A 214470-nucleotide genomic window follows, 5' to 3' on the forward strand; every position below is an offset into this window, starting at 1 on the left:
CTCCCTTCTCACTTGAAGACATTTCCCTCAGGGGCCAACACCCATCCTTATCTACCCGGCATGCAGATGGCACTGCTCTTCTTTCCTAGGAGCTCATGCCCTGCCAGACAGGGGGAAAGTCAAGGCTGAAACGTTTGCTCTTTGCCCTTGCAGATCTAGAGCCACCCATTCACTTCTGCTTACTTTTCCTTCCTCCTACTAAATAATTTATTGGAGGATATTGTTGGCTGTACAACCAAGTTTGGTTTCAAATGGCAAAATTCAGTCTGTCAGGTAGCTTCACCCTCCTCAACAACATAATGCCTCATGGCAAAAGCCTGGAGAAGTATGTTGATCACTTGTGTTGGCCCTAATAGTCTTTCCAGAGGGTAATGAGAGCTACCATCCAACTTTTAAACTTCACTGATCTGGGTGTTATTATCCTCAGGGAGAACTGCCCTGGGCCTCACTTTAAAGTTCCTCATTGACTCTGAAAGGAGAGCTTTCCTGTTTGTTTATGTTTGCAAGCAAACAAGCTGAGTTTTGTACAAAGAATGAACTTCATTACCCTCCTGCTCTTTTCTGGAGCAAGGATGGTTTTGCTTTCCTCAACCTGCAGAAGGGCCCAGGAGCCAAACAACCACAGAAATAAGGGTGTGTAGGAGGAACTGGTAGAGGAGGTGCAGGAGATGACATGAAGGACATCTGTAAGGCCACAGGAAATTCCAAATAGTGAAGACAAAGGCTCAAAACAAAATAATACCCCAGAAATCTACCTCTTTTGATCAAGATGTGGCACAATCAGCTTTTAAGAAGCTGTAGTTCTTTTTTTTTTCTTACACTTTTTAAATTTTGGGAGCAAGAACAGACTGAAAAAAAGGGAATTGCTCTTTGAACTGTTCTATATTTACCACTTTTGGCTGTAGATAGTTGAACTTGATCCTATTACAAGAAATCCCCTCCCATGTGCTATTGCACAATTTCCAGTACATACACTTCAGTATGTTCACTCTTTCCCCTGTCTGGACCTCATACATCTGAGTGACCTTCCCTCTCATGCAGACAAGTGGGAAAGAACTCAACAGAGGAGGCACAGATTTAAGAGGACAGCACCAGGAATCAAGAGGGCAGGGAAGGGATAATGAATTCTTGCCAGTGCTGACATCAAGCAGCTGCTGCTCAGGTCAGCCAAGCCCCTTGTAAAGCTTGGCATTAGCCCTTCTCCTTACCTGTTTTTTTCTGAAGGAAACACACTTCCAATCTTCTTAGGTAAGGGGCAGGAAAGGGCAGTGGCAGGAGCTCCCCAGAAGCACACTTAGTGGTTTAGTGAGGAAGCTTCTGTAACAACACTCCCACCTGCTGGGCCTTGTTTGTTACAACTGGGAATTTGGCAGTAGTTTGAGAGAATACAACTTCCCTTCAACCCAGCACCACACCCTCAGGTTCAGATTTTAACTTGATGCCGAGACTAACATTTTGGTCACAAGCCCTCCTGGCTACAAGCTCTGCCAACATTCAGCAGGGGAGCCCTCCTGGCATGGCTACATCTCGGTGGGATGCTCTGGTATAAGCATCCAAAGGACAACTTTGTCTGACAGCTCTTCCTTGGAGAGGGGAGACCGTAAGTAGGCAAAACGGAGAAGTCATCTCCATTCCACTGCACTCTTTGAAGGCCTCAGCATGTCAGAGAGAAGATTAAATATATGTGTCAACATGAATCAGAGAGACCATTCACACAACTGAGTCATCCTAAAGACAGGAATGCTTGGATCAGAACAGTGACACAGTTTGTCTTCATCAACTGTAGCTTGTCATAATAATCGCTATTACAAAGGCAAAGAGAGACAGCGTCTGCAACAATTATTTAATCAAATGACATATAAAAAATTTTTGCAATGACTGAAAGACCTGACAGGGGTTGTAATAAGAACAGAAACTGCAGGGTTTCTCAGGTTTAACAGTCTTTCAGAGCATCCTACCCTTCCAGGGATTTATTAGTGCTGGTCCAAACACTTCTCCATTCAGATACACTACTTTAAATACCCCCTGCCAAATAACACAGATAGCAGAAGCCTTACATCCTGACGAAGGGGAACAAGATTTGTATTTGGCTTGGTCCGCCCTTCAACATTAAGGATGCAAGACTTGCTAGCTGCAGGAAGATAATTATAAGGTCAACACATCTCAGAGCCAAGAGATGTGGCTTTAGCTGGCCAGTAACAAGTTCTGCACAGATGCAGAGCTGCCCTGCAAGTCTGACATGGAAGTCCTCGCTGGTAGAAAGGCATCTCTGATGTCCCATCTCAAACACGATGAGGAAATGTCCAGTCCTGTGTGCTGAGCACTTAGCTGCAGAAAGACCGGAGCTGCAAGAATTCCCATCACGTTGTTTACGGTATCCCAAAGTATTCTCTCTCAAATTTACGGAAATCTTCCTCAGTAAAGACAGTGCTTTCGGGCTTCTTCTTTTCTGCCTTCTCTGGAGGCTGATCTTTGGACTTCCTGCCTCTGTTCTGAGCAAGAACCTTCAGTCAATACAGAAATGGAAAAAACAGCAGTCATTGTTATCCAGACCAAACCACAAAATAGCAATTTTCAAGCTCACCTGCAGCATCTCTGCTATCCTACAAGTACCCTGCTATATCCTGGAGTGCCTTCAAAGAAAAGTGAGAGGCAATCACCGATGTTAACCAAAGCAGGTCACTGGGACAACAGTACATATCAATTCGGTATTTGGAGTCAAATATGAAAACTTCTCTCTGTAGTAAGTCACAGAGATAGAAATACTGATTTCAATTCAGATCTTTCTGAAACTATGACCTTCTTTTATCATCTCTCTCCATGAGACAACTGGAAAACTGAACAAGGTGGTGGAATTCCCTCAGCATTTTCTAATACACCATCACCTCCTTTCACAATCTTCAGCTTTAGAAACACTGGCCTAAACCACCTGATTTGTTTATGTAAGTTAACAGCCTGTATCTCATAAAAATAGCCCAACACTAGCAGTGTCAGGTATCCTCCTCTTCAAATCCTGGCATGGGACTACCTTTGGGGAAAGACCACTGGCTTTCCCAAAAATTCTCAAGTTATGAGAAACACCATTCAAGATGCCACAAAATTCCTATTACATGAGCCAGCAGCACACCTGGTTCCTCATCAAACAGCCTCCAGCTACAGAGAGGGCCAGTTTGATTGACAGTAAGGAGAAGGTCTGAACCACGGCTTCTTTGCCACAGGAAGCTATGAAATCTTTGGTAATTAAGAAAAGCCAACAGTTGTCAGTACATTTGAGGAACCTAATCAAGCGGGTGGCATCCCTGTTCGTGGTGGTGCAGCTGGAACTGGATGATCTTTAAGGTCCCTTACAACCCAAATCACTCTATCATTCTATGATCTTAACTAGTATCAGAGAACAAAACAGGGGACAACGTATCAACAAGAGTTTAAAGCTTACTAAGTTATTTTTCCAGTGCACACAGAAATTCCTCAAGGCAACTTGTAAACAGAAAATTAACTTGACTCCCATTCACGTGTGTTCCTTAGTGGAAACAGATCCCCAAATAGAAGTTGGTCTTACTTTTTCTGTGATGGCTTTGTCTGCAACAAGTCGTCCCTTCAACATGTACTGCAGGTTTTCTCTCAAGTGATTCACAGGCTTCTTCTTATGATACTCCTCTGGGACAAAGCAGAGCGGGACAAAACACATCAGCTGCTCATCCAGGCAGCTCACAAGGAGACACACAGGCGGATCAGCGAGGCACCGGGATAAAGACACCGCTACAGCTCGGGGATAGGGGTGCGCCCTCAAATCAGGCTGTGTTTAAGTGACACCAAAAGGGCATCCGGGAGGATGGGAAGGGATGGGATACAGCGACCGTCAGGGTGGCTGCGGGACACCACAAGAGGACCCGGTGCGAGGGCTGTGGAGAGGCCGGGACTCACCTATTGCCGACTTCACGACTCTCCCCTTGACCGTGGCCTTGTTCCTGCCGGGCTCCGGCGCCCTCTTCCTCCGCCTCGCAGCGCCCGCGACCCTGGCGCCATCCCGGCCCCGCTGGGCTCCCGGAGGCACCTTTCCCTGCCCTGAAGCGGGAATAGGGACGGAGTTACTCCAGCCGGGAACCACCCGCTCCCCGCCCGCACAGCCCCCGGCCCCCGCGGGCTCACCCGGCGGCTCCAGCAGCTCCAGCCCCCGCCGCAGCAGCGCCGCCGACATGGCCGCGCCTCGGCCGCGCTTCCGCCCGGCCCTCGCAGCGCTCCGCCGCCTCCCGGCCCCCACAGCGCCCCGCTCCTGCCCGGAGGGACAGAACAAGCTCTAGGGACGCAGTAAATCCCGGTGTTGATGGATGTCTAGGTACCACACTGCTAACTTGGCAAAAATAGGTGCCAAGAGGATGGTGCCAGACTCCTTTCGGTGGTGCCCAGCGACAAGACGATGAGCAATGTCCATAAACTAAAGCACAAGAACTTTCACCTCAACATGAGGGAGAATTTCTTTACTTTGAGGGTGGCAGAGCAGTGGAAGAGGCTGCCTGGGGAGGCCGTGGAGTCCCCCTCTCTGGAGACATTCCAAACCCACCTGGCCACGTTCCTGTGTCACCTGTTCGAGGTGACCCTGCCTTGGCAGGGGGGTTGGACTAGATGATCTCCAGAGGTCCCTTCCAACCCTAACAATTCTGCGATTCTGTGAGTATGTCAAGATTATCTCAAGTCAGGATGTTCTTTGATGTAAGATCTTTGTATACTTTCAAGCCTAATCAACAAGAAAAGAGACCTAATCAATGGAAGAGGTGGCAGTGAGTATCCCTTAATCAAGAATGTCCTGGAATTAACAACCTTTAAGGAGTAGTAAATCACAATGTTGTTGTATGTCATTAAAAGAGATAGCAATTGCATCCCTTACTCGAGGACATCCTGGAACTAACGAGCTTCAAAGATGAGGTATGTCTATGTATGCATTGCTAACTCGGCGAAATGCTCAAGTACAACTCAAGTATGTTCACTGTAATACTAAAAGTCTTGCCTAGAGGTCAAAAAGACCCCTGCCAAAGTGAAAGCCCTTCCCTCAAGCATGCATAAAAGTTAGCTGGGCTTATGTAACTTATATGGAAATTACTGACAGCAGAGGGTTTGTAGCTGTAAAGTTACTAACTCTGAACATCTATGTATAAATAATGGTGTGGATAGTCCAGTGGGTGTGCTTGATCTGTGGAATACCACCAAGCACCCAGGCTTGTGTAACTCTGAAATGTGCTTGTTGCACACCGGGTAACAAATCCTATTTTGTGGACAATACAAGAGGCAACCACCACCACAGGGATAATAAAAGGCCAGGAAGAAAGGGAATGGTGCCATGTTTTTTCTCAATGAGGTCCCAAAATCCAGGTTTAACTTTGTGCTAGACTCATCAGGCAGAAAGGCTTGCTCTGCCATAAATTGCATCTACTATTCAGGGTTACTTTAGTCTATTTGTTTAATGCTTCCTTCTCCAGTTTTCACCCCTCTAGAGACTTGATGCTAATGTCTGCTAAATTTAGCTATCATTTGAATAAAGCTTATTCAATTATAGCCAGTGCTGGCAGTAACAAGCTGACATTGGAGGAGAGAGGTTTGTTCTCCCTCAGACAGGTCCTGCAGGGAGAAAGTGATACAAATGGCTCTCATTGTTTCTCATACTAATGATTTTTAACGGGCACTGATAACAGTTAAACCTCAGTTTATTAAAAGGCAGTCATTCTCTGGAAATTGGTATCCAGCTCCTGCAGATGTCACCTCCATGCCTGTCTTTTATTGTTCATTCTCTTCTGAATCCCTCCTCGGATGGGTCCCAGCGTCCTGTGTCAGTTTCTGCTGATGGTGCTGACACACTTTTCTAGACAGGACTTACTTGGTGTTTATTCCTGGCTTCAAAACTGAGAACATTAACTGCTTGTCACTTTTCACTCTTAATTTTCCTTTTACAGTAATCTGAGCCTTTTTTTTTTTTTGATTGATTTGGAGGGCCAGTCACTGGGTATGTAAAGCAGAGCACTCCTCCATTTTCTTGTTTTCTTTTTGTAGCTGGTGGAACATAGAGCTTGCTCAGCTCTTATTCCCTGACAGGTTTGTACTTCCAGTTTTGTGAAAGCTCATAAAGTTACAAAGAGGTTATTGTAGTTTTGCAATGGAGAAGCTGAACAAACTATGAGTTAATAGCCTATTGGTGAAATTGAAGAAAGCAATAGAGAGTATTCTAGTCAGCAGAAAAGTTGTTATTGCTTGTATACTCAGTTTATCTTTATCTTGGTCAGAGCGAGATAAATGACAGCTGCCAGTGATCTCACCATGGAGAAATCACTTTCAAAAATACCTCCTCAGTCAAATGCTCTCTTTTAGCCCCTAAAATACAATTTACAGGTTCTTTGTAAGCTGGTCATGGTTACATATTGCACAGAATATTCAAGATAGCTTATTCTACCGATTAAACACTACATTTACATCATTTATTAGGATTAGCTAATACATTTTTGTACATGCTTTGTGTCAGAACGGTGCAACCTCATAATTGCCTTATGCGAGTACCTGATGCAAAAACATCTTTGCTACCAACACTGCAAAACATGTTTAACAAATTAGTGTGGTAGAAGGTGCACTGATTTATTATTCTGTTGATGGAAAATATGTGCCCTTTTCTACCTCGAAAGTAAACCATTACCAGTACCACCTCATTTCCATTTCTGTTGTGCCAATTAATAAAGCTCTCAGTTATATAAGTCTCTCAGAAAATCTGACTCCCTTCTTATTAAATACCTTCAGTAGGAAGGAATCCTAATACGGGCAATGCCTCCTTTGACCAGCAGACTTGCAGTGATTTTAGTCAGCAATTACCTGCAGAATAAAGTTTAATGAGCGCACAGGGGTCACTTTGCTGAGGAGGGAGGGAAAGGCACTTCCTTTAACTGCATTCGCAGACTCCTGCCTCAGTCTGGTCAGGCTCTTGGAGCTGGTTGGTTCACCAAGAAGTTAAATGTATGCATGCTTTGTGGTGTGACTCATTCCCCAGGTTTGGAAGACCTTTGGAAGACCAAAGATCGTGGTCTAACATAGGCTATGGGTTTTTTAACACTTTGTGAAACCATGTATATATTATTAATACATTATATTTCTTCAGCTCCTTTTAGCAGGATCTGGCAGCTTTTCCCAGGGCATGATCAATGAATGTCTCTCCTAACTGTGTTCTGGCTGCAGTTGTGCTTGGCCTTGCCAGACATGGTGATTTTAGCATCTGTCATGTCTCTGTCCAGGTGACTTTGGTACGACCAAGACCTGTCACGTTCCTTCAGGTAGAGGCACAAAGTCTTCCCTTGCTCTTTGGCTTCAATAGAGAACTATGCTCACATCTTTTCCCTGCACTGCTAAACAAGATAAGTTTATTGACTTACTTATATTAGGAATGTATTGAAGCCAGGCAAGGCCTAGAAAGCAAATGTAATATAGCAATACGAAAAGTAGAAAGTTAAATTCAGAATATAGATTTTAAGCAAAGCACAGAAAACTTGGTCTTAGAAACAGCGGAGGCAATAACTCATTAAGGTATGCAGAACACAGTGACACAGGAGAACAGAAGCATATGTACTCAGGAAAACAGAAAGAACTAGGAGGCTAAATTAAGTATAAAGAAGAAAAACAAGGACTGATAGAGAAGGAAAGAGAGTCAAAACACAGGTACACCTTGCCAAGATATCAGGAACTTCTGCCAAATACGCTAGAAAGGTAGCCAAGATAGGAAAGTTCACAAAGTTCATGAAGAGGATGATAGGGTGACCGGGGGCTTATGAGGCTGAAGAACAGGAAAGACCCTCCTAGATTCTCCCCAAATTGAAGACCACACCTCTAACTCCGCCTAAATGCCACCTGTGATGAATATTAAAAATGTATGTTGCAATATCATGAATATTCATATTGTATTATGCAATTACTTGCCAAAAATTGTATAAAAAGACCAGCTGTGAGTTGTTGGATTGAAGTGGTCTTCCCAGGGCAATCTGGCCACTTCCTGGCTCGCCGAGAATAAAGTACCTCCTGCTTAAAGGCTACAAACTTTGAGCAGTTTCTCTGTTCGTGCCTTGTTGGGGCATAAAATTGGCATCAGTATAATAATCTCTTGATATGAACTGACTTTGCCTGTGTATTATATGTTACTTTAAGTCTGTATATATGTAGAATTTAGGCATTTGGATCACGTAGTCTCTTCTATGTGTCATAAACTGTAAAATATCCTCTGCTGACCTTAGAATAAGTCAACTACCTGTATTTGACAAATCTGCTTTATGCTGAGCACAGCATATTAAATGGTATATTTCTCTTTGCATGAGCTTCTGTGGCTTTATCACTCTCTCAGTGATGATATGCTCCTTATGCTGTCATGATATATATATTTAACTATCCCTTTCTTTTACTGAGTCACTGTTGAAAGCAGTTGAGCAGACACAACAAATACCTTTTTCCAGACCAGTACATACTATTAAAAATTTAATGTTAGGAGACCTTGTGTCTATACAAAACCAAAAAAATTAAAGAATCAGGATTTAATTATACTGTTTTAAAGCCTCTACTCAAATTAAAATTTCATTCAAGATGAATAAAATTAAAGTTTCATCACTTTGTAATTCCTCAAAAATCAGTTCAGTTAGCTCTTTGAAGTGCTTTGGGGACAGAATGAATGTCAAATGGTCTTCATTTAAATGTAAAACATCCCAATAAATCACCATCTTAGAGCCTGAATAATCTAAGTTTGGATGGCAAAATCCACAGGTGCTGTGTTTCAGATTGAGAATGTCTTTCTTGCCAAGAGTTAAGCAATCTTTGGAAGCTTTCTGACACTAATGTCCATGTTCTATAGCTTTCTTTAAATCTCACTCCTCAGCGGGTAGCCAGTTTTTCAATTACAAATAACCCAGCACACAGATCAGTTGGAGTTTTAAGTAACTTCCATACGTGAATATTATCAGTTCACTTTCTGCTTGCTTTCTTATGGCATCAGAAAATGGGAATTTTTCCTGTTTGAATATGTTGATAGAGTTTCTGGTTAATCTTGGAGTGACTTCTACTCCCTGTTATTCTTGGTTTTGGAAGATGTCTGATTGGTTTGTTCCACTTTATCACTCTGTACTGTACGCTAATAAAGATGTAACTGATGTTCATGTCTAATCATATTGCTGTCAATGGCAGTTCATAATAGCTGTTTGTTTGCTCTTACTTTATGTTCCAGCTTCTCGATTCAGGAGGTTACATAGGAGTCTCAGTCTGAAGGAATACTGTGAAGAATGTGAGAAAACAGAAGCTGAGGGCAGCATTAGAAGTAAAATATAACAGTCACAAGCATTTATTTAGTTTAGGGCTTTTTTAAAAAGCAGTCTTATGATTTGGGGAAATGGGATCCTGATGTTTAAACACTTTGTATTGTCCACATTGACACATATATCTGTATATTCTCTTCCAAAATGAATCAGACCAATTTTTGAGCTGATTTATAACAGATTTTCACCTCAGCATGTTTCTTCATATGTGGATTATGAAATGTGCTTTGCTTTAAGCAGCTGTCCAATTTTACCACTTTCCACATTCTGTATTTTCTCTTGAGCAGCAACATCTAAAGTTGCTGTCATTAATATTTAGCTGTGTTTGCTGACTTGAAGCAGCTTGTGTTGCGGTCACTCTTCCTACAAAGAGCCATGGGTCACTGCCTGCCCTGTACCTCGAGTGCACAGGAACCTTTGTCCTTTAACTATGTGACATACCTTTGAAAAGCAATTTGACTTTCTGGCCTACTGAATTCAAACAAGGGCTGCAGAATGCTTTGGTTCACACACTTGCATGGATAAGTGTCTAGTTACTTTAGACTGACAGAAAATCTTTTACTCTGATTTTTTTTTTTTTTTTAAATCCAGTGCAGATACTAACCTCTTTCATTCACTTTTCAGTGACCTCTTCCAGATCACCAAGAGTCTGGCTCTGCCTTGCACAGCTTCTGCAGATAAGGTTGAGATTAAATCAGCTTCCCACCACGCTAAACGCTGCAGTAAGAAATGAACTCTGACCCTGAATGAGACAAGAGTTAGTGTCCTCCTACACAGATGAGATAAGAAGGCACAAAGATTAAGCAACTCTCAACATATACTTGTTCTCCATCTGTTTTTTTTGCTCCAAATGGGAAGAGAACAAACATCAGTAGCTCTGCTGATGCTCTAGGAGCCCACTTCATGGACAGAGGTAATATTTTTAAGAACATAAATGTTTTATTTGGAAAAAACCAAACAAGTCTTCTTCAGGGCTTAGAATACCAGAAGAAAGCATTTTGCTAGTAATATTATTGCATATAATACAGAGTTGGTGTCACAAGGTTTTTGTGGTCAGAAAATTGGGCATCCAGACTCACAAAAATGCCTGAATGTTCAGTGTCCTCATACTTTCTATTGTTCCCTGAAGGGAAAATTATTTTAAGAAGGGCGTCTACTGGCCCTGTATACCTCCTAGAGTGGAGCACGCAAAATGGGTCTGCAGATGAAGGGGAACGATTTCCCTCTCTGTTTCCCACCACTATCCTTAAATGTTCAAAGCAATAAGTACTAGAAGGATCTCAGGGCTCAGAGTAATTCACTTTTCCCTGTTCCTTCTGTGGGTCACAGACATGGGTCTTCCTCCTGACCTCCTCACCTACTTCATTCCTACAGAACAGGCTCAGGGAGACAGACCTTACTGCCACTGTTTCCCTCGGTCTAGAAGGTCAAAAGCTATCCCGCTGTAGTTGCTTTTCCTTTTCCCTAAAAAACTTGGAAAAGAGGATAAAGATCCTTTGGTGGAGCAGGGATGGGCCTGAGTGAACAAAAGGTAGGGGAGCTGCAGACCAGGAACTGCTAAATGCTGGAGAATGGGTGTAACAGACGGTGGACAAGGGAAAGAGTCGCAGACAGGGCTTGAAGAGAATACAAGTTTGCTTTAGGGATTGCCAGGCTGAATGAAATGCATTGTAAAAAGGTGGGTAAAGCATGGACAACACCTACTGCCATATGTACACACTGGGGGTTATGGAATAACTTGAGAGCTTTGGGCCCCTCTCTTGCTTTTTAGGGGATGCAACTTGGTTTTTTTTGTCATTGTTGTTGGGGTTTTTGTTTGTTTGGATTTTTGTATGTTTTGTTTTGGTTTTTTGGTGTTGTTTTTGTTTGTTTGTTTTGGTTTTTTGTTTGTTTGGTTTGGTTTTTTGTTTGTTTGTTTGGTTGGTTGGTTTTTTGTGGGTTTTTTTTATGGTTTGGTCACCGGCAGTGCTGGATCAGCACAGCTTCCAAAAGTTATGAATTGTTTGGTGGAAGCCTTTTAAGACTCTTCCAGGACATCTTCTCTTGTTATTTTGGAAGTTTACAGTTAGTGATAAGCTTGATGAGACTTACAGCTCAGTTACCAGCATCTGAGCCTCCAAGCTTACCAGGACCCTTGTTTTCCTTTCAAATCAGCTTCAAGCAGGCGGACTGTTACCTGTTGACTTTAGGTTTTTTCATTTTATTGCCTATATGTTTAAGCCTGTCTTTTTTTTTTTCCCTTTTGTGCTTCTAGAATTCGTCTTTCCCTTTTCAATTGCACACTGACCTCCCTGGCTTGACATTTGACCTTCTTTTGTTTCATTTTTGGCTTTCAAGTTACTCTTTATTCCTCTCTTACGTTGTTTGGTTTGCTCTTTGTGGCTTTCTTTTGTGTTTAAGTCAGAAATATAGGTATTCCATGTCAGAATCTGAGAAATTCGCCCTGAAAAATATTCCTCTGCTGAATACACAGAAAATGGACAAAAATGGAAACCAGGATTTTGAGACAAGGTTTGGTGCATAACATTCTTTAACTAGAGGGATTTGTAAAAAGGCGGTGGTAGTTCTCAGTTCTGGAGGTATTGTGGCCTTTGATGAAATAAAGCCTTGTTTCTTTCAGGAAAGATGTATTTTATCCTGGTTATGATGCAATTAATGATTTCTCAAGTAAAGAGCTTGGAAATCCACAGAGAGGAGGGTGCATTAGAGCTGAGAGCTTAAGTGCCCCCATGCTGTGTAGATGTGAAATTGGGGAATGTCAGTGGCTGTTGAACATGGCTGTTTTCAAAGCAGGGACAATGAGGTGGAAGGCTTTATGTTTTCTTCCCAGCCTCTCTGCCCCTTAAAATGTTTATAAGCCCCAGAGCTGGCTCGGAGTGCAGCAAAGTTTAGCTAGTTATGCTTGTCACCAGCCATCAAGGGTTTGGAGACAGACAGGAGCTGGGCTGGGGCCATCACGGGTTTGCTGCCTTAGGCAGGCCTTGTTAGTGGACGTCTGTGCTGCTCGGTGCAGAGCAGAGTCGGTGGAGCTGGGGGCATCATTCCTGCTGCCGCCGCAGCTCCTGCCTGCTCTGATCTGTGTTGGCACCAGTGCAATCTTCCCATGGCTAAAGGTGTGTCATGCCCATGCTTCGGTTGCTAAAGGTGTAACGTGTCCCCTCCAGTTCCCTAGTCCCTTCAGACTTGGAGGGGAGCCATTTGAAGACAGTGGGAAAACAAAGGGAGCAGAAGTGGAACAGGGTCATGGAGGAGTTTCAGGGGATGGGATGGCCAGGTCACCAGCATGCATTACAAAGGAGTGAGTCACATTAGCTGATTCCCTCCCCCTTGTTTCCGATGTGGGAATTGAGAGCAAGGTAGCATCATGGATGCTGCAAACAGCAGGCAGGCTGGATGCTTATTGCCACAATGCACACTTCATGGTTTTTAATTTGTGAGATTATTTTTTTCAGAATTGCTCAGAACTACAAAGAATAACATGTGAGGCTTCCCAGATCACAGAGATATTCTGTCCTGTGGCTGGCATGCTGCATTTGTTAATGTAGTGCCAGACCTCCCTCCATGCAGTCTGCTTTTGTAATTTTTTCTCCCTCCCTTCTTTTTCCTTTCCTTCCTTTGCTCTCTCTCTCCCTACTAGCTGCATTTTGTCTTTCCTTGTCTTATTCCCTGTTTGCTTTTGCAGCCCTTGCTTCTCCAACAAGGATCTGCAATTTCTGAGGCTGTGGGAGCGTGACAGTTCAACCTGACCTTTTATCATTTTGTCTTGAATCTCAGCAGTTGAGTCCATCTGAATTGTATGTTTGGCTCTCCCTTTTTCTCCCTTCCCTTTCTCTCCCTTTCTCTGCCTTTCCTTTCTCTCTGTTTCTCTCCTTTTCCATCTATCTCTCCTCAGCACAGTGTAGAAAACATACTGAGACAACACTGAAAATCCTCTGGCATGTATTCGGGAGACCCCCACTGTCTTGGGATGCAGGGACAGCCCTGGAGGTGCTGGGTACCAGGCACCCATACGCTCACTACGTGACACCCACCATGGGCCAGGCTGTCTTCTCCTTAAGGGTCACATCTCCTGCTCTGCCCTGTCTCCTGAAGTCCAGAAAACAAATGCCAGCAGGAGAGGAGTCCAGGCTGCCATTACTAGCACGGGTGCCTAGTGCCACTAGGGCTCTCCTCACTAGATGTCACTGTAAGGCTGGGTTTCACCTGCCACAAGCACAGCAGCCAGGAGAGACGGGTGTTGAGATGGGTGTTGAGTTTTAGGAAGGCACTGCCAGAAGCAGGGGAGGGCATGGAAGAGGTTTGCAGGATAAACATAAAGTTGCTGTAGGTTTTACCTGGCAAATTTTGGGAACTGAACCAGCAAGATGCAGGAGGAGTTTGGGGTGCAACTCCATACCACTGCCTCTGAACACCCCAGCCTATATTTGACAGTCATCAGGGCCTTAGGGTGGACCAGCCACCATGGCTTTGGTCTGAGTCGTGCTCATCTGCTGATTGTGATGTCAGTTTGGCAGCAAGTCTCTTGCTAATTAATGTTCAGCCCTGGATCACTGTTCACTGTCCCCATCTGCCATCACCCATCCATGGCCCTGGCTGCAGCACATCTAAGTGGCCATAGCATTACCTCTCTGACAGGGCTACTGCGGAGAGAGCCCTTGGGGACAGACCGTGGTAGCCCCCAAAGCCGATGGGGTGAGTGGTGGAGGGAGGCTTGCCAGGGGCTGGCCTTTTCTCTTATGAAGGAAGCCAAATGACAAACCAGCCACGCAGTCCCTGTTACTGTGGGGCATGGGTGAGGATGGGAGCTGGCAGACCCCGTCACTGTCGAGTGGCTTGTATGTACGGTGAATGAGATGGTATGTACGGTGAATGAGATGATCTTCTGTCCCATAGTTGGCATGCACATTTTGCATGGTGTCAGATGCTTTTGTAATTTCTTTTTACTTGATCAATTTTATTGCTCTTTACTTCTTACATTTTGCTTTCCATTCTTCACTCCCTTTCTCTTTCGATAGCTGTCTTTCCACTTGCATTGCCTCTTTTCCTCTCTTTGTCCTCTCTTTCTTCTTCTTGCCCTTGCTTCTCCAACCAGGCTCAGCAATTTCTGGGAGAATGACAGTTTGACCTGGCCTTTTATCTCTTGATCTTGACTCCCAGCATTTGAGTTCCTCTAAATTACAAGACCAACTCTTTTCTTCCTTATTTTCCTCCCTCACTCCACTCTTTGTTCCTAAAACTTTGTATTGGGAATTGGATCGTGCCTCCAACCTCTGAGGGGTCCCTACTGTGCAAAACCTGTAAACTGTATCCTAAGGGACAGGAACTGGCTAATAAATTCCCCATGAACCACCAGATCTGTGGCACAAATGGTCCTTAGGAGAGTTAGGTTGTTTTATCTTTAAGTTAATCAACTGCAACTCAGAAATAAGGGAACAAGTATTATGTGGAAAGCCATCAACTCCAGGGAAGTGTTTTGCTCTGGTTGTGTGTAGGTGTACGGCCTCCTGTCTTACTGGGTACACTGTGATTTACATTGGTATAAGAGCTCACCCCATTTACATGTTAACATCCATTACGAGTTTCTACCTGGATTTACTTACATGAATGAAAACAGTGCCATGGCCTGCACAGCATGTGAACTTCTCAGCTTGCATCCATGCTGATTTTATACAACCAGTTCACTGTGTGGGGTTCGGGTGGCTGTAGGTAAATGTGTGTTTTTGTGGGCAATCTGGTTATGTGCATTTACATGTGCACGTGCATCAGTGCTAAAGAGGATTTGAAAGTGACTGGATGCAAATCACCAGGACCTGCAGTCTTTAGGGCTGGCCAAAGTGGTGGGGAGCCCCAGAGACTCCTCCACTGGGCTCACCTTGCCACGCTCTTCCAGCTGCATGCTGCACTGGAGGCTGAATCCAGCTCCACTTGTTCATGTGGCAAGGCACATTAACATTCACTCTATCACAGCGCAGTCCAATTAACATTTGATTCTGGTACATGAAGGAGGGCAAAGAGATTAAATGGGGTTGCTAGCTGTGGTGGTGGGAGTGGTGAGAGAGAGGCATGCTCTTTTTAGTGCAGCCCAGAGCAGTAGGACTAAAAGACTTTCTTGGAGGAGGAATCAGGATTCCACCAGGCTGACCACTGTGGAGGAGGAGCAGGAAGTTGCTTGAACCCTCTGGGCCCTAATCACACAGATTCAGTGGAGTGGACATGTCTGTTCAGCCAGTGCTGATAGAAGGTGCAGGACTTGAAATAGACCCCTTGGAAAGCTCTCCACAGGAATAAATGGGCAGATCCAGGCCACAGAGTTCTGAGGAGCAACTTCTGTGTCATTGAGTTGATGCATTGGCAGATAGCAGCCCAGTATTGGTGGTGTCCTGTCAGTGCTGCTCTGCAGGACATGTACCTGTACATTTGTTTCCACATCCCAGGCAGGCGGGATGAGGCAGATGGACTCTGTCTCATGACAGAGGTGAATTCTCTGCCCTCCCCTTCTTCACAGAGCTGCCTGAAGTCCCCTAAGGATTGGGTGGCCCAGGAGGGTTCAGCGGGGTCAGGAGAAGCTGGTCTGGGCTGCAGCTACTTTAAGCCTCTCCCAGATGTGATTGTCCCTTCCCAAGTATGCATCGTGTCACTTCTCAACTGAAAAGCCAAATGAAATTTCCAGGCAGTTTGCAGCTTTTATGATTCACTTGTTTGCTTTTCTCCTGTTCTCTCCTTTTTTATTTTAAATTTTTTTTCCTTTCTCTCTTCTGTCTCTATTCAGTGCTGCCAGCTGCCTGCTATGAGTTTAGTTTGTTTCAAGGGCAGAAGAAATTAATTTTCTGCTTTTCTATTCAGTGCAGAATAGCTTCTTCCCCCACCCCCTATTCCTCTTCCCTGACTTTTGCTGAAGTACAGAGAGATTACTTGGAAACATTTCCTTTTTAAAATCTCCTTCTGTCCTTTTGTAGCTACTTGGCCTCTCTGCTGACAGCGTGGGACAGGTGCTAACACAGTACTCCTTTCCTGATCCAAGAGCTGGAGAATAAACTCTTGGGCATATTGCAGATAACCAAGTGAGAACACATCTCGCTACAAATTTAGCTAAAAACAAAAGAAAAATAAATATTAGGACAGTTGGAGAGGGACAGGTTTTTCATCATCTCTGATGAGCTCCTAGTGAGCTCTTTAGAGCTGTCAGCACTGTTGCAGAGAGCAACTCAGGGTTCAGTGTTGGGACAACAGGCCTGATCCTGCTTGGACATGGGAGGGGAAGCATGGCATGGGAGGATAGCAGCCAGGAGGTGATACAATCAGTTTACAGCAGACATCTGGTAAATTTAATGTTTTATTCTGGAAATTGTGTCTTTGTGTGGCAGATATAAAACTTCCTAGCTAGGCATAAAGGAACTGAAAGCAACTTCCCAGCTCCCACAGCCCAGCGATGTATAGACTCTGTGTGTGTGCGTGTGTGTATGTGCAATACTTGCTGGCAGAGCATATTTGTGAGATGTGGCATTTATGTTACCTTTTAGCGGGGAAGAATCGTTTATCTCAGCATTCTAATTATGATCCATTAAAATGCAAATTTGGTTTTATGCATTGAAATTGTCAGTACCATTGCCATGGCAACAGGAGCTTGAGGGAGGGGAATTGGAATAGGTGGGACTGTGCATCTCTCTTGAAATCCCTCTCAAATACCTTCAGGTAATTGAAATCACAGTGCCCTTCCCCAGGAACTGTGGCACTTTCCCACTAGTTAATTTGGGGCCTCACTGAAGTTCTCCTTGGAGTTGTTACAATAGGGCAACCCACCATGTGTGTAGGTCACCAGGTAACTCCCACCAAAGTGGAAGAGCCACTGCACAGATCTTTCAGAAGGAAGTGAATCCTTCCTGTTTGATTCCTCCTGCAATGCTTCCTTTGAGGTGTCTGGTGGGGAAGAAGGAAGAAGAAATCCCTGATGACTTCACAAATATCAGCCTGGAAGCCGTTAGGTACTGTCACAGTTATTGGAAGATGTAAGTGCCGTCTATGCTTTTAAACCCACTCACCCTCATTTAAACACCCAGTCAAGCTGTCTGTACTAGTAATGTCCTTCAGCAGTGAGTTCCCCTGGTCAGTCAGAGTGAGTAGACCTTGTCTGTGTCACTGTCTTGGGGCCCAGCTCCTTTCTCTGCTTGTTTTGTATGGCAAGACAGTGTGACTATGTATCTTCTTCCTCCCTTTACCAAGTACAGCTGGGACACCTGAAGCTTGTCACACTCCTGTTTAAGAATCAAGTGGAGGGGTTTTAGGATGCTGGTTTGAAGCTAATACTGAGGGAGACTGTGATATGGCTGAGCAGATTTTACAGGGGAAAAATGTGCCTCTCTGTTTTGACTGTTGACTGAAAATTTTGATGATAAATAAAGCATGATGAGTTAATTCCCAAACCACACTGATAGCTGGGCAGGAAAGACAAGACTAAGTCTGTTTTCTGACTCCCCATCCCTGTTAAGAGGTTTACAAAATCATCTGATACCTCATCCTGGTTTTGTCAGGGGACTGTTTTTTCCTGCGCACTGGGAATCTGATTTGCTAATAGTAAAATCTAGATACAGTCTTATGAACCTGGTAATGCAAACTGCAGTTTCTGTTGAGAATAATTGATTTGAGTTGCCTGGAGCCTGGTTACCATCCATTTAACAGTGAAATAGGGAGGAAACATTCAGAGCAGGCTGTAGTTCAGCCTAGGGAGACCCCGAGCAAGGAGAGATAGAGTCAGGCACTGCCCTGCCCTGCCTCCCCTACCCAAGACAGAGAGTGGGAAACTAGGGTAAGTTTAGTGGAAGGCCATGAAGATGCTGAGTACTGACTTTGTTTAGCCTGGAGAGCAATTTAAGGGGGATCTGACTGATAAGGTAATGGGGGATGTGTGCAGAGAAAATGGAACTGGATTCTTCCCAGAGATGTGCACCAAGGGCAACAGGCAGTAGAGACAAGTTGCAGCTAGGGAAATTCCAATTCCATATAAAGTAAAAACATAACCATGAGGGTGGATCAGATGTGAGATGGTAATTCACAGATGTCTTGGAGTCAGCCCCCTTTGAAATACTCAAAACTCAAGCAGACAAGGCACTGAGCAACCTACTATGGCTTTAAAGTTAGCCCTGCTTTGAACAGAGATTTGGACTGGAGGCCTCCAGAGATACCTTTCAACACCAGTCAATCTGTGGGCTCCCACTGGGGGCAGGTTCTGTGATGCACATTGAAATGGGGAACCCACACTGTTCTCTGCTGTAGGATGAATCATGGCAGAAGTGATCTGTTGGCTTCTCTTGCTGGAAAATGCATGACCCTACCGCAGACTCTCAGCTTCTGTTTTGGGGGGGGTGTTGTGTCTATGCAGTGAGCACAGAAGTGATGGGGATGGGGGCTGGGCAGAGATCTAGATGCCATGAGATCAAGGAACATATCACTTGCTACTTCCACACTAGACAAGCCACTAACTTGAAGAGATTGGCTTCCCCAAGAATGACATCTGTCTGGGAATGAGGGATAGGACTAAAATAGTCCATTTTACATCTCAAGCTTTCTCAAAGAGCAGATTAAAAATATATGATGGAGAATGTCCTTCTCTTCCAAATGGAGAAGATGGTAAGGAAAAAAAAGGATGATATTCGAGTTTCTGCATCTGTTGTGACAAGGAAAGGCATGAAAATGGCTGATACCTGAAAGCACAGCAAGGAATAACTGGTTCTGGTGTGAAAGAAGCCATTTCACCATGTTCAATATTATCATCATTAAGTTGATCAGCTTCACCAACAAGGAAGATACTGAGAATGAGAGAGCAAATATTGTAAGGGATGTAGAGGAACACACATTCAAAATAACTGTTCTGGAGAAGACTTGCCAATAAGTGCTTACAGAGGGAAAGACAGAAGGTGAGACGCAGACCAGAAGAGAGAGTGGAGAAGAGAAAATGACAGGGTGGAGGAGAGTGGGAGAAAAGAAAATTTCTAAAATTTCTGTAAATCTCTCTATCCTGCTCCCTCACTGTTCCTTCACATACACGAGTACCCTCCCTTTCCTCAGCTGTGCTGAGAAACTTGAATTCCCCCTGTACCATCCTGTGGCACTCCTGTTTCCTCTGAGGATGAGCTGAGGGGCTTCAGCCCAGAACCTCTGCAATTCCTCATCTCTGTCCCACATCCCTGCCTGCAATTTCAGACTCCCACCCTCCCCTCCATCTCCCCAGCCAAGCACTCTACTTTAGAACAGAGGGCTTGTGCCACATCTCCTGAAAGGCATACCAAGGTGCAACAGAGGCTTCCTCTCTTACTGGGCTGAGGTTTCACTGACTGGGAAGATTTAACCCTGTGTCAGCTGATATGAAGGGCTTTCCAAATAAGGAGTAAATACCTACTTTGCTAACATTAGCAAAAGGTGATTTTTGTCTCACTGACTTGGGGAAGAGCGGACAGACGCACTGACCCCGTGTAGTCCCTTGTCATCCCGCGCTTCTGTAGTGATTCATGTGATACTGCGCAAAAACAGCCAGTGAGCCTTGTCCTTGCTGGACAGGTTGGCATTGCAAAATGTCATATTTAAGCTTGCCTTTCCCAAATGAGGTTTTCCAGTGGAAACCATGGCAGAGATGCTGAGACCTCTAGCAGAGGTGTCAGAGCCAGGTGATGCTTTCCCTCCACATGGCATATGCTATGTCCTTTCACCTCCAAACCCAGGCTGCCTGTGCACCCGCATCCATCCAGCCTGTTGGGGATGGCAGCACATGTACCCTCCTGCAGCCATTCCCTCATCCTCCCTTCCCTCAGCCTGCCAGAAACACATCCCCATGGGCTGCTTTCCTCTCACACCCTTGACTGTACTAACATATCCTCGGGGAAGGTGTAAGACCGGCTATGGCGATGAGATTGTGATCTTTCCTTTTTTTTTTTTTTTCAATCGACAGTGGAGTTTCCCTTGCCATTTTCAGCACATCTAAAAAAACCCCTTTCATCGAATATTCAGCATCTTCCTGGAGCTCAGCATTAGCCAGCGGGGGCTGTGGGTATGTGCTTGCAGAGGGGATGACTCATGAGTCCTATTTTGTTCTAGGGCCCCCAAGATTCTTCTGTTTCTCTCCCTTTCCCTCTGACAGCAGTTTGTGCTGATGGGCTGGTGGCTGCCAGCTCTGACAGGGCTGTGGTCGCAGCAGTGCTGACAGCAGAGGGGATAAGGGCAGGAAAGAGACACCTTTCTCCTTGCAGGCTTCATGAATGGGATGGGAAGAGGGGTTTTCACTGGAGTATGTGGATTATTGAAGGAGATTGCCTGGGGGCTTTACATGTAGTGCTATGGATGGGCTACACGAGAAATCTGGCTGGGAGGCCCAGTGATCTGAGAGACCCTGACTCAAAACCTCTTGTACAGATCCCCCTCAGCTAACCCAGGCAACACCCCCATCCCCTCCCACAGCTCTTAGTTCAGGCTCTTTCCTGATGGAACCTAAGCCAACGCTGGCTCATTTTCACACACTGTCACTTGGTCATTGACTAAATTAAATTTCAATTACTATTTTCTTATTAAAAAAACAGTGAGAACAGCAGCTTTTAATTGGAAGCAGCTATTTGGCCTCTTGCAGCAGTGAAGGGTGTGCGGGTGGTTTGATGATGATGTGGAGGAGGCAGAGGAAGGTGCTGAGTCACAGGTGGCACCTTTGTGTGGACACGTGGGAGGGTGCAGGAGCGGGTTCCTGGCTGGGTGTCTCACCAGGAGATGCGGGGTGACCTGCTCTGCTCCTTCCCAAGAAGGGAGGCCAAAAAAGCCAACTAGTGGCCCTCATTTTGGGATTGTCCATGAGCTGCCAGTCCTGGGGAAGGGGGCCATGCCGTAGGGTGAAATTCTTCAAGTGATCCGCTATGAGTCCCTTGTGGTCGAACATGAACAGCTGGATTTGATCCCCTTGTTCTGATGGGCTGCTGAGAGTGTAGCTTGCCTATTAGGAGACCTGGCTTAGTCTGACCTTCCCTCTCTGGGAGTATGTCCTGCATGGCCCTATAACAAGCTGGCAAGCTGAGGAAAGACAGTGAATGTCTTCCCTTGTGCATCTGCTGGGACTTGGGGAAGAAGAAGTGTGTCTGTCTGAAGGCACACACTCTTTGGCTGCTCCCTGGCCCCTCAGATGAGCAGAACAGGAGGTGTGCAGGAGGCAAAACTGTCTTGAATCCTCTGGGAACAGCAGGAATCCTGGCAAGAGCATCTCTTTGCATCTCTGGTTACCACTGTTGCTCAGTTTTTCTTCTTTTCCCTCTATGCTCCTTACTAGTCTTCTCTGGGAAATGTAACCTTTGACTTCAGCCATCTTAACTATGTCAGTCATGTGGGTCAGGACCACCTGGGACCCCTTTTCTACTGGTGACATCTCCTGGGTGCACGCTGACAGGTAGTCAGGACTCATTGTCCCTTGAAGAAACCAGAAAAATAAGCTTATGTTTGAATCCCAGGTGCAGAGAGAGTCTGTCTGTCACAGCCAATTCAGCTGCTGCTCTGCCTGGCAGTGTTATTTTCTATTCTACAGGCTCCTGCTCATCTTGCTCTCTTCTTCTTTTTCTTGCTTTCCCCTTCGATTCTCTCTTTCTCTTTTCCTCTCCTCCCTAAGCTGCCTCCCAGAAGAGATTGGCTATTAAACCAACTGTGCCAAGGTTGCGAGATGCACACAAACTCTAGGAACAAATGACACTGAACACTTGCCTCTGTTGCAGCAGTAGGACGTCAGGAGTCTCCAGGAGCAGCATCTGCCAGAGACCATGTGTTTGCTGGGAGAGTGTGGGAACAACACATAAACAAGAGATGTGATCACCCTTGATTTTTGATGAGCTGCCCCTTCCATGGTGCAGGCTGAGATATGAGTCTGTACTGCTTGAGCTGCCAACACATGAGCAAGCAAATTTCTGATATGGTCCATGGGGCCAACAGCTGCTTTGTGTCAGTGTATGTCATGTACAGACTGATGGGAATGGAGGAGATGCTTGGCTTGCTCATGCAGCTGTACAAGAGCCAGGGTTAAGTCCATACCCAGCATAAACACTGTGTGAGCAGCTCTAGGTTCCCCTCACCTGTGGCCAAAATGTAAATGCAGATGCACTTGTGGTATTTTCTGGCGTTATGAAAGCAGTGGTTTTGGAAGGGCAGTGGGGTAGAAGAAGCACTATAGATATGGCTGTGTCTGTCACATGGAGGAGGGGAGGTTTAGAAATGCTGGAATTTGTACAGCTTAGAGCAGCACCCTTTGAAGGGGAAGAAGGATGAGAGTGAGGTTTTGGTGTAGCCTCTTTTTCCCCTTGAGAAGTTTATTTTACTTTCATGATGGCAATTTCTCAGGTATCTGGATTCTGAAGGGCATATGGTGGCATCCTTCTGTGTAGTGGTGATAGTGGGGGCAATATGGGTGAGACGGGTGAAAATCAGGGTGCCGGGCAAATATGGACATTATCCTGGAGGTAGAGGATAGAATAGAGAAGCAAGTCATCAGAAGAACAGACTCAAATGGATTTTATGAATTAATTTTTATCTGAAGGAAATTAAATGCCTTTCCCAGATAGGCACCAATGACTTGGTCATGCCTGTGTTTGGAAACTGTGTTGAGATGGCCATGGCTGGCATGCCTTCTCAGGCTGCTTGATGCAGGGAGAGCTGGGGAGAGTGATATGGTTAGTGCTCAGCAACCCATGCTGGTGGCAGGCAGGCCTTTGCAGGGGACAGAATCAGCTGAAGGGGGATCATTCTTCATACACTGAAGGGTCGGTGCCTGCTTGGAGTCTGTCTCACTTTATGACAGTTTCCCTCACAGACTGGTTCTCCCTCACCGTAACTTGTTTGACTTTCAGAGATTTGCCCAGGAGTGGGTTAAACTTCCTCATTAATAACCAGACAGATAAAAATCACTGGAAAAGGTAAATGAAATGCTGCTCTGACACATCTGATGCAGTTGGGGGAGGCAAATTCTCCAGACTGGAAAGCCATTGCGTCCCAGGGGTTTTCAGATATCACATCCTCGATGGAAGCGAATAGGACATACTCAGCTCCTTGAGAGCATCTGGTAATGTAGCATGGAGTGAAAACACAGGGACAGATTGGGGCCAACACTGCTTTTTGATTTTATTTTGGGAGAGAGCTTTATGAGAGGCAGGCACTGTTTTAATCCCTGAGCTGAAGAATAAAACACAAGGGGCAGAAACAAGACCAGCTGCAGTGTTTCTAGGGGGGAGACTGTGAGCAATGAGCAATGCAAGGGAAGAATGAACCAGCCCCTGCAGGAAGGGGTGACAGACTCAGGCCTGGAGAGATCAGCAGTGACCAGTGCCAGGACACTCAGAATTTTCCTTAGCATGAGCAGTGTCTCCAGAGACTTATTTCCCTGTGACACAACCTACAGTATTAAAATAAATTAAAAAATGGTTAGGGAGGTATTTCAGCTACCTCTTGCTGTTGTCAAGGAAGCTTTGTAGCAGGCGGTGGTGAGGATGGGAAGCAGAGACTGGCTGGCTGCTGCTGGGCAGAACATCCCAGCGGGAGATCATGCAGAAAGGAGTAGGGGGCCAGGGTTTGGAGCAGGTGCTCCTGCTATGAGCTCCTGAATCTTCATCCTAATGCTCACCTTTGCCAGTGGCAGGCAGGCAGTCTGCAGCACATCCCTCCCTTTCTCCAGTGCCTCTCTGCTAAATCTGTTCAGAAATAAAAAAGAAAAAGGTGTTGAAGGAGGGAAGATGTGGGAAAACTGCCTTGGAAAAATAACTCTGGTGTAATATAGGAAAAATTGTAACTTATTTTGTTGAAACAGACTCAGTTTAGAGGAGGAATACTTAGGAATACGTTAGAGAAATCTTTAAGCAGCATCCAAGAGAAACAGTGTAGGAGAAAAAGATCTGAGGTAGATGAAGATATGGAGATGCATTAGCTGATAAATAGCATGTAGCAGGCTCTGGGCACTTCCCCATAACTGTGCCTTGGAAGGACAATCTTAGTCTTCCTTTCAGCAATTCCAAATCTGTGGTAGAGGAAGAGAGGGATGCGTGGCTTAGCTCTCCCTGTCCTCAGCTGATCAGAAGCTTTCCATTGGCCTGATGTTTAATTCTAATATCCAGAGCTTGTTCCTTTAAGCATTTATACCTCCAGTCAGGCCTCTAGTCCCACTGCCATGTGGAGCCATAAACAAGGATAAACATTAATTAGTATGGTAAATAGCTTGGCCTTGTGTTTTCTGGTTACAGTATCGTGGTAATTATTTCCGGCTCCCTGCCTGTGTACTCCTGCTGCCTGATTTTGTGCTCTGTACATCCTTGCCAGCCTGATTATCACTGGACACATTAAAATTGGCAATTGCTCTCTCCTGTCTCCCATCTACTTCTCCCATCCACTTCTTGGTGGGGGGACTGGCCTAAGGCCATTTTACCAAGGTGATCAGGGATGATTGAGGGGTGACGGGTAATATCAGACAGCTTTCTGTCTTTGAGGGGCTGTAACTTAATGGGCAGAATGCAAGGCCATGCTGAGATGACATAGCACAGCATTTTCAGGGAACTCACCAGTGGTCACCAGGGCTTTGTAAAATACGGAAAGAGAAATGACCAGATGAAACAGCTGGGCAGCTCCTACCTGTGTATCCCATTGTTTAGGTTTTTTTCTCTCTCCCTTTTGGCTGCCTTGCTGCAGCAAACAGCTTTGTCTCTGACAGAGGGTCTGATTTCATTCTGGATTTTGGCCCTGTAGGAATGGATGTACACCTTCACTTGAGCATACATGAGGTTGCTCAAGGTCCTGCTTACTGGTGAGGGACAGATCCTCATCTTGGTCTCTGGGCCAAGATCCCAAGCTTAGCTTCTCCACATGCAGTATGGTTGCCTTGGCATCTATATACACAAGCTGCAGCCAGTTGAGAGCCTATGGGTTCAGGGGCCTGAGACCTTCCGACCAGCTGTGTGGAGCCTGTTCCAACTTGTGAGACAGGACTCATTTCTCTCTAAACTCCCTCCAGTTAAAAGAGTGCATGTTTTGCTATGTGCTGTGCTTTTATCTTGTCTCTGCTCTTCTCCAACATTCCTGACTCACTTTTTCCTTCTGAATATCCTTCCTCAGCCACCCTCCTCCATACTACAGTTAAATATGTGTCTCTGGCTTCATTTGCATCCTGCCCTTTCCGATGAGTACACAGGAAGATCAGGAGCACTGGAGGCAGTTTCTGGAGCTGGGGTAATTGCGCATTCACTCCCTCTCTTCCAGTGGCCAGGAGTAGCGTGAGCAGTTTGTTAGAACTCTCTCTCAGGTCCTGTTTTATTCATGGTTTCACCTGTTAAATGTCACCAAAATGGTTGCATTTTCCCAGTTATAGCTGAACTCTCCCCTCTTTCCCCCACACAGGTACACTGCCTTATAACCCCCGTGGGCCTGGTTGGTTATATTTTGCAGCACTGTAGGGTTCATTGCCAGATGCATTGGCTGCTCCTGATGTACACAGGCATGTGCCTTAGCTGACCCAGTTTTTTAGTTTGCTGGAGATATATGAGTGTTATTATTCATAAAGTGTTGCAAACACATGCTGGGCTCTGTGAGACTCTCAGGAAGACAAAATAAATGGGTATTGCTCAGGAAGAAATGGCCAGGGGAGAGACAGCTGCTGTTTCTCCCCGAAAAGAACCACAATAGCAACGCCTGGTTGTGGTGGTGGCCACAGGCATTTGGGATTAGACATCCACAGAAGACAGGCCTGGCAGTATCCTCAGGATGTCACTGATTTCATATTCATGTCAGGATGATCAATGCATGCATTGTTCCCAAGAGGTTTTGGCTGGCCTGGTTTCGAAGCCCCAAAGTGCAGGCCATCCCCCTGCATCCTCAGGCAGTCTGCGTGTTGTACACCTTGTCTTCCTTACCACTATGTGCCCTGTACTGCAATGTAAGCCTCTTATTGCTTCTGTCCACTGTGGACGCTAAGAACTGAGAACTCTTCTCCTTTTATAGCAAACTTGCAAGTATTTGAAGACTGTTATTGTGCCCCTTCTCAATCTTCTGTAGTCTAAACAGCTTCATTTTGCTCAGTACTGGTGGGTCATGCTTTCTGCATCTCTTATCATGCTGGCATGATTCTCCTAGCTATTTGGAGGAGTGCTGTGCTCTCCTCCCCCATCACTCTGAAGCTGATGGAAGAAAAACTGTCCATCACCCAAGGAACTTTAAGTCCTTACAGAGAGGCATACTATCCTTCACTCCTCAAGTATGACTTTGATGCATGTCATTTTCCAAGACAACTGAAGTAATTCATCAGATTTTCCTCACAAGGCTTGGATTGGAGTGCATTGCTGTTCACTAAGGCAATTAATTCTAGCTAAATCTGTCCTTAGATGTGAGCCAAAAGGGTGTCTAGAGGCAAACTGATTTTGTGTGTGTGTGTGTGTAGCCTTTCGAAATTCTCTGTAGTGCTGATCTAAGGGGTGGAGAACCTTTCTATTCATTCCTTGTAGCTCCCATGCTTCTTGGAAAACCATCTCAGCAGTGGAAAACCACTTTACTGCTTAGAGAGTTTTGCAGTCTGTAAGCAGATGAGTTTTCCCTGGGTGGCTGCCCTTGAAGTCAACCTTCAGGTCCCCTCAGCCAACACACCCGTGGGGCTGTGATTTGTTTCCTCCATCCAGGGTGCAAAATAGCTCACGAAAATGATTATAGCAAAATTCTCCCAATCTCTCCTTTCCCCAGTTTTTTTATCTCCTACAGCTAGAAGATCAGGAGGTCTGTCTTGCCCATAGATTATCAGAAGCTCCTTCTCCTCTGATTTCTTGTTTTCTTCCAGCACCTGTCACCTGGTCCTCATCTTTTTTCCACCCACCTATAGAATCATAGAATTATAGGATGGTTTGTGTTTCAAGGACCCTTAAAGATTGTCTAGATCCATGGGCAGGGAGTCCTTCTAGTAGACTACGTTGCTGTGAGCCCTCCCCAGTCTGGCCTTGAACACTCACAGGGATGGGGCATCCCCAGCTTTTCTTAGCAACCCTGTTCCAGTGCCTCACAGCCTCACAGTGAAGAATTTCTTCTTAATATCTCATCTAAATCCATCCTCTTTCTATTTAAAGCCATCCCCTTTGTCCTTTCACTACATGCCCTGGTAAAGAGTCCCTCCTCATCTTTTCTGTAGGACCAATTTAAGTACTGGAAGACCGATGCAAGTTCTCTCCAAAACCTCTTCTCTTGTCTAGGCTGAACAACCCTAACTCTCTCAGCCTTTCCTCAAAAGGGAGTGCTCCAGCCCTTGGATCATCTTCGTGGCCTTTCTCTGAACCTGCTTGAGTGAATTTTTGCCTTTTTTTGGGCTGGGGGCCTCAGAGCTGATCACAATATTCCGGTACTTACGGCTACAGGCTCTGCCTATCTGCCTTGGCTGAAGTCTTCTCCTCAGCCTTGGTCTCATCTCCTTCTGGCTGCTGTAGTTCCCATTCACCCTCTCAGCTTTAAAAATGTTTTCTTCCCTGCTTGCTTTTGCTGCTTTGCTCCCTTGCAATTTCACCTGAGTGGCTGCAAGAGCCCTAATTGGCACCCATGTTTTGGGAGCCACCTGCATTTACCTCTTCACCACTCCCCCTCCCGCTGAATGCAGCTGAAATGTCACCTGTCCTCTCTTCTTCCCTCCCTCCATGCCCTCCCTCCCTCCCTCGTTTCTCACTCTACCAAAGGTCAACTCACATGCAATGATGCATCCAGAAGCAGTGTGTGCTCAGGACATATAATAAGCACTTGGCTCCTACAGGCTGCATTTCAGCCTTGGGCTTCAATACACTTCAGCAAAATGATGGAGATACTACCTTTCCCTGTGCAGAGGGGCAAGGTGACTCACACAGGGATGCCCAGCCTGCCTCTGCCCAAGCTGGGGGAAAGTGCAAGCCGTCTAATCCCCACCTGATCCTTCTCCTTACCTAGACAGGCAGTCCTGCCTGTCTCTGGGTGTGTTTGCCTGAGAGACATCCCCCCACAGGTGATGTATGTGCATGTGAAGATGCAGATGTGTGGGCACAGGCTGACCTTGTTTTGGCTGTGAGAGCTTGTGCACACGTGTAGGCAGATGTGTGAGTGCTGGAGGGCATTTCTAGGCATTTCTTGGCCATAGTGCCTTTCCCAGCAGCTGGGCTGTCTGCTTGGCTACTTTTCACACTCCTGTGTGGCCAGGCAAGGGGGATATGGACGGTCACCAGGGGCTGATCCAGCACGGAGTCTGGGAGTTACTGGGAGACAGAACATGTGACTGCTATGTCACAGCAGCTTGCTGGCTAATGATGGCTCTATCTCAGCTCAGTGCTGGCTCCTGAGAGTTGTTGGGCTCGGAGTGCCCAGGTTAGCTTGGCAGCCAGCCCACTTAACAGCCACATGTCTTAGACAAGCAGCCTTCTCCCAGGAATTTTGTGTGGCAGCCTTTTTGATAAGGTTGGTGTTGCACTGGCCTGAATTGCAGATGAGAGGGAATCATTCTGAAATGCTCATGACCAATTTGGGACCTTCACCTGAGCCCTGCTCCTCAGTTGACATCAAGGCAGCTCCATTTGGTGGCTCTGGAGTACTGATGGTGACAAGAAGCCACATATCTTTCTTACTCTCATGTACACAGAGTATTTTATGGGTCTCTTCTTGCTGTGTTGTTGTGAGGAGCTGTTCCACATAGGACTCTTCCTCCTCTTCCTCTCCCATTTGCTAATGCTGGAGTCCTTTCCTTCCTGTCCAACCCACTAGCACCTGCTTGCTCTGCACATTGCTGGGCCCTGCCCTATGTGTCCCAGTGGGCTGCATACAGAGCAGGAGAAGGAGAACGCTTTTTCCCTCAAAGCCCGTACAGCAGAGAGGGTAGGATAAGGAGACATGGAGCCTGCTCGTGCTGCAAGCTTGTGATAACTCCTGCTCTTCTTGCGCAGGCCTCCTGAGCAGCCCTTGGGGATGCATAAGGCACACTGCAGTGCCATGCAGATATTAGCTGGTTACCAGCACTGGAGTGGCTGTGTCAGCAGGACAGATTGGTTTGGCCAAGTGTGGTGGCTCCATGGATCTCCTTCAGCTCCAGCTGTACTGTGCGGCCCTCAGTGCTCAGACAGATCATTCTTCTTGCTCCATCCTCAGCAAACGGAGAACTCTTCCCCTGCAATTTTGGTATGCTCCAAGCACTCTCTTCCCACCCTCTGGCAGAGGGCTGGCAGGGGAGCCCGGGGAGCAGGTGCGCCCATGCTGATGGCCGGGTCAGTGGTGTGAAGCCATGGGAAGAGGCAGGCACCCTGCATCAAATTCCCAGCCTGACTCGAAGTGATGGAGCAGAAAGAGTGAGCGACAGGGAGGTCGGGAGGCAGGATGGGAGTGATGAAGGAGCTGGGGGAGGGGAGTGAGAGACTGGGCTGTAGCCTGGGAGCAGAACAACAAATTGGCTTATTATTAACCATAACCCCCGTCCCTTCCTAACCTTGCATCTGATAAACTGTTCTCTGATTCTTCTTTTTTTATTTTTGTGTTCCTTTTTTTTTTTTATTCTCCCTCAGGCGCTGCTTTAGCTCAAATTTAGCCTCCAATATTTATATCTTTCTGTCTCTTCTATTTTCTTTCTTATTTGGAAAATACACTCAAGAGGACTGTGGGACTTAGGAAGAGTTAGAAGCACAGTGTATGCCACATTAGATCAGTTGATCTGTTCCAAGATCTTAATTTCTGCCTATACTTCACCTTCATGGAAAAATTAAACTGCCCATCCCAGTGAAAAATACAGCTCTGTGATGGGAGGTTTGATGAGAAACACCTTCCTTACTCTCCCCATGGCAGTGCACACCTTGAAGTGTCAGGTTTGTTTTCCATTTGATGATATTTGGTATCCAGGAGATTTTCCAGCTGGGTGCTGGTACAGGATGACCCACTGTGTGGATGTTGAGCTGGGACCAGGCAGACCTCGATTTGCATCCACTCTGCAGGGTGATCTTGGATGGATCACCTTCTTTCTCTGGACCTCAGTTTCCTTGTCTCTAGAATGAGAATTAATAAGATGTTCCCTTTCATCAAGTGCTTATATAACATCTCTCCAGCTGAAAAATGCTGGAGGAGATGCCTTGTTTTGTACAATAAAACAGAAAGTACCTCAGCTGTCTCTAGACCTGGAAAATTCCTCACTGATAGCATCAAGTACGTGGAAGGGCATATTCCCCCTGATGAGGGGGAAATCAGTATGCACCATGCTTCAGATAGACCTGGGAAGAGATAATGTTGGGGAAATAATCACCCCAATGGGAAAGGTTCCTCTCAGCTTATATCATGGGGATTTGATCTTGTTTCATCTTGCTCCAGAGCCTAGACTAAGGACTGTTGGATGAAATAAATTTTCAGTTATTTTAGAGGGCAGGTGAATCTCAAATCTTTCATGTTGTGCCAGTTTATGCTTTTGATTCAGGAAAAGGCATCATTGCAGCCACCCCTCTACTGCAGTGGTGAGTCCTGTAATAAAAAGCAAATTTTCCTTTTCAGTCCCATATTGTTTTGTGTCTTTAGTCCACAAGCTTCCCTGCCAGAGGGTACAGTATAATGGAAAAAGGTTGAATCTATCCACATTTTAGGCGTCCTCTACCATTTGAGCTGGAAATTATCTGCTGCCTTTTCTGTGCTTGTGATGCTCTCAGGAAAAGCAGTGTCTCAGTCTAAGTGATGTTTTTCCTGAGCCATAGCAAACATGAATGTGTCTCACCTTTTTGTCGATCTTACTGCATATAGACTTTAATCTCAGTACTTTTCCACTTCTGCCCCTGGTCCCAGGACTTCTTGGCCCAGGCTATGCTGTGCAAACCCATCACGAGGTGGCACCACAAGACTGCCTTTCTTGTTATTTTGTCTTTGTTAAATCTCCCTCATTTTCTCTTACTAGCCCCAGTTGTCCTCTTGTTTTTCAACCTCTTGCTGCTCCATGCCACGCAGCTGACTGCAGACATTTGTCTGGTTTTCTTGGAGGCTCCCCTGGGTCCAAAGCCAGCTGAGATAAAGCAGCTGTTCAAAACATGGCACAGAGCCTCAAAGAGTTAAGACCAAAGTGATGGATGGGTGATGAGAAGGACTATCTGTTATTTGAGGTCCAGGTTTGCTCTCTCTTTTTTTAAGGAGCGGTGAACATGCCTGACAGGAGACACCAGTCTACTCTGGGGTGCTCAATAACCCTTTGCTGCCTTTGTCTCAGCTCCCTGGAGTAGCTGCTGATTGGAGGATGCCTCTTGCCTGCTCTGGCCTCCCTCCGTGTGAGGGCAGGCAGGGGCTGCCTGAAAGAGCCAGGGAGCACAACTGTGCCAAGAGGGTAACAGATCTCTTGGAGGCTGTTGACCTCAACCTAGATAGAGCCTGTCCTTCTGCAACAGGCATTTTGCAAGTGCTTACACACTTGAGGTTAGCTTGCTTATGCTCTTCAAATGAAATGCTGGTCCTTCTTGCTTAGAGGATGATCATGCTGCTCTATGCAGGCTCTGCGTGTTGTCCTTTGGATGATCAGGGGGGTGAAGCAGGTCAAGATGGCTCAACTTTGCTGCTTGCCCACCAGCTGGAAAACCAGCTCACTAATATTTTGAGTGAAGATGAGAAGGTTTTGAGCAAGATGACATACAGATACTGCATGAGACAGTCTCCTAGAGATGGGTGTACCTCAGTCTGGGTCCAAACCCAAGGGATGCCTTGGGGAACCTCAGATCCAGGTTTCATCACTGGGTCTCACAGACCTACATCTAGAGAAGATTCATACAGGACCTTTGAAGACAATGTTCCCCTTCCCAGCAGCAGCTAAGGGAACTGCAAAGGTGATCTTCCTTTCCTAGACTGAGCTGTTGGGTTAAATTAAATTCCATTGCTTGGAGACCTCTCCCTCAAATGCACACCCTCTCATTATGCTTTTCTTTTCCATTGTTGTTTTTCACAGCAAATCACCTTTTTGTAAATGGTTTTTGTCTCCCGTCTAGAAACCTGTCTGCCACCATAGCTCAGAGATGCCCTTTGGGGGCAGAGATTCTTTTTTCCCTTGCACTCTCTTTGTTTCTCTCCTCCGCTGTAGGGACTAATTTATATTTTCCCCTCTTGCCTCTTGCTGAGCTCTTCTTTTTTTACCATCTCCTTCTCCACTGTTTCGGATGAGGAGGGGGGAGTTCAGGGAATCTCACAGCTTGCAGATATTATGGATCCAAGGTGGCTTTCAGTGTAACCAGAAATGGTCCTTGTGTGCTCAACCATCTATTTCAGCTCTGCTACACCACTCTGGGTTTGTAATTTTGGGAAACCCAGACAGGTTTGTGCATGTCCTGCAACCTCATGTATGTGTGCACTCCCTGTCTCCAATGTTAAACTTTTAGAGGGGCTTCTTTTCCAATATGTAAGATGATGCTGTGTTTATCAGGTGGTGTGAAAGGAAGGCAGGACCAGGCAGAGAGGAGGAATGGATGTGTGGGACTCCTCTCTATGGGCACTTGGACCTCCTGTGCAGCTGATGGACAGGTTGCAGCCCATGTCTGAAACATGATGATTGACAAATGGGAAAGCAACCATGGCACCATTATGCCATCAATGTGCAAGACACAGGCACAGGTGTGAGGGAGGGTGCCGTGGGGTGCCAGCCATGTGGGTCCCCTGTGTGAATCCCTAGCTCTGGCAGATCACAGGTGAAAAGAATTGTGCAGGTCTCATCCGGATGTCTTCTGCTGATAACAAAATCCTTTTTCTGGTAGCAAAAGAGGAGAATAGCTGGCAGTGGCTATCAGCTCTTCCTCGTTGAGCACCTGATGCCCAAGTGTGACAGGTGGGTCCTAAGGCATGTCAGCAAAATGGTGTCGTGCCCCAGCGCAGTGGGCTGGAGAAGGCAGGGATGCTCTCTGCCAGCCCTGGGACACATGGCTGGGCTCCAGAGAGGACCTTCATGCTGAAACAATGGGACAAGGGACCTCTGGGAGGGAAAAAATGTCCATCCTGAGAGCTGTGTAACTATCAGGATCAGTGGATTAGGAGGCGGCACGGGATCTGTTTGCCAGCATGGAATGGTTGCTGGGAGCACCAGACCAGGTCTGAAACACATCGGCAGCTCTGTGAGAGGAGCTGTGCTTAAGAGGCACAACACTGAATCATTTTCCAGAAATCCCCTGTCAGTCTAACCATAAACACTGGGGAGAGTGGAAGGTGGGGACGTGTGTTTCTTCAATTTCCTACAACAAAACAAACATAAAGGGGATTATGAAGGCAATGCTGGGGAAAAAGAGAGAAAGATTTAGAAGGGAAGGGAACATTAAGATTTAGAGGGATAAAATACAGATTGAAGTTGTTGGGCCAGAACAGAAGAACTTCTCAGTCTATATATTTAGCTCGGTGAGGTATATAAACAGAAACCTACAGCCAGCTCAGCCACTTCTCCCCCAGTGGAGTGAGTCATCAGCCCTTGGATCTAAAGTTAGGTTCACGTCAGAGCTTGCACTCTCTCATTTTATTTTTCTCTTTCTATTTTGAAGGGTGTGGGAAAAGCTGAGCACCATCTCCTGGAAGCAGCAAATATAAGCCCACAACAGCAACAGATGCTGGACCTGATGCCCTACCTAGGAGCACTGTGACAAAGCCTGATTTCTATCTGGCTGCTCTTCTTCGTTGCTGCATGCCTGGGGATGAGCTCAGCCAACATGTAGCCGTGGCTAACCTGGGCATGCAGTGGACCGAGGTCTGAGGGATCTGTGCACTGTGCAGATGAGCTGGAGAGTGGGATGGGCTGCACAGTCATTCCTGGGGGCAACAGCAACATGATTCTCAGCGATGGTCAGTGTTTGGCTCCTGTATGCTGTGCAGGAGAACAGGATTTACCATCAGGGCTGGCAAGAAGGACTGGGCTGGGTCAGCCTGGCAGGAGGCAGGATGATGCCTGTGAGACCCAGTTAGAGGCTGCCTATAAATCCAGTGTAGGTTGCTGCCTGGTAAGCTCAGCTCACAGCCACCTGCAAACCTGCAGAAGAGAGGGCTGCATCTCCCCAGGCTATTCCTGCAGTCTCTATGCTTTGATATGGCTCCCCCTTTTGTGTTTGTTCCCTCTCCCCTGGTCTAACCTCTGAAACAGTTGCAGTGAATCACATACTTTCCCTATTAACCCACCAGCCAGTGCTGCTGGCTCAGATAGTGACAGGGACAATGTGAACTTTCCAATTCCTCTCAAAATCACAGAGAGGACAGTGAGGGACCCCTGGAAATGCTCTGGATGCATCTGTAGGACCAGCTTGTGCCATACTCACCTCTGGTGTGATCTACCCCCAGATCTCTCCCAAGAGAGCCCACCTGTATCACTCAGGGTAGATGACAAAGCTCTTTGAAAGTGCCTTGGGGTTGAAGATGGAGCCCTGTGACTCCTGTGAGCTGCAGAACAAGGAGACATTCATCTTCAGTCTCTTCCCTTGCGGATGGTGGAGAGGAGGGTCTTGTTCAGGAAGGGTATAGAATAGAATCATAGAATCATAGAATCGATTGGGTTGGAAAAGACCTCCGAGATCATCGAGTCCAACCCTTGGTCCAAATCCAGTCCACTTACTAGATCATGGCACTCAGTGCCACGTCCAATCTGCGTTTAAAAATCTCCAGGGATGGTGAATCCACCACCTCTCTGGGCAGCCCATTCCAATGCCTGATTACTCTCTCTGTAAAGACTTTTCTCCTGATATCCAACTTAAATTTCCCCTGGCGGAGCTTAAGCCCGTGCCCCCTTGTCCTATTGCTGAGTGCCTGAGAGAAGAGACCAACTAGAACTTCCCTTCAGGTAGTTATAGACGGTGATGAGGTCACCTCTGAGCCTCCTCTTCTCCAGGCTAAACAACCCCAGCTCCCTCAGCCTCTCCCCATAGGACTTATGCTCCAGTCCCTTCACCAGCCTTGTTGCGCTTCTCTGGACCCGCTCCAGCACCTCAATATCCTTTCTGAACTGAGGGGCCCAGAACTGAACACAATACTCAAGGTGTGGCCTCACCAACGCAGAGTACAGGGGAAGGATCACTGCCCTGCTCCTGCTGGCCACGCTATTTTTGATACAGGACAAGATCCCATTGGCCTTCTTGGCCACCTGGGCACACTGTTGGCTCATGTTGAGCTTCCTGTCAATTAGTACCCCCAGGTCCCTTTCTGCCTGGCTGCTTTCCAGCCACTCTGTGCCCAGCCGGTAGCGCTGCAGGGGGTTGTTGTGGCCAAAGTGCAGGACCCGGCACTTGGCTTTATTGAACTTCATCCCATTGGAATCAGCCCATCTCTCAAGTCTATCCAGATCCCTCTGCAGAGCCCTCCTGCCTTCCAGCAGGAAGGGTAGTGGCTTCCCAGCCCAAGGCTTGAAATTGCTGCTGTGGGGAATGCCTGTGGTGTAGGTACCAGCAAACCCATGGAAATCCTCCTCAGTATGTACAGATGAGGAGGCGTGTGGAGATGAGGGGGCTCTGCTCTGGAGCATGAGCTGCCCTGGGCTTGGTTTTTTCACCAGCTCCAAATCTGTGAAGTGATGAGTGGCATGGCTCCATTTCCCCACACAGCCCCTTTCCCTCTCCCCTCCTTCCAGGCTTGTTGTGTGTCTTTATTGATTTGGATGGTTTGTCTGAGTGAGAGTTCAAATGTCTCACTATCCCCATGAGTGGGCAAGCAAACAGACAAACAGATATGATCCTGGAATGTAGACATGAGTGATGACCCACAGATTATCCTGAGTGTGTGTTTGTGTGCCTCTGTTCTTCTGTGCTCCTCTGCATGTACTCTTCCTCTTCCTTTACCATTTTAGTTTTTTTACCTCTCCTTGCTGCTCTGTTTCTCCATCCTGCTTCACCCTCTCCCTCTCTCTCCTGCCCTCCTCCTCATTCTCTTTTTCTCATTTGATATTCATGCATGAATAAATTCAATTGCATTTTTCCCTGTTCCCCCTGAAGGGGCTTGTTGGTGAATTGCCAGCATCTGAAATCATATAATGCTCAGATTCATCATTTTGGGGACAGAACTGAAGCCCTTCTATTTCTCAGGAAGGAATAACAGATGCTTTTCATGAAGAGAGGGAGTAGCGAGTGTCTTATGTCTCGTGGTTGGTGAGGAAGAAGCCAAGGGAATTAACTTTGGCAGCACAGGGTGGACTTGCTAGCAGAGGGGACTAGAAGGTCAACCAGCCCCTCTGGTGTAAGGCACACATAGGTGTGTGCATATGGAGTGTGAGTGCCTATGGTTGCTGGCATGTTTGCTGCGTGTGGTGCTAGTGGTGCGCTTAGGGATGGGTAATATCTCTTAGCGGGCTGCCCAGAATTGGTTGCAGCGGGAGCTGTCTCGGTGGGGTGTCAGCAGCCTGGCACCAGGGTATTTAGAGCCATTGTCTAGAGATCTGCCTGGGCATCTGCCTCAGGCGACTTTTGGGACACTTACATGGCTCTGGTATCACCCCAAACTACTGTGGGTCTGGAGTTGTGCCCAGCGCCACATCTCCATCACACTGAGAAGCTGAGGTTGTTATGTCACAAAATCATGCCCATCCTGCACATTGAGGGGCTTCCTGATGTGGATGGGCACTTGCTATCTCCCTGCTTCGACATGGGAGCCTTCCAACTCATGCAGGACAGTGAACCCAGGGTCCAAAAGTGATCAGATCCTGCACAGCTTCAATACAAACAGGCTCTGACCCATTGTGGGAAGAAGTCTGACCACCACAAAATTTTTTTTCCTTGGAAAAAAATCTCTTTCCATCTTGTGGAAGATGCATAAGTTCACCATGGAACTGCAGCCCTGGTCAGACGACATGGGCTGTACTTATCTGAGGAAGGGCTGTTTTTCATGGGAGCTGTTAATCAGGTAAATTTGATGCTCACAACATTCCCATTGTTTACAGCATTGCTATTTTTTTTTTTTAGCAGTCTTGGTGTAGCCTGAGGATCCTCTGAGGACTGTGTTTGCCTTTCAGGAGAGGTAACAAGATTAGACACTTTATTAAGCACAAAAGTGTCATGCTAAAAGCGGACAGCAGCCATCGTCTTTGTTCAAAAGACTTTTAAGGGCCTCATGAGAGAGAGTGACATGCCAACCACCTTGCTCCAAGGCTCCAAGGAGCTTGGCTGATGTGATGTAAATGGCTAGAGGCTCCTTGACATCTACCTCACATCCCTGGCATGACAAAGCCAAGCCACACGGACACGAATGGCAGAGGAGAGGATATCTACTGGGTGTTTTTCACCCTAAATGGTGAAGGCATGTGAGCTACCTTGAGCTAAAACCAGAGTGGTTCTGACTTTACCAGAAGGTGGGCTTGCTCCATTGGCTTCCCACAGAGAGTTAACGTCCGAGGGCCCGTTTCACAGGATGACTAAAGTGCTTGGTTTCCCAGCCATTTGTAGTTTAGATGTGTTAATTACTCTGACCCTGCTATTCCAGCCATGCACGAAAAGCTGTGATAGTTGGTGCAGATATCGTCGTGGCAAGGAAGGTTTGGTTTGGAGAGGCTTTGTGTATCCCTGCAAGGAAGCCGAGGTGCTTTTGGGCTGTAGTGCATGTTGTACCATACCTCAACTCGTAACTTGGCAATTTTTAGCTCCTTATTTACAATATATGCCCACAGCAGAAGCAGGAATGTCTATCTCTCATAACACCAGGGGTTTTATTGTCTGAACAGGCAAAATCCGTGAAAAGCCTTGAGGACTGTGATGGCTTCATCTCTTTCCCAGACCTGACTCAGGGGTCCCCAGCAGAAAAATGCTCCAAGAATTAGGGCCCTGTGCTGACACAGGGTAGGGCTGCTCAGCCTTGGAATGGGACCTGTGGAGGAGATGCTGGGCTAGCCATCCATTGGATGAGGCTGAGGGCAGCTGTACTCTGTTTAGGCACTGGAAGGTGGGATCCCTGCATGTTATCCATCCCCCTCATTTCCCCCTGGAAATATTGTTCCCACCATCTGAGTTCCCGTAACAGACCTAGTAGTAGGATAGGGGGAAAGAAGGGACTGGTTTTGAGGAAAGGACTTGGGGGGGGGATTGTTAGTTTATTTTTTTAACTCTTCCCAAGGGATAATTCTCTAACCTGCTTGATCTGTGACTTGTGGAGGGACAGATGTTTACAAGTTCAGGGAAAGGCAGGCACGCTGAAAGCCTGTGTCCATCAGAAAAGGAATGATGAGTGGGCTGAAGGCAAGGACAAATCAGCTGTCCTGAGACCCCACCATGGATGTGAGTGTGTGATGGTGTACAAGGAGATTTCTTCCTTTCCCCCAGTGTTGTTAGAATTCCTGCATTCTCTACCTCTAATTGTAGGTTTCCCCAGAAGACATTTGGTGTCACTGTAAGGACGGCGTTTCATTCTCCCTCTCTGCCTGTACAGTTATTCTCGCTCTCTCACTGTGCAGTTTGCTCCATAAGCTGTTGGTGAACATATCATGAGACAGAGAGAGAGAGAGACAGACAGGCAGAAACCACATACCAGCCCTTCCTCCTCACTTTCCCATCATGGAATAGCTAACCTTGCCCTCACCCACACCTCCATCACCTCTCAGCATCCCACAAATATTTTGACCCTCTCTGGTCTTTTTGGCAGGAAGCTTCAGTCACTTCTTAACACCACCTGCCTGGAAAAACATACAGACAAAGCCCCCCCAAACCCTCCTGAGAAGGAATAGGTCCTTTTTTAAACCTCTTTTCATTTGCTCTGACCCTGGAGCTTCAGACTCCAGCCTGAGCAGCTACAATTTCTTACCATGTATTCCCCTTTTAAACCATCTCCTTCCTGCACACGCTCAGTCCTTGCAGGCACGGATCTAACACAACTCCTCGCTTCTCGCCGGCAGGTTCTTTGCTCCCCATCACTCAGCTGATCCTGATCTTTTTTTTCCTATCCCCCCCTCCCCGGGCACTGAGGTGTGTGTATCTGTGTGTGAGTGTGCCTGTGTGCAAGGGGGGAGGTGGGGGGCCTTTTTTTTTCTTGGTAGAGGGATTTTTTCAGCGCATCCTCATTATTATTTTATTTTGATTCTCTGACTTGGACACTTCTCTCCTGGAGACTGCTTTTCCATGCAAAGGTAGGTGAGACGCATGCACACCTGGCTAACCTTGTGTCTGTCTCATTTTGCTTGGTTTTGCTGTCCTTTTAATAGAAAACTTGTGCCCACCCATGTACCTGCATCATTCCTGTTTTGTTTCATACCTGTTTTCTCTCTGGCAGAAGTAAAAGCTGAGGGTAGACATGTCTGTAATATTAATAATTCTGCTGTCTTTCTAGAGAGGAAAGTTATTTCTCTGTGCATGTTTGGTGCCCATATATGCGAGACTGCTTCTGTTTACCCAACAAGTAGCAATAATTGATTTTGGTGTGTGTTTTGGGCAGCAGTGGTGGTGGAGAGGGAACAACTGTATGTCCAGCAGTTCATGTCCATGAGCGATTGCAGCAGGGAACGTGTATCTCACAGATAATCAGCAGCTCTTTATATACAACTATAAATGATACAGGGAGTGTGAATAATCGCAAGAATTTCAATTTAGCCCTGGCTAGTTTGTTCTGTTATGATAGGGAAGAGTAGTGGGAAAGAGGAAGGGTTACAAAATCTCCTCCTTGGAGAGATAACTGCCTGAGACTTGTAAATATGTAACTTTTCTTTAAACCCTCTCACTGTTTACAGTTTTCTTGGGTTTGGGGTATTTTTTTGCTTTGCAAAGCAAGACTAGGGTCTTGGATTCAGGTTTCATAAACTGTCCTTTCTTGTTTTGTTTATGGTTATTATTGCATGTGCAACATCCGAAGTGTCTGAAAAGGGACAGGGAATAGGAGGTACTTTAATATAGCAAATGCATCATCTTCTGTACATCACTGGAAGCTGTTGGCTGGAGTCAGGGGGTGGATGGGGGAAGAAATAGAAGAATTAAAAAAAAAAAGAGAGAAACAGAAATAGTATTAGACACTGTTAACCAGCAGTTATCTGGCATATTTTCTGCCAATATTGGTTTTCGTAACACTCTTGATGGATACATTTTGCTTCTGTAACAGCAGCTGTGTGAAAAGTAACAGAACCTTTAAAAATATAAAAAACCAGAAAGAAAAAATACCAATGTGTATCAAAAAATGGTAAACATCAAAAAGTAGAACTTGTTCTGCATTTTCTCTCTGCTAATAGGAAGAATTTTTCTTATTCATCTGGGGGTTGGTGGTGGTTCTCTGTCGCTTAGAAGACTGCTATGTTAATTGTCAGTTGTTTCCATGTGCTATTGCAGAGCTCTTGGTCTTAAATTTGGGCTTAAATTTGGAGGATTTATTGTCTCAAAGAAGGAAGGGGCTTTCTGTCCCTCCACCCCCTCTTCCCTCAATGTTTTAACTCTGACACATAAACTTCTCTATCAGTGGAATAAAATCTGCAAGCACATTATCTTCTCAATGCCCTATATGAAAAGAAACTTCTAATTCAGAGCACTGGGAAGGGAATCCAAGAGCCCTGTTTCTGCCCACCTTTCCCTTTATATTTTAAGGATATCTTCTGAGCATCTCTCCCCTAGCCAGCACTGCCCCAACCCTGAGGTCTGGGCAGGTCCACAGCCTCAGGCAAGAGGCAGCTCCCCACTGCCTGCAAGGGACTGAGAGCATTTACTCCTCTCTCCATTAAATAACATAATAGTTTCATGGTGTTGGCATTGGATGTGAGCTTCCTCATAAGGGCAGCAGTGCATGCCTGTAAGCGAAGGCCTAGTGCCACAATCTTCTCCCAGGTGAGCTGGGATGCAGGCAGGGATGGAATCTGGGCATCACACTGGATTCCCTGCTGACTGGCGGGGTGTATGCATCAGGCTGGCTGGGTGAGGGTGCAGTACCTGTTTGGCAAAACCTTGGCCCTGGCTGCAGCAGGAAGGTGGGGAAAAGCAGTTTTTCTGCAGGTCTTACTGAAAAGCATGTGTCTAAGCACTGGCCACCTCGATGCACCAGCAGATGCGCACGTGCCTTGCCAGGAGATCTGGTAGTGAGTATCTCAGATGAGAGTCAGGGGGACAAGGAAGGAGCTTTGATCTGCCACATCTAAGGGGTTTGCCTTGTGAAGCCTGGATCAATCTGACAGTGCCTATTATAAAGGGGGGTTATGCCAACCTCTCTCATGTTTTATCTTTCAAAATCTCCTTTTGTTGCTGCTTCAGGAGAGTTTTCAGGCAGTGGACCTGGCTGAAGCAGGGCCAGTGCATCCACAACCGTCAAGAGAGCAAGGGGAAGCGTTATGGGAGGGGGATGCTGATTCACAAGAGCTCACTGCTTGCCTGTGGTGTTTCTGGGTAAGCGCAGTGGCCTTAGTTGTGGTATGAGAAGACCAGAAGGGCTCCCTGGGATCTATCAGAGTGCACCTACCATGCTGGGTGGGCTTTCCCATGTCTCCACTCTTGTCTCCACCAAGAGCGGCACCTTCCTTGCTGATCCAGTCCTGAGCATTTTCAAAGTGCCAATAATGCACCTGTATCCCAGGCTGCAGCTCTGGCATCTCCTCTACTCCTGGGCTCCCTTGAGTCCTTCCTTCCTTCATTCCTTCCACCAACACACTTCACACCTGGCTGCATTACTGCTGCTTGATGTGATTCTGGAGAACACATGTCCATGCCCAGTGTGACATGGTCCCAACCTACGGGTCCCAACCTCTAACCTTAATGTTAGAGCCCTGCCCTGTCCTATCCAAAGCAGGGCACACCAAGAAGGATGTCTCAGACCAGAGTGGCTTATGCTGAGCCCTTGGCCACTTCTGATTTTTGGAAAAGCCTGCAATTCTGGGCTGTGCTGCAAGGAAGCCGTATGCTTGGTCAGCTTTTTTCCTAGGGAAAAAAACCCATTGAAACCAAGGTTTTTTTCATTTTTCTCAAAGAGAACAACTATTTGCAGCTGTAGACTCATGAAATGCACACACACTGTTAGGAATCTTTAAAAGAGCAGACTACTGATTTAAAATCAATTTGATTTTTTATTAAATCGAAGTCCTAAACTTGCACATTCAAACAAGCAGATGAAGGTCTGCAGTTGCCCAGAGCCTTAGTAAAACTGCTGTGCCCACGGATAAGCTTAGAAATCAAGTGGTACAGGTGAATCTGCAAGATCATGTAGTACCATTTCCTAGCTTTTTCAAGAAATCAATTAGATGGGATAATGTAGAGCTGATTTTAAGAGTGTTCAAGAGCTACAAAACCCTAAACTGCTATTGGAAAGTAGAGGTTTCTTCCCAGTTATGCAGAGGTACATCACTGTTTATTATGACCTAATATAGGCTGCTTATTTAGTTTATTCATCTGTCTCTGAAGTGCATACCTTGAAGCTCTTAGAAATCACATAGTGGTTTGAAAAATGTCTTATACTGATACAAAATTTATTTAAGCCCTCTAATCATAACTGAGACAGCATAAATCAACCCACTAACTTGGTAACAAACTCCTCACTCTCCCAGTACTTGTCAGGTGCCTGTGTTTGAAGCACCGCAGTGTGCCCTGAAGAGCAATCAGCCTGGTGTATCAAGGAGTAATTGCAATGAGAAGATCTCAGAAAATGCCTTATCACTTGCCTTGAACTGGAGGTGTGTGCTGGTGTGGTGGTGCAGGAGGGAGGTGGTTTCTTGGCTAAGCTAGGCTCAGTCTCTGGGCCTTTTCAGGTCAATACCAGTCCTTGCAGTCTGTAGGCAAGTGGGCATGCTGTGGGGTCTTGGTGTGAAATGCTGCTTGTTAGTGGTTTCTGCAGTAGCTTGTGCTTCCCAGCACCCACAGAGTGCAGTACAGAAGCCCTATTTCCGTGTGACCAAGGCAAGATCAGAAGGGTGCCTGCAAAAGGAAAGGTTCCCCTCTTAGCTAGTATGTGTGTGTACCCCAAACCAAGGGCAGTTGGTCTCTGCTTCTGACATAATTGTTGTCTGTAGCACAGGCACCACATTCTGTTCCATCGTGCCTCCATGTAAACCTCCACAGGGGCATCCTGGGAGGTGTAGCAAGGGGCATGTCCATGTGAAACCACTGGAGTTGGACTTATGGCAGTGGAGTTGAACAAGATGGAGAGGAGCTGCTGACCTGCATCGTTGGTAGCTGGCGAAGTGGCAAGTGCCGGGGATTTTGCTGCTGTGATGTGACTGCTGAAAGTATTTGTCTAGTATGATCATTGGGGGGGGACAGACAGAGGGGAGAAGGTTTTTATTGCCTTTCTCTGAAGTGTCAGAGTTTGGCCATGGCTAGAGGAACAGCACTGTACGGAGAGTGCAGGCGGGGTTAGTGGTGTTAAACATTTCTCAGATGTTGGGTTAGTGTGTCTGGCTGACAGGCTCAATTAAGTTGCTTTCCAGGACAGAGGTTAGGAATGGATTTTTCTACAGATCAAACTGTCAGAAATTGATGGGATCCTGTTTCTGCTGCTGTATGTGTGTGTGCAAGTATGTGCATGTGTGCCTAGCATCATCTTAGGTCTCCTCCCAGAGCGGTGACTTTCAGCAGCAATGATCACTTCAATTGTTTATCTTCCTTGGGTTTTTCCCTGTATTTTGCCTTCAGAACTTACTATGAGTTTACCTGTGGGGGTGGTGGGAGATGGGGGGGGTATGGTAATTGTTTATGGACTCCTTCAAACTGAGGTTTTGTGCCAGGTTGCAAGGATTTGGCTTGAACTATAGGAGTCCATTTCAGGTCTGTGGTCAGATACACTTGCATTGGTGTCTTTGCTGCTTTTCAGTGATCTTTATTCAAAGAACTGTCCAGGCTTTGATTTCTTTTCCTGGTGGCAGCAGGGACAGAAGAGTACTTATGTAAATGAGTAGCAGTGTCAGTAGTCAAATCATGTATGATGCAGTGAGCCATCACAATGTCCTGGTCTATCTATTGATCTGAGATTGAAGAGCACGTAGGCCTTTGCAGCAGAGCTAGAAACATTGTCTCCTCTCTGCTTCTAGATGATTCCCATCTTCATAGCTACATTTCTTTCCCATATCCCCTCTCCTTTCTAAAGGCAGAGCCTGGGACATCACCACACTCCACATCACTTCTCCTGTTTTTGTTTTTGCTAAGAGTTAGCTTGCTCCAAATGTGTAGCTGGGTTTATGCAGATTATCTCCTTTGGAGGGATGGAGGGGAGAGCAGTAAATTACAGGGAGAGGAGAGGTGTTAGCTACAACTCTTGATGCTCCCCAAAGCTCTGTTCCCCCAGTGTGGGCTTCTCTGGGAGGCACAACTGAGTCATTTGCATGTTTTGCCTTTCCTGCAAGCCCTTCATATTCCAGATTGAGGGCTAAGGATGTGAGGAAAGCCCCAAAGCCATCATTGCTAGTAGCCTACAACACGACTATCTTTCTCTTCATCATCCTCATCTGACCCATCTTAATTGTCATCTCCATTGCTGATCTGGAGGAGGGAGTAAACAGCACATTAATGACTTTCCTGGATGAAGACAAACCAGGCTTTTGCCTGTCAGTGGGAATGCAGCAAATAACACAAAGGGGACTAGCGAGGTCAGAAAGATGGGCAGAAAATAGCTTCATGAGATTAATCTTAGGAAAAATGCAAACTGGGGGCAATGCAGTCTGAAACATGGGATCTGAGGACCTGCTGAGGGATGAAGAAGGGGCAGCACGGGCCACAAGACCGAGGTGTGACAGTAAATAGCATATCAGATGTGGACTCTCAGTGTGACAGGGCCAGCAACAGAGACATCACGATGGCAGCTCGCCTCTGCGGCCGGCCCAGGCGCCAGCCCTGCGGGAAGGCGGCACTTGGCACATCATTATCAGCAGAGCACTGGTAGGCGAGAGGCGGCTTTCAGTGCGGATCTGCACGAAGGGACCACGGGGCTGGGGAGATTAATTTATGAGCAAGGATTAAGTGCTAAAGATGTGTAGCTTGGCTAAGCGGTGGTTTAAGTGAGAGGACATGACAGGAATTCACTTAAGCGAAAGGTGTCCGTGTGCCTGAGAAGGAAGCATCACTGTGAGCAGTGCAGACCAAAGAGGGCCACAGGGAGTGAGTGGGGCAGGTTTGAAAGGGAAAACACTGACTCTGGGGCAGAATCTCCACATAGATGGGTCTATTAAAGTATGAAGTCATCCCCAAGAGGAGACTTTTTGTGTCTGTTTATTTGGGACACCAAAAATGTTTTGTTGAAAACAAGTATGCACATTCTCTGGGGAGCAGTGGGATAAGGCAAGGTCTTCAGTAGCACTCACCCCTGAGTCTCAAATGCCCCACATAGTTAAGGCCAGGTAATGATTTTCCAGTGGGAAACTTCCTTCTCCTCTGTACCTCCTACACCCAAAGTGACCATATTTCTCCTATTCTTTTTCTTCTCTCATTACCTTTTCTCCATCTCTCCAGCAACATCTTTACTGGTCTCCAAAACATCTCCTTCACGCTTGGCGTGAGGACCAGAGGCATGGACAGGATGGGGGTATCCGAGACACACGAGAGGGAAGTGATAGAGTGGACATTGGCTGTGATGATGAGGATGGGAGTGTTCAGAAGATCTGGGCTTACTCTTCCTAGAGTTGCAGAGTGCTGCCTGCAGTACAGGTTGAAGGCAGGGTATTGTTAAGGCTTCAGGACAGATAGTTTGCTTATTTTGTCCTGTGCTGGCTGGACTACTCCTTTCCCTGCTCAGTGGGATGGAAGAATTTCTTCTGCTCCCTGTCCTGAGCAGGAGGACAGATACAAAATCACCAGGCTGAAAAAGGTGAGGCTGTGAGCAAATTTGGCAGAGCTTAATAGCATGTGTGGAGATAAGGCACAGCAACCAACCAGCATGCAGCTGAAAGGCAACAGAGCATTTGACCAGGGCAGGGCAGCTGGGAGACCCTGGTTCTGGTGCAGGCCATGGATGGTGGCACACTATCACCTATGAGCAGTGGATTTGGACACTATTTGAAACACCATCTGCTTTGTTTCTGCCATGTTCCTTTGCATTTGGAGGTGCTGAGATGATGGAGTTGTAAAAGATGGTCTTTCAAACTACCTGCTAATAAAAGTGACCCTGTTCCTTACTGGCACTTGTACAACTCCACGCACACACAAGCAGATGAGAACAGGCGCTGCCTCACATGAACAGGCAGAGAAACATGCCGATGCCAGATGAACACAAACACAGAGGGAGCCATGTACCACTAATTATATTGTACCACGACAAACACTCAGAATGTGAAACCTGTATGACTAACACATCCCCACAGCCAGACACACACATCAAAGCTAACGCTTGCCATTTATAGCAACAAACAAGTGGGGGCTCACAGCCGTGTACAGTGGACCACTCTGGGAGGCACACGCACACACGCAGCCACCAAATGGGATCACCCACATGCATTTATCAATATACCACGCAGTCAGAGACCTCCTTAAATGAGCCTGGGTCTGTACAAAGATGTCCACAAGAGCCGTGCCCCAAGATGCTTGTCGACTTTCAGATGGATGTTTGGAGATGATAAATAAAGACGTGTGCCTCAGGTGCTGCTCCGATTGATGGGGCTATCTTGCCCTCCCCTGCGATGCCAGCCAGAGTTTGTCATTTTTGTCTCTCTTCTGCGAGGGTGTTAGCAGGATAGAGTGGCTGCTGTGCTTCCCGCTGCTTCTGAGTAACGGGTGACTGATGGTGAGGGATGGTCTGTAAAGAGTTTGTGTGCCCTCAGGATGGGAGGTGCTGTATGTACATAGGTCGGCTCATAAAGGAGCTATACTCTACACTTTCATTTCCGATGTGGACTCCAGTGTTGCCTCTGTGAACAGTGTGCAGGGAGGAAGAGACTGCTCCAGGGCAGTGTAGGCTGGTAAGGGATACAGGGTTAGGGATGGTGGTGAGGAAGATGATCTCTGAGGATGTTCCCACATGGGAGGGGAGTCATCATCCCACTGGGCCCTGAGTGGATTGCCTCCAGCACAGGAATGGTACTCTGGGGACCTCTCTCTGGTATTTCCCTCTCCTGGCTGGCTGCAAAAGGCTCTTTCACTGTCAAGAAGCAATAGTCCGGAAAGGTCTGCATGAGCACTGTAAAGGTCCCATCAGCCCTCCCTCACCCATGGCCCTTGTTGGCCCCTCTCTGACCAAAGCCCTGCCAAGAAGCGGTAGCTTCTTGGAGGAGCCAGAATGCTGCTTCAGCGGGGGTGTGATGCCTGCAGGACACCTTGGGCTGGCTTGCTTATGGCAGGTCATGGCATAAACAGACCTGGGATGCCAGTTGCAGCTCTGGAGGGGAGCATGTCTGAGCAGGGACCTCTCTGAGCAGTGCACACCAGGAGGTGACATTGACCTTTGGGGACAGACACCTCTCATTTGTAGAACTTCTCTTGAATTGTGACATCTTCTCTTTTTTCTCCTAACCAATTTCCACTGCTTATTTAGTCCACAACTTTCCTTGCTGTTTCAGAGCATCCTTCTCCCTTCCTCCTCAGTAGAGTCTGGCAGGACCAGGTGCTTTTGGGGAAAGGCTGAGCCAGAGGCTGTCAGCTTCTCCTGTACTTGCCAAGTCACTGAGCTCCCTGCCAGCACACATGTCCAGGGCAGGTGTGTGTGCCAGATGCAGGACCAGTGGGCGCTCAGCTTGGGATGGTGGTGGTTTTAAATGGCCCTTGGAGATGGACGGAGGTGGGAGGAGGGGTGCAGTCTTGAGACCTGGCTCCATACAAGGTTTTGGCACAGGCTGTGCAGAGAGAGAAGCAGGAGCTGCCAGCCCATAAATAACTTCCTTTCCCCTGGGAGGGAGGTGCAGCTGGTGTAGCATCGCTCCTCCAGTAGTATGTGACTTTTGCAAGGGAATGTTTTTGTGTATTTGGGGGGCATTTGGCCAGAAAAGTCTGAGGTGGGGAGGATTTGATTTTCACTGATGAGTCTGGCCTGCCACCAACCAGCTGGAGTTAGGCTCATCTGAGTAAAGGACTGAGTGAGAAGAACGTGCTTCTGGCCACCCCAAAAATATTTAATTGTCCTGTTGTATTGCCCTCATTGCAGTAAGGTGCACTTGCACAAAGGGGAGGTTAGAGACATCCCAAAGGTAAGTTCTGGAGATTTTTAATTCTCTCCGGTCTTACTATTACTGTCTTTTGTCTGAGTAGGAACCCTCTCCATTCATGCATGTTTTTCTGTGTATGCAGATGTGTATGTGTGCCAAACTCATTCTCTTGGTCATTTTGATTTAAATAGGGCTTCCCTGGGTTGAAATATTGTAACAGGCTGACTTCAACCAAGTTACACATCAATGCTACAGCATGGGAAGGCCAGTGATTGCAATCTCAGAGAAAATAGCAGCATTGCATGACTGGCAGCCTGACCAAAACAGGGGAAATAGCTCATTCCAACCTCCATATCTGGGCCTGTCTCTGGCAGTTAAACCACTCTATTCTTTTTTGAAGCTGAGATGGGAGGGCTGACTGCATAAAGAGCTCAGAAGTACCCCACTGCTTGATTTTCCCCTCTCTCTCTTTTGACACAGAATATTAATCCTGCTTAATGTAGGAAATACATCGTTATCACAGCCTTGGGGCTGTTTTGGGAGGCAGAATGGGATTTAATCTCAGGAACGTAAGGGGTATTACTCACATCTCCAGTGGGGCAGCTGTCATTCAAGGACTGTATTTAGCTTCAGGACTTCTGAAGGGAATCACCTGGCTCTGTGTCCGTACAACCCCTAATGAGTCAATTTGAGCTGCCCAAACTGGAGCGATAAACTGTTCATGATGCAGCCACTACCCAGTTTGCGCATATGTGTTTGACATGGGCAGAGTAGCATCCCAAAGTCCCAGCTGCATCTGGCAGTGGTGAGATGGAGAAGAGGCCCTGGATGCTTGCTTGAAGGGAAAGCAGGGAAATGCTGATGAAGTTGTTTCTCCCATTCCTTTGCTCAATTGTACTGTTAATTACGAAGCTTTGTACGTCGCAGTTTGGAATTGCCATGCCCTCATCAGTGTGCATGCTCTGAGCACTGTAATAAGTAATTCCTCCTGGCTGTCCCTGCTAATCTTTCTCCTCTGTGCTGTTATGGGAGGGAAGCTGGGCTCAGCCACTGCATGTTAATAGCCTGGGAGCCAGCAAGGGAGCAGCCCAGAGCAGGCAATGGGGAGCTGGTGGGAACAGGGGATGGAAAAGGTGGTACAAGTAGCTCTCTGGGTGCCTAGAGTCAAAAACCTGGTGAAAGAGAAAACAGAGGTGCTGGGTGGTGAGAAGGATACACTGGCAATTTTTTCACAGAGCTTAAAAAATTAAGAACAGCATCCCAAAGCCGGTCAGGAGACATAGTACTTGTTTCTTTCCAATAGCTTCTGGCCTTTGAGATAATGAATTCAAAGAGTCTCTCTGCTATCCCCCAAGGGACACTATGTCTGCTTTTTAAACCCCTGTGCTTGCTGCTCTTTCTTCCGACAAATACCAAGCCTCGAAGAACAAGTAAAGCTTTGGATCAAAGTGTGTGTTGTAAGCAGGAGGCTGAGAGAACAGGATGGATAGGCAGAGTTTTCAAGGTCTTAGCTGGGAATGATGGGACACTGCAACCCAAGGTGAGAAGGCTGGCGAGCCCCTGACAGATGTGTGCTATGAAGAGCATTGGAGATCATGGGTCCAGCAGTGTGGGCATCAAAAGGATCTCGAGCTGAAATGTCAAGGGTGCAGCCATTCCAAGGCAAAGCAGTGTCAACAGAGGTGTGTGTAGGCTTTGTGATCCTAAAGTGAAGAGAACTGAGACAAGTGTCTGGGTTCTGGTACAGCCAGTATGGAAGAAGATGAGGTGTCACGGACAGACACATTCTTTCCCACTGCTGATCATCCCCTTCTGTATTGCAGTGTGTCTGAGAGCACTTGTGTTGCTTTTAAACCTGTATTTGTAGGAAGGACACTCCAGATGATTGAGCCAACAGGGCGAAGGGAAGAAAGTCTTTGACCAAGCACTCTTTCCTTAGACTGTCACTGTAACACCCCTCCAAAATCAGGCCTTGGAGTTTATTTCACTTCCCTCACTTTGACAAGCAGCTTCCACTCTGTAATTTAATTGGCAACACTGGCTTTGCATTTTCCCAGAACAAGGCTGCTGTTAAGTGCACCCAGGCAGCAAAGGGACATTCTTTAGCAAAAGCATGGTACTCTGCAGTGCTCAGGTGTGTTGTGGTTTAACCCTAGCTGGCAGCTAAGCCACACACAACCTCTTCCTCACTACCCCCAGATGGTAGTGGGGGTAGTGGGATGGGGGAAAATCAAAAGAGTAAAGCAGAGAAAGGCAGAAAAATGAGATAAAGCAAAAGTCATGCACTCAATTAAAGCAAAACAAGGAATTCATTCATCATTTCCCGTGGACAGGCTGGTGTTCAGTCATCTTCAGGAAAACAGGGCTCCATTATGCTTAACACTGACTTGGGAATACAAACTCTTATCACTCTGAATGCTCCCCCCTTTCCTTCTTCTTCCCCCAACTTTATATGCTGATCATGATGTCATATGGTATGGAATATCTCTTGGGCCATTTAGGGTCAAGGCCATTTAGGTCTCCTGGATGTGTCCCTTCCCAGCTTCTCGTGCACCACCAGCCTACCAGGTGGTGTGGTGATATGAGAAAAAGAGGCCTTGATGCTGTGTGACCATTGCTCAGGAGTAACTAAACTACCTCTATTATCAACATTGTTTCCACCATAGATCTAAAACACAGGGCTATACTAGTTACTAAGAAGAAAATTAACTCTACTCCAGCCAAAGCCAGCACGGGGTGCCACTGAGTCTGAGACCTGCTCTTCCTGTGGCCGCCCAGAGCACCTCTGACCATTCCGTTTAGTAGAATAACTTTTGCCACCTGTGTTCATGGCGTTTCCACAGCCCCAGCATAGGAGAGCTCAACAAACTCTGGGGAAGGGTGCTTAATATTTAATCCCACTTCTGGCTTGCTTCCCCCTGTTTGAGTGGGTGACTGCTGTGCACGGGTTTGGCGTGCGTTTGCCAGTGTCAGCCTGAAGGAGCCTGTGCAATGGTGTGACACAGGGCCAGCCCATGCATGCCCTTGGATGGGAGAGCTGGGGCAGCAGAGCTGAACCCAGAGTTGGTAGGACCATGTAAGGGACTGTGAGGGCAGGGTTGCTCTGTTGTGTCAGGATGGGGCAATGCCACTCAAAACACGGTGCTCCATTAAGGAGCTCAGGCTGTCTCCAGAAAAGCTGGCACCATCCCCTGAGATGGTGCAGCACCGTGACAGGGTGTCTTGAGGGCTACAGGGATGGTTTAAACAGTGATGGAGAGGACTAGCCAGAGGAATCTTGATGGAGAGAGCAACTGGCAGAAAAGAGTTTAACTTAGAAATTGCTTCAGCACAACTTGTAAATGTGGTTTATCATTTGTCAGAGCTGTCAGTCCTGCAGCTCTTCCCTGCTCCAGACTCTCTAAGAGGGCACGGATGTACTGTGCTTTTGCTGCTGATTCCTCATGGGATTTAATTTCTCTTTCTCTCCTTCTTTTCAGGGGTTATCACTTGCGGCGGGCATGGCAGAGTACGTCCCCCAGCCTCCTTCCACCTGGCCTGCAGGCCCACAGCCCCCTCACACTTCTGCCCTCTGCCCTCTGGAGCCTGTGGATCTGGGGATCTCAGAACAACAAACACCACCGGAGCAGCCGCCATCCTCCCCAGAGCTGGGTGAGGATGAAGAAGCCACCTCCCCACCAGATCCTGATGTTCCCTACCCTGACTTGGCCCCAGTTGTCTTCTTCTGCTTGAAGCAGACCACAAGCCCACGGAGCTGGTGCATCAAAATGGTGTGCAACCCATATCCTTTTTGAGCTGCCCCTTCTCCCTCCCCACCTCTGGCTCCCTCCTGCCCCATCCTGTCTTCACACTGCCCTTCTAGGGCACCTGGCAGGCAAGGAATGACATTTCCTACATATTTAATGACCTTCTTTGTTCGTTCATCAGTTGCACTTTAACAGAATGTCCGCTGTTTTAGTGTGTGTTCAAAAGAAACTCATTATGAAAGAAGGACTTCAGAGAGAGCTGCTGACAGTCCCAGGCACAGGGTACAGGGTGAGACGAGAGTGGAGATGTGAAGAGAGGAATATTAGAAAGGCCTGTTCTTCCCCTTCCCAGCTCCCTTTTTGCCAGGGACAGAGCAGGAGTTGCTAGCCCAGGAGCTTGTCAGAGACTGCCATGAATGGCAGGGGTGTCTGAGCATACAGGCTTTAGTGAGATCTCTTGCCCTTGGTGAGGGAACCACCACTCCTCCTGTACCTCGATTGGAGGGATACCTAGGCAACCCCTTGCCTTTCCGTCTAGCACATGTCACTGTCCTGCCAGTGCCTCGTCATGATGTCTGACTGGGAACAAATGGGAGAATCTATTCAGAGTTTGATGCTGAGCTTCATACACCCAGTGAGAGATCCCTAGGACATAAACACATCCTTCCTTTCCATGGGTCAGCAACCACGTACATGTGTCACCATTCATACTCAGTGCCTTGATTGCAGGGAGGCCCCTTGCAACCCATCACTGCAAATGATGGCCACCTGCATGGCTCGTTAGCTCTGAGCCTGCCAGGAGGGCAACGGCCTCTGTGGCTCCTCAGCGTGATGCTATATGAAGACCAGGTGGAGAGTATTTGCTATTCTTTGGACTGTGGAACCATTCGTGGTGGGGAGAAAGTGGAGAAGATGAGTCATCAGAGAGGTTGGTCTGAAGTTTTATGTGACCCTTTTTCTGGCCAGAAATCTCAAGTGATGGTGCTTTCTACCTGGAAGTTTCTTAGTTCCTGGTTAGGTGAATATTACTGATAAAGGTGATTGTTCTGGTTTTGATGCATTGGCTTCTAGATTAAATTTGAGTGTCTGGGCACAAAGCAGAGACTAGCAAAGTGTTTCTAAGAGTATTTTCAGCTTCAAGAGCTGAACCCTGGCTGAAGTCTTGAGGTGGTGTCAGTAGTAACAGATGACCTTAGATGGCTGATGAATCTGGAGATTTGTTTTGATTTCAAGTGTGAGTCAAGGTTTGCATTTGAGCTCAAAGCTCTTGTCTTAAAGTTCAAAAATCCTTAAAGAGGTGTTTCAATCTCAAAACCAGGTTATGGCTGAGAACACATTGGAGATTTAAATTTTCTGCTTTCCTTTCTACTGGCTGCTCCATAAAATTTTAAAATTTTGTATTGAATTATGCATTGCTTTTCTATCACTGTGTGTCTCACTGTGTGTCTGTGCTAGTTATTATGTCTTGGGAATCTTGTCTCAGCATGCGGTAGGCTCAGAGTAAAGCACCAGACATTTGTGTCTCAATAAAAAGACTAGATTTGGGAAACTAAAGATAAGTAATAACTTGGGTTTGGGATGAAGATTTGCCCTTGAATGGGGGAAGACGAGAGGAGCCTGTCCCTATTTCTAGCTAAAAAGTCAGTCAAAATATTCCCTCCAATTCGGTATTTTGCAGGGAGTTTGATTTTAAGTTGTTGGAGCTGTTATTCAAGGAGTTGGGCACTATATAGCCATTTTAGTGCTAAAATGTTGCTTCGGTTCTAATCCTCAGACGTGTGCTCTTTAACTCAGAAAAGAAGTTTTTCCTGTTAAGAACTATAGTAAGAAGGGAAAAGCCACATTTGATCACCTGTTGATGATACATCTGGCTACATGTGACACCAGGGGGTGAAGGTCAATGGTGGGGATGCTAGAAACCATTTGAAAGGGTGATTTCAGACCTGAGATTTCAGCTCAGCTGCATGAAGTTGGGAGATTGTATGACAAATGGAGACTGAGTGGAGTGGATTCAGCTCCTCCTTTGATTTCCCCTTAACCTCTTGTGGTCCTCATTTTGAATGAATCATGCAATAAGTAGTTCCCATAATTTATTTTTTTTTAAGATGTCGGTTTGTTTCTGCACCTCGAAGGCTTCTTGCAGGTTATCATATGTTCTTGGCATCACACTTTTTTTTTTTTTTTTTAACAGCACCATAGGAAGGATACATTTCCATGGCCTGGTGGCAGATCACTTGCTGTGGCCTCATCCCTGGCTAGGAATGAGACCCTTTATAAAAGATGCTTCTGTGAAAGTCAAATTGTGTCTTCTAAGAATTGATATGCTTGCCTGCTTTTCCCTTGTCTGAAGTCTTTAATTCTTGTCATACTGAGCTATTGGGTCTCCAATGTGCTTAAGCTAAGCAGGGACAGGCTGAGTCACTGTCATAGGTCAACCCCTGGCATTTCCTGAAGATTCAGCAAAAAGATAGGGCATTAATTAAATGCCTATTAATCTTCTCATTGACTTTTTACTAGGCTAGAGCTTCGTGATCACTGTTACGGAAGTACTGCCAATGAGACTTAAAATGGATGCTCTGATAGTTAAGGACTATGTAGCAATTTTTCTAAGCATGAGGTCATTAACCAGCAAATTTCAATGTAGGTAATTGCATTCTACCTATTTAAATCTCCCTCCCCCGAAGCTTATTTTTTCTTTCATGAGCAGTCCTGCAATTTTGTTATGTGCTATTAAACAGCTGCCATATTGCTTTGCTGCAGTGCAGTAAGAGGAGAAAGAACCACTTGTTTCTGTGCTTTAAGATCACTTCTAGAAACATATTAGCATATAAATGTGTAATGCTGTCATTGCAAAAATTGTATATCTTAACTCCCTTCTAAGGTAGGGACTATGTTCCATGTGAAACTTAGAGGAGTTGTCCCCATGAGGAGTATTTACTGTGCCTTTTGCTATTGTGGCGTGTGGTGAAAAGGAGCCTGATACTTTGAAGTTTGGTGATTGTGAGTTTCTGAGATGGCTTTACATACAGTGTGAATGAATGCTTGAATCACCTTAGTTTACTGGGGAGCAGATTTTGTTAGATGCAGGTAAGTGCTGTGTAATCAGCTGGTTATGCAATGCAATGCACACCTGGAGCCTGGCTTGTCTGCTGAGTAGTGTGCCTGTCGGAAAGGAGCTGGTGTGATGCAGCATGTGAACAACCTGCTCTCTGGTTTGCTTAGGTTGATTTCTGTTTTGATGAACCGAAGGCTGGACCACTCTGAGTTACAGACCATGGGGTTGTTGCAGCTACAATGTTAACACAGTCAATATCTGAGATATGGTTGTAAGAATGGCTGTAAGATTTTTTTTTTCCTTTTATAAACCCTAAACTCTGTCAAACAGGATTTAAAATCAAGCTTGGATGGGGAATAGGGTGGAAAGCGTGAATGTTTCCAAAACAACTGCATAGCATTTATTTATGAATTTATAAAACATTTGGGATTAAATAATGGGTATGCCACGTGGCACCTTACAAATTGATCCTCATGCACTTTGCAAATTATGAGAAGATTATGACAGAGATGTCTGGATGTCTTCAATGCTGTTTGACTCCTTGGGGTTCCATAAAGACTTTACACTTTGTCCATCCCCAGGGTCAAATGCAATGGATTTGGGTTGTCCTTTGAGCATTTCTTTAAAAGAAACTCTTCCCAGGAGGCCCAGACCTCCCTTTGCTGTTGTATCTATAATATTGACATGACAGTGAGAGCTGGAGTGAAGTGTGCCATTAAAAAAAAGAAATCGATGCTAAAACTGTAGCAGTAATGAGATAGGCTCTGCAGTTCACCACTCTGTCATTTTCTTGCTTTTTGTTATATACCAACCCCTTGGTGAAGTGTGTTGGCCATTTGGGCTTCTGTTTTGGTCTCAGGCAGTGAAGTGTTGCATTTCCAGTTGATTTCAGAGGTGTAGGAGCAGCAGGTCAGGTCCCAGTTGTGCAAAAGCTTATATATGCACTTAAGTTTTAGTGCTGGGAGCTGTATTTTATAGAGTATTAAGAAGGGTGACTTTTTAATGCTGGTATGATGGCGTGTACTGAGGAGCTGCCTTGCAGCTCATTGGCTTTAAAGATCCACTTTGACAACATACATACCTCTAAAAGTACCTACCTTCTGGAGGTACCTTCACTATAACTTTTACTGGCAACATTATCAGTTTGGACTATGTGCTTGGTGCACGAGGAAACAGGACTGGCCTAGGGCATTTTTAATGGGAGTCCGAGAAAGCCTGCAGATTTATTCCCCACCTACCCCCGTCTGGTGCCACAGACATCATTTATGTATGAGTCAATGCAGGATAGGATGGCTGCTGATGACGGCAGTGTTTCATGCTGGCGCTGCCCTATGAGAGCTGAGTGGAGAATCAAATGCTGGAGGAACAAAGTAAACAACATGTGTGTGGATTGGTAATTGATACTTCTCTCGGTGACATTGGGTAGGTGATACCATGGTATATAGGGACTGTGGGCTGCCAAAACCACTGCTTTTCAAGTGACATGTGGTTAAGGGGCCAACGAATCTTTTGCTCATTAGAAGCTTTGGGTGAATAAATGTGTTATTTATTATGCCCTGGTCAAATACCAGTTTGGGTAATTTGTTTTTGTCCAAGTGGAATTTTATGTGCAGATTCTGTAGTATGTTGTACTTGTTTCTGCCTTAAGCTGTTGCCTTGTGTACTTTTATACCCTGGACATGGTTTTCAAAACAACCGGATGTAGTTATTTAATAAGCAAACATGATCTGGAAATTTATTGCAAGTCTTGTAGTAATTGATGACTGTCTTAAGCTTTGAGCTCCTGTAATCCTCTGAATCTTTCATTTGTTTTTCGCATGTGGATATTTATTTGTGTGTGTGTATAAATAAAAATAATAGTTCTCGCATCTCTAGGAGGTAGCAAGAAGTTTGAAAATGGGATCAGAAGGTGTAATAATACATCAAAAATTGAGTTGCTTATGGATTTTAAGCAACATTCATCAATCTTGAGAACCCAGGGATCATGGCTTTCTGCTCTTGGGGTCATCAGTCTCAGCTTTTATGTGCATACCTGAAAAACAGTAAAACATATGCTATTCTTGTGTCTCCGTTTTAAAGGCAGATCTCCCCTGTCTCTCTTAGAAAATCTATCTCAGAAGACACATGAAGAGTATGGCACTTATCTGAGGACTTGTGACAGCTTTGTATCATTCTAGGTAATCAGGCAGACGTTGTTGCTGTGGCCTTAGTAATTTATTGATTTCTGTTGATTACGCAACTCTGTAGACCTCCTTCCAACCAAGGAAGATATACCTAAGATCCACCAAGGGCAAGATGATTTTTTGTTTTCCCTGTATGAGGTTATCTAACCCCTCTGGACTCCACAATATGTTAAATCAACTTTGAAGTTGTTCCTGTTGCAAAGGGAAACTGCACTGGTCCAGAGCTCTCCAATGGACATGCAGTGTCAGTGGTATTGGTGTTCCCCTGTGCGTGTGCCAGATGATTTTCAAGCTTTAAAAGGGAGCAAGACTGCTTTAGGTCCTGCTGGGTTTTTTGCCACTCTGTCAAGCTCCCTACTGGTGGAATGAAGTTTGCTATTAGCAAATAAGGGTGACTTCTAATAAGTCAATTGACCATTATTTTGATTAATATTTGAAGGCACTGAATGCAGTGGACCAATGCGGTCATTTTCCCAGGAGCAATCTATCATCAACTCCTGTTTTATGTTAGCAGTGTGCCTGAAAGCAGACATTTCCTATGGTTGTGAACTGACTCTGAATTTCCCTGTTAATTCTCCTCTTGGAAAGCTGGTTGGGCTTCACCCCATCTAACTCTACCTGTCTGAAAGCCAGCCATCCAGACTTTCTCTGGATACACTTGACCGACTGCCGCTGTAGCAGGAAATTCAGCATGCTTAATTTAACTTCTCTGTTCAGAGGTCAAAGGAGCTCTCAGAAAGTGGCTATTCTTCCTTCTTTAGCAAAGAAGGAGTTTCTGGATAGCAGGCTGGAGGAGTTGCTGGCTAGCATCCTGGGTTGCATTTAGGGTTGTAATGCCTTTTGGTTTCCCAGATGCTCTGGATGGAGGCAAATGGAAAAGTAGAGAGCAGGTTTAGTTTTGGAAATCATGCAGACTGAACCTTTTAGTGTTTCCGTAATGAAATACTGGGAAATTGCATTTTTATGGGAGGAAAGACACACTATCCACCTGGACTCTGGATTGGGAAAAAGTAATTCTGTAGATTCCAGCTTTTTTTAGGATAGCAACCCTGTTTCCTGGTTATAATTGGTTGGCAGGGGGATCAGTATAGTTCTCAGAACCCACATAAGTAGTTGGTAAGGAAGCTGTCTCTGCAAAGCTAGTGACAAGGAAGTGCCATTTGTGTGGGTCATTTGATGTGCAAATTTACAATGGGAAATTTAGAGGAATCATTTGAACAATCAAATGTGGTCTAAATGGAATTTAAACTCATGAATTGTCGTTAGTAGCACACAAGGGATGGACATGTGTGAAGGGGATTTGCATGCTTGAGATCTGTAAGAAACTGGCTGGGTTGTGTGTATGTGAGATGTATGCATTCCAGGGAAGTGGGCAGATATAAAGGGATGAGGTCTAAATTTGGCTATCTTGCAAGCTGGCCCTGTGCATCTAAGCACAAATGCTGAAATACGATAAATCCCTGCCTTCCATCCATGCTTATTCCCTGGAGGCTTTTTTTATAGTGAGAAGTCAAAGACTATGGTTTGGAAATGAAGCAGGACAATAGCACAGACAAAACCAGGGCTTTGACTCTCTGAAGATTTAGTGTCCATAGGGTCTACCAAATTTGGAAATAAGGCTGAAAATTTGTGATGTCTCCTTACTGTCTTCATTCAAAGCTCTGAGCATTTTTCCTGTTACTGAAGGATAGATTCCTGCTGTTGGAGGAAGAGCTAACCACAAAATACTGAGAGGAGCCTGTGGTTTAGTAGAGGGGTATTTCTGCTGTGTGCTTGTTTTACTGCCCTGTTTACCCAATATGTTTCAAAACCAATAGAAGTTCTTCTAGACCTCAATGCCCTGATGCTTCAGGAAAGTGGAAGTAGGACTCACTTTTGATGGGGTGTCTTAATACAGTCCCTGGATTTATTGTCAACGAATGTGAAAGGTGCAGGGAAGCAGGTGAGAGAGAGTAGAGGATGAAAGTCATCTTTCTCTGGTGTAAATCAGTGTTGTTCTGCCATACCTAGTGAAAACAGACCTATATGCACCAGCCATTGCTCTTCAGGCAAGGTTGGGGAGATTGGTCTTGTCATACAGCAACATGTTATCCAGTGCAGACAGTGTGGTTTGTGGCAGCCTGGGGTTATCTGGTAGTGCTAGACCAGAAGAGGAGGATGATGTGCTCAGCCAAATGCAGGGATGGTAGCGGTGCCTGCTCTGGGGGACCTTCCCATCCCTCTGCAAAGTGCATTGCTGAACTGAAACAAATGCTGAAAAACCTTTCTGGAGCATATTGTGTTTATTCACTGGAATATATTTTGCCTTGGAGATGAGAACCATTTATTCTTTGGAAAACGGTCAGTTTGCCTTTCTCAGCCTTTGTGAACACTGGAGCAGGGTGTGTGAGAGAGCCAGAGGGGCTCTTGTAGGAATAGAAAGGGCAACAAAAGTACTCATTTTGAGTTCAAGACCTATAGAATACTCTGACCAGACCTCTTATTGCATGTCCTGCTATAATAATGTGAATTAATGCAATTAACCACTAACAAATCAACCAGGTGCCTATTTGAGGACTTGACACTCTTCCCATCCCAGACCATGGGAAAGGGGCCTGGAGCTTTGCTCTGTGAGCATAATACTTGACAGGAGCTGCTTCAGGTGAGGAATAGTTAACAGAGCTGCAGCTCTTCTGCAGCAAATGGCCTGCAGCTCATCCCAGGATGGTTAAGAGAGGAGTGTATGAAAAACTTGGCCCATTACAACCTCTAAGCTGGAAAGATTTTTATCGTCCTAGAGAAACAGTGTCTTTGGATGATGGTGGGGGAAGGCTCTTGCCTGGTGTAAGATGGACCAGGCTCAAGCTTGCATCCACTTCTGTCCTGTGCTTGCTTTGCCCGCTGGTTCTGCTTGGCCCAGGACACCTTGGTCAGCCCCTTCCCAGAGTGCATCTCTGCCACTGCCTCTCCTGTGCCTCACTGTCTGCTGAGGGGCAGGGCTGAAGGAGGTCCTGTTTGACATGTGTTTCTCTGAAGTGGGATTTGCAGCCTCTTGCTGGTAGGGGCAAATGGATGAGGGCTGAGCAGTGGTGGGAAGGGCTACCAGTCTAGGCTGGCTGTTCTAAAGGACAGATCCAATGGTTGATTGGGCTTGCCTTGCTCTTGGTTGTTGTCTCTGCTTGGGCTATGAGTTTGTGTTGTGCTACCTCCTGTCAGCTGTGCTTCTCCATCAGGAAGGGACTGCTGCTGGTTTTGCTACCCTATCTGCCTTCCCTCCCTGGAGGGGTATGCTGGGTTCTGCTGTGGAAATGAGCAGGAATCATCTCCGTAAAAGCTTTGGAGGGGACAAGCTAGCTGATGGGGATGGGTTTGTTTATTCTGTCTGGAGAAGACATTGAAGTTGACACCAGCAGCCAGGGTAGGAGGCTGAGATGCGCAAGGAAGGCAGATGAGAGTGCAGCTGGACTTGTAAAAGAAGAGATGAAGTGTGATAATGAAGATGTAAGACAAACTGATGGGGGGTTATTAGTGGGGGATATTTAGGTTGGGAACAGATGATGCAAAGCCCTACTGAGCTTGGCAGACACCTCAACAAACCCTTGCAATCAATAGTATCAAAGGCAGCTGAGACAATCAACATGAGTACTTGATCTTTGCCATCAAGAGCTGGTGAAATAAGGTGGTGTGATGGCAGTGTAAGTCTTCTGCTAGAAGACCTGCATAAGTGTTTGGATCGGTTGGCTAGTCTGGGGGCTGGAGTTTGAGTGCAGTGCTGTGGCTGGAAAAGCTTTCACATGCCCAAATCTGATTGCAAAGTCAGCTGGTGGGGATGGAGATGGAAAGCTTAGCTTGGACTTTCTGCCTGAAAGATGTCCATCCTTGCCTTTCCCTTCTCCAGCTTTCTCCATGTCTGTTGCATCAGAGCAGATTGGGGAGGGGAACAACTGCCTCAGGCGGGACAGGGGATGCACAGGGCTGTGATGTAGGGGACCATCTGTCCCCTGAGACAATGGTGCCATTTACACTCACATACTGCAATTCATCCAAGAGGAAATATAAATCTGTCCTCTCTAATGATACAACAGCACACTCTTTGTTTATCCTTTCTTCCTTTAGCTTTCTCTCCTTGTCATCACCTACTGTGCTTGAGTCTATAAAAGAAGCCATTGCTCCTCCTCCTCAAGTGTGATTTGGAGCTTCTGAGTCCCTGTAATTCCTCTAACAGACTCCACTGTGACTAGCCACCCTGTCTCTCCCCTCTCCTCTCTGTCTGTGGCCATCTGTCACTTTCCCCTCTTTTTTTTTTTTTTTTTTTTTTTATTTCCCTTGCTGTCATTCCCAGGTTTTGCTGCCAGAAGCCTCTCTGCTTTGATTGCTCCTGCCCTTGAACTGGCTCTTTCTGCAAGGTGCATCTCTTGACCAGTATTGTGGACAACAAGCTTCCTGGGGTCAGGCTTCCTGGAAGGTCAGGAGTTCTAGGGAAGATCTGGAGGTATGATTTCAACAGAAGACATCACTCACTGGCTTAATTAGAATAAGGGAAAAGGCCAGGGCTTTGCAGAGATGTCAGAGCTTATCTGCAGAAAGCACAGATATTCCCATCTGTAGATTGGGATTGCTATGTGGTGGGGTGGGATTGCTGCTTTCTTGTACTCACAGCTGCTTTTATCCCCATACAAAGCATTTTATTCCAAGACCAGGTCAGCCGCTATTGTCCTGTGCCCTCTAACATGCAAGTGGCACCCCTGACACCCCCATCCTGAGCTGTCAGTGTGTAGGAGCACTGTGCTTATCTCTGAGTGGCAGAGTCTGAGGGATGCATCTACCCTGGGAGCAGGGACAGGGTGCTGGTAGGTGTGCATTCCCTGAGCCAGCTTGGGTGAAACTTGCTGTTGGATCAGCTGGCCCTGGCCTTCTCTTGTGGTGTAGCTGGCTCTCTGCTAATCCCCGCTCACCAAGGCGGGCTCTTGTCGGCAGATGCAGACAGATGTGAGCCCACCACACTGGCTGGGAGCTGTGTGGCTGTGATGATCTGGCCCTGCGCCCCAGCTTGAAAGCTGGGCAAGGTGTTCAAGGGTTTGCTTACAAAAGTTAAACCAACACTGCTGTCTCAGCCTTGTTCCTGACCCCTGAACCTTTTGTGAGAGCTGTTTCATCTTTACTTTAATAACTTGGTATATTGTTTATCACTACCTCCCCAGAGTAGCAAAAAATGCTTAAATACCATAAGGGCTTTCAGGTTGCTTGTAGCTTGAAGTAACTGGATGTCGTGAGAGGCAGAGTGAACCAAATGTACCTCTTGGGGGATTTCTCCTCTTAAAGAGTCACGGATGAAAAGGGCTAACATAAGTACAAATTCATCCAGGAGAAAGATGCTGAATCCAGTGCTTATAATGCTAGCTATGAGATTTGCCTCAACAGGCAAGAAGGGAAGGAGGGAAAGAAAACACGTGTTAAAATATTAGCTTCCCTACTGAAACAGGCAGTTCATAACAAACAGCAGCTGTTCTGTTTCTCATGGAAGATGCAGGAGCTCAATATTTGAGGGTGGAGAAATATTTTCTTCCACGCAGAGGTTGATAGTCTCTCAAGACAAAGATCAAAAATATCTGCTTGTCTTCTAAGCCCTGCTTATTATTTGGAAGCATACTGAAACATCATGAAAGATGTACTTGGCAAAACCGTCTTGCTCCATAATTCACACAACCCAAAAAGATGCTTCCTGTCTTAACCTGTATCCTGCATCTTACTTCTCAGCCAAGAACTCTGCACTCTAGTGTGACAGTAAGTCACCCTATGAATACATTGTCCTTATTTGCTACAAAATGTACTGCAGATCATTTACCAACCAGCTAGAAGATGCTGTTAACAAGAATTGTTAACAATAATCAAGCTAAAGCATATTTGAGAAAAGTATGCTTTGTGATATATTACAGTTTGTATGTAATTGCTCTTGTTCACATGTTTACCAGCTTGTGATGTAATTTTTGCTTTGAGTAAGTATCCAGGTTTTGTGGGAGATTCTGGCAGGCTCTGCTTTGTCCATGTGTGAGATTCAGGCCAGGCCTTGAAAGTGTTTGTCATAGGTGAATTGTATTAAAAAAGACAGGCTTATAGGAATGCAACAGTAATAATATATTGCCTTTGGTACCGCCTGATGTTCAGTGCCACTGGCCAACTGTGATATTTCTTAGTGAAGGATGGTTTTTTCCCTCAAGGCAATTTTTTACTTGCTTTTTTCTTTCCCTGCGGCTCCTTTCTGATTAATTTCCTGGATGGAGTGGGATCCTTCCTGGCTTTGGAGTTTGCTCCTCTCTTCTCTGTGCTTATTTACCTATTGTTCAGCAGTCTCTGTGCTGGCAACTTCTCTTGTCTTCCCATCTAGAGCCCTCTCTGGAAGTGGGATTTTAGTGAGTGGACGAGGCCCTAGACAATAGCCCTCTTGTTTTATACAGAAAATGCTTTTGGAGACAGCAGTCTTCTCACTGTTTCCTTGTAGCATTTTGTTTATACCATGCTAAAACCCCCCAATTTTTTCCACTTTTTTTCATAGGTTGGGCCCTGTTGTCTTTCCCTACATGGACAAACTCCTTATATTAATATATGTTTTCTTCTTTGCTAGGTGCTGGGTAGTGTTTTTCCTTCCTTTCCCGCCCATTGGGATTTCTGAAGTTGCACAGTTCATATGAGGGCCACACACACAAGGAATAAACCCCCTGGGTCAGGCAGCCAGCAGGGATCTGAGGTGGAAAGCTCAATCACCAGGTATTTTGCCTTCAGAGTGAAGGGACTGGGGAGTGATGGCATGAGCCAGCAACCTGGAGAGTGGGCTGGGTGAGGCTAATGGAAGGGCAGGTAACCAGGGTGTGGGAGGTGAGGGTTTGGATGGGAAGAAACTGGCTGAGAAGGCAAAGGCTGGGGCAGTGAGCCTGAGTGGAGGCAGGCTGGCAGGGCTGGAGGGCTCAGCTTGCAGTGAGGAGGAGTGAGATGGGAGCATTTCATGTAGTGGGGTGAAGTCATGTCCCTACCCTAGAGCCTGCATGTTTTGCATTCCTGCTTATTTCTGTTTCCCTACTGTCAGCAAACTCCTGTAAGGCCCACTGGCTAAACAGGTTTCACATCACTGTCTTCACTTAATGCCATCCTTCCCTATGGGTCCAGGGATCCTGTGGAAAAAACCCCAAAACCTGATCACGTGAGCATACAATGAAAGGTTGTGTTGTGAAGGTGGTGTGGGGAGGGAGAAACTGAGATTCCACATTCATCCTTAATTCTGTCCTAATTTCTTGGATTGAGTCACATCAAAGGCTCTACTGAGCATACTCAAAGCACAGTTTTCTTTCTCCCATAGCAGCTGCTAATTTATCTCCATTTGGATGGGTTGTTAGAGGATGAGTGAAAGAGGCCTTGGGTTACCCTGCTGCCCAGTGTGAAAGCAGTGTTTAGAGTATCCAGCAACAAGAGCTACCCAAAAAAACAACTCTTGAATACTTACGCACAAACATTTTTTTTTTTTTGCAACTGTTGAACTTCAGCTTAGTTTTTCACCATAGCAATCGTACCTGCTATGTAAGTTTCAGCTTAAGCTACCAGTCAGATGAAGCTCTAAACAAATGAGACTGGTTGTTGGAAGGAAGTAGAGTTTGTGGTAGGATTAATTAAAATTAGTGTTATCAGCATAGCTGCACTCAGCCTTCCACCATATAGGTCAGCTCTCGCTGAAGCCTCAAGTTTTCCCTACAATGCAATAATTAACTCTTAATGTAGATATCTTAAAAAAACATTCCTTCCCCAGAGAACCATAACCCAGGATTTTTTTTACAGCACAGAATTAATTGTATCTCTCCACAGTATCTTTGAGGTGCTGTTATTTCTTTAAATGCATTTACAGCATATTGTGATATGTCACACATCCTTTAAATATCCAGTAGCTTTTTAACTTTTAAAAATCTATTTCACACTTAGTGGCATGTCTGTAATGCATTTTTCTGGAATGTGTGGCAGATGTCTGGGGAAACTGTGTTTTCTCCCATATGGGGGTTATTTTACTGGAAAATGAAAGAGGGTTGACACTTCATTTGATTTTCCTGAGCTGTCACATTAGGGATTCTCTGTCTGAGTGTGAGACATGGATCCAGATCATATGTAGACTGCACAAGGCAAGATGTGCTCCCTTCCCTGGGTGAAGGGGAACTTCCCATGGAAGAACATCCTCTGAGGTCTATAAAGGGGGAAATCAGTCTAGGGAGGTCTGCTCTAGGATATCCTGACTCATGGGACTTTTCAGCATGCTCTGCAGATACAGAAATAGCATTAAGTGTGTACTTGCATCTTCCTCTGCAAGGAGGAAGAAGGTGGCAGCTTTGAGGTTACTCAAACCTTCGAGGAACTCCTGACACTTGTGACCCAGGTTCCTGAGCTCGTACTTCAGGGTTGTGTGTTGCTGGATTTGACTCCTAGGGAGGAGTCATAAATGCCAGGGCTGCAATCATTTTAGATATGTCAGGCCACCATTGAATGGCTGTGGTTTAGGGAATATGTAATCGCTGTATTGGCCAAAAATATGTGTTTGCAGGGGCCTGATCTCTGTTTTGACTCCTCTTCCTCTCTACCCTGTTTGAATGCAGCTTTTTGTCCCCTTGTCCTTATGCTGTGGTGGATCACATCCTTGCATTTTCTGTTTTTCCTGTTCCCAGATGGAGCATCGTGCTTGGGGCAGGCCCCTCTGTCATTTGCCCTGCAACATAGAAGAGAGGCAGGGGATGGAAGTCAAGCAGAGGAACTGCTGCAAGCTCCTGAAACTAATGCCTCTGCCAACATCTTCCCTTTGCTGAGACAGATGTAGAGGGGATAAATACCAGGTGTCTCTTGAAGAGTAGTTAGATGCATCAGCAATCCCTATTTTGTCCTGTTGGGACAGAAAAGTCTTTCTTTCAGCTTTACATTTCAAAAGATTGCCTGTGGCACTTGGCTCACCCTTCTTGCACTCAACCTGGGAGTTACACTCCTCACTTTCTGTGGAATAAAAATGCCCAAGGCTTATTTGGCTGTAGTAGCAGCCAGAGTGTCCTCACTGCTGGTATGTGTGGGCACAGGCACGCTGCTGTCAAGGTGTTTCCAGGCAGAGTCTCTTAGGGACTGAGGAGCACAGCCCTGGGGTAAGTTGTCACTGAGGGCCTTGAGTGGGAAAACAGGAAGGTGCTGGACATCACTTGAAATAAAGATGTCGGCTTCAGCATGGAGGTGAGGGGATTGGTGGCTGAATGACCTGGGATGTCCTCCACAGGACTGAGGATGTCTGTGATCCAATCAGTGGAAGCAAAGGTGACAGGTTAGACAGTTCTAGCAACAGAGCACAAAAGTGATTGTTTCCTTCCCCAGCCACTTGACTTCTCTGGGTACTTCTTGAGTGTGATTAAGCTGATTAATGTCACGCACTTGAGACTTTGGGAAATGCCATAGGTACAAGACATTCTTGTTTGTGTGCATGAAGGATTTCCTCCTCCATTGCTGTGACACCTCTCCACACTGGATGGAGGATTGTTCCTTTCTGACGATTAACATTTTCATGGGTCTTAGGTAGCTTTTTAGAAACATAGAGAGACATTCCCAATAGACAATCTGATGCAAAGTCTTTACTTAATGGATTTAGTAGCTACACCTGGATTATTTCATCCCACTGAATGACCTCTTCTGAGACCCTGCCACTTCCCCGTAACATCACTGAAGCTTTGTACTTATAGGCTCTGCACCTCTTCCCTACCAACTATGCTGCTTATGCTTGGTGCCCTCAGGCACTTAGCTACATACTTGTGCTTGGAAATTGTTTGGAGGCCTCATGCACTGTCAGAAGATTGTTATGTCTTAGTCTTTCCCCCTCACTCCCAACCTGTGCATGCTGAGATGCATCCTGGGAGATAAATTTCATGGAGCCAGTATGGCTCTCAGCAGAAATGTGTGCAAGCAGTAGTCAGACCATCAAAATGCACTGAGAACTGGGCAGAAGAAAGTACAGGAACTGTTACTGTAGTGTATGTATTGCTTTTATACTATTAACTCTTATATTTATATAAATACACTATAAAGATATTTGACTAATAGTGATGCAATTACTACATAATAAATCATCTAAATGAGTTCTTTATTACTCAAATTAATTTATATGCATCTTTATAAATCAGAGATGTACTCACCATTCCTTTGCTATCCCTGAAAGATACAGGAGGATTAGAAGACATTTGCATTGATGAGACTTAAATAAATATTTGACCTACTGGTGAGTTCCACTGCAATTATTCCTGGGAGAGACTTCTACCTTCCCCTGTCCATGTGTCTAGGTGATGCCAGAGGGATATAGGGAAAAGAGGGACCCCTTTCACTGGTGTTTAAAATCCTGAGGGGACTGAAAAGCTTTCGACAGGAAGCTGAAGATTTAAACTTGTGGTTACTGTTCAAATTGTAGAGGGAAGAGTGGAGGAGAGAATAGGTCATGGTGGAGGAAATCTAGAGGGCTGCTGTATTTTGGGGCATCTGGAGGTCACTGAGGGGGAGGGTAATGACTGAAATTAATCAGACAGTTAAAATCAATGAGTTCCCAAATGTCATTCAAGTGTGTTGGAATCCCAACACACCAGTAAATCACCAGTGCAAGAAATTGTGTTGATGGTGGAAGTGGAGCCCTCCTGGCTCTTTATTAGGCACCTACCTGTGGGCTGACACATCCAGGCAGCAGGTGAGAGATGGGAGGTATGATTTGGTTGAAAAATTAGATGTGTTACAGGGACTGAAGTTCATAGCCAGGCAATGGGCTGATAATAAGAGCCTGGGTTTGGTAGAGGTAGGCATGAGGCTGCCCCTACCTGCTGGCTGCATGCAAGGTGGGCTGAGCCTCCAAAGATGCTGGTGTCAGTGTAGGTAAGTGCTCAAGTGTTTGAGTCATGTGCTGTGGCATGACTGGCACCACTCCACTGAGTTCTGTTTGTCAACACCAGTTCAGGGCCTCTTGGGTTTCGCAAAGCAGTGTGTAAATTTTAGAAGAGAGAACAAGCTCTCTCTTGCAAGACTCTGGCCACCTTCCTTGTCTAGGTCAGGCTGAATATACTATAAAAAACAACCTTTTTGCTGTTTTCATGCTTCTGTTTGAACCAGGTGCTTACTGAAAGAAGATGAATTCTAAGCTGGAAAGCTGAGTTTGAATTTCAGCTTCACTTGGCTTGTGCTTTGTTCAGATAAATTCTCCTTTCCCCCAAACGCTCGTACCTCCCACTCCATCCCCCAGACAAGGAGGCAGCTGTTGAGTTGTCGTTTCTCTCTCTTTCACAAAGGCCCAGTGGGAAGAGGAGACAAAGCAGAACATCATCTGCCTTCTCCTCTGATGGCAGGCAGGGAGATGAGCTCCCAGAGGAGCCTGTGCCTTGCTGCTGCCTGTGCATTGGTGGGATGTTGCTCTGTGGGGATGCTCATGCAGCAGGTCTTGCTGGAGGGAAAGAGGAGGAGGGTCCATGAGAGGAGGCGATAGCAAGTCCAAGTGTTGTGAAGATTTCCAGTTTGGGTACTTTACTAGTCCTCCGTGTATCTGTCTGTCTGAGGGAGAACTGCTAGGGAAGACCTCCTGGGATGGCCAGGCAGGCTGGAGCATGGAGACAGTGTGGGAAAGAGGACCTGAGGGATGAGAGGAAGAAGTGTGTTAGTGCTCCTAGGAGCTGATATGTCTGTAAAGCTGATGTGTTGCCATGGTGTGCCTGGCAGTGAAGCTCCCTTGTTGCTTTTTTAATTCCATTCAGGCAAAGAAGAATGGTGAGGAGATTAAAAACAATGCAGAGCAAAGGCACTCTGTGTTCTGCTGCAGCGTGCTCTCCTTGGCTTCTGCACTGTTCACCACCTGGGCTTCTCTACAACTCACTATCCCACATGGATTGGGTCAAACAGATTCCCTGGTACCTGCTGCCCTAGGCAAATATAGTGCTTTCCCACATTGTGGGAACCTGGGAGAACATCTGCCACAGCTTCTGGGTGTACAACAAAGCAAAGAGTGAGAAGGGACCTTTCTGGGAAGCCAAGAGTGTGGGTGCGACACCGAAGGCAGCAGAACTGATGGCAATACTCCCACTAAGGTAAATAGGAGCAGAATTGTGTTAGTGGAGGTCTGGTATTACTTAGCTTCCTCTTCAGTTGTTACTGAGTAGTTAATGGTCCTGTAGTGGAAATGTCAAAAGATCCTTGACTACAGGATATTATAGGTAACATGGAGTAGAGATTAGTTAGCAAGGAAAAGACACAGGATGCCACTCTAACCCTGTCCATCTTGCTTAGCTCTGTGTCTCCTCTCTAAGCTTTTCTTACCATCATCCACCTCACATTGCTTTGCGACCCACCCATCTTGTGACCTCCTACCTGCTGGTGTCTTTGCTGTCCCTACCTCAGCCCCTCAGCTGAGTAAGCCATGTTGTCTTTCATTGCAGGGTGCTGGCGACCAGCCTCATCAAATCTCACTGCCTTCACCTCTTGCCCTTCAACATTTTGCTCACTCCAGTCCCTCTGATTGTGACCCAATGTCTTGCCCTACTACCTGCCATGATCTTTTTGTTTCTGAGTTGCTGTGGTGCAGGATTCCCTGGGCCAGGATGGCCCTTATTTGTCTGTGCCTATTGTCATCCTCCATGTGCAAAATGGCTTCCTTCTTTCACTCCCCTTGTTTTGATGGGGAGACAGCTGGGTCACTACTCCTTCAGTATCTGTTGGAGGGGAGGCAGTAATTTCTGAAGAAGAAACAGTGGTGACAGAGGAAGAAGCTGCTGCTGTTCCTCTACATGGGGGTGACCATCCTGTGGTTCATGAGCAGTTCAGGTGAGGTGGGTTCCCTTCAGTGGCATGGAGCTGCCTCAGGGGCTCCTGAATGAGCCAAACCCCTGCTCCAGGAGGAAGCAACTCCAAATTGGTGAAGAAACAACCGTGTTTCTCAGAGTACAGCATGCTGAGTCTCTCTTTTATTTAATAAGCTGTTGTTTTTTCGTGGAGATGTTCTCTGTCCATGCCAGGTCCCCTTTCACGATAGCCAGAAATACTCCTGTTTTAGCCAAAGGCACTTTCAGTGAAAAGAGACCTTTCACCTTTCTGCTGTCAGGGCTCAGTGACACTTTTTCTTGGTAAAATCTGGACTCAAGTCTTGTTAAAGTGACATCCCCCAGTGGAACCCTCCTACTGTTTTGCCCCAGGCTGACTTCCCCTTTGATCTCTGTCCCCCTTTTAGCTCTGTGGGGTCCTCAGGCCTCCGTGTAGCTTTGCCAATGGGTCACCCTACTTCACAGAGGGCTACCAGACTTCTTGTACCCGCACTTGATTACTGATGGATTAATGGGTGTCTGAAGTGCCAGTTATTAATCCTAACCTCAGGCAATGTCTCATTAAGAAGGAAAATAAAGCTGAAAATTAATAGAAGAGGAAATGAAGAGGCTTAAAGCTGAAGAAAAGGGAACTGTGAGGAAGAAACATGAAAACTATGAGGAAGAAATTCAGTTTGGGACTTGATTTCTCTGGAGACAGAGTAGAGAGAAGGAAAAATGAGAGGCTTAATAGGTAAGAGAGGACAGAGGTGGATTGAGTGGAAGGAGCGTCAAAGGAGCTCTCACCTAGGCAGTCGGCCATGGGCCTGCTGAGGTTTCAGCAGGGCCAGGCTGAAGCAGTATTGAGAGTCTGAAGGCTGCATGAAATATTTAAGATGCTCCATCAAACTAACTTCTCAGTTGTAAGATGCTGGGTGGGAGAGGACAAGAAAAATTTGGCTGACTACTAAGAAATCGAAAAACTATATTCTGACAACATGCAGCTGTTTATATCTCTCCTCTTATTTCTGGGGCCCTGGGCAGTGTGATCTAGTGAGTAGCATTCATGCAGGCAGAGAAGGGAGGGGGGTTGGAACTACATGATCTTTAAGGTCCTTTCTATCTCAAGTCATTCTATGATCTTAGTTTCTCCAAAGGTGAGATGCTGTGTAGTTATGCTGGACATAAGGACAGGTTTCTTCAACCCTTGAAGCTTTAGTTTGGTTTTGCTTTATATTTCCTGACTTTCTTCCTCTTTTCCCCATTCCCCAAACTGATAGCCTCTGTCAGGTAGTAACCAAGCTGGGTCTTGCTCCCCTCTTCCTACTGCTGGGGTAGGATGTAGCCCCGTCCCCTTTAGGCACAAATGTGTCTTTTTCCATGTTGCTTTGCTGAAGCTGGGAACACCAGGTGGGGTGTCACCTCTCAGGCCCTTTTCTTCCCCCAGTCAGTGCCTGGTCCCTTTGACATCTGCTCTTGGGAGTGGGATGACTTGACCTGTGTCCAGTTCAGCAAAACTTTGAGCTCAATTGAGGTGATGTAGGAGCAGAATCCACAAGGATTTCTCTGACCTTATCCCATGTTGGCTGGTAGAAGCAAAGCTCTTGAAGCGTAATGAGTGTCACTGAGCACCTAAGGATCCAGGCACTGGCATAGCCCAGGAGAAGTCAGAAAGCTCAACTGTCTCAGCTCAATGAGTGTTGGACCACTGTGTACTAGCCTAGATATGGATACCATATCTGTCTAGATATGAATACCACTCTCACGTGCAATACCATCACCCTTTGCTTCTCCTGCTTCCCTTCCCTCCCCTCCATGCAAGCAACAGAGAGGTATTGCCTTCAGACTGGATATGTGTAATCACCATGACCTAGTTTGGGAACTAAATCTAGAAGGGAGAGAAACCCATGCCTACTAAGTTAACAAATGCAATAGATAACTACACTTGCTCGCCACTTCTTCCCAGCTCCCATGTTAACCAAAGCCTGATCTAAATTACTACGTAAATTTATTTTAAAATTCTCAACACCTGTAGCAACTACTGTTTTCAAATGTAGAAAAGAAACCAGACTTAATTCTGAATCTTTTAGCTCTGGAGACCTCATTCAGAGGTGACAGGTACTGCATCTTTCTTTTGTGGTCTTCCTGTGTGTGTCCTGCCTTCTGTTTGCTGCCTCTCCCTCCTGGTGAACCATGCTTGATTTTTCTAAGGTAGTGGAATTGTCTGTTCTTCCTGCTGTCCCAGCTGAGGTCTGCAGTTGACAGGTTAGCAAGCGCACGTTGGGGTTTTCTTGGAGGAGGCCAAGAATGGAAGGGAGGATAGGAAGTACGTTTGTCATGGTTCACGAAGCAAGTGAGCCTGGGACTGGTGTCCAAGTTTTCTTGATTCCTCTCTGTCTGACATCAGAAAATATCACAAGACACAGACAAATATTACTGTATTTAAAGACAGAATGTGCTACAGGGTTATACCAGCATGAGTTAATGAAAGTGAAGGAATGAATAAAAAGTAAATGTTATCTCAGATGACAAAATAACAGGCTTTCATAATGAACTAGCATCCCTCCCTAGGATTGATGGTGTCCAGTAAGCCTGAGCTGTTCTTTTCCACCCTTTGGTATTCACAGATAGAAAATGCTCAGAAAACCTTTTGGGTTTCTTTCTCCATCATTTTTATAATGGATGCCAGGTACTGAAAAGTATGATTAAGGCTATTGATAAAACATCCACAGTACAAGACAGCAGCATGTAATCCAATTTCTTCCAAAGATGTGAAACATGGATCTGCATTTGCAAGAGTAGTATGGCAGTTCACATCTGAGTAGATTATGCATGGGAAGCCTGCATGTTGATGCTGTCTTTCTATAATCCTATATCAAGATTGATATCAAGCACTACCTTAGCTCTCCTCAAGTGTTATTATTCTCTGACTGTTCTCATTCCTCCCTCATTAGGAGGAATCCATGAAGGAGGAGTGAAAAATAAAGAAACCTGATTTGGCTCAGGAAACCCTCGAGCTGAGAGCGGTTGGCAGCTGGAAGAGTGCCTAAGAGAAGTGTTGTGCCTGCTCATCCCATTTTTACACACTTCCCTGGGCAGCTTTGTTGTAGCCCAGTCTGGACAGGAGTTTGGTCCAACTTGAGATGCTCATTTCTACTTGTTTTTGTTATGCTCCTCTGACTGTTCCCTGACTTGTGTAGGCTTTCTGATAGTCTGTAAACTCTTAGGTAACTTTTTTTTTTTTAATATCCTTTCTGCTTAATCCTTATTACCTTCCTCTTTCTTTCAAGGTACTTGTCCTTTTGATGGGTGTTCCCATTTAGAGGGGCATGGGACCTCCAGCTCTGGAGGGAACAGGAGCTACTCTACTCAACACCTTTTGGTGGGGATTTCTTTTTGATGATCCATAACTGTTGGAGTGTGTTTGGAGACTACTGTCTCAGCACCTGCTGGTGACCACCCACCCCATGTTTACCTGCTGACCAGAGCACTGAAGGAGCAGGCTGGCAAAATGTCCCTGCCCAGGCCCTGGGGTGTGCCATCCTCCACCTTTCCTGCTAAAAGCAGATCGGGAGTAACAGCTCCCCCAGAGGAGAGAGGTGAATACGGGTTCTAACTCTCCTCTGCTATGAAAATAAATGCAACACAGAGATGAGCTGTTTGCTTTGAGAGGATGGGATGCTCCCCAAGGGGGATATTATCTCTCCCTTGGTTGGACAGGTTAGCCTGGCTCTGATTAACCTGGACCCACTCAATTCTACTTCATGGTTTGCTTTACGTTCATCTTCCTCCTCTCCTCCTCGAGTGTATATGAGCCTTTGGCGTAAAAATTTAATTACAACGACCTTTTCCTTCTAGGCTGTGATAATGACAGTCCATAGTTACAAAGAAAGATCTAGACCAACTTACTGACCAGTTGGAGGCTCAGCCATGTCTTGAAGATCATTTGAGGACAAACCTGTAGCACAGCAATCACAGGCAATTCAACAGCCTGAGGCTGCAGAAGGAAAGCACTGGCTGGGCAGAAGTTTTCATTTCACTGCACAAAGACCCAGACCTGTTGCATTACTCTTGTATTTCCCATTTGTGGCTTCAAACCAGATCTGCACTGTTTTCTGTACTCTCACAACAGCTCAAGCTCCCACAGGTTGAAGTTCATATTTAGTCATAACACCAGTATTTGTCAGCAGGAGCTGCAGGTGATTTAAAGGGAACTGGTTTTGTTTCTGCTGTTGACTGGGTATTGGTGTGAGAGAAACACTTCTTATTTCTCACTTCTCTTTTAAAATCATATTCAGAGTTAGTTAAGTTTTATTTTATATGAAATACTCCTCCAACCCTCACAGCCCCATGTTTCTTTTATAAAGGCTTTAGCTGTGGGGGCTGTTCCCATGCCTATTTCTTTAGACTCAGCATAGTATGTGGTTTTAAGTCTGAGTAAGCGATTTTCTAAAGCCATGCTTAATTTCCAAGACTACACCAAGTAAGTTACTGGAAGAATGAAGTAGTCTGAAAGGAAGGCACAAGAATTAATGAACTCAAGCTTTGATGGGCATCCAAGAAACAACCTTGTAAAGGACTGAGGGTCATTCAGGAGTGGTTATTTAACTTAATGAAAGGGTGAGAAAATACTATTTGCCTGGGTGAAGTCCGCTTTCAAACCCTGGGAGCTGGTCCATGTTCACAGGTGTTATAATGACGGTAACACAGCCTAATGCTAATGGAGACAAAGATGATCAAGGCTTTGGAGGAGTGGATCATCAGTGGATCCGCTCCAACTTCTTAATAGAAGCACCCTGTGCATCTAAATAGGTAGAAAGGGAAAATGAAAAAATGTTTGGATACAGCTGATGTTAGTAGTTTTGGAGGAATTTAGGGTGGATGGGGGCAGGATAGATGTTGAAGGGAGAGATTGATTAGAATTGGTTAAAAATACCTAATTTGCCTAAAAGGTTGCTTAAAGAAAATGACAACTTGTAAAAATTCTCTCTAGCATTGGGCTAAATATTAGAGGGTGAAAATGATCGTTCAGCAGATGTTGAGAACACAGAGGGAGTTCAAGAGGTGGTTCACTTGCCAGTGGGTGGCGCAGCCTGATGGGCAATGGGGTAGGGACATTGTTGATTTATTTATTCAGCATCTGTTTGAGCTCTCCCTTGTGGGTATTCCTGTCTGGGCAGAAGGTAAGTTGACTGTATGAGAGAGCCCTGATTAGAAGAGGAGGAAGGATGAATACTGTGTTCCTCAGAGAGGGAGGTTTGTAGATAGAGCACTCAGGTGTATGTGCAACATTACCTTGAAGTATCTCATAGTAGAATATAAATGTATTTGCCTTCTTCCCAAATCACGCTCTCCATCTGTTTTATGTTTTAGGCACCTTGGTTCTTATCTAATGTTTTATCATCTTGATAGCTCTTACCTTATTAAGTATGTCTGCTTCTATCCATCTAATCTCTTCATATCACCTCCCAGGGGGCTCTCCTTTGTCTCTTACTGTTCTCAGTGAATCCTTTACCTGATGGTATTTTTTTCCCGCCCCTCACTGATGCATTGCAACCTCAGTTGACATTTTTGCTTTCCCTTGGAGCAGTGGTGAGGAAGCACTGTTTGGATACTGGAAAGGGATTAAAAGTATACAGCGTGTAGCTGTAGTACCCTGAGGAGCTGGACATCTGGTGTTCCCTGCATTGGGAACTGACCCCTCCAGGCTCCCTGTGTAACTTAAGTCAGCTCTGACCTTTGGTGGCAAAGACAAAACAGACATGAAAACCTCCTCTCTGTGTTCATGCAAGGAAGGAATTTATGGCGGTCAGAAGCTTCCCACAACGTGGCAGGTTATGCCCAGAAATATTGCAGTAGTGTGCCTTTTGCTCCTGCACTGGCTCTCCCTGGGCATCTCCTCTTCCAGGTGCTGGTGCACAAGAGCAGTTTGAACGGCAACTAAGGGACAAGGAAACGCTGTGAGTCCAATGGAGAGAGGGCTTGATGACAAGAGCAGAAGTTTAGGCAAATTTGAACAAGCAGAGATTAAAGCTGTCTGGAGCCTGAGGACAGATTGATATTTCCTAAGTGGAGTGACCGGGAACTTGCCAGAGGAATGTGAAGCTGGCAGGAGGGCAGCTGATGATGGTGTTACTCTGTAGAATGGTTTGCTATCCACCTGCAGCAGGTGGCTTGTCTGAGCAGCCAGCCTCACCTCAGAGGCAGAGAGCAATTAGAGAGTCCTAGATGTCTCCAGCCGGAGCAGACCTCTTCCGCAGGGGAACCCCTCAGGAGAAGTGCTAACAAGAACTGCTTGTATAGAAAAGGGCTTGTGGTTGGCTGCAACCTCATTGTGGAACATCTACAGGCTTGATAGTGTGTGTGCCCTAAGCACCCTGGCATTACAGTGGCTCTTGAGTTTGGGTGAGCATTGTGCTGGTAGACTTGAGTCACTTCAGAGAGCCTGATCCCCTGGGAGCAGGTTTATTTGGCTGAAAGTTGATTTCTCAAATTCAGACAGGCCTGTCATGGGGGGAGAAACGTAGAGGCGAGCTAAGAAAATAAATATCTTCCGTGAGCTGTCTAGTTGCTGATATCCAAGGCAGGTGAGTTGGATGGCCCGTGGAGGTTCCTGTACCCCATCAATGACCGGAAAGGGAGCCTGATTTACCAACTCAAACTGCATCCCTACCTTCTTGTGGGCTCCCTGTCCACTGGCTGTAGGGACATGAAGGGAATCTGAATCAAGGTGTGTGTGTGGGAGCTATCTTTGGGAAACTGCTAATTGCTGCTTATATGAAACAAGGGTTCTCTTTTTTCATTATCTGTGCTGAACGTGTATCATTTGGCTGTTATCCTGCTTTGCAGCAGGCAGCTCTGCTCTCATGGACTGCTAACAGCCATATTACATCCCTCTGTGCACATCAGTAATGGCACCCTGTCCTCATGGGGTGCTCTCATCAGGGATGAGACTGGCATTTTGAGCACAGGCATCTGGGTGCTTTGCTCCCTGGTGCTGGTTTCTAGTAGATGATGGGGCTGTCAGTGGAGCAGTAGATGTGAACATGTGGCTGCTCCTCAGACGTAGGGACGTGAGGAACTCTGACTCCTGAGCTCTTTTCTGCCACTGCCTTTTCTCTGCTTTCACTCCCCAGATTCTCTCTATTCTTTGCCTTGGCAGGAAGAGGTGTCCCAGTATGCTCAAGGCTTGAAAAAATGCAAGAAAAATTGGAAGTGTTTCAGCTTTTTTGTACATGTTTCAATTTTTCCTTGCAGTTTACAGTGCTAGACGCACTGGATCTTATTACATAAAGATGTTGTTTCTTGTCATTAATCCAAGGCACGGTGGCTGTTGGCACTTTCCTTCTAATTTGCGGTTCTCCTTGGTGAATAGCTATCTCATGGCACATACAGACTCACTCTATGTTATCCCTATTGAGAGTATTTGCTCCTCAACTCTAGGATCAAGGGAAATGTCCTTTCCTTTTTTGCTTTGTTTTATCCTCCTAATTTTATTCATGATATAAAAAACAACTCTGTCTGAAGCAATAGCAGCCCAGCAAAACCTGGACTACTCTTTTTGTGGAGCAAGACTTTCCAGATTTGCACATTCAGCTCAGGCAAGAGTTGCAGTGCTAAATTCTGGGTCCACTGGATTTGTGTATTGGACCTACGGACTCAGTTTTGTTTGGACATGCCACTTTAAAATGCCGTGAGGATAGTTTTCCAAGGAAAGAAAACAACTATCAGTGCTCAGCTGTTCATTCTCTTATAACTTACTACAATATGTCAGTATTAATGTTTTAACATTTCTTCCTTTTTGGCCAAATCAGGATGCAGAAAGCATCATCATTACAGCTCTTCTATGCGCAAGCATGGTCTTTCAGTCAAGGATCTGACTAGTGCATGAGCTTTGTTGTGGCTTAACCCCAGCTGGCAACTAAGTACCAGGCAGCTGCTTGCTCACTCTCCCCCCAACTCAGGGGACTGGGGAGGAGAATCAGGGAGGAGAGAGGTAGAACCTGTGGGTTGGGAAAGTAAAATATGATGATAATAATACTAATATTATTAATTATCATAATAACAATAATTGTAATGAGAAAGAGAGAGAGGATTAACACCTGAAAGAAGCAAGCAATGCACAATACTACAGCTCACCACCTGCTGACCAACGCTCAGCCTGTCCCTGACCAGCAACTGGTGGTTCCTGACCAACTCCCTGCAGTTTATATACTGGGCATGATGTTCTATGGTATGGAAATGTCCCTTTGGCCAGTTGGTCAGCTCCATGTTCCCTCCTGGCTTCTTGTGAAGCTTCTCACTGGCAGAGCATGAGAAATGGAAAAGTCCTTGACTTAGGGTAAGACACTACCTAGCAACAACTACAACATCTGTGTTATCAACCAAAACAGCACTGTACCATCTACTAGGAAGAAAATTAACTATATTCGAGCCAAAATCAAGACAGCTGTCCTGCAGTGAAAGTTTAAAGCTGAAAACATCCAAATTCTTCCCTTATTTCCCCATGAGGTAAACCTCCTGCTTCTGGACTCCTCTATACTTCCTGCTCATTTGAAAATATGAATGATTGTGCTTCACCACCTGGGGAAGAAGCTGAGACAAAGGGGAGGATGGAAATAGGAGGAACAGTTGCAGAACTAAGTCTTCCACTGTTCACAAGTGCAGAATTAAGTTGGCCAGTGTCTTTTCTTACCTGTTCCCAGATCATATTTTTTCCCATCAGTCTCTTGCTTCTGTCAGGTGCTTAAAGGATGGTGTTCATTGAATGAGCAGCCAGATTATACTTTGTTTTCCTGTGTTTGTTCAATGTGTGGCTCTGGGCCTTATTGACAACACACTGTTTAAGTCCTGCTCTGAAGATGGGATTATTGATTTTCTCATAGCCTGTGGTTTGTTTTTTTTTTTTTTTTTTGGTCACAGTAGTATCTGAGTGTTCATCACTATAGAACCCAGGTAGTTCACAAACGTTAATTTATCTTTACAACACTCTTGGGAGGAAAGAGCTTTTCTTTGCTCCCTGCTTATGCAGAGGGGATGGCAGTGGGCACAGCTGAAATCAGTAATTTTGGAATCCTAATTAGAGATGCATGGGGCTAAGCATTTTTCAGAGTCTGTGGAGTGTAGCACTTGCTGTGTTCAAGGTGTGGAGCCTTCAGATGCAGAAATGGGCTGTCAGGCATTCCTCAAGCTGGACTTGGGATTTCTGGTCTGCAGTGCATAATAAAAATAACAAAATTAGTGGCCACCTGCTTAAAGTGACTTATTTTAGAATCATAGAATCATTAAGGGTGGAAGAGACCTCCAAGGTCATCAAGTCCAACTTCTGATCAAACACTACCATGTCAACTACACTATAGCATTAAGCGCTATGTCCAGTTACTTCTTGAACACTTGCAGAGATGGTGGCTCCACCACTTCCCTGGGCAACCCACTCCAATGCTTAACCACCCTTTCAGTGAAAAAAGTCTTCCTGATGTCCAACCTGAACCTCCTCTGGTACAGCTTGAGGCCACGTTCTCTTGTCCTGTCACTAGCTGTCTGGGAGAAGAGGCTGACCCCCGCCTGGCTACACCTTCCTTTCAGGGAGTTGTAGAGAGTGATAAGGTCTCCCCTGAGCTCCCTTTTCCCCAGACTAAACACCGCCAGCTTTATCAGCCACTCTTTATGTGACTTAATCTCTAGACCCCTCACCAGCTTCATTCTACAGTCAAAGTTGGAATAAAGTCTTTCCAAGGTGTCCTTCTCATAGTATCAAAAGCCATTCCCAGAGGAGCAAGGACTTGGGCCTTGGGTCTTGATGCTTCTCACCACATTGGGATCATGTCAATGTTTTTCTCCAGGTGATGCCATGGCAGCTGCTCCCTCAGCTCAAAGTGGCATGAGACTCTTGGCTGTGTTGCTCTTGCTGAATTTCAGCAGGGCTGGAAGCTGCAGCTTCCTCTGGGACAGCTGATCAGTGGGATCTTGCCTTGGCACTTGGTGGGAGCATCCACCAATTAGTTGTTTTGGAGCCAAACACCTGTGTTAAACTCTTGCCAGTTTTGTAAGCAGGGAAATATGGGCTCTGCTTTTCCCATATGGGAAATACTTGGGAAATATGAGAATGTTCTGATAAGGTAAGTTTCCCACGTGAGAAATATGGTTCCTCTAAGGGAACCTCATTTTGGTCTAGCTACATGTTTGAACTTCTGACTGCTTTGTCTTGGGTATTTCAGGTAAATATTAGTTATTTACTCTTTTGTACTGTTGTATTTTGATCTCTTTCAGAGAGCTTCTCATCAAAGCTGTCTTTCAACAGAAAATTGTTTTCTCAATTTCATGGAAGCTTTGCCATGGAAAGGGTCTCATTTTCACATAAAACGATTACTTGGGGCAACAAGCCTAACACCACAGGGCCTGGGATGCTTGCTCTAAGCCTTGAGTATCCAAGTTCTGGAGTATGTTCTGCCTTATTATAACAGAACAGGTCAACTACAAAGTATGACAGCAGCCAGACACCTGTTCTTATGATGCCTGGCTGTCAAAATTTGCTGCTTCTGGTTGCCAAAATAGCTTCCCTGCTTTACAAAAGGGGTATGAACAGGGAGTCCAATGCAGAGAGAAAAGTTTGAGTGCTGAGCAAGTGGCTAAGAGCTCCCCGGGGCAACATTTCAAACTTCAAACAGTTAATCTTTTTTTCTGTAGTTGGTATTTTTATTTAATGCCAAAAGTACAGATTTTTCTGTGAGGAGGTGAGGAAATGTTTTTCTGACCTGCAGTATGTAATTGCATAGCTCTTGCAGGGCTAGCAGATTTACTTTTTGACTTCCAGCTGTAATTGTTTGATCTCAACCATACTGGATGATTGTCTAAATGATGGTTTTACATGTCATAGTAAAATTTTTGTTTATTTTGCCTCTCTTCCAGCGTGAAGGCTTAGATTTTTGCTTAGATTTGGATAACTGATGTGTTGTGGGGGATAAATGTACTTCTTTTTCTCCTTGTTGGCATCTGTAATAGGAAATCTAGTCTTTCCATTGGTGTCTTTCTAGGATCCAGTGGAGATGGACAGAGGTCTTTATTGTCAGTTTTAACTTATTTTAGTCATGTATATTTGCTGTCCAGTGGGATGTCTGGTTCTCTGTGCGCATCTTGATGAAGAGGTAAAAGGGTGAAATGAGTGTTTTAGTGTTATTCTGAAATTTCACAACTGAGAATTGGACTCCTGTGTTTGTATTTGCAGAAAACTATCTATTATGCTATTTGAGCTTTTCTTCCCATTGCAAAATTAAACCATTGTTACCTGCATTTTTTTTTCCAAGGCAGTAGTGACCACTCTGAATTTGAGCAAGTGTCATCTTTCTTAGTGTTGCTGGAGTAATTGGTCTTGTTAAAAGAACATTCCCCTCACTGATTTCTTCCCTCAGTGGCCAACACCATCCCAATTTGCTTCTGCTGCAAGATATCTTTGGGAAACTGCTAATTGCTGCTTATATGAAACAAGGGTTCTCTTTTGTCATTCAACTTGAAATGTTGCACATCTGGATGTGGAGAGACAGATGCTTTGCTAAGGCTGTGACTGTGCCATCGTTTGGATGTAGCCACAAATTCTGATTGCCTGCACTTTGAATGGCATTACGTGTGGCACTGCAATAAAGCCATAAAACAAGTGGAGGGCCAGAGCTTTTATGCTGGGCTTGGTGCCATGCTGGTGTGGTCACAGCTTCCTGCTGGTTTTGCGCACAAGTGTGGGGTGTGCACTGCTTGGTATGTGCATCACTTCTGTATGAAACTTCTCAGAGTTGAGCAAGAACAAGACCAGTGCAGGTTTTGGTCCTCACAAAGCTGTGAAAACATGCTTATGTAAGTGCTGTTGGTTCTGAGAAATGTAACATGCGTACAAGTAATAAACCCTAAAATCCACCTTATGCTTTGGAGAATGCAGATTCAATTCTTGTTCCTTGGTTATAATGGTGCTGGTTTTCAAGACTTTACACTGAAATTGCTTGGAGATAGCAAGTTTTCTCATGAAAGCAGAGATGGCCAGTCGTAACACTTGGATGAGAACTGCGAGTCCAAGCATTGCTGTGAAAGTGCTTTCACTCCCTCTGTGGGAGAAGTTGGTCTGCTGTGATCTGCATATTGAAGGATGTCACTCTGGAGCAATGCTGGTGTGGTGTGCTCAGTTTTTTCATAAAATCACAGAACGGTTTGGCTTGGAAGGGACCTTGAAGCTCATCTAGTTCCAACCCCCTTGTCAGGTGCAGAAACACCTTCTAGTAGACCAGGTTACTCAGAGTCCTGTCCAACCTGGCCTTCAACACTTCTGGGATGGGGCATCCACCACTTCTCTGGGCAACCTGTGCCAGTGTCTCCACACCCTCACAGTACAGATTTTCTTCATAATATCTAATCTAAATATACCCTTTTCCAGTTTAAGGCCATTCCCACTTGTTCAATCACTACATGCCCTTGTAAAAAGTCCCTCTCCAGCTTTCTTCTAAAACCCCCTTTTGGATACTGAAAGGCTACAATAAGATCTCCTCAGAGCCTTCTCTTTTCTAGGCTGAACCACCTCAAATCTCTCAGCCTGTCTTCACAGGAGAGTTGCTCCAGTCCCCTGATCATCTTTGTGCCCCTCCTCTGGACTCACTCCAACAGGTCCATGTTCTTCTGTTGGGGGGGCCCAGAGCTGTACACAGAACTCCTGGTGGGGTCTTATGAGAGGAGAGCAGAGGAGGACAATCCGTTTCCTCAACCTGGAATTTTCACAGTTTGTATTCTACCTGGAAATAAAGGGAAACTTTTTGCTGCCTCCAATGCACCACTACATAGTCACTTTTAGAAAAGCAAAGTGGATTTGATGGTGAAACAAGCTCCATCATCTTTTCAGCTTTGGCATCGTATATTGTAGTCTAGGTGCTGCTCCAAAGCGTGCTCTTAAGAGGAGCTCGTAGCCATCTGTTTGATATTTATGACATTTGTAATTTTAGATCAGGGAATTTATTATTCTGTATTAAAAGGTAGGCATAAAATAAACCAAGCTAAAGGGCATACAACCTTTCAAAAGGTTTTCATCTAGTTAAAGCTTTCTCTCTCTTTTCTATATAATGTTATGTTTGAAAGCGAGATTACAAAACACCTGGATGTGGTTTCTGTTGGCTCTGTGTAGAAATTGCAATCCAAATGTAACTGGCTGTTGCTCTTGAAGGGGCAAAATGCCTTCTGCATCTTTTTTTGGGGGGTGGGGGGGAATTGCTGGCAGTACAGCTGACTTATTTAAGTAACAGTTTACAGTTGGCCTGTTGTTCAGTGTGTTTAACTGTTCTACATCCCTCAAAACAGCTGCTGGAGGCAAGCAATGTTCTGGAACTTTCCTGAAGTGGTTTTACTGCTTAATAGCAGATTTGCATTGTTTTTCATTAAATCTGTATCACTTACAAATCTTTGCAGATACATTTAGGTTCTGGTATGGCTGTTTCCCCATAGCTTTTATTTGTTAATTGTTGGGGGTTTTTTTAAGCCACTGCAAGTTGAATTCTCTACAAAAGGGGGATGATCCAGGGCTTGGAAGTTGCTTGGCTTCTAGATGGACACAGGTAAAAAATCCTCCTCTGTAGTATTTGCCTGTATTTTTATCAGGAGCTTATGTGCGTGCAAGTTTGTCCTTAGCTGGGCTCTTGAAATTAAGATGAATTGTCATTTATATGCAGAGATGAACTGTTTGCCCCGCAGAGAACAACACTAACAAATGTCCATATTGTTACCAAGGTACTGCTGTATCTCTAATCTCTGGCAGATGTGAAATGTATGCTTAAAGCTTTGCATATAAATATTTGTCCATTTGTATTAGCTTTTCTGTGCACGTGACCATGAAATAGGATTGCTTTCGTGTATAGATGCACACTCTGTACACAAATATATCATGTGAAATATGCATTTCTTCACTTTGGTTTTTCGCATGGACGAGCACAGCTGTGATCAGCCCATAGCTCATGATTTTAGATGTGGGTTGCTTGAGTTGAAAGCAGGGAAAGACTTAAAAGCCTGTTTGTGACTATTGCAGCACAAAAACACATGCAGGCATGCTGAGGTTCTCTGCATTTAATGAGGCATGTGAGTGGTTATCCAGTTTTCCCCTAAAATCCTCTCCCCCACAAGTGAAGGTTCAACACCTCTTGGGACCAGGAAATTTCACCCCTCTGTAGTTTGAAGATAAATGGATAAGTGAAGTATGCTAAGCTAAAGCCACTGAGATTTGTTACTGTAGCAGAATACTTTGTCTGTGACCTTCATCTGAAAAGGTGAGGTTGAGTGACCTTAGAGAACAGCGGAAAACTTGTCTTTGGAAACCTGTGATATGGCTCGGAGTTGTGCAGTTGGTTGGCTTGCTGAAAGCTGCTTCATCTCAACTGTGGAGTGCAGATGCTTTTTTCTATTATAATAGTGCTTTTAATACATTTACTAGTTAATGCATGTATATTTGCAGCAAAGCTTCTCTGTAGAGTGCTCTTCACCACTTGTTATGTCACGTTGTTTATGGCAGAATCTAGCAGAAGTGGAATAACATGGGGAGAATTAGGCCCTGTTCTCTAATTGTTCCTTTAATGGATTACTCTAATTAGAAATGCATTACTTAATAATTAAAATGCACTAATTTGTAATTCTGTAATGATCTAAGTAGTTAGTCTTTGCAAGACCTGAAGAGGAGATTTAAAACCAGGTAGAGAGCTCTTCCACAACATCTGAACATGCACACCATTGCTAATTTAAGCTTAATCCTTCCTTTTGGCAAAATGCTTGTACATACCTGCATATATAATCTCCTGTGTCTTTTGCAAACTTGGCTTTTCTCTTCAGCAGTGGGTTTTCTCAGGCAATGTTCATGCTTTATGGCTTTATATAAATCCTTTGTATTACTGGATAACCATTCTTAACGTGGCCTTCAGTAACAGCCATAGACTCTGGTTTTATGGGAAACTTTACTTTTCCTACAAATCTCCAGATTATTATGATTTTTGCATATTAGGTTAAATCCAGATTTTACCTCTGTCTCCTTAAGGAAAGTGTCTAGGTGTTTGCACCATCTGTCTCTTGAACTCTTGAACCTCCTTTTGACAGAGGAGCAGAGGTCTCAAAGCAAAGCTACTACAGGGAAGTCATGTAGGCTTGAAAGGCCATACAAAGGCCTCTACAGCAGAAATTCTGCAGTGTGCACTCACTGTTTATCAGACATCAGGAATTCCAGGTGGCTGTTCAGCCTTGACACATGCATTCAAGGGAGACCCCGCTCCCTGCAGAGCCCCAGCCTGTGCCTTGGGAATTCACTACTTGTCCGCATTCACGTTGAGTCCTGTCAACAGACGGAAATCCTCACCCCTCAGTTGCTCATGCACCTTGGAAGATGAATATTTGGCCACAGTGGAGATGAGATTTTCTTCCAGTTTATTTTTAAAAACTATTTTTCCTGGGTGCTCTGCCTCTGAAATGGTTCTGACAGCTGATATCCAGCCTGAAGGTTGCTTCTGCCTCCTCTTCCTCCTGCTTGGAGTTTATTTTCCTGTCCCATCTGAATGACTCACCTTCCATCTTAATGCAGATCATGATGGGAGAGCAACTTGACAGAGGAGCTCTGTGTTTCTCTGCAGCACCTTGGAGGCAGCCATGCTGTACCAGAAGACACTTGCAGCCAAACTCCCTGTGTCTGGCATTGCAGTTAGGCAGGCCTTCAGCTACAATATATTAATCTGTGTGCACAGTATGGAGAGCTGTCACCAAGTGCCACTGTTGTTTTTTATTTTCTTCTTTCTTTTTGAGCAGGGTGGAAATAGTTATTTGCCCTTGTATGTCAAGTCCTGAATTATCAGCATACTTTGCCTTAGATTTCTGTGCATTTTCCTTAGCTATGCTATTTATTTTCTGGAATTAATCCTGCCCAGAACACCAGCATCTGGCATAACAAGTTAGAGCTCTGTCTCTATTCAGCTATAGCTGCAATCATAAAACCATAGAATATCCTGAGTTGGAAGGGACCCACAAGAGTCATTGAAGTCCAACTCCTGAAGCAGTTTGTGCTGTGGTCAATGCAGTTAACAAAAGATGTGGATCATTATCCCGGTGCTGCTGAAGCATGCAGGAGGCTTTGTCTTTAGCTGTGATGTAACTTTGAAAAAGCATTTCTTGTGTGCAAGTGCTGATGACATAATTGACTAAATGTGAAGTGTTTTCTAGCTTTTATTTTCCTGTTTGTGTAAGGCTTGTTACAGCTGTAGCAGAGGCATCAGAGGATCTTTCTTGGCAGTGATGAGATGTGGAGTTGGCTCTTTGTACTTCTGGTTTGAGGATCTGTGATTGTTGCTTTAGTTTTCTGCTTCTCTCAGCCCTGAGGATTTCTCTGTCTTTTTTTCCAATGATGTCACCTGGAATAGCTGCTTCTGCTGTCTCAAGTCTAAATTTGCATTTAATTGTAAAATTAATTTGCATTTCACAGAATCTGAAAAATTTCTCTGGCTTGGGTTAAGGTTAAATCAGCTTTTCACATGAGTCTGACTTGCTCAATCCTTTTGTATTCTGTGTACAAGCCTAATCTTTTCACTAAAGAACTGTATTTCCTCAAACAGACATATTTAAGCTTGAAGTCTGTCATATGTGTCTACTGATTCATCTTTCCATTGCTGAAGATTAAAGGAGGGAGGTTCTACACCAGTAACTCTCTTGCATGGAAGAGGTTCCTTGCCTTGGCATCTGTCTGTGCCCTGTGCATTGTTTTCTGTCACCCTCCCCTTCATCAAAAGCCTTGTATGCCTGCTATGCTTGGAGCCTGCTGCAAGGAGAAATTGTGTTGCTTGCCCTTAAAGGCTGCAGAGAAAGAGCCACCGCCTCCATCCTAATTTCATATTGCTCCCTCAAATGCCATGTCTGCTGCGATTCCTTTGGTGATTTGTGGTGGATTGAAGATACTGTCTTGTTCTCTCTTTCCTTTGTCTGAGTAGTACCTGGCATACAGGCCCTGACTCGACTGGGGCATGGAACCACTGCAGTTGTGCAAACAATCAGTAGCATCAATTGCAAGCTCTCAGCCAGCAGAGGAACATGTTGGAGCCAGCTGGCTAGGCAGAGGAAGGCTTCTTGTGACAAGAAGTATCTAGAACTGCGAGTCTATCCTGAGTCCCATCAGCACAGATTTTGTGATGCTGTCAGCTTTCTTTTAAATTTGTGAGGGCTCTTGGCACTTCTGATCTGTGGCATAGGAGGAGCTAATTTGTTTTAGTCTGCTCATAGTCTTCATTATGTGCTGTCCCCAAAACTGGTGCTCTCCCTTCCTTGTGTCAGGGTGTCTCCAAATTAGGTCTGCACCTGTAGCAGAGCCAGCCCAGGGCCGTAGGGAGGGTGCTGGTCTCTTGATGCCAGATGGTCTCCGTATGGAATGGGCTCCTGTAGCCTCACATCACCTCTGCCCAGACCTCATTGCTGGCCTGTCACTGGCTGGGGGTCTCTCCCTACTTCCACCTCCCACCTCACTGGACAAGGATATGTACCAGACCTAGCACACATTGCCATTGCACCAAGTGTGACTACCTGATCTTGCCAGGTGGCATCCAGTGGTACTGGGGGGACCTGCCCAGAGCAACAGAAATGGTTTACAGTATCTGGGTTAGACTATTTGCTTTCTTACAGACAATGTGTCCTCTCCTCCTTCTCTTTTTTGCTCCCTGCTTTTATGCTCACAGGTGTTTGCATTTTTTCCCTTTCAGGCTAACTCCTCTTTTTGAAAGGAGCTAAAAAAAAATGACCTCGTAAAACCTTTGCTCGTAATTGACAGAGCTGCCTCAACACTGAGGCACAGAGAATGAACCTGATTGAAGGAGGGAAAAACAAATGGTATTCCTGCTCATCTGAGAAACAAAATTATTATTTCTTTTTCTTCTTTTAATAAGTCTGTGTGAAATGAAAAGGGGTAAAGGTAAAACAGAACAGTTTAAATTCTGCACCAGGGAAGATCTCGATGTGTTCAGTCCCTGTGCACAGCGTATAATTAAACCCAAAATAGACCGGTGAACTGAGGGAGGGAAGTGGGCTACAAGACCAAGCAGGGAGGGGGCAGGGTTACTCACTTCAGAAGCACTATCCAAAAATAAGTTTCCATTTCTTTCCTACTTAATTTGATAAATGGACTTGGTCTCATTTAATACCACTTCTGGTTTACTCTCTTTTCATCCTCATTTGCTCCCATTCTCTCTGCTATGTCACCATAACCACTTTTTGGAAGCATACTGGGACATGATGTCCCCAGCTGAGGCTGGATCTGCTGTGCCAAAGATGCATGTGCAGTGAAGGAGACAGGTGACTCTGTCTGGGGAGCACTGTGGGATGTGGGCTGCAGGAACTCAATCTGTATTGACTGAGCTCATAGCTTTCTTTGTCTTCTAATTAGCCCAGACCGGAGCCTTTTTCTCTTTGTCCTAATATATTTCAATACCTTTTCTTCCATCCGCTGCATCTCCATGACTTTTCACCAACCTTAAGTACCTTTTTTTTTTTTTTTTTTTTTTTTTTTGCTTCTGTGTCTTATTTAGCTTTAATGTCTCTTCACTTTCTTCTCTCTTTTTTCTCTTTGTTCTATTTGCACATCTTCCTGCTTCTTCTGTCTCTTTTTCTTCCCATTAGTGCTCTCTGTTGCTTTGTTTTTCTTTCATTGCATCACATTTTTCTAGGGCATCACACTTATAATATAGCCACAAGGTAAAGGCCAATGGGCTTGCTAAGGAAACTGCTTTGCAAGAAAGTGAGAAATTCAGGTTAATTGGATGCAATCAGGTCAAAATTTAGTTAATCTTTGAGTGGGTGGGTGTGTTAGCACAAGGCTGTGTATGCATGCCTGGTCTGGGGGCTGATCCAGGCGTATTCGTTTCCAACTTTGTATGAATATGCACATTCCCTTGGAGACTGGAAGAGTGACGTGCATCTGGGGAAAATGACAGGAATACAAAAGTGACATCTCTTCATGTCACAGCAGAGAAATGTCTTCCTTCTCTGGCAAGAAAACAAGGCTGTCAATTCCTAGAGTAAGGGTAGCGATAGAACTGTAACCTAATAAACAAGAGTGAAAGATCAAATGGAACATCCATCCTCAGGAAAGGATGCTCTGTGTGGAGGACAGAGGGACACTGCCTGTGTGAAGGGTGAATGGAGAGAAGATTCTCTCAGATATCTCTATTGATTTTGTGTATGTGATTAAGGAACAGGTTTAGTTTTTCAAAACTGTCCCACTTTATTCAGCTGTTGAGGTGTCCTTTGTACTTGAATGTCAGGAATAGGATTGGAAGGTTGAGGAAAATGGTGCTGTAGTTTTGAGGGGCAAAAACCCTCATTGAATCCTTCAGGAAGGATCCTTGGGAGGTCCCTCAGGAGTTCGATCTCCTGCTCAAAGCAAGGTCAGCATTGAACTCTGGCCAGGCTGCTCAGGGCTTTGTCTGGTTGGGTTTTGAAAATTTTGCTTCAAACATGTGCTCTGTCTACATTTGGAGGAATCTCCAATGGAGCCAAGGATTTAGTGTTGTAGCAGAAAAGGCCCCAGTACTAAATCAGCTAGTCCAACTGATGGCCATGAACTGTATGAATGTTCACATGCTTAAAGTGATTTCCCTCTTAGGGTCTACATCAGAGGGCAGGGTTTGGATGACAGGAGAGCTTCTGGGCAAGCTGTGGTTTCAGGCTGGAGTAGGAGTTAGACTGGGGTGATTTGGACACCCTTTCAATGAGAAAGAGGGGTACATGGTGGCTCTTGGCTATCTGATGTGGCTGGTTGGCTTAGGAGCTTAGAGGTTGTCCATCTCCATGCTGCAAAGGAAAACACTCACTAGATACTTCAGGGCTGTGATGGACTTTGCTTTACAGAGTGTTTTAAGGTTGACTGTGTGGGTGATGAATTGTTGTTACTGGAGCCATTTTGGTAGCACTAGACCAGACAGCTCCAATGCACCACCACTGAGTGTAAATGGTGAAAGATCTTGGAGGCAGAGCCATGACTTCAGGGAATAATGATCTGCAGCAGGAAATGGGTGCTATGGTTTTCTCTGCCTTTTGGTATCTCCTGCTCCATATCCTGTTGACAGAGAGTCTGGAGAGACTCCCTTATCCAGGATTGAGGTGACTGTATCATGATGGGAGCTGAACTTTGCTGCTCAGAGCCCTGGTACTCTCTGTGCCCTCCTAGTAGGGCTGTGAAGCCCCCAAGGAAGGCGGCAAAACATAGACACAGAAAGACGCAGGTGATGCAGAAAGGCTGCATTGACAGGGGACTGTACCTTTTATCCTGTAGCTATCCAAAGCCAACCCAGAGGCCCCTGGCTGAAACACGTTTGAACATCTTTATCTGTGGCACGCTAAACGCTTGTGATTAGTTTTAATTCCAGCTATTTTCAGCTATTAAAGCGCTGCTTTCTTTGCATGGCCTCGTGCTTCTAATTAGCCAAAGCAAACCCATATGCCACAAAATCCTTTCCTTCATCCAAAAGGAGGAGAGTGTTATCATTTCTGCCACAGCTCTTCTTTCAGACACACAAATCAGGACCCAGTAGCTGGGCAACCCCCAAAGCTGCCAGGAGCCTGTGCTGCTGCAGGCTGTTTCCTTGGCATAGGAAGGGAGGGGTGGAGGATCCCTTTTGCTGCATGTATCTGCTCTGTTCCGTGGTGAGCATCGCCTGGGACGGTGGGAACTGAGGGTCTGTGACACACGTGTGCCATCTCCCCCTGGCTATTTGCTGTTGAGTGGCACATGCAGTGCCACGAGGCAGTGCCCACCTCGTTGCTCTAGTTGAAGTACCTTCACAGACCCCCCACCCACTTTTCCTGTAGGTGCCCTCTCTCCTCCTTTCTCCTCTGCTGTAAGCACAGATTTTCAGATAAGTGATACAATATCATCATATTTTGTGAGCTATCTACCATGCTAGCTGTATTCTCCGAACACAATAGCACAAATTACTTTACATAACAGAAGTAGGGAATTCAATAATAGCAACAGCGGAGGGAAGGGAGAAATCAACCACTGAAAAAACGAGAGAGATGTTTCCAGCTACGAGCTTTAATATTCACAGGAGTTAAATTCAATGCAAGGCAGATTTTTCTGCGCCGGTCCTGAAACAAGGGAAACAGTTTGGTAGAGAGTGACATGGGGGGAAATCCAGGTGACTGTTTTGCCTGAAATGCAGTGCAGAAGGTAGGGACATGTGGAATGGCCTTAGGCTAGATGGGTACTCTATCTACAAGAGCTGTCAGTGTATCTCTTCCTAAATTTGTAGCATGATCAGGGTCACAGCTTTGTTTTACCCACCCTCCCCATTTTAGGGTCTTTTGCCTTTTTTTTCCCCTTTGAGATGGTGACCAGTGCTGCATATAATAATCCCAGTGTGATCCCAGCCCTGAACTATAGAGGTCTCAGCACAGTCTTTGTATGGCTTCATCCTGTTCCTCCTGTGTTCTGACATTAGTTGTGTTGGTTTTTTGGATTTGTTGGTTTGTTTTGTTGGGTTTGGTTTGGTTTTTTTTTTTTTTTCCCCACAGCTGCACTGTAAGCTGAGCTCAGCATTCAGCTGTTCCTATTGCCATCTCAATTCCTTTCTTTGGTAAGAGAGTTATTTCATAAATTTGAAAGATGTGTGAATAATGTACAGTTTTCTCCTTTTTAGAGGTATTATTTGCATTTAGCAACATTGAATATAACTTATTATCACATTGTCTCTTTGCTTAGGTTTCACTCAGGTTCTTCCTTCTTCCTTCTGGTCTTGGCTACCTCACATAACTTAGTGTTGTCTGCAATTTTGTCACTCACTGGGTGCCCTCATTTCCAGCTAACTGTGTTTAAGTATAATGTGACACAACCTAGAAACGAATCTTTATCCATCTCAAAATTCACTGCCATAGTAAGGATTTAAACACTGGGATATATACATTGACTGATTTTATTCGTTCACCAGCTTGTCATGTTTGAAATATTCAAGGGGTGGCAAGACACAATCTTCTTTAGAGCATGTGTAAAAAAAAAAAGCACAGAGTTTCTCATGGCATATTCTTCCAGATGTTTAGGTATTATACTTTCGGAGGTTATTTTATTCCAATTACTGGACCTTAATTGAATAATTCCTTGTATAGAAACTTCTAGACTGGCTTATGAGACGCTTTCCTGCTGCAAAGTGTTGCCTTGCTAATTCCCCAGTTTGGTTATGCTACTGAATTATTAAGTGGTGCAGTTCCTGCATGCTGCAAGTCACTTAGAGATCATTGGTGTAATATTTGGGAGTAGAAGCTTTTTGCATTTTACCATATTGGTTTCTTCCTGAGCTGCTTCTCCTCCTGGCCCCTCAATCTTCACAGGTATTGTTTCACTTTTAGTGCAGAAAAGGATGGAAAAGAGGCCACAATTTTTTAAAAGGGGTAATGTTAAACTAGTTTCTTCTAAATGCATTGGAGATTAATGAAGCTATTCAAATGCAAGAAAGATGATAGTTTTTCCTTGTACAATGTGAACAGTAAGAGAGTGATACTAGGGGCATGGTCAAGTAAAGTGGGACTTGAGGCAAAATAGGGAAATGGATCAGGATAAGAAGAAATAAAAGTGTGGATCAAGGTTGCAGTGAAAGCAGACTTGAAAACTGTAATGATGATTAATTAGACTCCTCTCTAAATAACTGTTTTCACCTGTACATCTAAAAGCCATTTAGATGTGCAGCACACCTTTAGAAAATCCTACAGATAATAAAAGTAAGTAAATTAGCTATGAAGTTGCAAATCAAAGTATCAGAGGAAAAGTTCAATGCAGTCTTGAACTGCACTGTTAATGTTATTACAACTGTTATTTTTAGCTCTGTTCCCTAAGAAAATGAAGTGGAGGTGATCGATGTACCCCTGTAAGAACCTTTTGTCTGATTTGAATCTCAGGTGGGTGGGTGGAGGAGAGCAGTCCTACTAATGCTCTCACCAAAGGAAGGATGGGCAGGGCAGAGCAGAGATCTCATATAGTCTGCTTGGTACACCAACTGCGGAAAGGCAATGAGCACATGGACAGTCAGCCTGCCATGCCTGATGGCCAGCCAGCACTTGTGCAGGGCAGGTGCAGCCATGGTGGCTGCTGCCACTTGTTCTGCTGGTAGAGCACACTGTGCTGAGTAGGTTGCACTGGTGGGAACAAGGAATGGACCTAGGCATAGTGGCAAACTGTTGAGGAGATGTTGGGAACACTGGGAGAAAGTAAAACACTGTGGTGTGATGCAGAGTGCACAGAGTTGTATGAGAAGTTGACCTGAGATGTGCTGGAAGGTGGGGAAACCCAAAGAGGATGAAGGAAGTAGTTTTGTGAGCAGGATAACCAATGATGCCTCATGTTTGTATCCCATCCCTTGAAACCCACTCTCCCTGAAGTAAGAAGGGTCACCCCCTGAAGCACTGGGAAAGAGACCTGTTCCTGAAAAGGGGACTTTTGGCGGGATAAGACATAAATCATAAAAGAAGCTTAAATTCTGCAGCTCAGAGCACCTTGCTCTCACTAGGATCCTAGTAGGATCAGGAACTGGTTGTAGTAAACCTTGTATACTCATAGGAGGAGAAAATGGTCCCTGCTTTAAAGAGTTTGTTTAGGTGTACAATAAGACATCATACTGTAGACCTGGCATGTAGTTCTTTTTCCTGTGTGATTGGGGTAATTATGTTAAGTACTCTGGGCTCTGGGGGAATTTTGAAAAAAGTAAAATGGGAAGAGCAGTAAAAGAGAAAAGAAGGAAAATACCAAAGGATCTGGAAGGATTGCTGGTGTTTTTGTTGGTGGTTTGTTTGGTTTTTTTCCCATCAGGAGAGATTGAAAGTTCCACTTGTGGGTTGTTTGACTTAGCAACGAGTCAAAGGGAAACCTGGAAGAATTTAGAACAATGGAAAAACTTTTTGTGCCAGGGATAGAGAGGAGGCTGTAGAAATGCTGAAGGCTTACGGTGGAGGAAAAGGACAAAATATTTTGAATATTCAAAAGAGCTTCATGCCTGTGAAGGTGTTAAGCTGCTGAATGCCCCATGGCTTGTGACACTTGCAACCCAGCTCAAATGCACTACAAACTGTGTTGCTAGGATCCTTCAAGTCAGAGCCCAGAGAAAAGGCCTGGCTGCTGCATGTGACTGTCACTGCTGACTCACATATTTCTAGGGAGAGAAGCATCAGCTCAAGCACAAAATTAAGAAGGAACATGGCAATTACTAATCAATCAGACTGGAAGCCCTATCACTGTTTCCCTGGTTCTAGCCAAACCCTACAGGCCTCAAGAGTGTCCTAGATTTTACTGGTTTATCAGGAGTGATAAAGGCCTGAAGCATCCCAATCCACAGTGGCATCAGTCCCTAGTATTGCTGCAGTCTAAGAGGGACCATTTATGGTTTCCTTTTAAAAAGGGGATCAGAAGACCACAGCAGGCAAGAGTGTGTATGAAGATAGCTCTGCAGAAAAGGAGTTACCTACAAAAAGAGGAAGAGCAGCTGCATAAGGAAAAATGAGGAGAAGCTGGGGAGGAACAAGAGATGTCAATGTTGAATTCCAGAAGGATGGAGCAGCTCAACATTTAAGGCTGTGCTAAGGCCAAAGAGAATGAGCAAAGAGAAAATCTCATGGTTTGCAAAAGATGAGATCATTAGCTATCCCAGGCAATTCCACTGCTCTAACTGTCAGAGCCTGATCTAAAAACAGGCTGGATTTATACTGTGTATAAAAATGAAAGTGGCGCGCGCGCGTGTGTGTGTGTGTGTGTGTGTGTGTGTGTGTGTGTCCCGCTTCCCTGAGAAGATAGAGGGCTGCAAAGTGAGAATATGTCAGGGCAAAGGTGGAATTGTGCAGGGAATATATGTAGTGACATGTAGTAAGGTGGCAGGAGAGTCATGGAGGAGAAGAAATTTGGAATTGTTACACGGGGTCATGGAAGTGGGAGGGGGGTGAAAGGAGTAGGAGGTGGTGCAAAAGGAACAAGAGATGAGGAATACCCTGAGTGATGTGAGAAAGAATAAATAATATCCTGGGAGCAGTAAAAAGCAGCAGCAACAGGGAGCAACATTATTGAGACTTAGACCATTCCTTACATTGAAAGGAAATTACATGCTCTAGCTGCTCCTAATACATGTGTGTAAGATGCAATCCTGCATATATACACTCTTTCAGCGATAAGGAAATGAGTAGCAAATTAATTAGGAATTGGGAGCACTCTCCAGATTGTCTGGCAATACATAAAGAAAAGATTGTCAAGTGTGCCACGCCTGAAAAGGAGCTTGGAACACAGAGAAGGCTTGGGCACTTGGCAGTCAGGCTAACTGAGCTAGATAAAGCATTGCAAAAAAAATTTGGCTGGCAAACCAAACTACTTATTCTGAAACTGGCTTGTGTCTCTTCAGCATTTCTCAGTGCAATACCATCTTGTAGCTGCATTTCTCTGGACACTGAGTTAAGCAGACATTCCTCTGCCTGTTTACCTTACAGAAAAAGCTGTGAAGAGGATAAGGATATTGAGCATCTCTAGTGTTGGGTTAAGTCTGATATGTTGGTCTGGCTTTTCTCTGACAGTGAATGGTGGGGAAGGTAACAGCTGCCTGAAAGGTGTCTCTACATTCTGGGCTGTTAACTAGCATGAATCACAGCAGCTTGTAGTAGTGCAAACAATTGTTTTTATAAATTGAAAATGGGGTGTTAAGGAGGGTTTGCTTGATCTGATCTATGAAGGTCTGACTCAAAATGATGGGAGCAAACTGATCCTGGAAGGAGAAAAAAACCCAGTTGATCATCACAGAAGTTAATGCTGATGCCCACTTATCTGCTGCCACTCATAGCTGCCCCTCACTTGCTCCATGCTCCAGCTTGGAGATGAAACCTGCTGCTTGTCTGCCTATGACTCCAATATGCTTAGGTACTTAAAAAAATCAAGAGTAAATTTGATTGCCTTGATTATAAATGTCATCCAGCTCAGATGAAAGAGGAATGGCTGAGCTGGGGCTGGTCCAGTACATAACTGCTGGTGATTAAGCACAGCAGGGAGCACCTCACAAGAAAGTGTCCAGACCTTGCTGTAGACAAGTGGGGATTTATCCCATGTGTATGGGTTAGAAATTGGTGTAAGTGCTGGGGCTTTGAGTCTCTCTAATGATAATTCTGCATTTGGTTTTATCTTCCTATGAATTACTTAGTTTGTATTGAATGAAGGTCTTGCTACCTTCTGTGAGAGTGAGTTCTGCTGTTTAATCATATCTAGAAATTGGGGGCAGGGAAGGGTAGGAGGAGGAGCAGAACAAAATTTCATATCTGACAGCTTTGGATTTGCTATTTGCTATAGTGACATGGAGTATCCTCTTGGCCCTGCTCTGGGGGCACAGAATGAGCTTGGGACCAAAAAGGATGGCTGGAGTTGTCTTACCAAGCACCCTGCAATCATGAGCCACTGTGCTGTTAAGTCCGGAATGAGCTGCCAAAAACATAATCTCCTATGTCAGAGGCTGTGAAATATTTTTGTGTGCTTTACAGCAGATGTAGGACCAATCCACTAGCAGATCAAAAATCTCAAACAGTAATATATTGTGGTGGTATCCCTGCCTGGCAGGAATCCAGGGTATTGTTAATGTAGTCGATGCTTGTAGTGGGGAGGAGGATTTACTTGGTAAAACGGACCAGAAACCAACCCAAAGTTTCCCCTGCTTGGAGACAACAGTATTCCTAGGCTGTCCATTGCTTCTGTCGCCTTTCTCTGAACACCACCACCTCTCCCTAGGTTCTGCAAAAGCTTGCAACCTGAGATGACCAGTCCTACCTACTGCTATCTGTGGCTTTCTCCTTTTCAGTCCTTCTGTAGCTGGAGACATTGCCTGATGGCACTGTGCTTGGCTGAGGAGTGCTGAGTTGGTTACAGGGACCCCACTCCTGTGCATAGGCTGTTGCTGCTCAAAATCCCATGAGATGACTTGTAGCAGCCTGAATGTGGGTTTTCCAAAAAAATCAGTTTGTTTTTATTGACAGTCACTTACCATTGTATTAGCCATCCAACTTACTTTGGTTAAGACTCAGTCCAACACCCAAGACTCCTCTCTGGTCTTGAGAGGCTATTTTGAACTATCCAAAATAACTTGTATCCTCTGCAGACTGTGACATAACCAAGAGGTTTCTTCCCACATCACTTATATATTATTCAAACCATCTACACAGCACTTGCTTCTTTTACTTTGAACTAATGTCCTTCTGAATGACTCCTGCTGTGCTCCAAACACTCTTCTAAAATCTAGCGTCACTCGTGCATCTCTTCATTCACTACCTCCTCCTAGGATATTGTACTTAATTACATTGTGAACCCTATTACTTAAGGGCTCAGATATTGTCACTTCTTGAATTAGCTCCTGCATGCTGCTGAAATTAAGTCAGGAATATCTGCTTTTGCTTGTGGGTGCTTGAATTAGCTGTTCCAATCAGCAATTGTTTAAAGCACTGAGGAGCTGTTGTGTCCTTTGTGCCAGCTTACAGGTGAATTTCCTCATCTTCGTTTTATTTAAATTGTGTGTTTCTTTCAAAACTGTACACCAGTTGTCTTTAGCTAGAGCCCTAATGACAGATGTGCAGCATGGAATTATAAATGTATTGCAACTCCTGGGGTTGTGAATTCACGCAGAGTTGATGGTATGATCTTCTGCATGTAGTTTTCCCCCTTAAGAGTTTTAAGGTTTCTGAGTGAACTCCATGGAGGTATTGAAAAGACTGCATTCTTCCTCCAACCCTTTGGCTTCAACGCACTTTGCTATATAACTTGCAGCCAGGTATTATAATATCGCTTTTTAGTGTTCCACCAAGTTTCTGTCATTCATAGTGCATTAGTCATCATCCATTGCCAGGATTTCTTGTTCACCTTAAAATCAGCCCATTTTCAGATGTTTAAAGCTAGGCTTGAAGGGGAGAGAGGGGAGTAAAGGAACAAAAATGAGGCAGTAGTAGAAATGCTAATGTTGAACCTTCCTCCCTTATTTAAGTCTGTGTAAGATGTTACTTGTCTGTCTTTCCTGCTTGTCTCCTCTGAAACTGCGCGAGTTGCTGTGGGAATGTGATTTCTGGCCTTCGATTTGCCGACTAACTGGTTTATGTTTTTTTATCTGCTGTAATGAAAGCAAGCAAATTGGAGTCAGCAGGTGAGAAAGGACTGTCAGTAATTCCCTTACTTCACTCTGCTGTATAAACCTGATAGGTTTAAGGGGTGAGGGCTATTGGGCTTGATTCTCTGCCCCTACTAGCATGATACAAGGTGCTGGGAGCAAGGCTGCTAGCTCCAGGGTATGAAAAATGAGTGCAATCTCCTGCCCCATACCACTGCAAGCCTCCCATGTCCTTCTGGCTTGGCCCTTCCCTGAAGGTGAAGGCAGGCACTGCAAAGGGGCCAAACCCAGTTTGGAGAACAGGATCGGGTGTCCTGGGGAATGTGGTGACTTCCTCCTGGGTGGGGGGCACACAGCATAGGCTGTGAGATTATGCTGATTCTTCACTGTAGGGCTCTGCAGGGAAGGGGCTGAGGGGATCTCCTGCAGATTAATCCGGTTAAACCATTCTTCACAGGGCAGATAATCTGTGTCAGCATTTGTGAGTTCAGACCCACTGATGAAAGTTACTCTGCAGCCAGCTGGGAGCTGGATAAATAGAGCAGATACTGCTGAATGTAATGACTTTCAGCACTCTGTGCAAACATCTGAAAGCCCAAAAAAAGAAGCTCAGTGAAGAAAAAGGGGCCAAAGTTGAATGTTTGAATCTGTCCAGATGTGCGTAGTGCCTCAGATGAACACAGGGGACAACATATGAGTTCCCACTGATGCTCTGGAGAACTTTGTCCTGGAACTGGTTTCAGTTGGAAATTGTTGATTCAATGAAATTAGCATTAATTTACTGTCACCCTTCTACCCCCTGGAAACTATGTGCATGTTTTAATCAGCTCAGTGTGTTTCTTCTGGCTTTATATGCTAATGTAAAAGTCAACATGGTGATAGTCAAAACCCTTAGGTCAAAACAATGTACTTCAAACAAGTCAAAGCAAAATGTATTTTTGAATATATTGTTTTGGTCATTGCAAATTAAGACGACACAGGCTTACAGCAAATGGCATGACATTTGGCTTCCAACAGCCTATTAGGAATCTGTGGCCTTAATGTCCAAACAAACTCAATGTTCAGTTTGTTTCTCTTATTTTTAATAGTTTAGTTTTGATAGTGGCTGTGGGGCTGACAGCTCTGAAGAACGAGCCTTAGTGCATTTCTGCAAAGCATTTCTTTAAAACTTGATGCATCCTGGCAACTCCTCTGTTTCTGAAGCTATCTTTTATAATTTTTCTCTCAAAGCTTGTAATGTTTCACTACATATGTCAAAGCACAAGTTTAGCTGTGATGTGGACAGTGGGGTCTGCAATGCAGCCCATGTGGTTTCCCGCACGTTGCTGGCTCTGAGCCCACCCCCTGTGCAGGCTTGGAGGGTTTGTACTGTGCTCAGGATGCCCGTGACAGCCCATCCAGACTGCACAAATGAGAAGAGGCAGTGCAGGGCTGAGAGTGCAGCACTTGGGCCGGCACAGAAACTTACTGTGGGCACTGGGCTTTGCAGGGGGGTTAAGGATGAAGCCCAGGAGGGATAGTGACTTTCATATTCTTGTTCAACCCACCTGTCCAAGACATTTGCTCTGCTTTCAGTTGGTTTTGGATAGTAATCTACTTGCAAGCTTATGTTAGAACTGGGACAACCCGGCAGGAAACAAGGAAGGGATGAGTCCCAAAGGGAGAGCTTCCTGCTTGTCCTCCTGCCATCCCTGCAAGAAGGGAGAAGGCAGGGGTAAGCATTCCTAGTCCTCCTTGCTCTTTTGTTGACTGTTTCTCGGGACAGGTGAGCAAGCAAGGGCCTGTGTAGGACACTAGGCAGGAGACAGGGCTGCTGCCTTCCCCCTTCATCACGGCATGGAGGAAGGGGTGAGATACAGGACCAAACATGTCAGTTGTCCTTGCTGGGCATAAGCAAAAGTGTATCTCACTAGATACCATGACAGCACGAGCTTGTTCCTATAGAACAGAGCCTGCACCACCCCTACTCTTATATCCTCCCCCATCCCACAGCAATGTGGGGCAGTGGGGGGAAACAGAGTACAAGCTCCCTTCCAGAGCTGGAGTGCTGCAGGGAGATGTACAAGTAATGGAAATCGAAATGCAAATTCTTTTTCTGAGTGGAGAAAAGGCCCCCATAAATCAAGAGTGACAAGAACACAAAGACACCATCAGGATGCATTTGCACAATCAAGGGATGTTTCATATATCTGAGAGAATGAAGGCACAACCTCCACTCCTGAAATAAACTAAATCCATTTTTTTCTCATCAGTGAAGCAGTCTGAAATTCCCTGTTTGAGGATCAACAAAAAAACAGAAAGGAGATTTGAGCTAAATTTTACTCAGACATGGCATATTTTCTAATCCAGACAGGAAAACATTTGTTTTAAGGGGTCAGTGAAAAATAAACAGTTCTTCCCTTCCTACACATCCAGCAACATTACAGGGATCTGCATTTCTTTTTTTTCCTCTAGATTTGATCATCTAATAATAAATAGTACTGCTGCTGAGAATGATGATATAATTGTGTAGTCTAGAAACAGAGTAACCTCATGGCAAAGCAAAAGAGCAGAAATGCTTGAACAGAGACCCTGTCCACAGGACACCAGCAAAATGAGCCTGGCAGCATAGAGAGCTCTTTCCAAAGCTTGCTCATACAACCACAGCTAAATGTTTCACCAGCCTGTGCATAGGTCTAGGCGAGCTGGAGGTGCTGCTATAGTAAGAGGTGGAAGTTTTAATCTGAAATCAGAAGTGACATTTCTGAGTGATGGAATTTGGTCGTGCAAGCCCTGCCCTGGATTTTGGCTTCTCTCTTCATTATTCTGTCACAAGCACCAAATCCATCCATCTTTTACTGTAGTAACTGATAAAACCCCTGTGTCTCACTATCTTCCATGTTAGACTTGAGACAGGTCTTTTCAGGCTTACCAACCGGCTTTCCTAACTAGACAATACGTGCTGGGTGTTTGTCTACTTCCATTTAAACATTCTTGCGGAGCCCAGCTCCCACGGGTGAGATATCTTTATCCCAGCCTTGCTACAAGGTTGCTTTTTCTGCAGTTTTTAGTGTGTCTCAAAACCAGGTTGATTGTCCAACGTTATCTCTGCATTGCAGAAAATGTGATTATTTATGTGCAAGTGGTCTAATAAATCAACTGTAACAAATCTGAGCTCTGCTTCTGACTATAATTGTGTGGTCCTGTCCCACATGTAGCATTGGATTACACTTGAAAGACTAAAGCAGTTGCCATCTTCTGTTCCCCTGGTTTAAGGCTGGATTGGATGAGGCCCTGAGCAACCCAATCAAGAGGGTGGTATCCCTGCCCGTGGCAGGGGGGTTGGAACTTACGTGATCTTTAAGGTCCCTTCCAACCCAAACAGTCAACCAAGATATGATGCTATGTTGACAGGTAAATGGGTGTAGAGCTCCACTGACTGATGGAGTCACATACAATTCCTACCCCTGTACAAATAATAGGACCTGGCTGGAAAGCCACTGAGTGGTAAGCACTGGAGTTGTCCTAGTTTCTATTTCCTTCAGCTGAGCCACCATTCTCTGCTATTCCAGCTGTAGAATGGGGATTAGGCAGACAGGCTTTATTGACGTGATTTGGAATGGATTAAAACCTACAATTGAATTATGCAGGTTCTGTGTTAATAAAACCTTTCCATCACAGCATCACATCCTCTAAAGTGCATTAAAAAGCGGCTGCATTATGAAGGGCTTGGGGAATTCAGATCTGTTCTCCTGCAGCTGTTCTTCTGTCCCTGCCAGGGTCAGGTGTGTAATGTGCCGTCAGCTTCCATCTGCTGGGGCCGGAAAGAACTATCTCTGTTCCTAAAAGATAGCCCATGATAACTTTCTCCAATGCTAAACTGCTTTTTCTAGGTTTTTTTGAGCCATTTCAAAACTAGAAGGGAAGCAGAAGAACTGCTAGAATGTGGGAGGCTCCTTCCTATGCAAGGGTGATTCCCCCTGGATCAGGAACAAAACTGGTTGCATTTCCATAGGAATGATGTGTTTCATGGGTTCCTGCTCTCCTCTGCCCTGATCACTTTATCCCAGTTTGTGCTGTGGTAGAACTGTCAGTGAGGACAGTGCTCTGGGAGGAGAAACAAGAAGCAAAAACCTGACCCAGAGTGGCCACAGTGTCTGGAGGGAAAGGGAATGTGTTAGTTCTACTCTTGCCCCAAAGAAGCAGGCAAACCTGAACATGCATGTCCATGCTGGTCCCGCTTTATGTATTATGTACCAAAATAAATATGAATCGCCAAATTTATGTGCTATTGAGATTAGAGGTGCAGTAGCTAAGATTTGATGGAGTCTGGGAAAGGGAGCTGGAAATGGTTGTCTGACCTTAACTCAAGCTGTTAAGGCTTAATCTGTGTTTGGAGAAATTCTCTAGGCTGTGGGCTGACAGATGGACCTTGTCTGTGTAGTGTGGAGGATTTTGCTGGCTTCAGTGCCTTTGTTTTGGACCTGGATGGTGGTAGTTACAGGAAAAGGTGCTAAAGGATCACAGCAGCTCCTTATGCAGAGCACAGGGTTTCAGTGCAATGAGGAGAGAGAATAATGATTTCTTATTTCTCTGTTTCTTTTAAACTAGGGTTAATTGGAAAACGTGGGGGAATTCTCAAACATGGGAAGAAAAGGCCTTCTCAAGAGATTTTTTCCAAATAGGTATAAGTGGTTTAAAATTGAGGATTTTGACAAATCGAATGTATCATCAAAACGCCTGGGCTTTCTATGGGAAGAAACAAAACACTTGATAGACCATTGAATCACCTGAATGTACATGACTCCCCAGTGAAAGAGCTCTATCAGCTGATGATTGTCCTTTGTATGTGGTCTCTATCCTTGCATGTTACACATGCCTGGGCATACTTCCTTTGAAAAACTGTAATGCAGCAGCCTGTAATGGGCCATTAGTCTGTGAGGTTTTTTTAATGCACTTTCAAACAAAACTCTGTCAGGCAGCATATGGGAACCTGAAAGGAAGAGTGTGAGAGAGAAGTGTGACTGCTAACAGGAGAGGAAAGGATCAGCTGTGTGTGTGGAGTCTTCATGAAAATGGTCTTAAAGCCCAGTGAGACAGATAGGACCAGTAAAAGCTTTGTACATGACAGTACAGCCTGTCATGACAATTGCCACTTGGAAATTTACGGCTCTGTGAGGCTGCAAAGTTTTTTTTGAAGGGTGGCTAGCACTAATTATCCTGGAGAAATGAAGCTAGATTTAAACAAAAAAAAAATTATAATAGGGGTCACCATGCACAAAATATTAGCGCAAATTTGATTTTCCTTTGTACCCTCCTCCCCAGTTTTAGTGGCAGGTGAGTGGGAAGGGTGCAGAGTGAGGGAGAGTGGTGCGGGGGAAATTGCTTTATCAGCCTGGTACAGCATGCAGGGGTTTGAGTGCATGGCTCGCTCCTGACCTGGCATGCTGTGGCTGCCCTGGCCCCTATCACTCCCTGGCAAGAGTCCCTTACCCCATGGGACCACAGGAACTCAGCTGTCTTGCTGTTGGCTGATGATTTGTCATCCTCCTTGATGGCAGAGGGGTTGGGAATAGAAATGGCTTTAGGGACAGGCTGTTCTTTCTGGGAAAGTGATGGGAGCTCTTTTGGTTGCTTTTTGAGATTTACTGTGGGTTCACAGTGACTGTCTCCTCCAGGCGTGCCAAGACTGTTTTTACTATCCTGACCTACGCTCTGGTTTTTCTTTTCCTTCCACTCACTGTCATAAATATGAAAGCTTTTTAAATGTGATGAAGCTAAGTGGGCGCTCAAAGCGTGCCTAAGAGGAGGCTGTGCTTTACATGTTGTGGAGGCGCAGATGCCTCCTGCTTCAGCTTCCTGCCATAGGAACAGGTATGGCAACTCCTTCTAGAAAAATTTGTGATGCAGAGGAGTTTTCTCCTTTTTCAAAGAGGTGCTATGGTGGGACCATCCTTTAATCTCCTTTCTAATAAATGGTCACTGCATCTATTTGAGGGAAAATGTTTCTGACCCTTATCTGACTCAGACCAAAACAGACATCCTTTCTACACAGCACAGCATCGCATGGGAATGGGCACATGAAGCAGCGTGTATTCAGGTCCCAGCAATGACTTCTCACCCCTCAGGTCTCTATCTGCATCCTGACTCTCTAAGAAAACTCTTCTGCCTTTTTTTTTTTTTTTTTTTCATGTTCCTTGTCAAGTCCCGTCATTGCTGAGTTGTCATTTCCAGATAAGCTGAAGTGGGACAGGCCAAGGACTGTGCTCTACTTCTGCTTGGAGAAGCACATGTGGTCAGCAGAGTTATTAGACATGCAACTAGACAAAGGGACTTCTTCTCTCCAATCCCAACTTTCCTCTCCAGAACTCCCATCCTTGCTGATTGTGATGAGGAGGATGAATTTGTTACTGTCAGTTTGCATCTGTGCTGCTTTCCCAGTCAGGTGTCATTCTGAGTTTAAGAGATGTTGGCTTTGCAGTAGTGCAGACAGCCTCTGGTTTGCCTTTGACAGTCACTATATAGGCTGTGTATGCTGAGCAGGTGTGATGTGCAAACAGGTTATGAGGGGAGGAGATAATTCTGTTGTCTGCCATGCAGACAGCTGGATGTGTGATGGCTATAAGATGTGTAAAGTGATTTGCCTTCTGGATATATGGGTGTCAAATCACACAAGGTATATGAGTACATTAGAGACAGCTGTGGTTATGGTATAGCTTAGTGTCAGGCATATAAGAATCTGCAGGAAGTAAGTCTTGAAATATAAAGGTAGATTATTAGCAAGAAAGCCTAAAGCTAAAGCTTCTATGATAGTATTTTCTAGTACACCTCTGGGTCCAAGTCTGATTGTATCTGGACGGGAAGAATCATTGTCAGCTGAAAAAAAAGATTATGTAGAGAAGATGAGCTTTGTTAAGTCACTGCTAAATCTGTTTGAAAAAGGATACTGCATGTAAGGGTTTGGAGAATAAATTTGCAGAAGTTGATGGGTCTGCCAGCTGCAGGTACCCTGAGTCTAGTAGTAGCTGGTGTGTTGTCTTGGAGAACAGCACACGAAGCTACTGCTCCTGATGGGCCCTTTGACAGAGCTGCACTGGGCACAAATCAGCCATTCTAATCTACATAGAATGAATTTATCATGTATATCTGGTCGCTGGTGACAATGTCTCATCTTGCTCAGCTGGACAGGTTATCAATAATTTGGTGTCTCTTTGCCTTGGTGATCTACTGATCCAGGGGCTGAAATGTCTGCATCATGATGCAGCCTTCCCTGCAGTAGACTTTTTCAGGCTGCTGAGACCCTACTCGAGCCCTCCTCTGTGGTAGGGGATGATGACTGGGTTTTGTACTCTACTCACCAGCATTTTGTCCTAGCTATGTCCTAGCAAAACAATCATCTTTATTCCATCTTCATGGCAAAGTCTCTATTGCTATAAGTGAAAGGGAAGCATTCTGCTGGAATTTACATAGTTAAGTGTCATAGAATAGTTTGAGTTGAAAGGGACCTCACATCTCATCTTGTTCCAACACCTCTGCCATAGGCAGGGACACCTTTCACTAGATGAGGTTGCTCAGAGCTTCCTCCAACTTGTCCTTGAAGACTTCCAGGTTTGGGAGTCCTTCTCTGAGCAACCAGTTCCAGTGCCTCACCATCCTCAATAAAATCATAGAATGGTTCAGGTTGGAAGGGATCTTAAAGATCATCTAGTTTCAACCTGCCTGCTGTGGGAAGGGATACCTTTGCAGTGGGCAGTATTGAATCAGTATGTACTATGGAGAGGAGGCAGGAATCTGAGGATAGCTGACTAGGGAAGGTAATGGAACCTGTGGGACACAATGGAAATGCATATGATCCTTTGGTGCTCAGTAATTAATGTGACAGAAGATGGATGTCTGCGAGACAGTGAAGAGCAATCCAATAAGGGAGCAGCTCCTGCAGAATCACACAGAATTGGGGATGGTTGTTAAAAGTTAAAACAAAGCCAAAAGGCTCATAAGACTCTCTGAAGAGAGAAAGGGAAATACTTGACATGGCTGGATAGGATGGGGTAATGGGCTAAGCTGCAACTGGTATGTCCAAAATAAAATGGGTTTAACACACGTCCATAGTTTGTGAGTGGAAACAGTAGGGAAAAATAATTTAGACTGTAAATAAGAGGAAGAAGCATGTATTTCCAGAGGCTGTCAAAAACTCTAGAATAGAGTGTGAAGTTGAATCTATATGAAAACAAATAGGTCAGAGGAATACAAATGCGGAACCAGTCCTAAATCTGAGAGGTGATGAATACAACAGGCAGAAAGACATCAAAGAGGCAGCAGAACTCTGCTATACTGATGATGGAGACTTTAGCTAGCCTGTGCTATTAGCAACACACTGTGTAGGAGCTGCCTTTTTCAGAGATGGCCATTCTGCAGTCAACATGTTGATGACTTGTGCTTACACAGGATGATACAGCATGCTTTTATTAAAGAAACCTGGAGTGCCCTTGGGAGGTAGCAAATTCTTTGGCAGATGGAAAAAGAGAAAGGTGTGTTGGGTTTTAGACTGGCTTTAGTGTTACATTATCATAACTATCTACGGGCTGAATTTTATCTTGAGGTCCCAGTGAAGGTATCAATGGAAGATGGAGGTAGAGAACTTAGGTATTCTGGCTCTTGCTTGTCCATCCACTGCACACCTGAACAGCCAGAGACCTCTCTGGGTTCTAGGGATCCTACACTTATGGTAATCTATATGCAGTACATTACTTGCCTCTACAAAGTGGAACTTGGACACTTTTCCCATTGTTCTCAGGAAAGATCTATGGGAGAGCCATTGTCCCTGTGAGCACTGTCCTCATCAAATGGAGTTGTAATTGAGACAGAGAATGATCTTAGGTCAAAGATGCTGGAAAAGAATTTGGGAGACTCTTGCTCAATTTCCAGCTGTGCCCCATGTCTCCTCTCTGCCCTTGGGTAAATGCGCTCATTTCTCTGTGCTCTTGCTTCCTGTGTGCAAAGCAGGGATCATAATGCATCGTTAGTCTGTCCTGTTCGGTTAGATTAAAAACTCTTTGGAGCGGGCAGCATGTTATACCGCATGTTTATGTAACATTTTGCATAATTTGATCTTGGCTACCATCATCTAGGACACGTGGAGATACCTCATAAATAATACTAATAACATTTTAATATTGATAATGCTTAGCACATTCACGGCATTTAACTTCCCCCTAAAACAGCACTCAATACTGTCGACATCGCAGTGATTGAGCATGAGTCACGTTGGCTCCTTTCCCTGGCATGGTGCAATCTGTCAACTAGCCAGAAAGCTGAGGTCTTCAGTGAAAATGTACTGGGTGTCAGGAACACCTGAATCTTAATGCAGTCCCAGGCAGTGACTTACTGTGTCGTTGCTGGGTAATGTTTTTGGTTTGCTTTTTTTAAAGTGAACTCTGATTTTTGCCATCTGACTTGAGATGTTGGGAGCCAGAGACTTGGAGCTTCACAAATCCTGTTGGCTGTATTAGAAATTATAAGTATTACACACTCCTGAAAACTGGTCTCTGTGAAGCTTGTGCATTGGAAAACCCAAACCAGGGGACACTTTTAAAAAAACCTGCTCACCTCCTGCTTGCCTTCTTATCAGTAACAAAGGTGAAGTATTTATGCACCTTAAGGGGTATATGTGCTAATTTAGTGAATTTAATGAAAATTTACACAGCGTTTGGAAGGAAAGCACTATACAATTTAGATAATCTCATTTTCACTGACTGCTCTTTGTTGCAGGATATAAGAGGAGGGATGGAAGAGAAAGAGACCAGATGTACAAGGAGTGCTGACACATCTGCTCATCCACCACAGGGTCCCTTTTCCTCCTCAGATGAGAAGCTTAAATAATGAAAATCATTCCTACCCTTCGCAGGTATCTCTGTCACACAGATACAACAGGACCTTCCTTTTCAGGAGTCCATCCATAGCCCATTTGTGTCCTCGAGGAGGTTCCAGCAGCTGCTGTGATCCTGCGTGCTGGCTGAAGCTCCTAGCTTCCAGTTATCTGCTGAGACAGATTGGCTCAGTCATTTGCAATCAGTCTTTTCTCCAGGCACGTGTCCTGCAGGCCATCAGTGCCAATTTTTGCAGCATATTCTGGGAACCAGGGTAGAGGGGCCAGCTACAAACCTTCAAAAAATAAAAACTGTTAGGGGAAAAATGTGCATTCAAAATATGGGGTGGTGGCAACTTAAATTCTGAAAATTGTTTAAATTACAGCCAATAATGAAAAAACCAACAGGAGCTCATACCCAGCTCTTTCTGTTATTGCCCTATGCTTAGACTGTATGCAATTTCTTCTGAGTGACCTTACCGAGCACTCCCTACACTTCTGAATTAATCTTTATTTACTTTACTGCAAAGCTTTGTCACCACATGACTTTCTTTTCTGTACTGAAGCACTCATCAGAAAAGCCTGCTAAGCCAAGCAGCAAGCATAGGATTTAGTGAGGCTGTATCCACTGAAAGCGTCACCTACCTGGGAGAAGGGAGAAAGGCAAAGTGGCTTTATGTACCTCCCGTGCAGTACTGCTAAGGGAGTCAGAGTACCCTCTAGGATAATTTAGCCTTGGAAATGGGCCGTCTGGGGGAGCAAGGTGCTCACTTCCACATCCTTCACCAAGTGATGTGCTGGGGTACAGGGTACTGCCATGACACTTGCAGAGAGCAGAGCCCCTATGCAGAAGGGCACACACACCTCTTAAAACTGTGAGAAGATCCATAACCTGTCCTTTGTACTTTCATTGTCATCTTCACATTCCTGTAAGGCAAGATGGCCTTTTATTAAAGGTGCTCTGTACTCCCTTCAGAGATATTTGAGTTGTATGTCCCTGTAAGCTCAGCTTGAACTCGTGTGACATTTGACAAGGATAGGTGGGAAGTTGCAGAGAGTGGAAAAAGTAATGTTTAACATCTGAAGACTAGTATGGACTAGAAAGACAGCAATTATGAACAGAGAGATGAGTGCAAGAAAAAGGAACAGGAACACAATGAGTGTTAAGTGGGCTTTAGACCTTCAGTGCTGGTGAGGCTTCTGCTGCTCTTTTCCCTTTCCATAGAAACAGCTTCTTATTCAAAGACAAATGTTTCCATCGTTCCTTGTATTTGCAGTAAAGTTCAGTATCCAGGACCCACATCTGTCTGCCCTCCACCTGTCTGTCCCTCTAGTCTTGGGGGGGGTGACTCCCAGTCCTCCAAACCTGGAGAGTTGACAGGCAGCTGCACAGCAGCACCTGTTTCAGGAGGTTCTTTGGAATATCTTCATGCCCCACAGACCATTTCCCAAGGCCCATTAAGCCTTAAACCCACAACAAGAGAACAAACTCCACACCTATAAAGCATGAAAAAGTAAGATAAGAGGATAACCTTTTACTGGGAAGGTGAAAGTTCTGCTGGAAATTGAAGGAATTGACCTTGCTTTAGATGCTGCAGGGCACTTTACAGCCAACTGTCCTTATTCCATGTGTGTCCTCTTTGCACCTGTTTGAGTTTGTGAGCTACCAGAGAGATCATCTTTGATGATCTAGGTTTGAGGGGGACAATTTGGTCTCACCAATGCCAGTGGGGAGGCAGGGATCTATATGCTGTAAAAGGTCCCAAAATGTTCCTCTGCATTCTTAAGGACCTGCATGTCTTCTAAAACCTGGGCCTTTGTTCTTTGTTCCTGAAGAAACACTTATTCTGCTCTTTATGCTGTTTCATTCCAAATATTTAAGCATTTCTTTTTGGTAGAGTGGGGAAAGAGAGATCTGGAAAGCAGAAGAGAGATACCAAGGCAGAAGAAAAAACCCCAGACAAACCAGAAAACATTAGGAGCAATAGGGAGGTATAAAAGCAAGGCTTTCCTTTTTTTCTGTCTTCCCTGCCCTCCTAAATCCATTTTCACTAGTTTGTTCCTCTCCCTTTCTTGAAGTTGGGTCACACAAACACTGCTATTATGGGACTGTATTTATTTAGTGGTTATGTCTAGTGGGCCCAGTCAAGATAAGGACCCCATTCAAACCTATCATGACATGAAGGCAAAAGAAGGAACTTCAGTACCACCAAACATGTCAGGACTGTTGCTTTAGTTTGACAAATGCTAAGGAAGACTTACACAACTTTGGATGGGGTCGCTGGGAGGCAGGGCAATGAAGCAGAGGGAGGATTAGGAGATATTTTGACCTTTTTTTTTTTTTTTTCCTTTCAAAACACTCTTTTTACAGTTTTGGAAGGAAATTTCCACCAAGTGAGCTTGACCACATCCAGATTAAATCTGATAAAAAGTCAACGCTCATCCCAACCTCCATGGCTCAGGCTCTGGTTTAAGAATGGTAACTCCACCAGACTCTCTGATCATGTCACTTCCTGGGGTCATATATGATGGGACATATATATATATATATATATATATATATATATATATATATATATATATATATATATATATATCTCAGAGCATTCAGCTGCACTGTTCAAATTCAGATTTTGTCACTCTGGAGCACATTACTAATTCAAACCACTCCTGGACTGCAAATTCCTTTCTGTTTTGGCTGCCAACTTCAGCTCTTCTCTAGAGCAGAGGTCCAATTGAGTCCAAAATCAAAGACTAACTCTTCTAAGGTCTGTATTTTCCACTGATGCCAGTAGAGAATTGCCTCTGCTGGGTGAAATATCAGTAAACAGTAAGGATTTTAAAGTTTGGACCCTGGTTTTGTGGTTCAGGGGGTTTTCTCAGGTGGTCCCTCTCTGATATCTCTTACCCCTACAGCTCCATCTGCAGCAGGAAGCAACTGCTAAAACTGCCACTTTGACTAGGAGATTTTGGAGCAAAATTCTTTCACTTGTCATATAGCACAATAATGTTCCAAGCTGCAGTCCTATTGCCTCATACTGTGACCTTGTTGAAGCTCCTAATGTGAAGCTGGGTCAGGTTTTGGATGGCAGTCTCCAAGGCAGAGCCAGAATGCTGCAGGAGGCACCATTTGGGAGTCAGCGGGAGGTGTGATTCCTCAAGTCAGTCTTGAACTGGTTCCACAGCATGGTGGAGTATTGCTTTCCTGGCAAGAAAGACAGGCAGCCGCAATCCCAGCCATCTGAGGATATTAAAAAGCTCTTTCTCCAGGAACAGTCATTACCTCTAATACCCTGCTTAAGTTTAAATTTGGGTAATTACTTTCTTCTGACCTAAAAAAAGATTCTTGGGTGGTTTTTTTTTCTAGGTACTATATTTTTTCCATGCTTTCTACAGTAAACAGCTCTGTAGGAATGATACACACTGTTAAACAGATGCTCTGTTGTACCCTGAAAGCTAAATGCAATTTGGAGGTGGGTCATTATCAGTCAAGAAGCTCTGGGGCTCAGCTGCTACAGGCAGGAGGTAATCATTAATAGCAGGACTGTGTAGCAGCATTGATGAAGATGCATGGCATTTTTGAGATATTTGAATAATTAGCAGTGGATCTGCATAATTCTTCTGAGGAAAACACCAGGTTGCTTTAGAAGACCAAGTTGTATCCATCCAGGTACCATGACAGCCAGCCAGAATTCTTGGTGTAACTTGTGCTGGTTTTAGTACCAGTGAGTCCTGGGGTTGCTGTGGTGAAGGGCATCTTAAAGAAGCCTTGCTTTCTCCCTGCAACCTCCCATTTGATTAGGGGCCTACTGTGGCCTGTTGTGGCCCTACACTAGGTCAGAGATCTCCCATTGTCTTCCTGTTTCTGGAATATCTGAAGACTTGTCTCATTGTGTTAATACATCTGTTTATTTGTTCTTCAGATTCCTTCTGAGCTTCTTCTCAAATCAACATATAAGTCTTGCTGTGGTTGGCAGCATTAAAGTCCTTTCTTTGGTATCAATATTATTGAAGACTTGAAGACCTTAGTGATGCATATGGCAGGTGTCTAAAGTTCAGGTGCTCCTCTTTCATGAGAGGAGTGTGTAAACGATAATGTGATGAAAGCAAACATGTACAAGATTACGTGACATGGGAACACCTAGAGCATGTCTACCTCGAGTACTTGCAAAAAGGCTTTATAAATTGCCCCTTGTGGCTTGGCCACCATGAAACCCCCCAGCATTGCAATGCTGGATGTTGGCATTTTATTTCCAGTGGACTCAGAACTCAAAACCAGTCTTCTATGTAGGTCAAAAAACTCCAACCTTTTTCTGTAATGCTTTGCTCTAAAAAAGACAAAGCCGAAATGCTCCAGTCTTTCCAAAATAGGATTTTTAAAGCTTTTTGTTCTGAGAAATGTTTTGATTGTTTTGATCTATTTGAACACAAACACATTTTGAGAGGTATTTTTCTTTGAGTGAACATTAAGTGTTACATTCAACTTTTTCTAGTGAGCTAGCTTAGCAGATTGAGGCTGAAGAGAAAGAACCCTGTTGATTCTGTCAGCTTGTTTTGTAGAAAAAGACAATGAAGCTCCTATGTATCAGCATAGAAAGAAAAAAAACACAGAAGCTAAGTGGTAATAAGAAAAAGTAGGAGGGGGCAAAAAATGAAACTTGCCTGTGAGAGCATTTGCAAAAGACAAAAGCAATGAAGTAGAGAAAATGAGCACCCCTCTCCTTGGAGCTACTTGTTTCTCTGATCTTTATAAGAAATCACTCCTGCTCTAAACGAAACATCAACTGTCCTGCTGCATCCTCCTGGCTCCTTGCAGGACAGTCACAAAGCAGGTGAGAAAAGTAGGGAAGGAACACACCTCTGTCCTTAGCTCATTTCAAAAAGGAGGGAAAGAAAATGTAATCACTGCAGACTGGAATGACAGGGTGAAGCCATTTAACTGGTGGGAAGGATGGTAGGATGAGTGGTAGGGCTCAAAGGGGAGGCAGAGAGGAGTGATGGAGGTGTGACGTTTCACCTGCACATTGCCCTCAGCTGAGCCTGCCTGGCACCAGCTCAGAGGCAGGAGGCCACAAGGAGTTGTATGATGGCTGGCTGGCGTTTGGGATGCATTGTACGGGGCTTCACGTTTCCACTGCAGTGACTGAACTGCTCTTCTCTCCATTTTGGGGCAGGAGCGGGTTCTACCGTGATTAGCCATACCACAGGGCTGGCTTTTCTGCTTTGCCGTAAGCGCTTTCTTCTCAGGCATTTCTACTGCAGATGAACCAGGTCTGAGATATTCAGGATCTTAACTGGCACAAGGACCCCAGGAGTGGTTTGTGGACAGCAACAGGAAAGACTGAGGGATTGTCATGCTTGTAAAGCTTATATATTTTCTGTGGTTTCAGGATTGCCAGCCAGTAGGGAGCTCTTCATGCCTGCTTGTACTCTTACTGTTCAGCTGATGATAGAGAAAGAGCAGAGGGGACCCAAAAGTACTGTTTTATTTTGCTCTGTTGTATTTTTGTCAGTGATAGAAAATAGAGATTAAGGCCAATCCTAAGAATGTTGTTGTACTCAGTTTTTTAAGTGCAAGCTATTTACAGCTCCAACATAGCAGACGTTGCTTCTGCTATTTGTCATTCAGGAATCGAGCCCAAAAGCTTTGTCTGTCTCCTATCATCTGTTTCTAACATCGTCTTCCATTATATATAGTCATGTTATCAAGCACTACCACAATACGTCCAGCTCCCAGAAACACCTTAACTGTCTTGCAACTTGTGGTTTTTGGCATGTGCCGGATGGTTTGGAGTGGATTAAGGGTCTCTCCTGGCGTGTGCTGGTGATGCATATCCCTCTTGAGTCTCTCCCTATCCCAGACTTGCCCTGTCCATTGGAAGACATGGTGGTCTGGCCAGCAGCTGCTCAGGTGAGGTCCTGCTCAGGGCTCAGGTGAGGTCCTGCTCAGGGCGCAGGACAGGGATGGCACCCAGCAGCAAAGAAAAGTGTTGTTGCCACAGGCAGGCACCAACTATAGAACCAGTACAAGTGTTTTAGTCAAAATATAGTTAACCTAGATATGGATCTTGATGTCACAAGACAGTACTGAAACCAAGAGCTTAACAGGACTTTTACAAGGTGGAGATATTTATGTGCACAATGAGAATAGTCCATGGTTAAAAGGAGTCAGGAAATACTTTTTATTGTTTTTCTGTTTTTCAAATGAGGGCCATGACCCTTTTATCTGAAAGGGCTTGAATCAACTGTGAACTGTCACTGTTAGGGGAAAACACTCCCTTTAAGGGCAAGTTATAACATAGCAGATTGCTGCAGGTTTTCTGGTACCTTCCTCTGAGACACCTTCTGGTGGCCAAGGAGAGGAGCTGACCAGAATGGGCAGAAATTGAGTGTGTCTTCTTTTAGTTTTTAAAACCTGCTGGAGGCCTCAAATTTCACGGGGAAAGATACTGGGAGTGACGCTTTGGGAAGGGAGAACAGCACTGAGGAAGGGCTGGGGTGGGGAGAACATGTGCATGGGTTTGCTTGTAATTAGTAGATTTAAACTTTGAAAGAAGTTAATTAATAATGAAACTTCTGACTGAATGATGCAGATTATGAAGACTGGCTTTGTCAGCAGCTGCAATTAATTACAGGCTCAGGCACGGGGAAAAGGAGGGGGGTGAGGGATGTGGGAAAGGGGAGGCATCACCAAGAGAAAGATGATAAACCTGGCTGCAGGCTGTTGCTGTGGTGACAGGAGGCAGTAGCTATGGCTGAGAGCAGCGACGGATTGAAGGAAGCAGGTACTTCTAATTACCCCCTCAACCAACCCAAGCAGGCAGCAACCCCTCTTGGGGTTGGGGCAGGAGATGCTCAGGTTTTCTCCTTGTACTTTCTTCCTTTCTGCTGCAGATTGGATGTGTTTTTTCAAGGTTCCCAACTGCTCCAAAAGGAAAGCAGTGAGCCAGTGGCTTTTCCTAATATCACTTTGATAGCCTGGGAATGGCCAGCAATCCAGCACCGTCCTTGGAAAGCATAGACAATGCTGGCAAACTTTGAGAGCTGATATCCAAAAGGCAGGGAAGAAGAAATTGTATAGATGGCCACAGCTTTTTTAACAAGAAGATGAGGACCTTGCACATCTGGCCCAAGTTTCAACCTTTTTGGGAGCATTTGTTATGACTGGTCAGATCTTGTGCTTTGGGGTTTTGCTAGCTGCCCAAAGGCACTCTGCCCTGGTCTGCATGTTCTTGGGGGGGACACTGCAAGAGGCATGAGAGGGGCACGGGACCATTCTCACCATCCATACAGTGCTGCTGCCAAAGCATGTGCATAGACGTGTAGATCTGCATTAAATAAAAACTCCTGCCTTTCAGCCCCTTTGCCTGAATTTCCTGAATTTGGCTGCAGTCAAAGAGTAGTACTTTTTGCCTTCAGTTCTCTTGTGTCATGTTTTCTGAAGAATAAAAAACACCACTTTGGCTGTTAAAACAATTCCTGCTTTCCACTTTTTTATGTATTAATTTCATCCAGGGCTGTTCTAAAGCCCTGGTTTTGTCCATTTTTTGACTTCCTTATGCCTAGGGAGAGGGACTTTTGCAACCATTGGCTCAGCCCACTCTGACACTCTTGGCCCCTTGCAGAATGTCCTTCAGCACTGCTCCCTTCACCAGCACTTCACTGGTGCTGCCTTTCCAGCAACTGTCAAAGCACCTCCTGAAAAAGGGAGAGACTGATAGAGCTGGAACTGCTCAGCCTGGTGGAGAGAAGGCTCAGGGAGATCTTATCCATGTGTATCAATACCTGATGGGAGGAGCAAAGGACAGAGACTGCTCAATTTTGCCCAGTAACAGGGCAAGAAGCAATGGGCACAGCCTGAATAGTGGGATTTCCTATTTAAACATAAGAAAACACTTTTTCTATGAGTAAATACTCAAATGCTGGAGCAGGTTGCCCAGAGAGGTTCTGGTGCTTCCATACTTGAAGATTCAAACCCCAACTATATGTGACCTTGACCAATCTGCTGTAGTTGATGTTATTTTGAGCAGGGGAGTTGGACAAAATAACCTCCAGAGGCCCTTCCAACCTCAACCATTCTGTGGTTCTGTAATTCTGTGAATGATGATGCCAAATAGATTTTGAAGAGTCCAGAGGAGAATTGCAGTCTTATCTGAAAAGCCTGTGTGAGCTAGTGGGAACCTCTCAAATTGTTTTCCTGGACTTTGGATCAGATCATTAAAGAAACTTGGAAGGGAGAGAAGGCGAAAAGCTGAAGTTGTGTTGTATAGACCCCTGAGGGCAAATACTTTATTTTTACCCCCCTTTTGGCACAGTCCTCTCAGAAAAGGTCTCTGGTTTTGAAGCCAGCCTACATCGAGGGTGGCCTCCGTGTGCATTGCTTTGTACAGCACTTGGGATAAACTTTGGGAGGTATAGTGATAACACATTCTTGAAATCACCTTATGGTATAATTGGCACGGTAGAACTAGTGCCCTGCTCTTGTCTGATTTTGCAACTGAATGTAGCTCACCGAAAAACAGCTGGGGGAGAAAAGAAAGAATTAATAATCTTTTTGATCAGATTGTACAGGTTAGTCATAAATCACTGTCAGAGAACGAGCATGGAAGACTTGCTCAGAACAAACCATAGTTGTTGAATGTCTTTCAGAAGTGATCAAAGATACAGGCCACTGTTTTTAGATGCAGTACTGCAAGGACTGAAAAAGGATGTGCTCAGCGGATTGTATTTTAAGTGGATAATTTCATGGATTTCATTATTGAAAAAAGATAGAAGAAAGTTGTCTGACAGTGGAAACTGGGCAGATATGTTGCTGTGAGGTATATAAAATACCCAAGAATGATGGTTCTGCCAGAGGCTGGAGGTCTACTCTCGTTAGTTCTACATCACCACTTTACAAGGGGAACACTGGAAAAGTATCACAGAAACGCGCCCACTTTCAGAGCTAAAATTCTGTAAATGAGTTCTTGGACAAGTGTCTATCAGACCTTAAGACTCCTTCAGTCTTAAGGAGGAGGGATGGTGAAGAGAGGGCAGAGAGAGGGTGTGGAAAGCACAGAAAAGGTCAGACAAATACACCATTTTTATCCTCTTCTCTAATATATAAATGAAGTAGCACTTGATGAAATTAAAAGGCAACAAATTAAAAATAAATAGGAGGGAACAATTTTTAATGTAAAGTATAATTAGCCAATGTAGCTCAGGGCTGCCAACTATTATGGAAGCAGATATTTTAGCAAGATTATCAACAAAGGATTCAAATGAATAAGCAAAGCATCTGCAGGGACACAAGTGTAGCTGAGAAAACAATTATAAGGACTATCAATCCTCATGCTTTAGGCCATAAATAGATCACCAGCTGGGGTCAGAAACACAATTTCTCCCCATAGTTACTAAATAACTTAGGCACATCGTGGAGTTTTATCCATAGTGGGTTACTGCTGGAAGCAGAATAACCAGATGGAGCACTGGAAACTCTTTACCCCCAGGTTCTTCTTAGAGGGAGACTTCTAGCTTTGTGTTGTACCTGCTTCCCAGAAGGGCAATAATCGCCAGGATTAAATAGACATCAGTCTATCCGTTTTGATTTAGATCCCTAGATCTTAAAGGTCTTTGATGCATTTTGGTACAGGTCACCATGGAAAGTCTCTTCCATGTATTTGGAAAATTCAGTAAACCAATCAGGGGAGAGGCTCAGCAAGCCAGCTGGAGAGGAGCAAGCATCTGTTAAGGCATAGCAATAATTTGACTTGTATAAATGCCTTAGGCCTTCTGTACTTTCCCTTTTTTAAAAGAGTTTTGGCTTAATCAAGGAGTGGAGTAGGGATGAACTGAGGGGGGGAAAATGTAAGAATGTAATGAATCAGCCTTCCAGCACTTCTTTCCCTTAATCTTCCTATTTTGCTACCCCAAGCCTAGAGCAAGCTTGTCTCAGTCATGATGCTTTTGCAGTTTTCCTTGACTCTTTTCCACCTGGTTCGAGTGTGTCAGCATGATGGTGATTTTGCTAAACTGCGTTACCCTGGGAATGTACCAGCCATGTGAGGATATGGACTGCCTTTCTGACAGGTGTAAAATCTTGCAGGTAAGTGGTCTTCCTTCTTGTTGTGATGGTGCTTCGGTCCAAGTCACAAATTTTCACGCACGCTTTCCTTCAGCGTGTGGGCAATACCTTCCCAGAGAGGTTGGCAAGATTGTCCCTGGCAGTAAGCTATCCTGTTGTAAAGTGACAAAAGCTTGCTTTGAGGAGAGGAATGGGGTGAGAAAGAGAATGAAGTCTACCTGAGACCATGCAATACAGAACAGCTGCTAATCCTCCGGATCCTGCACGTAAGCAGGAGTTTCCTGATGTAGACAGTTACAAGATATATAGCTCAGAGTTCAGCCAGCAAGAGGCAGGCAGGAGAGAACAGCAGCCCCCATTGCATTCACTGCTCTGCTGAGGAGCCAAGAGTATTACTGATTCAACAAGTACTGTGGCATTTAGGATGCTCAAAGGAAGAGGAAATAAGAGGAATGCTTAGAAGGGCCATGAGTACATCCAGCTAGCTGTGCTTGCTGCTTCCCCAAAGAGAAGGTGACAGCAAAGGGTGTCATTCATAGTATTGTTGTGACTAAGACCTTCAGATATCTGAAGGTTTTATCTGTGAGATTAGTATGTGCTATTCAAACTCTGCATGAAGCTGCATTATGTCCTCAGCTCAGCTATTTGCAGCAGGGTGATGAGGATCCCATCCTGGGGGACCTCAGAAGAACAGTGTTTTCCTGGCTGGATTTGGACCTGCTGGTGCTGAGCCAACACCTCCTTTCAAGTCTGTTTAAGGAGTCTCTGAGTCTGCATCAATTATTTCACCTATAGGGGAAAAAGAAGCTACAGAAACCTTCTGCAAACTTGAGCAGCAGGAAGCTGTGATGCCAGGCTGCATGGGAGAAGCTTTTCCAACCCTTCTAACTCATTTTCAGAAGTACTTAAATTTGTATTTATGTGCATTCTGGGTTTTAAAGTCAAAGGCTGGGAACGCTTATCAGATGTGCTCTTGGGTTTCTGTTTGGCAGGTATTTGATGATTTCATCTTCATCTTCTTTGCCATGGAAATGGTCTTAAAAATGGTTGCCCTGGGGATCTTCGGCAAGAAGTGTTACCTTGGAGATACCTGGAACCGCCTGGATTTCTTCATTGTCATGGCTGGGTAGGTTGATAGTTTCTGGGTTTATTTGTTCTGTGTTTACTAGATTCTTGCATAGAATAGAAATGATGTAACTGAAGGGAAGTTTCTACTCCGGTGCTACTCCAGTACATCTACCAAACTGGAATCAGGCATGCTGGGGTTAGCAGTCTATGGAAGAAAGAGTAGACAAGGTAGCTTAGCTCCCCAGCTGATGTGAAGCCATCTGTCTAGCACAACTTCAGCAGAGGGTGTTAATTTGTACCAGCTGAAGAGCTAACCCAGAAACTTTTCTGGGTTTTTTTTGTTTTGTTTTTAAAATGTCTGAGTAGAAGAGGTGTAACCTTTACCAGAACCAAACTGAAGCTAATGTTTCTGTTTCCAGTAGCAGTGTTTCAAAGGTAGGAATGTAATTTTTGTTACTATGGGCTTTTTGCTATTGTACTGCACCGGGGTTATCCACGCTACTATCAGGACAAGCTGACATTAGAGTGTTTTTTACAAAAAAGTTGCTATGGTGAAGCTCTGATTTGCCCCTCTGCACATATGAAGTGGAAAGTCTATCAGGATTTGCCTTTTGAATCACAGCAAAATGTCCATTTCTGATATCAGTGGGATGTGCTTTATTGTAATTATAATTTTCAATTAGAATGCCTTGTGGTATAATAACAATAAAAAAAAAGGTCAGAAATAAATATGTAATATTGCTATTCTCACTGTAAAAAAGCGAATATCTTTCAGAGAGAAACCCTCACTTTTCTCTTCCTCCCAGTGAGGAATTACTAGCATCCAACATTGTCTGGAAGTGCAGTATTGCTGACTGAGCTAGCAGTGATTTCGAGCTCACTTTGCAGAGTTTTTCCCTGTGGTGTGGAGCAGCACTGTCTTTATATTTGCTTTTGACACAGTTCTTCTACAGCAAGCCTTGAAAGTCATTCTCTCTAGAGGGGCTTATAATTGTTTGCTTCTGGGAGGAGCAGAGAGTTTCAAACTCAGTGCAGTTGTAAAAGTTTGAAGGTTGATTCTTGGCCAGGTAGTGCATGAAAGGAGGACAGGTAGATGAAAGCTGTAGTCTTTTCTGAATTAACACAATATGTGTGAGATAGGAAGACCTTTCTTGTGGCTGAGCCTGCTGCAATTAGCGTCTGATTTTAAATGGCCTGACACGAGGACTGTGAGCTAAAGTTAAAGCTCATGGCGATGAGAAAAGCCAGATCATTGCATGTTCTAGTCTGAACTCCTGTTGGCAAAATTGCTGGAAACTGGATGCAGTGAAAGCAAGACCCTAGCAGAGCAGCCTTTGAGGAAGAAAGGGAAGAACTGGTATGCTTGAAAAGGGGACATGGGAGCCCATGGTGCTCCTCTGCGTGGGTGATATGCTGCGGTGTGTTGGGAGAAAGACTCTGCTCTAGGTGGGCACAGGAGCACCAGCATATGAAGTAAAAGGCTTGGGAACTCAAGGTCTTTCTCTGCCTGGTGTCTCTGCAAGCATGGTATGTGAGTGATGCTGTCTGAAGAGATGATGAAATCAGTGGGACAGTGTTAAATGAAAGAGGGTGAGCTCAAGTACTTCATGCAGAAAGTAAGTGAAATCCACACTATATAGACAAGAAGGGAGAATATTTGATTTACATATTTCCTTCAGTTGCCACTGCTGGCAGAATTTTGAGGAGAGAGAGGCTCTTTTGTGCATCTGATAGCAGTATTAGAAAAAAAAGCTCATATCTGAACTCTTTTCAATGCCAAAGAGACTTAGTATCAACTCCTTAGATATAAAATAATCAGTGTGGAGGACTTTTCACTTCAGGTCCAAAACGGAAAGAAATTTGTTTCCTGATATCTATGCAATTGTCCTCATGAGGTGTCAGGCTGAAATGATAGTAATCTCATTAGAATATCTGATCTCAAAAGACTTCTGCTAAAGAAAGATTTTTCCATTTAGTTATATAGAACTAATGACTATATAATGTATTTCGAGTTAAAAAAGCTTGTGGTTATTAATTCATTATTCTTTGAAATTCATTAAAATTGTCTGCACTGTTTAAATCAAATCCAAGGCTTAAACTTGCCCTTATGTACTGTAGGCTTTTATTTAACTTGAAATGTAAGCCCCAAGCTTTATCCTTATTGATTCCACACCTGGATCATGGCTTCAGCTTACGCTGGTCCAGATGCTACCTTAGCGTTCTGACTCGGAGAGGACAACCTGCATTAGGTCTTATACGTTTTCTCCATGCCAGCAAGTTAGATCTTGATCAGAGGCTAATCAGTTTTCTCTAAGAGCTTTATCCTTTTCATGGTCTTAGATTCTCATTTTCTGCAAGGGAGGTGATAAACTTCACTCTTAAGAAAATGTCCGTGGTGTTGGGAAGTAATGCCCGGCCTAGAGTACATGCAACTTCTCTCAGTTTCAAGAACAAGGACTGTACTTCCCAGCCCATTCTTCTCCCTTCTCCCTTTCCAAATGAACACCAAGGCAGCAAAGGCTGGAAGAATAAGCTGTAGCATGGAAAAGTGAAGTGCAGGCAAGGGACCATTCTGCCGGTCATTCCCGGGCAGCTGAGATATCTCCCTCTGGCTCTCTGCACGACAGTAGGTTTTATCAAAGAGCATAACAACAATTGCTGCTATTGCCCAAGATGGTGTTTTGGCTACATAAGCAATGTATTCAGGCAATAATTTGTAGTTTTTTCCTCACTTCCTTGTAAAGCCAAAAGCTATAGTTTTAGTTACCTGCATTCCCTAATGTGCCCCTGCCCTGCTTGCCCCTGCCCTGCTTGCCTCTGCTCCACATGCAACCCAGCAGCTCAAGCAGGAAGACTCCATTGTCACTAAAACTGTTCAGTTTCCATGGCAATAGGAGATGACATCATCAGAACTTTCTCCACTCTCAAACACTCCTTCCCCCAACCACCTTCAACAGGTTTTTTAATTAAAGGATTAGAAAAAACCCAAAACAACAGTTGTAAGTCAACGCTCTACCTCATTGTTCCTCTCAGAGCTCCTAAAACCATGCAAGGCAATTTGGTTTAAAGAATGTCAATGCCCTTGTGTGCACAAACAACCAGGGCTGCAGATTCAGCTTGTCAATACTCCAGTTCCAACTGCTTGTTGGTGACAGGAGGTTGCAAGTTCCCAGGCATTTCAAGAAGACTGTACTCATCACCAGCTGTACTGGTGGGAGTCCCTCTTCCCCTGCATTTGTGATTAGGTCTTGTCTGTCATCATTTGTTTCCCACAGTGATGGGTGCATTTGAAGAGCTTGATCTGAGGCAACTTCAGAGGGCAGCTTCCTAAAGTTGAGAGCCTGCTACGTGTTGAAAGTTGAGATAATGCGAACACTAATCACATTGGAAATGTCAACCAGAGTCTATATGTGTGTGAATTTAAGGGAAGAGTCACTTATTTTTGGGCCCATACTCATCAACTTTTTAAATCAGGCAGTTCTCCAGCAATAAAAGAGTGAGCAATTTCTCCTACTCACCCTTCTGTGAGACAGTTGTGTTCAAGTGTGATTGGAGATGATGCCACTGTTCCTCTAGGAAGGGAGACATCATCCCTTTATGTCACTGGCTCAAGTGTCCCCCTGGCCTTGAGGGCATGAGTTCCACAGAGGGAGTGGTTGTTCTGCCTCTCATGAGCCAAGTGCTGTAATTAACCGTCTATAGTGGGAATTTTGTCTGTCTTTGCCCTCTTCTGTGGCATTCCTGGAACATGTCCTGGTACGCAATTTACTTGTGTAAATAGGTAGGTAGGTACATAGGTAGGTTAAGGGGGAGAGGACTTCACTACATTGCTAGAGGGCATGACTGTGATTACGAGTGTGTCCCCAAAATATGCCCAAAATCTTTCCTTAACTACTTGTTGCTTAGAGTCCAATGGCTAAGGAGAGGCTGGTCTACCTTTCAGAGAATGCCCTGTCTTTACCTCTCCCCATTATCGCTGTGGAGTTTGCCATGTAGATTTCATGCTGCGGTCAAATCTCAACCTGACCTTGCCTCTGATGAGAGGAATGGTATGTTGGTTATCCTGGCATTTTGAGATATTTTTTCAGTGTTCTTAAGCAGCTTTTAAAAGTGGTGGATATCAGAACAAGACACAGTACTCTGTGTAACTGCTCCAGTGCCTTTGGCGGTAATATTGTCTCTCTATTCCAGCCCGAAATTTCCTGGTTCCTACAGCCAAGTATTGCGGTATCCCATCCAGTCATTTATGGCATCTCCCTATCAATTAATTCAGCTGCTTTCTTCATTGGCTCAAGCTTTATTTGTTGGGGTTTTTTTCCTGTCTCCTTTTCTGAAGAGAGAAAAAAACCTTCCAATTAGTAGGAACAGGAAACTTTGTCCCCAGATATATGTTGGTTTCATTTTTTCGCACTGGAATACTGGAACGTGTATTATTTGCATTTCCAAAGCAGTTCATGCTTTTCTATCACCGACTTGTCCTCTTCATTTCTTTTCTCTTCTCCCAAAAATATGCTTCAACTGCAAAATCCATCAGAGACTTTTTTTAGTTTTCTGTCAGGTTGTGATAAATAAATAAAGAACAGAGTGGCAAGAATTGTGCATTACAGAAGTACATCTGCGCACAAATGAGTTCCCATTTAGTGTTGCATGTGGAGTTCATTACTTAGCCAGGTTTTTGTCTCCAGCTAATGTATGTCATGATGATTTCATATCATTCCGGCCATATCAACATAATTACTCGTGTGAACTAGACTTGTAATCTCGTAAAAAATTATAGCATATTAGTTTGATGTCTATTTTTCCTTAAACTTGTGTTGATTATGGTTAATTTTATTATCCACTTTTAATCCATAATCTATCAAAGCAGCATATTGGCGATTTTATTACGGTATTGTGATGAGCATCAGTCCAGTCAGCCTATTGAGATCACTGTGTACTGGTGCAACATTAGAATTCCTTCAACCCTTGGATGCTTTCCCAGTTTTCTGAGTCTAATCAAAAATCATCAGTACTGGTCCAGATCTTTTCTGGCCTTTTTTAAAAAAACTTTTGCAAACAAATTCTCCAGGCTTGCTTATCTTACAATGTCTCTATTTAGGTACAGCCTAAAATATTTGATCACAGCTGGAGCTGAAATTAGCTCATTATGATCTATGGTGTACATATTTCATCTGACCTTCCCCACAGAACTTTTTTTTAATTGACATTTTCTGCTTTTTTACACTGTTCATGACAATTCTGTTTTCTTGTTCTAGGGATTAACTTGTACGGTTTTATGTGCTCATTCAGTTCTATTACAATTTTTCTACAATTTCTATCTCCTAATTTATATTCATTGGTATTAACTTCCCTTCTCCTGCTATTATGTTGCTGCTTTTGCTTTCCCTTATGTTGTACTGTCTTTTTAGCCTGTTCACCTTTCGTGTCTCTATTAAAGCTTCTTGGATATCTGATAAATATTCCTAAACACTGCTTGACTGTCATGCACATGTCATGAATTGAAGTCTCTCCGGTTTGATGCCTGGAGGTGTTTAAAAGATGTGTAGATGTGACTGGCTCGTGATGTAGTGTTGGACTTGGCAGCGTTGGATTAACGGTTGGACTCAATGATCTTAAAGTTTTTAACCAACCTGAATGACTCCGTGTTTCTAGGGCTGTTTCTATGTCGTTTCAATTTCATGAATATGATCTCTAATCCACAGAATATATCTAGTATTTTGATGATCTTACTCGATTTGTACATAACATATGTAACCAAGTGTTTAAGTTCTTTAATAATTTTTTTGTTAAAACGAAAGCACTTAAAAGACAATCTCTATATCTTCCATCCTTGAATGCAGTTGTCTGTGAGTTGTAAGGCTGGGAACTTGCAATGAGATTTAGATACCCCCAGTGCATTGCCCAAATTCAACTCTTAGAGATGGATGAAGAGAATGCTTTTCTTCTATGATTTATAGACCAATATCAAGAGAAGCTAGTCAGTCTGGTTTTCAGTGTGATCTGGACATACCCAATTGCATTCAGAGGATCATAGGTAATCAGGGTTGGAAAGGACCTTGTGGAGTCTCGAGTCCAATCTTCTTGTTTAAAGGAGGGTCAACAGCAAACTCAAGTTGTTGCTCAGAGTTGTCCAGTCAAGTCTTGAAAACCACCACAGATGGAGATTGCCCCATCTTTCCTCACCCCAGCCCCAGTGTTGATGTATATTGTAAGTAGTTTGAACCTCCTTTCCCTCTTTGGATTTATGTCTATTGTGTCTTGTTCTCCTGCCATGTAACACTGTGAAGATTCTGGCTTAATCTCCTTAGTGACTGCCTAACAGGTATCAAGGAACTGCTGTTAAGTCCCACCAAAATCGTCTCCTCTCCAAGTTGAACAAACCCCCATCCTTCAGCGTCTCCTCACCAACCAAATGCTCCAACCCTTGAGTACCTCGGTGACTCTCCACTGAACTTGCTCCAGTTTATCAACACCTTTCTTTTGTTAGAGGGCCAAAAGTGAGCGCGCTATTCTAGATGTGGTCTACCAAGTGCAAAGTAAAGGGGATAATCCCTCCCTCATCTACCAGCTGCACTCCAGTTGGCGCAGCTCGGTATATCATCAGCCCCCCTTGCACGGACTGTGTGTCACCTGCTGTCCCCCAGGACTAACAGATCCTTTTCAGCAATACCACTATCCATCAATCCTTGGCCAGTGGGTCAGTCCAGCACAGATGCAGGACCTTGTATTCATCTGTTGAATTTTATGAGGCTCCATTTCTCAGCCAGGAGGAATTCTGTACTTTATATGGCAGAAAATTAATCCATAAGTACTCATTTCCAAATAGTCACTGATTCTGTACTAGAAAATGCCATTTTTGACAGAGTATGTTACTCCCCCTCCCTTTCTGTCCACTTGAGCCTCCCTAGCTAGGTTAAAATCCTTGATTTTAATATTCCTTTAATGTAGATTTTCCCAGCAGGCTACCCTAATGTCATTTAGGCTGTTTATGTTCATAAAATGGACAATTCTTATTCTCTTTATTACTTGGGCCCCTGCACTGGTGTATAGATGACACTATTTTTCTCCTCTTTACATCTTTTAGTGCCTTGATTAGTTTTGTTCTTGATATGGAGGTTCTGTAGAACCAACTTTTTTCCTAATTTCATCACTTTCCCCTTTGTTCTTTCATTTAACAATCTCCTGACTGGTGTCTCTCTCTCAGTTCTCCAAAACCTAATTATTCTTCTAATGAAATGCTGGTTAATATTTCTGCACAGGATTAGCCCAGCGCTTTGCGAGTCTCATGCCCTATGTGGCTGGTCAAGCCAGCAGTTTATCACCAGATTCCTCCATCACCTTTTTTGCCTATTGTCCAGAATGTGCCACTAAGGAGCTCAGTTGAATATTTCTTGTCCATCTTCTTCAGAAATGGACACAAATCTAAGTCTATAATGCGTAGTACATCTGCCATGATAAGAAAAACTATTAGTTTCAAAACACATCATCATGGTTAAATACTGTCCTTCCGGTCTGGAAAACCTTCCTAAATTTGCTTTTTAAATTTCATATCACTTATAGTATGGCAGCACAACTCTCCTAATATCTTCATTTCTTTTCCAAAGCATCCTTTCTGAGTAGTTACGCAGCCTTCGGAGAGGATTTTCTGGTATCTTTATACAGCTGAAGATCTCAGGCAAACCTGATAGTCCCTTAGATTGAGCAGAACATTTCTTCTCACTCCCTCTGCCTTTTGGCTAGTTGCTTCTTCAGGAGTGCTTTATGCAGCTTCCACACTGGGAGCCTGGAAAGTATTGATATAACTGAGTATTGATATAACTGAGGTATTACTTTAACTTTCTTTTTCTGATAGTTATCTACTGTCCTTGATTTCTGCTTCCCATAATTCCTTAGGTAATGCATCCTTTCCATAAACTTGCAGTGATGATGCTCCCCAAATTCACCCATCCAAACTCTTTTCAAGCTCTGTGCAGCATCACTGTGTGTGCCTCTGAACACCAACTGTGTCCTTGCATGGAAAGCACTTATGGCTCCGAGTTCATCCTCCACATTTCAGTCCAGGAAAGGGAGATCTCTGAAGGATGTGAGGAACCAACCTTCAAGCCTTCAATGCCCACCTGTTCCCAGGAAACAAAATTGTCTCTGCGTGGTGCCCTTCCATGCTGGGAAGATGCCGCTTAGCCTGAAACACACTGATTGGCCTTAATCTCACAAGATGGGGGAGTGTGTTGCCAGTCTTCTGCTTTTTCTTTGCTTTTAATTAACTATGGTTCTTCAGGGACCTGGCCAGAATTTGCATAGTTATGACTTCAAAATCTCAGATCATTAAATACTTATTAGCAGCAGTGTAAACAGCAGAATGCACAGAAAATCTTAGTTAGCTAACACTCTTCGCCAAATAAAAGTTTCTATAAAATTATGGCAAGTTAAAGAAAACTGTAATAAATATAGCAATTAGGTGTTTCAAGTAGTGATCAGATAAAGATGGAAATCAGCAAGCAACAGGCTAAATAGCATCTTAACCAAGGGTAGAAATATCAGTAGAACAGCCCTTCCCTCCAACATGCACTCTTTTTTCCATCCTTAATGATACTAATTATTTCATTTGCTTTCTCCTAGTAAAACTATTGCTAGATGTGCAACATATTGAAATGAAAGCAGTCATCAAAATGAAATGAATCATACCAGAAAAGAAGGAGGGAGTGGTACCCTCTCTGTGTAACGTGAAGTTCTCAATTATTGCCTCTGATTTTTTTGCCTTCCTAAAAGCTAATTCACTACTCTGTGAATGTTAGGTTTATTTAAAAAAACAAAACACACATAAAAACCCGCAAAAAACCTAAAACCCAGAAGAACAAAGCAAAACCAACAGGCTCACAGGACCAAATGCAGACACTCTTTTTTCTTTTTTCTTTTTTTTTTTTTTCCTTCTCTAAGCAATGAAATACAGAGCTCAGAGCCTGTGTTCTGACTCTTGATTTTTAAAAGTGAGGCCCCATCATTCGTATTCAGTCATCTGAGCTCAGCGACTCCTTCTGGCTTTCTTATCACAGTGTGAAAACCTGCTTATGTCTTTTTGTATCATGTCTCTGAAACTATTAAGAAACTCTGACATTTTCTCCTAGTACACAGTTTGGAGAGAAATCTGAGTGTTCCAGGGTGTGAAATAATCACATTCCAGGCAGCAAGGGACCAGGTTCACAGGCTCTGGAAGCTTTCAACAGCTTTTGCTTGCACAGCAATAAAAAAAAAATAAAATATATTTTGCACTGGAGGGGGGGACAGTTGCAGGTTATTTTTTTTAGGAATACAAAGCATCACAGCTCTGGAGCTGACTGTGTAATTAGCAATTGATCTAATATTCCCTGAGGAAATGTCTTTTTACTAACAGAATTATACTCTCTTTATTATTATTATTTTTTATAAAGGGGAAAAAAAGGGTATAATTTTTGCAGTCCTTGTTTTACTAGCAAGGGATTTTTTTTTCTTCACTTATCTTTCAGCTTTTATGTCAGCAGAGAGTTGTCATTTTGCAACGTAATGAGCTCTAAATTTAAAAGAGATAAGCAGGACTACTTAGCTTAGTATACTGTGGTTTGCAGAGCAATTTGGAGGCCTACTGTGTAATGTCTGGCCACACCCCATATGATGTTATTCTGTTCTTTCTATAGTAGGTGTTGAAAGGAGTTAAATCAGCTGTTTAGGATGGATTTTGAAGCCTGGCCCCAGAGGCACCAAACTGTGCAAAATGGGGGCAAATGCACAGTTTGCTCTTCAAGTATATCTCAAGTGATCTGATAGCAGGGTCAGTACTGCCTGGCGGCCCTATGCCTCCTGCACCATGGAGCAACCAATGTCCATATAGCAAAAAATCAGGTCCGAATAACCCATTAGTTGGGAGTCAGAGCATCCATGAAGACAACACTTTTAAGGAGTCATCCATGAATGACTGCAGCCCTGATGTGACTTGAGGGCTTCATGTGCTTAGCACAGTCCATGTAGTCTTGCCGCTGCCCATTCCCAATGTACCAGGACATGTTCTGCTTTCTTGCAGCTGCGAGCAAGTAAAGGCAATGGGAACACGGTCCACGACTCAAAACTGACCAGGGGAAAAGGGACACCTAGAAAGAGTCTAACTTTTGCCATAGCCCCAGGACCTTTAAGAAAAGTGAGGATGTGGCTCTGGTTGGAAAGGAGAAGGGCAAGCATGGTGCAGTAATCTTAAAAAAATAGGTCCTGCTGGGCAGGCAAGTTTGCATCCACTAGTACATGTGCATCCTGTAGCTGCAGACTCAGAGTGGAAGCAGTAGCCCTCCTCTCTTGCCCAGCATCTGGGCAGGCCTCATCAAAATCTCCTGGCTCTGCTTTTAAAATGTCCAGATGGGTTTACAAGAGATTGGATTCATGCCCTGCTCTCCTTCTGTACAAACTCGGGCATATCCAACCTTAGCAAGCGATGACTGGAAGTGTCTTGAACGTCACACATGCCCCATGCTCTACCTCTTCAACTCTGTGCTCTTCCTCCTGCCTCCTTGCTGTTGCTCCAATGCAGATAGTCTCCACTATCCAGGCAGTTGTGGACACCAGAAAGTGGATTTTACTGCCTGCCCTCCCTTGGAACACCAGAGATTCAGCTCATAGAGCTTCTGAGGGAGCCTAGCCAGCCCTGTTCTCCACGTTCCCCGCACATTGCTACACCTCCAACCACAAAGGACCCAGGACTGTGTGGATCTAGTGATGCACATGCTTTTAAATTTCTTTTCATCAGAATGGCTCAATAACATAACAGTGGAGATACAGGACCATTGGGAGTACGGGCTTTGCTCCTTCCTTGTGTTGTAGCCATAGTCTTTGAAGCCAGAACAAAGGTAGCAGGACCTACTTCTCATCCTGATGTGTATGACAGAAGTGGGAGTATTTAGGGGTAAATCAGTCTCCCACCACCCCACAAACTGCAGGTGGGAGATTTGAGCTGTAGGATGGCTCATATATCAAGGGGGTAGACATTTTGGTAAATGGAAAGACGTCAGCTCCAACTTTTAGCATAGATATCTGAATAAAAAATTCAGATAGGGAAAGCTGACAGACTTAGTCTTATGTTTTTCCTATGCATCCTATGTTTTTTGAAGTGGTAGAAATTAGTTTGTAAAATTTGATGGCTGAATCAAGGAGACGAGGATGGAAAGGCATATTCTTGAACACAGAAGACATCGATTAAATCCCATCTGGTCATGGCATAGGTGCATGTCAATCTTAGACCCCTGACATAGCTGAAAAGCTGAAGGAATTCAGAGCAGAGAGCAATTAAAGTCTTCTGCCTTGTTCATATCAGATACTCATAGACGTAAGAACCAAATAAAAGTCCACAGGCAGGAAAAGCTTCACTTCCCACAGACACTCACAGCAAGTCCAAAATTACAGCTAGGAAGTCACAGCCTTAAAGTTTTTGGCTTCAGTGCCAACCTCAAATTTATTTGACAAAGAAATATGAATTGATTAGACTGCAGTTAATTAGATTTCAATTGAAAACTTCTATCAGAGAAGGGGAATTAGGCAGCTTTTGAATTTGACAAAACGTATTGGCTTTGTGTCATAAGAAAAATACTGCCTTGGTATTTTTCATGAATGTTTCCATTATACATTTTAAATACTGTTTCTTGGCTTCTAATTTTTAGCAAACAGAAGTTCAGAAGCTAAGATTAGGAAAGTTAATGAGTGTTTAATAAAGGTATAAGGAGATGTAAATATGAAAATGTAAATGGTAATGTTTGAAGTGTTTTAATAATGGATTTCATTGAATGTAATTGTGAGGTAGCAGGTAGCCAGGCACTGCATAACTACATTATCTTGGGTTTCATGTGCAGCAAGATAAAGTCTGAATTTTCTGGACTCCTTACATGTTTTTCATAATCTCTATTTTAACTAGCGTTAGTTTTTATTCCTCCATCCTGCTGGTCAGTCTGCTCTCCTGTGTCTGGCACAGAGCCACTCTGGCCATGCATTTCTGCTGTTGGACAGTGAGCACTGCTCTTCTTGAGTGCCAAGACAGATCCAAGCCCATGCTTGAGCTCACAGGTACAGAGGAGCAAAATTCCAGGCTGTAGCTGATGAAGCTATTCTGCTGTTGTTGAGGCCTCATGAGCATTGAAGGTTTGTATGCCAGTGGTTTGCACGCCCCCTCATCCCTGTGTATTCGCTGTCTGCTCCAGTGGCTTGGCATGGGGCGGAGCTACAGGAGACCAGATACTTTCTGGACAGGGTCAATGTGCTAACAAATTGCTCACTTGCTCCCTGCGCTAGCTTGGTCTTATCTCTCTTTAACCTGAGGTCTGTTGTGTGCTCAGCTGAGCAGACGTACCTGGACGTAGGCTAATGTTTATCAGCAAGGCAGAGACTAAGCTGGAGGAGAAAGCAGAAAGATGATCAGTACGAAAAGGGACAAAAAGAATAAAGATGAAGATGGAAAAGAAAATAATGGATTGGGAAGGGAATTGAAGGATATGAGGAAAAGTGGAAAAATCTGAAGGAAAGTCAAGGGACAAGTGGCAAAACTAAATTAAGATGAAAGATTAAGTTGCGAAGTGGAAATGTTGCAGACAGGCATGAATCAGAGTGATGTAGAGAGAGAGAGAGGATAGGAAACAGGTGGGATACCTTGAGAGTAGGGAGGGAGGCAGAGCTCGAGTGGAAAGGTGTTCCCTGCCAGGCATCTCCCGGCTTCTGCAGGATGAACCCCATACATGTAACTGGTGTCCCTATCCCATTTCCTATCCTGACAGCGTTCCCAACATGCATCAGTCTTGAGCTGTGTGATGTCGGGACAGTGCACGTGTCAATCCCCCCACCTTCTAGAAGAGTTTCATATAGAAAGTTTCAAAGAAGAAAATCTCCAGCGAGGGAAGAAGTAAATTATTGTATATACTCAATTATCTTGACAGCTCAGCACTCAAATTCCATCACAGATCAGGAGTTTCTGTCTGATTTAGCATAGTTTAAGCTTCTGAACCTGTCCCTCCACTCGTCCACCCACACCAGAGGCCACAGAATACTTTAGTGGTGCCAGAAACGAGGTGTTGTTTCCCTCAGAAGAGATGCATTCCACCCTGTCCCCTCATGATAAAGGGAAAGGACTCACAACCAGCATGGGCTTTTTTTTTTTTAATTTCTCCCGCATCCTAGACTTTGCCTGACTGCCCCTGGATGTTAAAGAAGCTAAGGTGTTTAAAAACAAGATGTGCTTTAAGCAGCCAATAAAGGTGGGAGAACTAGATGAAGGGTAGTCAGGACGTGGGGATTACCCTTGCCCGTGGCACCGAGCTGCTACAAAGCAAGAACAAGGAGCCTGGAAATCTCCTGGAGTTCAATAAGGAGGTAACCATTTTGTACTAGCTGTAATGCTCCTTGCTCTTGGTTTACAAACACTGAGCAAACGTGGGGTTCTGCAGGTTGCTGGCATGATAAGGATCATGCCACTCAACTGAGGGTTGAGTGCCTGCCTGAGAGTCCAAATAAGCACAGTACACCTGATTCACCATTGCAAGATCTTTAGACACGGACACAGCAAACGTGAAAATCCTGGCATAAATGTGCTGCCAGTTGCTGACTGATCACTTCTTGTGATAATCCCTTTTGACTCTCTGTCAACCCAACGCCACCTCCATATATGGCAGTAGGAGATCGGGTGCAGCCCAGACCTAGAGGGGGTTATGTGTCTAGGGTGTCCAGGCAGTGGGGAGCAGGGCTGGCTGGAGAATGATAATAACAAAAAGAGCTGGGCTAACAATCCCTGAAATGCTGCAGATGCCTGTAGACTCCAGCAGAGTCACTTAGAGATCCCATTTCATTAGAGGAAGGAGGCAACATTTGAATTTATCAGTTTTACTTATACAGAAGGTGTTTTGTTTTTTTCTTAATCAATGGAGTTTCATTTCACCTTGGTCATCTGCCAGCCTTGCACAAAGAGGAGTGTGAAGGTAGCTGATACTAAAGCCATCGCTAAGAATGAAAATGCAAGAACAAGAGACTCTAATACAAAATACACTGGAATTGCATTGGAGTTGTTTTGGTTACAATTTGCGTGACTACAACAGACATAACTCATCCATGGGGATTCAAGCATCCTGGATGTTCTCTGTTATTACAGCCAAGATCAGGAGGTCTCAGGAAGAACTGTAAGCAGAAGGGGTCTGTTCATCGAGCTGAAGCCCTGGGGCCTCCTAGGGCTGAGTTCATTTTTGTTAGTAGATGATCTCTGAAAAATTTAGCAGTTGCCCTTTTCTAACCCATCCTTGGGAACAGCCTGGTGTTTTCACTGGCAGTGTGATTGTCTGTTCGGCTTTTTTTGTCTGGCTATACTGGAATGTAATCATAGCAAATCTGCAGTCACTGAGGGCTGCAGGAGGCTGGCTTGCTGCTGTCTGAACCGCACAGTTGCAGCTAAGACAGCATTTGTCTTGCCCTGAAAGGACCCACAGTCACTACTCTGATGATTAATAATTTTCTAGTGACACATGGACTGTACTACATAGGTGGCAAACTCATTCCAGCTAGGAGAGGGCAATGATGTGCACCTGGTTAAGGTTACTCCCAATGTAATGCTAGCAACATGGCTGTAGCCACAAGAGGACAAAACTTAAATGGTTTGTAAACAGCGGTTCTATATTAAAAATAATTTTGCATGGTTAAGGCTAAGAAGAGATGTCACCTCTGTCCACTGATTTCTTGTCAGCCTGTTGCTTTTCCCCTGCGTTCAGTTTCTGTGAGGGTCACCACGTTCTTCAGGACTTCTCATTTGGTTCCTTGCAGTTCAGAAAAGACCACTTTTTGGAATTAAATGTGTTTTGAACTATTTGCTTACTTGGCATTTGACTCTGTTTCAGGTTGTTCTGCTGTTGCCCCAAAAGAATTTTTTTTGCCTTCAGAGATTGGATCTCAACCCAGTGCTCTAGTGGATGCATTTTTTTAGGAGAGGAAAGTTCTGAGGGACTTCACCAAGCTTGGACACCTTTATGTTTCTGTGCATATACCTACCCCCTGTAACAGACTGCAGTGTAGGGACTCCTTCAGCCGTGAAGCTACCTCTTCATGTCAAGTCTGTGCTGTGAAAAGCTGTTAGCTCATGTCCTAGGAGCAATACACCTATGTCTATAGGGTGTTTTGTCCATAACTGTAGTTCTAAAGTTTCAGCAGGTCTGTCTAATTCAGGAGTAACAACATGCTGATGAGGCAATCTTACTTTATGCTTTTGGAGCAAGGTTGGTCAGTGCTTACAAAAAGCCCTTGGTTCTTTGAACCACACAGGTATGTCCTTTGTATGATGTTCTGTAGTCATGTCTATGCATTTATATTTGTGTGCATTCCTCCTTTATACCCACTTCCCACTTTGATCTGACTAGATAGATCCTAAGCCTCTGTCTGTCACTAATGCTTTCTGTAGGCTAGTTGAATATTGCTGCTTGATTTGAGGTGGGGTTTTTTTGGGTTACATTTTTTTGGGGTGTGAATATTTTGATTATCTGCATGAAATCCCTTGTCTCTCCTTCTGCATTTGGCATATGTGGAACTGACAGCTCCAGGGAGGTAAATGAATGCCACTGTGTTTCAGAGGAAAAATTATTGCATGCAATTACCCTAAAAGTGCATGAGAGAACAGAGTGAAAGGAATGAGGGAGAGAAAGAGAGAGAGCATGAGAGAGAGTAATCACAACACTTCGACAGGTTTACCCCATCGTGTTTGAAAATCTTTCACTCTGACAAGTCCCCTTTGTGAAAGGTGTAGACAGATAACCAGGCATTAGCTCTTCAAGGTCCTCTTCAGTGGAAGGTAATCAATAGAATGACCAGTGCACTGGTCCATTTCACTAAATGCCTCTCCCTGATATTTTTTACAAACTAGATGTACCCCATTTCCCTCTTGATGTCTCACTTTGGCTCCCTCATTCACTTTTCAGTGGTTCCTCGGCAGATGGATCTGAGGCAATGTTAGGTTGACTTGTGGGTCTTTCTGTATAAATTATAATGTATTTGTTCTGAGAAGGGGTGCAGTAACAAAAGGCTGTGTCCCCAGTCCCTCTCTATCTCTTGAGCCTTATTAAAAGGCCAAGGAAATGGGAGGTTTTGTAGCTTCATTATTCATGTCTGAGAAGAGATTCAGTAGAAGCAGTCCTTGTCCTGACTCTGCTGCTATTTCACCCACCAACTCTGTTACCCCCTTGATCCCATCTGCACATCAGGGGAAGCTGGTGACAACAGCCCATGTCCACCTGGAGGCCTCATGCACCTATGTTCACAAAAATATGTAAAATGTTTTGAGATCCTCAAGTAGAAACTGCTGGCTAGGGTAAATGGTTAGTGTAATGGTTTCTCACCATGCTTTCAAAGAGGCAGGACATTTGCCATACTGGCAAGGAGGGAAGCACTGGACTAAGGGATGCTGAGCCAGGTCACTTTTTTGTCACCTGCACCTGCAGCTCTCACAGCAAAGCCAATGCATTAGTCACACCTATTTGCACTTTGAGGTTATTTAGATAGCAGGTTGTTGTGTTAGGGAAGCTAAAGTCTAGCATATGCCCTAAAATTAGGCTTTTCCCCTTTTGGTTGGTGTCAGAAAGGAGTGATTCACAGGTATGGGGGAAGCCTCTCCACCTAGTCAAAGCAGTTACCATTTTAAGTAAGAGAGTTATTTTCTAGGCGAGATAAAACAGGTTAGCTGAAGCTGCCTCCAGGGACTGTATCCTGCAGTGTGAGATGAGGAGAACACGGGGAGCACCGCACTGTGCTGCAGGTAACACTCAACAAAACTGGCTACACAGCCCTCTTTTCCTGGCTTTGTATGAAAAATGGCCACTCCATGTGTGTGCCCTCACCAGCAGCACATGCTTCTTGTCAGTGCATCTTCATGCAGCTCCTTCCCCTCCTGATGGTCACAGCAGGTACGTGTTATCACATCTCCCGGCCTGCATCATGTGCACTCTCACTGCTCACTGTGTTTTCTGCCAGAGGAGCTGTGGGCTCTGGTCTTGTTCCCGGAAAGCTAATGGAGACTCCAATTTTGCTTCCAAAAACTCAGACTTCATCCCCATGGCTTCCAGAAACTCTTCAATGAAGAAATGATAAATCTGTGGCTCAAGCCAAAATTCTGGATTCTTTTAAACTTTCTTTTTCTCTCTTTCTCTCTCTCTCTTTCTCTCTCTCTCTCCCCTTCTGCAGGATGGTGGAGTACTCCCTGGATCTCCAAAACATTAATTTGTCTGCAATCCGTACTGTCCGTGTCCTGAGACCCCTGAAAGCTATCAACCGTGTGCCTAGTAAGTCATGTTTCCCTGTCACACCTGCTCAGCTCAGTTTTTGGGGAGTACATGACCAATAAGGCTGCATGTGGTGGTGTTCTCCAGGCAGGGTTCGGGTACAAACTGAGTGGAGGCTTCTGCAGGGTATGTGCAGGTTTTTACCGATCAAAGGGCCAGAGGTGTCATAGGATGGGCAGGAAAACAAGAGTTTCCCAGTATATCTGGTCATGGGCATTCTGTGCACAGCCATTTTGATGGCACAGGAACTGAAGTTGAACAATGTGCAGTAAAGGAAAGTGGTTTTTTCTTCCCTTTACTGAAGAGCATTGCAGGTTTGACAATGTCTTCAGCCTCAAAAAGGGCTGTGCGAAAGGTCTAAAGAGGGATGAGCTTGGGGAAGCAGGAAGAATTGGTTTGCTCAGGCTTTCAATGGTTTTCCAGATCCTCTCCTCTGAAAAATTTTCATGCCATTACAGCTTAGGGTCGTGTAATACTGACGTTTTTTTCTCTCCTCCTTGCCTTGTGCTTTGCACTCCCTCTTTTGTGCCAACTATCCCCGCTGTGAGCTGGCGTGTGTATGAGCCAGGCTGAGCACTACTGGGAATGGGGATGCCAGGGCTGTGCCTGAGCCTGGATGTGTCAGTAGCCAAATTGCTGCTCACCAGCACCATTCTAGTCTGACATACAACCCTCAGCTCAGGTCTGCATCTAAACCAGGGACATGTTGTAGCCCTGGGGCATATCTGTGCACGTGCACTGCACCCACAGTGGAGGTGGTCCCTTCATAACCCTTGCATCTTCCCTTCGCAGAGGATGGGGACGAGACCACCCTCTTCACCATGCTTTGAAGTTTTCGGTGGTGCTGAACTTCTTCCTTCATCTTCCCTTCCTTTGTCTCCCTTGTTTTTCTTTTTCTCATCACTGGTGCTCTCCTTGCAATCCTGAAGCAAGTAAGCAAGCATTGCTATTGTTATTGAACTGCAGGAAACATGCAGGTGGCTCAGGTTTTTCAGTGGTTGTATCCAGGTGTATGGAAGTGAACTGGCAGACAGGATGCATGCCATTGAGATCAGGGGATTGTGAGAGCACTGCACTCAGCCTGCCGTGTCACTCTGATGTTTCTGGCTGTTCCCTGTGCAAAGGCAGCAGCTCCCACATGCAGCCCCATGAGACTTCAGGCATTTCTTCTGCAAGTTTTTCAGTCTTACAAACGGCAGGAAGTCTCTTTGCTTTTCCCCATAATCTCCCTAATCAGGTTGTATGCAGTGGCTAAGACCTCACCAGAGCTCTCCTAATCCTTCTCTCAAGCTCAGATGCTCCTTTTTCTTTTCCAGTTCTGAGGGAGTTTGCACAGTTGACCCAGTCTGCATTATATGCTTTTCCTTGTGCTAAAGTCACTTCCATGATGACGCCTATTTCCTGAACATGTTGTGGAGGTGTAGTGTCAGGAGGCACCCTTTCTGTGAGGGGTAGGCTGGAGGTTGTGCATGGCAAGCTAGCCCCTTGCAGAAAGCGTGCTGCCAGCTATGTGAGAGCAACTCCATCCTCATATTATGCAGCCTCTTTTCCTCCCTGTTTCATCAGGAGTCCCATGAGTTTGTGCTCAGACTACTTTGAGACTGATCCCTGTTACAGGGTAGACTTAACCCTGATGGAGAGCGGAAACATCCTGAGTGACATCCAATTACCTCCTACAGGTGTCTGCCATTTTAATTGATGGACACTGGTGGTCAGGAGCAAAGACTGACAGAAAATCAAGGCCTTCTTCTATTTCTGTTTATCTTCTGGAACAGCCAGAGATGGCCCAGGGAAGAGTAGTGTGAGCCACGTCAGAACTGACCCATCAGGGACCTGCTCCATGCATGCAGAGGCACCAGAGATGCTTTTCATCATCTCTCCTGACCTTTGCAGAGCGCAGGCCATTGAATTTCCTCTGGCTGTCCCTGCCATGACACTACCTGTCTTCTCCTTTTATCAGTATGAAACTTTACCTGTATGAAATTGATGCTGTTTTAATTTCCACTCTGTGGTTAAATATTTATGTATTTTTCTTGCTATGTAAATCTGTGGTTATATGCAGAGAATGTTTTGGAAGAAAGACATCAAGTCATTAATTAAAAAACAAAAAAAACCAAAAAAACAAACAAACAAACAAAAAACCCCAAAAAAACCAAACCAAAACAAAACAAACCCAAACTGGATTCCCTGGGAGAGGAAGCATTGACTTGAGGGCTGAAAACTGGCGAAGAGGCTGTAAACAAAGGCTGGTGATAAATGGAGCTGCGTTAGAAGAAGGTGCCTAGTGGGCTACAGCAAACATAATTAATGGGACCTTTGGCCACAAATCTTTTTTTAATGCCTTTTTAAAGTTCTTCATTACAGATCTGAAGTAAGAGGAAAGTCTATTAGTGAGATGTACTGATGATACCAAGCTGGAGGTGTTGCAGGTGCTAACAAAGAAAGTGGGAAATCACACAAAAGGAGGTAGATGGAGATTGAGGTCATGGTTGTGAGTGTGAGATATCTGGAGAGAGGTGGTAGGGTTAATCCCAAAGGCAGATATTCAGCCATGTCCAAAAGGCTGTGACGGGACATTGTGGCCCAGTGTTCACCAGTGGCCATTTCAAAGGCTTCCACACGGGCACCCGGGTAGGGACAGATTTTCACAGAGAAGTCTGGCTGTGTGGACTGAATAAAGGCAGATTATTATTAGGAGAATGGACAAAATGATTAGGAACCTGACTGATTACAAGTGGAAGAATGAGTGGAAGAATGCTCAAATGTCTGTTGGGGTAGATTATTTAGCGCCCAAAGAACAGTAACACTCTACCAATTAGCTAGTGTTTGAAAAGTCCACATACTGAAGTGAAAAATTTCTGGAGAATTTTGAGAGAAATTTCATACTACATGACAGAAAAAAAAAATAACAATGTCAGAAAATTAGAAGAGAGGAAATTCACAAGGAATTTCTAAGGAAAAGGTAGCAAACATGGTAGAGGAAAAAGTGTCACCTATGAAATAAGTTAAGTAAACTTATTTTATACTCTTGGCAGGTGGGCAAGGCTGAAGTTTAAATGCCCAAATTGGGTATGTCTAAATACTGCTTACCCATGCTCATTTCTTAACATGTTACTGAAAGCCCTTCCTTACAGTGAGACTTCTGAGGCTTTGAAACAATATCGCACAAGGAGCTGACAAATGCTATTTGTGTGTGCCATGCTCATTATCTATGGTGTAAAGGATGCATAGACTCTCTGAATCATGACAGTAGAAGAAAAGGACATCCAATGTAATCAAAAGGTGGTAAATGTCCATTAAGAATGACATTCTCCACCCAGTTCATAATTAGGCTGTAAAACACTCTGCCTTTGGGAGTCCTTCCAGTCCCAAATCAACTAAGATGCACTGTGTAAGTAAAGGAAGCAAAATGGGATTTTCCAGGGGAAGCCCCATCCCTGGAAGTGTTCAAGGCCAGGTTGGATGGGGGCTTTGAGGAACTAGTGGTTCTTGTCCATGGCAGAGGAGCTGGAACTAGATGATCTTTAAGGTCACTTCCAACCCAAACCATTCTATGAGAGCCTACACGGAGACACTTCTAGATTTCCAACTTTCTTATGTCAGGGTTAGAGCTGATCTTTAGCTACTGGTTATAAGCAACTGATTGCATTTTTTGCAGTTCTCAGCAGGATGTGCTACTGACCACTGACAGATTTCCCTTCTGAATGAAGAAGCCTGGGGTTCTGCCACACTTGATCATGTCATTTCCATTCTCATGTCATCTTTGAAGTGTACTAGAGAAAATATGAGGAGCCCTAGTTTTGTAATATGTATCACGCCTTCTTCAACATTCCTTCTTATCTCTTGCATTCTTGATTACAACCCCAGGAACTCAGCCTTTTGGGGCTTTTTTTGAAAATGTGAGGGAAAAATTAGAGATAGTTCTGGTCCTATTAGCACGTGATTTGATTCCATGGCAGTGAGTCAGTGTGACAAGCCCTGCAAGTCACTGAAGAAGTGTAAAAAGGAAAAAAAATACCCTCCAGATCTTGTCAGGGGTAGTTGCTTTCTGCTCCAGGCATGTCTGTGTCCTAGTCTTGGGGTGAAATTCCACATCCATTTGTTGTTATTATCATTTTGTGATTGTGTGTCAGGTTGCTAGGTGAAACATTGCTGTTTGCAGCTCTTTCATTGCTTCTTCTCATGGCAAGGCACAAGATCTGGAGGGGGAGGCTGGTTTGCTTTATTTCTGCCTGCTTTTGAGTCATTTTTGATAATTTGAATTTCTTGCACTTCTGTTATTAAGTTTTTTGACATTGGAGCAGAAAATGTTTCTTCAGTTTATTCTTTCTTATTGCATTGGCCTTATGCAAAGAAAAGCCCTTGCATTATGTTTGATGTCTTCCAGTTTCCTCTTATAATTTAGTAACTGATTCATCATTTGGAAGCAGATTATTTCAGCTGACCACACTGTATGGAACTGAAGGAGTCTGTTGCAGTGTTGCATAGCAACTTTATGGAGTAGAAAGGGTATGCATGTGCTAATACTCGGTGTGTAAGTGCAGTAATATGTATGTGGAGTTATAAGCATTAGAAATATGTTATATGTTTATTACTAGCTGTGCAGGAAATAGAATTTCAGATTTGTGGGGAGTTCCGCTTTTTCTAAATGTGGTTTATTTTTAGTCACAACAAAAATAATCTTTTCCCATCCATTTTAACATGGCCTTATGCTGCCTAATTTTAGGTGGTGTGTTTGGTTTTTTGATTTTTTTCCTACACTTAGTCATGACAAAGAAGTTTAAAAATCAAAAATCCTCACTCATGCCATTCTAGTATAAAAATGATTTTCTCTCATCTTGTCCTCTTTTTTGCTAAATGTTTTAATAACTATTGCATCATTTTTATTTCAATGAAATAATATTTTTTGCTGGTAAATGTGCTGTGTAGGAAAATCTTGATCTAGTTCCATTTTTCTTTATCAATGATTGTAATTATAGTAGCTCCATGGGTCCAAATAGACTGGAGTTTTCTACTTTTCTTCTCAAAGATATAAAGATCCTAAAGATATAAACCAAGATTTTTTATTTCAGTCTTTCTCATGTTTCAGACCAGGTGAATGAGATCCAGTGATTGTCATCAGCAGAATACAACTGACATCTCCTAACTCTTAGCTCTGCATTCATCTCACTAGACCGAAGCACTAATATAAAAATAGTCTAAAACAGATGAATCCTGGAGTTGGAAAAACAGATGTTTTGCATTTATATGCCTGACTTAAATCTGTATTCCACACCAAGCTACCTGTGCTTGGTGCTGTAACAGTGCCTAAGATAGAGCAATCTGGCTATGAACCCTGCACTTGGCATGGGGAAAAAGTGATGACATTTACTTCTCTAAATGTGTTTTTGAAGAACTAATTTCACTGATGAGTGTGTGTGAAATTAGCTTCTGACTGAGATATATTAGGCTGCAAAACAATCTCTTTTAAAGCTAGATCAGACAAAGAACAAGCACATTTGACAGGCACAGTCCTGCCCTAGCAGTTGGAAATGCAAAGGGATTATGAAGTTCCTCTTCTAAATCCCTCCCCCCCAGGGTCTTTGCTTCAGATGCTTCCGTCTTTTTGCAAGTGGACTGTCACTTGCTTGTTCTCTTCCAACGTTGATTCCCTTTCAAAACTGTCCTCTTCTATTTGACTCTTTTGGAAGTACATTTTTCCCCTCTCAGTTTTATTTGTGAAGTAATAACTGAAAATCAGATACTGTTATATTTTCCAAATATTTAGACTTACCTCATTCACAGTTCTTTGTAGAAGCTGCTCTGTAAATCTTGATTATCACATCTCAGTGACAAACCAAAATGTGCAAATGTGTATACACACAGATTTATCCACATGCAGCCAAAGTCTTGTGCAGGTTAGTACAGGTACAGGAGTGATGTTCTCTCACCAAAAAAGGTCACAAAGCACTTTTCATTCCCTAGTCAGGCTGTGTGACACAAATGTATTGAAAGGCAAAGCTGCCAGCTTTCTGTAGGCTCTGTCCCAGACAGGTGGGCAGTGAAAGGATGGAGAGAAGCTGACAGGGAATGGACTTGACCAATAGGGTCAAGTTCAGTCTGTGTCCTCTGTTCCCAATCCAATCTCCTAGCCAAATGGAGCAAAACACTCAGTAGAGCAATGTGATTTATGCCTGGAGCAGGCCATTAAAGGATGTCTTTCCTCTAAGAAGGGTACAGATCAGAGATGGAAACGTATTCAGAGCTGCAGTATCCTGTATGTGCAGCTCTCTATCAAGTCAGTCAAGCCCTAAATGCTCAGGCTTGCTCAGGATACAGGGAGCAGTGCAAAGGGGAGCAGAGCAGGATGAGGATCAATAGAGATGAGAGCAGAGAAGGAGCTTGGCTAGAAAGAGAAATGCACAGGAAGCAAACAGGGGGGTTTGCCGGGCACAGCATGTGAAGGTGTGATGCACCTCTGTGTGTAGGATAATGCATAGATGGTGGGGGGGAGGGAGGGAAGGAAACCAAAACCAAAACAAAGTCAAGGACTAGTATAAAGAAAATCTATTGACTCTCAGATAAATATGCTGGATGAGTTTGTGAATTGATGCTTTTCTGGAGCTGTTTAAAACTGGTCTATCAGAGGCCCACATATTGTAGTGATGGAGGAAATCTTCATAGAATTATAGAATGGTTTGGGCTGGAAGGGACCTTAAAGATCACCTAGTTCCAACCCCCCTGCCATGGGCATGAACATCTTCAAGTACACCAGGTTGCTAAAAGCTCCATCCAGCCTGGTCTTGAACACTTCCAGGAACATCCACAACTTCTCTGGATGTTCCAGTACTTTACAACTCTCACAATAAAGATTTTTTTTCCTGTATCTAATTTAAGTCTTCGGTCACCGAAGACAGGTTGCAATTTTATTTACTTGTTGTCTGATCTCAGTGCTGTTTTTCATGTGGACTCCAAGTGTGTAATATATTGCCAGGTAATCATGGGAGAAAGTAATCTTTCCCTCTCTGAAGCAGTCCACTCAATTTCACTATTATTAGCAAGTATTCAAAAGTTACAAATTGTGTGCTTGTAGGTTATCAGATGGGTTTAAAGCTGTGAGATTTGAAAAAGCAAAAGGAAAACCAATCACAGATTATATTTCTTTTTCCCATGGCTTTCAGACCCTTAAATCTGTGACTCAGATCTTTTAGTCCTCTTTTTTTTCCCCCATAGTAGTGGGGAATAGAAACTTCTTTTTTTTGCTGTAATCTGGCATTGTCAAGTCATAACAATATTTCACACCTAAAGGTTTCTGCCATGCTTCCCAAGACTCACAATAAAAATCACAACAGTCAGTAACAGCATCTTGGAGTTTGTGTAAAGCAAACCTGGAAAAAAACAAAACAAAACAAAATCATAAAAAGACCTTTGTTGGAATCTTTCTTTCTTCCTTCTCCTGGAGGAGAACCTGCACAGCCAGAATTTTAAAAAATGCTCATTGCCTCACAGCTCCCATTGTGACAATTCTACTGCCTGTTCAAACAAGCTCAGCCTCCAGTGTACACAGCGCTCATGAAAGCCCAGCCATGTATTTTGCTGCCTAAATGGGAGCTGAGCTGTTTTGCAAAATCTGTCCCATGGGACCTATCAAGAAATGGATACCATGGAAATGTGAGCAATAATGACAGTGTATTATGGGGTGAAAGATAATGTCATATTACACTAATGCAAATTACACTTTGTGTGTGTGGGCAGGGCAATTTACAACCATAACCTTAAATTTCTCTATCTTTGTGTATTTTGGGCCCAATTCTCCTGTTCACACTCATTTCACCTAACATCATGTCACTGCCTGCAGTAGAAAGAAACATGATTCATGCCAGTGACAGCAAGAGGAAATTAGCTCCCTTAAATCTGAACCAGAAGTTGCATTAACACTGTTTTACATAATATTTTGCATTATTCTGTCCCATTTACACAGCACTAGAGATGTGTAAAGAACTTGAGGATATTTATAGAATGGAGGCAAGTGGCTCACAGCCACAGCACTGAAGTTACCTTGCCTGGTGTTGGGTGACCCCAGCAATTCTGAAAGAAAAGCTGGCGCTGTATGTTTTTAATAGACTCTTCACTGAAAGTGAATGCAGTCATCATTGCAGTGATAAATGGGGAAAAAATGAGATTATCAGTGAATGAACTACTGTAGCAGGTGGTAGTAGGTGTTGCTTATTAGATGTTCAGTATTACAAAAAAGAACAGAACGACAGCAATCCCCCAGAGAGACACCTCTCTAAGAATTAATCTGACACCTGTCATCACTCTCCAAGACAAGGTTGCTTAGCAGTCCAAAGCTTGCAAGGTGATAATGGAGAGAGAGTGAAGAAAGGGCTGCTGACTGAGACCTTTGCCTGCATTTGTTTCTGCTCATGTCACCGATTATGTGGCTACCAACCATGCTATGGTGGCACATACTGAATGTGAATGCTTTTGGTGGAGGAGCTTTCTGTCGTTATCCATGAAACTTCAGCTGGGCTCATAGCACCCATAACAAGGTGCAGCTTGCTGCAGAGCTTGGATGTCTCCTTTGCGGATGACAGAAAAGCCTGGACTGGGGCCATCCTTTTTCCAGAGATGTCAGCATTTAGGTGTCAAGACAAATTCGCTGAATTTCACCCTCTTTCTTGAGGCCACCCTGGGGTCAGGTCTGCAATTAGGAGGCTTCACTTCTGAGCTTGCTTCTTCAAAACACCTGGAAGCTCCACCTGGGCCCCCTTTGGCAGTCTGCTGAGCACTGTGGCTATGCAGCACCCATGTGTTTATTTGCTCATCTTCCCCCTGCCCGAAGGAAAACTGCTTATCTCTGGTTTCATTTGCACTCTCTTTTTGGCAATTGTTTTAGCTGAATGTCTGTTGGGAGATGTTCTAAGTGGTGTATTTTTTCTCCCCTCTTACTTTTCTTTTTGATCCTTATGTTGACCTGACCCGATCCATGTCTTGCTCTCCAACTGAAAAGAGGTGAGATCTGTGTTAGTCCCTGGATCACAAGGGATTTGTTTCTGCAGCCTTGGAGAAAGCTTAAGAGAGTTCTTTCTCTTTTATGAGTATACTCTAAACATACTCTGGAAAGCTCTGTTGTCCCAGCAGGGGGAAGCTCTGGCCAACAGTTTTTTTCTGGAGTTTTTTGCCTCAGGCTTAACTTGAGGAATACTTTAAAGGTAAGGGCTGAGAAAACTTAATTCTTGAACTTGATTCAGTATTCTAAGGGAAGTCACTGTACCAAGATGAGGCTTGATGTGCCCATGTTACTGTGAAAATGAACAACAACTCTTTGTACTGGCTGAAGCTTTATAAGTGCTGGAAATGTCATGTTTTGATATTTTCTGTGGTCACACTGAGGAGTGACAAAGATTAAAATAATTTGAGGTTATGTCATGAACAGGCTGTACAGGATGTCAGAGCTGCTAGAAGGCTTTGCTTGTCTGTAAGGCAAAAGTGAGGAATTTTTGAGGAACTTAACCAGTGCTCCTGAACTATGGATCATGCTGAAAATCTGCAAGTGCAAAACCCCCAGCTCTAAATGTATCCTACAAGGGTACATGGCAAGGGAGACAGCAAACACCAGGAACTTGACAAAGAGATCAATGGGAAGACTTTGCTCATCTCTGAATGAGGCCAGTGTGTCTGGGGCAGTTTTTCCATAGCAGCAGAACTGGCTTTAAGGTCTCTCACTGTCTCATATCATCAACTGGACCTGCCTTTCCATAGAGTTCATTTAATTTGGGTCTGGCTGTCCATCTGGACGTGCTCTCTCTTGCATTGGTGATGGTCTGCAACATGAATGAGGCTGGATTTGCAGCTTGAGGACAAGGCACCCGGAGCTGCACACCAGCTGTTCCAGCTGAGCTCATTTCACTTACACTTGTTGTTTGCAGGAGAGGCCTCAGTTAGGAGGAATGCAGCAAAGGGAAAAGGTCTGTGTGGCGGGGAAAGCTGTGAGTTATAGTATCAGTGAGCTTGGCAGTGTGTCTACTATTGGACAAACAGCTGACTGGTGTCTCTTTGCAGCAGTTTGGCTCCACAGTTTAGCTGATGTTCAGGAATGTAATGTGTGAAATGATAGCTAAACCTCAGATCAGCAAGAGATCAGTGAGAAGGGCCACAAGCTGGAGCACCAGCTTGCACTGTGCACAAAAAATGAAATTATTTTAACTACAGGCATTGGCTGCAAAAAAAAAAAAAAAAAAGGTGCATTTCTTTCAGTGTACTTTCTGCATAACCTATCTGCTGGAATGGTTCCTCAGTTCTGAAAATTTCCATAATGGAGCATGCACAGGAAAATCCTGCCAACCACATGCCAGCGGGATGGACTGCCATGTGTCCTGGGGCAGGGGAGGAAGGAAAGAAGGCACGCTTGGACAAGCAGCCTGGCCGAGGAACATAATGACACTTCACTCTCTGCATTCTGCAAAATATCCTGCCAGCTACGGTCACAAGTGCTGATGGGAAGGAGATTTGCTTTTGCTCCAGTTAAAACGACAATGGGTGGTTTGGTTCACGATGCAGATGAGATGGGTGCCGAGAATTATGTTCTCTTCCATCTGGTTTACTCAGAGCAGGGGAATGATGCTTCAAACAGCTATCTTCTTTTGACTTCACATGCATTAGCTTTCTCCCTCACTCTATAGCTGGGTAGGATTTGAAAGCCTCAGAGGTGAGTGAGATATAAGAAACCAGAAACAACAGGATTTCTCACCCCCTCCTGAGCCAGGCCCCCGTTCAGATCACAGTGTGATTAGCACTAGGGAGTGAATCAGCTCAGCTGTCGGCCCTCACTCTGGGAAAGAGGCAGGTGGAAAGAAAGCGAAGTGACAGAGCGATGCTGAGCAGCAGCAGGGGCAGGCGGGGCGTGCCTCCGGGCACACCTGCACTGCACAGCCGGCTCTGACTGCCCGGAGCCTCCTCGCCAGCCCTGCCCCGGCTGCTCGACCCCGCCGGGCCGCTGTGCCCGGGGCTGCCACGTGCCAGACGAGTCTGCTTGGCTGTGACGGCCGGGCTAACCAGGGGTGATGGCAAGTGTCTGGAGGGAGCGAGGGTCACTGAAGAGTTTGTCAGGAAGGGCCTCTGGATGCTACCGGGGTGAGACAGACGATTTCCTTTTTTTACAAACCCAGGAGGGAGCTCAAAGACAGCTCAGCCCTGTGCTTCCTGCTGCTAGCTCACTTCCTGGCACTCCTTTCACCCTCCCACCATTTTTTGTCCCTGTAACATACTTTGCCCCATCTACTGCTGTGTTTGAGTGGTGGTTTTGCTCCTGCAGGATGTCCTATCAAGATTAGCCCTGCCAGCAAGGTACAGTCGAGCACCCTTCTCTACCCCTTGCCCAAGGGCATGGGTAAGCAGCAGGGAAGCATTATGTGGGCATTGTTTCGTGGAGATCCTTCCTTGGATGCCCACAGCTGAGGCCATTTTGTTTCTTTCTTTCCCTTGGTCTCCTTGTGAGAGTGAGTGGAGAAAAGACCTTTCAGAGCCCACACCTGGCACTCATGAATATTTCATGTTTCTTGCTTTTCTTTCCCTTGAAGAGCAAAACCTTTTCATATTTGATGCCCTGGAAGGCTGTTTGGTTGCTGAATGTTACTTCATCAGTGCTCTCCCTCCCTGCTTTTCCTCCAGACTGCCCAGCCCTTCTTCCTTTCTCTTCTTGAGCAGTGTCTTCTTTTTTTAAAAGGATGCTTAGGAAAAGGTCACTGTCCCTTTCATATCCCCTCCTTGCTGTGAGCCAGCATGGCTTCTGCTCTGCCAATGGTAAAGGATAAATGGGGATGTGGGTAAAGGCAGCACTGGGGAGGGAGGCCAGGAAATGTGTGCACATAAGCTGAGGAGCAGCACAGAGGCAGAGAGGAGTTGTAGGCACAGCAAGAGGAAAGTAAAGTGACAGAGGCAGCAGAAGGATTTTGCTAAAGAACTGGTTTTCCAGCACCTTACAGAATTTGTCATGCAAGATGCACTGGTGTTGCTGTGGGTGACAGCTTGTCCAGCGAAGGCCCTTTGGAAAAAGGGAGGCATCCCAGTTCCCCAAAACAGAATGTTCCCGCAGCTGCACTGACAAATATGCCTTCTGCCCATTTCTGTTGCTCAGCACTTGCTTTAAAGACCTCATTATTTTGGCCTCCAGGCTCTACAGTATATCCCCTTAGGCTTTTCAGCCTTTCTCCCTCTTTTCCCTTGTAGTGTTTGAGGAACCAGGGACTGTTTGCAACTGTTTGCTTCCAGTCAGGCTGCGTAGACCCTGAAACACTGTGAGTCCTGCCTGAGTGGGGTGCGTTCCCTCCTGCCCATGAAGGTGTTCAGACACCTGGCAGTGAGGGCCTTTCCTTGGAAACCTGCAGCAGATGCCCTAGCTTGGCTGCTAGACCAGCCCCTTCCTTCCTGGGGGATGGAGGACTGCAAAGAACTAGCATCTGGTGAGAAACAGGTTCTCAGAGCAGTTGCTTTGTAGTTTAGGTCAGGAAGCAAAAGAGGCTTTGCATAAAGTGAAGTGATGGATTTGTTTTAGAGATACTTGGCCCATAGGAGAATTGCAGTTAATGTTTGGATGGGCGTAGCTTCCGCGTTCCTGCTTTTGGAAGAGCCAGTCTCATATCCACAGTCAGCATAAATGGGAAGAGAAAGATGAATCTGTTTTAACAATGAGATTTTAAAAAAATAGACATTTAGTTTCATTTAGACTTAGAAGTGGAACCTATCAATGCTGAAAGTCTTTGTGATGTAGAAAAGGTGCCAAGTGATGGGTCCACCTGCCAGTTCTTGGGTCATGGCCCCAGGTACCCAGAGGGCCTATCATGAGGGCATTAGCTATGATCTTGGTGCTGTGGTTAGCATAACCTTGTACCATCTGTTATCCCTCTGAGAGTCAGGATGGACAACGTATGGGTAGGCAGGGATGTTTCCAAGAGAAAGGCAGACAAGTTTCATGAGTCATTTGTCTTCTCTTGGAACATGGACAAAATCAATATTTGCAAATTATGACCCAACAAGTGTGTTGTCTGTAAAATTCTGGTGACAATGTCTGTTTTATCTGTTCTGTGTTTCAGCATAAGGACAGTCTCCTTCTTGTCATTACCCAGCTCTGAAATGGAGCTAGCATCGATTGTTCTGAAAAACATCACCCCCTCTTGCAGTGCTACTGGCACAGCTTCCCATGTCACTTGGCTCTCCCTAATGTACTGACCAGGACAGTTTATGAAAACTACAGAGTTTGTGCTGTGAAGCAACGTTAATGCTGGGAACATGCTGTACTGCAGTGAGGGTACATGGTCCTGAAGTCAAAGTGCTATCCAGAGTCTTTCTCCAGGGCCTGACAGGTCACAGCGACTGGCAGCAGAGTGCTGTGGCTCTGCTGTTGGACTTTGTGTGGTGAGAGATCAGACAGCTGTCAGTGACTCATGGCAGGTCCATGATCCCCAGTGAGTGACTGGAGCTGTGCCTCTGCGCTACTGAGTTACTGATGTACTTGTCTGGAAGCTGCCTTACGTGGTGACCAGTGACGCACCTGGGTAGTCATGCAGCAGGGCTTAACTACTGCTCCACTCCCTGACCTTAGAACTAATGCCATTGTTCCTTGTCCTTCATGATCCCGTGTAGCCATCATTAAGCATCTTCTTCCTACACATTGCCTACAACTCCTGTCTATTCCACCCCTATTTGTCCCCAAAACTTTCCCTGCTAATATAAACCAGTTTGATATCCCACATCTGTCCCACATCTCCCTCTCCTTTCAGTGTGTGTGCATCCCATGCCTGCACACCCCACTGAAGGCACCGCTTCCCTCCCTTCTCTGTGGCATGAGCAGTCCGGGGGATAGACATGGAACATAATGTGTAGCATCATGTGGCTAATTACTTGATACTGGGCACACAAGGGGGATTATCCTTTGCCTCAAAGGGCTGTCAGAGAATCCTAATCTTATCTTTCCCTCCTCTTTCCCCTTCTTCTGCCATCTGAAGTAATGAACTGGTTATAAATACCTAATTAGCTAATTATTTTCTGGCCTATATGGAACATCTTCAGTGAAGGAAGTCCCTGGGCACTTGAGGGAGGGACCTCCATGGAGGCGAGACAACCTCATGAGGTGTGTGCAGGGGTAAAGGCAGTATGGGATGCTCAGAGGAATTTCCAGACTTTCACCATTCCCAGAGAGCAGAGGAAAAGTCATTAGCTCCACGGAGAAATGAGCCTATCTTTACCCCTACTTGCAGCTGTGTGAGCTGAAAAGCCAGGGGCAAAATAAAACCATAGAAATAATTCATTAGGTAATTAGAAATTTTTTAAAAAATGGCTTTTTGGAAACATTTGCATTGGGCAGAGGTTCTGTGCTGGCAGCATTTTGAGCTGTGCCTGCTACTTTTGTGTTCCAGTCCTGTTGGGGCAGGAGGACTAGCCAGGGAACTGTCTCTTGATAATACTGTCACTAAGAAAACCAATATATGATGGTTTATATGTGACAGAGAGGTTCCTCCCACTGGCAGGCTGGCCTTAGTCTGTCAGTACAATTCTCACAGGTTGCAGCATGCAGTTGTTGAACTGGGATGGCTTTCAGTCCTAGACTGAGGATGGGGCCGTTGAGCTGTGTCTTTGGGGCAGTCATCACTCTGTTGTTTTTCTGCAGGGAAAGGAGAAGCAGGGGGTATCAGTCAGATAGCTGATGGCACCAAAAGTCTCATTCCCCTTTCTTCTCTCTGCTGCAGATGGAGGCCGAGGGTTAAGAGATCACAGCATCACAGCAGCTCTGCTGGCTGCCTGTCAGTAAAGGTTAGGACAAGAAAGGGCAATAACCATAAATCTAGCCTGGTTTGGACAGTAGCTAATTTCTGACACTCTGCTTTTATCTTCATGTGGCTTTTTTTTTTTTCTGCATGTCTTGTAAACTTCTTTCCTTTTCTTTTCCTTCCCTTCCTCTCTCCCTTTCTCTTTCTCTGTCCCACACTCGCTCCTTCTGGCTCTCTTTTTCCTTTTCAGGCATGCGCATCCTTGTGAACTTGCTCCTGGACACCTTGCCCATGCTGGGGAACGTCCTTCTTCTCTGCTTCTTTGTCTTCTTCATCTTCGGCATCATCGGGGTGCAGCTGTGGGCTGGGCTGCTCCGCAACCGCTGCTTCATGGAGGAGAACTTCACAATGTGAGTGACTGGGAGACAGTGTCTCCTTCCTTTCTTCCAGGAATGTTTCTCTTTCCCCTTCCCCGCTCTTGTCTTTTACTGCCTGGCTCTCTGTGTATCACTTAACTCCAGAAAGCTGTAGGGTGATAGCGTGCAGAGTGTTGGTCATGTCTTGCAGTGGTAAGGGAGGGCAGGCAAAGACAGCTGCTTTTCATTTGTCTTCACGGTTCACAGAAGAACAAGGCTGGGCTCATTTGGGTTGGATCAAGGCACAGGTTAGCATGGCTGCCTCCTCCAGCCATGGCCAGTAATACAAGATGCTGCTCCTACACCCAGAAAGAATTGAAACTCTGAAACACCAGCCGTGCTGTCTTTCTTCTGAACTTGCTCCCTCTTCAGAAAACAACACACAGAGGAATCTTACAGAAAGCCATAGCACTGCCTGATGCTTCCAGGGTCATCTTTGGCACCTCCAAGGTAGAGCTGAGGTCACTGTTTGAACATTACCTTTGGAGACTTTAGAGGGATACTGGGAAACTATTGGAAAGCTTCAGGAGTAGAAGTGCATGTGAGTGGGGCCATGTGGAGGGTATGGAGGGCTGGGGGAAGAGGTATCCCACAGCTGGGTTAGCAGAAGTGAGAACATCTGAATGCAAAGAACGGCTGTTTGAATGGGACAAAAAACTCATGGGGAAATGTGGGCACAGTTTGGGCAGAGCCTGAAGTCACACAGGGATCAACTACAGGTATCTGGGGTTTTAGGGGCAAGTCTGCAGAACACAGCTTTACTCCTCTCCACAGACAGTGGGGTAGTAAAGCTCCCACCTGCCATGAATTCTCCAATTACCCATTTTCAGGGTACAGCTCCTCCTGTTGACTTTCTGACTTTAGCAGATCTCAGGCTTTAAAATGTTTTCTTAAAATCCTATGCTAATCCCAGATGTGCTGTCAGCTTAGACTGCTTAAAAAAAAAGCTAGAACTGTAGATCAGTTTAGTCTGATTAAACAGTTCTGAAGCTTGGGGAAAAAAAAAAGTGTGAAAATACATTCTGTAGAACAGAGTGGAGTTGGAGAGTAGGAGCTGCTTAAAGCAGGCATTTCCTGTGATTATTTATTCCTTGGGGGAAACTAATGTTTAGGATGATTGTCCTTTATGTAAATCAGGAGTAGTACTACTTTAATGAGTGTAATTAAATCTGTGCAGAGTTAACATAACTGAGAAGTGAGTTCATGCCACAGCCTTCAAAGTGACAGATATTAGAAAATCTTTGGCTGACCATTACTAGAGAAATCAATTCTGAAGGTACCTAGTTCACCAATTATGAGGATGAGTTACGACAGATCTTTGTGGTTTAGTCCTGATTAGTTTAGAATCAAAGACTTTCTGTCTTTTTCATCAACAGCTGTCCTCTTCCAGTGACATTTAGTGCAAAAGTCTGCGTTCACAAAGTGTGAAAGTTATATATTGTAACAGTGCAAGGAATACACCAGATAAAGTTTAATCAAAAAAAGTTTATTCTCCACCTTTCACCTTCCTGATCATTAGCTCATCTGCAGCTAGGCAAGCATAGATTATTTTAATTGTTCATGCATTTGGAAGGTGCTTGCATTATTTTGAAAAAAAGCACATTGCACCCATAATGCCAGCTGCCGAGGAAGAGTCAAAGTTAAGGTTAAGTCAATTTTAACTTTGCATTTCCAGATTTTAGGGCTTATCTGTACAACCTTAATTATGCACGAACTGGATTTTTTCTTTTTTTAGAAGTACAGAGGGCTCACTGCCAAATGTTACAGAACGTGTCTATCAACAGTTACGTATATGAGCACATCACCGTAAAGCCTGATGAACCACCTTAATATCATTGCCTCTGATTTAGCTTGATGCTAATGGAGAGAGTGATCAGACTGCAAATTTCTGCATTCCAGCTTTTCTTCATCTCCATGCAAGCAGATTGTATAATTTGGCTTCAGATGATCTGATGGAAGACAAAACTCTGAAAACTGGGGACTCACCCTGGAAATTTCCTGTTTTTCAGGAACCTTGTCTTCCTTTCCCATAAACCTGGAAATCCCTTACCCAGTGCAGTCTGGGTGTCAGAATGGGAGCTCCCAGCTTCACCAGTGTCACTGGTGGGAAACTGTCACAGAAAATTTATGACCATGGGTTTTTTTACTCTTGCAGACAAGGTGACGTTGTCTTACCCCCCTATTACCAACCTGAGGAGGATGATGAGATGCCCTTCATCTGCTCACTGTCAGGAGACAATGGAATTATGGGCTGTCATGAAATACCCCCACTGAAGGAGCGAGGCCATGAGTGTTGTTTGGACAAGGATGATTATTATTACTACAATTCAGTGCGGCAAGAGTTCAATATCAGTGGCATGTGTGTCAACTGGAACCAGTACTACAACGTGTGCCGTACCGGCAACGCCAACCCGCACAAGGGTGCCATCAACTTTGACAACATTGGGTATGCCTGGATTGTGATATTTCAGGTAAGTCCGAGTTAGCCTTCTAACAAGGCTCAAGCTATTTTTCTTTTTTTCAGACTCAATAGTTCTGGGCTCCAGTGGTGGTTTCTGCAGCCTGTGACACAGATGCAGAGACTAAAGGGCCTAGTAACTACCCTAGCAAGGGAGACAGCCTGCACACCATGAACGGTGTTCCTGAGGATGGGGAGGGACATAGAGCAATTACAGACCCTTGCTAAAATAATCTGCGCTCTTCAGGCTGACTTGTACAAGTTTCCCCTTCAATGCAAACTGCTATAGTAAAGGAGTCCTTTTTTTTTTTTTCTTTTTTTTTTTTTTTAATTCTCAGCGTGCGTTGCAGATGGGAGCTAAAAATCCGTGCCTTTTTACTTTTCCTCTGGCTGTACGCAGTGTCCAGTCCAAGGGGCACAGAAACCTGCTGCAGGTTCTCCCCCACTGCGATCCAGGGAAATGAACTATTTTAATGAAATATTCCTGCTGTGGACTAGAATGATCTCACAGGCTTTGACAGTATGCCAGTGTCACCAAGCAGTACCATGCTGATTTCCTGAAATGGAAATTTGGCTTCATTGAAATGAATTGTTGTTTCTCACCTTTCTTGGGTTGCAACAGCTCTGCCAGTATCTGTCTGTATACAATGAGGACTGAGCTCTGGAAGCCCACTTCCCTCCTGTTTCTCTTGTTGTTTATCTTTGCAGGTGATCACACTGGAAGGGTGGGTGGAGATCATGTACTATGTGATGGATGCACATTCCTTCTACAATTTTATCTACTTTATCTTGTTGATAATCGTAAGTATAAGACTTGATGAATGTCAGCAATGCAGGCTAAGAGCCTACAAATAACAGGTCTGAGATCAACATATGTACTGGGGAAGCAAACTTCTGGAAATCTCGGAAATCCGGCTAGTTGATTTTCACCAAGAGTCTGTGGCAGAATCACAAACATAATTGTCAGCCAAGTTATTATCTTTTACTCCAAAAATATCCTTAGGATTGATTTCTGGAGTTCTACGTACCCAGTATAGGATAATGTTCTCATTAGCAGATCTTCTTGCAAAGTTCCCCAAACCAATTGGCTCAAAAGAACAGAAAACAATTTCTTTATTTGCCCTTCTACTTGGTCTCTTTATACATTTTAAGCTCTTGAGTAATTTTTGAACCATGTTGAGCCAGCAGTTTTTGGCAGCACCTGGATTTCTCAGGTTCAGCGTCTCAGATTCACATTTTGTTAGATTCAGGGTCTGTCACGCTGAATTACTTCCTCACCATGAACGAAAAGGAGCTGCTGCTCCAAAAGTGTCAGCAGTCCAAAATAAACTGGCTGTGTGAGATCCCTTGTGGATGGTGGGGATGGAAAGAGAGAAGTGTGTCCATGATGAGAACTTAATAAGCAGTTTATAAGCCCTGTGGATTTACACAAATAAAGTCTGAAGGTTGGTTTTCTGTAAGGATGTTTGCTGTCTGTACCTGGGAAGAAAGGTGAGAAACATGGTGCTGTTGCCTCTCCATTCCTCAAGCCTCCTCACATAATTGCATTTTCTTCGAGGGAATGTACTGTTTCTAACAAGGAAGGGTTTTGTTTTTATGAAGACTCTTGCACTTTTCTCGTAGAGGGACCAAAGTGAAGAATAGAAGGGAAAGATGTAGGATGAATTATGGGAAGTATAAAATCTGTACAGGAAGTATAAAATCTGTACAGGATAGATGCAATGTAGTTCTGGGTCACTGACCTAGGTCAGTAAGGACCTCAGTGTGTATCTCCAAGGCCTATATGCATTTGGATGGGATGACAAATGGATCTGGCTAAGACTCTGATCTTCACCTAATACTTGTCCTAGGGGGCTGCGCTCTCCTAGAAATGGGATCTCTAGAAGCAGCCACCCAGTAACATTAACAGACTCACCTAGCATCTAGTTTAAATTCAAGTTGCCATGTTGTGACTTAAGAAAAAGCAAACTTTAATCCAGTTTCTGTGAGAAATTCTGCAGCGTGTGCATATGGAAAGTGGCACAAAAACCAATCCCATTCAGTTCAGAGAACTTAAGAAAAACATATTATATCCTTGATTTCACCCTGCCTTATCACCTTCTACCATCACAAGGGAAAGACAAGGAGAGAAAAACAGAAGGATGACCTACTCTATGTGGGCTCTGTCCCTGTGTCTCTGAGCCCTGACAGCAGAGGTGAAATACATCTTGAGGAATGTTGCTTTTACTTTGAGCCTGGAGAGTCCCAAAGAGATAGTGCTGAGATGTGATTGCACAGGATGAGGTAGCGAGGGGTGGAGTTCCCATGTGCTCTGTTCTCAAAGGCAAACTGAACATCCACTGCTTTTTGTGAGTTCAGAAAATAATTATTTCCCATGAAGTTTGTTCATATATCCCACAATGTAATAGATGCTTAGTACCCACTTGCATTTTCACCTTGAGCAGCATGGTGAGGATACCCAGATTTGTAGAATATGTAGTTCAAGACAGAATTTATTCCTTATCCCAGAGCCACAGTTTCTCTCAGAGCCAGGAAGGACTGTGCAGGGTGAGCATTTAACTGCTGGAGTGGGCATGCCCAGTCTGTTGTAGGCCAGTTCCAAAAACTGCCCATCACCTCCCATTTCAAACCACATAAATCCTGTCAGTATATTTTTGGTTTCTAAGCGTCTTTCTAGCACTGGCTCACCTCATGTGGTTTCACAGTGATTCAAACTTTTTCTCTGAATTTCCAGGCACTGAAAACCCTCAATTAAACACTCCACCTGAGATTTTACTGCAGAGTGTCACTGACATTTCTAGACACTCCCTCCTCATTTGCAGAAGCCATATAGGTTTATTTCCATCAAACACAGGAGAATACGAATCTCAAGTTACTTTGGGGACTGCTCAGAACAGAGGAGCCATATGCTAGGTGGGATATTTCCTTTACCTTTGATGGAGTTACACCAAGAAAGTATTTAGCCTTTCTGTTACCTTCTTGGCATGTGTGATGCATCTTTTGTAGCACATAGCTACACAACAGTGCAAACTTGCTATCACTTGGTTGCATTTTCTGTCTGAGTCTTCTTATAGAAATGACACTCCCTCTTTAAGTCTCATGAAGGACAGTCCTTCCAACCTTTATCCTTCCCTCCTTCTCCATGGTTGAAAGGCTCGGGTTTCTAAGCAGGAGTGCTCTGACAGTCATACTTTAAGCCCTGACTCTTTGCTTTTCCACATACATTCCAACCTTGGCTCAGACTTCTTTTTCTGGGCCTGGATCTCTGTAGCTTCTCTTTAGAGCTGTGCTTTCATCCACGACTTCTTCCCTCATAATGATATTTTCAAACACCTACATAAGGGCATTACCTGCTACTGCTCATATGGCAGGAAGAAGGCTCCACCACCTGGATACATTCACAGCACAGTTAGAAATCCTGCACAGAGGTGCTTCTCCGAGGGGAATAGTGCTGGCTGACCCTGGCACTCAGAGTGGTCTTGTAGAATAACGTGGTAAAAGAATTTTATATATTCAGCAGATTTTAAATAGCTCCCCACTTGACCAGAGATCAAGGAGGTGACATGAAGGACTGCTTTCTGCTCTTGGGCCAGTGTTTCATTTTGGTCTTCCTGCTTGAGGTCCAGCTGTCTCTTTGTCACCTCTCCAGCTACTTGGCTACTGCTATGGCTCTTGGACTAGAGCAAGCTCTTCTGAACTCTCAGACTAGCATCTGCAGTGTAGCACTCAGAGGCCTCCTTGAAGTGCTCTGTGCTTACACAGGTGAGCTTCAGAAGACAAGCATCTGCAGCACTAGTCAGATTTTATTAGATATTACAGAGATAGGTGTTATAAGTAAATGAAACTTATGCTGAAATATAGCAGCAAAAATTTATTAAAGATTTATATAAAATGCAAATAAGCAAAACAGCGCGCTGGGCTGCCGGGGAGACCCCTGCTCCACACACGGCCAGCAAAGCAGTGGGCAAAAACAGTATTCTTTATACCATTGTCAATTCCCTTCCCATAGTCACTTGTTATCCTTCTATTGGATCCGAGTTCTCAAGTCTGCTTCTGGTTGGTTCTTTTTCAAACTTGCTTTCAGTTGCCAGGTACTTCCCTTTCCATAGTTTTAGGTAATTTTTCGTCCTTGAAGCCTACTGTGTGAATCTCTCCAGATGTCCATCTTGGATCCTTTTTATCGTCTTCGTACTTGACCCTTTGATCCTTGTCCTTCCCTTCGTTACTTTAGGCCTACACATTTAGATAATATACAAAAGACTTATTCAGTAAGGCATAATAACTTGTTTTGTCAGCTTAAGAACTGCAGCTGCAGGACTATCAGCTTATAGTACTGACAGGTTAATTACTCGTTTTGCAACTTACAGTCTTTCGGCCTTAACAGAACATTGATTACAATAATATATATGTAGAAATATAGCATGCAATACCATTGAATGAGTAAATTACTTTACTACTACTAATTTGATGAGTAAATTACGTTACTACTACTAATCTGTTACATAGGGATTGAACCTTGGGCTGAATGTGGCCAAGATCTGCTTAACCAAAGCAGAGCTCAGTCTCAGGACTGAATGGGACTCCTGCGTTGGGGCTCTGAATTAGGGGTCTCCATCTGCTTCTGTCAGATGCTTTGTCTGACTCCATGTCAGACACTTTGTGTCTCCCTGCTCAGCTAGCTGAGATGGATCACTCAATTAGGAGCCTTTTGGGACTCTTCCTGTCCTTCTCCTCGCTGGGAGGCATTGTCAAGCTCAGCAGAGACTGAGAGCTTATAGTCTTGCCTGTGGTCTTAAGGATTAACCAAGCTTTTTTGTTTTGCGTTTTATGTTCCTAGATAAAAGGATAAGGATTGAGGATTAGTTGCCATATCCAGTCCTCTCACTCCTCCCCTTTTTGGTCATCTGGTGGTAGATCAGAGCAAGTGGTGCCTGTGAGGACAGGGCTTGTTGATGTGAACCTGAACCCCGCTCAAGATTCAACCCCAGGCTGACAGTGAGATCCTCGTGAGGACGTCTTCTTGCCTCATGTTGCCTCAGCTCTTCTGCTTCTAGCCTAGAATGAAGGTGTTCCAAGTCTTAATTGCTTGTTGTTTGTGGAGTTGTAGGAAGTTACAAAGTACAGGAAAGTGTCATAAGTAGTGTTTCAGCAATGCTCATGCAGGTGGTGTCCAGCTCCCAGTACTGCCTCGCTCAGTGTAAGCAGAGGGAGATAACTGAAAGGGAAAGCCTGTGTGAGTGTCATGTGTTGCTGAGGAGAGTCCATCAGAGAATTTGGATTCGCAGTCATACTCTCATCAGTTAGAACACTCAAGACATCAGGGACTAGGGACAATCTTGGGTGAAAGTGAAAGAATCTGAACGAGGCATTTTTTTTAATTTTCAAGGCCACATTTAGAAGCTGAAGGGAAAATAGGCTGAAATATGGGGGAAAGGAGAGAGAAGAGGAGAGTTCAGTGATGAAGGGAAACCAAATTAGAACAGCTTTGAAGGGTGCTGAGAGGAGGAGGGGGGAAAAAAGCCCTTTATTTGGAGATAGTTTATTGTCCTTATGTTGAATCTGGTCAGAAAGAGCTTCATGTTTCAAAGGGTTACTGAGGTGCTACCAGGGACTCCTTTCCTTTGAAATACCCACAGCCACTGTATTGAGCCTCTGGACAGAGCTGCTGGGCACCTGTGTGCAAGAGAAAGGGACTTCCAGGGGAGCAAGCTGGTGAAGGGATGGCAAGGGCTATGAACTGAGGGGAAGGCTGCTTGGATAGGTAAAACAAGCTGGAGTACTTGCTGAAAAAAACACCTTTTCCATGCACGAGGGCTGGGATCAGGTTACCACCACCTTTGCTTGCTCTCTCCCATTTGCTGGAAAGGTTATAGGGGGGAGGACACGTGTGAAGATAAGGGCAGGACTGAATCCAACTCTCTGTCTGGGCTGTTTGCTTGTAAAGGAGAGATAGCGAGGTGAGACTGGGTCCTGTGTGGGTTCATACAGGAGAAACATGATGTGAGGATGTTCCTTAGCAGGGATACTCACTGGTCCAGGGGAAGCAGAAATCTTGACCTCGTGCCTTGTCTCCTCCCAGAGGCTGTCCTACAGTCTGTTTCAGAGCAGGGCAGATGTGTGGTCTTTGTTCAGAGTTCAGACTCTGCATTTTATCAATGCCCTATCGACACTTACAACTCTGTGGGGAGTAGGCACCAATCAAGGCATTATAGCTCTTGAAAATGATTTTGAATGTGTTACTAGCCCTTTTATGTATGAAATTCTCATCATATTGAAGTCCAGGTTTTATCCTAAATCTCTCTACCTATGGATAGATCTGCTAGTGGAGTTTCATTTCTAATTTTATAATATGTAACACAAAGTGAGATAATTTTACCCCCAGATTTCTCAGCATCAAGAAATCTTTGCTCCATTTTACAGGTAGAAAAACTGAGGCTTAAAGGGAGCATGCAAAGTTGTAAAATAAGCTTGGTAGATGTTTTGGCTTCTGTATGGAACAAGGAGAACTTGGGCATTTTATTTGGTTTGTTCCTAAGAAATTGGGAGAGTTAGTTGTGTAGGTTTTTTGTGTTTGAAATGAAAAGCCTACCTAGGCTGATGGACAAGTGAAATAAGAGCTAGTATAATAGGTCTTGTATCAGAAGAATAGGAAATGAGCTAGGAAGCATGGTTTTTTCAGACCATTCAGTGTTCTCAGAGTCATTAGTTTCTGTAAATTCCTCTTGGATTTCATGAGCTCATTCATTTCAGAAAAGTGCCATCTCCCTGTATGGTGAATTAAGGTGTAAATGTAGAAATTAATAATATGCTCCAGGTATACTGATGCATCCTTAAAATGATCTGAGAATACTGACATGTCCTCCAAGAGCTGAAGATCATAAATGGCAGTGCATGATTTTTCCAGTAGTAAATGAATAAGCAGAGGAGAAAGCAAAAAACTACTAAGCTGGTTCTCTACTTCCCACCATCTGTTTAATGCAAAGGAGAGGGAAAGAAAAAGTCCAGTTTTCATTAAACCCTTTGTATATAACTTCAAAGTGACTTGCTAAAGGTCCCAAAGCCTACCAAAAGAGCCAGAGTTTGGACCTGTATTTCTTGAATTTCAGTTCATAGCTCTAAGTTCTGCATGGAAATGGTGTCTAGTGAGATCTCAAAACCAAGGTCACACACTCCTGAAACCCCTTCTCCACATGCAGACTCGTTCCCATTCCTCTGCCTCCAGTTCATTTCTCCTCTTATATTCCCCCTCCCACACGTTCTTCCTCATGCTGACATTGACCATCCCTTCTTCTCCTTTGCTATTAGGTGGGCTCTTTCTTCATGATTAACCTGTGCCTGGTGGTCATCGCCACACAGTTCTCGGAGACTAAGCAGCGGGAGCACCAGCTGATGCAGGAGCAGAGGGCCCGGTACCTCTCCTCCAGCACTGTTGCCAGCTACATGGAGCCGGGAGACTGCTACGAGGAGATCTTCCAATACGTCTGCCACATCGTGCGCAAAGCCAAGCGCCGCACCCTTGGGCTGTACAACAGCATCCAGAGCTGGCGCCAGGGCAACGTGGAGCCGAGTGATGACAAACTAGGCATGAACAGGAAAAAACAGAGGCATTACAGTAAGGATTGCACTGGTAAAGCTGGAAATGCCAATAGTGTAAATGTGAGAGTAACTGGGAGCATCTTCATGTGCCAGCTTGCCAAAGGACCTGTGCCTACAAAGCACAGAATTAGAATTAACATCGGCCATTGAGCGTGGTACCATGGCCAGCACACCAGACCAGCAAGGTGGAGATGACCAGCCAAAAATGGGAATGAAACAGGGGCAACCAGCAGGGAATGTGGGTTATCCAGATCTGAAATCCAGAGACAACAAAGAGATAAAATTAAAGGCACCATCTGAGGCTTGTAAAGGGCTCCACATCTGGTATAACTGGGTGATGATAGCAGTCTGGGAGAGAGAAGACTTAGGGGGATTTGACAAAGTCAGACAAAGGATTGAACTTGGTGACACAGCAGGTCCTCCAGAGCTATCCTCCCAAACTGAGTTGCTGTGGGACCTCAAGAGAGAGGCAAAGAGAGTAGAATTGCAGTAGGGTGTCCTCTGAACCTAAGGGGGCAATGCTGAAGAAGTCTGTTTGATATGCAAGGGCAGCAGAGATAATTTCTTTTGACAGGAGCACATGGTGTTGTGCAAAATATCACATGAGATATCATTTAAATCGGATTCCTTGCCAGAAAAGTCACTGTGAAAGTGGTTTTACAAACTTAGTATTAACTGGCTGCTGACTCCCATTAACAACCAAAAAGCAGATTTTCCTTCAGCTGGTCTTGCATACTCAGACTTTCATTTTCTTTACTTGCTGGGAGAAAAGTTTCTACAGGCTTTATGCATGGTGTTAATGAATTAATTGTTTCATTCCTCCAGTGTCCATTTGACCTTATAGGTCCAAATGGAGGATCAAGGAACACAAATTTAGTTTTCTTACTGAAGTCAGGAGTTCTGTTCTGATTCAGAACGCAGACTATCAGGAGGAAGTGTTCTTGTGCTACCTCTTCTGGCTTTTTGAGATGATTTGCTAATGTAGTTTCTCTAATTTAGAGAGTTCAACTCAGCCTGGATGTTCTTGGACCCCACTTGTAGCAGTTCAGGACAAAATCTGCTCTTGTGATCATTTTTCCCCTCAGCTGATGATGCAGCTACTGAGCCTCAAGCTGCAATTTCTGCATTAGACAAATTCTTTCTCTGATGGACATGAACCCCTGTTGAGCCTAATCACTGGCAAGCTGAACAGTACTATGCCTTTTGGAGACACAGTTCATCAGTGTAGAGCCTCCAACAGCAATGACTTTTATTACTGACCTTGAGATGATGTGTCAACGTTTAATCATTCTTACAGCTAAAAAACCCAGTTATCCTGTTTAAATACCCAAAATCCAAACACATGTCCAATTTCAATGTCTTTTTTCAATGCCTTCTCCTTTAAGCATAACCATTTCTCTTTCCAGGACTTTGCCAGCAGCACAACTCTCTTGGCTACCCTCCTCCAGGCTTGGTCCAGCCTGTTGCTGTGACAGCAACCTCAGATCTCGCCAACTGCCCACGATGCCATAGCGAGGAGCACGAAGCATCCAGGAGGCTCTCTGTCCTGGATAGTACTTATTCAGACCAGGAGGATGGAGGAGCCAATGAAGGGGAAGGAGAGGGCAGCAGAGAGGACCAGGGTGCCTCGGCACTGGAGAAAGAGGAGGAGGTGGAAGAAGGAGGGCGGCTGAAGCTCTGCAGTGACATGTGGCGAGAAGTGAGGGTCAAGCTCCGAGTGATTGTGGACAGCAAGTATTTCAACCGTGGGATCATGATTGCAATCCTAGTGAACACTATCAGCATGGGCATCGAGCACCATGAACAGGTAAGGCACCTCAGGGCACAAAGTGTTTCCCACAAAGTGGGAAACATGGACTGGTGAGTCCTGCTGGGGGTTATGGCCTCGCTAAGCAGCTGATGCAACTTGGTGGAGGCAGCGATTGAGCAATTTGGACCCCAGACTGCAGCACAGATGGTCCCAGCATGGCTTTGGAGAAAGCCTCAGAATCTTGTAGGGTCTCTTATTTCCTTATTCCTGCACTTAATCACTTTCACTGTCTTTATGTATTTTCCTCTCACCTCTTTTCGACCCCTCTCTTTTCCTCCTCCCTGCTCGCTCATCCCTCTGTTTTTCTTTTTTTTGCCCTATCTTCTCTTTCCATCTGCTTGTCTCTCCTTCACCCTCATCTCTTCCATCTTCCCCATTTCTCTCACTCATTTCTCTCTTCATGAGCTTACTGAATCCTTAGTCTATTTGGTTAATTTAATGTGCCCTCTGGGGATGTCACAGGCACTTCACCAGCATCTCAATTCAAATCCATTAGCTTGCTAGCCTTCCCAACTTAATTAAGAGGTGCCTGAGCACATTCTGTCTATACAAGAAAGCTAGGAAAGGCACCACCTCCCATCTCCAGTTATGCTGGGGGCGCAGTCAGCTTGAGCCTTTCTTCTGCCCTGTGAGTAAGAAGTAATAGGTAGGTCAGACACAAACAGCAGGTGTGGGCACAGGTTTGACTTTCATGCCAATAGTTTGTAGGCAGCTCTGAATCAGTCATGCACTTTATCCTAATGACAGACTTGTGAAATGGAGAAGAATTGTGTGCCCTTATTTTATAGCTGGGAAACAGAAACTGTGTCTACTTTGTGATGTGCAGAGCCAACTTCAGAGGGCGTCAAGTGTGTCCATGACCTTGGATCTGCATTGCTGTTGGGTAGCTCTGCTGCACTTTCCATTAAAAGAATCCATGCTGTACATCCATGTCTTAGATGTATGCTTCTAGTCTGAATGTGAGCATGGTTTGCTCCATGTGTCTGCCCAAAACACAAAAATAGGAGATTGCTGCGCTACTGAGATGCTGACTGTATTGAAGCTTTGAAGCCAAGGTGAAGTCCAGTCCCAAACACAGTCTAGGCAGCAGAGACAGGCAGTGTGCCTGGTTCAAGCAAGGCACCCAGATTTGTCCTGTGCTGTATCAGGATGGAGATATCTTGCGACTCACTGTCTCTTAAATTCCCTGTTTGAGGCAACACGGTGTTTGAGCTGGTATTTGAAGCCTCAGATGTCCGGATCCCACCCATGCCAAGCTTTAGACCATTTTTCAAAGCCCAGCTAGTTTCTGATACAAGGGTGGGAAACCTTAATTTGATCCCAGAATGCAAAATTGCACTGGATGCTTCAGTACCAGAAAAACACTGGCGGGAGCTCAAAAGAGAGGAGAATGAAGAAGAGGCTGGAGGGGTTAACTCATGGAAATAGATAAAAAAGAATGATGTGTTTATCACACAGCAGAGAGATGAGTATGGACTGGAGCCTGGGACAACTTGAAAACTGTCCATTGGTGTTTTAAAGATGTGAGCACCCAACAGGGAGAACCATTGTTCATTCTGATTTATTGGAGACAGCGTGAATTAACAGTTTAACAGAAGAATATTTGAGCTGGAGGTAGAGAATTCACTCTCATGTTTTGGCTATTGTATGTGCCGATTTAAGCCTTTCTAGGATGCCTCTGCTGTGTTTGTACAGCCTGCAGCAGTGGGATCTGCCTCTAGAGCCTTGGGGTTTCTAGTAGCAGGTTCTTAATGACACATCCTTAAAATTATGCTATCACTTTTTATCCATAAGTAGCTAGGAAAAGCTTGTGACCCTGCATGCTGTTTCTACTAGAAGAGATGTCAGTCAAATTGATCATAACTGAAAAATGTGGTGCAGCCTGTTTATTTAAAACACATATACTGAATTCTGTTCCCCTGGCACAAGAATATTCAGGCCATACTCAGGTCCTTTTCAGTCAGCAGTTAACTCAGAAGCACACAGACATTTGTCCTTTTCTTTGCTCTCTTTCAATTCTTCTCAAACCATTCTGTCAGTACATCTCAGGCTGGTACTTCGTTGCCTCCTTTTCTCTCCTTCCTTTCTCTTTTTCCTGTTGTTTTTCCTCCCAGAAACACAAATTTTCACAGTAGGAAATCTGGAAAAGCCCCTCTGCCCACCAAGATCTGTGATTTGCCAGGTGACACCACCCTATTACTGAAAAAGCTTCTGTTGCTTCAGCTACTTCATCATATGAATGTCTTCTGGCCCAGAGCTAAGGCGTATAGAGACCTCTTGAGCTTTTATTTTCTGGTGCATGGGAGATCACAACCCCAGCCACTCTCTGAGGTCATTTCTGGCTGGGCAGGATGTGTGAAGGTGTCACAGGTTTGAGCAGACCTGGGAGCAGCTCATGGTGTGTGCATCAGCTCCTTGATGCTCCACTTTTTCATGGACTATTCACAGGCGAGCTCACCAAAGCACGCACAACTGTTAGGTCAAGGGGTGAGAAGGACTGCAGGAGTGAGGCACAAGGTTCAGGCTCAGAAACACAGGAATCCAGGGGACAGAGCCCATGTGTGAGTCTCACCTTCAATTCCCAAGTCTTCACCAACAGACAGAAAAACATTAATTAAAACTATTTGTTTGTTACAATCCAGGGATTTAATACTCACAATGTTTTTCTTCGAGGAGACTTAACAACTCAAACAACTTTACTTGGATTCAGATAACCTTGGAATTTGGCTTCGTTTATCTTATTCATCCATTCCTTTGTCCTGTCCTGATTGTGTGGCCAAGGCAGCTTCCCACCTCCTTATATATTTCTTGCGAGGAAAATCAACTAATTTTGGGAGAAACTGCATTGCTATGAGTCATTTTAATCCATGAGCTTATCACAAATTATCACTTGTAAATAGATAAGTTTATACAAATCCTCAGTGTGCAATATACCATGTAATATTCTCAGTATTAGGCCTTCAGATATTGCTGAGACATTGCCTAAGCCAAAACCCATCATTTCAAGCTTTGTCCTGCTTGAAATAGTTTTTGCAGTTCTTCAGATCTGCTTCTATTTGGAAGTGTCTATTTTTAAAATCCAGTGTAGAAAATATTAGATTCTTGTGGCTGTCCAGAAGAATCCTTTTAAGAGGCTTACTTTTTTTAAATATTCACAGTAGATCTGGTCCTGCCCACTTTTCTCCCTTATTCAGCATGAAGATGAAAGGCTGGTCCCAGCTGAATGTCCCAGGTTGCCTTTCACATCATGTATTTTTTGAATGGTCTGTTGGACTCAAACCTCTTTGCCATTAGCAGCCATTTTAGACAATTGCTGAGTAACTTGGTTTGTCTTCTCCAGTATCTACTTACAGTTTTCCTTCATGCATCAGATCAATACTTTATGAGGTCTGTCTGTGTGGATCATAAGATGATCCCTTGTTTCCTAACTAGACCCGCACTGTGGATCAGTATCTTCATATCCTTTAGCTTGTGTGATTTCCCTTTATACCAGCATTTATTGCATTCACTAGTTCATATTTTACAGGTATTGCTTCTCTTTTTACTATTTACTGCTTGTCAGAAACATTCAGCAAATGTCCAAGCCAGCTCATCGTACTGACATTTAGTAAATGATAGAACAGTCTCCCTGGGGTAGTAGATGAAACCACATTACTTCAGTCTTGTAAAAGTAGGGTATAACAAGCCATCATGAAATCCTGCATTGGTTGTGGGGTGGTGTTTAAACTATATAAAAGCTACTTGGTGTGTTTCATGGCTGATTTCTATGGCTCTTCTAATTATTGTCAAGTGACTTTGAAATTGTGAGTAAAAATAGGCTGGAGAGACACCTTTATGGAATTTTTCTTTCTTGTGTCCTCAGAGGCAGTGCTGTGCAGGTGCAGTTTGGTAGGGTTGGTCTGCATAGATCACATCAATTACTATTCAGTTTCTAGACAGATGCAAATTTACTCCTGGTTAGGAGAAACTTTTCCTGCAGGGGCTTCCTGGTGATCTGCATCTTCTTAACCTTTCCTATGGTGCAGGACTTTCTGGCTATTGTCAGATAATGTACTAATTACATTTTCAGTTTAATCTGACAAAAGAACTCCAAAGTTAGTAAGAAACTGAAAAGGAGGAAAAAGCTGAGCTGCTGCCCTCTATTGCCCCAGTTCTAGTTTCTGATCACTGGACAAATGTACTGAAGCAAATCCGAATCATATATTTCACTCTCAGTATTTGATCTACATTGTTAGAGATGAAAGACTTCATGCTCTGAAGATGTGAATTAGATAGTTTCATGGATTGGGAAAGAGATCTGTACACAGAGTTAGTGAATCATTCTGGTTCAAACACTGGCTCTGGGCATGCTTTGCCTCTGGGGTCTCTCTCCCCTTCAAGCCGCCCTCTTTACCTCAATACTCAGCTCAATACACCCTCTAAGTGTGATGGGTAAATCAATCTATACTGTCTTGGCAATACAAACAGACTGCTTGTGGGGAGATTTCAGTGTTCTTTGGTTTTTCTTGGACTAAAATAGCCTTGAGTTCAGGCCTCTCCTTGTGGATGCTTCAATTTAGAGTTTCTAGGTAAACCTGGGAGGAGGAAGGTTTGCCAAGGGTTTTGATGACGAATGCCTGAGTGTTGTGTGTGGGAGCTTGGGGAGCCCTCACAACTGTGAGGTGACACATCCACTGTGTTGGAGATACTGTATGTCAGTAGGAAGAAAATGAGAGAACCACTTTTTCTCTGTTCATTTGTCTCTTCATCAAGTTTGCACTTCCCTGGCCAGAGAAGAGTCCCCTGGACCAGCAGTATTCCAGCCACCCACCTCATCCATTGTCTCTCACAGCCACACTGACCCAGGAACAAGGGCATCTCCACACAGGACACAACCCCTGGTGGCTCCCACCCTGCAGCCCTGGCCCCCAGCTGATGGCTCTTTACACTCTGTCAAATTACTGGTATCTCCAGAAACTACTGCAATGCTGGATCTGCCCTTAGACAGTGAGAGTGCTTCTCCAGCTGGCTCCTCTCTCTTTATCTCCTCTTTTTTTCCTGAGTCATTTGTTTTGTGTTGCTCTTCCTTCCCCAGCCTTTACTTCTTTCCTACTCCATTTAAAACATATCTTTTCTTCTCTACTTATTGTGGATGCCAATGAGTTTATTTTTTTTACCTTTGTTTTCTCATTTCTCTTTTGCTGATTTTCTCTCTGTCCATCTCTTCTTTCTTTCTCTGCCCAGTTTTTCCTGCCCCTTTCTCTAGGAAAGATGCTTTTCTGAGGCTGATTGATGGCCCATTAGAAACAGATTTCAGGTGAGGCTGGACTATAGAAACAGACCTTAAGGAGGGAAGGAGAGACTGAGGAACAGGTGACCTTTTCCACAGGCAAAGGCAAGCATGGCTTTTCAAACATCAGTTACTCACTACAAAGCACAAGAGAGAATGTATGGAAAGCAAAGACAAGGATAGTCCACCATCATAATGTGGCTCTGGGCATGCTTTGCCTCTGGGATCTCTCTCCCCTTCAAGCCACCCTTCTCACCCCAATATTCAGCTCCCACAGTTTTATTCAAGTGACGCTCCAAGTGTGATGGGTAAATCAACCATCATAACCTGTTGCTTTTTTACATTGCTCATTTTCACTAACATAATCATTTGTTTAAGACTGAAATTGGCATCTCTGTTTAGCATATAGACCTCATGTTCTCGGCAAGTGTCATTTACTGCCTGAGTCTCCCTGAAGTAATCTTCATCTCTCCCTTCCCACGTACCCTTGCTCGTTCTTTCTCTCTTCACTTTTATCTCCCCTCCTTTCCCTGTAATTTTTAGGATGGTTTTGTTATTTAGATGTAATTATGGATGGAAATTGAGCCATCTCCCCTTTTTTCATTTTAAAGAGATGGACTAAGAAGCTGCAACGAGGAGTGCAAGAAATTAGCAAAGGGCACGGGAAGCCATAAACATGAGGAGCAGATTCCAGTTCATTCGCACACCTGGGAGGATCTGGGCCCATGGGGGCCTCAGAGCAGGGATTAAAGCAGCCCCCAGCTTCAGGCAGAGGGTCAGAACCAGAACTGACTGCCCTAGGAGTCTCATGCAGTCTGAAGGCTATGGGTTGTCTAGACTGGCCCCAAGATGCAACGCGTTACCCTGGGAGGAATTTTTTTCTCACTCTGGCAATATTTTGTACCTTGCCATTGCTGTGGTAGTCTTCCTGGGCTATGTATGTGTGTGCCTGAGTATGTGCAAACATGGGCAGGCTTGCATGTCTTACCCCTCATGCATCTGATCTTGTGTGAGACCTCAGCCCTTGCTGTTTTGTCTGGTGCAGTCCTAGTCCCTGGGTGAGAGGTGCTTTGAGCCCGTAAATCCATCCCAAAATCAGTGCAGGAGATGCCTCCATTTCACAGGGGATGGCAGGTTGCTGGCATCCCTCGTCAATGATATCAGCACAGCCTCTGTGTCCCTCGTTTCATCATTCCTGAGGAAATGGTCCAGACCCTTTCCTGACCTTGTCAGAGAAGTTTCCAAGGCTGCACACACATTGAAGAAAAGGTCATTAATTCGGAAAACAAAAGGAAGAGTAATTTAATTTGTTCAGACTTGTTCCACTGATGGAATCATTAAAACACTTTGTCTCATACACACAAACACACCTGTCTCTGCTGAGGAAGACAGGGAGTGAAAGTTGTATCAGAGATGTAACAGAAAAAAAGATTTGGAGGAAGATAGGGAACTGTTTTCCTGTCATTCAAATATTTTCAGAATTTCTGCAAAAAAAAGTGTCAGCTCCCTGTGGAAACCTGAGAGAACAAAATTCTTGAAGGAAAAGGTTGATGGCAAATGAGCCACTTTTGCCCTGTTTCAAAAAATACTCAAGTCCTTTGCACAAAATAAATCAACTTTAGCTGAGGTAGTGGGATATGAAGGGGAATGTGGGAGACACTTGGTCAACCTTGTCTGTGTGAATGGCTGTGGGGCTCCTGACCACCTCTAGTAAAAAAATTTGTTAGGGACATAATCCATGATGAAGGTAGCAGAAGTTCAAAGGAATTGGAGTGCAAGTGGCTCTATTCAGCTCCACTTTAATCTTGCCAATGGAAGCTTTGCAGCTCCCAACAAACCCTATACTCTGGGAAGGGTGGCATTTTATTTCCTATAATTTCAGGGCTGTTTCAGTTCTGACTCTCTGAATTTGCATTCTCTCCAGCCAGAGGAATTGACCAACATCTTGGAGATCAGCAATGTGGTCTTTACAAGCATGTTTGCTCTGGAGATGATCCTGAAACTTGCTGCTTTTGGTCTCTTTGATTACCTTCGCAACCCCTACAACATCTTCGACAGTATCATCGTCATCATCAGGTGACCAGGGCCTTGGGGATCAACTGAAATAGATATAGAAAAGCATACCACAGAGCTTGGGCACTTTTGAAAAAGGATTTAGCAGCTATTCTAGGAGGATCTGAGCTGAACACAAGACCAAGGACTGGGAGACCACGCTGTCTTTTTCCAACACTCTGTGTTGGTGCAACACAAGCTACAGAGCATTTCTGTCTGTCAGTTCTCTCCTCTGTAGAATGGAGGCAATTGCAGCTGCCTTGTTAAGTCCACAACAAATATTTTTGTGAAATATTTTTAAAATGCACAAATTGAGGAAGCTACAAAGGTTTAATATATGATAGAAGAACTTGTCTTGCTGGAATTTAATGCTGAAATCCTTCCCTCATTCCTGCAAAATGCAGTGCCACATTCGTGTTCTTAAGGCATAAATGCAGCTTTCTACACATAAGTATAAACCTATACTATATACTTCTCTCTTGCTCAGGCAGATTTTCTCTCTCACCTCCTTATGCTGCCAGTGCAGATATGAAAACAGAACTGTTACTCCTCCCTCTTTTCTGTTTGTTCACTTGTCTTTCATTTCGTCCCTCATGCTCCCTGTGCCTCTCTGGACAGCATTTGGGAGATCATCGGCCAGTCAGATGGAGGCCTCTCTGTGCTGAGGACTTTCCGACTCCTTCGGGTCCTGAAGCTGGTGCGTTTCATGCCTGCGCTGCGCCGCCAGCTTGTGGTGCTGATGAAGACTATGGACAACGTAGCCACGTTCTGCATGCTCCTCATGCTCTTCATCTTTATATTCAGGTGAGGAGGCAGTTAGTTGGTTCACAGTGTTTTGGAGTGGCACTGCATGGCTCATGGGGACAGAGCTTCAGAGCATGATTGTGTAACTCATCTTGCCCGTTGCTCTATAGGCTAAGGCAGCACTGACAACCATTTGTTTGTAAGGGCTGAACTTACTCCCGCACTAAATTGGGTTCAGTTGCTGAAGATTTTGGCCTGGATGGGGTGTCAAAATAGTGTCACCAAATGTGGATGTTGAGCATAATGTCCCATCACGGGATAGGTCAAGTCTCTTGCTAATCAGCACTGGCTACAGGGAACAGTTCAGTCTGGAGGCTGACTACCAGAAGGGCAGCCGGAAGCAACCAAGAAAGTTTGTCTGTGCATCCAATGCACTGATAATAAGATGAAGAAATATGACAGCAAACAAGAACAATAGAGAGAACAGATGCGAATGACAGGTTGGGGGTAATATGTGAGCTCTGAGTGAGCACAGATGGAAACCAAATTTTTTTGTGAACTACAGGGGTGCAATATGCAGTTTCTTCTTCACAAGTAGGTCCTAGTAGTCTGACTGTGTTGTCATACTCCTTGCTGCTGTGTCGTAACATTAGATTTTCATGAGGAAAAAGAGAATTACTCTGATGAGCTCATTGTGGTACCAGAGATATTTATATTTGACACCATCTCCACTTCTTGTCCCAAAGCATCCTAGGAATGCACATCTTTGGTTGCAAGTTCAGCCTCAGGACAGACACAGGAGATACAGTTCCTGACCGAAAGAATTTTGACTCCCTACTTTGGGCCATCGTCACTGTCTTCCAGGTGAGCCCACTTTGCTCTCTATGGGTGGACCAGGGCAAAGTGAAGAGGATCAAGAGATGCTTTTTCCTCATTGCAGAGCACTGCAGTCACTCCTGACAGCGCAAAAGGCTGCATAAAACACTCTGTCATGTGATATTTGGAGGAAGAGCAATTGCATATTAGAACCAAACAACTGGTATATATCTCTAACAGGGGAGCTCCTTCCTTCCCTGGGGACAGTCTGCAAAGGTCACTCCTGTTGTGGCAACTCCCAAGTTTAACACTATCATCTCACTACTGCCCTAATTGTTGCTCGTTTCCTCTTGCTCAGCTGATGTTTTTGGTGCAGAACCACAGCTGGATGATGACAGTGGGTGTGTGGTTATGGGAAAGTTAAGAGGCCTGATGTGCTCCTGATGTGTATTCACTGTCCTTTTCTGGGAACCCCCATTGTGTTCTTCCTTCACGTTTATCTGACTTTAGCTTCTGATTGCAGATCCTAACCCAGGAGGACTGGAATGTCGTACTCTATAATGGCATGGCCTCCACCTCACCATGGGCTTCCCTCTACTTTGTGGCTCTCATGACATTTGGCAATTATGTACTTTTCAATCTGCTGGTGGCCATTCTCGTGGAGGGGTTCCAGGCTGAGGTAAGTTGCCACCAAGGCCTCCTCAGGAGGAGGAATAGAGGTGCTAAAAAGGTAAACTTTGGGACACTTTAAGGATACTGGACTGGACGACTTCCAAAGTATCACACCTCTGTCATTTCACTCCTGAAGTTAGGGTGCTCTTTAATTGGAAAAAAAAAAAAAAGGCAGTGTTAACCCTTGTAAGGAAAGAGACAAGCTCTCTGAAAGGGAATTCACAGCAGCCCCTGTGTACCGCAACAGCCCCTGCCCTAGGGCGAGTTCTTTACCCCTCCAAAAGCAAGAACACAGTACAGCAGCCATCCCAAATCACACAAGATTCTTTCCAGTGATCACACTGGATGCCTGACTGCCAAGGACAATTTTGCAGTTGTTCCAGCAATGAAAGACAAGAACAAATGGTCTTTTCTGTTTGAGTTCCCAAATTCTAAATTTGTGTGTTACAGGGTGATGCCAACCGGTCATACTCAGATGAAGACCAGAGTTCATCAAACGTGGAGGAGTTTGATCAGTTTCAAGAGGTCCAGGAAGGCCCAGGTACAACAGCTCAAACAATTTGCTTATGTCCTGTTGCTGTTTGGTGAGAAATCTAAAAACAGATTCTGCAGAAAATTCACTCTCATCTCCAAGAACTTGCCAGTTGTCATTTTGAATTTTATGGTAGTTTGTATTGCTGTCTGTGGAAAAACTAGAGACATGTTGGCATCCTGAGGAATGTGGTAGCTAAGTGGAGCAGTTCTTGAATGACCTCCAGAACAGCAACTGGAAGTCAGAAGTGAGACTGTCTCTGCTTAGCTTCAGGGGCATTATTTCAGGAACAGTGTGTCCAAATATGGGACCCACATTTGAAGAAGGGATACCTAGACATTAAAAAGAACTCAGGTGAGTCTGGAAGTCTTGCCTCAGCGAGAGAGTAATGAAGTTTAGAGAAACCAGAGAAGTGACTTGATCACTCGCTCTGTAATTGTAGACCATAAGGAGAGATTTCTGATGGTAGATAGCTCTTTAATTGAGCAGAAAAAAGCATAATGAGATTGTAAAGGTTTGAAGCTTAAGCTAGACAAATTCAGGCTGAAAAAAAGCTGCATATTTTCAAGGAAAGATAGTTAACAGTTGGAACAGTCTGCCTACAAACTGCCTAGTAACATCTTCATCCCTCAAAGTCTTTCCTCAGACTGCAAGTCTTTCTACAAGAGGTATTATACTTCAGACAGGACTTAGTGGCAGGGAGCAGCTTACTCTGCAATGGATGGTGAGCCAGGAGCTGAAGGGGACAGAGAACTAGGCAGGAGGTCAGGGACCACACCGACAATACTTGCACAAGGTGAGCAGAGCAGGTCCTCTGACACTAGCAAGGGTCAGCCAATGGTTCAGCGATTTCCAGGCAAGTCCACAGTGGTGAGGCAGGTCTGAGGTCAAGCCAAGAAGTCCAGTCAGTAAGGCAAGATCAGGATCAGAAAGGTGCAAGAGCAGGCACAAGCATACTCACAGCATAATCCAGACATGCGCCACAGGCATGTCTGAGCTTTAAATGCAGCTCCCACAACAGGGAGCAGTGGCTGCAGTATTGACTTGTCCCAGCTTTTTCCTGCAACTTAGCTCTTTTCAAGGCAGCCCAGTCCTGAGTTACATGGCTGCACCACATTAGAGCTTGTGTTGAATGTAGGCAGAAAAACCCCCTGAGATGGAGGAGGTTACAGAGGTGTTGGTGCAGTCATGGCTGTGATGCAGATATGTATAGGTGACCTTCATTATACAGTAGTCAAGCAAAAATTATTGTTCCAGTCCTTTCAGGCATTAAAATTCAAACCCTGTCCTCTCCATGCTGCTCAACAAATGCTGATGGTCATCCACAGCACCTAACATATCCCTCAAAAATGTCTTGGATCTTCAAGGTCAATGATCAGTCACTTGAAGAAGCACAATGTAGTAGGATAGACTGGGATGCAGTTTTTGTGTGCAGTATGATTGCAGGAATTTTAATGTGACTGCAATACATGGATGGCTGTGGTTATCCCTACATCTTAGTCTCGGGCTCAGTGTTTCAGCCTAACTGCTTAAAGTAGCCAGCCTGACAGTTGGTGGTATTTGTTCAGACTTGAAGATGCTGTTACCTCATCTTGGCATGCAACACACCCTTGTCCTCTTGTTGCCAGGGTTCAACTTCTTGCTCTGTCTGTTAGCCTGAGGCTGCCCGACCACCACTCTGCTCCCAGGGAGAGCTGCGGTCAGTTTTGGAAACCGAGGATATTACTTTAAAGTCTTCCCAACTTGCACTGCTTTTGTCACAACACCCTAAATCAGGGGAATTGATGTTGATTGATGCTAAAGAGCTAATATTCTGTTAGCTGCTGTTAACATGGTAAAACATCAAAGCAGTCACTGCATAGTGAAGAACCCACCTTCTTTTCTCATTCTTCTTTCTGCATCTTTCCACTCAGATCCCAAGCTCTGTGCAATTCCTGTAACACCTAATGGACACTTGGACCCATCCTTGCCCTCTTCCAACCCACCAGTGGCTGCTGGGGGCGTCACCAATTCTTCACGCAACTCCCTGCAACTTGACCAGATCCTTGTTGCTGTTGGATCCCGGAAGAGTAGTGTGATGTCCCTGGGGAGAATGACCCATGACCAGCGGTCCTTGGTGAGTGACTGAGTATAAAAGTGTGTCGTACCCTTCTTTTGAAGGCCAAGCACTATATTGTCTTTCTTTCATCATCTGGAGATTGCCGGGAAGGATTTCACTGCTGCTGCAGGCTTCTAACACAAGTGCATTTCCTGTCTTTGGAATCCAGATCAGTTCACATTACTTATCTAAATTTCCAGATTTTTGAAGTCTATTTCCAGGTTGCTTACTTATATTCCATTGAGTGTGGGATTCCATTCTCTCTTTCTGCGTCTCTCTCTCTCCCTCTCTCTCTCTCTCTCTCTCTCTCTCTCGGTATCTGTAGACATATATATCTATATTCCATTAAGTGTGAGAAAGGGAGAACACCAAAAAGACAGTCTCCCTCTTTGAGAGAAACACATTTTGTCCCTTTCCCCTTTCTTTGTTTTGTTTGAGTGCAGGATGCGAAGTGGTGCCTTGAGTGAGTTAAGAGCACAGAAACATCTAGGTAATGCCTAGTCCCATTACAGGTGGGTTTTCTGTGAACTTTGTAACAAAGAAGAGAAAAATCTTGATTTGGAGCTCCCTGTAGGAGATCCTGCTGCCCCATGGCACTTCCCCAAACACTGCAGGCTGTCTAACCAGTGCATCTCAGACCTGTCCACCTTGTCACATTAGCTTCTGGGCTTTCTACCCACTGATGTACACAGCTCTGGGGGGTGTATCAGTGCTTAAAGGGTTCATGCCCCTGTTATTTCTAAACAGGAAGAGCTAGCAGCCACGTAATACATGATAAGTTACTTATGTGGTTGAACTAAACTGTAGCCAACAAGCCTGTTTCTCTCATTTCTTCCTTTTACTAAGACTGTACTCAAAAGACAGTGTGTCAGATTATCCATCACCCTGTACTTTGCGTTATTCTTTACCCCAGGGCAGCGTAAAAAGCTGCCAGTCAGATTTTTTGAGAGCTTTATTCTTGCTCTGTGATGGTGTAGGTAACGACATCAGGCACCTGGCCTTTGGCTTTATTACTTACCTTCCCCAAAAGTGCTTTGCACGCAGATGGTGCTATAAAGTAATCACAGCCAAAACCATTGCTAATTCATTATCAATTTATTGTCAGATTTACAGAGATTGCTGCTAAATTCCCACCGTGCAACTTGCTCAACATCTGATAAATGGTAACCTTCTGGCTTAGGGGCCCAGGGAGAAGTGTGTGATCTGAAATAGCATCACATGTTCTCTCCTTGTGCCTGGAGTCACTGTGTCTCCATCCCACTCTCTTACAGTCCAGTTCCCGCAGCTCCCACTATGGTGCCTGGGGCCGCAGTGGAGCCTGGGGGAGCCGTCGCTCCAGCTGGAACAGCCTGGCCCGGGGACACAGCCTGAAACATAAACATCCCTCAGCCGAGCATGAGTCCCTCCTGCCTGGGGAAACTCACAGGGCAGTGCATGGGGAGACGGATGGGACAGGAAGGGTATTTCATCACCGCCGGACACTCTCTCTGGATAATAAAGGCTCCTGTGACCTGCTGGAGTTGGCCTCGGTCCCATCCGGCCACAGAGTGACCCATAAGCTGGGAGCACTGCCTGGAGCCAGCGAGCATCAGGACTGCAATGGCAAAATGCCCAGTATTGTCAAGGAGATCTTCCCAAAGATGAACAATCGCAAGGAGCGGGGAGAGGATGATGAAGAGATAGATTATGTGCGTATTTGGTGGAGGGAACGTGGGATTACGCCACAATGTTGTGGGAAACACCAAATCCATCCTCAAGTTTCACTCTCCTTGTATGTAGATAGGAGAGCTTGCCAAGATGCTTTAGGAAAGCTGGAGGACAGCGCTGAGTGCAGATGGGACCTTTTTGTCACAGACAAGCTCAAAGCACATTGTGAGGCTGCCTGCAAGGCAGCTGTACAGGTGGATGGTAGGAGGAAGGCAGATGCGAGACGTGCACATGGTCATTTGGGAGCTGTTATTTCAGAGTTGTGCAACCAGTAATTTCTACAGCATAGGAGAAGTCAGGCTGTGGGAGCTTTGCATGGGGAATGTCAGCAGACCAGAGCAGGAAACACAGGCACCAGAGACAAGGCAAGTGAGTTTTGTGGTGCCAGTGTGGGAGACAGCAACGCCCAATCTGTGAGCAAATCAAAGGGTGGAAAAAGTGGAGGCAGGGTCAGTAGAAATTTTGGACAGACGTATGTGCTGTATGAAATTCCAAGCCCAAGTGCCAACAGAAGGCCTTTTTGTCCTGGCTTCTCATTTAGCTGAGGTAGGGAGGTAACGTTGTCCTAATTTAACAAAGCCCTTCCAACAGCTCTGAGAAGGTGTCTTGGACAACATCCTGATCTAAAAGGGACACCAGCAGTTTTATTTGTTGTGATCTGGAGAAGAAACCAGATGCCAAGAAGTAAACAGGCCCTGGCAAAGCAGCTTCTACCTTCTTTTCCATGACTTGTTGCCTTTGAGTTGATTTCCTCATTCAGGGGCTTAAAGGCAGGTAGTGCATCTGGCAGACTGCAGGTAGTGATGTTTCTGGGTCAGATGTGAAAGGAAGAGTGTCTCTCAGGTAAATGGGAGCATAATCAGAGGCACTTGCTTCTTCTGCACCCTTACAGAGCCTGTGCTTTCGCATCCAGAAGATGATGGAAGTCTATAAGCCAGACTGGTGTGAGTTACGGGAAGACTGGTCTATATATCTCTTCTCTCCACAAAACAGGTTTGTGCAGTTTTTGCTAAGAGAAGGTTGAAAAGATGGGGCAGATTCTCTTGCTGTGCTGGCCACATCCCCTGATGTTAGGTTGTGACTTTAAACTTACCAGCTGGGAAGTATTTTCTCCTACACTGTCCCTTCTACAGCCAAACAACTTTTCCTGGATTCTGGAGATGAAACAAAGGTTGAGCATTCTAAATAGCTATTATGATCTTCCCTCCCTTTGGAGCATCCCAATTTTATTTTGTGTAATCATAAATATTTATAACAAAGCAAGGCAGGGAATACTAATGTTAACCCAAAAAGGATAAAGAATGTATTATTAATGACTCCATTATACTGATATTTCCTCCCCTGGTACCAGAACAGTCTCTCCATTTCATTTACAGGCCCAGTACCAATTTATCAGCAGTCATATCACACCTTTTAGGGTAAAGTTAGTATTCTTCTTGCCTAAAAAAAAGAAATTTGGGTTAAATTCTTCCTACTAAAGAGGTCTTCCCACCAGGAGAAAATGTCCATGTACCCCGGCCAACAGTATTCTCAATGATGTGCATCACCCCTTGAAAAGAAAGGGCTTTCATTGTAGATCATAAGGGAGAGCTCTTTGCTCTGACACCTATGTTAATGTGCACAGTGTCTTTCGGAGTGGACAGAAGTGTGGTCCCCATGACTGACAACCTACCTGCCACTCCTCAGCTTTCAGCATGTGGCCTCTTTGCCATGGATAGGTACAAAGTGTAAGTTTGGGAGGAAAACTGAAACACAGCTTCTTCTTTACAAGGCAAGATAGGAGCACAGTCATAATGGTTAGGATGCCCTTGCGCTGTTCCAGACTCCTTGTATGACTGTGGACCGTCCTGGGATGTTGCCATATCAACAGATATCAGTATCAGTGATAGGAAAGCTGCTATGTCAGAGTCCAGTTTGGGCCAGAACTCTTAATTCTCTGTCCTCATAGCTCCTTGACTTGCTCTGCCTGAGGCACAGGTGCCTACTGGATCTCTCTTACAGGTTTCGCCTCCTCTGCCAAACCATCATTGCTCACAAGCTCTTTGACCATGTTGTGCTGGCCTTCATCTTCCTGAACTGCATCACAATTGCCCTGGAGAGACCGCAGATTGAGCACAGAAGCACGGTGAGCACAATTACCTGCCACCTTCTTTTTAGCATAACCTCTAAGAGTAGTTCTTAAGTGTTCCCAACACTGGTATGACCTCTGGAAGAACTTCATCAGTAAACACCAGCTCCCACTCATTTATTCAATACCCAAGTATTAGTAATTAACATAGCATGTGCTTCCCCTGCAGGGTCTTATAATGGGGCAACCCACTTTATAATACAGAAGTCCTGATTCCTTCTATGTTTGAAAGTAAGAGAGTCCTTCAGGAATCTGCATAGAAGAGTTGAATGGCAAAAGGGACAAGGACTGGGAACTGAAAGATAGAAGCAGCTTCCATCCTGTACAAATGGCATGCCATCATTCATGTATGCTACTCTTGAGCTATTTTGGAGATGGCTCAAGCTGGCAAGTGAAATTACTTTTTCTGCTTGTCTGCCCTAGCTGACTCCCAGACTCCACTGCACTTGGATACAATCTGTGGTCAGTGGTCAGCAGCTCTTTGGGAAGTAGTCCCAGGTCAGCGCAGCAGGTCAGGACTGAGCAGCACTGGTAGAACAGGGCAGAGAGTGCCTTGAAACCAGATTTGCAGGATGCGTTGCAAATCCCATCCACTATGCTCTTCCAGAGATGCACAGGATCCTGTCCCAGCTGTGGCACAGGGCTGAGCCAAGGTGTATGAGCTGAAAGCTGCCTAGCGCTGACCTCTGCCAAGGGCATCTCCCTTATTTCACCAACTTTCAGGTCCTTCACAGGATTGCAAAAGATATTATCAGAGAAGCCTGACAGAGTAACAAGAAGTCAAGATACATTTAAGGTCTTTATCTGTTTCTTTGTTTTGTTGGTTTGTTTTTTTTTCTAGGAGAGGATCTTTCTCACTGTGTCCAACTACATTTTCACAGCAATTTTTGTAGCTGAGATGACACTGAAGGTAAGTTACTGGAGTTGAGCAGCTCAGGGCCTTTTTCCCATGTCAAACATGGTTCATATTTGCTCAGCACCCTTTTAAAATCTGTACCTCTTTTCAGTGTGCCAGGCCTTTCCTATATCTTGGCAAAGGCAGATACTGCCTGGGGTTGAGTCCCATCTTGTCAGGTGCAGAGGGGATGTTTATCCTAGGCTTTAGATCCAACTGGATCTTAGTATCCGTGAGGGATAGCTGACCTTTAGGTATGGATTTTGTAATGATGTTAAATGTCCATTCCCTTTCTTCTGGAGCAAGAATGGGGAAATAACAACAATATTAATAACATGTTCTTAAATGAGATAATTATTCAATAGATGTCTAAGTACTTTGCAACAATCAGGAAACCTTGTTATTCCCTTCTTGTGAATGGGGAAGAGCCCTAAAAGTGTGTGTCTGAAGTTAAACCCGTAAAATTTATACCTGAATTTTGGCCATTATTTCCAGGGTGTTAAGCTCTCTCCATGGCCAGCAATTTCTGTAGCATTTGCTGTTTTTGAGAACTGCTGACAAAAAAAGCTACTCCCTTAGAGCCAAAGTATGGATTTAGGTGCCTGACTTTACCTCCCAGGTAATCTTTGAACAGGGACACTTGCCCCAGGTCTGTGGTATGGCAGGGAAAGGTTTCCTGCATGTTCCCTGTTACTCAGGGAAGTAGAAAAAAGATGAGAAGATGCCATGGCCCTGTTATTTCTGGAGTCATGTGCCACCACTTTCCCCAAAGACATTCTCCTTCACAGACATCCAGGTGAAAGGAAAATATATGAGATACACTTCAGTGTCATGAGGAATTGATAACTATTCCCCATCTTCCAACTTTCTCCATAGTTGGCCTCTACTGGGTAACGTGGAGGAGCCATTTCACCCCTTCCCCTTTCCCCTCTCTTGCAGGTAGTCTCTCTAGGCCTGTATTTTGGGGACCAGGCTTATCTCCGCAGCAGTTGGAACATCTTGGATGGCTTCTTGGTCTTCGTTTCTCTCATTGACATTGTGGTCTCAGTGGCCTCTGCTGGTGGTGCCAAAATCCTCGGGGTGCTACGAGTTCTCCGGCTGCTGCGCACCTTACGTCCCCTCCGGTCAGAATCCCACCGAGCCCTGCTCAGCCCCCTCTTCCCACTGGTTCTCCCCAGGAAGGGTGCCAGAGTCAGATCCAGCTGTGCCAGGCAAACTGTTGTCTTTGACACGGGGAGGTCCCCCTTAGCCATATGGGTCTGATGCTAGAGGTACCTCATCAGACAACAAACCCATGGGAGAGAAGAGGCTTTTTGGTTACAGGAGGGTCATCTCTACTGGTGGGTCACTGCGTAAGGAGAGCAGGGGCCTGCTGCTGCTGAAAATGCTTAGCTTAGGCCAAACATCCCTGCCCTGCCCCTCTATCGCTCTTCCCCTTCCTTCCCTTCCAGAGTCATCAGTCGAGCCCCTGGCCTGAAGCTGGTGGTGGAGACACTCATTTCTTCCCTCAAGCCCATTGGAAACATTGTCCTCATCTGCTGTGCTTTCTTCATCATCTTTGGCATCCTGGGTGTGCAGGTAGGTTGTTACTGTCCATCAAACAGCCCTTGTACCCCCCACCCCTACTACCATGGGCACCTCTGTACCCCCAGGTCCTACAACAAACATGGGGAACAAAGCAGAACAGGAGGGATGGGCAAGCCAGGAAATTTTCTGCACCAGCTTTCCCCCACAAGCTGTCTCCCACATAATGAACCTATAACCTTTGGCAAGGACAGACAGGTGCGCAGCAAGGGCAGACATTGTTGGATGTGAGAGAAAGAAGTAGACACACCTGGCAGGAACTGGATCAGAGTTTGGGTCAGCATTATAGGGAGAGCCCAGGGCTGGCACAGCATAGGGCTCACTGGGCACATCCATGTCAGCTCACAAAGGCAAGCAGTTCAGTGCCTGCTTGCATGAACCCTGCCTCCAGTTAGCTCTGTTTCTCCCCCTCACTCTGAGCCCTAAATCCACCCACAACCTTCTTTTTAATTTTTTTATTTAATCCTCTTTATTTTTGGCTGTTGCATTGCAGAGGAGCAAGGGTGTGGGCGTTACTTCCATCTCAGGGAATGTGCTATACTTAGTCTGCTCTGATGCATCTGTACAAATGCACAATCCAGTACCTTCTATATGGGGAAAGGAGCCCTGGGCAGGAGAGCCACAGCAGTACAGTGCAGTCTTGTAAAAAAAAAAAAAAAAAAAAAAAAAAGAGGTAAATGAGAAGAAGAGGATGGCTTTTTCTGGTTCTTTACCCTCAGATGAGATCTTTTCCCATCAGCACTCTCAGTAACTGGGAAGCAGGGAGAGAGATTACTCTAGGGGACTGATTAGAAGATACTTTTTCCTTTTGTACCCAAAAAGGCTTCCCTAAGGGCTGTCAGATGGTAAGGACTTACAGTCACTGCTGGCCTGGGGGGGTGGAGGAGGCTGAAAAGCCAGGTGTGAGTTTACAAGGGTGGTCCTGGCTCCTTAGCAATGTTTGAGCCTGTGCTCTACATTGTGGTGGTGGTGTCCCTGTTATGCTCCACATGGCTTGCGGTCTTGCAGCCCACCCAGCATTTCGGGAGCTTTTGCACATCCCAGGGAGCATGGGGAACCCTGTGGGGAAAGGGGCTGATGGGGTCATTCCCCTTCTGCAGCTCTTCAAGGGCAAGTTCTACCACTGCCTGGGAGTCGACATCAGGAACATCACCAACCGGTCCGACTGCATGGCCGCCAACTACAAGTGGGTACACCACAAGTATAACTTCGACAACCTGGGACAGGTGAGTGTGTCACAGCCCCTGCCTCTGTCTCCTCCTATATGTATACTCCTCTCCAGGGCACAGATACAGTGCCTGGAAAGCCTGATCCCTGGGCCAGAATGAGTGATTATTTGGCATGGGTATCCATGCAGAAGCTGTGTCACTAGTGGGTTGGTATCAGGATGATGTTTACAAGTTGTAGGGGAAAGAAAAGTTGTAGCAGCAGAGAGCTTGATTTTCTCTTTTCTCCTGCCACGAAGCAGATGGTCTTCACAACCTCTCTCCTCTGCTGAGTTTGACTGCACATGGCTTCCTGTTACCCCCTCTCTGTCCTCCACATGGGAGGGAGCAGGTTTTGATGTGTGCAGAGACACAGGCAGGAAGAGTATTTCAGTGCTGTGTGTGTTAGACCATAAACCCATGATTTTTTTCTCCCTGCCTGCCAGATGCACCTGCTCCACATCTGCTTTGCTTTGTATGTTGCAGGCTCTGATGTCCCTCTTTGTTCTGGCTTCCAAGGATGGCTGGGTCAATATTATGTATAATGGACTAGATGCTGTAGCTGTTGACCAGCAGGTACAAAGATTTCCTTGTGAAAGGACCTTTTTCACTTTCCTTGGGCTAGTAAGGCAGAAGTATACTTTAACATCCTGCTTCAGATACTTCCCTCAGAACAAGATTCCCTTCCAGGGCCCTTCTGAATCCTTTGCTCACCTATTTGCAAGGGGTTAGGTCCATGGACTTGCCTGGTTCATGCAGGGAGGTGCAGCTGTGCCTGTTTAGTAGGTGTCTGTAGTAATTCATACCTTCTACTCAGATCTTACAGCGGGCCCTTATTTATAATGATGGAGCAACCATGCCCTGTGCTTTTCTGGGTGTGCTGGCTCCCTCCTGACCCACAGATGGTTATTTTAATGGCTTATAAAGCAGGAACTGTTGGGCTGCTGCCCACTGCATCCCTATTCCTTTACTGCTAAGACCATGACCAGCTCTGTTTTCCCTCTTCCTCCAGCCAGTGACCAACAACAACCCCTGGATGCTACTCTACTTCATCTCCTTCCTCCTCATTGTCAGCTTCTTTGTGCTCAACATGTTCGTGGGGGTGGTGGTGGAGAACTTCCACAAGTGCCGGCAGCACCAGGAGGCTGAGGAGGCGCGCCGGCGGGAGGAGAAGCGCTTGCGACGCTTGGAGAAGAAGCGAAGGAGTAAGGCACAGCCTAAGTGTTTGGTTGGTTCGTAGGCCAAGGTTTTCTGAGAAAAACCTTTTCCTCTTCTTTTTCTTTCCTGATGGACTGGTCTCCAAAATACATTGCTCATGGCCGTGCTCTCAGCCTTCCTCCCTGCACCACTGCCACTACACACCTCACTAGGGCAGTCTGGGGAAGAGGGGTGACTGATGAAGTCTGCTGGGACTCTAGGGAAGCCACTGGAGCTTTAGCACCCTGCTCCTCAGGAGATAATGTACCAAAAATACCCCAGTGCTTGTGAGCACTGTTGACACAGAGCATCCACACATCAGTACACCTCCTGGGCTTGGGACAGTCCCACCTGGGCTTCCTGCAACTCAGCTGGTGATTGAAGGAAGACCTGGAGAGACCATCCTTTGTGTTTAACCCTAAATTTAAAGAAGGAGGGGAAAAAAAAAAAAGAGGAAGACCACTGTGTTTTGTTCCTGGTTCTTTCCATCAGTGTTGCACTGTCACTCCTTGGGATCCCAAATCCTCTGTGGTGAAAGAAACTCTTTTCCTGGTGTTTCTGTCCTCTTCTATGTTACCTTTAGACAAAAATTGCAAAAGCGTACTTGCCCCTGGAAATCATCCCTACTACCCAGACTGATGGTTTTCTTACATTCACAGCCTGTGGGCATGCTTCCCCTTTCTGTGCTCCAGTTTTTCCCCTCTCTCCCGTGACACCCCAGGGCCTCTCCTTGAACCATCTGCTCCCTTTTATCAAAAGTGATCTTAATTTGTCAGGATACGAAATGCTGATTTAGCACCATTCCTACAAACGTAGACTAACAGATTTCCTTTCTAGCATTCCTTTCCTTATCTTTTTTCTACTTATTTTTTCCCCACTTCTTCTTTCCTCTTTTTTTTTTTTTTTGTATTGCCCTCCCCCTCCTTCTTATGTCCCTTATCTTTTACCTATCCTTTTCTGGTTTTTCTCTCTCCCGCCTTCATTCTCTTTTCTTTCAACACCTGTCACCAGTCTTATGCCTTCTTCTTTCTCTGTTTCTTACCCATTTCTTTCTTTCTTTCTTCCTCTGCCCATATCCCTCTTTCCACTGAAGAGGCACAGCGTTTGCCGTACTATGCTACCTACTGCCCCATACGCCTCCTTATTCATTCGGTCTGCACCAGCCACTATCTGGACATCTTCATCACTTTCATCATCTGCCTCAACGTGGTCACTATGTCCTTGGAGCACTACAACCAACCTGTGGTGAGTGAGATCATGGAGATAAGCCCTGCCTCTAGACATTATGTTACTTTGCTACAGCTCTCTGATGACCACTGCCCACCAGCATAAGTAGGACACTTGACTGTCTCTAAAAACTACTGTTAAAATTTTGTAAGATTTAATGTAGTAGGTGAAGTTGGGTGAAGAGTCTCACAGGTGTCCGGAAAGATAGTTCCTACTCAGACACTTGTTAGCCATTAAAATCAATAGAGAGAAGGCATCTAAGCAAGAGTCAGGCCCCTAGAAAACATGGTGCAATTAAGTCTCCGTGCTTTATATTAGTAAGTGGATTTGTGGGTCACCCAAATTTAGCTCCCTGCTCTGCTTTTTATGTTCCTCTGGATCCTAACAGGAGTGGTGGAAGCAGCAGTGTCCTGGGAGCTTCAGGCTTTGCATCAGATTTCCAAATATCAGTCCAATTCCCCTGCCATATGACCTGAGCTCAGAAAATTAGAGTGGCTGGTTGTGCGTCATGGGATGGGATGTCTTTACCAAGCCACCTTTTTTTAGTGAGAGAAGCTGTAGGACCAAAATGCCGAGTAGAGCCTCTCTCAGCTGCAGGGGATGATTCCCAATACAACACCTTGGAGGCCAAATAAATTTTACTCTTTGGCTGGGGAAGACCATGTACCTCAGTGTTCCTGGCAAAGCTCTAGATACCTTTGATGTAAACAATGTATGCTGCACATATCAGAGGAGCCTTCTGCCTCCATATGTAGAAAAAGCATTCATCATGACATCTACCCAGTGGCATTTCAGTTTGGTTTAGGCTGGCAGCTCTGATGTCTGAACAGGTTGTCCAAGGTAGCTCAAGCTTTGAGCAGCAGCTCAATCTGTCTGTCCTCATTCAAATCTACCACCAGGCTCCTCTGTTTCTTGCCTATCTTGCCCAACTGCCCAGCTTTTATCTTGCCCTTGATAGTGCCCAGTTTTACTCTACAGGAACTCTCAACTTTTATCTGTTGGCATCCTCACATCAGGCCTTTGTTCCTGAACAAGTCACTTCTCTTCCTTACTCCTCAGCTCCTTTCCCTGGAACACAGGTCCAGCCATGCCAGCCTGTTGTCAGGCTTTGTTAAACAATGTTATCAAAACTCTTCAAATCCTTCCGGTACAAAACGCCCACTGCTCACACTAGTCCTTGGTGGTAGAGAAGGGGCAGCATGTAAAAGAACCAAAAGCCAATCAGCTCAGAGGTGTGACACGCTGGCCCCAGACCAAGGCACAGCAGGGTTTCCTCCCATCAGAGATGACCTTTATCCACAATTAGAGTAACCTTTATTCTTCACTCCTGGTTGATAGCTATGCCAGTGCCACTAACAAGGTGTCATCCAGGTGGCACAGGCTACTGGCAGAAGAGAAGGCTGATGGTATTTTGTGGATTCTTCTTGCAATAGCCTCCTCCTCCCCATTATGCTGAACAGTACAGGAGAAAGGATCCTGATAAGAACATGGGGCAGAGAGGCCAACTGGTGCTTGCCCTTAGTAGGCAGCCTCCACATTCAAGTAGGTAGGAAGCATGGGGTAGCTTCCCCACCTCATAATGAATACCTGACACTTAGGAGAGTCCCCGCGCAGAGGAGATTTGTGCTTGATGTTGCTTTTGCCTAAATTCTTTGCCCTCTTTTTCTGCTGGAAGTCCCTGGAGACCGCGCTCAAGTACTGCAACTACCTGTTCACCACTGTCTTTGTGTTTGAGGCAGTCCTCAAGCTGGTGGCATTTGGTCTGCGACGATTCTTCAAAGACAGGTGAGCAGGGGGTTGTCAACCATGGCTGTAGAACAGCTGGGTTTGGGGTAGAGGTTTTGAGGACAATTCCCTATCTGGAGTGTGAGGTGGTGGCAGAGTGCCCTGACTGCCTCCCAGTTCTGCACAGCATGGACCTCACCTCAGTCTGCCTGAGCTACAATGCCTAGGCAATAGTGAGAGTTGTCCAAAAATTGCCTTTTCGTTGGCATCTGCTGGTTAGGCTAGAAAGCAAAGGAGATGAGGTTAGAGAGAGACTTTTTTTTCCTGCCCTTGAGGCAAACTGTGAGCATTCTGAAGCAGAACATACATAACAAAGTCGATTTGAGGTAGTAAGGCTGTAAAAAGCTGAGCCCATTAGTCAATGCATAGCGCCACAGTAACACAGCTCCATGCTTCCAAATCAGGCTGGCTTGCCTCTGGCTGCTCAGGCTGTGTGCAAAGTGAATCTCTGTTTGTCTGCAAAAACCCATATAGGCCGACTCAGAGTGAGGCCTTGAACTCATACATAAAGAAATGTTTAGGTTGAAGTGGAAACAATTCACTTTGTTTTTCAGGGAAATGGAAAAACTCTATCTTCCTTTATTGTCTTCAATTTTTCTTCTTAAGGTGGAACCAGCTGGATCTGGCCATTGTGCTGCTGTCTGTCATGGGCATCACACTGGAAGAGATTGAAATCAATGCTGCTCTCCCAATTAACCCCACTATCATCCGGATCATGAGGGTGCTGCGTATCGCCCGGGGTGAGACACTGGCCGAAGGCAGGGTACATGTGGCCATGGAGTGGGACTTGGTGCCATGACTCACTGAGCAGTGGCTGTAGAGTCATGGGCTCACCCTGTCCCCAGCCCTGGAGTAGCCTCTAGGGTGTCCTTTGTCACAACCCAGCAGGGATTCTTCTGGGATGTGATGAAGGACGGCCTAGAGGATAAGACTTTCTGGCTCCCTTGGAGGTGAAGGACTAAGAGGGTGGGCAGATCATGTGAGAACTGAACTTTCTCTGTTTCTTATTTATGGGGCAAGCATGGCAATGGTATGTGAAGAAGAGGCCACAAAGCAGGTTGAAGTTTGCACAGGCAGGGGCCTGAATCTTCCTGGTGGTGGCCAAAGTGTGCTAAACTGGATTAACAGTGGTATCTGGAGGAAGAGAAACTGATGGAAGGAGAAATCCAAGCAGAGGGACAATTGGGGTACACATTGCTGAGAAAAGGAGCACTTGGTTATAGTGCCTGGGTGAACCAGAAGTCCAGTAGGCATGGGTGGTAGAAGCAGAGTATTTAGTAAAAAGGATGTGGACTGGAGTAGAAGGAACAACTAGGGTTGTACAGTCAAAAGGGAAAAGGAGGATGAGGGGGAAAATCCAGTTTTTCTAGGGCAAGGGGAGACAGGACATCTATCTTGTGCTATTGTCATTAGTAAGTCACACAAAGGACAGACTTTCTGAGCTCAGTCTGAACCACACTTCTCTTGTGCTTCTTGTGGCAGTCCTGAAGCTACTGAAGATGGCCACAGGAATGCGAGCGCTGCTGGATACCGTTGTTCAAGCCCTGCCACAGGTAAAACAGACCAGCTTCCCAAAAGACTCCTCTGCTGTCCCTTTCTTCCGAAGGGCTGATTCTTGTGTAGTCTCAAAGATGGTGCCTACTGTGTTGTGCAGGCAACTGCCTGAAGGTTATGTCCAAGTTTTCATGTCATTCAGGGGGGTACAGCTCACCTCACATCTCTGTTCTCCAGTGGGTGAATGAAATAAGGTTCGACTCCCGGATAAGGGCAGTTTTCTTCGCATCGTGTCTAGCTAGTGTCTAACTGCAGTTAGTCCTCAGCTCCTTTCTCTCCTCTCCACAAGCAGGGAAGAGTGACTGGCAGCCATTTCAGGAGGAAAGGAAGTCTTCGTATCACTGGCCCTCTCACCCTTCCCTGCATATGCCCCGTTTTTCCCCCTTCTCTTTCATTCACACTCTCATCACTTCTTTTCTTAGCAAGTGCCTCCCCCTTCCTTCTTTTCCTTCTTTTCTCCTCCTGGGTCCCTTTGTGTTTCTGAGCCTCTCATATATGAGAAGCAGTGACATGCTCTGTTGTGGCTCACGCAGCCGGCAGTTAAGTGTCTACTGCAAGACAGCTAGACAGAAGGATTTCATGAGCTGTGAGCGGCAGCTGTTCCCGAATGAGATGCTGACACAGTGCTTTACACAGGCTTCAAACCCACTGTGAGTATCCTCCATGATGGATGAGCAGCCAGGGAGTCTGGTCCCCTTCCCTTTGGATTGTTAGGAGAGAATTGTTATGCAAGAAGTAGTGGCACCGAGTGGCTCCACTGATCATACATCAGGCCATTCCCCTGGCAGGCCCTGAGAAGGCAACTATATTGCATGATATCAAAATGCACAGGCATTTGTCAGTTGATTTATCAGCTAATGTGCCAGTGCTGGTGAGTGATGATGAGCTGAGATTCAGTCTGAAAACAGCATGAGTAGTTACCCAAGGAATTTACTTCTGATGTTGGTGACAACAAACGTCAATCTGAAAAAGAGGAATCTGATCACACAAAAGTGAGAGGGGAACTCTGTGATCTTTTATGGATCTTGAGCTCTGTCTGATCGCTCATGCTTTTTATTAAACAATAATTATTTTTGAGTAATAATAATAGTAATAATAACAATAATTCATATGTAGGATATATAATATCATAATTCAGGATAGTTGTGGGCTGAGATACACTGCACAATGGAAGGAACAGGAGATTAAGGATGTTCTTATAGCAGGCAGATTCGGACCAGTAGCATTTGTTAGTTCTGGCTCTGCTGCCCCAGGCTGACTCAGTGAAGCTTCTTTGCACCTTGCTCTTTTCCATTCCAGGAGCCACAAGAGATGATTTTTCTCAGGCAAGGGTCTGGAATGGAGCAGGTCTTCAGATCCAGCATCTGCATGTCTGTGGCATGTTTATTCTGCAACCCAGATAAATGCACACAGATGCACACAGAGCTGGATGAAATAGTATCCATAAACTCTTGCTAAGAGGACTCTGCAATATATTTGCACCTAAATGATGAGACTCAACTTCTATCCCCAAAATATAGAGCGTAAATAAGAGACTAGGAAATATTCATATCCCTGTCATGTAGATGGAGAAACTGAGTCATCAGAGAGTAAAGTCTTTTGTAAAGAGCATGGCTGGGACCTATGAGTCCCTGCTTCTGGTCCTAGCCACAAACATATTCTTCCATACTTTGTAAATTCTGACTTTTCTCTCTCCAGTTTACGTACATGTCCTTTGCTCACCAAGTTGGTAGGTCAGGTCTTTTGGAGGTCATTAATATCTGCCCCAAAACAAGCAGATGTCAGAAGGTTTAGCCTCTAGGTATTTCCTGGGAGGTAATAACAAACAGTACTTAATCCCTCCAGCATCAAAGCCTATGATTAATGCACTTCCTATTGACTGGCTTTTACTTCCTCCTGTAACAGTTTGGCTTTGTTTAATGAAGTTGTGTAACAGGGATAAAAAATCACTCCGTGGTTGTGTAAAAATCCACACTTAAAGCGCTAAAATCCACCAGTTTCACTGTTAAAAGAATAAATTCAGTCTCCATATTTTATACACTGGGTCTTTGGGGGACAATTGCATTATCTGTAATATTATTCTCCAAGATTTATTGGTTTTGCCAAAAGAAGCAGTTTAAAATAAGCTGTCCTTTCCCTTGTGCTTTTTCCTCTTCTTGACCTTTCTGTTTTTGTTCATAGAGCACAGACTCATATCAGGGATTTTGGCTTGCTAACGTCATACAAGGCATCTCCAGTTGTCCCGTTTCAACTCCCTTCCTGTCTTTGTTATACTGCAGCAATTCTTAATAGTGAATAGAGCTTTAATTTTAAAGAGCCCTTTGGAAATGTAGTCCTTAGCTAAGTTTTATTAACTTCTTTTTCTTAATGCCCTGTAGACACAGACCCAGTGGTATGTGTTCACAGCATTAACTATGGTGTCCACTTTAGTAATCAGAAATAATTTCTTCCACTGAGTATGTAGGGAGCCAGAATCTGGCAGCTCGGGGGAGTGGGTGGGCTGAATCATTTATTTCTCTCCTGAATTTGGATGGCACAGCAGTTGCAATGACTAAATTAGACTCCTGAAGTGGATGATTCTAACAAAGGCCCAGTGACCACATGCATTCAGACCAGAAACTGTTCGGTTCAGAAACACCCGTATGCCAGTTAGGTACCTAATTTTTCCATGACTTCTCTTGTTCCACCAACACTATGCTAACCATTACTAGTATTTTCTGCTACTGTTCAGCCCGCTTATTCCAAAACCCACTCCAGGTCCTGACATATAATCTGACTGCCCCATGTGCCGGGGGGGGAGGAGATTCAGAGGCAAGCTGTGATTTGGGAGAGTGAGGACTGGGTGGCAGTGCCCATATTGCTGCTGCATTTTTGCAATCCTCTCATGAGGATGTTTCCCAACAGCAGCCACTGAAGGTCTAGAAGTCAGGCTTTGACCTAGTATTCATGAGATGCAAAGGTAGCTCTGCTTCCTCTCTTGATTCCTTCATAGTCCCCTCTCTTCTCCTCCTTCTCTACACACATCTTACAAATACGTCTTTACCCTTCTTCCTTCCCACCTGCCTACTCCTCCCACAAGCCTTGATGTAACCTCCACTTGTAGCTGGTGCTGGTGTACCTGTGTCCCTGTCTCCTTGGAACACTGTTCTTGCACTATTCACATGATCATAACTTCAAGGGATTTAGGCAGTTTGGTGGGGCACGTAGCACTGCAGGACATGTCTCCACGCTCTGACTCACAGCTTGTCCTTCACCCAGCCAAACTGGCTTCACCTTCTGTGCCCCTGCTCCAATGTGCTTGTCTCCACCTGTCCCAGAAACTGCACACTTCAGTCAGCTCTGGCCAGAACTTGTGCTGGAATGAAGGCAACTGGATAAAGGGTCCAGCTGCAACTGGAACCACGACCGATGATTTCTCTAGTGTTGAACAATTGTTTGGTTGCATTTGTACACTGGGAATTCGCTGCTGTTCTCTTCAGGCTCTGAAAGGCAGAAACACTTGCCTGTACAGCTGAAATGAGCTTTGGGATAGGCTGACCATGCCCTTTGCTTTCAGGTGGGAAACCTTGGACTTCTTTTCATGCTCCTCTTTTTCATCTACGCTGCTCTAGGAGTGGAGCTCTTTGGAAAACTGGGTAAGTCTCAAGCAGACCATGCTCCAGTGTGAGCTACAAACCTGCTGGTTGAGGTTTCTCAAAATCAGTACTCTTCAATAAAGAGACTGGATTATTTGATGGACTTTATTCTCTCTTATGTATAATTGATATAAGAGGAATTTCCTCTAAATTTTTGTTGTCCTAACAGTCTAACAAAATAAAAGCAGCCTCTAGTTTCTCTTATATTCTTAAACATTTGCTTTTCCTGCACTGTATGCCTTGATGTTGCCTTTAAGATTACAAGAAAAAGTTAGGGAAAGTTTATTTACATCTCTTGCCATGGAACATTGATCAAGGAGAAAGGCAGCTCAATGACATAATGAGAAACAGAGTACACTGCATGATATCCCAGGGCTGGGCCATCAGGCATTTTTCTGTATTGATGTCCAACAGCCAACTGTTGGGCAAGGTGCTGATGCCATTACCTGAGGTCTTCAGGCTATGAGTTTGTATTGTTGATCTCAGGGCTGGTAATGTGTCCTCCACTGAGTGCTGCAACCCCCTTTTTTTCAGTATGCAATGATGAGAACCCCTGTGAGGGCATGAGCCGCCACGCCACCTTTGAGAACTTCGGGATGGCCTTCCTCACGCTTTTCCAGGTGTCCACAGGTGACAACTGGAATGGGATCATGAAGGTAACTGCCTTTGGGACAATAATCTCCTAGTTATGGGGAGGAGAAGTTCTGATGTGTGCTCTGTTCAGCACTGCTTGGGCTAGCAAAGGGAAGGAACACAGAAGCTGGGTTGATAGATAGACCCTGCTTGGTCTAGAGTCTCTCCCCAACGTGGTAACTCAAACCTTGGGCTCATCTAGTCCTAGAGACATCTGATTGAGAAAGTGCCAATTTTCCTTGGGAGGAACAAGAAGACTGTCCAGGCTAAGAGGAAATATTCACTGTAGTAAGGTCTGTTATCAAAGCTGAGCACAGGACATGTGTGTTAGACATGGCACCCATCTGCAGAGGTACCAGGAAAATCCAAAATAAATACTTACTTCCTTCAGAGGACAGAGAGAAAGGCAAGTTTTTTGATTGCATTTGGTGTTTTTGAGTCTGGAGGGGAGAAGACAGTACCAGACTGCTCATTTTCGGTCTTGCTCACATGCGTGGGGCTACAGTGGCAGCAACATGCAATGGTCTGAAAGTGTTTGCTCCATATGCTTTTGGATGTTTTCCCTCTGAAGCAGATAGCATATGCACAGATAGTGTCCCAGGTTCTTTGGGGACCTCATTATCCCAATGGGTATGGCATGCTAGAAGTGTTTTCCTTGTTCCTTCCATTGGCATCAGTGATTTTTGGCAGGAAGAGCAACCAATACTTTATTCTTACTTCGGCTTTTCCTTCCTTCCATCCTTCCCTCTCAAACCCAACTTCCCCTCAAGGATACTTTGCGTGACTGCAGCCACGACGACCGGAGCTGCCTCAGCAACCTGCAGTTCATCTCCCCACTGTACTTTGTCAGCTTTGTGCTCACAGCCCAGTTTGTCCTCATCAATGTGGTGGTAGCTGTGCTCATGAAACATCTCGACGACAGCAACAAAGAGGCCCAGGAGGATGCAGAGATGGATGCTGAGCTTGAGCTCGAAATTGCTCATGGGCTGTGCTCCCGCAAGTCAGGCTCTCCAAATTCAGGACAGGGAAAAGGAGCAGGAACAGGAGGAGATGGTGGAAGAACAGATCCTGAAGGACATCTGTGCACGAGATGTTACTCTCCAGCCCAGGTGAGTACACCTTTGAGCTTACTAACCAAACTGCAGCAAGTAGCTGTGGGTAGAAGCCGGGCAGCCTAGATGACTGAGGGCTTAGCAGTAGCAGAGTCTTCCACCTCAGGAGGAGAGGTTTGCTTTCAGCAGTAGACTTTTGAGTTGGTAGCATCACGTAGGGACAAGGCTGTGACAGCAGTGTGTCCTGTTTATTGTCATCATGGTGCAGGAACCTAAGGGCCAGCAGAGGAGAGATGGAGCAGATTAGCTAAAGGTGTGACAGGAGCAAATTTGAGATGGGAGCTCAGGAGATGAGTGCAGGGGAAATGGCAGATCGAGAGTGAGGCACTCGAGAAAAGCTGAAAGGGAGGTGTGAGCAGTGCTGTGATGCACTGAAAGTGAGTGAAGACTGTCCCTCATTTTTTATTTTCTTTTTTTGCATTGAACTCTGGCATCTTTACACAACCTATGGAGCAAGTGTTCCCCCAGTGACCCTGTGCAAGTACCTGCAGAACAAGATGCTGCTCCAGATGAGTCAGGCTGGAGAGCCCAGCCCCAAATTCACATGAAACTTTAAAGCAAAAAACTCGACATTCTTAAAATGATCTCTCCCGTCCTCCCCCCTTTCTTGTCCCCTAGGAGAACTTATGGCTGGACAGTGTCTCTTTAATTATTAAGGACTCCTTCGACGGGGAGTTAATGATCATCGATAACCTATCGGGCTCCGTCTTCCACCATTACTCCTCGCCGGCCATGTGCGAGAAGTGTAACCATGACAAGCAAGAGGTAACCTGCGTACGAGGATGTGTGAGGGGACCCTCCCCCCAGGGCCTGCACACCCACACCCACATGCCCACAGGTCATCTGATGTGTGCTCCTGACTGTAGACTGTGTAGCCAGTAGACCTTGTTGACCTGTGTTTGTTATTTGTCGTGAAGTGCTGATAGTGCCTCTAGTACAGGCCTGCCCTGTTCAGCCACAGGTGGATGTTTGAGGTGGTGGAAAAGTGAGACGTGACCAGCTACAGGTCAGGAGGGACTGAATGACCTGTGGAGAAATGATTATGAAGGCATCCTGGCAGCTGTTGTTGTGTTCAATTCTGCAAGAAAAGGCTAGGTTCACGCTCATGTTGTATGGAGGACTCAAAGGATCTCACCCCAATGACAGCACTCAGAAGCAATTCAGTGGGAGATTTAAGGATGTGTTTTTTCCTTAAGCACGTGCTTGCTTATTCCCTGTTGAGGTCGATGAATTAAGCACATGTTTAAATGCCTTGTTGAGTAGAGTCAGCCTCTGTGAGCAAGGATTGGTTTGCGGTGAAAACCAGTTAATTAGTTTGAGCAAAAACTAAATAAAAGTGGGCCCACTGAGAAAGTTTGTTAGCTGACAAATGGGTTGTTGTTAAGAGCAGGACACCAAATGGCTTAGACTTGAGCTTCTAAAGGTGGTAGATGCTTTGGAAAACTACTTCCTAAGCTATTAGTCTTTTCATGTTGTGAAACTTCAGGAACAAAGTAGTCTGGGAGGAGTTAGGTGAGGAGTAGAATTAATTTTATATCTGAAGTAATTTTATTGGATTTAAGTGCTCCTATTTTGTGTAGTCAGACTTGTAGCAGTAGTGTGGCTTATCTAACAGTAAATTGGTGCATCAGTGGCAATCTTCATTTTCTCCTTCTCCATAACTAACTTGATATTTTGCTATCGCTTATAAAGAAATGACGAAACTTGGGAAATGAGCTCTTATTGGCAAATTACTCTATCCATGTTTGAAGAAAGCATTATTTTGTTTGGCTTCAGATGCCTAGTTCTGATGTTCTAATTTTTTCCCAGTTTTTCAGCTATCTGCTCATCCCCATAGCTTCCCTTTGAAAGTATCAAACTGCAAACATTGCTTAGTTTATTATTATTGCAACACTTCACAAATGGATGCTTCATTAGTTCAACCAAATAACTAGTTTTCAATTAACTGCAATTTCCACTGCTTTACTTAAGTCCTTATGTTCAGCAATTGGTGCTCAGCTTTCTCAGCAAATGAGATCTCCTAAGGCATTCCAGAATGATTACCCCAAAATTAAGTCATTTGCAGCTACTTTGCTACATTTTAAAACCTTCCAGTCTTCCATATCCCACTTAGGAATGAAGGCAACCACATGTTTTCTTACCTTTCCATCAAGAAAACTAGATAGCAAAATCTTCAAGTGCAACCCACAGCCACAGCAGCGTTTGATATAATAATCACAACTGAAGAATGATTCTTATATCATATTTTCTAATGGTTGTTATAGAGCCATAAATTATTTTTCAAAATTGACATTTAAATACATCTAAAATATGGATTCAAGAAGAAATTATCTATATATGCAAGAATAACTTCAGTAATAAAATGTAGATATTTTATGTCTGATGATATGAATCAAAGCTACAGCTCAGGATTTTAAGTCATAATTGATTGTGACCTTCTCTTCATATTCCATAGTAAAAAACACTGAGGAAATTTGAACAGGAAATCACTATATGGATATATAGCTAACATCAGGAATGCACATAGTCATTAAATTAGAGTTGACCCTGCTACATCAACATATTCAAATAGGTATTGTACACACAGACAGAACTATACCGTCTCAAAGCAATTGACAGCAAGTTACGTAGGAAAAATAGTTTTTATCTAGTCCTCTTCAATACATATATATTAAAAAAAACCAGTGTGCTTGCTGTCCACCATATCACCCTTAACTCTGCCCTTGTGACAAAAATCACTTATTAGCCAAAAATGTTCACTCTGATTTCATTGGTGATTTAATTAACCAAGATGCTGAGCACAGTGGATAGACACAACATTAAAACTTATGCTCAGACTTATTAATATGTGCTAAGCTTTTTGTGGCATTGAGCTCAGCACCTTTCCCAGTTATGCTCCTGACACTTTATTTTCAAACCAATTATTTATACAATTAAGAATTTTTGTAATCACAGGTCTGCTTTTAAAGTTATATCTGCAACTAGTTATTTTCTGAGGGATATATGTGCATGGTTCAGTGTCTCAGGTTGATGTTCTTGGCAGTTTTCGTGGATTATGATCTAGTGAACAGCCCCTTCTCCCCCCACTGCAATTTTTAAAACTTTTTTGTTCCTCATCTTTAGTCAGCAGATTTTAAAATATTCTACAGTAAGGGAATCAATAAGAACAAAACCTCCTTTTTTCATGGTGCTAAGCTCTTCTCTTGTCATTACTATCCTTCCATTCTTGGGATGGTTGACAGACATTTATGTATTGGTGGCTCAAGTTCATTTAACTACTTTTAGGAGTTTGTCAGTGAGCACTAGTGTTTCCACACCTGCAGTTTATATATTCAAGACTTTGTTGATTATGTTTTTTGTGTAGATCCCAGGTGGCCAGAATTTTCAAGCAGTGACAAACAGACTATTCTGGCTTTTGTTGAAATCGGTTTTTTATGGATGGAGAAGGTAGTCACAGATGTTACCACGTTTCACGCTCGTGTCTCTACAAGCACAGCTGTAAGGCTGTTCCGGTGTAACAACCTCTTAGGCGAGTGATAGATAAGTGCACACATTAAGTGGGACTGAATGAAGACTATGTTTCTCTACACAAGTAGTTGCTGGCTGGTGGCTGTGTAGCGTGCTTGATGTAAGTTCACTGTGGGCTCTCTGTGTGTTGGTGCTCTGAGCAGGAGTTGTTGGTTTTGCGCTCTCTTCATGGTGGAACGGCACCGTGTTCTTGTGTCAGGATATCTCAAATAAGGGTGTCATTTGTGCCCTTTGTCTAAATCCAGCTCTGGTTTTCCATCTTGTTTATTTAAAGTGCGTTATCCCTCAGATGGAGACCTCTTCGACTCTCTGGCATTGGCACAAGCTGCTAAACTTCCAGCTCAAAAGAGTCTTCTCTCCAAATGTTTCACCTGCTGTCATGGCATAAAAGCTGTACCTGTCTCTTGCAAACACAAACACATGGCCAGAAAGATACACAGCCAGGAAGCAAGCTGTCGTCATTGAGACAACCCAGAATACAGCTTTCAAGAGTTAGCTGCTGTTGGTGTGAACTGATGGGACTCTAGAGACCAGTGACAGAAATCCAAGCACAGGAGGGACAAAGCAACTGCAGTTGTTTTTCAGGCCTTGTGAGACAGTTGTCAGGCAGAGGGGATTTGAAAGCTTGGAGGAAAGAGGATGGGAGGGGGCATATGTGGTATGAAGCAGGCCAAAAGATTAAGCAAGGTCAGACATGGGTCTGGAGCAGAGGCACAACAAGATGCAGACTTGCTTTCAGAAAGCAAGAGTGGGCAGGAGGGGTGAGTTTAGTGATGAAGAGCAGAATGGGAGATGGTGTTAGGTGAAGTCTTGGGTAGGTTAGAGGGGAGGGGATAGGGAAGACCTAGGACAGCTGGAGGGAAACAGGGTTTCAGTAATGAAGGTAAGAGAATATGAAACGCATGATACTGGCATGAACTGCAAGAGGCATGACTATCCCTGGAATGAAAGCACCTTCATGTTTAAGCAGGGCTGTCTGTGGTGCCTTCAGAGAGAGGGGTTCACTCCTCATCCCTCAGCAGATCAGGCTGCCTTGTCATTGGCCTGAGGGAACCCTCTGCCTGCCTGGCTTTACTTGCAGGGCCTTGGGCTTAACTGTATTGCTGTGACAGATTCAGGACTCATTCTTCCAATTCTGGCACTAGAGGAGCATGGACTGGTGGTGGGCTGCTTGCAGATCATCATATTTTTGACCTTCCTTAAAAAGTGAATTCTCCTGCCCAGCCCAGGTCTGGGTTAGGCAGTTCCTGATGTATCCAAGGGAATATAACCTAAAATTGATCTCGGGTCTACAGGCTCTCACTTATCCACCATAAACAGTGTGACTGCTTGAAATGTGAATGTCAGGCATGACCCGTGATAGCTCCTTTCCCTTCCTGCAGGTCCAGCTGGCTGAAATGGAAGGATTATCTCTCAACTCAGACAAGTCCTCTTCCATCCTTCTAGGAGATGAGTCAGACAATCGAAACACTTCTCAGCTGAGTCCTAAGCAGATCAAGGTCAGCCCCAGGTGGTCATGGGCATGTTACACCGTACACTGTATTTATGCCCCTGCTCATTTCAAGTGCTCTATATTCATCCAGGTGTCCCTGCTGAGGAATATAATTCTGGTCATTTTTCAAGAGCTTCTCCATAGAGACATACCATGGAGAAGGATTTGAGGAGAACAAAAGGATATATGTTTTTGAAAGTTCTCTTCACTACTATTAATAACTTCCTCTGAATGAGTCTAAATTTAGGGGATTTGGGCGGGAAAACTGAGCATCTCTTAGCTAGCTTGAAGGTATTGTCAGAATCAGCTTTTTCTGAGGTTTTGACAAGTCTGCTCTACCATCTGCCATTAAATTTCACAAGGCTTTGCCCTCACTAATTTTTTCCAGCAGGATGGCCAGGACAGCCCTGACTCCAGTGGGGCAGACAATCTTGGGGAATGCCTGCTCCCAATATCCAGTGAGGATGGCTCTACAAACCCCGTCAGTTACCTGTGTGAAACGGAGAATACTCCCTTAAACTCAGTCCAGTCTTGGCTAAAGCATGAAAGTACCAAAGGTGAGCACAGTTCTCATCATTCTCCAGGTCTACTGAAAGTGTGGGTTGGTTCAGCTCTTCTATCTTTCCCCTGCCTCCCCTATACCAGGAATGGAGTTAATGTGACATGGGATTACACTAACCAAGAATTACCATTCAGTTTGCTGGTCTTCAGGAATGGTGTGAGGAGCAGTTCCTTCTTTAGCTGCCAGATCTTGTATCTTCCCTCAGACATAACTGTGTGAAGTATTGTAAAAGAGCTGATCCCCATTCACAGTAGTGTGCCCATGCATGGTCAGAGAAGAGTAGGGACAGATTCCCTTGACATGCCAGCTGGATGAATTGTGCTTACTCAGCACAGTAAAAAAACACTGCTGCCCCCTGCCACCAGGCACAGAGAACATGTAACACATGTCTGTTCTTGGTGGAAGTGCTCCAGTTCTACTCTAGAGCATGCTCTGGTCTCCTGTGGTCCCCAGGTTCCCAAAGCACCACTTTATTTATCTCCCTTCAACCCTTGCAGGACCTGGGATGAAAATCCTATGGCAGTGATACATACTTTGCGAGAGCAACAGCAGGGGCAAGCTGGGCTGTTACTTTATGACTCTGAGCTGTGTGGGTCTGGTGCAGGTTTTTGTGCAGTTGGTCATGGGCACGTTACACCAGACTGGTCTGAACACCAGACTAAGACTTCTTGGCCAGTAGTGTGTGTCACTGAATATCCTTTGTACACTAGACTTGAGGACCCTCAGTGTAACAGCAGTAAAGGCACCAAATCAAATCAGAGGGCTCTTACACTTTTTTTTCTTCTATTTCTGTTCTCTTCCCCTTTCTTTGGTGCTCTGTCAGTCCCTCCTAGCCCCTTCCCTCCAGGTGCATCTTGCCCTCTGTTACCTGTACCAGCAGAATTTTTCCACCCAGCCATGTCTGCCACCCAGACAGGGCCTGAGAAGGTCTCGAGTCCACACAACCTTCCTAAGATCTCTCTGCAAGGCTCATGGGCATCACTGAGATCTCCGAGTGTGAACTGTTCGCTTCTTCATCAGGTGAGGAACCCTTCTTCCCTCTGCTAGGAGAACTCAGTTTTCACATCACACCCCAACAGAAAGGGCTGAACGAGGAGGAGGGCAAAGGAAAGACTGTGATTATGGGCTGGGTAACCTGGATCTGTTGGAGGGGCACAGTGGACTGCAGAATGCAGGAGGGTTGGGGAAAAGAGAGGGTAGTATAGCAAAGGGGTGTTGTGTAGCTCTTAGCCCATCAAGTCATACGTTCTGCTGCTTTGGACAGACAAATAGTTTGACAGCTGCAGTGAGCCCCACATGAAGATGAAATCACATCACTTTGTAGCTCACCCCTGAGTCCCTGGCACTGAGTGTGCTGCAGAGACCTGCATGCACAGCAGCCACGGTGTGAGCCAGGGAGATGACAGCAGCACAGCCTCCTTGGGTCCTCTTGGTTGGAACAGGCTGGAACAGGCTTCACCCCACCTACATCCTCCACAGCCCTTAGCACCACATCCGCACACTGTGTCCCTAAGCTCACTGTTTTCCCCTGCCCACGTAGCTCTCACATCCCAGGAAGGTGCTATCTCTTTCTGAAAAAGCATCCATTTCTCGCTAATGAAAGAGAAAAATAAAAGCACTGGGGGAAGATCAAGTGTCTCTAAAGAGCAGAGGAGGCAGAGATGAAAGCCCAGTAGAGATCCCTGTTACTGTTCTTGGAAGGTACTCCATGAATAGGGACACTATTCCAGACAAACTAAAAAATAAAATCAGATGTTATCCAGCTACCTGTGACAGACACTGTTGGTTCAATACAAATGTGTGTAAATTCACTAGGGATAAATTAAGCCTTCATCTGAGACCACTGAGTTGTTGCAGTGTTGAAACTTTTGGTATAAGTTAAGACACAAAGAGGAAGAGCTCTGAAGCTGGCATACCACTGGGACAAAAGTACTGAATTGTTGTAAAGGAGAAATTGGTAAACCTCTGATTATGTGATGCAGACTGTTTTGAATAACTGTGGCCCAGGAAACTGCTTCCAATCCTACATGTATCATTCCCAGTGCAGTGTCCCAGTGATAATCTCTTAGTGCAGATCAATTTCCTAGAAACAACTGAAATGCAGCTTAACTTGCTGAGACCTGATACAAGGAAATTAAGGTTGTTTCCTCTTCCTGCTGGAAGGGGAGCCCACCTTTCTGCCCTAAATACCATCATTGCCATTAGTGCTGGTCAGAAGAACCATGAGGACTCTCTTCTCTCCCCAGATATCACTGATTTTTTTAATGAGCGGAGCTCAATGTACGGAAGTCCCTAATTCCTGTTTGGCTGATAGTTTTGATGTGTTCATAGCCCGTATGGCAGGTTTATAGGGAAGCCATGAGAGAGGACCCACGAGGAGCCTCTGCTCCACTGCCCCCTGGACCATCAGTGCTCAGGGAGAGCCTAGTGGCAGGGTCTGCAGAGCTCACAACTCCCCAGCTTCCCTTCCCTTTGGTGGAGCACTTCACATGGGAGGGCTAGGTTCATCCTGGAGTAGAATGAAATCAGTTCAAACTATTGAGACCTTTCCTCCTCCTTACCCAGAAGGAAATCCCCTGGGCAAGCTGTACGGCTGGTGCTTTGTAGCACTGCTTATGTGGTTTATAGCTGCCCCTTCCAGCAGAGGAGAGTGAGAGAGAAATCGGAGTTTTTCCCCTTTCTTGTGGTTTATTTTCACACCCCAAAGTACTCCTAAAACAAATAAGGCAAAGTCTCTTGCCCACTGCCCATCTACTTCCTGAGAACTGTGTTTTCATATTCCTGCTCCCCAGCCGCCTGAGAGTGATACCTCGCTGGACAGCCGGAGCAGCAGCTCAGCAGGCAGCCTGCAGACCACGCTGGAGGACAGCCTCAATCTCAGCGACTCTCCCCAGTGCACCCTGGATCTCCCGGTGGCTCTGTGTCCCATGCCAGCTGCGGACAGCCAAAGACCCCTGGCAGCTCCCCTCTCCCCTGCCTCCCGCCGCCGGAGCCTGCGGGGCCGGGGGCTCTTCAGCCTGCGAAGTATGTGTCGTCATCAGCGCAGCCACAGCAGCGGTGGGAGCACCAGTCCCGGCTGCACTCACCATGACTCCATGGACCCCTCTGATGAGGAGGGGGCGGGCAGCAGCCTGCGGGGGGGTGGCAACAACAGCGAGCCCTCGGAGACCCTCAGCAGCCTCTCGCTGACCTCCCTCTTCTCGCCCCCACCACCAGGGCTGACCGTGGTGAAGAAGTGCAGCAGCACCAGCAGCCTCCACGCCAGCCCCTCGCCCCGCCGCCCCGCCACCCACCACGCCAAACCCTTCTACACCGTTGACCCCCGGGGCTTCCTCTCGATGCCCTCCTGGGTGACGGACTTCTGCAAGGACACCCCCTCGCCCAGGGAAGGAGAGGAGTCAGACGGCCCCGGCAGACTGAGGGCAGGGGACCGCAGCTCCCCGCTCCCTTCTGAGCTGGAGCTGGGCGATGGTGTCAGCAAGAGAAACAGATGAGGGTCCCTGAGGTGCAGGGAGGGAGCATTCGGCCGCTGGCATGGGGAGCACGTTTCACTAGCTTCTCTCCAGCAGCAATTCCAAAGGATTTGCAAGAAAAAGAAACAGGCAAACAAAAATTTATAAATATATATATACGTAAATATATATATATATTTTATATATATATATATAATAAATACTCTGATACCGTACCTCAGAGACGTGGGAGAGTGCAAGCAATACGGGAATGGTCCTGCCTAAGGGCAAGACCTGGACCATCACCACAGAGACTATAGTGACAAGAAAAGGCTGTGGGGCTTGTAGGGACAGGCCCCTCCAGCCAGGTGACTGCCACGTGGCAGCTGTTTAGTTATATACATATACATACATAGAGAGATCGATTTATTTATTTTTTTTACCAAGAGATTAAGAATTTCAGAAAGTACTAAGGAGGAACAAGCGAAGGGGGGCTGAAGGAGCTGCTACACCAAACAGGCAGGGTGGGGGTGAAGGGAAGGGAAGGAAAGCAGGGTGAGCAGCAAGGGAAGAGCTTGCCTTGCCTGTTTTCTGGGAACTTCCTTATTGTCCATGCTTCCGTTTCAAATGTTAAAAATTGTGGGCCAGATCTTCATGGCAAGTGTAAATTGGCAAAACATGATTGTGTGCTATTGGTGTAAAGCAGCAGAGCTCTGGCTCGAGGTGGATTCATGCTGATTTACAGCAGGTGAAAATCTGGCCCCAGCAGCAGGGAAAAGCAAACAGCCATGGAGCACGGGAAACATTTTGAGGTGAAAAGCCTCACTTTGAAAGGAATGTGTGAACACAGCAGGCATGATCATGGGAGGAGGGGATGGAGGCTACATGGCGTATTTTTGTTGTTGTTTTGTTGGGTTTGTCTTTTTCATTTTCCAAAGAAAGAAAACTGCTAAGGGAAAAAATTACAAGACTCATGGAGAAATTTGAAATGGGAGAGGTAGAATGGAAGGAAGGTGGGAGGTAAAAAGGGGAGAGCAAATTGAACTTTTCCTCCTTTCATTTACAGTAATTGTGATTTCCTTTTTTAGAAGCCCAAAGGTGCAAAAATCAACCCTAGAAAAACTTGTCTGTTATTTTTGTATCTATAGCTATATATATTAAAAGCAAACAAAAACTAGAATATTAAAAAATACATAAAAGCAAAGGGGGCTTCAACAACACAAAACTCAGTCAGTTCCCTGGCTGAGGGCTAACCCTGTTCCAAGTTCTAGTGGGAAGACCCAACAAGGACAGTCTCAACTCAGTGGTGACTCTGCCTTCTCTCCAGCATCATCCTTTGCATCAGTGTAGCTGGGACCAGAGTTCTATTCACTGCCAACTGTGGACATGGAGAGCAGGGAATACTGATGGGTGTGGGGGTGTGTGTGCATACAATTGTAAGGGTGTTTATGTACATTCTGTCCAGGCTGACTGGCTCACCAGCTGGAGAGACGGGTGAGAGGGACAAGGAGAACTGCATCTCTCCTTGTCTCTGCCTTGCATGGCAGTGTGAGTGGAGAGAGCTACACTGTGGAGGGCGAGGGCAGATCAACTCCTCTAACCATGACCTGCCTCAGGATCCAGGATGCAATCCAGTGAACACAATCCTTTCCCAATGTGGTTGGAGCAAGGCCCTCCTTGCTTTTCCAGAGGTATAACTGCACAAATCTCCTTCCTGGCAGGGCCAACCTGGATCTCCTCCTGCAGCAATGTCAAGGTTTTGTACCCTTTCCAGATTTGCAGGTGGGTAGGAAAACCAGCCACTTGAGGGGGACAAGGAATTTCAGACATCATCTGCCACCCCAGCAAAGTTCCACTAAGGTGTGTCAGAGAAGGTGGAGTGGGAAGGGCAGCGGGGAGAAGCCAGCCACCCAATGGAGATGTGAAGGTTTGGAGGCTGGTGCACTGAGAAGGAGCAGGGCTCCCTCAGGGCTTCCTGTCCCATTTTTTCCATCAGAACAAGAGGGCCCCTGCAGCCCTCACAGAGGTCTCCCAGCTGGCATACGAAGCATTGTGAAGTGGGCGGCACAAAACAGATGTTCTGGTATTATCGTGACCCATCTGACTTTAAAGCAGCTGCTGCATCTTACAAACCGGGGCTGTAAACAGTGAGCACAACAAATGGGACCAACAGCCAGGAAAAGGATAATTACTGTGTGAACTTAATTTATTTGCTGGAAGGAGTGTTTGCTATGTTGCAAGTGTGCATGCTGACTGCAGGGAGGTCAGACCTGTAAGGAGAGGAGAGCCTGGGTCCTTGTCCTTGCAGAATGGATGCAAATCTAGTTTTATTAAAGCAATAATAAGGGTCTTTAAATGCTTTTTTTGCACTGATGGTTCTTTGGGTGAGTTGCCCATGCTTGCTGTCCTGAGGAGGGACGAGACACATGGTTTCACATCCTCAGGGAAGGAGGGAAGTCGCTCCCCAAATGGCTGAACAATGAACTTGGGTTGCACAAGGCTTAGACCCAAACCCAGAGCTGCTTTGAAGCCAGAGGTCGGGCTTACAAAAAAAACCCAAACAGTTGAAACCTATCCAAACCCAGGACAATTCAAGGCAGAGCGTTTCCTGGAAGATGGCCATAAGGAGAATGGAGATGGGACTCCAAGTTGTCCTGGTAGTTGTGTGGGCCGTGAAATGTTTCAGTGGAGGAATGGGAGAAAGGTGAGATCGGTGCAGTGCTAGACAATACCCCAATATTTGATCATGAGAGAAACATGGCCTGCACTTGGGATGGCTGGGAGGGAAGAACTATCAAAAGATGTTGGGAAAGATTGTGGTGATGACCTCACGGGGGGACTACAGCCCCTAGGATGGATGCTCTCTCAGCTTATTCTTGGTTGTCCATGGAAGTGACTTGCAAGGAAAAACATCTTTGTTTCTCCTGTGGTTTGGGGTTCATGGCAGTCGTTTTGCTGTGAGAGTTGTCTCCCCTTTGCCTCCCATCAGGGTCATGCCAGCTCTCCCATCTCCCTGCAAAAGGGCATTCACTCTCTGCCATATAACTTGAGCAAAAGGCTTCTGGCTTAGGAAGGAGGTTGCCATGGAAACAGAAGACTAGGTTATCTTTGGAGAATATGTTGTCTCTCTCTTTTAATTATTTACTAACAGTTTGAAGAAACATCTATCCTTTCTGAAAAGGAAGCAGAATACTAAACCCCAGCAAACACTTTGGTTTTTTGCTGGGTATTTCTGTGGCAGGGCAGGTTGTACAATTTCTCTTGTCAAGAGCTGCCTTTCCCAGCTATGCTTGGCTCTTGGCACACAAAAACCTCTGTCATCACCCACCCACCTCCCAGACAACACCTGAGGGTAGCCCAGGATTTGCCCAGGCATCTTTTCAGCCTCCTGTACTCCCACTTCCTACTGGGGACTATCGCAGGCAGTTCCTGCCAGGGCGCTCTTTGCTGTCATCAGCCCGATATCACTCTGTTTTGTCCAGCTGCCACACTACCCTTGTGCCCAGCTCTCCCCCACGTCTGCCACTGAAAGCATTACCTCTCCCTGCTCGATACTGAGCTCCTCCTTGAGCTCACACATTGCTGCCATGTCCCGCTCTCGCTGCTGCTGCTCTTTTCATCTTGGCTCAACAGGTGGTTTTCTGAGTCTTTTTTTCTAAACCCTCCCTGTAAATTTTCCTCCTCTACCATGACCTCTGGGCCTGTTAGTGTTTTTTATTGCAGCTGCAGAGCAGAGCCCATCCCTAGTGCTTCCCACCTTCTCTTGCACATGGAATCCACAACTGGTCCGACCTGCCCATGGAAAACACACCAGTATTCAGTATTTCTTCTGCACCCAGAGACTCTGGGTATACCACTAGATATGCTTCTCACGGTTTCTCAATCTTCATCTGTCTTCCTTACTACTACCAAAAGTTCCTTATGAAATTAGGTATATAGGAATCAATTGCCAGTGTGACCACTGTTTTCTTTCATGGAAAGTTGGCAGTGTGGTGCATTTGGGTTTCTGGGGGTTTTTTGTGGGGTTGGGGTTTTTTGTTTCATTTTGGGGATTTTTGTGAGGCCAGGTCCTGTAAAGGACTGAATACCACCAATCCTCTGTGAAATTAATGAGTTGAGCAGGACTGGGGGAGGGGGAAGGCAGAAGTTGAAAACATTACTGACCAGGAAAATAATTTTTCAGACAGAAGAAACATAAAGCAGAAATCCTTGAAGTGTTCAAGGAATAGAATTTTTTATTTTTCCTTTTAGCTGAAAATGAAAGGATTCCCACCAAAATGGTTCTCATGTTCAAAATGCTTCCACAGGATATCACAGAGGTATTGTGTTCTGTTTGGGCCGTGGTGACTGAATCCTCGAGACACCAGGCCAGTCATCCACCCACAGGGCACTGAAGATTGGTCGCCAGGCAGTGAGGTGTCTGCAGGAGATGTGCCCTGCACACACACCGTGCAATGAGGGCAAAAGTCTTTGTAACACCAGCTCAGGAGCAGAGTCTTAATTTTAGCCAATATAATTAAAAACATAACATTTCTTATGGAAGATAAGGAGGTAAGCAGCTTTGGTTCACTTGTTTTTATCACAAGAATTTCACAGAGAAGAAAAAAACTAAACCCCACTGATTTTTTAACTAGCCAAGATACAAAACACTTGTAGGAAGAGCTTGGTACTTTGCAAAGTCAGGCATCTGGATGCGTGCCACCCAGTTTGACCTGACTTTGCAAATATCTCCTTCCCTAGTCATCATGAATACTTTATCTGATGAGATCAGCCTTACTTCTGTCTTTTTTTCCCCTCATGTTATTTTTGTTCCTTGCTAGGGACTGGTTTCCAGTAGGATCTCACTACCTCCATATCTTTGAGTTACCACTCATTTTTTTCATCTCATTTAGACATATATATTTCTTCTCTAGCAATTTTTCCTTCTTCTGCATATTTCCAAGCCCCGTTTGCATCCACTAAGATCCTACCACACTTTGAGCAGGAGCTGGCAATCTGCTATTCAATATTTATGCCTCCCAGCCACTTCTAGAGCAGATGTGCTCAATTTGCAAGTAAGGAGCACTCACCCCCACCAAAATCAGCCAACCAGACTCTGTGTTGCAGCATACCTCTGCTTTTGCTCCAGCATCAGCTGTGGCAATAAGGGCTCTGCCCTTCTCTTTATGCCAGCAGTGGGATTGCACAGATGAACCTTGTGACTGGGTTCATTCTCACTTTGCATATCAGCACAGCTGCTGAGCATCTTTCATGCTCGTGACATTAGTAAGAGCAGGGGGGACTCAGCGCCTCATGAAGTTGCTCCAGTGAGCAGCTGGGCTGTTGCCATGTAAAGCACTGCAGGCTCCAGCTCACACTCCTTCTTTGCTGTGCAGCGCTGTGGGCACAGAGGAATACAAATCTTTTTCCTTAGCAGTGTTGTCTGTAGTCGCCAAAGTCAGAAGATACAGCTCTCCCTTCGTCTCATGGTCCACAGAGCAGAATGATAGGAGTAAGAGAGGCACTGTTTTTCCAAGACATTTTCCTGGAGACCAGAGCACTTTAACCCTCTGTCTTATGCTGCTTTAATTATCTGTATTAGTTTAGAAAACTTTGAAAGGTGCTGTAGCTTTATTTTGGTTTTTTGAGGTTTTTTTTTTGGTTCTGGTTGCTGCAGCAGTGTTGGTGCACACAGTGCACCATGCAAAAAAAAAGAAGCTCCTTCTGCAGCATTTCCCCTCTCTTTCCTCCAGCTTACTCATCCTGGATGATTTTTTTGCACTGCAAGCTACCTGTTTGTGCTGACCACAGTGTAGTGGGATTTATCATTGCCCTGCTGCCACCACTTTCTTTCTCTTCTTTGCATTCTTATGACTGCTGCTAAGGGAATAGCACTGAACGTTCCTTCACTGGAGTCTGTCAGAGACTGTCAGAGTATCTCCAAAAAGAGGGCTAGCAACCACCCAGCACAAGCAAGCAGGGCAACCATCCCTCCTTCAATCAGAAACACATATGAGCTAAGATGCTGCTTCAAAACAAATTGTCAGCAATACCATGGGATGTGAGGATGACAATCTGAAGAGAAAATATTTTTCAGTGAAACATCTTTAATCCAAGCTTTTGTTCTTACATTGAAAAGTGCCTTTTTAGGGAGAGAGCCACCCACACACAAACAGAAGTGTCATTCAAGAACCCAAGGTATGTGGTCCATGCACAGGCAGGTATTTCTATTACCCTGCAAGTTCTTGGCATAAGCCTTGCTATCAAACTATCACAGCTTTGGAGATGAAGTATCAGAGGAATCCCCTAGATGCTCCTCATCTCCAAAAAAGGGGACAGATGGAGCACGCTGTATCAGGTAAGCTTTCCTCTAAAACTACCACCGTCACCCTTAGCTGTGTCTAATAATTGTTGGGCTGATAATAATGAAAGCAGATAACCCCATTTCTCCTTTCAATTACAACTTCACCAACACAGTTAATTTATGTTCTCACACACTTCTCCCACCTCCTTATCTGAACCGTTTCAAGATTTGTTCTACGCACAGAAATACTACACACATTCTAGATAACAACAGATCTTTCTAAGAAAAAAGCTGTGTGCAATGTAAATGGGGTGATGTGGATAAAATATCTGCTTTTGTGTGTATAGTCCCTCTATATACATATAACTGACCCGTCCCCCTGTATGTTTATATTTCTTGGCACAAATTTTTGAGATTACCTTCCATTGAATGTAGAGTTAATAACACATGAGAGACTGTTAATCATTGGCCACTGATTAGTTTCTGCTGTTATTGTAAACCCAGGCATAGGAAATAAATCAGGAAGAAAAAAAAAAGAAGGAGAATAAAAAAGAAACTTACAACAAACAACATGGCATTAAATTAAAAAAAAGAGAGACTATTCTGAAAATCCCTCAGTGTATGCTCAATATTTATTCTTGTGCTCCCATAGTCACTGATGCTTTCTCTGTGTGTGTGGGCGTAGGCATATACCTGTTTCAGGGTGCCTGTGGCTTATAACCAGACCTCCCACTGGTCTCTTTTTTCAAGAGTATATTAAAGCAGTAAACAGCCCAAACTGCTGACCTGGGACACTGCTCACCAGCAGTTCCCACAGCATTGATACAGTCAATGTCTGGGCAACACTGTAACAAGTTGCAGAGGTCTCTGCTTGCTCCAGGGCAGTAAGCCCCCTCTAGCCGTGCACCATGGGCCTGGAGCAAGGAGCAACCTCAAAGTGTTGCAGCCTGAGGGGCACAACTTAGTTGCAACCCATGCTAGCCATCACTCAGGGAGCCAGTGTCTGTGGGCAGGGGAAATAGGGGTGTTGGGGCTGGTGGGGAGCTGGAGCAGATCACACAGTGGGGCACGCAGGGACCTGGGGCTGTTGGAACCGCCACGAGTGTCCATATGTGCATGTACTTATATTGTTGGGGACCACCAGTACCCTCCTCGCACCGTGTACATTGCTACTCCATCTGCAATTCAGAATTTGAACTGTGGCGCTTCGGCATCAATGATTTGCTCAGGAACCCAAAGAGGTCACAGGTCCATATCAAAACATGTTGAAATACTCTCCCCTTTTTGGAAAGGATGTTCTGGCACCTACACGAGGGATGCCATGGAAACAGCAGCTCTCTCTGCAGTAGAAACCACCAGCATGCAGGGCCCTGGCTGGGGTGGGCAAGCATGGCAGTCACCTCTGCACTGATCACATTTTTGCAAGGTTGGTTATCACCTATCTGAACATTGCTCATACATGGGGTTTTGCACATGAGACGGAGACAGTGCTGGCAGCCAAAAGGAACCAGGAGTCCCAGCATCCTGGAGCCTGTTTAAAGTCTGACTTGGAATTTTGCTTTCAGTTCTGGCCACCTCTGACGTGGGCACGTCTGAATAGCCCAAAATCTCATAACAAAGGAAGGGTGCCTGTGCAACTGCTGGTTTTGTGACTGGAGTTAAGCCCAGGGCTTTGAATCCTGCTCCAGAGTGATCCCTCTGGGCCTCATCCATACTCCCACTCAGTGACCACTACAGAGGCTGAGCCATTCACCTCCAACCCAGCTAACTCCAACACCCTAATCTGGTGGGACCAGTGGCAGGCTAATCCCTGGGGCTGGGGGCACTGACTCCTTCCTAACCTGACTGGTAAACCAACAGCCTTTCCTTTTGGGCTTGTGTGGACACAGCATTTTAATGTTTATTTGCGTCTAAGCAGCCTAGGTAACAAAGAGGTGAGAAGGCCTGAGAGGAACTTGCCCTAATGATGGAGAAAGATAATTAAGGGTACCTGGAAGAGAAGAGCTGACTGCTGGCTTGAAACTGAGACAGATGATTCACCTTGAGGGACACCCTGAGGGTGCAGATTTCTTCCCTCCAGCCTCACCCTCACTTGCTGATGCATTCTTCTGCTCTGTAAATACCTCAGGAATCAATGCAGTAGATAATGTGGTACTTTTGACATTTGAGGGAGGATTATCTTAGAAGTGAGTGTATAAATCTGCTTCATCAAAGGACCAGAGCTGAAAAGCAGATGCCACCTTGCAAACCCTGCCTGTCCAGGATCTCCTGGTGGCAGCCTCAGAGGGACAGGCCCCACATGTGCAGGAAGCTCTGGGGCTGTTGCAAGACTGGATGAGACCAAGCATGTACGTAGGGAGGAAAAGAGGCAACCTGGCTGGTTGTGTTGTTTGCTTTGCACTGGTGATGATGCAGCGGTATCATTTTCACACTAAATGCTAATTTTCTGCTTTGCTGGCCTCAGAATCGCCTACATTCGTATCCTTCATTGCAGCAATTAAAGGGCTGGGTGCTCGAGCTGATGCACTTGCAATGAGCATGATTTTAATCGGTGTGCACGGGAGAGGAGGAGTGTGATTGCCTTGCTGTTGCTGTGGGAACATGTGAGAGCCCATGATGGGCAGGAGGGACCCTTCCCTGGTACGTGGGTACATCAACTCCAGCCCAGGGCTGGACTGGGGAGTGCAGGTTTGCCACATCTTCCACATCTCCATCTGGTCAGGAATTGCTGTACGACTTCAGCAAAACATTGGAACAAATCACCTGCTCCCCTGCCTCACGTTTATACCCTGTGATACCACCCTCAAAGGTGCCATGCACAGCACTGAGGTCCCCAGCCAATTTTGAGACAGGCTGAATATCACTTGCCTGTCCCCTTCAATGGGGAGTCAGGGCAGAGGGAGAGGGCCACACTGCACAGGTGAGATTCCCAGGTGTACCTATGGGCAGAAGGAGGAAATTACATAGGTCCCTGCTGTGAGACAGCATCTGAGGTTGCTCTGTACAGGTGGGCAGGATGGTCTATTTGTAAAAGTGCTAGGAAAGATATCACCATATAACTACTTAAGCACTTACACTGTTTGCCTAAATCATAAAACTTGTGCTGCTGGATGTGCTCACAGATTCCCTCTGCCTCTCCAGGTGGCTTAAATGTCCCTCCAAAGGGGAACACAGGCTGTGACACTTGAATCCTTGCTGCTTTGCTTTCCCTCCGTGCGGCTCAGTGACCACATTTGTGGGGAGGGGATCACCCTGTTGGGGTCCCCAGCAGAGCTGTACCTCCTGCTGCTGCCACAGCACTGGAGGAGTCACAGCAGCTGACATGGGCAAAAACCCACTGATAGGTGGAGCGGAGAGGGGGGCTGGGGCTCCCCTCACTTTTTGCCCCATGTCAAGGGATTTCTATGTGCAGGAGCATCTTCGGGAAAGCTACATCTAGGGAGAGATCAAACTCACGTCAAAACTGCAGGAGCCAGTGGGAGGGAAGCAGGGGGCAACAATATTTCTGGAGCAGAGACAAGCTTTCTAGGTCATCATTTCAGCTCCTCCTTGAATGTACCCCAACTCCTTCCTAAGCTCCCTTCTCCTCTTTTAATCCCTTTCTCTCCTAAGTTCAGGTATTCGGTTCCATGGAGATCAGTCATCTGATGTGGGGGCTGCTTGTGCAGGTCGGTCTCCTTACACACCTTAAGACCATTGTGTTCCTCAGCACGCGCAATCATGTTTTTTAGTCCCCTTTCAGGTTTAGGAGTCATCACTGTGTTAATGCTCCATGTCTGAGATGAACGTCTATGCTGAGCCAATTCCCCCAGTCCCACCCCCAGCTTTCAGCATCACTTCTGCTACATCCTCTGTCAAAGGGACTGATGCATGTCCCCTTCAGGAACCACCCCAGTCACTTTCAGGGTCCCAATGCCGTCCCACCCATAGGAAGGACCCCATGTCTCCTCACAGCCCATCTCATATTGCAAGTGCTAAAAGGCAGGAACGAGTGTGGGAAAAAACATACTCCTACAGCTACTCCCAGTAGTTCTGAGCATTCTTGCAACTGTCCTGAGAAGAAAACCTTCTGTTCGTGCTACCTCTGAGACCTGGGAAGGGAAAAGGAGAAGTTAGCTAACCTATGCTGGGTGTGTGGTACACACCCAGGAACCAGACTCGGGGCACACCAAACTCAGGACACACCAGTGTCCAAGGTCAGGAACAGAGGGTGAGGAGGCAGTGCCAGGTGTCAGGCAGGGATGCACTCAGCCTGCAGGGCTGTGGGCCACAGGGGATTGCAAAGACAAACCTAAGCTTGCTTTAACATAGGTGGTCTGGGCACTTAATTGTGAAAGAGTGGAAGGAGAAGGCTTGAGCATGAGCTCACCATCTGCATCTGGGTTATGGAAACGCATAGATCTGTACCAGTGTAGTTTCCCTGCTCTGTGTACCCAGGCTAGCATGAAAAAAAACTAGCCTGAGATGACTTTACTTGCTGCAGATCTACGCTGGAGACCACAGAGACACGTCTCATATCTGTCTTACTCCTTGAGTCCCCATTTCTCCATCTGATCATTTAATAGAATCATAGAATAGCCTGGGTTGGAAGGGACTTTTAAGATCATCTAGTTCCAGCCTCCTTGCCATGGGCAGGGACACCTTCCACTTAGATCAGGTTGCTGAAAGCCACGTCCAACATGGCCTTGAACACTTCTGGGGATGGGGCAAGTCCCTGTCTGTCTCGTTTCCCTGTTTTTTTTCCCTGCCCACCCAGTTTCTGTGGCAGAGGTAGTAATTACAGACAACACAAAAATCAGAGGAGCAGCTGGTTTGGTTCTCTTCACCAGGTCAAAGAAGATTT

General features: G+C 45.1%; 2 protein-coding genes and 1 long non-coding RNA gene across 5 annotated transcripts; 2 read left to right on the forward strand and 1 right to left on the reverse strand.

The window, feature by feature from the left end:
- Positions 1-1829: 1829 nt before the first annotated feature.
- Positions 1830-4222, reverse strand: RPS19BP1 (ribosomal protein S19 binding protein 1). Its single transcript, XM_027722743.2, has 4 exons — positions 4150-4222; positions 3925-4065; positions 3560-3657; positions 1830-2504 (listed from the first exon to the last, which is right to left on the reverse strand). The coding sequence occupies exons 1-4, from the start codon at positions 4196-4198 to the stop codon at positions 2370-2372; spliced, it is 423 nt and encodes a 140-aa protein (XP_027578544.1). The 5' UTR covers positions 4199-4222; the 3' UTR covers positions 1830-2369.
- A 24493-nt stretch (positions 4223-28715) lies between these two features.
- Positions 28716-34172, forward strand: LOC113988799. Its single transcript, XR_003541022.2, has 3 exons — positions 28716-28757; positions 33047-33117; positions 33818-34172. It is a non-coding gene; the product is annotated as an uncharacterized LOC113988799 (long non-coding RNA).
- Positions 34173-38746: 4574 nt separating this feature from the next.
- CACNA1I (calcium voltage-gated channel subunit alpha1 I) lies at positions 38747-205700 on the forward strand. Of its 3 annotated transcripts, none has more exons than XM_027722698.2 (37): positions 38747-39357; positions 51729-52030; positions 117974-118085; positions 119057-119190; positions 136341-136438; positions 151436-151595; positions 153757-154072; positions 154768-154860; positions 161365-161671; positions 163062-163462; positions 170659-170810; positions 171405-171590; positions 172277-172394; positions 172870-173025; positions 173469-173559; positions 175464-175666; positions 176920-177336; positions 178248-178348; positions 179357-179480; positions 180325-180393; positions 181318-181502; positions 181830-181956; positions 183063-183188; positions 183654-183743; positions 184180-184372; positions 185458-185609; positions 187267-187376; positions 187983-188116; positions 188859-188929; positions 192487-192565; positions 193100-193221; positions 193969-194307; positions 194929-195075; positions 199221-199337; positions 199719-199887; positions 200716-200912; positions 202685-205700. In XM_027722698.2, the coding sequence occupies exons 2-37, from the start codon at positions 51750-51752 to the stop codon at positions 203384-203386; spliced, it is 6579 nt and encodes a 2192-aa protein (XP_027578499.2). In that variant the 5' UTR covers positions 38747-39357; positions 51729-51749; the 3' UTR covers positions 203387-205700. The 3 variants fall into 3 exon arrangements, with proteins under 3 accessions (XP_027578499.2, XP_039247336.1, XP_039247337.1); XM_039391402.1 differs by having other exon boundaries at positions 199722-199887; XM_039391403.1 differs by lacking the exon at positions 194929-195075.
- The last annotated feature ends 8770 nt before the right edge of the window (positions 205701-214470 follow it).

Source organism: Pipra filicauda, unplaced genomic scaffold (genome assembly GCF_003945595.2).
Source record: "Pipra filicauda isolate LSUMZ 115617 unplaced genomic scaffold, ASM394559v2 scaffold95_size2449627_pilon, whole genome shotgun sequence".
Lineage (NCBI taxonomy): Eukaryota > Metazoa > Chordata > Aves > Passeriformes > Pipridae > Pipra > Pipra filicauda.

Excerpts from the sequence above, each read along its gene's own strand:
- RPS19BP1 (XM_027722743.2), bottom strand. The coding sequence starts at position 4,198 with ATGTCGGCGGCGCTGCTGCGGCGGGGGCTGGAGCTGCTGGAGCCGCCG. Across the intron at positions 4,066-4,149 it reads GGAGCTGCTGGAGCCGCCGG|GGCAGGGAAAGGTGCCTCCG; the intron begins GTGAGCCCGCGG and ends TTCCCGCTTCAG. Across the intron at positions 3,658-3,924 it reads AGTCGTGAAGTCGGCAATAG|AGGAGTATCATAAGAAGAAG; the intron begins GTGAGTCCCGGC and ends GCTTTGTCCCAG.
- CACNA1I (XM_027722698.2), top strand. The coding sequence starts at position 51,750 with ATGGCAGAGTACGTCCCCCAGCCTCCTTCCACCTGGCCTGCAGGCCCA. Across the intron at positions 173,026-173,468 it reads TGGAGGGGTTCCAGGCTGAG|GGTGATGCCAACCGGTCATA; the intron begins GTAAGTTGCCAC and ends TGTGTGTTACAG. Across the intron at positions 183,744-184,179 it reads CTGTAGCTGTTGACCAGCAG|CCAGTGACCAACAACAACCC; the intron begins GTACAAAGATTT and ends CTCTTCCTCCAG.